This window comes from Scophthalmus maximus, chromosome 14, assembly GCF_022379125.1.
Source record: "Scophthalmus maximus strain ysfricsl-2021 chromosome 14, ASM2237912v1, whole genome shotgun sequence".
Lineage (NCBI taxonomy): Eukaryota > Metazoa > Chordata > Actinopteri > Pleuronectiformes > Scophthalmidae > Scophthalmus > Scophthalmus maximus.
The window spans coordinates 12,127,723-12,408,322 of record NC_061528.1 but is presented as its reverse complement, the minus strand read 5'-3'; the positions used below and the strand labels follow the sequence as shown (position 1 = coordinate 12,408,322).

The following is a 280,600-nucleotide window of genomic DNA, read 5'->3' as shown; positions in this document are numbered from 1 at the left end:
GTAAAGAGTGATGTTCAGTGGCTGTGTGCATATGATGTTAGCGTACACTTGTTTAGAGGATTGCAGCACATAACGGTCTTTTGCTTCAGTATTTAGTACATTTCTTTACACTTTATGGTGAAAAGTGTTGCAGCCAGTTATCACACTCCTAAACAATGCTCTTGCAACATTTGCATCTGTTTTAACTATTCTCCACCTTCCCTATTTTTCTTGCTCAGTGTTGATTGGTTTATCTTGGCTAACACAAGTGAAGGATGGTTTCCACTGTAACTCCTAAAAGGATTAGATTAAGGTCTATCACTCGTCCCTGCTCTGGGTGCAGCAGTGGTTAAGATTGTTTCCCAGTTACCTTGTGTTTTTTTACATTGGCTTAATGAGTGGCGGATACTGATATGATTCTTCTGTTTGCACTGAATGATGAGCATTGTCAGTTGCCCGGGGGGAGCCCTTCCGTCAGTACTCCGTAGAAATAATACTCCAGCTTCTAATGCTGTTGTTTTGAGAGTTGTTGCTAACAATGTGTTGCCTGTTGGAAGTACTTTCTTTTAGCGACTTATTAATCAGTCGTACTGTAACGTGCCTCCTATAGCCAATTCTTTAAGAAATTTTTTTAAGATGCTTGTTAGTGCTCAATGTGAGGCAAGCACACATACCGTACACAGAACAGCAGGGCGGGATTAGTATAGCAAGTGTGCTTTCTGTCATACAACTGACTTGATTAGCATGCTCGTAGTGTTTGTTTAAAGGTTTCGCAGCATGTCGATTAGCATGTATGTACTGGCAGCTGTTGTTGGTCCTCTATGTCCTGGCAGCTGTTGGCAAAGGACAGGACCAGCTGAGACTGTCCCTGGGTGAGAGTTAGGCCTGTCACTTTTTCAAAAATGTCATACCTGTATTTTGATATCCATGGTGCCCAAAGGATGAATTCCAGTGGCTTTTGCAGTCCTGACTTTACCTCTGACATTTACATTAACGAATTTACTGCCATCAACAGACAAAGATTTCACTCTGCCAGCACGTTGGCTCATCACCAACATCCTTATCAGCCTCAGCTTTACTGTGTCACTAATTAGTAAATGCCAATAGGCCAGCATACTAAACAAAGATGGATCACGATAAACAATATATCTGCTCAGACAATACTGCAATATTTCTCATAAAGAAAAACTGTAAAACCAGTGGCACACTTTCAAACTGTGCTATATGACACATAAACTTGGTTACCAGTTTATTTGGTCCATCTAGCTTAAATTAGTAGCCTTTACATTTTGTGGAGAGATGTGTAGTTCTGAGGTAAAATCGTGATGATAAAAGTTTACTAGCTTAATTTTTTGTAACAGTTTGTCTTGGTAGGCGGGGGGAAGCCTCGCCATTGACTGACTTCAAATCCACAAAGGAACATATTGTGTGTTGACACAATATGTTGAAACTCAATACTTTGTTGACTTTGTTTCAACTCTGTGCGCCATTTAGCAGCATGTCGAGCAATGTCATTGTGATTTGGGGTTTGAAGTGCCGTAAACAGGATGGGTTGGCACTCTCCTATTCCCTTGTGAGGGCTGCCACGGGACAATGAGCAGGTCGTGCTCAGAGGAAGAGCGGCCCTTGAAGGAAAGCTTGCTTGCTGTCATTCGGGCCGGGACTCATTAGGTGTATGACATATTTAGCCAACAGTGACAGCTGGCTGGAGAGCGCTGGTGTTACTTCATGCAAATACTGGGTCCAGATGTGCAGAGTGGTGAGGAATTACACTGTACAGAACAGTTCCACCTAATTATGCAATGTTGTTATCATGATGGATTGACATCTCTATTATTTCATTTTTTATTCTAGTTAACCAGCTGTAGTGAAATGTTAGTGTGTGTGTGTGTGTGTGTGTGTGTGTGTGTGTGTGTGTGTGTGTGTGTGTGTGTGTGTGTGTGTGTGTGTGTGTGTGTGTGTGTGTGTGTGTGTGTGTGTGTGTGTGTGTGTGTGTGTGTGTGTGTGTGTGTGTGTGTGTGTGTGTGTGTTTATATATATATATACATACATACTTTTTCTTAACTGTCAGTTCAATCATTTTATCTTATACCCTATAATTTGAGGCACCAACAAAAATTTGTCTGACTTGTGCAACAACTTAAAGACTATTCCACTGCAGTTCAAATAATTTTGCAGTCTTTTACTTCCCTGGTGTTTTCTGAAAAGTTCTTTGTAAAGACTATGGATCCTGACGTCTCCTGCTTTCTCTGTTTTTAATGCAGGAGTCAGCAAGAGTCATAGGCGATGACAGATTTATTAAGATATCTAATACATTTATTTAAATAAAGGGCTGGGTTAAGAAAATTGTGTTCTTAACAAGTAATTACAAACGTCCTTGCAAATTTCACTATACAGATGGGACCAGGGTTCTGAAGTCAGCAAATGGTAGATCCCTGCTCGTTGACTTGCAGTGTTGCCCACAATGGCTCAATATACCCAGAGAGCTAACGTACTGTAATAACTGTGTGGAAAAATATACAGGTTTGTATTTCTACATATCACGATAAGTAAGTAAGTAAAGTTCATTTGATATAGCACATTTCACAGAGCAGTTCACAAAGTGCTTTACAAGAGTACAAAAGCATACAATGATAAAAAATTTAAATGTGAAAGACAAAGACAATAGGAAATGGTGATACAACTAGCATTAGGCATACTAACATTTCTACCATGTCAACTGAATGTGATACAGTAGATACCAAAATAAGGTTGATCCCACTTGATATGGTTTCATGGTGCTATTTTGTTCTGAAGATTTAGAATTATGAATATTTCCCTTTCAAACCTTGTTTTTATTTTACATTTATTGGCTTTGATGAGTCACACTACGAGTAGGCTTTATCTGGCAAAGGGGAAATAAACAGCTTTCGTTAGACACGGAGGGTACACAAATCATTCTCGACAGATGGGACTTCTGCATGGTAATTTCCTTGACTCTTTGTGATAAAGTGCTATTTGAAGGGTCCTTGAGATAAACACAAGGCTGTGTTGGAAATACTTGACATCAAATGCAGTGCTCAGTGATGTGACACCGACTGCTTCTCAGGGACATGCAGCAGTGCAGAGCGAACTCTTCCACAGTTACTTCTTGTGTGTCACTGAAGCCTTGATTCGTTCGGCCAGATAAAGCAAATACTTTGGGTGTGGATCCTCAGGATGCATTTTTAGCAGGCGAGGACAAGCTGGCCAGCTTACTGTTGCTATGCAACAATAGGAACATGTATATTCCTTGCACCATGACTGAAAATAAGCTTCAAAACCAAGTGTTTGTAAAACAAATGCAGTTTCCAGTATGAAACAAAAACGGTATATTATTTGTTCAGGTGTTGCATGCCTGTTATTAAGGCTTCTCTACATCCTAGCAATGTTTTTTTACTTTTAAAACTGCATCTTCAGTGGAAGGCCATGATGGTGTAGCAACCATGTGTTGGTTTTTATGAGTCTCCATGTTTTCATGATCCTATGACATTTCTAACCATTATGATCTTATTGACCGTCCATATTATTTGCCCCTGTTGTTGCAGGTGACCCTCAGTGAGTGACAAATGTGTGATAAAGCGGAGAACCATTTCCCTCTCCCAGTGGAAATCTGAGTTCTGGGACACTGAGGTAAGCACAGGGGGGTTTACATACATTTTGCAGCATCACTAAGGTGGAGCCTACAAAGTTGAGCGAGACATGGACTCACATTGTCGGCCACTGTCTTTTATAAGAGATATATTGGCGAAGGTAGTATATATTTTCAGTGACATACTATAGATATGAAGCTTTGAGGCCAATACAACCAAGAGCTGATTCTTTTACTTGCACGTTTGTGAAAAAATCTGAAACGTACATGATGTGGACTCTTGGCAATGGAGCAAAACAGAGATCATTTATGTTATTAAGAGAAGTGTTAAAAAAATTCAGGTCATTATGAAACTGCGGTGGGACAAATTCTAAAAATGATTAACACTACAGCAGGCAGGCAGACCCCAGCTTAACATTGGCCCTGCTAGCGTTTACCCCCTAATAGACGAAGAATAAATCTAAATCTTGTTTCTAAGAGCAAAATAATCTAAATTGTTTCTTACAAAACAGACATTTCTTGTTGGTGAATATTTGCCACCGCCTGAAAGTCACTTGACTACAGTTCCCATGGTAACTGATAATCCTGTCTTGCCAATGGTGAATCTCACATCAGCCCGTCTTTGACAGTTTGACAAGCCAGGAGAAATGAATGAGTCAGCCTTTTCGTGAAGAGCTGAACAAGCTTACTAAGTGAGGCCTTTCAATTCACACAGATGTAAAGTGTATGCTCACACAAAAAGATTTCACTCGTGCAGATCTTCATCTGCTTGGAGCAGAGAACGTGATATTTGTCTCCTCGTACTCAACAGTAAAATAGTCTCATTATTTGGATATCGCAGGAATGCATTGAGGGAATTTCTACGAATTTGACACAAACATTCAGTTGGACTCAAGGATGAACATGGTTTGAAATTTGGTGGTCAACGGTCAAGCTCATTGTGACCCTCCCACAAAAATGTTTTTGGCCATAACTCGATAATTCATGCCCTCATTATGACAAACACTTTTATTGCACTTCTTCAAAGTCTTCACAAAATATATTATTTTAGTCTGGATAGACATGGCTGTAAAATGCAACTTGACTGGTTGCAGGGTGGCCGCAGGTCGTTAAATAGTAGTTTTGGGCTCAGTGTCTTGCTCAAGGACACTTCAACATGTGGACTGAAGGAGCCGGAAATCGAATCGCAGACCGTCCCTTTAGATACCGACCCGCTCTATCTCCTGTGCCACCCTACATGCACTGACATGATAGTCTGTCTCTGGTTAGGTTTATGCGTTGAACTAATGCCTTACTAGTATATTTGGAACAAGTATCTTTTCACCTTTGTGTATTTCCATTTAGTCTTTAGTTCAGGTTTAATCTTAAATATAAAAAAGGTCTTAAAAAAACTTATTAAACTTTATTAAACAATTAAACTTGTTTATAGTTGCAGACATCCTGTGGTTAGTGGAGGCATGAAACAGCAAGCATTTATTCAGGATTTTACATTTCAGTGTCACATTTGATGAAAACTGTGAAAAACATTGTAGATGCAGAAAGGCCTCAGAGCTTGTGCAGATTTCCTGGCCCGTGATGATTTGGGTGCGCAGAGGGAGATTAAATAGGGGTGCGTCAACATTAAGGCTTACTGTGGGAGAGAGCATTAGGATTGTGCACATGTGCACAGTTTAAACATTGTCTGGTGCTTTCAGAAGGGAACAGTGTGTGAATGTCTCATAAGCAGTGGTTGCTGAATCTGACAACGTCTCGTGTGCATATTTCCAGTTATGCACACAGCTTTTTTACTCTTGACAATAAGAAGCAGTTTCATAAGCAGTTTTGAAGCAGCCCTTTGCTTCTTCACCCACACAAATAGCTGTCTGCATAATCTGAGTTCAGTTCTGTTAACTTGCACGTCAGAAAAGTTAACCAGGGACACTGACCCAGATACAGCCGCAATTAGTTTATGTACAACACTCTTGTGTCAAATGTTGCTTGCTGTGGGAACACAGACATTTTTGTGCCAAAGAGAGGAACACAACAACGGGCAAGAGGCACAATTCTGACATAACACACAAATGCTGCTTATGATTACAGTGATGAAATAGCTCGTCGCAGACCACTGTAGTGGAGTCGCTAGATTTCCTTTGTCTAAACTGTACTTTGTCTAACTTTAAAACAATCAAATTGATGATAAACATATCCTGATATTTCATCTACTAACTTACAAACACATTCTTAACAATTTGTGTTATCATGGTCAACTCTCATAGATAATATTCCCTTAATTTCTGACAATTGAACATCGCTGTCACACTCACTGTATTTAATCAAGTCATTGTGCTGACTGCAGGAGAATACGTTAAAAGGTTAAATGGGATTCCTCTTGGAATATATTGAGTTAGTCTCAATCCATAATCCCATCAAATCAAAATCACAACAAGCCACACACATGTTTTTTCCCCCCTAGGCCGAAGCTCCCAGTGCTGTTGTACCTGAACACAGATGAGTGAAGTAACACGGCAAACTCTTGTCTGACGAACACATAAGAGTTAACGTCCTTCAGGCATTTATCTTAGAAAAGGCATGGAACATGTTGAGGTTGGATGTTGTGTTAATTGTCAACGCTCACTGTCAGAAATGCTCCATTGTGACTGTGACTCATTCGCCACATGGTGCGTCGAGGTTTGATTCAGGGATTATATTCCTCTGAAGCCATGTGTAGGCCAGCTCTGTGCACTTGCAGTCAAAGAAATCAAGAGCAGCTTTCAGCTTGTAAATTCTAGCTCAGGGTTGGTTGCCCTTTTCAATGTCTTTCAATATATTTTGTTTTTTCATGTTGACTTTTTAAGCTTTTCATTCAGTCAGAGTGGATGATAAAAGATCTGACTCAGATCTGTGGCCGGCGTTGTGTTTGTTGATGCTTTTATCCTCTGCTTTTGGATTTCCTAAAGGTTAGTTGCTCGGTCTTTGCTGAAAGGCACAGTGAGTCTCTTACAACATCCCCTACAGCCTACATCACACACACACACACACACACACACACACACACACACACACACACACATGCACACACGTGAGCTCTCATGCTGACGCACATGTCTCTTTCATAGCAAATCATCTACGGGATTATTAATCAGAATACATTTTCCGTGGGATGAGGAGAAATGATTTGTTAATTTGGGCAGTTTGCTGAAGTTAATTTTAGCTGCTGGATTATAGTTGGGTTTTTTTGTCAGGCAGGCATTGGTTTTGTTGGCTTTTGTCTTACAGCACAGTTGTAAAATTCAGACTGCGCTTTGATTTAAAAAAATAACATGAATTCAAAACGCACACTAACTGCTCACTGTGATGGATTACCCAAGTTTCAAGTCCCAAGTCCCTGCCAGTTAATTTGCAAACAATAATGAACTGAAGAGAACAAAGGTTGTCTTTTAAGTGTGGGAAAATGCATTGTGAAATAATAATAAAAAGAAAAACAACTTGATGCAGTACTTATGCTATGAAGTAATATGGATCAATCATGGAAACTCATTTGTGTAGTTCCCTCTTCAAATCATTGCAAGGTCATGGTTTCCTGCTTTCTTTTTCATTCACCATATGTCCCTCTCCCCTCTCCCTTTGCCTCTCGTCTCTCTGTGTTCACCAGGCAGCCGGTGGGGGTCTCTGAGGAAGATGCTGGGTTCAGAGCGCGGTGTTGTAGAAGAATGGCTCTCAGAATTCAAGGTAAAGGCTCTCCTCTGTTCTCCATCATGACTCACGTCAGTGAAATGTGCTCATGGAGGTCATGTTCTTTTCATAGAAACCACCTTCTGTGGGTTTAACAACTTTGATGAAAAGGAGTGTTGAGCGAGCAAGTACGTCACCTCTTAACATTTCGGTCCAAGGGTTAAACGCAATCAGACTCAAGAAAGCTGACATGAGAAGAAGTGCCACCATACACAAAGTATTTCAAATGATCTGTGTGAGATGAAGGGAGTGCAAAGGGAAGACGAGCCGAGGAGAGGAAATACAGAAAGGGAATTGTGGCTTAGGAGCGATGGCAGAGGATACTACAAAACTGAAAAAGAGAAAGAAGGGAGTATGATGAATAGTGAGTGAAATAAATTGCTATGACTCATAGTACATTGTGTTCTGTCCTCAAACTGACCACACTGAGACACAGAGTCTGTGCTGAGAGTGTATCTGACTTCTGTCATCTAAAGACAAACACACACACACACAATATTGACCATTTTAAGAATTTCACCTCAGGATGTTTGAGCCAGTCCGATAACATCACCCTGTGGCGTTCTGTGGCTTCTTGAAGTTATTTTGTGATGTCTTTTTGAAAGCATTTTTTATGTGTGTATCCTCTTTCACTTAATCTGCCTTATTGACTTCCTCAGTCAATGATTTCTCTACCTTTCCCAGAATGATTGTGATTCTGCCTTTTTAACAGCAGTTTGAGAGTCATACAGTAGTAACAGCAGATTGTGAGGTGTTCTATAGACTTAGTGTTTTCAGCTTTTCTGTGAATTAGAAAATGACAGCGCAGATCTTTTTACAGTTTGTACACACCTACACACCCCTAAGAAAAGAACAAAGGAAAACACTTTTTTTTGCATGAACAATAGGTTGAATTTAGATCTGATGACGCTTTTATTTGCCAAAAAGTGTCCTCTGCATTTAAACTCGTCTGAATCTGAAATGGAACAATCTTTTTTGGGAAATGATGCATAGACCTTATGTGTCATCATTGTCAGCAATCTTTCCTCTGTCTTTGCTCCAGTCCTTACCAGAAACCCACATCCCCAGCTATGCCGGCAGCCTTCATCTAAAGAAGTCCCTGGTGCCAGCACTCTACAGAGTCATACAGGACCCCAACAATGAGGTGATGCACAGATGGAAACACACACACACACACACACACACACACCCAAGTATGGCTGTTTTTAGCCTGAAGAAATGTGTTGCTTGTCACTCGCATGACGGGGCCTCAGTTGGCAGTGAGCAAGAAACGGACCCACAGCTGTGTTTGCAAGGTGTGTGATGGACGGGGACAGTCACACTGCCAGCCACATCACCTGTGAGACTACACACAGTGTCACACACACACACACGTGCGTGCGCACACAGCACTCTGACAGACTGCTAAAGCTAAGTGCATTGTCAGAGACACAAACACAGATACAGCATTGTTTATATACAGACTTGGTCATAAACTCTGACTTATTGTTAGTCATAGTGCAACAATGCGACCACCATAAAGACTCTTTAAAAGGCTGTAGTGACACAATTTTTCAGCAAAGGCGTGAGGCACTGAAAGAGACAGGATTATAATTTCACCACAAGTTTGCTTTCCCCCCCTCTCCTGCTCGCTCTTTCACAGTCAAATTTGGGTGTCAAGCAACCAGGGATATAAATTCCATTAGTGTATTCAATCTGGCTGCACAATCCCATTAATGATTGGACCAGCGATCTGTGTGTGTGTGTGTGTGTGTGTGTGTGTGTGTGTGTGTGTGTGTGTGTGTGTGTGTGTGTGTGTGTGTGTGTGTGTGTGTGTGTGTGTGTGTGTGTGTGTGTGTGTGTGTGTGTGTGTGTGTGTGTGTGTGTGTGTGTGTGTGTGATTGTAAGGCGTACTTGACTGCTGCGTGTTGGGGTGTTTTTTTCCTCCCGCTGATTACATTGGAGGGTCAAATGTCTTGCCAAGTTCATTAATGAGTTGCCGCTTATTTCAGGGTCAGCCACAGTACAACACAGTGCTGTGCGGCCACTCACTTCACTGACCCCTGGACTGTATAAACACAGAGGCTCTGCTGAGACTACATCTGACCAGACTCCCATTGTAGTGATTTATCCCCTCTGCTCCTGCGCACCTCCCACTACTGAGCATCAGCACAGCTCTCCTCTCTGCTGTCCACCCGTCCCCATTTATAATCAGGTTAACATCCATTTGTGTTTTGAAATAAGAGCCGTGAAGCTGAGATACTGTCGTCAGTCGGTTGCTAAGGCAGGTTCCTGCTGAGACTAAAGGTTTTGTATACGAGTGAAGCCGTATTTGATCTTATTAAATCTTCTCATCCTGTGGTTATTTAATTCCATAGGAATATAATTTTTTTTTATCTGGCATAGATGCCAGTTTTTAGTGATGTTGTCAAATTTAGGTTTGTCAAGTGGCAGTATGAATTACTTACATTTCATAATATCCACTTTTGTTTATAACCATGGTACATATTCTTGTCTGGTGTCAGACCTGTGCTCATTTGCATTTATTTCAATTTATGCATTTCCCCCTCTACCCCAGCTGCTGGAGCCTGTGTGCCACCAGCTGTTCGAGCTGTACCGGAGCTCTGAAGACCGCCTGCGACGCTTCACACTGCAGTTCCTGCCTGAGCTGGTGTGGGTATATCTGCGAGTCACGGCCAGCAGGGATCGACAGAGCAATGGCTGCATTGAGGCCCTCCTCTTGGGCATCTATAACCTGGTGGGTGTTGGTGAGGGAGGCAAAGGCGGGACCTTTTAGAAGTCCTAGGTTTTGCCCTGTAAATTCCAAATATGCTAGTTATTAGATATATATTTTTTGTGCCAGTTTGTATGTCTATTTTAGGAGGGGAGCAGCCACAGAGCTGCACTCTGAGATCTGATCGCTCAGACCACATTCAGAGGTGTATGGGCCACATATTCTCAAACATTTAAAAAAAGTCCATAAAGATACTGTTTTTTGTGAGTGGTTCAAATGATTTGGTTTGCGTGGGATACACCCAGTCGGTATTGTTGTGATTTCCTCGTGCTTTACTTTTAATTCCAGCAGACTAGACACTGGAAATGCGCTTGCTTCCTCAGCGGTTTCCAAACAACATCAAATTTTGTCTTTGCATGTAGAGCAGGGAAGTGCGATCCGATCACATGTGGTCACTTGAGACGCATGTTGAGCAGCAATCTAACGCCAGGTGTGAACTGACATACTTAAAGCTGTCCGCTTGTGATCGGATCCCCCAAAACTCATGTTGATGCCATGTGAGACCAGTGCCAATGATTTGGATCCTCATTTAGGTGATGTGTCCTTTAGAGAAAACTTGTATTTCTCCTGCTTGAAAGACACTGCTGTTGCTAGGTCTCTCATTAAGGTCATAAATGAGTAGCAGCAATGGCCACACACACTAAAGCCTTCAGCTGAGCTTAACTCTTCAAACATATGCCTATTGGCTAACTGGGATGAGGTGGCTGTTTTTATGGCCTTGTTTTATCCAAACTGCACCCAACTCCTTCCACTTCTATGATTCATTAGGTGTGTTGCATTTGTTACTGGTCAGTGTGGATGATATATTATGTTTTGAGATAGAAACAGTTCTTTTCTTAGAACCATATCAGATGTTTTTCCCCCCTACAACCTTCATGGCTCTCGCAGTTATAAACAGTAATTTGGAAAAGACCACTACATTGATTTTTTCCCCCCAAAGTCTTTGGTTACATACAGTATTTAGAACTATCGCAGGTGGAGCTCGTCTGTTGACAAGAAAGACGATCTGCAGGGAAAAGCCCCGTTAATGGATAGACCCGGGATAGATTGCATCATGAGGAAGCACCCTTGGGGAAATGGGCTAAGAGCTAGAGATGCCAGTAGAAAGAGCTCCATGTCAGCTGGTGCTGAAGTTATATCCATGCATTATTTATTCCTCTATGTCTATACCACTACACACACATACACACTGTACATGCTCATAGCCCTCTCTTGCCTATGGTCATTGATGTCAATGGGCTCTGATAAACAGCTCCACAGTTCCATCAGATATTCAAAGATGTACCATTAGCCTACAAAGGGCAGAACCAGACCTCAAACAATAGTACGCAGAGTGTCAGGGAGAATGGGAGATAAAAGCCTTTTTTGGATGCTTGGACATGGGGATGGATTAACAGATTAATATTAAACAAAAAATGAATTTGTTGAATGAATTTACTTGCAGTAGCCACACAGTCAAAAAATAAAAATCTGAACACTGACCAAATTATGTTTGAAAAAAAATCTATTGCAGTTTAAGCACACTTATTCATAGTTAATGATATATAGAAGAACCTCCCCACCTTCCACATCTGCCATGAATTATAGGGATAAAACTAAGTTGTGTGACACATTCAAATAAAAGAGATGATAATTTCCGTCTTTGAATCAGTCAACAATGTCTCCGCCATCCTCACATTTAGTAGAAACAATTGGTTTGACTCTTACACATCCCTTGAATCCTCCTCAGCTTCACACAGTTGGTTCACAGAGCGGTTGGGAATATTAACGACTTTCTGCCAGTTGAAATGTATCTTAGCTGTATTTCTCCGTGAACGCACTTGGTTATCATTTCGACTGGGTTTGTGTCTGGTGGAGATAATCAGGCATTACTTTAAAAAAAGCAAAGCCATCATTTTCAGGGACGCATTCATCTTTGTGTTATGTATCGCTGTGTGAAATTGGAATTGAGTGGTTAGTGTGCTGGCAGTGACTTTCAATCTGTCACAGTCAATAACATGCCGCAGCAGTGAGAGGGAGAGTGGATTTTAGAGCAGTTGTTCACCATATTATGCCAAATGTTTTCACTTAGTCCACGTAGAAGAGCTAAACTGGGATAAGATAGAACTCTTATTTCAAACGAGACGTTTACACACTCAGAATAAATGAGCAACGTGTACCGGGCTATTTCCATTTCCCTGAGTGACGCAGCTCTTCTGTCTCTTCCTTCCTGCCTTTGGTTTTGCAGGAGATTGTGGACAAAGACGGCAACAGCAAGCTCCTGTCCTTCACAATCCCGTCTCTGTCCAAACCATCGATATATCATGAGGTAGGACGCCCGCCTGCCCTATCAATCAGTGTTTTCACCACGCCTCTCTCCTCAGTGTAATCTACTATTTACTCTACTGCCCTTTTTATTGCTGCTTCTGTCTCCTGATCTCTTCCTTGCCTCATTTCCTCCGACTATCGGAAGGTAGCGAGACCCAAGACACCGTTCTCTTCACTATCAGTTGTCATTAACTACACTTCCAGGGCTTATCCAGCTACATGTATGTTTGTTAGAATGTCAATATGCCTCCAATGTTGGAGCTGGAGGGGCTTTTCACACTTTCTGTTTGAACAACTAAAAGCGTCACTATCTATGTGTTTTGTTATTTTAAAAGGCGGTAACTTAACTCACCTAACTTTTGTCTCCACTCTTCTTTAACTCTGTTTTAGTCAGTCTCTCTGTTACACTGGGTTTGTGCAACCCCCCTTCTGACCTAACCGCTAACACAGGACAGAGTATTGACTATTTTGTTGGGCTGGAATTCATTAGCAAGGTGTTTCACAGGACATGCTGACATAGGACCTTTAACTGAGGGCAGAAAGAAGCTCTGTGTCTCATTGGCCTTTTTTTTCTTCTAGCTTTTTTTCTCCTGCACAGACTGCAGTTTATTTTTATACTGCATGACAGCCCTCAGTGGTTCCCTGTGTGTGTGTGTGTGTGTGTGTATTGGGGAGTGTTGATGAGATTTCAGTGTGTGGCGTGTGCTGTGGGCGATTTATCGCTGTAATTACAAGCTTGAGAATCTTCCGTCCATGCTGAGAGAATGAGGAAAGCATGGAGGCGGGAGGAGGGGTTATCATGTGTGTCTGTATGTGCGTGTGCGCATGAATGACAACAATCTTCCTCGGCTGTACTACGGCTGTGCACATCACATGGCCTTATCCCCAGGCCTCCAGCATTAACATACACTCCAGTCTCTCTTTGAATTAATCCATCCAGCCATCCTCCTCTGCTCAGAGTCGCCCAAGATACTTAGGACAGAGTATCAATTCAATTCAGGGAGGACTTTCGCTCGGCACACAATCAGAATGAAGTAGCCTTGTGACATATTCTTTGTTTATTTTTAAGCAGAAGCGATTATCATTATCACAATCATTAAGTATCCCGTTTAATGGAAAGTTTAGTTGGTATGTGGTGGCCTAAACATGGTCATTTGATGTGTAAAATAACACCTTGACTTTTTCCTCAATGATAAATGCTTTAGTTCATAAAAGAGTATTCGTTTTGTAATGTTACTAGAGGGGATCCTTATGTCAAGCAAGCTGGCCCACCTCCACTGTAAAAAACTGCAGGAAACCCTGAGCTGTCAGTATAGGTGTGCCGAAGCCTTCAAATGAAGTGGAGAGACTAAAATATAAACATGGATCAAGTAGTTGAAAGGTAGATGTATATAAATCCTAAGCTCAATGTGGCACGAAGGAATCTGTGGAGAAGTTGTACAGTCAGCAGTTTATCGACAAATCTGTCTGTACCCAAGTTTGGGAAGGGATTAATGAGCTAGAACAGAAAGAAGTCAAGTGCCGTCAGTTACAGTGACCAAAGGTGAGACTTTGGCAGGGGTCCAGCAGTAATCACATTCCACTGCAATAAAACATGAACACTAATCACAGCCGTTTCCTATCTGAGCAAAGGCCCCAGTTTGTGAATTAACAATTTTAAGGGCACATTATTGCATCATCCTCAATGCCAATTATCTGACATGTTGTTAAAGACTACATGGTGAACAAGTTTTTAATTGATTATGTTTTTGTGTGTGTGTGTGTGTGTGTGTGTGTGTGTGTGTTTAGCCTTCGAGTCTGGGGTCCATAGCACTGACAGAGGGGGCTCTGTGTCAACATGACCTGATCAGAGTGGTGTACAGCGGCCTCCACCCTCAGAGAGAGACATTCACAGCTCAGAACAGGTACGTCTCCGTATCAACAGGGAGCAAACAATTTTAGACATAGTACAAACGTTGCAACAGAGATTTAAGTGGAGAAGTTTAGAGACATTTGCTGAGTCTATCTTGGGACACAGAAGTTGAGATGCAGTTGTTCATAAAGCTTCAGTAAACACATTGGCATCAAAATGCCTCGTAAACATTTTATGATATTATCTTGTATGCCATCCCTCCATGTAAGATGAAAAAAAGACCCTTTAAGGTGATCAGATCATAACCCTCAACTTTCATTTAGCCCCCATAGGCCAGACTCAGCAGGCCTGAAAGCTTTTTTGGCCCCTAACATTTTCTCTGCTGCTGTGGATGAATAATAATCTTGGTGTAAGAATAAAGTATGCTGGAGTGCTACCAAGTTTCTCCTTGTACTTTTTGTTTGTTGGCTGATAATGTAAGGGCATCACAGATAACACTGGTCCGGCTTTGGTGAACATAGAGTGTCATAAATGTCTTTAATGGAGGGCCACCAGAGTTTATCTGGATATCAATTTGTATGGAGGGTTCTGAGGTCGAGTGTGTGAGAAGAAACCCTGAAGCTACTGAGGGGCAGCACTTGACCTTACACTAACACTCAAGGTCCCAATTTCAGTTATCAGACTTGAATCTGTTGTCTCACCCCTTCTGCATTGAGCTGATTCTGTAGCTGTGTGTGTGTGTGTGTGTGTGTGTGTGTGTGTGTGTGTGTGTGTGTGTGTGTGTGTGTGTGTGTGTGTGTGTGTGTGTGTGTGTGTGTGTGTGTGTGTGTGTGTGTGTGTGTGTGTGTGTGTGTGTGTGTGTGTGTGTGTGTGTGCGCGCGTGGAGAGTGTAAAGATGATTACTGCAGTATATGTGGTTGTTCATCTACACACACTACAGTGTGCCTGCCTAGGTAAGCAGTTTGCTTCGTAGACTGACAGTTCATAAAGTCGATAAATTCGCTTGAGCAATTCCACGTAGAAAAGGAGTCACAAAGAACACTGGTTAGAATGTTTTGTCAATAAAAAAGGATCAGCTGAGGTTGAACTGATATCACATAAAAAATGTATATTTTCCTTATTAACCTTTCTAGTAAGAGTCCGTATTACTGTGCTTGTTTCTGACTGCAGGTTTGAAGTGCTGTGTTTCCTCATGCTCTGCTACAACTCTGCTGTGGTGTACATGCCCCTTTCTTCCTATCAGTCAGTCTGCAGAATGAGCTCACGGTAAGAAAAACTCATGTGACTTTCTTTCTTTCTTTTTCTTTCAGTTTCATCCTTTCTGTTATTAGTCACCTCCCTCTCCCCCCATCCACCGTCATTACTTGCTCTCCTGAATGAGAATTAAATCGCCCCCTCTGCCCTGTAGCCATACACTAACCTCAATACTGACTGTCCTCTTTGCAGGAGGATTTGATAAGTGCGATTTCATTAGAGCTCAGTTGTCTGAAAATGAAAGCATCACTGCTTGATACCTGTTTGTGTCCATCTGTCTCAGAAACGCTGCGATGCACTGTAGTAAGGAGAAAGGATCAATGTGGAATTCACAATATGAGGCCCTGTACCGGCTCCACCACCCAATGATTTCACTGTAACGTGGAGACGGTTCAGGATATGAAAACTTCCCCACTGCTCGCGAGCAGACGGACGCCTGAAGCAAACTCTGTCTAGACAGACTGCAAACTGGGAAGATTTCAGAGCACGAACAATGATCAATGCATGCTCTTTGAGTTCAACCTCACAGTGCAGAACCTGAACACCCTACCGTCTTATCTTGCCTGACCTCTGGGTGTAAAGCAGTTAACTCTGTGATGCGTTCCATCTTTGTTTAGTTTACTCAGGTAGCAACTTAACTTGTCTTTATTTCATCTGCTCATCCAGGCTCATCTTTGCTCCTGCTACTTCCTACAGCGCTTATAGGGCACACTATAATATCTCTTAACCTTTTATCCTCTTATTTCTCCCAAACCACCCGGCTTTGTTTGACTTTACTCAACTTAGTCATTGCCTGTCTGTTGTCTGGTGTGTGTGTGTGTGTGTGTGTGTGTGTGTGTGTGTGTGTGTGTGTGTGTGTGTGTGTGTGTGTGTGTGTGTGTGTGTGTGTGTGTGTGTGTGTGTGTGTGTGTGTGTGTGTGTGTGTGTGTGTGTGTGTGTGTGTGTGTGTGTGTGTGTGTGTGTGTGTTCCCTCCCCAGGTTGTGTGTATGTGGCTTCCCTCGGCAGCAACAGAAGCTTTGGAGGGAACCTTGCAACCGTGTGCTGCTGGATCCCGAGTTCATGGTGCAGATGCTGACAGCTGTGTATCACGCCATGTACGTATCTTTTAAATCTGAAATAACCCATCCACTTAATGCTCACATTTTGTTACATTGCAGCTTTATACCCAAATGAAAACCTTCCTTTCTTTCAAAAAAAAAAAGGTTTCCCTTTCAATCTGCATTTAATACCACATAATAACAAAGCAACTGGTTACTTCAAACTTCTTCCACTTTGGAATTATGGAAGCCACACTTTTTTTTTTTAAGTTTCTTTAGAAGTGTGTCTAAACACAGTCCTGACTCTGAGCTCTGCAGACTTCTCCCTCGATTTCACAACCTCTGATATGCATTATCAGCGCTGAGACCCTATTTAGACATGGTGTTTGCCTTTCTTAATCAGGTTTAATCAATAGTATTGGCCACAGGTAGATGACGATCACGGTATAGAAATGCATAAAAGATGAACAAAAAAAAGCAGTTAATTTATAACTTAAAACAAATTAATGACACTTACTGCAAAGCTCTGTAAAGCGTCAACCTGCGGAATTGGGTGGAAATTCTCTTTATGTTAATCTCTGTAAGAGAACTCCTTTCACATTGTCACATTGCTTTTTAAATATGTTGCTGTAAATATCGATTGTAGCCATTTCAGGTGACTTTCATCTATCACCTCTATCAGACGGGTTATCGTTGAGGACACATTGCATTTCTGCAAAATATATCGGGTAACTGGGAGGAAGATTATAACACAAAACCCCTGTGTACAGAGTTCCTTTATGAGCTTGATGTCAGTGTTTCTCACTGTTGTTTGCCTCCGCGGGAGTTCTCTAATGAGGGCTGTCTCCATTGTAGTTTGCTGCAATCTACAGCAGAAAATCTATGAACAGCATATGCATATGCACTCTACCAAGGACGGGAGTTCCCCGCTGTACAGACCGATTACATTGGCAGTGCATTGTGGGAGCAGGTGACTTCATCCCCTGGGAGGACAGTCGTTGCAAAGCTGATTACGGCCCCTCGATGACAGCTCCTCCTCAGAGATGGATCCCCTGATACTGTAGTGACTGGAATCACCGCTGTTAAGGATTGTGTAGTGATGATAGTGGGAGAGAATGAAGTGTGCATACTACCCTATCGCCCCGTTGACGGTACGTAGCAGCAATCAGGAGATTGGAGCAGTTAGTGCCGCTGGAGAAAAAAACAAACTCTGTGTGTGACACAGCATAACAGCCTTTTAAGTAATCCCTGCCATAGGCCACCTCTGTTCCAGCTGGAGCTCTCACATTCACCCTTGGCCCGAGCTGGAGCTCATGAAGGGCAGACAGACATGAATATCCCCAGATCAACACATGCTGAGGGACCTTGGCACTTGAGATTTAGGTTAATGTGTCCTCTAATGCTACAGTAGTAGTGGCTGTAGTGCCACTTGCAGAGAGAGAGGTTAGCCATGCAGGTTATCAGAACAAACACTGTTCAGAGACACACCAGATTCATTTTTTTCTTTCTGTATCAGGTTTGAGATTCGCTCAGTCTTCACAACATCAGAGAGTCTTTACCTGCCCACCCATCATAGTCTTTCTTATCTGGTGTCTTAAAGGAAACCCCAGGCATTTGTCTTTTGTTGCATGATTTTTGCATTTGCAGGATTAAGAGAGTTCAGCCATGCGGTTTGTTCTTTTTATTTATTTATTTATTAAAAACTGTGAGGTTTTTATGATTCACCACTCAGGATTCCCAAAGAACTCAGCTCATGTGTTTACTTTTAAGCTTCACTTTGTTTTCTTGTTTAAACACCCCCCAGAGGTTTGACAGACGTTAGTGTGACACAAGTACAATCCGTCTGACTGGATTTTGTGTCCAACGTCTCGTGCCCTGCCTCACTGTAGCTGCAGACGTTATTAGATCATTCACAGCAGTTCAGGGGGATGTGACTCAGACATCAAGGCCTCGAGTCTGACTCCTGTTCCCTGAAAAGAAAATTGGCTCACAACATGACATTGTTGAATTCTGATGCATATGTGTTTTGTGTTGTGATACGCAGATACAATGGAGAGTGGGAGATGGGGCGGGAAGCTCTGGAGGACATTCTGTACAGAGCTCAGCTGGAGCTTTACTCCGAGCCTCTGCTGGTAAGAACAACAGCAATGTATGCATGGGCTTAATTACAACATGAAAGTTTGAGTGGACTCAAATTAAAAAAGATTGAAGAAGGACAATGCTTTCGGTCAAATCGCCACAGTATGTCCACAATATAAAAAAATCAGCCTCTAATATTATCATACTTTCCAGCTTTAGAGTAATTTAACAGCATATTGATCTGCGTCTGTGTTTGTGTCGCGTCCAGCTGGGGAACGCCATGAAGAACTCGCTGCCAGAAAGCGCTCCCGACGAGCCGCGGGGGCGCAAGGTGCTCCAGGTGGAGGTGACACCCACCGTCAGGCGCATATCCATCTCAGCCATCACAACTGCCTCCATACGGCGTCACCGCTGGAAGAGAGAGGGTAAGACTGAAGCCCAGGGAGCAGTAGGAAGATCTGCCATCTTTGCCACAGCACACAGTGAAGTGAACCTGGCCTCAGTGCAGGAGAGATCTCAGTAGATGTGAAAGCACAGTTGATCAATTACAATCATTTTTTGTCACGCTTATAAATTTAGCATCCAAAGTTAAGTTGGGCAAGAAAGTCATGCTAGGAAAGGCACCTGTGGTCAATTAATCTCACAAGCTGTTACTTTTTTCTTTTTTTTTAATCTGTGAAAGGCCAAGAGAGGAAAAGCAGTGTGAATAAAAACCTCTTGTGTCTCCAGATCACACCATTAGCATCATCCAAATGGTGTTTCACGTCATTTATTGTATGTAATTGTGTCCATGTAGTCTCCGTGCTGTAGTGCCTGTGCCAATCGTAACTACTATTAATCGCTCTTTTTATTTTTATTTTTTGCTAATTTTGTCAAAGCGTGTTCTGTGCTTTGTTTTACAATTGAAAATGAGAGTTTGTTATTTAAGAGAAACTCCAAAACATAATGGTGCCATTTTACTTTTTAGATGATCACTTAATGGAGCAGTTCATTTTTAAAATATACTGGCCTTTTTTAATATATATACAGGTGCATCGCAAAAAGTTTGAACTTTCTGAAAAAGTTCAATATTTTTGGTCAGCTATTTAAGAATGTGAAAATGTAATATGTCCTAGATTTATTACATGTAGACCAAAATGTTTCAAGATTTTTTAAAATTTTAATTTCGATAATTACAGCCTGCTGCTTACTCCAAATCTAATTTCGAGTTGAAGTAAATTACTATTCATACAGTATGAATGCTGTTTATCTTTTGGTCTTGTTCAGCACACACAACCACAATCATGGTGAAGGCTGACTTGACAGTCAAAATGGTCATCGACACCCTCCACAAGGAGGGTAAGCCACAGAAGGTGAACTCTGAATGGGCTGGCAGTTCGCAGAGTGCTGAATAGAAGCATATTCATGGAAAAACTGTGACAGGAAGATGTTCACAGGCAACAGGGATGACAGCTGCCTTGAGAAGAATGTCAAGCAGAGCTTGTTCAAGAACTTGGAAGAGCTGCTTCACAAGGTGTGGACTTAGGCTGAAGTCAGTGCATCAAGAGCTATCAAGTGCAGACATCTTCAGGAAATGGGCCACAACTGTCTCATCCCTAGTGTCAAGCCATTCCTGAGCCGCTCCTGATAAATCTGATAAATGATAAATCTAATTCAGCATTTCACTTGGAGTCTGGTGTGAACCTTCTGCAGATGGTGATGATTTGGGGTGCCATGTCATCTGCTGGTGTTGGTCCACTGTGTTTCATCAAGTCCAAAGTCAATGTAGCCGTTTACCAGGAGATTTTAGAGCACGTCATGCTTCCGTCTGCTGACGAGCTTTGTGGAAATGCCAATTTTATTTTTCCAGCAGGACTTTCCTGCCCACAGTGCCAAAACTACCACTAACTGGTTTACTGACCATAATATTTCTCTGCTAGATTGGCCAACTCGCCTGACCCGAACCCCATATAGAATACATGGGGTATTGTCAAGAGAAAGATGAGAAACACCGGGCCCGACAATACAGACGAGCTGAAGGCCGCTATCAAAGCAAGTTGGGCTTTAATAACCTTTCATCTGATCGCCTCCATGCCACGCCACACTGATGCAGTAATTTGTGCTAAAGGAGCCCGGAAGTATTGAGTGCATAAATGAACTCACTTTTCAGAAGTTGGACATTTCTGTATCGTAAATTATTTTTTGATTGATCATAGGAAATATTCTAATACTTTGAGATACAGGATTTTTTTAAGGCCATGAGCTGTAATCCGCAATCATTAAAACTAGAACAAAAAAAGGCTTGAAATATTTCACTTTACGTGAGATGAATCTAGAATATATGAAAGTTTCACTTTTAGAAATTAATTACGAAAGAAAGATTTTTTTTTTTTACCGTATTCCCATTTTTAGAGATGCACCTGTACATTTTGTAATCTGCTCGCGACTTTACAGACCACTGATTGGCCTGCTGTGCCCATGATGAGAACCGAATCTGTCGAGGCTTGCCGCCACTAAAGAAACACGTTTCCCCATCTGTGTTGTTGACTCCCAGATTGTTTTGACCACTCGACTGAAGCAGATTTGAGCCTCATCGTCAATGCTCCTAGCCTCGCCCTCCAACACCACCACCACCACACTCCCTGGGATGCAGCAGCCATAGAGGAAAGAGGAGGGCGAGCTCACAGCCACCACAGCAGCAGCAGCAGCAGCATCATCATTCCCCCCATCACACTTGAGGGTAGGGGACAGGGGCGGATGCTCAGAGCAGAGAGGTTCTCAGGAGGAGGTGCCCCTTCCAACTCTATCCTCCCAACCCTCCTCTTCCCCCTCCTACCCCTCCTCAAGCTGAGGGGCTTAACTCTGCTCTTCCAATTTTGGCTCCTCTTCACTTCCCAAGAGTTCACTAACTCATCCAGTCTATAAGACCCTCAGCCAACAACCCCTCTACCACCAGACAGCTGCTATTTTACATCTCACCGGAGAGGAGAGGGGAAGAGTAGCCTGTTCTGGGTTTGAAGGATGTGTGGCTAGCGGCCATTTTGCATGGGCCTGTAATCATATCATCCTGCCTTTATCCTCATCAAGCCTCCTCCAGCGTAGACTTCTGCCCTTGTCACTCACTGAGCATGTTCATTGCCCAGCCTGCAGCTTGACCTTTTTTTCTTGATCGTTTTCTCAACCCTCAATATCTGATAAATGGTTCAAATTTCCTCTCACCCAAAACCTTCTTCTGCCCGTCGCTGTATTTTGACAGCGCCATAAGTTTTGGGTCACGCAGGCCAGTGGCGCCCATCTGCTGCCACCATTCTGCTGAAAGAGGCCTTCCTCGGTTCTTTTTTAGTCCAGTAGCCTCATTGTTTTCTAATTTTATGTTCTTTATATTAGGTTTCTTTGTCCTTGGCTCAGTGAGTGGGAACGAGCCCTCCATCATGCATGCGCACGCTACAGCAAGCTGTGATGATTTCTGCTAGATCATGAGACCCTGGAACACTAACCTTTCAAATGACAAGGCCAGACGGATAAACAGAGTAAATATTGTTTAAGTTAACAAACGTACAATTTCTCTGTATAGCGAAAGCTATTCCACTGCTAGGACCTATCATGTGGCCCGTTTTGTCTTGGCCATTTCCACGTGTGGTCTTGAAACATCATTCATGTCCTTTGAAATGACTGAAGATCGACTCATTCCCGAGCTCTGTGTTTGTCTCGAGTGCCATCCCGTCTTCTTCCCATGATCTTTCATCAAACTCAGTCAAGTGAATGAATCCTCAAAGTTGTTTCATTGATAGAAATTTGCAACCCAGTTGAGATATTCTGAGAAAAGGATTTAAGTCCCTTCCTGAGTATTAAGCCTGCAGTTGATGACCTAATCAAATGATACTTTACAATCAGATCAGGCAATAAGGAAACACAGAATCACCATTGTGTCATAAGCTTCTGGACTTTGAAGAGACATCGCCGTGAACCATATTGTGACTTTCCTGTCAGGGTGTCCTTGAACACACCATTAAAGAAGAGCTGTTAGCTCCCTGCCTGATGACTGTGCTCGTGCACAAAAACATTGCAAAACTGGAGGCAAAGAAATGTTTTTTGTGGTGGATTAACCTCTACAGGCTGATTATTTAGCACACTGAAATGAGTGGACAGCAGTAGCCAGCATTACGTAACCAAACCGTAGTCGAGGCTAAAACATGCACAAAAAAAAAGCCACTGGTGCAGTCCTCTTTTGAATTGCAGCAGTGTTTGTGACATTAGGGATTGGGTCGGCTTGTGAGCGTTCGCAGACGAGGCCCATTTAGCCGCGTGTTCTGCTGTCAGCTCTAACTGGAGCACCATTGATCTGATGAGGTGTGCGGACTGGCCTCGGTGGTCTGCAAAGATTGGCTGTGGCTCGACTCGACCGGCCAAACCACGTGACGGCTGGGCCTCTGTTGCAGGAGGAGACGAGGGACGGGGGGCAGGAGAGCATGTGTCTTGTCCTCATGTTATGTGCATGTCAGTCCCCATGCTGCCTGTGGTTCCCTGTCGTCCAATTCTGCTTGCCCCAACAATGCATGACAGACAGACGGCTGATTCTCTCTCTTCGTTTGACAGGCGTTTTCCTCCATACTGTATGTCAATAACATGCTATTTTTTCTTCTCTTAACATCTTTTTCCCTTCTAGCTTTCAAACAGTGAGGTCATTAACGGACAAAAAATTATTGTATTGTGAAGATTTCTGATGCAATGTAATTTAATTTCTTCATGTCATTGTGCCGGAGTGAATCCTACTGAATTATCACCAGATATGAATTTTTTATATTTCATTATATATTGAATATTAACGGGCTCTGCTATCTTATCATGCAGGTAATTGAAGTCACATTTTTCCTAAACCAACGCCAAGTCATTATTTAATTTTTTTCAATCTGAATTTCGTCAGATCATCAAAGCTCAAGGTCGCTGTGTAACTGTATTGAATGAGTGAGCTAATGAAGTGACAGCATTAGTGCTGGCCTGCTCCAAGGCTAATAATTTGGCCTCCTCTGTTGCATTGTTGTTAAACACTCTAAATGTAACTCTCATTGCTCAGATTAATTAGTTTGTCGCAGTCCAGTTGACATCCCCATTGAAGAGAATCAGCAGCAAAGCTTTCGCCTTCTGTCTAAATTATGGTGAAATGTTATGAAAAGTTATTTACTTTATTAAAAAAAACACAACAACAAAACAAAACTAAGAATGCTCCACAGGACTGAAAACTTGAGGGTTAAATTCTCATCACAGTCAGATTATACCCAGATTTATTTTTGTCAGCATAACCTCAGTTGTCATTCGCCTTGCTCACGTCTCTGTTTGTCTATCGTGCTTTTCTCTCTCGTGCATGTTGGTGTTCAGATGCTGATGGAATGAGCGGCGGGGAGGATTCCTTCAATGTCAACGACCCAGACGAGGGTTTCTCCTCCGGGGCGTCCAACAGCAGCCAGCCCAGCGGCGTCAAGGCGAGCGGCGGTGTGGGGCCGAGGGGCGGCAGCCTGAACAGCGGCGGCAGCAGCATCAAAAAAGCCATCACGGCCCGGCTGTCCCGGGACAAGGACAGGGACAGGGAGAGGGAGAGAGAGAGGGAGCGAGAGAGAGCAGCAGAAAAGCAGGCCGAGTTGTCTGCAGATCACCAGTCAGCTGTGAGGAGGCATCACCAGAGGCAGCAGTCACCCCCAGCCAGCATCACGCTGGACGGCATCCAGCTGAGCCCCATAAAGAAGCACCTGAGCTTCCCTGTGGGGCCCGCGCTGGTGCGGACTGGCAGCACCTCCTCCAGCAAGTCCTTTGACTGCATGAAATTCAACTTGAACGGAGGCAAAGACGAGCAGGAGGAGGCGTTGGGGGGCTCCGACAAGGAAGAGGGGCTTCCGGCCGGCGGCTCCCACCGCCACTCCACAATTAGCCTGCAGGAAGAGCACCTCATCAGGCCAGAGGACGCCCAAGACCTCCTGTCTCCTGGAGCTCCTCTCACCAGGCAGTCCCGCTCCCCCAGCTTCAACATGCAGATCATATCACAGGTCTAACATGCAGTGCAGGGCATAACACACACACACACACGCACACACACACACACAAAACTCGAACTCATAACATACATCCTCATGCAGTTTTTCTCTGTGACTCTTTACAACCCTACTACGACAACCGTGTGTGTGTGTGTGTGTGTGTGTGTGTGTGTGTGTGTGTGTGTGTGTGTGTGTGTGTGTGTGTGTGTGTGTGTGTTCAGGAATGCACCCTCTCAACATCCATTCAATTTCAAATTGGCGTGCAGTAGCTGAGAATGCAACAAGAGAAAAGTAGTCAATCCTAACTGCTGTTACTAACTACAGTGTGTGAGTGCATCCTCCCGTCTGTTGATGCAGAGCATTCCACACGGGAACTCTCCTGTAAAGGAGGAAACGTGGAGAGAAAAAGTCGTAAGAATGCCACGCCAGCTGTAGGGGGATATATGACATTTCACATTATAATTTTTTCCTGAGTTCCTGACTGAATCAGTCATCGTGAATCAGCAATAACACTTAACAGTCGCTCATGTGGAGAAGAGTGGGGATTATTGCTCTTTCTCTTCATTCCTTCCCTGTCATTCCCGGGCTCACGTGCAATCATACAGTACTTGCTGATTATCTTCCTTCTTCAGTGCTGTTTTTAAGAAATGGTTTTACGAAAAGAGAAGAAAAGAAAACTCTTTAAATGTTTGATCATAGCAATCCAAAGAAGGTAGATTTGGTTTCGTTTAGTTTTTTCCTCACTTTGCTGAAATCCTATTTTGTAAAAATCTGTCAGACCCGAGTCATAACCAGCCAATTACGTTCATTTTATTCTGAAATTCCAGTAATGATTATCTGATGTGATCTTTGAAAATCAAACTCTTAAGATTGTTTGTCAAACCCAACTGGAATGTGTGAAGGGTTTGTCTCGCCCCCGACTGAACTGACAAATCTGATGAAATCACTACTGTGCATCAACAAGGGGAAAAAGAAATTCCTCTTGTGACTGGATATGTACAAATCTGAAGCTGAATCTTGTGGGGGAACTAGATTAACACATTGTAGACAGAGCAGGTTTGTGTCTGAAGCTAAAGGCAATGACTGTATTTTATATTGGATTGTTATTCTGGTCTAAACCATTGAATGGGTCCTTTCCTCTGAAACCTTGGTTGGTGTTGAGGTGTCATTTCTGATCCGTTGAATTACTGCCCCCTGGAGGCTCGTACTCGTCGCTGTGCATCAGCAGTAACCATGGCGGTCATCTCATGTGCTGTGCTCTGATTGGATGTGCTCATGAAACATTTTGTTCTACCTCATTGTGTGTTAACCTGCCTCTCAGACGCCCGTCTCCCAATCCGATGCAGGATTCAAGACCCCGTTAGCTTTCAGACTGGAGCGCTCCCGCACCAGTTGGGGGGGATTATATAGTGGGGGACCAATATGGTTTCAGCTGTAATGAGAACACGACTGTCTTCAGGTTTTCATACTTTCTGTCATATATCAAACCACCACACTGGGGGTTAACCGGATAATTTACCTAGAAATGTCATGCTTATCTTTTCTTTTTCTCTTAAAAGTGCAATTTTGTTGTCCTCACGTGCATGCAGTTGGATCTTCTCTGCTGTTTAAATGCCTGCACCTGCGCACAGCGCTAGCTAGCCTTTTGTAGTGCCCCCCTGCCCAGACTGAGGGATTCGAACACGGCGCGCTTGTCTGCATGTCTAGTGCCCTGCAAAGCACTGCTGCTTTTCGGATGCGTGAAACGGCCAACAAGTCGAAACCCAAGTCTCGTCTTTGCCAGATGTGCCAACACACATCCTCTTAATCTTCTTGCTTGGGTGTCTTAAGTGAAAATGCCTTTTTTTTCTCCTCCTGTTTACTCGTCTTATTTTAAAGTTGAAGCACAATAAAAGGGATGTTTGGGGCGTAAATGGCTCTCTACCCGTAGATGCGGCTTCACCAGTTTTTTTTGCCATTAATCTTCTGTTCACTCGTCACACTTGTGTGCGACGCACTGTACTTTAACAGATCATTACTAAGCTTTGCTGTTCACATTCACAATCAGTATATTACGCGTCTGTGTACTGTAGCCGTCAGCTGTTGTATTGCATTTCCTGCGTCTTGCTTCTTACGTGCTCGTTGAAAACGAGGGTGAATGATAAATGTATATAAAAGTCAGTCCGGTCCGCGGGGAAAGATCTCACTCACTAACGCTCCTGCTGTCCAGGGAACCTTCACAGCTGCTGCAGCTGCTCCTGGTTCAAAGTGAGCCGTGTGTGTGTGTGTGTGTTTCCTCTTTCCTCTTCAACATTTCAGGCTCTTTGGCCTCGGGACGCTCCTCCTCCCTCTCTTCCTGCTCCTGCTGGACTGGACCGTGGAAGAGAGAGGAGAAGAGCGTAGCCACGGTTCACACTCTCACCCGGTCCGTCTGCCATCATCCCCGTGCTGTGTGGCTCCCCACGAGCCGTGTTACCATTTGCTGTATTTTGCTGTGAGTTGAGTAGCACCTTTTTTGCTGTTTTAAAAACTGGTGACGTGTTCATGTCATTAATATACGAGTGCCCCTGACCGAGATTACCAGCAGCCATGTTGCTACTGTATTTTGACTTAGAGTAATCCCTCAGTGTCAGGTGTTATTTGCATGTGATCAGGGTGGGAAATGATCGCTGGCCAGCAAATGTCAATGAAACTTGGCCGTGGCTGGCTATTTTATCTTCCATTTATTTTGGCAGAATTGTAAGCTCAGAAATCCTCACATGGTCCACTTACTTTTCGGAAAAGAAAATCTGTTTTTAGGTGGGTAAAATATTGTTGAATTCACACTTGGTCAGCCACTGCTGCAGGTGGACAAAGTTCATTTCCTGTCCTGCATGTGATAACTGTGGGCTTTGTTTCCATACAGTATAATGCACTTTAATCCATCCACCTCTCTCCTCAAGATAGTTATTTAAATGATATATATTGATGTGCAAATGTGTATACACTAAATGCAGGGTTTTAGTCTCTTTAAAGTAGTACTTCTATGTGATGTCACATCCAACACAATGCTATTTTTGTTAGTCTAAGGGTACAACAATTTTATTTTTTATTTTCAAAACCAAAAAAGAAAAAAACAAAAAACGAAGTCCCGTGGTCTGGAAGGTCTCAGGAGTTTATCAAAATGCCACATTTCAAAAAATGGCAGCACCAAAATTTCTGTTCTTGGAGTAAGAATTGATTCTATGCAACATTTTTTCCCCTTATATCTTTTTTTTTTTTTTTTAGTATACCGGCTCTCATTAATGCTTGTCGGGTGGGATGGGGCAGATGCATTTAAGCTGATATCTAAGGAAGGAGTCCTCAACAGCATCCCCATTCAACACTTCTGTTCATACACCCTGTTGTGGTGGTACAGAGTGAACGACCTCGCTCACGTGGGTGAAGTGAGAGCGAGGAGAGAGAAAGCCACAACCGGACTTTTGGTGCATGTCGAGCCCTCGTGTCAGTTTGCTCCTCTGTGGCTCGGAGATGTCGGTTGGTGTATGAAATGTAAACAGAATATCGGTGATGAATCTGACACTGCTTCGAGGGGAAGCTGTTGTAAGATGTGATAACACTGTACCATTGATGTTGTACAAAATGGAGAGAAAGACTTATTTTAAATCTTGTAAATAACGAATGTACAAAGGTGAGAGCAAGGTCAATTTAAAAAATACAAAACTGGAGATCAGTCTGATATGTAGGGAGAGAAATTAATCTGTATATTGTTGAATAAATATTGTGCCGTAAGGGATCCGAGTGTCTCTCTGCTTCTTGTGTGGAAGTGGTTCAGTGTGATACAGCTCATACTCACACGTCAGGTTCAGCTCTGTTTATGAGTGAACTCACTGTACATGATATCATCTTTATTAAATGGTTTTAATCTTAATTTGAAAAACCCTGCTAAATTTAAACCTGAGTTCAAAGAAAATTAATATCAATATTGCTGGTTGTGGTTATATATATATATATATATATAACAGAAAAATAAAATCTTTTGTAATTAATGGACGCATTTTTTAAGCCCATATTGTCAAAACCTTTAGGTTTAGGACTCTTAAAGAACAAAATGAGGCATTTATAGGCTTTGGCAATATGATTATATATATATTTTTGTCAGTTAAATGTAACCAAAAGTTTTATAGTAAGGTTTGTGCAAAAGGTTCAGTCAAATGTGTCTCACATATAGCTAGTTTGTCACAGTCTCAGTCAAAAATTACATCTTGTTGCAGTCGGATCTAAAATCTCCTCTCTTGGAATCTCCACAGCTGATTCCAAGCCTGTGACTAGTGATCAGAGGTGGTGTGCTGCCACCTGGTGGCGGTGAATCCGAACAACTGTCCATTCATTACTGAACAATAAGAATGTATTTATTCTATACAGACCTCTACTGTGATTCACCACTTCATCAACAATATAATTGTGTATTATTTTAATGTTCATCATTATGGAAGCTGGGATTTGGATTTTCTTTAAAAAAAAAAGCGTCATTTTAGTGCTTGGCCTCACATTAACCAGAGCTTAAACATTTTTTAGAGCCCAACTCCATTTCAAGTTTCCCATGAGTAGTTATCTCCTACATCTCTGACCTCCACATCATGGTGAGCCCCAGACTCACTCAGACTTTTGCTTGACTTTGGGGCTTGAACCCTGATAAATAATTATAAGCCCAAGACAGAACATAGTTATAAAGAAAACATTCCAAAGGCTACTTTTGACTGTTTGAGTTGAACTCAAAAATTGAAAATTATCTGTAGAAATTGTTTAGTGCCAGATCCTCGAATTCACAGGAACTGTGACAGCTCTGATGCCAAAACAGCTCCTGAAAAACCAACCAGTGCTCCACTCGGTGACCAGATCCCTACAGTTGAATACTCTGGAGGTGTCGCCTGGCAACAAGTGTTGTTTCACAGACTGTGGTTGTAACGGCTGGAACACGACATGAAACATAGCAGATTTCCACACACACCACAAGCCTAAAAAGAATCAACCTCATGCTGTTGCTGTCGTTTGTCCGAGTAAGAGGAAGATCTGAAGACAGTGAAAAGGGTGTGTAATGTTAAATATTTAATGTTTAATGTTCATCGCAATCCTTTTGGTTGGGTGGTTATGTGATGCCTGACTGGATGGCACAATTTCACATTGTTTGAAAAGGGCGGAGACGTTCAACAGTGCGACATGACTACAGCATTTGTTTCCACTGCAGGACCGGATGGCTGAACCTGTTGGTCAGTGTGGACGTGTAGCCTCCATTGAAAAACAAGCAGAGGCTTGCAGCTGATATTAGATCTGTTTTCTTTGTGGGACCATTTGGTTTGTTTGTTACTTCCTTCAGAAATGCTGCCGAAATCTGAGAGTAAGGTTCATCCACAGCAGCAGAGGGATCTCGGACTAAATCGAGTGATGACTTGTTTCCAAAAAGTGAGTGTTTACATTTTGACATCAGTGGTAATTAATTTTAACGATTACCAGCATGAGAATTGAGAAGGGTCAGTCCTCTGTTAACTGGCGGTGGTAACTACCTCAATCTATATTTCAACTACTCTATCAGCTACAGAAAGTAAAGTATTCTGAGAATGATGTAAAATGAATGATTTGAAGGAAAAAGATGAAACAAATCCAGCTTAAATACAAAGGGTTTTATTCTAAGTGCCTGTTGTGGGGAAGACGCATGTTGGAAAATAAAAAAAATCATTCTGCAAAAGATGTGACCTGGGAATCAGACTCAGGTGTAGAGAACTCTCTGAAGCAACACGAGGTAATGATCAACACCCAATTACACAAAAGAAATAATGATAATATCAATTCATGATAATCAAATATGAAAAAGAAAACTATAGAAGGTGAACAAAACAAAACAACACTAGTATCCAGTCTGGATCCTAGTGTTGTTTTGTGAATGAAAGACATGAAATATATCCATTGGTCACAATCCTCTTATCAACATTTTGGGGATTTTTCATAGAGCCGTGGCCGTGTTATTAATCCACTCTCGGTAATGCAGTTATCTATTGATCCAGAGCTGGCGCTGGGATGCCTTCGGTCCCGCATGGAGGGGGTTTTGGTCAGACTCCCCGCTGCCGTCGCTCAGCACTGACATCACTGATGCAGTGCCGGATGCTGCGCCAGCTCCCACAGTGCCGACTGCAGAGGCTCCCCTCTCCTGCCATGCTGTCGGCTCTCAGCCTGGGGCGGACCTGTGCGGCGTAGCACTCCCATGTCTCCTGCAGGATGAGGGGAGCTGAGGCAGAGTCCGAGCTGGTCCACTCTCTGGCAATAAGCTCAGCCAGACCCTCTGAGCACCTGTCTCTGTCCCCTTCCTTCCAGCGCTGTGCGTTCGCCTCCTGGATCAGGGGAAACGTCTGCAAGAAGGAATGTTGCTTCTTTGAGAAAGGCGTCAGGTAGGCGAAGCTGTTCTGTGCGCCGTCGGGTTTTGGTGATGAAAGCCTCTGAGGTGACCTTGGACTGTAGTTGCTGCCGGTGCACAATAACACAGAGACTCTGCTGCGTTAACTGCTGTGAGGAAAGATTCATGAATATAATAGTTCTTCCCAGTAGCTGCCACTTTCCCCCGTACAGTTTACTCAGGAATTATGTGTCCACTGTATTTATTATGTGCAAATGTCATGCCACTTGGTGCACGATTGCCCTCTGTGTGTTTCCCCACTAGAGAGGATGCATGCAAGTGCGGTTACTCAAAAACCGACCATGTGGACGAGGCCATCAAGCCGGAGGACTTCGCCGGGGAGTCGTGGGACAGGCACAGGCACGTTCGCGAGGGGCCCACCGATGCTTTCGGAGACATCAGCTTCGGTGGTTTGGGCCAAAAGACGGGCAAGGTGAGACGAGCCTCTCCCTCTCTCTCTCTCTCCTCCGTGATATAACGCGAGCTGAGTGCGCCTGCGTGTCTGTATCCTTCCCCTTTGTCTTCACATGTGTCCGTCCTCAGTATGTGCGAGTGTCCGCAGACACCAGGCCTGAGGTCCTGTACCGCTTGCTGACCGAGCAGTGGAAGCTGTCCCCACCCAACCTGCTGATCTCAGTGACCGGAGGAGCCAAGAACTTCTACCTGAAGGGCCGTCTCAAGAGCATGTTCCACAGAGGTATCATCAAGGTGGCCCAGACGACAGGTGAGCCGGCCAGAGAGAGAGAGAGCGTGCAGTCCGTATACAGTGTGCTGACCTGTACTCACATTAGATACTGGGAAAGATGAAAGGACAGTGTAGATGGTGATTCGGCGGCGCCGGAAACAAATCAATTACATCATCTGCGGCAAAACCTTTTGCTTTTTCATTGTCGAGTTCAATTTGCGGTGATTTTGAATCTGCCCCTGTTTGTTGGCACATGCCCTGAATCATTTCTTTTGGCATTATGTGGTGAAGTAAATTATTTGTGTACTAAGTGTAAAAAGAGTATAGAGATTGTAGGACATTAGCCTGCACAAAGACTGGGAACTTAGAAAACGCAGCAATCCAAATGGACCCACTCACGTCCCCCCATGAAATCCTAGTGTGTCATTTCTTTTTCCAGTCTTCATGCAAAGATAGGCTCAAACGTTGCTGGTGGTATTTTCATATTTACTCCACAGACATGTCAGTGGTTTACATTGACATTTTTCAGCATGTTGTGCTTGTGAGGTATTAAACTATCACGTGTGGATGTGAACCCAATGATTCACAGGTGCATGGATCCTCACCGGTGGCACCCACACAGGTGTGATGAAGCATGTGGGGCAGGCTGTGAGGGACTACGCCCTGAGCAGCTCCTCCGCGAAGGGTCAGATCGTAGCAATCGGAGTGGCGACATGGGGAGTCATTCACAACCGGGACTCTTTGGTGTGTTCAGAGGTACGGAAAACACTCGGCTCTTTCTCTCGGCGGGATTCATCATCGGAATAGGATAGATTGCCTTTATGATTTCCTTTCAATCCTCCTACGCCACCGTCTTCTCTGCAGGGATGTTTCCCAGCTCATTATTTGGGGGACGTAAGTGGCCAGGGCCGGCTGTCCTGCCTCGATAACAACCACACCCACTTCCTGCTGGTGGACGACGGGACCCACGGACGCTACGGCATGGAGATTGAACTGCGTAGCCATCTGGAGAAATACATCTCTGGAAAGCGTCTTGGAAACAAAGGTTAGAAGGAGCCGATTACGGATAACATCTCAAATCTGTTTGACCTTTTAACATAGATGTTTATGTTGTCCGACCTCCAGAGAACGGTGTGACCATTCCTGCCGTCTGCGTGGTTTTGGATGGAGGTCCGGGCACTCTGAATGTGAGTCATCCGTTTGAAGCCTCTGTGTTTTTGTCTGTCTTGTGTGACATTGTGTGTGTCTCCTTTCAGACCATCTATAATGCCATTCTGAACGGTACACCGTGTGTGCTCCTGGAAGGATCTGGGAGAATAGCAGATGTGATTGCGCAGGTCGCAGGACTGCCAGTGACCCGGGTCACTATTGCCCTCATCCACCAGTTGATGAAAAAGTTCTTTGGCCAAGAGTATGAAAAGTTCGCCGACATCAAGATCATTGAATGGACCAAGATGGTATGTGATAAGATGAATGAGCTTAAAAATCACAGACCAATTCCCAAAATACTGTTTATATCTATAGTCTTCTCAGACATTATCATTAATGAATTCAATAACACCCATACCGCTGTACGCTGGAGCCACTCCCAGCTGACATTGGGTGAGAGGCGGGGTAAATAACCGTTCACGCTCATACCGTAGGGCAATTTAGAGTCTCCAGTTAACCTAAACTGCATGTCTTTGGACTGTGGGAGGAATCAGGAGTACCCGGAGAAAACTCCACGCTTACACAAGGAGATCATATCATAGCAAAGAAACGAATGTCCCGAGGGTTTGGGAAGTGGTGTCCTGATCGCGCCTGAGGTTGGAATTACTGGACCTCAGTGCTGTATGATTTGATCTGATACAGTGGATCACATTGTCCTCTACTATCCATGTTACTTGGGGTGTGTCTCATGGCTGTTTGTGTTCTTCTTCATGGAGAAATTACTGGCAAATATGATTTCTCAGTTAACGTTAGTAACTATGGTCGAGTTATTTAGTGTAAATGTTCAAGTCCATCCTAAAAAAACAAAAACATGTTGCTTCTTATTGAAAAGTGCATACAGTTTGATGTGGGACCTTGCTCACACCCGGTTCGTCGTCTGCCGCAGATCCAGGACATCATTAGGTCGCAACACTTGCTGACAGTATTCAGACCAAGCGAGGACAGTCATGGGTATCTGGATGTGGCTATTCTTCAAGCTCTACTCAAAGGTAGGGGGGGGGGGGGGTATGATTTGCACAAAATGTTCAGTAATAGATCAACGGAAGGTGCACATCACCGCGTTATTACACCAAGAGCATTACATCGGGACGGACACGGTGCCAACACAGCTCTTAGCGAGTTTAATGTTGCCTCTGAGAGAAGTAAACGTATCAAATGGGCCAAGTTTGAATACCATCAAAGAGATTTGTTCGGATATTTTAAACTTCTTTACGCAGACACACTGATGGCTGCACATGATGAAATTTCAAACTTCTTGTCTGAAACTTATTCTGCCTTGTGATGCTTGGAAAAAAAACCGTAAGAAACCCACGGAGACCAAGCTTGATGCATTATTGTTAGAAAAGAAACCTGAGCCAAAGAGCCCTAGTGCGACGAGTGAGCCCAGCACCCTGGACATCCACTTAACGTTTTCAACACCATGAGTCATCACTCGAGCCAAACTCCTGTGCCCAGTGTTTCCATGATCGAGCTCCATTGGAGTAATTAAAATGCATTTCCAGGCAGTGATCCTGCTCACTCAGCTACTGTACTATCTTATTTCTACCGGCTGCCTGATTGTGCAGTGCAGCTACTCACATCACATTTGATATCGTAAGTCGATTAATCGGCTTAACAGCAAATTTTTCGAGTTGAGTGATTATTTCAGTGAATCATCAAACCAAAAACTGAAACATTATCTGGTTCCAGCTCCTCAGATGTGAGGATTTGCTTATTTTCTCCATTTTACATTGTGTGCCGTCTAATTGGATATCTTTTGGTTTTGAGCTGTTGGTTGGACAAAAAAAAAGAAGCAATTTCAAGACATGATCTTAACAATAATATCCAAGAGTGAGTGAGTGGACGATCTTTCGTGTTCAGAGCCTGTCTTGAAACAGAGAGGGTTGAGCTCCGCAGCAGTCAATCCGTCTAAATCTCTGTTTGACTGAAGCTGAATATGATTTGTCACTCCGCCGCTCAAAGTGCGTCGATCTTAATTCTCCGCTCAGCTTCGAGGACCAGCGAGTCACAGTGCTGGAAGAGGCAGCTGGAGCTGGCCATAGCCTGGAACCGGGTGGATATAGCCGAGAGTGAGATTTTCACAGAAGAGAGCCAGTGGAAGGTGGGTCTGTCGATCATCCTCCTCTCCCTGTGTTACAATCCTTCTCGTCATTACTAAGATAGAATAAACAGGCACAATGGAATGACCGGGGAATCAAGGAAAATGACCCTGTCAGGTGCCGTAGGCTTACAGGACTTGTTATCAAGATATTTCAATCTCTACAGATCGCATTGTGCGACAAAGCCATACATTTAATTTTTTAGCTGGAGAATGTATTTGCTCAGTTCAGAAGTCTATTGCTCCGAATGTGACACACAACACACAGGAGAAGCTGAAATGAAAGCAGAAGCTGTGAGCCGAGCAGCTTTACAGCAGAGGCAGTAATGAGTCTGTTTGATTTCAACTTGTGGCTGTAAGAGGACGGAAAATGTGAATTATGTTTAGTCCTAAAGAGTGCTGGGGTGCTGACTGTCCTGTCGCTCCTGCCTCGTCACCGGGCTCCAGTCCAGTGACCTCCACTGGGCCATGTTCTCGGCCCTCGTCGGCCACAAGCCCCAGTTTGTGAGGCTGCTGCTGGAGAACGGTGTGAGTCTGTGGGATTTCCTGCAGGACGAGGTGACCCTGTGCGAGCTCTACAGGCAGCTCCCCAGCTGCTTCTTCCTCCGCAAGCTGGCCAAGCGGCTTCACAGCTCCTGCCGCAGCAGGAGGCAGCCGTTCGGCATCCGGCCGCGGGCCCACTCGGGGCAGGGGGAAACCATCTCCATGACTCACGTGTGCGAGGAGGTGCGTCACCTGCTGGGCAGTTTCACCAAGCCCCTCTACCCTCCTCCCCCCACCGCGCCATACCACTTCAACATGACCATGGAGGAAACATCTTCGTCGGTGAGCAGTAGTGTGGAGAAGGTCTTTTACACCTTCGTCACGGGGACTACAATTAACCTCAACGGTTGTCTAAATTGGGATAATTTGGATGGAGGCCAATGGTACTTTTGAAACCATGGCTACAGTTATAAATCATACGACTCATGCAACACATTCCCTCACGTGTCTTCTAGCTGTCTAAAAATCAGGCGGGCTCCCGAGGTTCACTCAGGGAGGACCACGCTGAAGCACCGAGGGACCCAGGCAGAGACCTTTTCCTCTGGGCTATCGTCCAGAACAATAGGGAGCTGGCTGAAATTTTCTGGGAGCAGGTGATGGGGAAAAAAAAATGAAAAAAAAACACTTTTAAACTCACACGGTCACAATTTGAAAGTAGTCGTCATTCTGACCTGTGTCTGTATCTGTGCCCCGTGTGTCCGTGCAGTGTGGAGACTGCATTTCCGCCGCCCTGGCCGGCAGTAAGATCCTGAAGAAAATGGCTGGGGAGGCAAGTGATGCAGACGAGGCGGAGGCCATGCAAGAGCTCGCCAACCACTACGAAGAACACGCCATCGGTAGAACACGGCAGACATTGTGTTTCACTGATGATCTTGACAGGGTGCATGGGGTTTTACAAGGTGTAGCGATTATCTTCAGTGTGTGTGTGTGTGTGTGTGTGTGCGTGCGTGTCCATCCGTCCATCCAAGGTGTGTTCAGCAAGTGCCACAACAGCGATGAAGAGCGTGCTCAGAAGCTGTTGGTCCGTGCGTCGCCTATTTGGGGACGGACGACGTGCCTGCGTTTGGCCCTGGAGGCTGATGATAAAAGCTTCGTCGCTCAGTCGAGTGTTCAGGTAGAGCAATCTTCAGGGGCTTTCTTTAGATTGATGAGACACTGGTTGCTGGTGCAGATACACCGAGACCCCCGTCTGCTAACACGCCTGTCTTCCAGGCTCTTCTGACTCAGATCTGGTGTGGCGAGCTTTCAGTGGACAACCCTGTGTGGAGGGTGCTGGTCTGCATGGTCTTCTTCCCCCTTATCTACACTGGCTTTCTGCTTTTCAGGTCAGCCTTCTTTGCAAATTCACACACATCTGATAAGTGAATGCGATGCACACAAACTACAGGCTGTAAAAAAAAAAAAAAAACAACCTATCTGTGAACGTCATTTCACAGATAAAAATATTACTTCAACTGCTTCTTCAAAAACCCCAGCCAGCCTCTCAGTTTCAGCTCGGCTTGTGCAGAAGCCAACAGTCCCGCTGCAATTTTTCTTTTCTGATATTTTCTGCATGGTCGTGCAACATCCATCACATCTCAGAGCCTCAGCATGTTGCCATATTGTCCCACGGCCTTGTTATGAGATACAGGATTGATTTAGCCAAATTTCCCCCGTCAATCACAAGAATTAAAAGGTCCATCAATGTCACAAAGACGTTTTAAGGGGTTCATATCCTCGCCCCTTCATTTCCCCAAAAAACTGGAGACATTCCTTGGTAAGAAACAGTCTGTAAATGTTTACTCACTCTCCTGTTTAGGACGTATATATATATATATATATACATAGCTGCATTCAAGGAGGGTTGAAGTTATATAGTACTGTTCTTTTTTTTTTCTCAACAAATACACGTTTATTCACTCACCACCTGGTGGCAGCAGGACCTCTTTCACTTTTTGACATGGTTCCTGGTTGTTATTCGTCACGCATTAACCCAAAGAGGAAAGTGATTTGATTTAAATGTCATCTCAGTTCACCGTCATGTGCACGTTTGATTTTAAGTGTTTTCTGGGTGATTTTGTTGCACATTTGTGCCACTGCTTGTACAGTGTGTACTGATGGACGACCGCGTTGTTATGATTCTCCCCAGACGCGATGAAGTCATCCACAGAGAGACCGAGAAGAACGAGGAGATCAAGACGTTGGAGAGTGTGACAGGGAGTACACTTAGAACCAATTCCAGTGGCCTGTAAGTAGTTATTTGATAACTTGATTTAAGGACCATCTTAACTGAATGGATTCTGTGTGATCACGTCGCGACTACATGAGACTGTGTGAGAGAAATGTTTGATATGTTTGTTATTCTCAGAGTAGTGGTTTCAGTTCAGAGGTCACTTGCAGGTCAGAGATGAGACATGTCACTTGGGTAAAATAAAATAAATTTAGTTTAAGATGAAAATATCTAGTTGTTTCTAACCCCGGTGACCCTTCTGTCCGCAGTGACCCCCCCAGGCTGCAGCAGCCGAAGCTCCTGGGCTGCTGGTCCAAACTCGTCTGCCTGTACAGCTCCCCCCAGGTCAAGTTTTACTGGAATATTGTGTCCTACTTCGCCTTCCTCTTCCTGTTCGCTGTGGTGCTGATGATCGACTTCCATGCTAAGCCCTCTGCCGGGGAGTTGCTGCTCTACATGTGGCTCATCTCGGTGGTGTGTGAGGAGGTCAGACAGGTGAGAGACTGCAGCTGGGACTCGCACACACACACACACACACACGTACAGACACACACACACACACACACACATGCACACACACACACAGATGTAAAAATGGCAGAAAATAGTCCCCAACTATTTCCACTATTCACTCTTTGTGTAAGTTTTGATAATAACTTACGCAAACCATCCTCCTTTATTTCATTCACTGTACCAAGGCTCATGCTCAGTGTTTCAGAACAACTCAGATTCTTGGGCTCCACCAAATGAGGTTGTATTCAAACAATAAGGTTACAGCTGCTGCTGTGTGCAGGCTATTCAAAGAAATATTGAAATCACAAAAATCTCAATCATGTAAATATTATATTAAGTATTTTTTCTTCTCTCTCATCTCAGGTGTTTCATGATCACGATGGCTTTGGGCTTCGTAAGAAAGCCAAGATGTACATTGACGACCTGTGGAACATTTTAGATGTTCTGTCCATCCTGCTGTTTGTCATCGGCCTTGCTTTTAGGTACGTTTCCCTCCTACCGCACAAAAACTTTAGGCCGGGGGGGGGGGGGCCCGCTGGGTTGTCTGTGAATCACCCGTGTTTTTCTATTTTCAGGCTGACGACCGAGCTGTTCTACGCAGGCAAAATCCTCCTCTGCATCGATTTTGTGGTCTTCTGCCTCCGCCTCATGGCCATCTTCACTATCAGCCGAACCCTGGGGCCCAAAATCATCATAGTCAAGAGGATGGTGAGAGGCTCACATGCTGACCTGCTGTAATGTGGGAGGGCGACTGCAAAAAACACAAAATGATATGCTCCAAAACGGCTTTTATGTAACGCAAGAAGAGGCCCCAGGTGGACTGTGTGTTACCACACTGGTTTCCATCTCAGTCCATCCTCTGAGATGGAATATAGATTCAGCTGATTTTCAAAAGAGTCTATAATTCTTTGTGCAGAGAGTATATACATGGAGCAGCAGTGCAACCTATTGAAAGTTGTCATGGCAAAGTACATAATCTGTTATAGAACCGTTGCTTTCGCAGTACACAGGCTGGGGGAAGTTATAGTATTCAGATGTGTCCAATTCCTGCAGAGCTTGTGTCTGATGTGTGTTTGTCCTCCAGATGATGGATATGTTCTTCTTCATGTTCCTGCTGAGTATCTGGGTGGTGGCGTACGGCGTGGCCAAGCAAGGCATTCTCATCGACAATGACGATCGGCTCAAGTGGATTGTCCGCGGGGCGGTTTACGAGCCCTACCTCATCATATTTGGGAATTTCCCCACCAACATTGACAGTGAGTGAAGGTCAACAACAGCGTTGCTCTCTCTTCTCCTGAAGGTTAAGAAGACAATCTCTTTGCCCTCCGCAGATGCTGCATTTGACATAAACTCCTGCACCATACATGGCACCGATCCTCTGAAGCCCAAGTGTCCCATGCTGAATGACAACCAAACGCCAGCCTTCCCCGAGTGGCTCACCATCATCATGCTCTGTGTTTACTTGCTCTTCGCCAACATACTGCTGCTCAACCTGCTCATAGCCATCTTCAAGTGAGTTCCCCTCATCGCCACCGTGTCTACATTCGGCGATCATCACTGCGAGTCGGAAAAGTAGCTTTGACGATGATGACTTATTGTCCTCGCCACTTTGTCCTCCGTGTGTCTCTTTGCTTCGCTGCGCAGCTTCACGTTCCAGGAAGTGCAGGACAACACGGACAGAATATGGAAGTTTCAAAGATATGAGCTCATTAAGGAGTACCACAGCCGCCCGGCTGCCCCTCCTCCCTTCATCATCCTCAGTCACCTTTACCTCTTCATCAGGCACGTCGTGCTGTGCAGGCCGCCCGTCAAGTGCAAGGAGTTCAGTAAGTATTGAATTATTTTAATCCTGCCTTTGCTCAACGTAGACTTCTTTCTTGTTTCAGCTTTCTCACCCTGTGAATTTTGTTTTTGTTTTCATACATTGTCATCCCTTCTGATTTTCGACAACAAAGGTGCATTCATCACTTGAGCCAATGTATTGCCATTCAAATTGTCATTTTGGTCATTTTTTTTTAGAGCTTTTACCTGAATGTATTTAGAGTGAGTTTCACAATATCTCTTCATATTAAAACAACTGTTATCACATGACTGAAATTCCATGATCCAAGTTGGACCTTTTTTTTTGGTCGAGGTCAAGATTTTCTTTCACAACACAGTTTTTTGAATTAAAAAAATAAATAAATCATTGAAAGTTAATGTTCCTCTTAATTCTCCAGTCGTCCAGTGACACCTGGTCGAGGCCCTTTGATTTCGTCACAGTCTGATGAACAAATATAGTTTTTGGTGTTCATATACCGCTCCAGTTCACTGATGGACGTACCAGTGGAGATTTTTTATGTTCAAATATTTCCTTTCTGGTTTAACCACATCCATGTTTGCCCCAAATGTCTGCGTCTCTTTGCGTGCGTACAGTGTTGTTTAAGGTAGGGACGCTGAGCACGTGACACTGTCTTCTTCAGACGATGAGCTTCCTCAGGTGGAGGAAGAGGAGCTGCTGTCCTGGGAGGCGTTGATGAAGGACAGATACCTGGTGTCCACACAGCAGGAGCAGAGCCAGAGCATGGAGCGACGCATCCTGGACACAGCCCAGAGGTAAAAACCCCACAGGAATGGAGCCGTGATAGAGCTGCATTAACAATAGTCTGGGGGTACTCATGTCTACGCGAGACCCCTCCGTTCAAATGGATAGATCCTACGAGTGTGAGTGTGTAACATCAGACAGTCTGACGGTCAAACGAGTAGCATACTGTGCTTGTCTGTTTCCTGAGGGTTACCACTATCAGCGATCGCCTGGAGACGGAGGAGCCGAGCGCTGCTGCCATGGTGCAAATACTGGCCCGGCTGGAGGAGCAGGTTGTGACCCGAGTTTCTGTTCTCACTACTGTTGCACCTGAGTCTGTAACGTTTCACACTGCGCTGTGGGAGCGAGGGCACGATGCAGCGAGCTGTGGGTTTCATCCCTGTGTTATTTGTCGATTTTTTCCCCCCCTCCAGATGTGCCCCATGAAAAAGCGGTCATCTTCGCCGTTATATCGTTATATAAGCAGTCATCGGAAGTATTTGACCAACTTTTTTATGTTATGTCACCAGGTCGTCCTGTCGACCCAAGCCCTGCAGAGGATTATGGACAATCTGACATCTCAGGGTCATGCAACATCAACTACAGCAGACGAGACCGCCGACACTTTGACAAATGTGTCAGAGACCGAGGTCGGGTTCCACGTGAACGCCCGTCAGCCTCACTATCCCGACAGCAAGCTCACACGCTTCCCTGTGCCTGAGGAGAAAGTGCCGTGGGAGGTATTTCACACACGGCACATTTCCACCAGGAAACCATCGGCCGCACGAAATGATGGTCTGGGTTTATTGGATGCGGCTTGTTTTTCGTGTCCTCTCTTTGTTTCAGGTCAGCTTTAGCTTATACATGCCAGCCTATTATGCCTCTGAAGACAGCGGGGACCATGTGGAGGGGTATGGACAGCACTATCATACATGAAGTTTGGTGCCTATATGTCTTGATGTGGGGATACATTTGATCATGTAGATATTGCTAAAGGTTGCATGTTAAACTAAACAGCATAACTGCAACAACTAAGCTTTCTGAGCTTAGCCTGGGTCCAGCCTCTAAATACTATCTCCTCATTTCCAAAATTCCATCTCTTCCTTCGCACCACAGATCGGAATCAGAGGCCTTGGATGATTACAGGTATGACACATACATAAGATACACAAGGCGTCCGATGGCACTTACAGCAACCGTACAAGCGTGTCTGGACGTCCGATACGTATCTTCTCTGTCATCAGAAACCCGGGAGGGAGGACTGGCATCAGGGGACGAGGTGCACTCGGCCAACTGGGCCCAAATATGAATCTAGACCTTGTCGTTACGCGGTGGGTCGTCTCGTGTCCGGCAGTGCTTTTAAAACATACCATTGCATTCCATGGCTTGATCTCAGGCTTTGAAATTTTATTTTCAGCCAGCGAGACAGCGACAGATCTGTTCTGGAGTATCTGGCAGTTTGGGACGAGAGCCGCGGGACCTTGACTTTACCTGGGGTGCGTCCGCCTGTTCGTTCCACTGCAGGTGTTTGGGGTTCTTTTTCTTTACGTCTTTCAGCTGTTCAAATAACTGTAGAGCTCTTCTCTGCTTTAAAACCCTCAGGGACCCGTGAAATCTGCCGATCACCTGCCAGTGATGCTCAAGAGAACCATGGGAAAGACGCTGTATGAAAAGATAACCGCAAAAGTATCCGAGGGAACGAAGGTGGGTCGTAACAACGCATTGCTTTTTGTAGTAACACTAGACAGACACGTTTACAGACAGCAATTACACGAATATAGTGCAGCAGTGAATAAATAAACAGGTTTGACAAGGTTAAGGGGTTACTAAAACCATTTTGAGAAATCTGCTTTAAACAAAATGACATGACTGTTGCTACAGGAATTTCTTTCCAAATTCAATTTTAAAATGACAGTTTAATGGATTCAAAATGGCTCAACACACTATCTACTGTTATAACTCATCCTGAACCATGCAAGGCCAATGCTGCTGACCAGGCTCCTTTCATACATGCACTGAAGTCCCAGAACTTCTCTGGAGGGGCTGTGTGTGAGAACACAAATGTCCACAAATGTTGCTCCGTACACGTTTCCACAACATTTCCTGCCAGCCCCCTGGTAAAATTTCCGGGAAAAATGTCCAGGTGGAGCCCATGGAAAATCTCAGAAAGATTCACGGTGAGCAAGTGGGGCGCTCTCCTCAGGCTCCACCCCCTCGCCTGGATGTACAGGAAGCGTTCCTGCTGTTGTGAACTCGTCTGACTCGGACAATCTCCTACTGCGTTCTACATATGTGAACGGCAAACATGAGTTCATGTCTGATAGAGTCTGAGTGTGGGACTCATTTTTCATCAGCCCACATATACGGTGCATAGCAGTGCAACTCTGACATTACACCTCCACCTCAAAAGAGCCCTCTGTGGCATAGGTGCCTTTCGACTCCGTGTCACTCTCTGTCTCTCCTGAGAATGTCACTGAGCATCTCCTGCCTCGCACAATCTTAAAGCTGACGTTGATGAACTCGTGGATTCTGACCTGCAGCTGCTGTGCTACTGCGTTGCAGGTGTCTGAGGGTTATGTGGATGACTGCAGGAACACAGATAACGCCTGGGTGGAGAACACCGTCCTAAACATTCACCTGGACAGAACGAGCCAGGTGATGGTGGATATCAATAACATGGTGAGTGCATTATTATTCTGTTGCTTTAAGATATGTAGGGCAGTCATTATTTTGCTATTACTTCAAGTGAATTTCCCTGGCGTGGCATTAATAAAGTTTTATCTTATCTCTTATCTTAAAGAACTTGGCTGATGCAGTACTAGGTTCCTCTGCAAAAATCCGTTCACAACTCTCCCAGGAGTAAATATATAATAATAACGAATCATTGTTTTTGTATCTCCTCCCTCTTTCTCAGGTGGTGAGCGGCCACGGCTCCCTTCAGTGGCAGGAGGTGAGCAGCAAAACGCGACTGGGCTCAAACCACAGAGACTCTCTGCGGCAGGTTGCTGGGCTGCACAACAGGAAGTTCTGAATTTCACTCTGCTGTAGCTGTGAATGTGCCTCTTCTTCCACATGTTCACTTTCACCAGCCTGTTGCAATTCCGCTTGAGAAAAAAACAAACAAGGCAAAGCCATAATGTTTGCTGCCGCGGATGATTTTGCAACATTTTGCACAAATGTCATATGACATTAAACTGAATGTTTCGCTTACACCCTGTGTTGGTCACTTAAAACACGAGTTGGAGTTCACGTGTGTACATTGAGAACACTAATGCTTCAGGTCACAGCGCTTCTTACTTCTACAGCTACATTCCACTCCACTGTTTATCTGACAGTTATATTGAGTAGTTCCTTATTTTTCATACAAAACATACAAATGTGAATCATGATCCATTATCAAGACACATAGTGACACGTGTCTGTAACCATCAATCTTATACATATAAGATTAAGGAATTTTCTGTTCGATGAGCTGTTATTTTTCATCTAAGTTGCGGCTGATACTTCAACACTTTTACTTGAGTACAATTTTGAATTTCAGGACTTTCACTTGTATTCAAGTAAGAGTTTTTCTGAAGTACTGAAATACTGCTATACTACAGTAATGAAATATATTCCTGTCATGCCAAGTAACTTGTTGCACTTTATGCCACGTGGGACCTTCACATAGTCATGCACTCGTGGACTTTATAATTAATAAAGAGTGACCTCTTTAAATGGTCTATTCACTGCTTGCGTCGTCTCACTTTGTTTTTTGGACACTTTGGGATTCACGCCAGGGATTTGAACTCAGTCACACCCGTCTAATTCATTTCCGTCAGGGGTTTTGCTCCACCTGCGGAGCACCGCGCAGCCCTGCTGCGGCTTCGGTCGGACGCTCATTGGCTCAGGCCGAGACGACCACACACGGCTCGTTATCGGTTTCACACCCTCCTGCCGCATTCCCCTGCCGTGTTCGCTCCTTCAGATAAATCAATGATTCCTACGCCAGAAAAAAAAAAGCAGAGATCAGAGATCGTGCTCGTAAAAAATGAATAAAATAAATAAATAAAAAAAATGAACACAGCGATGAATTCAACAATCGATTGCAAAGTTCACGTGTTCATTTGAATTGTGACGTTTAATTAAAAAAAAAAAAGATTCAAACTCAGGAGACGATATCTCGACGTCCTCGTCTTTATTATCACAGTTGGTCCTGCGAATCCCAGGAGGCGCCATCGAAAATATATCTGGGCTATTTTTAACCACAGCGTCAGAGACAAGGAAAACGAAGAGCACCCACTCTGCTCTTTTTTCTTCTTCTTCGTGATGCCGCAAACAGCACCACCAAGCGAACGCGTGGAATTAATGTTGTGTCAGATTAGTTTTATTGTTTGTCTCCTTCTCCTGGTTTGATCCTTGGAGTTGTCACATCACCCATCCATACTGTATTTTTCATTTCGAAGAGCGGTGGTATTCGCCCCGACTATCGAGCCAAGTTGAGAAACGTTGCACTTGAAAAACTTATGGGGCATGTAGCTGGAACTCAATCACTGCTTTGCAAAGGTTTTAGACTCTAGAATAAAATTAAAATAAAAAAATGGATTATTTCATACAAATAACAGCAACATTGAGAACCTGGATCAAATTGCTATTTAGTGTGACAACCCCTCGCCTTTAAAACAGCACCAACTCCCCAAATACCTGTGCACAGGTAATCGAGCAAACATTTTGTTCAGAGCATCTTACTGTATTTGAAAAAAATGGATGTGTAGTCTCTCCGGGTATGGAAAGTGAAGATAATGGGGAAGTGCCCTAAACCTGTATTCTCTCGAATGACCAACAGAGGGCGACTTCAAGTTTGCAAAAAGAAGTCTGTTTCTATAAAAGTCTATGAGAAAATTACTCTACTTCTCACTTGATTTATAGTGACAGTAAACATTTTCCTGAGGAGTTTATGGTCCCAATCTCTAGTTTCAAGTCTTCCTCCAGCATTTAGTAAATGAATATGGTCCCATTTAGAATAAAATAGATGATAAAGCACAGAATGCAGTGGGTCGTGCACACTGAGTGATTGACACATCTAGTGCCGTCCAATGGGTGCAGATCCTGGGTTGTAGGTGGACGTACAGTTGATGAGCTCTCAGTCAGGCCCACCCCCTGCTCCTCCAAATATGGTTACATCTGGTCCCATGAAACCAAGATGGCGCTGGTCAAAATACTAAAGTCAAGCCTTCGACACAATACAACAGTTCACAAACCAATGAGTGACATCACGGTGGGTTGCCACTTGGAGAATTCAGAAGGGAAATCTCTGGATGCTTCAGTGCAAGCAAGTGGCACAGCATAATTACAATGTATAGTTGAGCGATATATTATTTGGATATATTAAAAAACAAAAGTGGTTCTAAACGTAGAGCCGTTCGGAAGCCAAAAGAGCCACGTGATGATGATGATGATGATGATGATGATGATGAGGCTCAGGGTAAATCCCCGTCTCTACATTCTGCTCTACGTCCACTTTTCCGGCCGCGTGCACCCATCTCACCCGTAGACGATCTTCGATGACGCCGGGGTTTACAGGTGAACGGGGCCAGAGTGTCCGGAAGTGACGTGGCGACGCTCACGAGGACCAAAACATGTTGGACTGAACCATTGGCGTCGGACAGTAAACGGAGGGAGAGAGGGGAGAGAGAAGAGTCCGGTCATCTCTGAGGTAATGTTCCCTACTCACATGTGTGACTTTTATCAGCGTGTATCGAGGGAAATGAAAACGTCCAGGCCTGCGTCTGGCTCGCGGGGAAGTGATCCGGTCGGGTCTTGGTCGGGGATGAAGCGGAGTGCGCTGCCCGCGGCAGCTGTCGGCGAGCCGCGGCGCCGACACGACGACGGGCTGTTCCACCGACTGTTTATGAATGAGTCCCGTGTCCACCTGTTCACCCCCACACGTGTCTGCACCGCACTGTGCTCCGATGACTGTGGTATTATTGTGATTATTAAATGTCATTGTTACATGTAACCAAGTGGCGGGTTGACGAGTAGAAGATCCAGAGAGAGAGAGAGACTCCCTCCTGCTCGGTCTTCACCACAAGGAGCCAATTACAGGCTGCTGCTGCAGAGGAGGCGAAATTATAGGACTGGTGCAGAAATTGTTGTTGTTAGGATTCTTTGGGGGATGAAATTCATGATGTACTTTTTGTTAGTATTTCTGACAACGTGGCTTAAAGAAAGTATAAAAAGATCTTGGCCGGGACAGGTTGGCTCTTTTATTCAATATTCTGGTGGTGTCCCTTCAGTAGATTATCTTTTATTTTCATTTTTGGATATTGTCTGGTGTATACACTCAGTTCCTGCTACTTTAGGTAACAGTCTCGCAAGAAGTTAGTGTTGTTTCACATTATGTTCACATGAAGTTATATTCAGAGGCGTCTCAAATTTTTTTTTCTCCACCACGTCTATCGAGTACGGTCACAGTCAATTTTAGTAATCAGTATCTTGATGCTTTACTCAGTTGTACATGGTAAACTGACCATTGAGACTTTCACCTTGGATTGTGGGAAGTTATGTATGTTCCTTTCCACCATCTGACATTTTATTGACAAAACAATTAACCTGTCAAACGTGGAAATAATTGGCAGATTGATCAATAATGAAAATGACAGTTAGTGAAGTCCCGAGCCACATAAGAGTCCTAATCTGAGTCCGAGCCAAGTCATTAAGTTCTCTTTAACACCTTAAAGAATTTTCATAATATAATATAATAACTAATAATATTATATGATTGGTTTCGGATAAACACAATAACATTTTCAGATGTAATTACTTTTTTTTACGACAACAGTCTTCACATCCAATTGTGATAATCGCCAAGTGAACCTTGTCCTGTGTGTGTGTGCGTGTGTGTGTGTGTGTGTGTGTGTGTGTGTGTGAGAGAGAGAGTGATTTACTGCTCTTGTTTTTATAACATAAATGCAATCTTTGGGTTTAGGGACATTATCATGTTATTCCCGAGAGAGAAACGCTAGAATCTAAGTATAGTCAGTGGCGTTCAAGCCAACATGGAGTTACAAATCACTTTTGGCTTTGTTAAGATGAGTCTAAAATTACCAGTATCATGACTCGTGTCTCGACTCCAATTCACACCTCTGTCACAAACTGCAGCCGCCAGACAGAACGTAAAAGTTCATCTACGCCTCTATAAAAGTAGAGCCCCATCGATTTATCAGTTGGCCGATGGCCAGAGCCTTTCACTTATCGTATCGGGATCAGCGATTATGTTTGCGGCTATATGCACCAACATTAAAAAAGTTTTATTTATGTTTATATTTTATGAAAATATATATTTGATTGTAGTTGTTGTGTTTTCTTTTTATTTATAGTTGCTTAAAATAAAATAAAAAAATATCAAGCCTCAATATCATGTCTTTTTCATATGGGTTTGAAATCGGTATCTCAGGAATCATTGCAAATGTTTTTGTTTTAATCTCTAATATCGGTATATCATCCCCCAAAAATTTGTATCTGTGTTGGGCCCTATTTCAACAAAAACTGAACAATACCTAAAACCATTGTGAAAGGATGATTCATTTCAGGGCTGTTCAGTTCCACTGCATTTTTTATTGTAGCCAGGTTGTACCTAATAAACCTGCGATGTATTAGCGCGAGTTCAGGCTCAGAGGCGACGTGCAGCGGTGATCGGCCTCGTTGTCGCTCTGTCAGTCGTGGGACTGGTAACATGCCCACTCTGCCTGCTCTCTGTGAGCAGTCCAGCAGGGGCCATCTGACAACGATCAAGTACAATCATTCATCTGTCTTTTTGTGACGACTTGGTGTCACAACAGCTTTATAGTTGGGGCTGCTTCTCATCTCGAGCCATACACACTTCTGACAGTCAGCCAGTGGTGGGAAAAGCGCTGTGTGTGATTGGTGGATGCTGTGTGTCCCGCACCAGGGCTGCAGCGTTGCGTTCCACCCTCATCGTGCTGAGTGGTACATTTCCTCAAAGTGTCCACACATATGTCACAAATGGCTTTGCCTCGTCTCTCGTAACTGCTGCTCGTCTCCGTGGTGCAGTTACAGGTCACACTCACACACACACACACACACACACACACTAACACACTAACTCTGTGTTGAAGGCTGTACCTCTCAGGTGTTCACTGTGTTCTTAACTATGGCACAAAGACACCCAACACCAGGTTTACAGCAAATGTGAGCAACTACACATGTTTTGCCTTTTGAAGCCCTTTAAAATTATTATCATTATTTTTTTTTTAACAAGAAGACCACTTTTTAATACAAGGGGAGCCACTGGCTTTGAACCTCAGCTCTGTCCCCAACAAAGTGTGAGCAGATGGTTTTGAACATCCACTAAAGTAGAAATGACAATATCTGTTTTATGTGCAGATACATTATAAAGAAAGTTGAAGGCCTGGAATTTTCTTGCATTAACAACATTTGCTCCCACAGCTAATCTAATATGGCTGCTGCTTAAAAAGATGTGCCTGGCAACATCGTATGTAGAGCTGAAGCAAGTGATTGGTCGACCAATAGAGAAATGATTAGCAACAATTTTGGTAATCGAGCAAATGTGCTGCCTGTCTGTGTTTTATCTTATCATTTGTATTGACCATTGGCTCGACAAATACACCACAATGGAATGTTTCACTTTTTTGATCATTCCATAGACTACATGATGAAAAGATAATTTGTTGATTATTTAATACTGATCATTACTTGTAGTTCATTTTTTTCTCTCCTTATTGTCAAAAAATACCCATGAAAACACCAATGATATAACATCTGTGCCACAAAGTTGTTCTGTGCTTATTTCGGCTCAGTCCCACACACACACAAACACACACACACACACACACACACACACACACACACACACACACACACACACACACACACACACACACACACATAATCCTAATGTGGCAAACATGCACTAGACCAAATGTGTTTTCTTTCACTGTAGAAAAAATTGTCTATTGTAAAATCTGTTTTTGTTGAGATTGAAAGTTCCCTCTTGACCCTGGAAACCATATTAGACAAAGCTATTTCACCATAAGTAGTTATTCTGGAGCTTTCATCACATCACTCAGAGATGTTATGATCCAAATATCAATTCTGTTGGTTTAATATATACAGTATGTATCGGAAAATATTGAGAGACGGACTAACGTGTTGTTGGTTTACGCCTTTATTTGGGATGTGTTGCCAATAAGAAAAATGTAGAAGGACCTCAGTGTTATCCACTTATCAAGTGGTTAAACTCTCAAATCCCATTTTGAAAAAAAGTGGGTCACTCACAGTGGTGATGCTGTTGCATGGCAACATGGTGTTTGTCCAGGTTTCAAGAGTCCCCGCACATCTGAGCTGTGGATCCATGAGTCGAGCAGAGAGCGTCAGCACAGACGCGGTGGTCCTGATGCGGGCGCAGAGACAGGAAGCTGTATTTATGTAATTGCCATGTGAGGCAACAGCAGCGGCATTGCCTTGCAGCTGGTCCATTCTCTCTAATCTCGGCCCCAGAGACTCGGCTTGAATGTTTTAGGGTCACATTTAAAATGCGGCCGCTTCATCCAGAGTCACCTCCTGTCGGGCTTAATGAACAAGTTCGATGCTGTGTTTCATAAGATTAAAATGCATGTGTTGTGATTGGTATGACCCATTCGATCTGTCGGCTGAATTATTAACAAACAACACCCACTGTTGTCTAATTTTAAAGGCTCCATGTGTTAGTGATTTGTCTACTCAGTTACTCCAGTTATTGATTTCTTATTAAGGCCAGAATTATCAGCCAGAATAAATGAAAACCTCTGTGTGGGTGTGAAGGGCCTTTGACTCACTGTTTAGTTTTCCTTTAGTTATGTAAATTCAGTTATTTCCTCTTAATTTTCTAGATAATTTGCATTGAATATGTCCATGGTATTGATTGAGTGTAGTGCAGTGGAATTTATCATCTTTTGATTGTAGGACAAAAGCAGTGATTTGACTTTGCTTATATTTTTTGGAAAATCAGATTTTGCACAAAAATGGTAATTTAAGCCGCAGCCATTCACTCATACCGCTGCAAATCAGAGGGGCTCTCATCAAACATAACGTGATGATATTTTTTTAGCGTTTTATTTAAGTGCAAGAGACAAAAAAGAAAGAAATTAGCACTTGTGTTGGACTGGTGGTCTTTTGGGTAAAGCACTGACCGTTTACTAGTGTCCCATCTACCCTTGCCTCATTTTCCTGTAACCTTGCCTAAGTCACGATTTAACAAAGACATAAAATGCCCCCAATTGTTACAAAAAAGAAGAATCTTGCAGCTCCAGTGAAAAGAAATCAAATATATTTGTTGTTGTGTTTTCTGACGTTAAATAGACATCAGGTACAGTAGGAGGTTTACACACAGTGCTGAATGTTCATGTTGCGTATGGAGAAGCAGACATTCAAGGGCAGTAGAGTGGAAAAAGCCAAACAATAAATGTTGGGCTAAAGAAGGGATGTGAGCATGAAAGTGTTGCCCCCTTCCTCCTCTCTCCCTCTCTTGTCTATTTCCTCTCTCTGGCTCTCTCGCCCTCCCTCCCTCTTCCTCTTCCTCTCCTCCCTCGGGCTTTCTCCTCCTTTCCGTCCTTCTGACTGACATTTCTGTAATGACACTGTCTGAGCTCCACAAGCCCGGCCTCCATTCCATCTCATTCTCCTCCTTATCTTATTGTACGCAATGCGCAGGGGCCCGGCCTGTCACTCTGAGAGAACTGCCTGGCACGACTCACGTCTCTATCAGACCACTAAATGCCAATAATCACTACTCGGCTTGATTTAAGAAAGTAAGCGTCTTCTTCCTTGTGTTCTTTTGGTTCCCGCCTGCAGACAGAGGAGTCGCCTGCCAAAGGGTTTGTTGGACACTTGCAGATGCTCGGCCTGTTTGAGGACAGGGATTCTGTTGAGAAGTGGGTTAAGCCCCACATCTCTTTAGATTTGGGCAGGGGTATTACAGTTGTGACTGTGAGGGGGGGTTGAATCAAGCCAGCGCTGTTGAACCCTAAGTGTGCTGCCTGAGCTTCGCCTCTGATATTATGGCTTTGCCTCCTGATGCAACAGTGGGTGTAAGTCCACAGTCATTTGTTGAAAAGAAATGATGAATTTATCTGCACTATTTAAGTTTCAAATGTGACCACGCGTCACGAGGAAAGTTTATACGACAAGACCCATCTACATGAGAAAGTTTGATCAGAATGCAGTTAAAGTGGATGCCTATTTTCTAAATACAGCTGACTGCAATGTTTTGGTCGTGTACTGCAATATTTACACAATTGCACATGGCTTTTTGTGCACTTCTCTCGTGTGATGTGTCCGCTATGCCGAGCTTCTATAATTACCGCAGCCTGCAGCGCCTCATGGGGACCATATTAACACACACGAGTGGAGGAGCAAGAGCACATGCACAAGTCATACAGAGTCTGTGTGTGTGTGTTGCTCCAGTCTCGAGCCTCCAATATGTGCATCAGTAATATTATATGAATAGCAGTGATGCACAGTTAATCATAGGTCATGGTAAAATGTGTTTGTATCCATGAGTAATGCTGATCCAACGCAATAGAGATAATGTCCCTGAATCAATCACAAGTCTGCGTGTGCAGCGTTGCACCACGTGACCACAACAATGGTAAAGTGGAGCAGCAGCGAGCTGAAACAAGAGACAAACTGTATATAGACTGCAGCCCGACTGATACCGTTGATAGGTCAAACAATACAAGTAATTTTTATGATTTTGTGTGATAATTTATTTATTCTAAGAATTGTGACCAAGATATACCTGCCACATTTTCAGCAGTGGAATTAAAAAAAAATCCAGATATATCTGCCAAATAAAAAAGCTAAGAGAAAGAAGAGGGGCATAGAATATTTTATCTGCAGACCATAAGAATGATGATGGCATGAGAAGTTAAGTATAAGGTTGTAGCTGCACCCAGCAGAAATGGAAATAGATACAGTAATTCATTTCAGTTTTTAAATATTCCCAAAACACTGGACAAAGACAAAGTGAATATCTACAGTAACAGACAACACAAGAAAGTGTTATGTGTGCTGAAGCACCAAATAAAATGGAAACAGATTATTATTATGATAATCAAAGAAAATCATTGCGATTTTTATTTCTAAGATAACTGTGCAGCATTATACAGTGCATATGTACAGTGAGTGCTCCTGTCTTTGTACAGCTGTAACCTCAAATATTTGCCTGACCTTTCGACCTGGCAAGCGATTGGCAGCAGCTTGCACCAAACACCATGAGCTACTGTACGCAGCTGTAATCTCAGGCCGGCCACCTCTGCCTGCCGCCCACTGTCTCCACGCCCTTTCTCACATCCTTCTCCTAGAGGATGTAGACGGAGGAGGTAAAGTATATTGTGAACATGTCATATCAGCATGTGTTCATTTCCTCCCAATTTTCTTTAGTGAATTAATTAGAAGCAAGAGGGCTTGAGAGCCCTCATAACATTTTATGTTATCTAAGAGCGGCTGCTGTGTTCGGGCATTATAGCTCTGCACGCAATCCCATAAATCACACTCTGGATTACCAGGTGCATACAGTTCGGAGGGAGGACGGCAGAGCTCGGCTCCCTGTCTGCCGCTCATCCTCTGTTTGCGTCTGCAGTCGACTCTGAAATGATGATGAGGGCGTCAGGACGCAGATGTATTGTTGTGGTGGTGCGGGGCAGAATCCTCCAGGAGTGTTCCAACTGTCGTTGTTATGTAATTTCCTCTCCGCTCGGATTGGTCTGGCTCCGGGTTGTTGGTGGGCTCAGCATATTAATCTCACAAGCATTATCTGTCTCCCGGAATCAGCGGTTGTTATGTGCACGACTCGCTCATCCATGCCTGCTCTTGTAAAACCGACCAATCAGCCCGGCCAGCCTCTTTCTGTCATCCACCTGAGCCAATCTGGTTTATCCCTGTGCCTCAAGTCAACATATACTCGGCACCGATCTTTTTCTATTGAATTTTCCAGACTGATCTGACTCCCTTAAATGACTCCATTTTATCTAACTCGTGGCTGTGTGTCTTCAGGATTGCAGGTGGTACCAAAAAGCATTTTTGGTCAAAGTGTTGAAACCGTGCTAACACACTGTCACACGCCAACTAATGGCAAGTCTTTTTGTAGAACAGAATCATTGTAAAGTTTTGCAAGTAAAGGAGAAATTATTTAGGGAAACACAATTAGGTGTAAAAAAAAAATGTGGCAGCCTTTAGATCCCAACATATAGATTGCGAAATGTGTAATTTACATGGAATCTCTGTTGCGGAAGCATCTCCTCTGTCTCCAAGACTTTCTGCAAACCAAGACCGACTGTTACAGGGGCAACAACAGACTTCGAATCAAACATGGTTGCAGAGGAAGGCTTTTATCGTCTGTCGCTGCTTTGCGAACTATTTCCAAGTGTGTCATATTGATTGTCTTGTAGAGATTGCTGGTGCAGTCTCCCAGTGTTGACTGCAGTCACAGGAAGGAGGCATGCTCAACCTGTTTACACTTTACTGTATGAGTATGATTTTAGATCTGGCCCCTTTACTTTGATGAATTTTAAAAGGTTTATATGCAAAAACCCATTTTTCATTGCATAGAAGACGCCCAAATCCTCTAATTTGTCCAAGCAGAAGCTGCTGTATGACTTTGGCTCCATAAAATAGTCTAAAACGAGGACATTTTAGATTTAAATGAAGAGATGACTGACTGGGCATTCAGTGCCAAGCTTTATTCTGAAAATTTTGACTGGTGAAGGAAACATTACAGCTGGTAGCAAATATATATCTCCATATCTGTAAACTATTGAAAAAAGTTTTGTTTCAATTATTCTTATGTTCATTTTAAATAAAAACATAAAAACTCCTTAAATTTGACATCTATGTACAAGGTACAATAAAACAAAACAGAACATTGCAAGATTCGATTCATTCTTCCGCCAGGTATGTGGCTGATTGTATAGGCAGTCAGCCACATACTTGAAATATGTCAACACACTGGAGGACAGCAGATGTAACTTCCCCCATGTAAGTCGTACTTATTGGTCAGTAATCATAGCCGAGCCCGTTGGCCGGCGTGTCTGTCCGTGGCTGCAGCATCATGCGATGGCAGATTGGAAAAGGTAAACCACTGTAAGCTCATGTGTGCCCTGGTGCTTTTGTCTTATTAATGCGGGGGACACAGGAGCTGTCAGTGCCGCTGTTCCGCTTCTGGTGAAATAGTAATGAGTTTGTATAACAGAGCTGACCCAGTGTGGTTTACAGCTCCGTTGCACCCGGGAGGTGAGGCCAGGGCACGTGGAGCACAGACTGGCTGGGCCTCTGGTCTGTGTGCCGGTGATGGAGACAGAGCTTTGGCCGCCGCTGGGATAGAACTAACTGAGGTACTGTGGTCAGACTTTGGTTTGGAAATGCTTCAGTCTGGAATTTCTTTGTCATCTAAACCTTCTGACTAAGAAAAGACATGAAGTGAAAGAATTTATCATCTTATTGGTTGAAAGTCTATTGAGGGGCTGCGAAAAAGGTAAACGTACAAAATAATTGTTTGGATTCAAAACTTTGAGGGCTCTACATAAAACTCATAATGTGGGAATAGTATGAGACTGGTCGTGGTCTTTACTCTGACCTTAAACACACTGCGTGCATTGTTAATTCAATTTAATTCATATACATTTTTCAATTCATTGATTCATCATTTAGTTCATGAAATGCCAAATACAGTAGTTACTGAATGATGATCTCAAAGGGAAGGTGCCAAATGGTCTTTTTATTTTTGTCTGATTAAATATCAAAAAAACAAAAGTATTCAAATGACAATGATACACGATGAAAGTTTGGCAGAAAAGTTTTGAAAATGGAATGAAAGCATAATCAAAACAGATGGTGTTCATTTTTCTTTTTAATTCAATCAGAGCACCAAATATTATTATATTCAAATGAAAGACCGTTTAAAAACATCTTCATTATGTGTGTGCTGTGCTTTTACTTTTCAAAACTTGCGTGATGTTTGGGGTGAAAGGGATTTTACAGAAGTATTATCTGGCCATGTCTTGTGAAATCCAAAGTGCCAGCGCAGCTGAGCTTGCTGTAGTGGCCTTTAAATGGTTTTCTCTACTTTAAAGAATACTTGGTTGGAAGTGTTTCAGGATTGTTTTTCGTAACACAATGTGGCTTTGCTTGTTTCCACGTGAGCACAGCGGCTCGTGATCTGCCGACCTTTGGTATTTGGGCCATAGAGCAGAGCTTGATGTTCTCACTCGGCAAACCGGTCAGGAATCTGAATTCCCCTGCCCCTATGGAAATCTCTCTCTCTCTCTCTCTCTCTCTCTCTCTCTCTCTCTCTCTCTCTCTCTCTCTCTCTCCCTCCCTTTGTCAATATTTAACCAGAACTCTACTTTAGGGAATTCCCTCGCTGTGCTTTTATTCATACAGTGTCTTCAGAAACATGGCAAGACTAACAACTTTGGTTTGCACCCGCTCTTGTTCTCTCTCCACGGGCCTGAAGAATTCTCAACACTGTGTTAATTTGGGACTTTGCATGACAAAGGTGTCGATTTAACAGGTCCAACAATCAACCAGCACACTCGGCAGTGCCTACTGTCAGTCCCATTAGAGCCAGCATCCCGGGCCATCTGTGCTGTGACTCATTTGACTGTCATTTCACACCATTTATAGGCGGCGTCTGGACACCTCCGCCGCGGCCGCGCCCCGGGATACCAAACCTTCTCCTCTGCCAGTGTCCCTCGCTGGCGTGCGCCCCGGGATACCCCCCCCCCCCTCTCTCCATACATCATTACATACTTACTACTCCCAACCCACCAACCCCACCCCCCCTGCCCATCATTTTCCCCAAAGGTTTGGGCCTGAAACGAGAGGGCCGGGTGGAGCATCTGTTCCCCAAGGCTTTCCCTTCACCCGCAGGCCCTCCCTCTCAATCAGTCTCTTTTGATACCCCCTCTGGTCACAGTCAGTCTCAATCTCTGCCATTACCACGCACACACACACACACACACACACACACACACACACACAACCTAGACTACAAACAGAAAAATGTCTGTAGCTGTAATAACATTTGTCAAAACTTAAATTGTGCTTTATGATTACAATGCATCATCTTCATTCTTCTAAATCCCTGCTCTGTCTGTGTCTGTAAAAATACTGCAAGTGCAAGTGTGGGATATTGTGAGAGACTTTAAAAGACCTTTTGCTGAGAGAAAAGAACGTTGTTGTTTTTTTCCCTTCCTTTGACATTCTGGCTCTGACCTTTTGATTTTTCTCTTGACTATTGTAGCTCTTCAGCCCCGAAGCCTGAACTTTCTTATGAGAGCTTGGCAAAATGAGAAAAACTGCATAACTGTGCAAATTCATCCGATACTGGTCGACACGTATAAAGTCACATAAAAACATGTCTGTTCAAATTAGGTTTTTAATGCTATGTGGAGACGCTGGACACCGAAGTCTGTCAGCCTGAAAGAAGAAAAGCACTGCGATGCCAAGCGTTCACGCAAGGTTAATCGTGATAATGTGATGATTACACTCACATGTCTGTTGTGTATTTAACTATAGGAGCAGGTCTGAACTGCGGAGCTGGATATATGACCCCAATCAGACTCAAGATAGTAAATAATAATTTGAAGGAGAAAAAACACAGAGAGAATGTACTGGGTTGGATTGTTTTATGTTTTCAAGTCACGTCTTCAGATTCTGTAATGCATTTAGACTTTTTTGAATTGATGCAAAACAGTTAGCATGTACTACTGGGTGGAAACACTCAATCACTAATTTTATCATGAGTTCTTTATTTTGCTACCACAGCCTAACAATACACCATCTATAAAGGACGTACATGTTGCAAATAATAACTTAATGTTATTTAGTTAATAAACGATTAACTAAACGCTTTTTTGATCAGTTATAAGTCACACATTTTTTGGGGGGGTTGCCACAAATATCATCTCAAAGGAGGAAGAAGGAGAAAACACTCCTTTGCCACCTTAATGGCAGAAGAGGAATTAGCAGAATTAGTAAATAATTTACTGACCCTTAATGTAGCCATTACTTAAAACTTAAACAGAAGCTGCATGCACAGTTGAAATGTTTCCTCATGGGTGAAACGCCCGTGCGAGGACATGTTATATATATGTGGGATGCTGATGCAACTGGCGTAGAGACAGAACCGATTACTGATTTGGAACAAAGTGCAGAACGAGTCTGTCCTACTTACAGAGGCGCCGCTGCAGCCGAACCTGCTGTTCCCAGCTGCTTTTGCTTTGAACTACAGTACAGCCCCCCTTCTCCTCCTCCTCTCTCCTCTTCATCTCTCTTTGCTCCTCCTCCTCTCCGAGTCATATGCAGAAAGCTCTGCCCCTCCTCCCTCCTCCACCATGCTCTGCTCCCTCCTCTGCTCCCTGAGCCGTGTCCTCTCTGCGTCAGACGGCTCCATTCATGAAAAGTGTGACGTGAGCAGGTTTTTTAGCGACCTCGGTGACGCTGCTGCCCGCCCACTCACATCGCAGGTGCTGCAGGAGTTAGAGGAATGCCAGTCTCCAGCCTCCGTCTCCATTCCTCCTCTGGTCTTCTCGCTGTTTTTTTCTTGGATCCGCCAGTTCAGTCTTTCCCTCCAGCTTTTTCTGTCTTCCCCCCCATCCCTGCCTCCGAGCTAAGAGCTGAGAAAGAACCATGAATCTGAACTCTGTATGCTGTGAGTAATCTGCTGCTGTGTCTTCAACCTTACATTTGAATGGAAGCAGTGTGTTGGGGAGTAACTTCTTCTCCTTTTTGTGTGCTCGCGCGAGTCTTTGCCAACGTTTTCTGTTATCGTATACGTGTGTGTGTGTGTGTGTGTGTGTGTGTCTGTGTCAGCGGTCGTGCATCGGTGCGTGCAGGAGCTATTTTGGGCTCAGCAGTGATGCTGCTGCTGCTGCTTTTTGATGCAGTGCTTCTCCGTGCCCTCTGAAGGACAAGCCGAGGTGTAGGAGTAGGTTTAGGACAGACTGGCACAAATCACCAATCTCCATGTTTTTATGTGTAGCAGCAAAATTAAACCAACTAAACAAAGCTTTACAACGCTGGTGGTCAGTGATGACACACTCTCTGGGGCACACGTGTATCGTGCACAGCCACGGGCTGCTCTGTATGTGCACGCACACAAATCATATTCACTATTCACTTTCCTTTCACTGTCTCTCGCTTTCCTACTTAACTCCCTCATTTTCCATATTCCCTCTGCCTGCCTCGACATGTACGACTTTTCTCCCCCACTCTGCCTCCTCTTCCATCTCTTTATTCACTCGGCTCGGCTGCAGGAGAGCTGTGTGTGTGTGTGTGTGTGTGTGTGTGTGTGTGTGTGTGTGTGTGTGTGCGTGTGCGCGCGCGCCCACCTCTGTCCTCTGCTACTAAGCATGTTTATGTAACTGCACAGGATGAGTAGCCGGCAGATCCGTTCGTCCGTCCATTCCATCCATTTCATTTTCCACAGTGTTTAAAATAATGGCTGCATATTCAAATAAGAGTTTGCCATTCGGGTTTACTCTAGAGTGTCTGACTTCCCAAGCTTGCAGATTCAAATACTTAAATGTACACGAGGTGCATGCTGCAGTTATTTTAAGAGGGAGCATGAACCCAGGAGCTAATAGAAGTACTTATATGTATTGATTTCCCAGCTTCCCCTCTATCCTCAGGCAGAAGAAAAATCACATGTAGCACAATACCCACTTCCTCTCACACGCTCACGCACATTTAAAAAAAAATCTTTGCTGTGAAGATTTGTGCACTTTCATAACGCGGCCATTGAGATGGTGTCAGTCACAGCCAGTCCCCCGCAATATGTGTGTGTTTTTCTGTGTGTGTGGGTCTGTATCTCTCCTCGGCCCTTGTTGTTGGCAGACAGTCAGGCCGTCCCTATTAAAAGAGCACAAGGGCGATTGTTGTGGCAGCAGCTGCTCTGGTGTGCAGTGTTGAGTGTGTGTGTTTGTGTGTTTCTACCGCTGTCTTCTGTCAGTGCAGAGGCAGACGGGCCCAGTTCACATGGAGCCGGCCCCTCTTGTGTCCTTTGTTGTCGCTCTGGGAGTCTCTCCGGTTGGAGCGTGGTCTGTACAGTATCAAGCCACAACAGAAGCCGAAAAGCATCTACTCTCTTTTTTGTCGCTCTTTCAGTTTTTGTGCTTCAAATCTTCAAATTGTTCACAGCCTCTCCTCACGCTCTGTCTCCCTGTTCTGCTTTTCTTCCTCTACTTTTCTCCGAGCTGTTCTCTCCCTCCACTGTCTCCTTGGCCCCGCCGTCCCTTTCTGTCTGTTTGCATTCATCATCCTTCCGCATGGATCTGGTTTGCACTCATATAAATTGAGCTCTGTAAAGCTTCGTCGTTAAGAATCTCTGGGAAGAAAGAATCTGCTTGACTGCAAAGGCCAATATTAAAGCTTTTCGATCTTTTCGTAGGAGTGTGTGTGTGTGTGTGTGTGTGTGTGTGTGTGTGTGTGTGTGTGTGTGTGTGTGTGTGTGTGTGTGTGTGTGTGTGTGTGTGTGTGTGTGTGTGTGTGTGTGTGTGTGTGTGTGTGTGTGGTGTGTGTGTGTGTGTGTGTGTGTGTGTGTGTGTGTGTGTGTGTTTGTGTGTGTGCGCGTGTGTGCGCGCGTGACAGTTGCAGTTTTGATGATGCTGTGTGTCCTGGTTGCAGTGCTGGCTGCAGCGTCACTGGGAGACTGAAGCTGGAGGGGAGAGTGTGTGACGTGTCGATGGCGCACACTCCTTTCTACAGTTATTTATTTTCTCCAGTTCTGGCTGGTACTGGCTGAGGCTATTTGAGGCGTGTGTGTGTGTGTGTGTGTGTGTGTGTGTGTGTGTGTGTGTGTGTGTGTGTGTGTGTGTGTGTGTGTGTGTGTGTGTGTGTGTGTGTGTGTGTGTGTGTGTGTGTGTGTGTGTGTGTGTGTGTGTGTGTGTGTGTGTGTGTGTGTGTGTGTGTGTGTGTGGTTGGAGTGCTAATGATAGTCAGCCATATTTGAATTTAAAATGCCTACTTAATGAACTTGGCTTGATAAACTAACTGACAAACCTGGAATCCACACAGTCGGCTGTTGTGGACTTCAGAAGACGAAGAAGACACTGGGGCGTAGCTGTTTTTGTCACACTCTTTCATCCTCCTGTCAGGCAGCTCTCTCTGGCAGTTTCATTCATTCGCCTGGCCGTCCTCCTCCTCCTCACCCCCTGTGAAATCCGACCTTCACAACAAACTTTTCACATTCCACATGATCCCACCTGGCACTTTCCCTGTGGCTTCAGCAGTAGCTTTGACCTTGGACCTATTTTGCCCTGCAACACACCAGTCAAACTCTGAGCTGCCAGATAGGTGGGCAGACACTATGCGAACTGCTCACCCCACCAGCCACACATCGGGTATTTCAGCCCAGGTGAGTCACCAGAGGGAGTCAGAATATTAAGAAAGAGGGGATTATACCAAAATGGCAGCCACGTAATGGCAGATGTCTGAACGCTGTGCCAGAATTATTTTGTATTTTCCCTTCCACCGCTGCGCCCGCACCCGCAGATTATTACTTTCACCCACCTACAGCAGGCTGTCCAATCCCCTCTGGCAAGACCCGCTGGCCACGGAAGCCAGGGAAAGCTGAATTAGACATCGGCCCACATCCCGACAACAAATCAGGACTGGGCAGCTCCGTTGGCAGACTCGTATTTCAGAGGTCTCTCTGTACTTCATGTTCATATTGCTAAATATGAACATAATTTTGTCTGCTGCAGTGACAAAACGACATATGTGAGCAGAGTGTTTCTGGATTTCTGTTTCATAACAGTGTTTACTCACACAGTGAGCAGCAGCCGTGAAAGTCCATAGTCTGCATCGACTTGGGAAACGAGTACAGATGTCAGAGTGCAACTGTTCAGCTGAAACGCAGAATAATAACAGACGGTCACAAGTGTAGTTCAGACCATAGAAACTCCTGAGCTACTCATGATAGGAGGCGCTTGTGTTCATCCAGGCTGTGTGGATATACTGTAACACTGTAGACTTCTTCTATTGCTTCCCTCAATGTGCTCAGTGGAGACGAGCGCTGCCCTCAACATTCATTTTTTTGTTACGTTTGTTTCCGGAAAAGAGGTCAGGAGCGAAGGGAAAGGCTTTTATCTTCCCCAGGCGATGAGCTCTGCAGGATAAAGCGATGGATTAGACGAGTCTACTGGATCTAGACAATACTCGTGAAAAGGTTTGACTCTGGTTCACCACACTCTGCTGCAGTCATGTGTCTCTGCATGCCTCAGCTGTCTAAGGATGAGAAAGTCAGTTTTCTTTTTTTCAAGTGCAGACAAGACAGGTGTTTGAGTACAGACTTGAACATATATCTCTTTGATAGGTAAGGAGGTGGAATTTACTCAAAAAATACAATTTCTGCTTTGGCTCACTAACTAGTAAAATAGTGAAGACCACAATGTTTCTGTTGTGTAAAACACCAAGCCCTTCTGCTCTCCCTCTTTGACGTGTTTGGTGGACACAACAGTGAGCTCCGAGCTCTTGGCCTCTCCAAACCATGAGTGTTGGATGAGAGTGCACGGGACCGGTAGCAGAAGGTCAGGATGGATGCTGTGTTGACATGGTAACGTGTGAATGATGAGGTGGGATAGGGGCTAAATTGGTTCTTTGTTGGTGGCGCAGCTGTCACCTAAAGGGAGGTTCCCCCTATGGGGCCCAGCGGGGGCTTCCCTTAATGAGGAGCCGAGTGATGGAGACACAGACGCAGCCTGTGGTGCTGAGTTTGTGAGTCTGAGCATTACGTCTGTGTATGTTGAAGCTCTGTCCTTAGCCACAGAAATATGTTGTGGAACCTCCAGCTGCTTTTTTTTTCTTTCTTTTTTTAAGACGTTGATATATTGAAACACAATCTAAACAACCTTTGCTGAGTGCCCCCGAAAAACTGCCTTCCCCAGTGGACTGCTGGGAGTAGTTGGATTATTGGATCCTGCCCGACACATCCCGGGGGGGGGCTATCGGTCGAACACGTGTGCTCTCTCAACCTGATCCCCCTGCACTACCAGCTGCCACACACACACACACACACACACACACACACACACACACACACACACACACACACACACACACACACACACACACACACACACACACACAGAGGTGGTACAGTAACAAAAGCAGTCAGGATCTTCTATGCAAATCCTGCGCTGCACCTATACGGTATCAGTACAATAAATAAATGCACTTGTACCATCGTGTATTTTGCTATTGGCCGTTGATAGTTGAGCACCTTTTAAAAGAGGCAAGAAATTAAAGGAAGTGTGTAGAGGATATGTGGAGGGGGAGGGCTGAACAGGGTCTGTGTGTGTACAAGCTTGTCTCCAGAGCCCTGTAGAGGGATTAAAGGATCAGCCCCTGATAATTTCTCTCTCTCCCTCCTTCTCTTTCTCTCTCTCTTTCTGTCTCCCTCTTTCTTCTTTTCATCCGTTCTGCTATACAGTACATCTGCATTGTCTCTCTCTGAAGAGAAATCTACTTAGTACAAACATGTAACTGTAACAGTGTCTTTGAACATCAGACGGATAGTCTCTGCGTGTCCTTTTGCGCAGTCATGGTTGCTATTTGGAAAAGCCCTGTGAATAAATGAATGTGTAAATGAAACCTCGGGCCCTTCTTGATCGGGCACAGACATTATTCATGCGAGTCTATGCTCATGGAGATCTTACATTAGAGATTAACGGGGGCGAGAGACCGAGAGGTACGTTTCCTGTTCTTGGTGTCAGATGTAGATGCAGAGACTCCAGTCCAGATTACGCCTGTCAGGAAAGAGACTTGACAGTGCAAATGAGTGAAAATTATAAAATGATGAACGGCAGGCTGCGCTCTGGGGTCACTACACAGGAAGAGTTTATTTTGTTTAAAAGAAGTTACTGTTAGTGCAGGCTTGTGTTTTCATGTGCGTGTGTCTATCCAGCCAACCACATCCACCCACTGCGGCCCACGTCAGAAGCCCAGCTCTGAGAGTCATCCGTGGGGTGGAATTACAGCGCGGGCCTCTGCTCGCGTGGCTCAATTGCCTCTGCTGTGGAAGGGACGGATTTATTGGATACCTGAGAGAGCATTCTCTCCTTCCCCTGCACTCTCAGCAACCTGCTCAGAGACAGGCCTGCATTATTGATGAGCCCCTGGCAGCCACAGCACTCTCACAGCGCTCAGGTTTCCCCAAGTAGATACAGTACACACAAATACAGTACATGTATTCATACAAACATGGACGCAGCCTTCATGTGGGCCTGCAGACTAGGGCACATGTAGCGGTGAACATCTCCAGTTTTTGAGTCAGAGTCAGAAACTCCTCCCCCCTCCCCGTTTTTTTTCTTCTTCTGATCTTCAACCTATTTATCGTGGATCCAAAAAGGGCAAAATAGCAAATACAAATTCATGGTTAAAAATAAAAAACAGGTTGGGGTATGGAATTCCCCATAATTTCAGCTGCAAATTTATCGGCATCAGGGGATCAGAGCTTGATTGTACTTTGACCTGTGCCATGTGGAAGAGCTGTGGACTCATAAACAGAGTGCATTTCGATTGGACTTCATGACCGTCCCCTGCCTGTCAGGAAACTTCCACGTAACACAGAGGCAACTGATCTGCCTTCCTCCTGGACTTTGATCTGCTGTTCTTGACTGTACACACTGTGCAGCCTCTCTCTATCTCCCCCTCACTGTGTCCTGCGCTCTTTACCGCCCCTACAAGCTTGATTCGATTTCTAAAGCTGTTCCCACGTGGGTTAAAAGAAAAAAGATATTACCGGTAATGTCTTTTCACAGTGATTATTCAGTACTTTGTGCTTATTTTGCCAAGATTGGCAAAAGAGCACAATCAGACTGGACGTGTGCTACACTGCAGCATCGAGAGCGGCGTCGTGGAATGAGACACATAGTCAGCTCTATTGGCTATTGTGAATGCCAATCAATATCCATGACAATTCCCTTCATTGCGTTGTGTTTTTTACCAGACTCAAGATTCTGATTTGTAGAGCTGGCGTCTCTGTCTAAAATACCCCCACACTTCAGATGATCCTGTGCAGGTTGCCGTGACTGACTGCCGTTTCATGTTTCTTTTCCTATTTCTCGAGAACCGCTCATTAAAAAAAAAAAAAACCTCAGTCAAAAACAAATTCCTCGGGAAAGACATCGCCTGGTTTGAAAGAGGATCAGAAGTAGCGTCTGTCGAGAAAATCAAATAAAGTATAGATGGAAAGAAAGAGATTCATGTACCACTGAAGTACAATACCGAGTGTGACTTGTCACATGTCCTCCATCCTGTGGCCTGGTTCTAAAAGAGAGACCTCGTGTCAAAATCAAGTTTATTTTCATCAACGTCGTTGTGATGTTGCTCCCAGTTTTTTTTTCCTTGTGAAAAGTAATTAACATGTAGAGAAGCTCGGGCATGGTTATGTGTTATTCCAGGAGATCTGTAGGTCTGCAACCAACAACTATTACATTTATCAATACGTCTGACATTTAGTTCCTGTAATAATCAATTGATTGTTCACTGAATTACATGTGAGAACACTGTGAAAAATAGTAGGAAACTCACTAATATTCCCTGGTTGGTGTCTAGGTTCCTGGGGAAATAACGAGACTAAGTGTTTCTCCTGGAGGTTTTCCGGCCATGTGAGGAGCAGAACAAATGGAGATCAACATGCCACTTTATAATGACAAATGCAGCCGCTGTAGTTTATTTGGACACAATCCAACATATACACCATGTTGCTGCTGTAAACATTCACCACCAAATAATCCATGTCTTGGAAATGGTCACATCATCACACTTACACAAACACCAGTCCCACACTGATGGCACTGTGTGGGTTCAGCGTCTGGCCCCTGGAGCTTCAGATTAGTGGACAACTCGCTCTACCTCCTCAGCAACAGCTGACATTTTCTCCTGTTTGAATAATGTTACAGTGCAAACACATACAGCACAGTTGTGGCCAACGTGTCGCCAGCTTTGGTCCTTGTAAAGAAAACAGATTTTTTCACTCAGTATTTTCTCCAAGCTGTTAGATTGTCTATGACGATCAGGTTCTTTGCCTCAGGTCTTGGGAGATAGTGGCAACGACTAGGTTTGCATTTTGTACTTGAATCAAATTTAGAGATTTATTAATACTGTCCTTTATTATCTCTGGGTGTGTTTGTTAATTGTAAGCCTTAAAGGCCTGATTCAGGGAAGTATTTTTTTCTGTCTTTGTGATGATTTTTTTGTGATGATTTATGCTATGATATTATGCTCCACATAAAAACAAAATTGTGTTTCACACATCCACCAATCAGTAATTCGGTGCAAGAAAGAATACTTTAAAATTAAAAGTTAATAAACAAGAGCACTAGTAAATAAACTAAGATTTCACTAAACATTTTAATAAAATATGTAGTTTTAATAAAATTAAAATATTTTCAAAGGAAAGGAACTCCTGGTGGTTGAGTCACTGAAATAAACTGTGGGTCAAATGGGTCTGTGGCAGCTGTGTCCGGCCCTACCGGTTAAGCAGCGAGGATGTGTGCCAGATGTTTTGCTCTCAGTTGTCCTAATACACAGCAAGACCTTTAATCCCAGCTATACTGTTACTGCCTCACAGAGATCACAGTAAGGCGTCGGTTGTGCGTGTGATCTGTGTTGTCCTACTGTCTCCCAGATGCCAGAAATGCATCTATTTATATCTTTTCTGCAATGTCTTCTAATGTAGAAATTCTTATGCATGGATTTAAAATCCCATCTGAAATTTTTGACCTTTTCCACTCCGCATTTCTTTGCAGTAATAATCATTAATGTGAACTCTCGCTGCCCTCAGATCAATGAGAGGATATGAGTGGATTATGTTTCTATTTGTGGAAGTAATAGGGTCCCATGGTGGCAGCAGTTATAATTGTGTTTACGTTGTATCATAGACGTCAACAATCATCCAACATAGCTCTTTTGAAATTATTTTAAATACATTTTCAATGTATTCTATAATTTAGTTAACCTGTCACTCTTTCTCTTCGTTGATTTCTCCCCCACAGGTGATTTTCAGCATCCAGACAAACGGGTGTGTTAGGACGCGCTCCACTTATCGTCACTGGGCAGCCCATGCACACGCACGACACCATGGGAAGCTCCCCTGAGGTGCTGTCGTGGACTTCCTGCCCCAGTTTGCTGGTGGGCAAGCTGAAGGAAGAGCTCAAACTCACTGTGGTTGGTGACGCCATGAAGAAATCAAACTCGCCCACCTCCCAACCCCAGCCTCCACAGGCCCTTCCCGGTAATTTACCACCTCAGATTATCACAGACCTGGCCCCGCCGACACACTTGCCCGTCCCCCTGCAGACGCTGCAGACGCCCGGCCAGGACGAGGACTCAGTGCTGGGGGGTGTAAGCCCCCAAAACATAGCACTGAGTGTGGACTCTACACGGAGCGAGGGCGGGCACTTTGACAACAGCGTGCTCCAGCTGCAAGAGCATGAACACGAGGAAGCTGTGTCGCCGGCGTCCTGTGAGCACGGGTGTGGCAGTGGGATGGAGGAGCAGATGGGAGAGGGGGACTGTCCCATGGACCACAGTGGAGAGGGGAGACAGAGCCACCCACATCACCCTGATGACATTAAGCTGCACTTTCATAGAGCGGGGCCCGGGTCGGGGGGCTTCTTAGAAGGGCTGTTCGGCTGTCTTCGGCCGGTCTGGAACATCATAGGGAAGACATACTCGACCGAATACAAGCTACAACAGCAAGGTTCGCGCTTGGATTTTGTCTTTCTGCATGTGTCCTACTCGGTTTGATTAAAAATTCGCTTTAAGACCCCTGAGAAACAAACTTTAGATTCCCTCCTGTTTCTCCTAAAACTAATTCAATAGCCACTCCTAGCTGCACTATACTGCTGATGTGTTGAAGCTGTACAAGCTGTCAGTTTAGACTGGGCTCATGGTAAAGGTAGTCTCACACTCAACTTGCTGCAGACCTGCCGGAACAGGCTGGACATGCAGGCTTCAGGATACGAGTGGAGGTCAGACAGAACGGAGCTGGGCCTCATGGTCGGTCAGCTAATGATCAAATGTAGATTTTCCACCTCCACATAACAAGGATGGAGGCGCATAGGACCCAACTTTGACCCAAGATCTTAGACGCTTAGAGCATTTTTTTTCTTGGGCTTTAGGTTTATTCTTACTCAATATGAATAAATAACCACACAGAACAACAACTTGTTGTTTTTATTCTTCAGTTTTTGAATAAAATAAGCTACTGTATGACCAGTCAACCAGGCTCATAGTTTCCCATTTTGTTTCAGTCTTCATGCTGATCTAAACAATGCTTAACCTCATAATAAGTCAACCATATACACTTAAGAAAATAATGTGATAGTTGATGAAGTGTAATTGACCTGTTTGCAGACATGTGGGAGGTTCCATTTGAGGAGATTTCGGAGCTACAGTGGCTGGGCAGCGGTGCGCAGGGAGCTGTCTTCCTGGGCAAATTCCGCTCAGAGGAGGTGGCCATCAAGAAGGTGCGCGAGCAGAAGGAGACCGACATTAAACCCCTGCGAAAACTCAAGCATCCCAACATCATCAGCTTCAAGTTAGTCCTTAACAACTTGACCTTGTTTGTTACCTGGTGCATGGCTGACAGACGGTGGGTTTGTAGGATGGTGTGTAAATGTGTGTTCTATCCAACCCAGGGGCGTGTGCACTCAGGCACCGTGCTACTGCATCATCATGGAGTACTGTGCCCAGGGCCAGCTGTACGAGGTGCTGAGGGCCGGAAGGAAAGTGACCCCCAGGCTGCTGGTGGACTGGGCCTCAGGCATCGCCAGCGGCATGAACTACCTCCACCTGCACAAGATCATCCACAGAGATCTCAAGTCGCCCAAGTGAGTTTCTGTTTTTTTCTGGTCAGACCAGAATATAATCGACGCTCTTCAATTCCTTTTAACTCTCACTCCTGTGTTCTTTGATGCCATGACAATGATCAACCTTTATTTCACCTCAAAACACAATTGTGTTTCTACAAAAGAAGTATTGTAAAATGAAAATTCCCTATGTGAAGCATTTGTTGTTTGCTTTCTGATCTACATGAAAGCACAGTATGTTTTCTAGGTTATTCACTGATATGCAGTGCCCCGCGGATGCTGCGGCCATGTTCTTAAAACTGATCTGTAAACGGCTCAGCAGCCTTATCTAAGCAATAACAATTCAGCCTCTCAGCTCTGAATATTCTGAGCTCAAATGCTATTTTCAGAATTAATAAAGCCCTAATAAGGGTAAGATGGTGTCCTGTCTCGTCCTGCTTCTCCTCTGCACACTGGAGCCCTGTTTCTCTAATCAATATCATCACGCTGCTGCATTGCCGAACACAGTATGAGTCAGCAGAATGATAGCAGGCTGAATTTGCAGGAAAGGTCAGTCTTATTTGACTAAATAAGGTGATTCAGATACAGAAATGTGCTCCTGTGACAATATGTCTTTAAGATTGATTTAAAAAGCTCGTACATCCTTAAAACAAACAGTGGAATGTCACAAGAGAAGGTTTGTGTCAGTTTGAGTGGTTTAACCCAGGTCATCTTGCTTGGATAATATTGGTCTGAAAAAACGTGAAATGGTTAACATGCTTGTTTTTATCAGATTGTTATAGAATTTATGAAAACCCTGCTGACAAGTGCTCATGCTTTCTGTCCGTGTCTCTCTTAGTGTTTTGGTCACCCACAACGACACTGTGAAAATCTCTGACTTTGGAACGTCCAAAGAGCTCAGCGACAAAAGTACAAAGATGTCATTTGCAGGTACGGTGGCCTGGATGGCCCCAGAAGTGATCAGAAACGAGCCTGTGTCTGAGAAGGTCGACATTTGGTAAGTTCTAGAATGCCACACGTTTAAAATAGTGTATACGTTTAAGAGAGATGTAGTAAAGTATAAATTCAGGAAATAATACAGCTGAAGCTTGTCATGGTTTAAATTGTGTAATGTATGCTTCATTACATTACAATGAAATTATCAGTTATTTTTCATTGATAAATTTCTTATATTTTGAACAGTCATTTGTTGATGCTACTGTCTTGAGACCTTTCTGTCTTTACTTGTGTGCTGCAGGTCATTTGGTGTTGTGTTGTGGGAACTGCTGACTGGGGAGATTCCCTACAAAGATGTAGACTCCTCTGCCATCATCTGGGGTGTCGGCAGCAACAGTCTTCACCTCCCCGTCCCCTCCACCTGCCCAGATGGCTTCAAAATCCTCATGAAACAAACATGGTGAGTTTGGACAATAACATCATTGTTCATAGCCTCTGATCTGAACGGTTAAGGGCTTAATGATACACCACACAGAACTTTAGAACTGTTAAAGTACATATTCTCATTGTATCACATCTCTCCCTGGTTCTTTTTGTTGATTCCAGGCAAAGCAAGCCCAGAAATAGGCCTTCGTTCCGTCAGATTCTCCTTCACCTCGACATTGCCTCTGCTGACATCCTTGGAGCCCCTCAGGAGACCTACTTCAAGTCTCAGGTCTGCACTAAAGCAGTAAAATCCAAACAAATCACCGTCACTTTCTATCATGATCACAGGACTTTATGCAGACTTCTTTCTTTAGATGCATTTCTCAAAAGAAGAGTACTGTGCTCAAGATCACATTATTTTCTCTGCCAAAAGCATTGATAGCAGTGTTCGTGTTGACAGCATTTCGACCATATCCATTCACATTACAGTCAGAATGGAGGGAGGAAGTGAAGAAACATTTCGAGAAGATCAAAAGTGAAGGCACCTGCATCCACAGGCTGGACGAGGAGCTGATCCGGCGCAGGAGGGATGAACTCAGGTGAGCATGAAATCAGAGCCAGTGGGCATGATGTAAGCAATCAGGGATAAATGAGGCGATTGTAATACATGCCCCTAACCGTCATTTGACAAATCTGTAGAGTCGTACAATTCCCTTGAAATGCCATTTGAAGTACTTTGCATGAGCGACAGACATACAGACAATCCTTAGTTGTTGGAAATTAAATTTATGGCAGCATCTCCTGTACACCCTCAGGCATGCACTTGACATCCGGGAGCATTATGAGAGGAAACTGGAGAGAGCCAACAATCTTTACATGGAGCTCAGTGCCATCATGCTGCAGCTGGAGGTCCGGGAGAAGGAACTTATGAAGTATGTAAATAAAACCTTGTATCACAGTATGGTCCTGTTAATTTCACTTCTCTGCTGCTCCTTTCCTCATTCTCAAGCCTCTCTCGCTATCTTTATACCGTTTCCTCCTTCGCAAAGGCATTGCCAGTAACAAATATTTGAAATGTATTTCAATAGCCTGATAAAACAACTGAAAGTTGTTGGCATTTTGACCCATGACCCAAATAATTAAAAGTGTCTGGGTTTCTTGATTTCCTTGGATTTTTGCCAGTTCCTTGAAATACTTTTTTTTTTCCCCTCACCTTTCTCTTCTAAATAATTGCTGTAATGTTCTCTTGTTTGTTTCCCAGAAAATATCAGTCTTGTCATTGTATAAAGAGTAAGATAATCTACCTTGGATTCAACAAACATGTATATTGATTTGTCTCCCTTGCTGGATGTCTTGCTAAATGAAAGTACAACTCTGTGTTGAAGTGAATGTTAACGCGGCTCAGAGTCACACACCTCAAAATGCATTCTGCCATCCCCGCAGGAGAGAGCAGGCAGTGGAGAAGAAATATCCTGGGACCTATAAGCGGCATTTGGTGCGACCCATCGTCAGGTCCAACGCTGTAGAGAACCTCATCAAGAAGAAAGGAAGCATTTCCCACAAACCTGGGGTGCCCCCCACCAGAAGGTATCATTATATGTTCTGGTAAAATTTGTTCGTGGGAAATGTTAAAAAATATGTTGTGGAGAATAACATTCACTTGTATACATTATCGTAATGTTGCTGGCTGCACTTTTTACAGGCCAGACTTGCTTCGCTCTGAAGGCATCCCCAGTGTTGACCCTCTACCCTCCCCCTCGCCACTCTCTGCCAGCCGGAAGGTCTCCACCCCTCCCGGTAAAGCCCGCTACCGGAGCAAGCCTCGCCACCGCCGCGCCAACAGCAAGGGAAGCCACAGTGAGTTCCCCGGTGTGCTGAGGCCAGTTGCTGGTGCTCCAGAAGACACCCAGTCTCTCCAGGAGCAGCCGTTCCACCATCACCACCACCACCACCCACCAAATAAGGGGCCCTTCCTTCCCTTGAAGGGCCGCGTGGAGGCTGTTGTCAACTGTGCCAACAACCTGCGATACTTCGGCCCCGCCGCTGCCCTCCGAAGCCCTCAGACGGACCACCTGCAGCGCCATGTTGCCGGTTCCAGCCCCGACCTCATTTCCACTGCTGTGGATGCAGACACGCGGCAGCGGACTTCGTCCACCAGCTCCAATCTTGTCCCGGGTGCTACCGCTGGTTCTTTGTGCCCCTACTGCCAGGCACACCCCTTCCCTGGCTGCATACACTGTCAGGAGACCCCGCCGGCATCCAACAACCTAGAGCTACCCAACTACTCACTGCCTGGCATCCAAGAAGCGGCCCAGTCTTCTTCAGGGCCACCCGGCAAGGATCCAGCCTCAGATGGAGAGGCCGCAACGAAGAATGAGCCACAGGAACAGGAGGCATCCCAACACACACACACCTTGCCCACTGTAATGCCACACACTCTCCGACCACTCAGGAAGGTAAGCACAGCTTGAAGCCTCACATCAGGGAATCTGTGATATGTTTGTGTTAAGGAACCTCTGAAAGATGATGGTTAACTGCTTCTTTGACAGGGTGGAGATGAGTCATCTGAAGAGGAAGAGGGAGAGGTGGATAGTGAAGTGGAGTTCCCAAGGAGACAGAGGTAAATACAGTTGTTTATTTTGTTGAACTTCTCTATGTTGTAACACTAATACATCATATGGTGCGACAAAAGAAAATGAACTTCATCGTAACAAGAATAATCAACGTCTGAATACACTACAAGTATCAACTATGAACAACAGGATCAAAACATTTCTTCCCCTGCTCCCTCGCAGACCTCATCGCTGCATGAGCAGCTTCCAGTCCTACTCCACCTTCAGCTCCGAGAACCTGTCCGTGTCCGATGGAGAGGAGGGAAATACCAGCGACCACTCACACAGCGGACCTCTGGAGAGGCTGAGCGCCAGTCAGGAGGAGCACCTGGACGAGCTGCTGTCGCACACGCCAGACATCCCCATCGACATCTCCACCCAGTCAGATGGCCTCTCTGACAAGGAGTGCGCTGTCCGCAGGGTCAAGACCCAGATCTCCTTGGGAAAACTTTGCTCCGATGAGCACAGCTATGAGGTCAGTATCGAGGACGTCAGGGGGATTCATTTCACATCACAAAAATCTATGATCGAAGAATTTTAAAGCCAATGTTTGATAATGGTTTTTTTTGTTGTCTCAGAATCCGCTACAGTTCGGAGACTCGGACTGCGACACGTCTGAGGCAGAGTGCTCCGATGCCACCATTAGGAACAACAAAGTCGGCGCTCCGTCCTCGTGGTGAAACTCGCCACAGGGCTCAGTTCAGTTTTTTGCCTGGAGGCCATTGTGTCCCACTCTGCCCTGAAGAACACACAGCAATAAGAGGATAACATTGTAAACATAGCTCCCTATAGCAAAGCCCCATGCAATCTCTCCCAGAGCCTCCCCAAACCTTTCCCTTCATCAGCCCCATCCCCCCACCCCTCCCCATTTATCTCTAGCACAGCATCCAGGCAACCCATGGCAGGGATTCCCCCTTTGAATGATAATGTACAGTAGATAGTCTAACATTCATAATTTATTTTTGTCTTAGTTTTGAAGGAAAATTCAGTACCTCTGTATGTTCTCTGATACCAACAGAGACAAAAAAACCCAGACATTTTGAAACTGATCATGGGCTAATAACTGTGTGTGAGGGAGAGGCTGAGACCGGATGAAGATGCAAGTGAGGATGATGAGAAGGATCATTTTGTGATGAAGTGCTGATCGATCTGAGGCAGACAGCTGTGGAACGTCTCTGTGGCGACTGACGCGGACTGTAACTGCAAGTCTTTTGATCTGGCTGTTCTCAGCATCGCACTGTTTCAGACCCCAAACACAACACCCCCTCGCTCTGACTATAATCTGAGCGACCTGCTTCATCGTGACTTCACAATCCAGAGTCCCAGTGCCCTGCTCTGTCCACTTCCATCTTGTACCCAACGGGGGAACGGGGAGCTCAAGGAAACTGTGTGAACACCAGCATGACACCACCTGCCTCGCAACTGGACCTTCTTCCTCCCTAAAACCACCCGTCATCAGTGTAGTCATCAGGACCCCCCCCCCCCCCCCCCCCCCCCGAACTGTCCAAGCATGTCCGTGCAGCTCGCAAAACGCAAAATGCTGCCAGGAGACTGCATGAAGTGGACAAGCTAGCAGAGCAACAGAGAGGAAGCCTCATGTGACAGCTGATGAAAAAAAGAGACTCTTCCTCCCTGACCCTGCTTATCCTTCTCACTAAGACACGTCATCATCATCATCATCATCATCATCATGATCATCAATCAGATGTCATAACTAGAGTTATTGAGGGAGTTATCAGTGTGTGCGTGTGTGCGTGTGTGTGTGTGTGTGTTTGTTTGCGTGCGTGTGTGTGTGTGTGTGTGTTCACAAGGCCCTTTCCTCTCCATTAGACATTACAGTTTCAAGTCTCATCTCAGGATTGTTCGAGGACTGTGAGAAACTGGACTGGACCAATTATTGTACGTAGGAATGTTCTTCGAGCGGCACATATAACGGACCATGCAGGAATATTAAAAGGGGTCTTACAGATAGCCTTGATGTTCAACTCTATATTGCTGGACATTAGTGTTATATAGACGTGCATAGAGTGTTTTAGCTGCAATCCAGGTGCAGTATCCCATTTCTTGAAATCACTGTCGCTGCAGCGTCTCCCATGTACCATTTTCTAGCAGGATCATTTAAATCTGTCTATTGCATAATGTCCTAAAGAGTCCAAATTATCGTCTGTGCTGGAGTGAATGAAACGGCAATAATACGTTGGCACTCAGGTGAGAAAGAAGTCCCTTGCTCAGGTTCCGGCCCGTCTAGCAGGCTAGACACAACACAGTGACTGGTGGCTAGAAGCGAGCAGCATTTGTCAAACAGTGTATTGTAGATGCAATCTTTTTTTTTAAGTTTCTGAACTCGCCCTCCCAGGGCTCGGTGCTCAAGTTTTATGTTGGCGATTGAGAGCAGGAGAGACGTATCAAAAGCCACTAGATGGCGACACTTACAATGACTTAGTTTGCCATGTGTTGTGCAAATCATCCTGGCTTCACTCCTTTTTTTTGTACCCAAGGTAATTTATTTCATGTTTCTCGTGACCATCCAAATCCCAGAATGCCAGCAATATTACATATTTTTGTCCGGTTGTCCTTTAAATGGGATACTGCACCTGTGAGAGCTTTATTTTTTTACCCCTGTCCAGAGTGTTTGTCTTTCACCCTAATGATTTTTGCGGTAGAAGAAAATAGCGAGCCAGGGTTCAATGAAATGCTAATGATGTCAAGAATGCTCAAGTGTGTGCAGACAGATGAGATTCTACATAAGGAATAAAAGCCAGAGACGAGGCCACAGAGCAATGAAGCTGCTCTTGGTTTTCAACAGACCTCATCTCAGTGTTAGTGTATATAAACACCTGTAAATGTAACGTGACCTGTTTTTGTCCTCTCCCTCTTCGACGTGTATCGCACAGCTCTGACAGAGCCTCGGGGCGCGCGTCACTGATGACCAGCCGACGAGTCGAAAAACGAGCGGGGAAAGTCATTAATCTGCATCACATCAGTATTGAGCACTGCAGGAGGGTGTGGGTCGTACAAACCGAGTAGCACAAGGTGAATCTCAAACCGCAACGATGGACAAATTAAATTTTTTTGCGTGGAAGCTTTGTAAAGGCTTACACCTGATACTGAGAACAGCTGCTGCCTTTCCTCAAGCCTCCTTTAACCTTCTTCGTTCTGTTTACATTCGTGTGAAATAACCTAGTGTACTGTAACGACTGGGTGATCTGATCAAACTGTTAATAATGTTGTCTTTCTGGCATATATCCTGTGAAGAATGATTTTTGTAATTTAATTTAATTTTGATTCTTTTCTTCTTCTTTTTTTGTAGCTGGCCTACATGATTATTGACTTAATTTATTATAAATGACTGATAAGGTGCATTGTTCTTTTTAATTTGAGGCAGCTTTAGAAACGTTGTGACCTGTAATGTCTCCTGACAAAGGTATTGTTTAAAGGAAGCACAAAGAACAGGTGTGGGAAGAGGAGAGTATGTGAGAACAACAGTATTGTCATCATTGATTCTGTAGGGGACCATTCGTAATTTAATATAGATTTTGCAGACTTAACATCAGTAATTAGTGACACGGAGTGTTGCTAAATCATTTCTTTTTAACTCTCCACATGGTTTGTGTGGAATCACCTCTGTTTCCAACCAAAATCCAGTCATGTGACTGTCACAGCAGGGTAAATGAGACTTTAAACCTGGAGGCATGTGTGATGCCGATTTCTGTACTTCTACATTGATCCCTTCTGCTCATTTTAAATCAAAAAAACTCACATCTGGATTTCAGTGCAACTGTTTCTAACTGTGGAGATCATGTCGCCTCATCCCACGTAATCGAGCATCTGTTTCTTTGTTACTGTCATTTCCGACTCCCCACCCTGTTGAATGGCATTACGATCAACCAATCCTGTCAGTTTCCTGTAATATCCAGCGTACGGTGCAATGAGTATCTGGGAGAATAAAATCAGAGCAAACAACTGCATGGAATAAATGCTGATGTACTGTACCCGAAACACTATGTTCTCTCTCTTCTGTGACCGAGAGGATTAGTGCTGGTTTTCATCAATGTTCATCAAATGATTTAGATCACATTGACTAATCAGTTATTGAATAGGTATCTATATATGGGAGAGATTGTTTTACACTGGACACAAAAATGTCTGTCCTATTTTTTTCCTTTTTAAAATATATATATTTATGTAATTGTCCAGCAGAGTTTTCAGTTAACGTTATCTATATATTATATATCTTATTTGTCTAAATGCCAGGAATTATGTGGAGAAACTCTAAATCAATAGTTCAACAACAGTCTTTAGATATTCAAACCTTTATCAGAATTAGACTAAAAACCTATTTGTTACTAGGCTGAAAATGTTTGTGTGAACTCTGGTCCAGGTTGATAAAATATCAAAATCCCCAGAAATAATACTGAAGATATGACAAGTAGATGTTGCCCTGATATGACATTACATACATATGCATATGAATATATATTTTAATGCTACGTATACTGAGCATCTTTGGTGCAAAAATGTGATTTGGGATTGATGAAGTTCAACCTCTCAAATTAAGATCAACTATAGTCACTTCACATATTGATTACCAGCTCTCATGCAAGGTTCAGAGGGAATACTACGTCAACATGAAGATAGTAATATGAAACTAAAATGTAATACTAATGATAACATATTTTACATAGTAGCTGTTATACTGGCAAACTGAAGGGAAAAGTACACAGATCTTCAAAAATAAAAGTAGCAATACCACAGTGTAGATCTATTAATGTAAAAATCATGCATTCATACTAATGTATTTAATAAGTACTTAGGTCAGTACAGAAGTATAAGCAATGAATATAGTTAAAATACCAAAGGGTACTCGTTTTGACGGATTGCAGATTTTAGTACAACATTCTACATTATTTTGATGAACTTTTACATTTTACCAATAGACAGTGGGTGGCGCTTCGTACCTGTTGCCTGTAGTCCGTGTGGTACGTGCTGTGGCTGTGGAGCGTTTCCTTCTGTTGCGAACCTCAGCGTGGGCGGGTTCGTGAGAAAAGACGACATACATGGCGAGGAGGAGTGTGTCTCCGGACGGTGCGGGGTTATAAAACAAACTCTTTTTGAGCTCCTCTGGAGTGGGCGGAGTCAAACCACGGGGAAGCGTCACTGAGGGTGCGGTGCGTTTACTGACTGAAGGGTCAAACGCTGCCGCCGACGAGGAGGAACAGACATCCGGATTAACCAAACCAAAACACTCTCTTTTGCGTTTACATTTTTCGCACCGTCGGTTTTATTTTAGTTCGACGCGGTGACGATGTCTTCGATGGACCTGGAGAGGCTGAAGATGACGGGGGCCGGACGCGCCATGGCCGTGCTGACCAGCGGTGGAGATGCACAAGGTGACACGAGAACTCCGCTCAGCTGTCATTAGTGTAACGCACTTTGTAGCCTTCAGGTACATGTGTTGACACGAGACGACGTCAGTGCGACACGTGTCAACGGGAGAAGGAGACAACAGCACTCTGTTTCCCGTGAGTCGAGTGGACAGTAACCGACAATACTGTATCCGATTGTAACCTTCACAGAACGGTTGACAGTGCTGCGCTCATGGGTCAAAGGTCATGCATGAGCTGCTACACACTGTACTAATATAGTACAGCAGCCGACACAATGGTGGAACGTCACCAAAGTACAAGTGACGAGGTACAAGTTCAAGTACAATTTGAGGTATTTATTTGTACTGTTGTATAAATAAATTTTTTTTTTGCTACTTTCTACTTCTACTCCACTAATCATTTGGGGCAAGTAGATGTAATTGTACTCCACTAAATGTATTGATAGCTTAAATGACTATACTTAATATTCAGATTATTTTAATCTACAAATACATGATGGTGTTTTACTGCGGGTTAAGAAGAAACAAGCCTCTCTGGATCCAGTACTCAGGGAGTATAAAGTAGCTAAAATGACCCAAGGCTTCCTTAGCTATATATATTTCGTTACTCTGAAATGATACTTTGTGCATTTTTAGTACTTACCTTTGTTGCTTAAAATACGTCTTGATGAAAATAGGTTTACTGAGGTAAAAACTTTAATGTAATACTTTGACTTGTATTTCTAGACTGTGTATTATTATGACCTTTGATTAAGTACAGTATGAAACCAGTGCTACTTTCACTGATGATAGTGGCTGTGGCCTATGTGTGGTCATTGTCCCCACTGAGTGGATGGCACCTTTGCCCAACAACTCATGATGAAGTCATATCCTCCTTGATTTCTTCATGCAGAGCCACTTATGTGTCGTAACTTCAGAGGAAGAGTTGAAACGTACTGTTTTTTATGCAACCGTCCCAGGGATGAACGCCGCTGTCCGAGCTGTGACCCGGATGGGGATTTACGTGGGGGCCCAGGTCTATCTCATTTATGAGGTAAACAAGCTTTTTTTTATTATTATTATGTTTGTGATGACCCCATTAAATAAACACACTAAGTTAGTTCTTTTAAATTGTTTTGCTTGACGTGGATCGGCCGTACATATGTTTTGCTTTTCAGGGATACCAGGGCCTGGTGGACGGGGGAGACAACATCAAACTGGCCCACTGGCACAGCGTGACCAACATCATCCAGCAGGTTGGCTGAAATATCATCTTCAGTCACTGTTGACAACAGTGATAAGGGAGCTATGTAGGTTTTGACTTATCATAGTAGGAAAAACACACATGGTATTAATAACATTAGTGAAGTAGCAAGCGATGCTATAAGCACGTAAGTAATTTCGTCATTTACACCAATGTGTTTTCCTACTGTCACATGTCAAAAGCTCCTCTGTATGAAGGGCTGCTGTGCCTTCATGGTATCATGATGTAAAGTTTATCTTGTTTCTATCTTAAATCTATTTCTTTATTTCTCTTTTTATGGTTATCAAAGGAATTGTATTATTCCATCCATCTCCTCTCATCTGTTCTCTCTCCACCTGTCTTAATACTGGTAAAAAAAACCTGGTAAGGAGTGTTGCTGCATGTACTTTAAGCCTTTTCAGCTGAGCAAGCAGCAAGGTGCATTATTCACGAGAATGTAAGACGCAGTCCCACTGGCCTTCTTGCATTGCCCAATGTAATGGTTGTGTTTTTTGTTGTTGTGTTCAACTCACATCATCTTACTGCAACTGTGGCCCTGTTCAAACGTAGCATCCTGTATCCAGATAGAGCCAGATTCTGTATCTATTTGAGCATGATTGCAGTTGTGTGTGTGGCGTCTCTGCTGCAGGGTGGGACCGTGATTGGCAGTGCCCGCTGCAAGACCTTCCCAACGCGCGAGGGCAGACTGGCCGCGGCCTTCAACCTGGTGAAGAAAGGCATCACCAACCTGTGTGTGTGTGGCGGAGACGGCAGCCTCACCGGAGCCAACGTCTTTCGCAGCGAGTGGAGCAGTTTGCTGGAGGAGCTTGTGGAGAAAGGTAAAGAAGAAAAATGTTTACCCTCATTTTGTATAATGGAAACATGGTGAAATGAAGGCACCATTTCATTTTCCAGAGTATGAAAATACTCATGTCAATGTTTGTACTACCTCTGCCCTACTTTACTGTAGGACGGATCACAGACACTCTGGCCAAGCAGCACGATCACCTGAACATCGTGGGACTTGTGGGCTCCATAGACAACGACTTCTGCGGCACTGACATGACCATCGGAGCCGACTCTGCGCTGCACCGCATCATGGAGATAATTGATGCCATCATGACGACTGCACAGAGGTCAGACACTGAAACACCAGCTTGACCGATTCGAGTCAGTCTCAGCTGTCAATCATTTTTAATAGCATCAAATAACTAATAAAACCAAACTTACAGGCAAAATGAACACTTGAACATACATAAGTGTGATGAGAACGACCTAGAGTGCCAGAAACCCTATATAATCAAAAGTTATTTGACATTTTTGATGTCTCACACAGTGGAGGCAGGGTTCATGACCTATAGTGCAGCCAGCCACCAGGGGGCGAGCAAGATGTTTTGGCTTAACTTTTGGGAGCTGTCATGTCGTCCACCTGTATATACAATCTATGGTTTGGATAAAACATGCAATTTGTCACATTGGGCTCAAAAAAAGGATCATAGACACCTTTCTGAATTTTGTCAAAAGATGATTTATTGATTCATTTTAAAAATAAAAAAATCCACAGATACGCTGATGATAAAAACAGATGTTACTTGCCGTTGCGGCTCATCTTAATGAATAGTAACACCTACTTAATCCAATGAGTTATTGTTAATGGAATGCAATCATTGAAGCCAAGTTTTGTTTTAACCAAACTCCTCCATTCCAGCCTGTCTGGCATGATTTCCATGAGCTTGTCCAGACTTGTACCTTTGCATCTCAGCTGCTGAGCTGCTGAAAACTCTCTGTTCGTATTGGCTTTATTGTATGAATAAGCTTGTTTCACCATGACTGTCGTCTACATCTTTACAGCCACCAGCGCACATTTGTTTTGGAAGTCATGGGTCGACACTGTGGGTGAGTAACACTTTGACCCCTTTTCGATGCAGTTTGTACGTTGCCGCTGAATTAAGCACCGATGATTGTGCTGTTACTCCAGGTACCTGGCCTTGGTGTCAGCGCTGGCATCTGGGGCAGACTGGCTCTTAATTCCAGAGTCTCCTCCTCAGGAGGGCTGGGAGGACCGCATGTGTTCCCGTCTGGAGGTGGTAAGGATTAAAACTGTTCTCCAATTTACATTAAGATAAGTCTACAAGCTCTTCAGGTACTTACGAACAGGATTGTACTTTAAATGACATACTGGTAAATGCGTGTCTGTTTACCTGCAGAGCCGAACAAAGGGGTCAAGACTGAACATCATAATCGTTGCAGAAGGAGCCATTGACAGAAGTGGCAAGCCCATCTCCTCAACTTATGTAAAAGATGTAAGTTTAAAGTTTTTTATTCTGTATGTAACAGCTGCTCGCCAACAAAGAGGAAGGTAGATGTTGAATTATAATTCAGATCTTTATCAGGCATAGGTTGAACTAACAGAAATCAGGTCAGTTGTGTTTAAATGTCTGGAGTAAATACAACTCTGCTCCATATCAACCTAGAATGTATTGTGATATTTATAACACCAGGATATTTCATATGCAGTAGTGCTTTTTAGATTATTTGCCCAATCCCTACATGGAAAATATCAAGGACATGTTGTTTGTTGGACTGCATGCCTGAAACTTTAATTTGCAGAATGCTTTATTTATAATAATAATAATAATGATCAACATTATTTATATAGCAAAGTTCATGCATAAAATGCAACAAAGTGCTTCACACACAAGCAGTTAAAACATATATGATGATACAATAAAAATAAAATAGAATTGAATATAAATAGCATGTAAAACTGAATATACAGTAACAGCCATTAGGTAAAATACTTAAGGAAAAAGCAATGTATTAAATAAAGTAGACAAAATGTAACAACCATCAGGTATAAACACGTCATGGGGGAGGCTATGGTAAAAAGATGTGTCTTTAGGTTTCTTCGGGCATACTGTTCCAGAGTTTCTTTTAAAGGGTTTAAAGGTTCCAGGACTTTTTTTCTCACAGCCTCTCTTTTGTGTTTGCTGGTTGAATGACAAAGACACAGTTCACTGAAATGCTTCCCTGTCTGTTTGAAGCTGGTGGTGAAGCGGCTGGGTTACGACACCAGAGTGACCATACTGGGCCATGTTCAGCGAGGAGGAACTCCCTCAGCGTTTGACAGAATACTGGTGAGTTGAAACAATGTATCTTACCTGAACAAATTGTTGAGACAATAACAAATGTTTTATTTCAGCAATAATGCTGGTAAATCATTGCAGCAGTAATCTGACTGGTGAATCACACCTAACACCTTATGCAATTTTTCATTATGCTTTTGGTAAGTGGCCAGACTGTGAGCACTGTAATACACAGTTAAATGTCCGGATATAAAATCAAACTCAGCAAATGTTTATCATCTGGGATAAATCTGACTAGACTTTGACATGATCAAATCTGTTTATGTATTTAGAACAGTGGTGGGGAACCTTTTTCCTGTCAAGGGCCAAATCAAGTAGTTTTATCAAATCTTTTGAGGGCCAAACTAAATAATTGAACACATATATCACAATAACCTTTCTAATGTAATGGCTGGAACTGCTGCTCTTTGGCAAGGCATCTCATGTCAGATGGTAGTGATGATGATGATGATGTTGGCAGGGCCATGCATGGCTTCCTAAGACAACAATTCCTCCCTTGTACTGTATCAAACTTGGCCACTGTTTCATCGCTGACCAAAGGGGACTTGTCATCTCCTGTGTTGTATGAGCTTTCTTTTTATTTTTGCAGAGCAGTAAGTTGGGTGTGGAGGCTGTAATTGCCCTGATGGAGGCGTCTCCAGGCACCCCAGCCTGCGTCATCGGCCTGTCAGGTAACCACCCTGTTCGTCTTCCTCTAATGGAGTGTGTGGAGATGGTGAGTCCCTCTCCTCTGTTCTATAATTGTTTTTGATGGACATTAATTCATTAAGTAAGGGGCTGCTGTGTTTTTTAAAAACGTTTTACCACCATTTGCAGACTAAGTTGGTCCAGAAGGCCATGAATGAAAAGAGGTTTGATGAGGCCGTCAAACTGCGTGGAGGGTGAGCAGCTGATGTTTCTTCTTTTGTTGTTGTTTCTGTGCCAATACAAAACAAGACAAAGCTAAAATACATGATGTTCTTGCAGGAGCTTTGAGAACAACTGGAACATCTACAAGCTTCTTGCATTCCAGAAGCCTTCCCAGTCTGAGGTGAGTCCCTCACTAACATAAACACACATACTGTATGGTATAAGATTTAACACATTTCACAGACATGAAATGTGCTTCTTAATAATATGTGACTCATGTTCCCACAGAGCAATTTCTCTTTGGCTGTTCTGAATGTGGGAGCCCCGGCTGCAGGGATGAATTCGGCCGCAAGATCAGCTGTGAGATTAGCGCTCGCTCAGGGACACAAGGTCTATGCCATCAATGATGGATATCAAGGACTCGCCAACGGAGCGGTAAGTCTTTCTATCTTTGCATCTTTACGTTACTGCGGTAGGTTTGAGAATGCAAGAGACCGAGAGGAAGCTGTTCTGTACTGACAGCTGTCTGTCTGTCGGCAGGTCTTTGAGATGGAATGGCACAGTGTGGCGGGATGGACAGGCCAAGGGGGATCACTGCTGGGAACAAAACGGTGAGAAACACTTTTGGATTTTTACAGCCTGGCCAGAGGCATTATGTTTTTCGGGTTCTCAGTACATCTGTCTCTGTCTGTCTCTCTATCTTACTTATTCCGTGAACACAATATCTCCGGAATGCTTCAAGTTTTTTTCAACAAAAGTTCACTGTTTTTAGACATGAACTGGAGTGTTTTTTCAGAGGGGCTGTTTGTGAGAATGCAAAATGTTACCGATCCCCTAGTAAAATTTCCAGAAAATGTCAGAGTGAGCCCGTGTGAGAATACAGTAGGTAAATCTCGGGGAGATTCACTGCGAGTAGAGTGGCTGCTCTGACCAGACGCCACCCCTCGACTGAATGTTTTGGAAAAAAGTTTAGTGACTAGCAATTTTATTTAATGACTTTTAATGTCTCATGTTTCATTTCCTCCTTCAGGACTCTTCCTAACAAACACATGGAGAAGATTGTGGAAACCATTTCCAAGTTCAACATCTCAGCTCTACTTGTAATTGGAGGGTTCGAGGTAGAGAATTGATTGTGTATAGATATTGTTATAATTCATAGTGTCAGTGGTGTTGCATCAGAATGGTTTTTCAATGTTCAAAGGCGTACGAAGGTGTGCTGCAGCTGTTTGAGGCCCGGAGTCGCTACGATGAGCTCTGTATACCCATGTGTGTGATCCCTGCCACCATCAGCAACAACGTGCCTGGAACCGACTTCAGCCTGGGAGCCGACACCGCTGTCAACGCTGCCATGGAGGTAACGCTGAGCAGATGGCACATTACCTCTGTGACTTTGATGTTTCTGGATTAAGATGGAGGAGGACTGAGCCATCACATCAGAAAGCATCGCAGCAAATATGAGCTGTATTACTGAGCCACAGTCGACTTTGAACCCCTCATACATATTCGAATCAGACGTAGGAGATTTAGTTTTTAACTTCAAACCTTCAGAGGAAGTTGATTGAGACACACAGTCCTCTGGTTAACCCCTGTAATTTTAAGTAATGTACCTGGTAAAAGCGCATAAATAAGACATCAGCAGTGCTTTCTCCAAAAAAACCCAACCTCTCAGGTCACGTCTTTTCAAGATGCTCCATTTAAATTTCCCCATCAGGGTTGTGACAAGATCAAGCAGTCTGCCAGTGGGACCAAGAGACGGGTGTTTGTGGTGGAGACTATGGGTGGATTCTGTGGCTATCTGGCAACATCCACTGGGATAGCGGTGGGTGCCGATGCAGCCTACATCTTTGAGGACCCCTTCAACATCCATGACCTAAAGGTGAGACCAGACTGTGCTGTTTCTCTTCTTTTAATTCATAATGTTTAAAGCTTTTCTGTCTTATTTATCTATCCGGCCTTTTGACAGACCAATGTGGAGCATTTATCTGAAAAGATGAAGAAGGACATCCAGCGGGGTCTCATACTGAGGTACATGACACACTTACAGATGGAGCAATGGAAAAAAGTGTCTGTGCATCTTTTAATCTGTGTCGAATCTGTATTTTTTACTGCCAAAAGGACTGACAGAGGGACGTTGCCATCTTTCAAAATAAAAGATGTCACACCGAAGACTGAATGTGAAACATGTAGTTGTAGTTTTTCCATTTGTTTATCCTTTTCTCTGTTGCAACAGGAATGAAAAATGCCACGAAAACTACACCACAGATTTCATCCATAAGCTGTATTCCTCAGAGGGGAAGGGCATCTTTGACTGCAGAGTCAACGTGTTGGGACACCTTCAGCAGGTGAGGAGCCATCCTATGATCCATCCACTCTGGCCAAACACTGCTTAGGAAATTACATATTATATCGATATTAACGAGCACTCCAAGACTGTTACGTCAACAAGTTTGTGTTTGTGCTCTAGGGAGGGGCACCTTCTCCCTTTGATAGAAATTTTGGTACAAAGTTGGGTGTGAGGGCAATCCAGTGGATTTCAGAGAGATTCCAAGAAAACTTCCGACAAGGTAGAGTTACTGTATTAAGTCATGTAATTAATTTGCTCGAAAACTACAAGTCAAACTACAGTCATGTCACGATTCTGCCCCCCCCCCAGGCCGTGTGTTCACCAACTCACCAGATACAGCATGTGTGCTGGGCCTCAACAGGAAGGTCATCAAATTCACCCCTGTTGCTGAACTGAAGGCTGTGACCGATTTCGAGTAAGTAAATTCTGGGTGTTTGTAAAAAAATAACAAATGTTCATCATTTTTAAGTCTTTTTTTGAATTACTGTATGCCGCTGGTTTTCAGGCACCGGATGCCCAAGGTCCAGTGGTGGTACAATCTGCGGCCAATGCTCAAAATGTTGGCCAAATATCAAACCAGCTTCTGTGAATATGTCCCGGGAGAGATTGAACATGTGACTCGACGCTCCATCAGCATTGATTCTGGGTTCTAGGAGAAACCACAGTATTCTCTCTGCACTTCTTCCACCTCATCTGTCCATCCTTTGTTTCGACACAGATTACAGATTTTAAGAATCTGATGCTGCGCACGTTCACAGGACTGAACACAAGCCAGCAATGATTTCAGTCTGTTGTCAGTGTCATAGTAGCTACAGAACTGTAAATAATGTAAGTGTACTTCAGGTACTGATTTATTGGATGAGGTTTTCAATACAGAACATTTATGCTAATCAATGTGCCAGGAGAGCCTTTGCATAGTAAAATCACTGCCATAAAAAGTGAACCAGATGTGCCATTGTATTAATTTACAGCTAAAAAAAAAATAAAGTAGTTTGTATGTGTTTGCTTTCAAAATCACACGCCAAAGAAATCTGGAAATTCCAACTTAACAGACAAAATAGTGAGCCACTACAGTGTTACTGTGACTCATGGGACCAGAGAGTGGGTAATTAAGTTTGATTTATACACTGTGTATGACTGGAACACTGCCATTTTTCAATCATTAATGCAAACTGAACAGAAAAAAATCACAAAATATGAACAGGCTGTTTATTACATTGAAAATACGCTACTGAAATTACAATATGGACATCTGTCAAGAAATATGGATTTATGTATTACTTTGTCACTAATGCTGTGACTGCATCTTCAATAAAATGTTATTCAACTGTGTTCATTGTAATGGGAATAGTTTTAGAAATAAACTATTACATTTAACAGACAAATACATGAAATGAGAAAAGTCATAGCTGGCAAATTTCACTTAGATTTTTAACTGTTGAAGTCTTATGGATTTTATGCTGCTGTCACTGAATCAGAACATGACTGAAGGTAAACAAGGAACTGGTGTCAGAACCATTTGAGATGTTTTTCTTTAGACTCTCAGAAGTTGAATGAAAATGGAAAACCATCCCTGGTCTTCTCTTTGTTAGTTGCCTGAGGGCTCTTGAAGTTGAAGGCAAACTGAAAGTCTTCATCTTGCGCCGATTGCTCAAACAGAAACTCTGGGCCTGTAAAAACCATTTACACACCTTTAGTTCAAAGCAGGTAACACGTATCACTCAAATGGGGGAGATTCTATTAGCTATTTACCGCTTGAAGACTTTGATTCTGCGGTTTTCTGAAATGATGTGAACAGAGTTGGGCATTATCGTTGTAGGAGTACTGTATGAAACAAAAGCGTTCCAGTAAAAAAAAAAAAATGCTGTACCTTCTCGTTGAAAAAAGAGCCAGTGAAACCAAAAGATGTGTCCTGGAAAGAAAGAAAAACAAGAAGGAATTCGAAAACTAAGAAACATCAATTTCTTTAAGATTGCTTGTTCCTTTTGCTTGCTCCTCACCTCAGCGTCTGATGTTCCCATGTCAAATCCAAATCCAGAGAAGCCTGGGGTGCTGGGATCCGAGTTCAGAGAAAACAGGAAAGCTGGAGATTTGGTATCGGAGGTTCCTCCGTGTGGGGAGCTGTTCGGGCTGAGGCTGCAGTGACCACATGAAACATCATTGCTCTCAGTGGTTGTCTTGACGGGGATTGTAAGTGTTGGTACAACTTGGATCAAAACCTTACTTAAATGGAAATGCTGGAGTTGAAGGTGCAGTTGTCGTTTTCGCCAGGCAAGACTGACAATTAGACCCCTGAGATGATGACTGGAGAAAATCAGCGAGTCCCTCATTGTCCTTTTCGCTCGGTGTCTGATCTTCATCTGTATCTGCTGTTTCCTCCACCTTGTCCCCCACGGCCTCCTCCACCTCTGACACATTAGATTGCTGTTCCTATGCAGAAAACACCTTCAGTGTTAAAGCTTTGCCGGAGTGGAACAAGATAATGATGGTGCTGAGTCATTATTTGATTTTGTGTGAGAAAACATAGTTTAGTCACAAATTAAAATTTTGTGAAAAATTCAGCTGCTTTTTTCTCCATGAAATCTATTACCTATCTATTTATCTAAAACAGACATTACCAAAACTTGGTGCTGTAGTTCTGTTTCTTTTTCCTGCTCATTAGTCTGCATCTCATCTGGCCAACTTTGCTCTGAAGGGAAACAAATCGAATGTAACATTTGGTGTTTATGTAACAAACACCAAAACATAAAGAACATTACATGTAAAGATATAGGGAGTCACTGACTTGTCGTATCAGACGTGTCTCTGCTTACCATCCAGCTGTTCATGTGACCACAGCTCAGTGCCGGCTTCTTCTGGGTGAGCACGGCATGCAGGAGCATCCTGAACCATGTGTTCCTCAGGAATATCTCCAGCACTTGCCTCTCCAGATACTTCATGACCACTCTGCAACATCTGTTCATGTTTAACCGATTGGCTCCTTACCACATGACGCTCTTTCAGAACAGAGCCTCGACTTGATATTAAAATGTTTACATTACATTACATAGAATTTGGACAGCTATGAAGTGCCATTAGTTCTGAGTTAGCGCATCTGAGTACCTTTGTCTGGTTGAGATGAAGACAGAAGGTGTCGATGGCAGAATCACTGTCTGGCTGAGGATCTAATTGTTTCTCTGGTTCGTTTGTGGGCTGCTGACCAGTAACACTGGAGAGAAAAACAGATTCAATCAGAGAAACTCTCACAACTTTGCCAGACAGTTTTTTGTTTTTGTTGTTATCTTCACAGAAAGATACCTGTCTGGTAGTTTCTCAGCGGAAGAAGTAGTGACTGCTGTAACTGGTCAGACAAAAAAAAAAAAAAAACGGAAACTGCATCAAGAGCTCTAAATAATTCAGCTCGAACAGAGCAGGTTGTGATGGCATAAAAAGTCTATTACCAGTGAGACGATCGAGCTCCGTCTGTGTCCTCGTGATCTGATCATCACAGGCCTTGATCCGACACTCAATCTCCTCCTTTTCAGCCTGAAGGCTGAGCAGCTTTTGAGCCAGAGGACTTTGGCAATAATATTCTTTATTTGACAGGAATATCTTTCTGTAGCTTGCAATCCTCTCTTCGTAGACTTCCCTTGGTATGTTCCAAATAAAGAACGAGTCAGCTTTGTTAGAGCACACAGAGGTATGTTCTAAACATATTTAAACACAATAAAAGTTATGTGAACCCACATGTCATGGCCGTAGCTGGCTTTCCTGCTCTCAAGTTCTGCTCTCAACGTCTGCTCATACTGGAGAAGCAGGCTGTTAGTCGCCTTCATGCTACAGTTATGGACGACACGCGTTCGTATATGAATATCTATGCGGCATTGGAACCGTTTATGTCAAATGGTGTGACCAATTCCATCAGGTGTCCCGCCATGGCCTGGCACAGCCATCATATACCTTTTTGCATTGGCTCTATGGTGAACCACGGTGCTCTGCTTCGCCCTGATCTCCTCCTCAAGTGTCTTGATAGTTCCGTGGAGTGCTTCAACGAGAGACCTCCTCTCAGCGATGTCCGCTCTGCAAACTGTTGGCACACACACACACACACACACACACATGCTTTGACATACAAGCAGTGAGGTCACCAATCTCCCTCGTGTAGCCAAGTTGACTAGCATGTAGCTACATGACGTGTGCCTTTAGGCTATTTTGTAATTTTTTTAAATTGACAAACCTTTAATTTGTTGGTTGATTCCATTCTTCTTTTGGGAAAGCTCCCGGGTTTGGAGGGCTGTAAGACAGACAAACAACCCCCTCGTGTCTTCAGAGTGCTTCTGTCTAATGACTCACTTCGATTAGCATTAGCTTGTTAGCAGCTAGCTTGTTGCTGACGCCTCGCTTCAAACATTGCGCCCTTTTAAGAACACTCAGATGAAAACACAAGAACAACTATTGACCTGCAACAGTCACACACTCACCAGCCTGGCAGAGGAGACTGTCCACGCTGTTGAGCGGATCCTGCCGGTTCATGTTTCACACATCAGCTGATTGTCGTCTCGGCTGTGCGGCGGGCTCCAGACGGAACGACTAAGACAACTTATGACATCAGTCTCTCAGTGGCATTTGTTTTTAGAATCGTCCACAGTTTAATATTCCTGTTTTTTTTTTTTATCAATTAGTGTTGGCTCAACAGTCCCTCCTGTGACGGTGTCTTCTCTCTGAACCCCCCCGGTCCAGGCAGCGAGACGACGGCCACTTCACCCGCGAGGCCCTCGCGCTCGTTCTCTTAGGGATCATCAACAAATTCTTTCTTTTTTCTCGTTACATTACATACATTTACCAGATGCTTTTGTCCAAAGTAACTTACATTAACATTTATCAGATAGCCAGAAACAGCTTCAAGTGCTTTTTTAAAAATATATAAATAAATTCAGGGAGTACGGTGCAGCAGTCTGAACAGGTGAGTTTTGCTGTCGTGATGTCAATGGGGAGCTCGTTCCACCATTGAGCAACCAGGAAGGAAAACTTTTATATGAATATAAAATACAAGAAGCTTTTTTTTCCCCTTCTTCTTCCACGTCATGTGGTTTTAGTGCATCTTCTGTTTTGTATCAATACTTTCATGAAAAAATCTGCATTTCATTCCTCATTAATTGTAACTCTAACGTGTGTGTGTGTGTGTGTATATATATATGTATATGTATATGTGTATATATATATATATATATGTATATGTGTATATGTATATACACACACACATATATATATATATATATATATATGTGTGTGTGTGTGTATATATATATGTATATATATATACATATATATATACATATACAAAATTGTCTGCTTGAATTATGCGGAGCAGTCGTCTGAAGAGACACTGAGTTTCCTCCACGGCCACATGAAGGCAGTGGGATCACGAGTGACGTGATTGGTGGGACGGCGGTCAGAGGGGCGGGGCTAGTGCTGTTCTGGAAATCACGGAGCGCATCTGTATCGTCGAGACGGCTCTGTGATCAGTGGGCCCGGGCTGCAATGTGTCGGACAAATTCAGCGATCTATCCTCAAGCTGCTCCGCTTGTCTGTCCGGTGCTCGATCAGACTATTTAAAGGTAAGATTTCATTTTCAGTCCCAGCACATGTCGCTCGCCGCCTGCAGACAAAGAGCGGACATGGGTGGGATTTAAATGGGAGGGGGTCAGCTGTGTGAAGAATGGGCTGCTTTGTCGGTTTCATCCCCTCGAATCGTATATTTTGCATCGTTTGGGAAAGAAAACTTCCACGACCCTTTAGTGGATCGTGTCGTTTTTTTGTGTCGTGATATGTGTGAAGGGGAGGAGGAGAGGAGCGTTTGAATGAGAGTATCAATGAGAGTATCAGTGCGCTGTCATGCAAAAGAGAGACCACCCCCCATTTCCCCCTAACCCATCATGCTTTGTTTGTCATCTGTCTGATGCGATCTGCTCTCTGTCTGTACTGGAACTTTAATGTCATTAGATCGACAATAATGTCCTTTGCTGGATATTCGTCATCATCGCAGAATATGTGACTGAGCAGGATCTAGGCCAGGCTCGATGTACACACAGGATTATTGTGACTATAAAAAAAGCAGACCTGCTTTTAATGGCATTCCCCTTCTCTCTGTTTGTGTGCTTTTGTCTCTGCTGGAAATCTTCATTCGATTGAAAACTTAAACACAATGGATGGACATTGTTGGTGCTGCTCCAGACGTCACTAGTCTACATCCTGTATATAACCCAATCAAAAGGAAACACACAAGAGTCAAAAGGTTTCCTGGCTCAGCTGAGAGCATGGCACAGGTGGAGGAGTCTCAAATCGAAGGAGAGGGCAGCCCCCAGATGATCTCCTTAAGGTCAGATGCATCGGGGAACCATGTGGATGATGGAGAAGGGGGACCCTCTATAAGGAGGAAGAAGAGGAAGAAGAAAGACCAGCGTCCGGAGTCCATTATTGTCTACCGCTCTGACGTGGAGCGGGCGCCAGGAGAGGACCAAGGCAGTGAGGAGGGAGCAGAGCGGAGCACTGAGGAGGGAGCTAAGTTCCTCTGCACTCCTACAGGCGAAGGTGAGACAAGTGTCAAGTTTCTGTTAAAATCATGAAGCCTCGTGTCCCTTACCAAGTGAAAGGATGTTTCATTGTAAGTATTCAGTGTTCGGCCTTCACCAATCATTTTTAACCATGTAATTCAAGTAAGCTTATGAAAACCGAACTAAGTAAGACCAGATCAAATAAAAATAAGAAATCAACTCCCTCATCTTACCAGTCTCCGCACGGGAAGATAACTCCTTTTTTAAAAACAACAACTACTGTCTGTTTAAATTTTTTTTTTTTATCTCTTATCAGGTGGAGGCTGGAGCCTTCCTCCCGACAGCCGTTACGTGACCCTGACAGGCACCATCACTCGGGGCAAGAAGAAAGGTCAGGTGGTGGACATACATGTCACTTTGACAGAGAAGGAACTCCGGGATCTGGCCAAGTCGAAGGAGCGTCTCAATGCGGAGTGTGAGGCGGGGGAGGGCTCCAAATGCAACTGCGGCTTAAGTTGGTGTCAGGGACCCCATGTTGTGCTGTGGAGCATCTCTTGCGCCCCTGTGGTTTTCCTCCTCTCCTTCATCACCTCCTTCTACTACGGCACTCTCACGTGGTACAGTGTCTTCCTGGTGTACAATGAGGAGCGGACGTTCTGGCACAAGATTACAATATGCCCCTTCCTCATCATCTTCTACCCCATGCTCATCATGCCCATGGCGCTGTCTCTGGCACTGTACTCGGCTGTGGTGCAGGTGTCCTGGGCCTTCAGTGAATGGTGGCAGGTGGTGCGAGACCTGGAGAAAGGCTTCTGCGGCTGGGCATGTGGGAAGCTGGGACTGGAGGACTGTTCACCCTACAGTATAGTAGAGCTGCTCGACTCCGACACAGTCTCTGGCACTCTGCAGAGCAAGGACCCCAGTGAACACGCCCAGACGTCATCAGTGTGATTCTGAGGTGAAAGGCACATGTAGAGGATTGCCTCAAAGTTTGCAAGTGCTCGTACTAATTTGATTGAAATTCAACACACTGAGTTTGTCTATAAACAAGTGACAGAAGGTTCAAGTTATTTACAGAAATTTAAGCTTGAAGGCTTATTTCTTACAATGGAAGAAGTTCAATAAAAACGCTATCTCAAGATCTACTTACTTGACCTATTGAGATTTTGCTGGACGAAAAAAAAATCCTTGAAAATTTTGATAAGAATTTCTTGTCAAAATAACAAGAAGGTATTTTTAGCTACTCCACTGTGCTTTACTGTACACAATTATTTATTAAACACTGCCTGAACGCCTGAAGGGACTGATCTATTATTACAAAATTCTAAAGAGTTGAACTCTGAGCATGGTAATTTATAAAATAAAAATGATATATATAATTATATAATAGCACCGCGACTCAAAATAAGCTTTTATACAGACCTTGATTCCTACAGTTTTCATAAACTGGCTGTGGAAATAAACGCATTACTGGAAACCTGGAAACCTGCAAGTTAAATCAACTTTCACTTCGTCTGTAAATATCTGTAATTTAATCTATGTTATCACTGCTGTGCTCCCGACATCAAAAACACCTTCAATGCATCATTTCATATGCTCATGATCAATCCACAAGGTTATAGCTGGAACATCAAGGCTGAAATACCAACTAGGAAGTCAAATGTACGTCATTTACTAAATTTGCCAAATGACTAATTTGATTGGGAATATGCACCACTGAGCACTACTAGACTACTAGAAACTATATGTGCCCAAAGATGTTGTGAAGGGACTATTGTGTCAGCATCTAGGGGGCAAGGCTGGCATTACTTTATTTATTTTTTGATGTCAACAAAATATGTAGAGGTTCATTTCTGTCCCTCAACAGCTGGGCACTATCTTTTTGTGTGTGTGTGTGCGTGTGTGCATGCGTGCGTGCGTGCGTGCAACAGTGTGGCTAAAGTTGTGTTATTGTAATATTTTCTCAAGAACAATGAAAGTCTGTCACAGAGGAATAAGTGTTATCAGTCTTTCATTGCATTTGTTGACAATGAGAAAAACTATAGAATATTTCCTGCCCTTTTAAAAAAACAACATGTAATATTCTTTATTATATTATGCAAACGACTTTGTGTTTCATCAAACTGAAACACATCACACTTTTTATTCTAGCATGTGAGAACTTGTTGGTTTGTCGGCCTCTAGGCTAATCATAATTAAGCCTGCCATGTGTAGTGTGCTATATGATCTGTACTTGATAAATTCTTGGAGTTGAGAACTATTATTGTATAGGGAGTATAGTACTGGGAGGAATGGAGGAAGCCCTCGTCATCACAAGCTGAGAAAGCATTTCTTTGGTGTATTTATGTTTTTTTCAGTGTCATGTTTTCGTGTGTTTACGACACCATCAAAAAAGATGTTTTAAATCTTAAACTATTGAGTTGTTGTCACAATTTTGGTTCACAAATGAGTAAAATGAAGTTTTCTGTCATTTTCTACCTGAGAATTCCTTATACATTTCAATACAGTCATATTTTAAATGTGGCCGTAAATTATTTTGAATATTTAAGTCTTGTACACTCTCTGAAATTCTCGTAGGCAGTAATTAGATATTCTTTCTCCTATGCACTTTGAAATAAATGCATTGCAAACAGCTAATACTAACTCATTGAAACACACAGCAGATGGCGTTGAATAAATCAGATGGGTTAAATATTTGTTGATTCAAATGTTTATGATTACACCTGGTTGGATAAAGACATTTTGATTTTACTTTCTCACAGGTTAAAAACATGAATCAGCTGTTGTGGATTGATTCTGTTTTCCGCATTATATGTTATGAATCCACATGATGCAAAGTAAAGAATTACACAAATGAAATAAACTGTTGTATCACTACCCAATTTCTACATTTATAATGTGGAAAACAATGTCTTGTTTCATGGTGTTGTATAGAGTAAGGTCACTATTTTCCGCGTCTCCCCAGATTCACACTTACAGAGACAAGTCAGCACATATACGTGGTGCACACATGGCCTGCGTGGTGCACACAGAGGCTTCGCTATGTGCACTTTGAGATCTGATTATTGGCACCCTGGGAGGCCTGCAGAAGAAAATCCATATGCTCCAATGCAAGCTCAGCAGTGTACAAAATACAATCTGGTTGAGAGGTGCTAAGGTCATATTATACTAACGTCACTACTTGTACTGTCGTGTTCTACTCTCTGTTAAACTTATGTTAAAACATTTTAAGGTTAAAGAGGACAGTGAGGTCCGGTTCATATCGTCCTATCGTTATTTTTTGTGGAAATTTGAGGGTTTTATTCAACTATCTTTATGTAGCGAAAGAACACTTTACCAAATCCAATTTACCAATTTTTGAGAGGGAGTGTGGAGTGTGCTTGGGGTTGACTGCGTATTTAGTATATTTATATTCTAATTTATATATATTTTTCAATTTATGTTATGTATATTATTAAATTATTTTATCATCAAGAATTTATTTATGTCCTTTAATATATTTATCATTATTTTTATTTGATTTGACCTCAAGATGTGTGGCTTCAGCCGTCCAATGAGCCGCCGGTCGATTCCTCTCTGTGCACTGTGCCATGTGAAACGCTGGAGGGCGTTTGACCTACATCTTAATATTATGGCGTTTCTGGAGCTCAAGTGCTCCATCTGACATTATCACAGCTTCACACGGGGCCACTGTGTCTTCACTGGCAAGTGTGTCGTAATTTTCGTAGGGGGACTCGACCGAGTTCGATGCCGGAACAACCACGGAACAATTCTCACTGTGAACAAGAACCTCTTTTTTGCGCCGTCCACAGTTTCTCTCCGGAGCCATAACAGAGTGACACATCTTCTTCGCGGCAGGGAAAGCGGGGAAGATGGCAGGGTCAAAAGTAAGTGACGTTACCTGACATTTCTTGAGGAAATTCACTTATTTGTCAGTTTGTTAAAGTCTTGTCGTGTAGCTGTTCGTGTGGATGATATAAGCGGTTTGCAGTTCCAAAGAATGTCGGACGTGTGAGCGACATGTTGAGACTGGGACTGAAGCCGACGGCGACACTCCCCGTGTTGACCGTGTACACACTACACTCGTTTTAACAACGCGAGAACACGTGTCCTCAAAATGAAATCTGGAAAACGCTTCCTGGTTTGTGTCACCTTTAATGTGCCGAACCGAACAAGTCGCCCTGAATTAAGACCTGCGCTGTATTAAAGGATGATTTGTTCCTCTGCAGTCAGCGCTGGTGCTGTGTATGGACGTGGGCTTCTCCATGTCCAACTCTGGCCCGGGTGAGGAGCCTCCCTTCGAACTGGCCAAAAAAGTCATCCAGAAGTTTGTCCAGCGTCAGGTACATTTACGCGTTCGTGAAACATTTATCAAACTAACGACTACAACGTCATCTTGTATACGTACTAACATGTCTTTTGTTCTGACAGGTTTTTGCGGAGACAAAGGATGAGCTGGCTTTAGTCCTGTTCGGCACAGAAGACACCAAGAACCCTCTGGCCCTGGACAGGCAGTACCAGCACATCACCATCCACCGCCACCTCATGGTGGCTGACTTTGAGCTCCTGGAGGAAATTGAGAATCAGATCCACCCAGAGAGTCAGCAGGCAGATTGTATCCTTTCGACCGATCAGTTCATCGAGGGTTATGTCTGCTACAATTGATGGTCACTTTCATGTTGCAGCGGAAGAACTGTACATATGCAGGTATTACAACAATTTGGTTCATATGTTGCCTGATATTTTAAGATAACTTTTATGTTAAGACTCACATTAAGGTGCTTTTTTTACTTGTTTTGTTTTGTTAAAAAGTTGTTTTGTCTTATATATATATTTATTTTCTGAATAAGCCAAATAGACACTGGTTAAGTTTGGTTATTTATATCATAATTCGTGAAAGCTCCAAGAGAAATTGACTTTGCATTATTTACCACAACCTACAAACATTTGACTGGCATTACATTTTGAGTGAAGTTGTGACATCTTTTTTTAATTGTGAGTCTTAACATATAAACCCCTAACGATGATATCCCCAAGTTCACATTCAGAGTTTGTACTGTGAAATAACTCCTTAACTACTGTTCAACAGGGCTGGATGCTCTTGTTGTCTGCATGGATCTCCTTCAGAAAGAAACTAAGTAAGAAGCCGCTTGTATCTTGTAACTCACTTCACTCTGCTGAATGAATAACCGGTTCTTCAGTAACATGACTGAGATTGTGTCTGGGGTTTTCTCTTTTCAGGGGGAAGAAGTACGATCGTCTCAACATTGCCCTCCTGACAGACCTCAACGCCCAGTCTAGTTCAGACCACCTGGATGTTATAATTGAAAACCTGAAACGAGCTGGCATCACATTACAGTTCTTGTAAGGCTCAAACATATTTACAATGTAATTTCAAAACAAATATTTATTCTTCTTATATTTGACAGGGCAACAAATTCAGGCTGTTTGACAGTCTGGAAAAAATGTGTGTTATCAAAGCGTGTCCATATTAAACAGATGTCTTTTAAAATGAATTCACACTAGTTTCGTGACATTGGTTGTGACATTGAATCCGTTTGCAGTTTATTTTCTTTACTTTGACTGTGGTCATTTGCCTCGTCAGTTTGCCTTTCCCTGTGAAGGACGACGAGGAGGGCGGGGGGAATGGGGGGAGACGAAGCCCCGGTCACCCAGGCACTGGCAAAGGTCTGTCCATGGAACAGAAAGACAGTGTGGACATGATGAAACACATCATGCTGACTCTGGATGAGGAGGACGGCCTGGATCAAATCCATACATTCAGGTCAGAAGGCTCTTATTAAACACAAGATAATCATTTTCATGTCTTCATCTTTTTTTTCTTGTCTGTCTCTGAATCACATCCTTCTATATTTATGGGTTGATAATGCTCTTCTGGGATGAGGTCATGTGACTAAGTTTTCGGTATGGTTTACTCTTGCCCTGTAGGAATGCAATTGAGCAGCTGCGCATGTTCAAGGGAATCGAGAGGAGACCCATGGCCTGGCCCTGTCAGCTGACAATTGGCAGCTCTCTGTCTATCCGTATTGTTGGGTTCAAAGCAGTAAGTAAACTAGGGAGCAAATGCCTCACATCCAGAGGAAACTGTAGGTCTGGTTCTGGTTCTGGTCTGTTTTTTCTTTCTTTTTTTGTTTTAAAAACAAATCCGTTTGTGACACAATCACAAAAAAGCTGCTCCATCCATCCATTTTCTATATACCACTTATCCTTCTAAGGGTCATGGGGGGCTGAAGCTCCATCGATCCCAGCTGGCTTTAAAGTGAGAGGCGGGGTTCACCAGCCAATCACAGGGCCAAAATACAGAGACAACAACCATTTACATTCACACCTATGAGATTCTAATTAATTAAACTCCAAACTGCATGTCTTTGGACTGTGGCAGAAAGCAGGATACACAGGGAGAACATGTAAACTTTACCTTCGTGCTGTGAGGTGGTAGTGCTAACCCCCTACACCACCGCGCTGCCCCCACAACATTGAGGTGCTTGATAAATTTAGGGAAGCCATTCTGGGATATTACATATGTCCAACAGGTGACAGAAGAGAAGCTAAAGAAAATATGGGCCACAGTCGACGCTCAAACCGCCCAGAAAGAAGACGTGAAGAGAGAGACTGTCTACTGCCTGGACGATGACAACGAGACTGAGGTGCAAAAGGACGACACTATTCAAGGTGAGAGAGTTTTTTTGACATCGGAGTGCTTACGTTGTTGTTCCACCCAGGGAAATTGAATTCATTCATCATTAAAATTCACTTGTTTTCTGTTAACAGGTTTTCTTTATGGAAGTGACATTGTTCCCTTCTCCAAAGTGGATCAAGACCAGATGAAGTACACGCACGACGGCAAATGCTTTGCTGTTCTTGGCTTTGCAAAAGAGAACACGGTATCGTACTTTTTATATTGGTTTGTAATAACGAACTAAGTCAAACAAATGTGGTGTAAACCTGAAACTTTGTGATTCGGATGGTTACTTTATTCACATACCGTTTGTTTTTACTGTCTGCGTGCAGGTACGCCGTCATCAATTCATGGGAAATCAGGTCATCAAGATTTTTGCTGCCAGGGGTGATGAGGTGAGACGAGAGAGAACTGAATACATTGCTTGTGACTTTAATGGCAATTTTCTTCTGTCCATCAATTTCCTTTCTTGGCCTAAATAACCATTATGACACAGGTAGGTTGAAGGTGTTCTTACGCAGTACAACAGATTTCCCACTCTTTGAGTATTTCATTTTAGCTTATTGTTTATTGAGGTTGTTGAGCAGATGGTGAACATGCCAGATGATTCCATTCATGTGGCTGTAGTGTGTTGATCTTTGACCTCAAGATCTGTCAGTCTTTAGCTGGTCTGTAAAGAACGGTGTGCGCTCCCTCTACCTGTGCCTTTCATTTCCTGTGACCTATGCCCGTATATATAAACACACCTTCCTGTGCATTTTATAACCGCCACCAATGATCTAAAATCATACAAGATCTCAACAAAATAATACTGCCAACAACAAACAATTAACGGCTCCTACAGTGACTGTATTTTGATGACATTGCTCATGTCTATTTATACTCCAGCATGCAGGAGTGGCGCTGTCGGCCGTCATCCGGGCGCTGGATGAATGCAAAATGGTGGCCATTGTGCGTTACGCCTACGACCGGCGCAGCAACCCTCAAATAGGAGCCGCTTTCCCTTGTATCAAGCGGGACTACGAGGTGAGATTATAGACTCCTACACATGCTCAAATCTGTGTCAAATAGCAAAGAGGTAACTATCCATCTGTGTCCCTCCGTAGTGTCTGATGTACGTCCAGCTGCCCTTCACAGAAGACCTCAGACAGTTTACGTTTCCTTCTCTTGAGAACAACAAGAAGTTCACACCGTCAGGTACCGTTTGTGGATGTCATGTTTATTCAAAGTAGTTACTCTTGTTGATGAAAAGTGCTGACAAAAGTGCTGATAAACATAATGGAGGACTTGGATGTTACTGTATAAACATTCTTTCTAAATATGAAGCATCTCACCTTTCAACTCACACGTTCATGATCAACCTGCAGCAGATTCTCTGCAACAGGGATCTTTTCATCTTCCATTACAGCTGCTATGACCTGCTAATGTAAACATATCATGTTGCCTCCTACAGACACTGAAGGTAAAGCTGCACTATTATAACACTACTGCACCACTTCTTTTGTTGCCTGCAGATGGCAGACATCAGCATGTGGACATGCATCTGCTGTTACTTTGCTAGTCTACATCTGGCTTAAGTAAATGTACTCATACCACATGAAAAAAAACAACCTCCATTAAGTAAAATTCCTGCATTTAATGTTGTACTTATTTGAAAGTACACAAGTATTAGCAGGGAAACTTTGACACTTAGGTATTAAAGGTGAACTTACTAGATATGCAAATATATTTGTCATATACTGTGGGATCCAATAAATCGGTGCCGACTTTCCCATTAACTGTATTGTAACAATAAGTTAAATAACATTTTATAAACTGATAATATATGTGTTTTATGAATAAAATCTTGAACTAAAAGGTAACTGGGTCAGCTGTCAGATAGTAAAAAGTACAACACGTCCCTCTGAAATGAATTACTAGTGTAAATGATGATGTATATTGTGTTAAAGAGATACATAAATGAAAAGACTGCGGTGCTCTCTGTGATTTCTTCAGAAACTCAGCTTTCTGCTGTGGACTCTCTCATTGACTCTATGATGTTGGTCGAGGAAGACGAGAATGGAGAAAAACGTGACATGTTGAAGGTCCATCACATTCCCAACCCTGCCTTCCAGAGGCACTTCCAGGTACGGCAACACAGTTTGTGTTTCACACAGCCTGACGAGAGCTTCACCAGCTCGCAGCTATTCATGTCCAACCAGTCGCCGTCTGACTCTCTTCCTTGACCAAACCTCTGTTTTTAGTGTCTGCATCATCGGGCAGTATGTCCCGGTACCCCCCTTCCCCCCATGGAGTCGTGGCTGAAGGCTGCTCTCGAGCGCCCTGAGGTCATTAGCGAACGTTGCCAAGCTCCTCTCGAGGAGATGAAGAAGAAGTTTCCACTCACGCAAGTGGAGAAGAAAAAGAAGCTGAAGACTAGTGCTCAGATTTTTGGCAAAGAGTGAGTGTGATTCAGTGTTGTACTGGGTCTCTTAATGTCATGGACATGGCTGTTAGTAACTCTGATTGTAACGCTGATTGCGTGGCAGTTTGAGGTTTTTCCACATTACATAAACAATAGTTTCTGAAACTATTTCAGTGTTTTAACTGAGCCCTTTGTGATTTACAGCTCGGAGGTGCCGGATGCCAAAAAGGCAAAAGGAGATGACGAAGAAGAAGAGGAGGAGTATAATCTGGCCGACATTGCTGAAGGCTCTGTTACTTCGGTAAGAATCAGGGGAGCGAGAAACCACTTGAACGGCCTTACCCTAAGAATTTCCATTTTACCTCAACCATGACTAATATTAACTACTTAACCAGGTGGGAAGTGTTAATCCAGACCGAGACTTCTGCACTCTGATCAAGAGGAAGAGTCTTCCATTCGGAGAAGGTGAACTCCACTTTTTCCCTTTATTTAATGGTGAACTGGGCTGATCTTTTTTATTTAATTTGTTGTGTTTTATAAACCGCCATGACGCATGTTCAGCCCTTGCTTTTGTGTTTCTCTATGTGTGGTTGTGGTGACCCCTGTGTCCTCTCCAGTCTGTCAGCAGCTGACTCACAGGATAGAGCAGTTGCTTGGCAACAAGAACACACACTACTACATGAAAAGCATCACTTGTATCCAGGCTTTTAGAGAGCAGTCCGTCAAGGTAAATAAACATTCACTATCTTCCATTTGGGAAATGCATGATGCAGTGGGGGTTTTCTGTTTTCTGTAAGAGTCTGTTTTTCAAATATCCTTTAGATATCAGACAGTGTGGAGATTCAACTCGAGGAGATTACGACTAAGTCTGTTTTATGTCTCAGCTTGAATTGAGGCCAGTTACTGTGCGAATGCACTTATCTGTCTGCATGTAAATGTGAGCTTTAAGGAGACTCGTAAATGTTTGTGTTTCATCTCTTTCAAAAATTCAGCAGGGAAATGCTGAGCTGTACAATAGCTACCTCCAGTCTTTGAAGAGGAGCATTCCGAACAGAGGACTCGAGGTCTTCTGGGACCTGCTCGTTCAAGGTACAATAAGTCTCTTTACTCAGGGCTGTGGGGTTCCTCTCACTCTTTCACAAACCATTCATCCCCTGAGAAGAGATGAAATGTTTGCATAGATTCTTGAGTTTATTGCTGCTGTTCAGAAATAAGTGAACGGCACAAAAATGGCTGACTGATGCTTGAAAATGCCTCAAGTGTCTGAAAGCATTTCACAGGACTTGACTCTTGCTGTTTGACAGATGCCATAACTCTGATCAGCAAGGACGAGGTTGATGGAAGCTTCGTGTCCAAAAACGAGGCTAATCAGGTGACGTGTGTGAGCTGATGAGGAACGAGTGACTGAATATTCTGAAATGAAGGTGATCTTGAGACACTGACTCAATCCGGCCTTTGTTCTCAGTTTCTGGTTGCTGAGGAGAAGAAAGAGGAGACGACTGCACCCCCAGCTGAAGATACAGGAGATTTCGATGACTTGGTAAGTGTGAAGCTGCTTCCAGACATGCACTTCTGTCCGGAGGGGCTTAATGTGAGGATGCAAATGTCCCACAACATTGTCCAGAACTTTTTTCTGAAGCCCGTGTGAGACTACCGCCGAAAATCTTCAGAATAATCAGAGCGAGCGAGTTGGGCGTGTTAATGACTGTAAACAAAAACACTGCTTTCCTCCGCGGAATAATCGCTCTGCCTCCTGCGTGCTCTACCCAGGCACCGCTGAATGTTAAGGACATTTTCCCGTTGGTAAACAGGAAAATGTTGGTTTACGTTGTAAACATGTCTGTTCGTCACACTTGAAAGGAAAACTCCAGAATCCCATTTTCTGGACGTTTTACAGAGTTTGTGTCTGAAAACTGTTTTTGTGTGATTGTTTTCTGTGACGACCCTTTTCAGGTTTTAATTTAACTGATGTGCCCCAAACTCATGTTGAAGCTATTTCCTGTATACGATATGCATCACTGTATGTCTGATAATGATCCTGGGCCTATTGAGACCACTGATATAAACTCTATGGTCTTAACCAACCCCCCCTCTTCCTGTGCAGCTGGACATGATGTAAGAAGGGAGGCCATGGGAGAGTCTGCGGTGGCCATGCAGAGAGAAATGAGAAGAATGCCGTCTTTCAGTCTGACCAGACCAAACCAATCCAGCCGTCCACTGTTCAGCCTCCCACTTGGTGATACTTTGCAACTGGTGACATCAAGCAACTGCATGCAATACTGCACAGGGTTTGAATGAACGGGTGTTTACACCAGTATGTGAAAAAGAAAGACTACTCTTTACTCTATTCAAAAACTATGTTTAGGGCTTTAGATGTGTTTTGTCATAAATGCCAGTCTCAAAATTATTGTCAATCGTATGAATATCTGGTTATAATTCCTTTTGTAATAGGCAGTAATGTTGGACACAGCGAGTGCTTTGAATGTCGAGATTTGTGTACACTTGGGAACATTTGGGACTTCACAGAAGACAGCACCTCAGCAGCCAACAGACTGCAAGTTTATTATTTTTGATCAGTAAAGTTTTAAGTGTTGAAGAATGCTCAACTTGTTTTATATATTTGTTGGAAAAAAATACTGAGGATGAATACAGTTTAAGTGGCATCTTTTTGAAATTGTGGAGTGCATAGTGGAATCATAATAAACATATCTCCTGTTTAAAATGTTAGATGAACAGCAGTAGCACCAGCATGATATTCATGTCCACATGAGTATGGTCCCTCTTTAACATACCCACCGGATGAAACGGTCAAAGAAGCTGGACCGAGACAGATCAGACAAGTCTTTTCCTTTAAAGATGGCGTCCGGGTCACTCATAGCCAGCTTCATTAGGACTTCCTGGTCAATGTCACTGCCGGTGGCTATCACTGTGGAGACGACCTGTGCCCCGCGCATCGCGCTAACTGCCTCCTCCAGGTTGCTGCTGCCGGTGACGCCGTCTGTGATGAAGACGAACGAAACCTCTGCCTCGTGTCTCGTCTGGCGAGCATTTCCTTTACCCAAGACGTTGTCTATGGCGTGGATGATGGCGGGCCCCACGCTCGAGGAAGAATCCAGATAAGGCATGCGTGCAATGCCGTCAGCGATGAGGGCAGGGTCGTGTGTGAGGGGGAAGGCTATGTGGTTCTCGCTCTCCTTGCCGAACTCAACCAGCGCCATGCGGGCTCGCATGCGATCGGTACTGCTCTGGGCGAGTCCCAGTCTCTCCGACGCCTTCTGCACAAATTCTCTGACATGCTGGAAGTTCTCTGTCCCGAGGCGCTCCGAGCCATCGAGCAGAAAGACCAGATCTACTGGCCGCCCGACGCACTGAGCCACATCGGGTTCTATAAAGAAAACGAAAAAATGACCGAGCTCCATCCCATTAAAATGCTGATCATAGATCTCCGCCACGACAGACACCTACCTCTTTTGCAGGGGAGATCAGGGCACACAATCACTGGGTCTGGAAGGGAAATCACACGGACACGTGTTAGATAAGTACTTGGACCGGCGTTGGCGTCCCGTTGCGTGTACTGGTGCATGCTCACCTGGACAGAGCACAGTCTCCATTGTTTCTATGAAGTCTTCAGCCACCAAGTCAACGTAATGCTTCATCTCAGTGACCCGTTTCTTATTTCCGCACGCTATCGACCCCAGGATTTCGTCATCCTGCTCCCTTTTAAACATATCCCCGACCCCAATGGCGTTCACCACCACGTTGTCATCATCACAGAGGTACCTGAGCAGATCCTCGTCGTCGCGTGGGTCAAATCGGCCGTCTGTGATCACCACCACGGATACCTTGGCTCGGGCCCTCTTGCTGTTCTTGATGAGCGTATCGTAGGCGAACTTGAGAGCCGACGGCGTGAAGGTGCCACCGGCGATCCACTTGAGATTCTTCACTGCCATTTTAAAGGCCGCCATGGAGTTTATGTTCGGGTCGTCGAGATGGACGGCCTCAAAAGTCCCGTTGTGACTGAACTGTACAACTCCGACTCTTGTGCCTAGAGGAGGGCAGACATGTCAGGCAGTGCGTTTCCAAGCGAATGATTCCAGTTTTAATAGTAAGAAAAGGCTGACAACTCGTATTTTTAAAGTTGTCAACAAATGTTATAAAAAGACCAACTGTACAGAAGAACAAGAACATTTCTAGATTCTTGGTTTTGTGTTCACATCAGTCTGAATGTGAATTTACAAGGAATATTTACATGGAGTATGATTTTTGACACTTGATGGCTGAAAATAACACTGAGTGTACCGTAACAAGGTACAATTTTTTTTTGCTCTAGCTGTAAATTCAGTGGTGGATTAAGTGATTCAGTTTTTGGAAATGGTTAATCTCTTATGGCAGACGCTACCTCTCGTCATTTGAAACTATGTCTGCAAAATGATTTACAGGAGACGTCTGTGCTGTGTCTGTGCTCGAGCGTACCGGTTGGTGACGTGGGGTCGCTGGCCATGGAGCCCATTCTGTTGATGGTGTTGATAACAAAGTTCTTTTCCAGGGTGAAGTTTGTCAGCCCGACACTCTCTGAGCTATCAATTACAAATACGATGTCCAGAGCTCCGCAGCGCTTCTCACAGTCTGAAGACAAAAAAGACATGAGCAGGATGCACCGTGTTGGAAAGATACTGACAAAATGGCCGCGTTTGATTCGTGAACTTCGCATCTCACACTGCACGTCTGTATCGTGGTGATGGTGTTTGCTTACCACAACAACCGCACGTCTCCCTGATGTAAGTCATGACATCACAGTCCTGCAGTGACAGGTTTCCAAGTTAAACCTCAAACCAAGAAAGTTTAGATAATGTAGTATTAACAAAACGGAGTGTTTACTCACAGTAAGGCCAGGATCACCCGCTGGTCCTCGGTCGCCCTACACAAACACACACACGCACAAAGAGAGAGCGTGCAGCAGTTGAAGCTCAAAATATGCATTAATGGTCAAGTATTTATTCGACTGACTCTGCTGTTGCTTACATCAGTTCCAGGCTCTCCGCGGGGTCCTCGCTCTCCTGCCTCTCCGAGCTGACCTGATTCTCCCTAGAGACAAAACACATTTTTCACTGGAACCCTACTGGATTTTCTTCATAACACTGCATGTCTTTTTCAAGATTTCTGTCACTGGTCGACTCCAACGACACCAAAATATTTCTTATGGCCTTCTTAATGACATCATGAGACATTAATGACACACTCTGGTCACATGATCTCTTGGGACTGGTGTGGTGCCATTGTTTGTGTCCATCTAAGAAACTGCAGCTGGTTCTATATCCAGTAACTTCACAGCTTTATTCTTCGTATAAATTCATATGAGACGTATTTTGTTGGCAAAGTGACGCGCTTAACCTGTATAGGGTCTAGTGGTATGTAGCCATGCACATATTTTCAGTTTAATCAGCTTAGGTCTTGATATACTGTCCCCAAGTTTTGACTCAATCAAAAACATGATCGGTGACTAAAGTTTAGTTTGTGTTGGACAAACAAATGCCTCTTTCCAGAGACGATGACCCTGTTACTTTGGAAAAAAAGAGTTTTCTTTGGAACTAGTCAACTGAAGAGAGCCCCACTGAAAAGTTAGGGAGAGCGAATTCTGCATTATCCCGAGTACATTGTTTTTGGAAAGACACATTATTGCTGAACTTTTGAAATAAAATATTCCCCTGTGATCACAGAAAACCTTTTGCTACCGGAGTGATGGCGGAAAGTTCAGACATATTTCAAAACTTGGACAAATAAAATGAAAGCTATTTGCATGGGTAAATATATTTAACGGTAAATGTGTAGTGTTTTTCATAATTTGGGTGAATCTGCTACTTAAAGTCTTCCAGGTTGAGCAGTAGGCATGGCATACATGGCATAAGGGTTGCCTGTCCCCGTTGCACCAGATTACGTAAACGTCTATCCTGGTTTTGTTCATCTACTTGTACTTTGGCTTGGTTGGTTGTTGTTTCAGTCTTACAAGCTCTCCTGGAAGTCCTTTGTGTCCTTGATCTCCTTTGGCGCCACAGTCACCTCTGCCTCCCCGGGGTCCTCGACTGCCCGGATCACCTCTGTCTCCCTGGAGAAGAGTTTAGACTCAAATAAAGACATTAAAGGCACGTGCAAGAATATCATGAGGTACAGTAAACAGAAAACCGTACGGTGGGTCCTCTCTGTCCAGGATAGCTGAATCCTTGTCTTCCCCCGTCGCCCTTTAGAGGGAAAAAACATATATATAATGATAAAACGCTGCAGTTTCTTCGCTAAATTTTGATGATCAGAAAAGTTGAATTCTTTGCTCACCTTTGGTCCAGGGGATCCAGAGTCCCCCCTTGGTCCAGGGTCTCCTGGATCTCCCCTAGTGCCCTGCAACCACAGAAGATAAGATGTGTTGTCCACTGAATATTTCACACACATATTTTGTTAAGCATCCGCTCAAAACAGGAGCTCCCACAATTAAAACTTGGTGTTGATTATAGATCATAACAAAACTCACACTTGCTCCTGGGCCCCCTGACTCTCCCGGCTGACCCCTCGGTCCTTGTAGTCCTTGATCTCCCTGGATGAGAGAGGGTAGCAGAAAAAAAACAGCCTTACCTCACCACAGCCCACAATGAATTACTTATGCTGCTGTGAATTTGGAAATGCATTTTTTTTTTTTTGCTGAACAATTTCCCTGGAAATTCTGCCTTAATGATAACAGACTCAGCTCAGGCTATCTTTGGCAGGACAACTAGTACAAGAACATATTTCTCTGGTAGTGTAGGCGTAAGAAGTCTCGCTGCGGAGGCATCCCACTGCCGAAGTCCACCCACAGCACGATCCCCTCACCGTTGCTCCCTTGAGTCCGTCTTCCCCCGACCGACCTCTGCCTCCCTCGGGACCTAGTTCTCCCTTTGAAAATAAATGAATGCGTCAGGATTTGCCAGAATTTTATCAATCGTCTCATTCAAAACACAACAGGAACTGAGACAATTTGACAGACAACCTGGTTAGGAAATATCCTAGAGCACCAACCAGGAACAATATTTCTGGGCTTGTGCAGTGGGTGTTTATGGTCTTTCTGTGGAAGACTAACATTCTGCTGAGATATTTGAAACACGTGGGATTTGTTTTGTGCTGTCCAAATCTCTGGTAACATCAACAAATTCCACTGATTTGTCAGAGTTTCAAATGAAGTTGTTACTTGGCTTTTGGCTCACCAGTCCCAGTCCCTTTCCTTCATGTTCCCCACACAATTATTTTAACAGTAAGTTGAGTCATATTTGAGGTGAGTTTCTGTAGTATTGTATTTTCTACGAATTGAGCAGTGGGTTTTTAAGGACTATTGACTAAAAACTAATTCAATGAACAGCCCTGTGCGCTGAACTTACCTTCTCTCCATTAAAGCCATCAGGTCCTGGTGCTCCCTTTGCTCCAGAATCTCCTCTCCTTCCCTATGAACATTCAGTTGAAATGAACTGATAACAAACTATGACAAATTCTCACTTATTAACAAAATAAGTGTTTGAAATACCTCTTCTCCTTTTGGTCCTGGTAAACCTTCAAGCCCCTGTGAGAGATACATATTTCTGAATCAGCTTTGTAACAATAACTTACAATAACAAACAATCATAAAGAAGAAAAAACATCTTCTGTACCGGAATTCCCTTTTTCCCTGGCGGCCCCGGATTTCCAGGATTTCCCATTTCACCCTAAGGAACAAAGACTCAGGCCAGTGATTCTGTTTTCAAAGTAAAGAAAAATGATGTTTTGGATGATGTTTTCTGTTGCGTTTTAATTTTGAAGTTTACCTTTGGCCCTGGTTCACCCTCGGGACCAGGGGGGCCCGACTTCCCAGAGAGGCCCACATCTCCCTAGACGACAAAATAAGAATATGTTACCGAAGACTTTTAACAGTTGTAGCCTACATTTAACACGTCTAAGAGTCTATGACCCCAATGGATCGGGGGATTGCTATTGTGTCTCTGACATAATAGAAAAAATTCATTGTGCAAACAAAAAATCTAAAATATCGTCTTTAAAAGATCTCTTTAGAAACAGAACTGAACTCAAAAGGAAGCAAGGCAAAGGTCAAGTTAAAAAGTAGCCAATTTCCAATAAAATAAGGTTTGTGTTCACTTGGTAAGAGTAATTGGGAGAGGGAGGTTCAGCAGTTGAGCTAATGCTAATGTTGTAGCATGGTGATCTGAAAAACTTGAGCCTAGAAACATTGTGATATTTAATAAGTTCCCCTTAGATTTCTTCTAATTCTTTTTTTTTTTTTTTTTTGCTTTTTACTTCTTTGGATGTCTGAAAACCCGAGAGATGGGCAGCGATTCAGAAACCTTGACCTGAGCTATCTGTCTTCAGTCTTCTGTCTTCATGTTGCTCAGCTGCTCTAACAGCTGTTCTGACAGCCAAGCTGCTTTACATTGGAAATGTATCTTGCAATCAAAAGGACCACACTGAAGTGTTTTCCCCCATGTCTTTCTTTTCCAGTTGCAGCACTATCTGGTCATTAGGCAAAACTAAAGCTCCATGGAATCTATTCAGATTCTGTAAATATTTCACTCTGGACAAAGTGTTGGACCGACAGACCCCAACAGGCTGACAATCCCACAAAAACACCATCTGCAGTGTGCCAACTCCGGAGCCCCATCATGGACAATCCAACATTCGCCAAATGTTTTATTTTTTCGATTGCTTCTGGTAAGGAGAAGTCCCTGGTTTTGATTTCATACAGACCTTTCCTCCCTTGTCACCAGGTGGCCCAGTGTCACCAACGTCTCCATGGTAGCCATCTGGTCCCTTTAAGAGACAAGAAAAATACTTGTTCATCACATCAGTCAACTGATCTTCGCAGCTCTATGGCTGATGATAGGTTGTAAAATGAACCAGCCATGTGAATTATTTTCATTTAAAAAATATGATCAATAAGCTGATTAGAATAGAACTGGACGTATTCATGATTGGATGAAAGAAAGATGTTCTCACCTTGGTGAACGTGCATCACATTTACCATTTGTAGCAGCATGACAGTGAACACTTAACACCTCGAAGACTCACCTTATCACCCGGGTCACCTTTGCAACCAGGAGCTCCAATTCGGCCAATTTTACCCTGAAGATTTCACAGACAGTCGTTTATTAAGTCGATACACTGAACGTCTAAAAGTCATGGTGTAGTGCAGATTTTTCTTTGTCACATTAAGACTCACCTTTTGGCCGTCGCTTCCATTCCTGCCAGGTACTCCTGCCACACCCTGAGTGTTTGGACATCAGGACAAAAAAAATCAACCTACAGTTGACAATGTTGGGTGCAGGAGAATATAGAAAGGAAACGTGTATGGAAGCGTAACGTTAAAATGGCCATTTACCTGTGCTCCCCAGTCTCCGATTTCACCCTGAGGAGGTAAAACAGACCAGACACATTAATCCAAATAGAATTTCTTACAATGTTGAGAGATGAACAGAACAATAGGAATAGAAAGATTTAGGTCTCACCTTATCACCTGTCAAACCAATCGCTCCCTGGACAAAAGCACAGAAGCACATGTTAGTGTGACAAACAAAACCCCAACACCTGAGATAAGTACCAACTGCAATAAATCCTCAGCCTGAGAAAACCTTTGGACCAGGTCGTCCGATTGGACCTTCAATGCCAGGATCACCCTGAAATATAGAAGATATATATTCAAACAATTTAAATGACGCTGCACTAGTATTATAAAGATTCATTGTTTATTAAGTTCCTGTGGGCTAAGTGTCTACTTACATGTCTGCCCTTTTCACCTTTTGGTCCAGCATTACCTCTGTCTCCTTTTATACCCTATAAATAAGAAGCATAACAAGCATAAATATAATTATATGTAAACCATTTATATAATTATATATACATATTGTTCATGTAGTTTTTTTTCATTACAGATTTTCATTGCTCACCTTTGGACCTCGAGGCCCTGTTGATCCAGGGATCCCAGGAGCCTCAAAGCATTTATGTTCATAACACTAAAAGATCAGAGAGGAAAATTAAACAACATTAAATGTTGTAATGCATGAAAACAAGGGAGACATGAAACATTTGGTGCACCTCAAACCAGTCCAATTTTTAAAGAGCATTATTGTCAGTGGCGTACACATAATCTTCCTTACCTTTGAATACGCTTGATATTTCTGCAAAGAGAAGACAGCAGTTAGCAAAAAGTACCTGAATGTGATACTGTAATTAAATCTGAATCGATATATACGCATTCAAGACAAGAAGGGAAAAACATCACCATGGCTTTTATGATGCGATCAATGGATTCAGTGTTTATCTGCGGCCGCCCGTCAACGATGTCCACAGCGATGTAGTCGTCACGAAAGAGTTCAGTGGGAGAGCTGGCTATCTCTATCATCCCGACATCATCGATTTTTCTGGACGATGCCACTGAGAATATTTGAATCCCGCTCTCGCGGGCCCTCTCTGCCATCACCTTGATCCCCCCACATGGATTTCCCGTCACGTGGCCGTCCGTGATGACCACTGAGAAGAGGACGGCGTCCGTTCCTGAGTAGTGGTGAGTCAGCTGGTGGGTCATGTTTTTCAGGGCACAGTCGATGTAGGTGCCTTTCCCCAGGTACCTGATCCCGCCGAGGTTCCTGATGAAGTTCTCCCTGGTCGTGAACTGGCTGAAGACGACCTGCGTCTGGGAGAAATGCAGGCCTCCTATGGACCAGCTGATCTGGATCTGGCCCCTGTACTCCTCGTCAGACAGCCTCTGGGCAAAGATCTTGGTGAACTCTTTGATGTTTTCCACCAGGATACCAGGCGGGGACTCCTGTAAGGCGATGGTCTCTGAGGTGTCGATGGTGAAAAACAGCTTGATGGGACAATCGATTATCCCGGCTGCAGGAGAGAGGAGCGACTCAAAGGGTAAATAGGCCTTTGACACAAATTACAAATGCAGTACATGCAGCACGTTTCCCCACCACCAGTACAAATTTGATGTACTTGAACTGTAACTGAGTATATTATTTTCATGCCAATTTATACTCCCGCTCGTGTACATCTCAGGGTAACATCATACTTTTTATTCTTCTATACACCAACAAAAGAAAATTGCTTATCAACTTGAAAAAATACTTTAATTGGTAGCACACAAAGGGATTAAGGTTTTTCAATTGTTTTAACTTGTTCACGTAAATTTTTAAGTTGGTTAACAAATTCCTTTTTTCACTGCAATTATTTTATAGCTTTAGCTATTTTAAAACAAAATGTTTTTGTTTTTCTCATCTTTTTTATTTCCCTTTTGATAAATTTGACGTTTGGAATATGAGTTGGACAAACAAATACTATGAAAAAACATATTACAACAGTAAAAGAATACATGAGCTTTGTGTTCTTTTACGTTCCTTCAGTTATCTCATTATACTTACATCCCTTTTTACATTTTCAGTGCAAGACTTACTTTTAATGGAGTCATTTTGATCTAAACACATTTTCCACAACTAGGTCAAGTATAACTTTGAGGCACTTCTACTTAAATTGAGTTAGTTCACTTCAACTCCACCATGTTTCATGGGAGATGTTGTACTTTTTACTTTTCAGATTAACATTATTGATGTATAACATATGATCTGTTTATACATTACGATGCATTCTTATAGTTAAAACAACCACAAATATTTAACAAAGCAATCAGAACAAGCTTCAACTGGACCAGCTATTAAAGTGTTGCTCATGTAAAAACATCAGGAATAATAACCCAGTGATAGAAGCGACCATTCTGCATTATGAGTACTTTTACTTTGATACTTAGGTTCCTTTTTTTTGTGAATAATTCTGTGCGTTTACTTAAGTAATGTTTTGAATACTCGCCTTTTACTTTGGATTTTTTTTGTGAGATAGTTCCTTTAGTCAAGTAAATGTTCTTAATACTTCTACCGAAAGGCCTCAATTCTTATGAGGCAAATCCAAAAATAACATTATCATCATTGATCATCTTGATTTGAGCTTGAAAAGGGGTTCAAGGAACTCACTCTCACAACCTTGAGGTCTGGGCGTGGGCTCAGGCGGGAATGGAGGTGCAGTCGGCTCTGGACTGTCCCCTCTCCCATCTAGTGGTCTGGGCCCACGGGGGGTCAAGCCTTGAGGGATTGCAGCTTGGAGCGCGCACAGAAAAATGAACCCTGAAATCATCCCCATTGTCTTCCTGCAACCGCTGAGAAATAAGGCAGAGAGGAACAGATAGGAGAGTTGTCAAAGGCTTTACTTTTAACTCCGAATGTGCCCTTTAAATGCAGGAAATAGCTGTCAAACAAGTGAGTCTTCACAGAAGGCGTCTCCGCAGAGCTTCGGAATGTTTATAGTTGTTCTAAACAATGTTGCTGTGAATAACCACACTGTGGAAAATAAGAGGACAATACTTAAATTGTTGCATCCCACCTGTTTAGTGAAGCCGAAATCCAGGGCGGGGGGGTTCCCAGGCTATTTCATGTCAAGAACCCCCAAAACACGAGGAAGACAACAGAGGGACCGGGTGATGTTTTGAGTGAGGAAATAAATTCCAAGAGGTGTGAACTGATAAGACAGTGGAGTTTGAGTACTTCTCTACTGCAAATATAATTCCCTCAATCCATCATCAACAAAGAGCACAAGAATAAAACACAGTCGCAGTCACAATAGTGAAAACTCTGTCCTCAGCAGGCGTTCCCAAACTGTTTCCTGTCAAGAACATCAGAACATAAAGAAGACAAGAGTTGTGCTGCTGTACAGTGATGGAGTGTCACGGAACACTGTTGCTTAAGATCTGTACTTAAATACTGTTACGTTATTTAGGTACACTTGATTTTTTTTCTATTTAATGTCATTTTATAAATGTACATTTTTACTCCACTGCATTTATTCAACAGATAACTTGCATCCCTATATTAATATAAGATACGATAAGATATGGATAGAATAAGATAATCCTATAAAATAGAATGAAATAAAGTAGAACTATATAAAATGGTTAGAAACAGAATACACATATTTTCTTGTCTTTTTTAAAAAAAAGGCAATGATACAGATTAATTAATATAAAGGTAGTCAAAATAAGATCAATCTCAACCAGCCACGAATTTAACATTCTAGTTATGAACAATGCATCAATAACTTTGGTCCATGTGATACATGACAATATAACACTAAACATGGTCATTTTAAATAAGATGATCCTTTTACGGATCCCCATGGAACAATCATTTTAAGTACATGTTGCTGCAAATGCTTTGACTTGCGTAAAATTCTACTTGTGTTTAACAACCTCTATCTTCCATTATAAGTCATGTTGGTCTTTCTGTCCCACGCTGGGCTCGGAATAATTTCACTCTTCACACTGCATCATTTGTCTTTCAAAATCACAGATTTTAAAGTTAAGAGGAGATAAACAGTGATCTGTCTACATGTCAGTCAACCACACACACACACAGACACACACACTATCTACCACACTAAAGCATTTTGTAAAAGTTAGCACAAAGTGCACTCACCTCGGGAACAGTATAAAGAGAATGTAAAAAAAAATCCAAGCTGTGGCTGGAGACTGTCGGGAAATTCAAGCAATTTCCACAGACTGTAAGCTACAGATAGTCATCTCATTCTCAAAGTATCAGAGATCTCTCGCAGGGTCAGCTCCTGGTCGAGGGGGCCGCCTGTTTTATTCTCAAATGACGCACCCGAGCACGAGCGCGCAGGGTGATTTCATTGGAGAGCAGCTGATGTTTAGATGATCGGCTGCTGGACGGAAGGAAGACCAGCCCAGTAGAAAAAGTAGAAATCCTCTAAGATGGAGTGGCCTTGTGTAAATATCAAACGCTGCGACAGTCTATTTATCTGCCTGGTCTGACAGAATAACTGTGAGTGTCACAGACGGATTCTCTCCAAAGAGCCGCCTCACAAACACATGAACCCCGCTGCTCCACATCCCTACATGGAGAGAGCTGCACACGCCCGCACACTGTTTATGTTCCCAGACCGCACGGCAGGAGAGATGTCACGACTTGGAATTCAACTGCTGCAGCAATCCAGATAATTCACACCTCCGAGCGATTACTCGATTAACTGATCACTATCTGGAAACGATTTTGATTATTTATATACTGTAGCTACTGATTTACATTAAAAAAAAGTTAATTTAAAAAGGAAATCAAATTGTCTGGTTCCAGGTTTAACCTCAAAATAACTAAAACACAACTACAACACATCAGTCCATCATTATTTTACCCAAGTTAATATTAAATCATATGATATTATAAAACACACACAGGGGCCATTTCCCTGCCTTATGATCAATTTAACTTTTGGCAAATTTTGCCATTGATGCTTATTTATGTTAACTTGCTGTTGTTACTGGATATTCTTACAAACAGAGACATTAATAGAAATATGTATCTCACACCTTGTGTGTTCAAAGTCTAACAAACCTCTTAAATACATTTCCTTGCTCATTAAACAATTGCAATATGTTTTTTCCCTTTAAAGTTTGAAACCTACATTGTTTATATCCATGTTTACATGCTTGGAGCGTGGAATAGTTTCCTGGAATAAATGGAATAGTATGAATATTGGCAGGATGTATCTGGTTTTGAGTGCATGAGTATGAGAAACAACAAAACAATTGAACATTAAAAAAAACAACGGCCACCACCACAAAAAACTCCACTGGGTATGTCTTCATAACAGAACAGCAATTTTCAGCCAGTAAGGAGATGCGTTCAGTATTCTGCCTGTTGGTGTCAACTGACACCATAATTTGACTAAAGCCACATTTAATTTCCTTTCTTTCTTTCTAATGAATCTGAATATTCGCAGGATAAAAGCATATACAGGCCTTCTGTGTGTGATGGCACCATGGATGCTGCAGCATCAGCTTAGTTCTCGCAGCCAATCAATTTTTCATTGTCTCTCGAAGGACGTTCTTTTTTCCCCTTTCAGCCGCTGTCGAATATTACAGACGACCTGTCTGTCTTTTCACTCCTCAATGATTTTATCCTATTTTTTCTTTTAATGAATCGAGGGCAGGGACGTGTCCTCTCTGCAGGAGCTGTGGCGAGGTCGCCCTGATGACAGGAACTTTATGCTTCATTTAACTTTAGTATTTATATGCGCACGCAGATATGCTTTGATGAAAACACTGTGAGAGGCACTTGCGGACTGTGTATAACTGCACTGTAAGTTTTCCATGAAGGACTTCCACCATCACAATAAATCAATTATGTTTTCACACTGGGATGCAATTAGTGCTGCAGTGCAGCTTTTCCTTTTTTTTCCTTTTTAAATGGTAATTATCCATTCCTTTTTGTGTAACCACCACCTAGTGTTGAATGTTGTTCATGCTTCACATATTTCAAGTTTATTCTCAGCAATTTACACAATTAGGGCAAAATGGGGATATCCAGTGGTAGCTGCAAGCTTGAAGACAAGGGTATTCAATGACGGTAGATATACGGATATGAGGAGACCTGAGCCTCACATAAACTATTTGTTGTTTATCTGGTTCCTCTATGATGCACATTCATTTGAGGTTGTAGCTATACCCATACTTCAAAACACCAGATCTCCTTTATTGCTAAAATCTAATCCTCATGTGCATAAGAAGTTGTGCAAGCCTGCACTTTTCAAGGATTACTGGCTGGAACCCTGTCCAATCTGGGGAGGATATAATGAGATACCTGAGCCAATAAAACTGCTCAATAACATTGTCCATATACTGTAAAGCTGTGGTGATTTCACCTTCTCCCGGTCATTAACAGCGCCAACAAAACAATGCTCGTCGTCCTCAACAGGGGGAAAATGTGGGAATTCTTTGGGATGGGACCTTTACAGGAATGTGCCCTGTTAGTTTGCCTTTTAATCAGATCACACACCGTTTCATGGCATTGTGTGACTGCATCAGTGTACGGCCCCTCATCAGGGGCTCAATTAAAAGACATACATCTATTGACCTGCTCAAAGAGAGCTGCCGCCGTCCGTCCATGGAGCACACAAGTGTGTGTGTGTGAATCGCTGTGTCTGTGTGTATGCAAGGGGTGGGTGTGCACTTCTGAAGAGAAGCTGAGCGGGCAAGTGAGCGATTAAGGGAGTGGCAAGCAATCTGAGAGTCTTTTCCCTGGGCAACACTCTTTTTTTAAACGTTTGCTGCATCCAGATGAACATTTGGAGGTAGAGAAAGCTGTGAGTCACGAGGCGAGCAACAAGCCCACAGGATTAGGCACAATGAACAATGATTCGTTTATGACTCTGATGTTTGAAGTGTCTGGAGATGCTGATATGTCTGTGTAAGCAGTAAGGAATCTATTACTTCATACAGTATAGTGGCTCTAAGTAGAAATGCATCAGAATTAGCACAAACGTGCTGAAGCATCTGAATAACACTCGATGATGCAGAGTGTGTGGTACAACTATCCAACAAATACTGTGAGGTAGATGTTTTCACACAGACAACAAGAATCTATAGAGTCAATCTTTCGGGAGCCTGCTGGTGAAAGGTTTCATCCTCGTCACGTGGAAATGACCTTGAGCAAGACATTAAAACGTCTGCTTGTAGTAACGGCATTAAAGCAACTGTTGAAAGTGCATATAGGGGGGTCGCCTTGTTTCAGACTTTTAAATTGCTGCCCCACCTCTTAACTTAAATGTTGCGACTGTTGTGTCAAGATAGAAGGATAGAGTGGCCCCTGTTCAGCAAGTCCTCAAGAGCAGTACACGACTGAGCCACCAGGGGGAGAACACAAGCTGCAAAAACAGGTCAGTGAGATATATGTTGCCTGTCATCTTTTCTGTTGGTTCACTCCTGTAAAAGTCTATTTAAACTTAATGCAAGAGTAGGTTCAGAAAAAAAAAACATGATGGATGAATGTCTCTGCATCCTCAAAGAAGAAGAATCTCACCCTGAGTGCCAAAGGTCGCATGTCCGCAATTTCTTCCTGGCACTGTCATCCACCAGCAATTCTCGCTCCTCTATAATACCTGTCATTTCATTTTATCTCATCTCAGCTCAACACAAAAACAGCAGCTCTTAAAAAATGTTCTATTTTTCAGGCGTTCTGCCTGTGTGATTCAGACTTCAGATGACCTGCTTGAAAAGCATATTACCTTATATGCAATTCACCCAGTTTCAAGAGGTTCAGCATTGCATTGTGTAAAGTCTGCAAAAAAAATAAATAAATCCCTTTTTGGGTCAATTTTCTGCAGATGAAAGCAACGTGTACAATGGTTTTATGACAATGAACACAGACGAGGAGAAAGACAACGGCTCTGAAATCCACTGGTTCGTATGAATTTCACACATTCATGCTTTGCAACATGCCTCACTTATTTGCTTTAGCTGATATGTTAGAAAAAGCTTTAAATAAATAATTAAACTGTTGGAGACACGTGACACGTATTGATCCTGAAAGAGGACGTTCATGTGATAAACTCATATCTGCTTGGTTGTTTTTTTTTCCCAAGTTGCGTTTTATCAGAGCGAGGTGTATTCGCCTGTACATTCAAAGTGACAAGGTATGAAGAGAACTGAGGCAAGCAGATTCGTGGTGAACTCTTTGCAACCTCCCAGCTCTTTGCAACTTGCTTCTATACGGCAGCTCCCACCCATCGATATCAGCACTTCTTGTCCTAAATAATTCAGCAGAAAAAATCACGGCGCTACCTGGTTCTCTGCAGATACTGTACTGTACACTGGCATTCGATCGAGACGATTAAGGACGAGCGGGGTTGCGAAATAGAACATCCAACAGTTAATGTGGAGATTAATTAGAAAAAATACTACCGAATTACTGCTCGTAGAATTCTTTCTCATCTTTTGCTGTACTTCAAAAACATCAAGTCCCGGCCTCAGTTGGATTAACTCATATCATTCCTATCAGGTGTATATTGAGGCTAAATTAATGTTTTGATGTAATGCATAATAAGAAAGGCTGGACTTCTGAATCAGCTTTGCCTTGTTGTAATATTTGCAGTAAGATGATAGCAACATCAAAAAAGTTTTTTTTTGGACACCACATCCAAATGACAAACTGTAGTATACTGCAGTGTCCTCTCTTCAAGGCATCCCAGTGTATGCTTCTTGAAATTATGGAAGAAAAAAAAGGGGTAATATCAATACTACCCCCCCTCCCCATCCCAACCCAGCTATGAGCATGTTTTCACCAGTGTTTCTTCCCTCCCACAACATGCTTTAGAGATCTGGCGTCCCCTGGGATCAAAAATGATCTTTCATGGACATGGAGAGAAATATCAAAGAGCATATCTGAATGTGAAAAGCCAAAGAGATGTGCAAATCCCTGGCTTTGTGAGCCAAATGTGAACATGAGTGTGAGCATAATGGACTGCAAGTGACACCGCGGTGCTTCGGAGCAGGGATGTGTTTTCAGACGCACTGTCAGAAATACTGTAAAAGGCATCATTTAGAGTCATAGTGTTCCAGAAAAAGACAATGAATTATATTCATTGCTATGAACTCTTAACACTATCAACAGAATAACGTAACGGCTTATGGAAAGAAATCGCAAAACAAAAAAAAAAGATCATCAAAGTCATACAGCACATGGAAAAAACAACCTACTTGCATCAGTCCTGAATTCCTGCATGACATCAGAGTATTACCTAAACAGCTCACCTATGTACGCTGGAGCTTCACACCATTTAATATGATGACAACTGCTGCCCCATTATAAATGTTCCTACTTCTCATACAACAGCTGCATTTTCTCACAGAGGTGCTTTGCCGTTTACTTTTTTGGTTGTCAACAAAACTATAGGACGGATTTCCACGAAACTGGGACATGGATGGGACATGGGCCAAGAACCAACCCATTGTCTTTCGTTGCAGATCCGGACAAAGGGGTGGATCCTTTTCTTTAACATTATGGTAGGGGTGCTTTTTTACATTTTCACGAATTTCCCAGGGAATAATTCATGGATATTGAGGAAAAGTTATCAGTCATATTTAGGGGACTAATATCTATGAGTGTGTGCAATTTTGTGCTGCTTGATTGAATTCAAGGAGACTGTTAGTGGAGCTTTGCAATCTACTGAGAGCAATTCTAGTTTACTGCTGCCTTGATTGAGATCTGGGTTACATGAGGATTCCAAAGATTGTCACTTGTCTAAACTTAAAATTTTAGAGGAATGAGTACTTCTGTATAAGTACTTCTTTTTCCTGAAAAACAGATGTCCATGTAAAATGTTAGTAATTTATGAAGAATAATAAAGAGAATCTCCAGGCAACGTCCAAGATCCACTTACTAATGATGCAATAAACTCTTAGTATTGGTAAATTGACATTTGACTGTGGAATTTATAATCTCTTCTCCAAATTGTTCCCTCACAAGCCATATCAATTATTCTTAAAATAACCATTTTCCGACCAATTCTGAAAATCAAACAACTTTGACTTTTATTCAATCCACGTAAGGACATCGGAGATGCATTTTGAAACAAACAAGAACAATGGTATTAATCCAGTGCAGTTAAAATAACACTTCTTTTTTTTTTTTCAACTGTCAGCCAGTTCATAAATCTTTCACCTCCATGTGCTCTAAGGCCTTGACCTAATCCTCAGACTGTGGTGACTCGCATGACCAGCTCTCGTGTGCTGTTGCTAGGTTGGCTGCGGGCCTCCGGCTGCCTCAGTTGACTGAGGAGGTGGAGGATGCTGTAGGGACAGTGTTGGTCAGGCACTGCGCTGCCGGTGGTGGGGTCCACGTGTGTTCCCAGTCCTCCTGCGGCCATCACCACGCTTGAAGAAGTGGAGTCGGCGGCTGTGGAGGCTACCACCATCAGCGAGGAGTTGGAATTGGACACTCCCACCCCAGTCTGAAAACCCTGACTGGGCTGGGACAGAGTCCTGTCCACAGTTGTGTTCTTCAGGTCATCGCTGTCCATAGACTTGTCGTAATTCAGGACTTTCCACTGCTGGTTCACGGCCTGCCAGCGGTGGAAGATACGGAACACTGACGGTCCCTCGTGGACAATTAGTGCTGTGGAGATCAAAACATCAAATATAGACAATGTCACTGTCTGGCAGCAGTCGTAATGACACCACATAGCAAGATATATATATATATATATATATATATATATATATATATATATATCTGTAATGGCACATTCACTATGTTAAAGGCTGCAGGAAGTATAAGCTGAGGGAGCAGCAGAACAAAAGATCTCATCTTTGAAGTGTTGCACCATAACCCCGAGATATGATCTTCATTTCTTAAAAAAAAAACTAAACAAAAAAACTGTAGACACGGCACAAATTATGACACAGAGATACTCACCACTTTTGGATTTAGGTTAGCAAAAGCTATGCATCTGTTCTCTGGGGTTGTCCGATGACATCTTATCACGGTTTAAAATTACTTATTGATTTGTGTTCATTGAACAGTGTGTATGACAAATTGAAATCAATCTGAACGAGTAAATGCTTGGAACCAAAGATTTTTACTGCATTGTTTCCATATTTGCAGTCATTCTATTAACAGAGTCTTCATAAGAGAAGTTAAAAATTACGCTTTATGTCTGTTTACAACAATTTTAATTATAATTTATTATATTTTTTAAATACTGCTGTTTATAATATAGGTGTTACCTCTGTACCACAAGCTAACAGATTACAATCCATTTAGTTCTTCATTGAGTGATAGCATAATATTGTCCTCTCATATAAGAGTTTATACAAGGTTTAAATATTGCAACAACTACAGTGACATCAGTCTGCCAAATACAGACAGTGATCATTAATCACAAGGCTCTGACCTCCTGTATATATACACAGGGTTTAGTGATAAAATCCCGTCTCGCCTCTTCACTTCAGTTTCTGTTCCACTCCAACTTTGTGGATGAGTGAAAGTCTGGTCTTTGCACTTCTGCCAGGTGACAAATTAATCTCTGTAAAGTGCAGAGTTAATGACTCCACAGTCAATCCTCGCCACTAAACTGGAGACGATCAATCTCCTCTTCTCCCTCTCATCCTGCTCTCTGCTGCAGAGGCAGTTCAATTTTCCTTAATGCGAGATGCCATCATACAGTCATCCAAAACACGAGGGCCCTCGGGCTGCGGAGGACGACAGCAGGCTAAAAGTGGATGCTGCAAGTTTCAATTTGGATTGAGAAGATGATTAAAAGTGCTTCATTATGTTTTTTTTTTTTCCTTTAGTGTTATAGCGGCACACAATGGTTGGCAGTGTTTTCACTCCAAAGTGAAATGCATGTTAATGTGCGCGTTGAAAAAAAAACTTTAGTTACGGCAACATTCAGCATCGGAGTTTAATTCTGTTAGTGAGATTTGATGGTACATTTTATAAACCTTTAATATAGTAACTGTAGTATTATGATTAACGAAGACTGGCCAAACAATCATCCATACAATATTAATAATTCACAAACACTCAATATTGATTTGAAGTTGTTGACTTTGTGTTATAGATTTATTGTATTGCGTGTCAATACAGTGTAAACAGTTCATGGCATCTACAATTACTTGTGTGCAGCTGGCGGGTTTAATTATTGAACGGCTATAACTTTTGCTTTTGACATCGCTGTCAGTGGCAAACTCATTCCAACAAGAAGTGTCAACTTTAAATCGAACTAAAGAGTAATAAAGCTCACCGATGCACACAACATCCATGAAGCCATACATGCCGTAGCAGATCTGAAAGAGCAGATCTTGTCGCTGCCATCGGGCCGACGGGCTGAAAGACGACCACACCAGCCAGGAGATGCTGGCCATCAGGAACAGGGAGCCCAGGATGGCTGCTGCTATCTGCACTTTCTCTATGACTGTGAGCGAGATGGCCTGCCACTGCAAGAAGACAAAGACCACGGAAACACGTTCGACTTAACGGAATACTTCTGTAACGGGTGCTAGGAAGAACACTTCAAAATAAAGATGGATGCCACGAAGATGAAGACATAATCATTATGCTGTAGAGATCAGAGGTGAGGAAAAAGCCCAGTTTAATTCAAGAACTTTCAATTTTATATACATTTTCTTTGATTTATGATCAGACCAGAACTGGTACTACAGTAAAGACTGACTCTGATTTCTTTTTTTGCAGTTTTATTCTAACCAGATGATGATATTCAAACAAAAAATGCATCCAAATGAGTCCCATTGGAGATGGGACAAGGGGCTGTGTCCCCCCGTCACCAAAAAAAACCCCATCAAGTCTCCTCATCTATCTCTTCCGCCATTTACATTCCTGCAGTGCTTTGATTTTCGCGCACAGCTCACCTGTAGCGGGTTCTTGGTGCTGATGGCGATGACCTGATATTTGTAGTAGCAGAGCTCACAGGCCCAGGACCCTCTCTCACTGATCCACTTGATGAGGCAGGGCTGGTGTGTGCAGCGCACCGACCCGCAGCACCGACATGGGCTCAGGAGCTCCCCCTGCAGGAGAGGCACAGTCAGTCAGAACGAGCAAGCCAGGAATGCACCTCGCAACCTGAACTGAGCTCTGATGTTAAGAGTAGAGGAAATATAAAAAAATACAGTCCTGCACTTATGTAGCCTGGCTTACGTTTACTGTAGCACTGCAAACAAATTCAATTAACTAAATATAATGTTCTGCATCATAACACTGTACTGGAGCCTAAGGGCAGGTCAGGATACTGTAAATAGTGATTTGTGTTTCAGAAGGAATATCTCCCTTCAGCAATAATCGACTATCTGATATCCGTGGTTTTCTTATTTTATTTACCCCATGCAGATACCCCTTTCATGTGCAATGTACTGCAGGTTAAATTTGTACACACACACACTCACGCAAAGTACACAGCACAGCAGGATGAATTAGTCACTGAAGCTTCTGTCAAAGAGCAAAAAACCAGAAGGCTGAAAAATATCAAACGCACGCACGCACGCACGCACACCAGTCAGGATGTAAGCATGACTGAGGGCATTTCAAGTCACTTCTGTCTTCCTATAGAACTAGGGATGATCGATTTCACTGAAAGATAAAATGTCATGTACTGTATGTGCTGTGTGTTTAATCTCTGGGAGGCAGAGGCATATACATCTTCAAGAGGTGTAGTTTAACTAGCTGAAAGAAAACCAGACCTCTACCTCGGCACCTCAAAGCTGTTAAAGTAAATCTCTGTTTTCGAGAAGCATTTCAGCGAGTCAGTAGCAACTTGCTGTTGAAGAGATTCCAGTGGCCGACAACAGTAGTAGACACATGATCCCTTGAACCATGTGGATATTCAACTATCTGAGACGTGGCTGCCTTATTTTCAACTTGACCATATGCGGCGGAGTTTGACAGGGTTTTACACAAACCAACACATTTTCAGCTTATGGAGGACTCTGAAGTCCCTACAATCTCCTCGCAATGTCTTAAGAGCGCATGGCACAAGCGTGACCAGATCCACTTTTGCCAATTTAGCGGTGAAAAAAAAGAGAAGGTTGTTGTGCTAGAGTCATGATTCAAAAGAGTCGCTCTAAGTCTCTTAATTAATCATGGGTGTGTTTTGGGTGTAACTGCACTAAACCAATCACGGTGGCATCTCCCATTGCCTTTTAAAAGCCAGGTGCACTTGTACCTTGGCAGATTGCTATTAGAGGTTGCAGGACGTGCCAGGAAGTAAGAGAGAACAATCCGCGCATGACCAAACCATCTGTGTATGTCAACGAGCAGCGTGTCCGCACAATGTGCACCTGTCCTTAAAATGAGAGTGAAATGCTGCGGCACTCACTTCAGACGCGTTTTTTTGTTGATCAAGCGTGCAGTCGTTTCCCACCGCCTCAAGATAGCAACGTGACAGCAATGTGCCGGACCACACCTCATTTAAGACCAACCGCCCAGATGGTCCGCAGTCAATTTTGGGATTAAACAACATGGGGGCTGGACGGGAAAGTGAAAACTGTGTCGGTCTGAAACTAGACTGAAAGACACTTGCGTTGTGCTTGATGCGACTTGAGACAGGCCTTGAGACACACCAGCTAAAGTAAAAATATGAAATTCACTAAATGTGGCATCACAAGCTTTTCACCGGAATATGTACACATTCTTAACCAGTCTTTAATATTAAGCTGCATTCAGCCTGAAGATCAAATTACAGATCTATAATCTCTCATCCTGGGCTCCTGCCTCATTAAAATACATTAGAAGTTTTTTCATACTGGAATATAAATGATCAAACTAAATTTTAAGGCTTGCCGCCATTTTTAAGCCCCGGCACTCAGTTCAAAACAGGACCTTCTTGTACAGATGATTTAATCTTAATGGGCCTGAACAAAAACACATGTAGTGAACGGAAGAATAAATTAGCCAACGCCTTCTGCTGCCCCTTCATCTCTCTAAGCTGAGGCATTCAAGCCAAGGTATTTTGAATTGGCTTTTCGGTATTCAATGTTGCTCTACTGTATACCAAGAAGGTGGCGTAGACGTTGTAGCAAAATGCAGTAAGATTCCAAGTCATTTCTGCATGGCGTCATTGTGCTGACATCTCTGACAGACGGCGCGGTACCCTGGTCGAGGAGGAGGGGGGGAAGAGCAGGGAGAGAGAGAGCAGAAAAGGCCCATCCACAGATGGCCAGGGTGGGAGTGTATTGGCAGGAGCACCAGAACACTTCTGCCGTTTCCAGTGGGACACAGACTGCTCACTGTGACCGGCACTGATCACAGCCAAGAGCTGAAACCTAGATCACTCCAGCACCACTGAGGCTGGAGAGGGAGCAAGAGAAACCGATGACAAACGTGGCATTACAGCCCACGCAGACAGAAAGTGGTGAGTAAATGTCCATTTGTTGATCAAACAGATATGGTTATTGGAAAACAACAACACACACAATACAACAAATGTCTTAAAAAGACGATAAATCTGATCACTTTCGTGGTGTTATTCCATTTGTCTGGGCTGAATTATCCTAAAAACACCCCAGTGCACCCAATTTTCTCCTTGTAAAATTGGATCCACTTTCAACGTATATAATGACAAGTAGCTAAATTAGAGATGGCAATTCACAATTCTTAAGGGGACGAGAATCGATGCGCGTGAACTCAATTAACTCTCGGCGAAGGGAAATTGTGGTATAATAATCCAACTCCCAGAGAAACGGAAAGAAAGTGATTTTCTACAATTGCCAATGACATTCAGTCCACGAGCAATTTGTTAATAAGAGTCTGCAATAGTGCAGTCATCGTGCGTCCATTTCAGCTACATTCAACAGGTGAGATGGGAAGAAGTCCAAAGCCAGAAAAATGAAATTTTAGGTCATATCATTTGCAATTTATTTACCTATAATGACTACTCATAGAAAATATGCTGGGAGAGCATCCACGTAATGCTAATTATACAGTAACCATTAGGCCTTCGGTGAAAGTTAATGGACCTCACAAAATAACTGAAGAAAAGAGCAGCCAGGGTTTATAATTCACGGTTCCTTTCTGTCGAAAATGTTCACGTGGTTATATAACTTTGTAAGAAATATCCCATTCCCGACAACTGGCAGAGGAGCCATCCTACATATGATGGAATAGAGAAAAGCGTAGTGGCTCGCCGCTGTGGGGCCATATAGGGGGAAAAAACGATGCTAACTTGACCCCTTGAGGCTTCTCATTGTGCCACAGACAAACACACTGTGCAAGTGCATTATTCGTGTTATGATTCAGGGGGGAGAGCTGACATGTTTTCTAAGTAGCAGGGACTTCCATATTCTCAATGTGCACTTGAAGTGAGGGCAGTGCAGTTGCAGCATAAGCCCCAAAGGCCACTTCAATGTAATAGTGCACGACACTTCAGGAAAAGATCCCTCACACACACACACACAGAAATATCCCATGATTTTCTTAGTATATTACTTTTGAAATATCCCTTTTAAAAGTTTGTGCACTGCATGGCCATTTCTTGGAAATCTCAGTATGAAGATGCAACAATAGCAGAGAAATCGCTTACTCACTGAGCGCCAAGGTCGAGATCAAGTCTGACAGCACAAGCTTGAATGAAGCCAACGCTCCATGTGAGCAAGCCACATTCCTCTGCAAAGCTTCGCACTGACCTTTAGCCCAACTGCACAGATAATTTGAATGACCATGTCTCAAATTAACTGTAAATGTTAGAAAAATATTTCTGAGGTGTATAGGATATAGACTCAAACGTATGATTTTTTGGTTTAATATTGGCTCAGCTGTTCATTTTACATCCCATTGTGTGTGTCTGGGGATGTAATGAACTCAAACTGTGGTAGGAGTTAAGATTTATCTTTCTATCTATCTTAAAAGAAAAATAACATATTGACAGAGTTGACTGGTCGCTGTAATTCTTACCCTTTCCATGCTGACCATCCAGAGATCTATTTCTATGAGATTCTGATGTAAGAGATTGAGAGCAGATTCAGTTATTGATTTGTACAATCAAACCTCTTATCCAGAGTAACCATCTATTTAGCACGATTTGTGTTCACTTGTGTAATGATTCCTTGTTGAGTTGTGGAGACAGGATACAACCATTGCATACTAAAAAGTCTCTATCTTTAGAAGATATCAACTAGATTCGGTTTACAGACTGCTGAGTAGGGAGGAGAGGAATAGAGACCAGTAACTCTTTAAATATACATTTGAGCATAATACTGTAAGTGTTATATTGAGACCTTTATAGTTGGGAACATCTATCTTTAAATTAGAGACAGTGCAAGACCTCGGGCACCTCAAAGAAAATGGCACCAAAAACATTGACGTGAATTTGATCTCACAGTATTATTGCATTATTCTGTAAAAGTATTTTTGAAACTTTCGACTTTCAAGGCTGTTTTTTAGCGACATGCACGAGGAAAACCATCTCCTACTCCCGTCTTTACTCTGTCTTCAGTATCTCAGCCCCAGGAATGGCTCTGAAGGTGGAGTGTCAGATCAGATACTGGCAACCTTGGTCTATGTGACATCCTGGGGGCTGGGGGGAGAATGGAGGAAGACTAATGTCCACACTGCCTGGATCACACAGTGACACACAAGACAACCCACTCATTTCTCTTTTCAAACAGACCCTCGCTCTCCCTGTACCCATTTACACCACAGCAGATCCATAAGTGGACTTCGCCCAAACCAACAGCAGAGACGACAGGAGAAGGAAGGCTGGGGATAGATAAGAACTTGCATAATGATACGACGGCATAAATTCAAACGTTATTGACTGGCTGCAGTGTCTCGAGGAAGCATTGATGAGATGAGCTGGAGGAGACCATGGGAAATACAGCAAAATCTGAAATCAGTACTTTATATGCATCGCAGAGTGCGCTGACTGTCTGTGGAGTTTTAAAAAAACAACAATAATGATGAGGCCTTGTCTTCCCAGCTCATAACTAGACTTATGTCAGTAATAATTACAACGTCTGAGCTCAGAAGTGGGTTGACTCACAAATTCACTGTTGGAGTAATTAGTTGATGAAACACAGAGAGATTATAGGCCATACACAGTGCAATGACCATGAAATGATGCACTAAATCTGCTGCTTGGGTGAAGAAAAGACACCTGTGAGTACAGACTGCTGGATATGAATTTATGTTCTACACCTCAGTTATTCTGCTTCACACCTTTTTTTTTTATTATAACCTCCCTACCTCCATTAAAATTGGTGAAGTGTGACATATTTGTCAATGTGGTTCCAAAGGCTCCGTCAAACAGTGTAACTAATGTCTGCAAATTGTTATGTGCCCGGGTCTGTGTTATAATTTAATATTATTTATTGCGGCATTACATTTCTCCCCTTCTGATTGATGTGCTGAGACATTATCATCAATATGGCCCCAAAAGGTGAAGGCACACGCAGTGTGATTAACTTGAAGGCTCTTCCTCTTCTGTTATTGTTACCTCCGCCAAGGAGGTTCTATGATTGATTTGGTTTGTCTGTTTGTTGGTTTGTCTGTGCGCAGGATTACTCAAAAGGTTAAGAATGGATTTGCATGAAGATTTTCTCAAAGATGGGTCTTCGGGCATGGTAACAGGTGATTACATTTCGGGAGGGGCCCCGGATCTGGATCCAGGACATTTTTTTCGAAGGGAAAAACAACACATAGATGGGAGATTGCTTTGCCTTGCCTTGGCTATAATGAGTTGCTACTGCGTTGCTGTGTATCCTCCACACTTGTCAACCATGGAGACAAGGTCTTCATGATCCTCCCACTGCTAGCTAGGGCTTGTCTTTTCAAGTCCTGCAGAGGGACGAGTGCAGGATGAAGCGGGATCCCAGCTCAGAGAGTTCTCCAGCTGTGTGGCCGCCGCCTTCACAAGACACAGGGAGCGGATGCTCTCACCGGAAAACAGGCTTGACCAGTAAATCCTCCGAACAGAGAGCCTGCACATAACAGACGTTCTACATGGAGGGATGACTCCTAGATGGAAATGTGCAACATTACCACCACCTGGCCCTTATAGTTAAACCAATTCTTTGTGGGGGGGAATAGAAGAGTTAATTCCAACCAAACTTAACACCAGCTGATTTTTTTTTTTAAAACATAGGAAAATAATTGATTAATGGATTGGAAGGACCCTTCCCACATGACACAAATAGCTCATTTTAACATTGTGAGGGACGTCTTTCCTTCACTTACATGTTCTGGTCCCTGGAAGCAGATCCTGCACACCGGCGTCCTGAAGCCGCTCTCCGTGCAGCTGGTGAGGGAGAACCTCTCCTCCAGCTTGCCCTTCGAGCAGTCGTCGGAGGAGCCGCTGCAGCCGCGCAGGGCCGCCGACAGCTCTGCGGCGTCCACCCAGACCCCCGTCGCCGGTCGCCCTCCGCCCGGTGGCCCCGTGGCCCCTGCCGCGGGCGAGGCGGTCCGGTCCCCGGCGCGCTGCTGGCTCCGCGTCGGCGTGTTGTTGTTGTCGGGGACGGCGACGCCCGCCTCGCGGCTTTCCGTAGTCTGGCCGCTCATGGCGCTCGGCGGCGCCGGCGGCCCGAGCAGGAGCCCCCGCAGGTCACCGAGCAGGACGCAGCAGCGGCTCTTCAGCATGCCCCGGCCGCGCGGCACCGGGCTGGCCCCGGCCAGGAGCTCACGGAGCCGCGCACAGGTGCTGGAGGGAAACAGCGTGCGGCGAATGTGTCCCGGTCATGAGCCGACACGTCCTCACCGTCGTCGTCGTGGGGGGGGCGGCGTGGCTCAAAGTACCCTCTCAGTTTCCGTATGTTCTAACTGAACGACTTTTATCGTCTTCCCACGAGGAGGTAAATCCGAAAGGCAAATAAATCCCATCGACGCAAACAAGTGTCTGAAGCCATTAAGTTGAACAACTGCAACAGCTACAAAGCGAAAGTGGAAATGTTAGATTGATGGGAACATGCATTCGAGTAACAAGGCTACGGCCCGTTCACTCCGTGTCCACTGTCGTGTCGTGGCCTCAATAGTCCGCGAGCTGTGGGCGACACCGACCGACTCGACAGGCGCAGAGAAGCGACCGTCAAATCCGCCGTGGGCACAATCGATTGCAATAGACTACAAAACAAAAACATGTCAGCGCCCAATCTTCAAATTCATAACGCTTCTGCCGAAACACACGAAAGCGCAATTTCTACGAATTTCTCTCGCCGATCACAGAGCACATCAGGTCAATCCATGGCGTGCCATGTTAGGAAAGCGAAATCTGTCTTACCTGGCGAGCTGCACCGTTTTCTATACGACTCACAGTTTCGGGATTATTATTATTATTTATTTTTTTTGCACGCGGGTATCCAGCCAGACTGCGGGTCGCTGGCAGGTCTACGTGAAGCTTACGAGCCCAATTATGGAACCCCCCCCCCCCCATGTGCCGGGAAGAAGCCGGTGGGTTTACGTCCCTCGGTTAAAATCCCAACACGATCGTCGGACCGTCCTGCTCCGGGTGAAAGCATCCGTGCACAGCCCCGGATTGTCCTGCGATCATTGGCTGCTGAATTGGTGCTGCAGCTTCAGCACCATGATTCCTGGGACAGCTCCCAGACGCCACACGTCACCACCCGCACGGTGATGCAAGCAGCCGGCTCATTACTAAAACTGTGGCCCGACACAAACAGGGAAGAGGTGAATGGCTTGTTGTGAACACCCGTCATGATAGAGGGGGGCACATTAACTTAACGGTGACATTATTGTTTATTTATTGTCTTTCATCGGGCAGACAGACAGCAGCAAATCAGGTTGTACCCGTTAATTATCAATAATGAATCAATTCAATTATCTGGCAACACAAAGAAAACACAGATTATTCATTGCAGCTCTTCCAAATGGTGCAATTTTAGCACAAATAACCCCCAAATATTGTTAAGGTTGAAAGTGACTTACACCTTAACGTTGATCACATCTTCCAAAAGAACTTAATTGACCACATTTTTGTCACTATATATATGTATAAAGAACATAGAAGTGTTCAAACCCAGTGAGGGAAAAGATACTGGTACTCTTGAGTTAAAATAAGGCTTCAACTAACAGTTATTTTTCACCTTTGATCTGCTTTCAGTCTCCAGAATAATCAATTTTTCGTAAATGTCAGAACACAGTGAAAAATGCACTCATCGCAACTTCCCAAAGCCCAGATCGGTTTATTCGAACTTTTTTTGACACTCAGTTCTCGAACATGAAAGATTATATGAGATCATCACATCTGAGAGGCAGGAGGCATGCAGTGATTATCTGGCAGTTATACAAACACTGAATGGATAGTTAAACCAGTCATTCTTCTCATATAAGTCAATCAATTGCACTCAAATAAGAAATACTTCAATGTAAAAATAATAGTAAATAAACATAAAATGTCATAAAATGGTGAAAAAGGTTTTGTCCACAAACCAAAGATATTCAGTTTACTGTCATAGAGGAGCATAGAAACCAGAAAATATACAAAATATTACATAAGCAAACTAATTCAGTAAATGTGCTAGGTAATATCTCACCACTGATGAATAATACTCGCTTCCATCAATAGAAAAAGAATGAACAATTCGACAAAGCTGGACAGAAAAGACAGACGTGGGCGAAAACATTTGAGGCAGTTGTGATTAGCTTGAGTGAATAATTGAAATGAACACATGCGGCTGGACTGTCTCAGTTAGCAGAAACATCCTTCTGTTTTTGGTCAGAATTTATATAAGACTGTGGTCAGGCTACTGCCCATGGGGCGCCCATTTAATGGATTGTTAACAGTGAATAGACAGATTAACCTTGTAGCTCTAACTCCTGCTGGTTTTCTGTTCTGGCAGATAATGCCAGTGGTTGCTTACACCATCCAAGTAGTGCCTGATTAAATAGCTATTGAAAAAAATATAGCTGCAATTTGCAGGTTCACAGCAGCAGTAACAAACAAGGCCGTGTTGAGTGTGAAGCCGTTTGGATGATGTTCTCAAGAAAGGTGCAAAACTGGAATAACACAGGCCAAGTAATCAGCCCCTTTCCCGCAGGCACATTTTGAACAGGCACCGCCGTTATGTGTATATCTTATTGTTATTTTTAAGATACTGAGGCATACATCTGTAAGAAGCATTTTATTGATTGGTATGGAGCTAAATAATGACTTTAAACCTTATGCTGTTGTGAAATTATACACCATATTTATTTGATCATTACGTTCAAAAAGTTTGTACATTTCCTCCCATCTGCAAGATTACCAAAGTATGGACAAATGACATATAAGTAAAAAGGAGTAAAATAAATTCCCCCTTTTTTAAAGATCATGAAATATAAAGTAACAGTAGCATTAACATTTGGAGAGAGCTTTTGTTTTACATCTGTGTGTTGCTGCTGTAGGGGAGTCCTAGTTATATCTTTTCACATCACATATGGGCTCAAACTTTTGCATTCAATTGTGTAACTGTCAGATAAAAGAAGTGGAGTAAAACAGTAGAATAGTAATAGTAATAGCTCAAAGTAGCGTAAAACGATGGTATTGAATATTATGAAAATTGCCTAAAATTTCAGCTAAACAACGTAGCTCCATTTCACAAAGGCACATTGCCGACCTGCGAGGGGCTGCAGTCAGATTGACCACATCCCACCACTGCAGGCGGTGAATGTTGTTGAGTCAAATAAATGAACATTCAGTTTTCAGTAACAGTTAGCTTGTTAGGCTAAACTAGCCTCGTTTTTTTCCGGAAAGATTTGAAAAGAAGTTAAATTATGCTAATTATATTGTCACTTTACTGTTTTTCGTTTGACAGCTTTTGTTTTTTAGGATAACACGTCAAGTTTACAAAAAAAGGTCATGTTCAAAGCTTTAAAACAAATAATTATTCGTTTCGGCCTTCTTCTTTTTTCAATAACCGTCTCTCGACGTCACCCGGCATGCGCCACCTCCTCGTGGCCTGCTTGTTTTCCTACGTCACTTCCTGCGCGGCAGTTACCAAAATCCGCAGGTTGACAACCGACTCCGACCGGATGCAAACTTCATGCAAGCCCAACAATCTTCGTCGTCTATGAACCACATCGCTGCTCGTCGTGTGCTCTCCCGCGAATGACACGTGTTGTCAACCACCACACGGCGACGTAAACGATATCTTTGTCTTTGTTTGACGCGCAGGGCTAGCCTCGTTAGCTGCTACCTTTAGCAGTAGCAAGTCGGTGTATCAGTTGCTCTGTTAGGCACACATGCGTCCGCATGCATCAGCTGTTTGCACAGGTCGAGCTTCAAGTTACTTGCCAGTCGAGTCTGAGTTTATGCTAGTTCGACATGTCCCATCAGCTGACTGCAGAGCAGCAGCGAACGATCGAGGAGAACAGGCGGAGGGCGTTGGAGAGACGAGCCCAAAGACTCGGGCAGCCTGTCGGCTTCAATGATGTCACCTCAGCAGGACCCGGCGGTGCTCCGGTGCAGAGGCAGCCTCCTCCTGCACACAGAGTTTCCCCGGATCCCGCTGCTCTCGTCCATCACAGAGACACGTCCACTTGCTCAGTTTCTGCACCGAAACGTTATGTTCCACCCCCGAAGCACCAGTCGCAGGGCTTCAGCAACCAAAAGCAGGAGCCAGCAGCGCGCCAGCAGTCAGCAGGAGGTGGCAACCACATCAACCAGGGTGGGCCGTGTACCTCTGCTTCCTCCAGACAGGTGAGATTTAATGTTGAGTCTTCTGTTATTTAGATGAAACACAGCTTATCCTTTCCCGCCCCAATGCCTGTTACTGTCCTTTCCTCAGAAGATCCAAGTTATTGAGCCACTTCCTCAGGCGAGGGGTCAACATGCCAGCAGCCCCGTCTTGTTCAGCGGAGGAAGCTTCGGTGGGAAACCAGCTCAGCCCAAACCTCACCTCACCCCCAGCGGCTCGGGCGGCGCGGCCGGCTCATTCTACAAGCAACCGATCGGCAAACCGGCCCAGAGTTCCGTGGTGCCGCCTTCCTCCAACCCCTCGACTTTGAATGGCACGGCTGCAAAAAAGCCCGCCATCTCTGTGCGGGGAAAATGTGCACCTCATACGGAGGGCCGCTTTAGAGTGGAAGTGGGCTACCATGCAGAACTTATAGCTGTTTTCAAGTCTATCCCCTCCAAGAGCTATGGCAAGTATCTGTCAATGTAACTATGTTATTTTGCATTTAACTTGTGATGATCAGTGCTTGTTGCAGCCACAGATTGCCCTTTATCCATTCAAAACTGAGCTGCTACTTAAACACAATATTCAAGACAAACAAGACCTGTTGGTTTGTGTTCTGCAGCACCATGTGCCACCGAGGTCTGTCTATCAAACATCAATAGTGTTTAGTGAGTACAGATCTACTGTTTTGAGTTTTGTAGCAGCTAGTATTGTAATTTTCAAAATAATGCCGAGCCTTAGTGCCACAGCCCTGTGGCACTAAGGCTCGGCATCCTGCTCGGCAACCTGTGCACATAATCAGGATGACCTGCAAGGCCGAACAAATACTAAACTTTCCTTTGCACTTCAATATAAACTCCTATCTACTGGCTTAAGCTTCAGAATGATGCTTAAGCCAGTAAACACACATCTTTCATGCTTAGCTGATCACATTTCTAAACAGAAAAAAAGCAGACTCAGGAATGTAATTATTCTGCATGATGTCTCAGTACTTTCCTCTTGGATAATAACGTTTATTAAGTATTCTGCTCTGTTTTAGACCCTGCCACAAAGATGTGGAACTTCAGCCTGGAGGACTATCAACAGCTAAGTGTGTACTTTAGGGAACATTTTCATGGAAACATGCCGTGATTTTTTTTGTTTCTCCTCTCAGAAGCAGCCTAAGTATTAAGACATGACAGAGTGTTCATCCTGTCTGATTGGGCTGCATGTCCCCTGTCTTGACCCTGTGTTGCAGTGGAGCAGGCAGCCTCTATCGCCTCTGTGTCTTTGAAGCCTCTGGAAGGAATGGAAGCGGTGGATGTCGCGGTGGTGGCGTCCACCTGTCGAGCTCGCGACGGTGCGTTGCTGGCGGCGCTGCTGAAGCTGTGTAGTGGCTGGCAGAAACCTGGAGCCATTCTACAGGGCCAGTGCATCCTGGTGTCTCGGACAAAGTTTGAGGTTGACGTTGGTTACAATGCTGATGTCATTGCAGCGTTTAAACAAATGCCGACAAAGGAATATGGTAACAACGACTCCATGTAACTAATATCTTTTGTATTATGTTGTATTTACACTTAACAGCCTCTGATGTTTAACTATTTGTTGTTGGTTTTTGTTTTTACGGCAGACATGAAAACCAGAAAGTGGAGCTTTTCCCTTGACGATTACAAGAGACTCAGTGAGTTACAAAATTTGGCTTAGTTAGCAGGTTTATCTCTGCGTTTGTCTCTGTTACACTAACCATCTTGTCTGACCGTGCTGTGTTCCATACCCAGTGGATCTCCTCGGTGGGATGGCAGCAGTGGAGGTGGAGCCTCTGCCCAGGGCAGTAATCCAGGCTTTCTCTGCCAGGTTTGACGGGACTGAAGCCAGGTCTTTAGACGTCCCGAAGGCCGACCTCTCCAGCATCGACCCCTCGCTCACCCAAAGCCTTATGCCCTTCCAAAGGGAGGGAGTCAAGTAGGTTTCTTTGAACAGCCGTTAATGCTCTGTCTGCACTGTATAGTCAATCACTCAATACCAGGAGACATCTATTTATCTACAATTTTACTCAGTCCTGTGCAAATGAAGAGATGCTTATCGTAATAAGTCAATATTCGTGTGCCGTTCCTGTAGATTAAAAGAGTTGGATCAGTGTGACTTACCGCTTAATTATCCCCCTGGTGTTTGCTTATGTCCCTGCAGTTTTGCAGTGTTTAAACAAGGCCGTCTCCTCCTGGCTGATGATATGGGCCTGGGAAAGACTGTGCAGGCCATTTGCATAGCAGCTTACTACAGGAACGAGTGGCCCTTACTGGTGGTGGCTCCCTCCTCTGTACGCTTCACCTGGGCTGAGGTAATAACATTTGGCTGTGTCTGTTACTCCCCAGCGTCGCGCCCTGAAGAACAGTAGCTTGTTACTTAGAGGTTGTCAGAGTGCTTCACTTTGTTTCCATTTAATGGCGTCATTAGCGGTGTGCATTAAGTCAGCAGGCACTGTCGTGAGGGTATCCTTCTCGTCTACTCTGACACAAAGCTCTGCTCTACACATTACAATGCCTGTTTCTGCTTAAAGCTCTCTGCATTTGAGGAATGTTAATGCAGTTCCCAGAGGACGGCTTGCACTCTGTAAGGTGCTTCATCTTCAGCATGGGAGATGTTAGTATTGAATTTCATGCTTCCACTTATCTGTTTCATGGGTGCAGGCGTGGAACTTGAATTGTGAAGCATTGATTTATGATTGAGATGCTAAAGCAGCTTATTTATTTTGCTACTTTCTTCTTTTCTCTCACTGATATCTGATTTTCCTGCCATTAAAGCTTGACATATATTGTTTACTGGTGTTGCAACTAGCAACTATTTTCATCATTACTTCGTGGCTGATTTTTATTTATTTTTTCCCTGTAAGATGTCACAACACGAAATAAATGCCGTTATAAGCACAAAGTGCTTTAAACAAACATGTTCAGTTTACTATCATGTAAGAAAAGCAGCATATCCTCGCATTTGAAAAAAGGGTTATCAGCAAATGTTTGACATGTTTACAATCAGAATAGATGCTCATTATTCTTTTTGTCATTTGACTAAAAGATGAGTCACCTATTTTTTTTCAGCACTGTTCTTTAAGCTTTGCCTCATTTTTGAAGACTTTCTTTCCGGGCTTTTAAGCAGACAGGTACAAATAGCACAAAGCCACTGTGGCGCCCCCCACATCTTTGAAACGTACTGCGCCTTTGTCTGTGTTTTCCTTCTACAGTTTCAAAACTTTCTCATTTCAGAGTTTTTTGGGGTTTTTTTTTTTTTCACAGAATGTGTGTCTCATGTGCTGTTGCATCTATTTTCTGCTTCTCTCACAGCAGCATTAACAGCCTGCACTAATGGTGCAATACAAGAGCTTCTGTCTCTTGACAAGACAAGACAAGACTGTCTCTTCTCTAAATATATATCTTAAATCGAATACAGTCCCCCAATCAGGAGCTGGAATCACAGAGCACAGTTGCCAAATCTACTGCAAAACATGGCAGCTATAAGTTAGCGAGTTTAAACCAGGCTGACAAGTGAATGAGGAGCAAGTGAGTGGGTTGTCAGAAACATTTTGGCCACAGTGAACGTTTTCTCAAAACACATGATTGATTAATTTGTAAATGCAAACCCTGTGATAGCACTTAAGATGAACTACGACTAAGATAACAGCTGTCAGTCATAAAATTGCACATTCATCACAAATTCCTGAGCTTGACAGCCGGAAATCAGTAGTGTTCGAGCTGGGAAGCTCCAGTTCACTCTGCATCTCACCGACATGAGTTTTATCCGGGTGTGTGTAGGCCTTCAGACGCTGGCTCCCCTCCCTGAGTCCTGACAGCATCAATGTGGTGGTGAAGGCCAAAGACAAGCTGCGGTCCGGTATGGTCAACATCATCAGCTACGACCTGCTGAGCAGGATGGACAAGCTGCAGCCAGGAGACCCCTTCAACGTCCTCATCATGGTCAGCTGTGTGCTTGCACTTATGTATTATTTAGATTAATCCCTTTTCACTTAAGTCAGTCGACTTATGGATTGATATCACAAAAATGTTTTCCCTTTAAAGCCATTTTGTTCTTTAATAACTTTTTGGTTTGTGATTCTGTGCAGGATGAGTCTCACTTTCTGAAGAATATGAAGACTGCTCGGTGTAAAGCAGCCCTGCCCCTAATGAAGGTGCTTTTCTTTTTCTTCTCTTCCTTCTTTACTTGTGTTTTACAGCCTAAGACAAAGATGTAATATTTTCTACTCGTTAGCGGTGCTACCTGACTCAGATTCATTTTTGAAAAATATCCAAAGAAGAAGATCACAGAAAACATAAGTGGATCCATTCACAGAAGCAGATTCACTTGTTGAATCTGTTCAGACGCAGATTCACTTGGGTATTGAGGGTAAAACTTTGCAGAGCAGATTTCAGGGTTTCCAAAATAATTCCGACAATTCAGTCAAAAGTTTGGAGCAAGCTACAAGATTTACATAAAACTGGCTGCCAGAAAGACCTTGTACCAGCCGAACAACTGATTAGGTTTTCACAGCAAACCACATCTGGGAAATCTGCCATATTTCGTACTGTATATTAAACTCTATTACTCATAAGGTCAATGTTATTGATTGAGCCTATGAGTGACAGGCTTGGTGTACTGTATTGTGGTAGAACAGCAAGTTGGAGAATAGCTCAGTGTTGGCAGAGGGATGCACTGTGTTTTGAGTTTTCAAAAATGTCTAAATACCATTTTATATTCAGCAGTGTACAAATTCACCATTATCTCTGTGGCACCGTATTAAGAAACCACACAGTTGTGTGCGTGTTGTGTATATAGATCATTTCTCTTGGTTGGGTTTAATTTTCTTGAGACCTAAACCCTCTTAGCAGTGATGTGATGTGAGTTCGTCTTACTTCCTCAGGCAGCAAAGAGAGTGATTCTTCTGTCTGGCACCCCAGCCATGTCCAGGCCCTCTGAGCTCTACACCCAGATTCTGTCTGTCAGACCGACACTCTTTCCCCGCTTCCATGAATTTGGGATGCGCTACTGTGATGCCAGAAAGGTAGCTCAAGCCCGACATGTCCTTATTTGTTTTCGAGTGTGATTGTTAATGAGCTGTAAATGGCTGTAATTCCAGGACACCTAAGAGAACGGAAGAGATTTCAGATGATTTTTTGTGTGTGTTCGTGGCTTGCATTGTATAGTTTGCAGTTCCTCGAAGGAGATGTCCAGTGTTTCCACTGGGTTGGGAAAAATATGGCAGGTCTGCTGACAAGCACAGCGCACAGTGTGATTATGAAGGCAAATGAATACATTTTAAAAGTCAGTGTATGTCAGTGAACTTAAGACTAGTAAACCCCTTTATATTCTCTTTTTTTTCCTTTTCTACATCATCTCCTCAATTAGTTTTAATCAGCTCAAAACAGAACATGCTTCAGGATTTTAAAGGAAAATTAAATCTTAATTTTGGCCATGATAAGTAATATCTGAGATTTTGCACTGCTTTAAAAAAACACAGGATTTTTTTATAGAACTTGGTTTATTCTGTGCCTATTCTCACTACTCCCTAGTTTGACTCCTATGAAACAAACTACAGTATAAGATGATTAAAGTTTTGACAGTCTCGTGACCCCCTCCACCTGTTTCCTTCAGCTCCTGGCTGCACTTCTCCTTCCCACTGTTATTCATAATTTCCTGAATTAATTTCTTCTGCATCCTTCTCCATCCACTTCTGTCTAGAACACTTGGGGCTGGGACTACTCGGGCTCTTCGAACCTCGGGGAGTTGAAGCTGCTGCTGGAGGAGTGTCTGATGTTGCGGCGTCTCAAATCCGAAGTCCTGTCCCAGCTTCCTGCCAAACAGCGCAAAGTTGTCACGGTGACAATCGATGGCATCAACACCCGCACGAAAGCTGCGCTGTCAGCCGCTGCCAAACAGTTGGCCATCGGACATCGCAATGTGAGTTACAAATGTTTCTAGGAAAATCAAGACAAATTAATGAATGAAAATGAATGACTATTTCTAAGACTAGAATTGATAATATTTCACCACAAGATGGTGAAATAAATATAGTTTTTTCCCCCAGAAAGACCACAGTCAGTTCTGTTGCAATTACTACATAAAACTGTATTATACTGTTACACTGAGAGATGTCATAACAGTTTCTTTACAAACCATCTCAACAAGATAATTTCTAAATGTCAAAGATGACTCAAATTGACATATTCCTGCTTTTGAAATATTTTACACCCAACCTGATGTGACTAACAGATCCGATGTTCATGGTCAAGGTGAACCTTGTCAAGACAGAAGATTTTAAAGACTGAAGCAAGGATATTTCATATAAATTTCAAAATTCCACGATACTGAAATAAATCGGTTTTAGGTTTATCACGTTATACATCCCTCGCCTGTTTCCTCAAAATAAAACACAACTTCAAACGGTGTCTCTTATTAAAAAGGTATCTCGGTTAAGAAAAGGTTGAGGAAACCTTGTTTTAGCCCAATGAGTTCTTTCAGCTCTCAGATGGGCACAAGTGCCTTTTAAAAGGACCCGTAATCCTCCAGAGAGCCTTGTGTGAAGTGTTTATACAATCAGATGCCAATGAGCTGCTGAGCTTGATTGTGCATAATAACACGGCTTCCTCAGCGTAATGGTAATTCTCCTGTCAGTTCTTATCTTGTGTCCTTCCTCTCCTCTTTCTCAGAAAATGGAAGAGAAGGAAGCCCTCCTCGTCTTTTATAACCACACTGCTGAAGCCAAGCTGCAAGCCATCATGTGAGTACAGACCCCCTAATGATGAATCCTCCTTCATGTAGTGAGCAGCGAGTTTTAAATGTAGAACTTTATCAGAATCTTTTGTCAGATTGACACTGAATTCGAGATGATGTGAGTTCACATAAAGACCAACTATTTGAATGTGCTTCTTGAAAAAAGAAATAGTGGAGAGCTGTGTTGTTTCTGTCACTGCCAGGGAGTACATCACGGACATGCTGGAGTGTGGGAGGGAGAAGTTTCTAGTATTCGCCCATCATAAGTTAGTTCTGGATCATATCGCCTCCGAACTGGGGAAAAAGGTGAGTAAGACATACAGAAGGCTGCATATGCAAAGGAAGACAATTATGATATAAACAAGTTCATTTTAGCTGTTTTTGGAAATGAAAATTGCCTTTTGTTTCCTCCACAGGGTGTCGATTTCATCCGTATTGACGGGGCCACCCCATCAGCCGACCGGCAGCTGCGGTGTGATCGGTTTCAGAACTCAACAAAGACCTGTGTGGCTGTACTGTCCATCACTGCAGCCAACATGGGTCTGACCCTGCACTCGGCAGACCTGGTGATCTTTGCTGAGCTCTTCTGGAACCCCGGGGTAAGGCCAAGACACGATGACAAAAGTGCTGCACATTCATTTAAACTGTTTTATTAGGGATATTATTTTATTACTACTGTGTTTAGGACTTCATTTTGGTTCCAGCATCTCTTTTTTAGGTCTATATACAGTAGGTTTAGAGAGACACAAATGAAGCCATACAGTACCTGCCAACATGAAATGACAGACAACATAACAGTGGCTGGTGAGGAAAATAAAACATTTAGGAACTAAAGACTAAAGATATTTTCTCTGGAGTTGGAGGAGCCCTAAACTGAACCTAAATTTTAAGTGAAGAGGACTTAAATTCTTCAGCTGGATGCTGCTGTCTGGGTTTTTTAAGTTGTATCTGTCAATTGTTTTGATGTTTTTCTGCCATCGAATGGCTTTTGACTACATCAACGTCAAGGCTGCACATCTGCAGCTTCTGCCCTGTGTGACAGTGTTTTGTAGCAAATTATAGGAAACTTTGTCTTTCTGCGAGGAGAGAGGGAACTTCGCATGCCCTTACTTCATATTCAGAACGTAAATTGGAACAGAATTTCTCTCTATTCGGCGGCCAATTTTCTTTTTTCAATTTGAGGTTTGACATCTCCCAGTCTGTCAGAGGAGCTCGTCCACACCCCCGCACTCTCTCCAGGCCAACAGTGGAGTGGGTAGTGATGTGAAGACGTGATATGGACCCCCACACACGCGGTAACCTCAGATGCAATTTTTCTGCAGGTTCTCATTCAGGCAGAGGATCGGGTGCACCGTATTGGACAAACCAGCAATGTGAACATTCACTACCTGGTTGGCAAGGGAACTGCTGATGATCACCTGTGGTATGTGTCAATCCCAACATTTTCCAGCTCCGCGGATTATCATGAGTGTTCAGACTGTGTCCTCCCACGTCCACCAGTCTACCACCACAATGTGGGCTGTCTAATAAGCACATTGTGAGAAACAGTGAATTAAACTGTGTCTGCTCTGTAATAATAATTTATTTATGTATTTGATCTAGGCCAATGATCCAGGAAAAAATGAATGTGTTGGAGCAAGTGGGTCTTTCTGAGTCCAACCTCTCCGACAATGCAGTGAACGCCAGCTTCCACTCTAAGGTACATTCTACACATGAATGAATAGCATTCACACATGCACATGGATGAAATACATTTACATGATATCACCCCCGGAAAACCAAGCCTGGTCTTGAACCTGATTTTCTGGAATTGTTCAGGACCCTAACCAGAGGAGCATCATGGAGATGTTCCAGAGATCTTTCACGGCAGACGACGACATGGACGAGGCCATCTTACTGCAGGCAGCTGACGACTGGGACAACACTGTGCCGGAGAACGGCTCTGGACAACATCATGGCACGATCGGACAAAGCCCCAGCAAAAGGAGCATCAAGGAATATTTCAGCAGATGACTTGGAACAAAATTCTTTGACAAAAATTATTTTAACTTTGTCTTTTTTTTACTGTAACAAGTCCTAGTTGTCAGCCCATCATGACCAATGCGAGGTTATTTTGTTTTGCAATGGTTATCAGATGCCTTAAATGTTTTATAATACATCAAATAATTGTCTAATAAACCTATATATATATATTTGTTTTGCATAAAATAAATGAATCCTACCCGAGGCTGTTTTTTTGAATCCTTCTTAAACCTAGGGAATGTGGGGACTGGACAAGGCCCAAAGTGTCACAGAAAGGCCAAATGACTGAGCAAAACGAATAGCTAACAGAAAAAGGAAAATCAGCAGGGAGAGAGAAATTCCAATGTGAATAAAAATGCTATTAATAGTTTGATTAATATTTCACTTGTAAACTGTTTTTTGATCTGTTTGTAATTAGTCCTTTCATGGTCATATATGTCAAATAATTAGTTAATTATTTATAGATTGTTGAATTCATTTATGTATGCCGACTTTTTATTGCGCAATTGGTTAATAACTAATGAAGTGCTTCATTAATTCTGTGACACTTGAGTTCCTCCATACCCTGTCATCTGTATACTATCAGAAAAAATATCCAGTAATACTCAAGCCTAATCGCTCTTTCTCATACAGTATTGCCACGGCATGGCAGTGGTTAAAGACTGATAACAATTTATTGTAGGCGAGACTGTGGCACATCGTTCTCTGGTTTCATCACTCTTCTTTTGAACAGTGAGATTTTTTTTAGCTGCTTCGTGGTGATTGTTTGATCCTGTTCTCAGTCATGTACCCTACAGCTGCTGGTGTGAGCCGAGACAGCCCCTCGTACGTTCAACCACCTTCAGCAGTATTGGGAGAAGTCAACACTCTTGTCAGGTACTACTTTTCTTTGACTGAGGAATACGCCGTATCAAAATACCACAAATAAAAGTCGGGAAATGTCAGATATATTGATTTATTTCATGATTCGTGGAGAATGTGTTGTGCAGGGGGGAAAAAGCCACCAATAAAAAAGAAAATATGAGGTGTACTGATTCAGTCTGAGTGCTCGGGACCATCGTTCGGATTTGAACCGTGTGCGTCACCTGCAAAGCAAAGGAGGAGGATTAGATCAACTCCTCTGATTGGCAACTAGTCTAGGACAGCCTCTGCAGATCCTGCAACCAATTAAAGCATTAGTTCAGTTGAACAGCTCAAACTCACCAGCCAAAGAACTTTACCTGTTTATACTTCAAGAACATGGGATCACAAAAAAAAATGAGGATTTGAGCATTTCCAATGAATCTGTCCCCCACAGTCACAGTGGAGCTGATCAGCTTTTACTTCACCATAGACCAAGAGACATTCCAGTTGTTGCTGATATAATGGAGGTAAGTGACTTTTTTCTCTTAATCAGGAGAGACACCTTGTCAATGGAAGCTATCTGAACTATATTATGAAACTTAAACACAGATGGGAAAATCGCAAAAAGAAGACCATGTTAACGGTGAAGGTTTCCATATAGTGTCCAGTGGTTAGTCCAATGCTCGACTTTAAGCCTGATTTCCGTTATTGATATCTTGCAGAAGCTTTTTTCATTGCTCTTATTGATGTGACAATGACCAGAACCGTATTAAACTGATGAGGACTTCTGGGGGTTCAAACTGACTGGTGCACGATGGATTGTGGGAAACTTAGGGTTGCAAAGGCGTATTCTGGTTGTGCATCCATGAACAGGAACCTGACTGTGTTCATTCATGAACTGCAGACTTTGATGGATCATGGTCTTTAAGTCGGACAGCTAGTGTATCAGTGAAACCCTTACTCATCGCATACTTTCATGTTGCTGGTGACGGGTATCAGACATTTCTTCACTCTGGGATCTTGACAATCCTGTGTTTTCATCTGCAGAACCGTCTTGCTGTTCTGCTGAAAGAAACAATCTTTATTTCAAGCTCAAGTTTGAAATACAGACTTTCATTTCAACCCCAAAAAATATGAATGAAATATTATTTCCACAAGAAGCGAAACATAAAAATACATCCGGACCAAATTGTTATTTTTTATGAAACCAGATGGAAATGACTGTCACATGCATCACATCATTACCTGAAACGGTTCCGTCGGTCTCTCCATCACGGTTGAGCTCTGCGTCTGGGCAGACTTCACCGAAGATGAAACGGATCTTCTCCTCGGCGTGTTGCTCATTTGAGGCGCCATGGACAGAGTTGTGGAGGATGTCAGAGGCAAAGCGGGCCCTCAGAGACATGGGGGATGTCGCCTTTGCTTGGTCGGGGTCTGTGGGGCCCATCATGGCCCTCCACTCCTCCACTGCATTTTCCTTAGTCAAGACAAGCATCATGCAGGGCCCCCTGAAACAAACGATTGGCGGGATGTTCAAATAACAGACAGGATTTTGATCAAGGGCATTTCAACACGCTTTGGGCTCCCCACGCCGAAGTGCCCAGCTGCACCCATTGCTCTCCCCGTTGTGTCCGAGCAGTTGTGTAACTACCAAGTAAAGAAGTTTATCGGAGCGGAAGATAACTCTAAAATCTAGATGTGCTGTGGAACAAAGAATGAAATTGAGATGGACTTCCTCGCCACTCGCCCGGGGCTGGCTTGAGTCTAAGCCGCTAAGATTACTATTAAAAGTGCTGATAAAAACTTGTAGCAACAACAGGGTTGAGGGCCGGTCTGCTGTGGTCACTTTGTCCCACTCTCGTGAGACTGGGGACGCACTAGACAACACTTGGAACTAACCTACCGACACATGAATTCCACCAGCTGCCCAAAGAAAGGCTTCTCCCTGTGCTCTTTGTAAAACTCCTCGGCCATTTCTCTCGACAGCGCCGTCTCCTTCAGCTGTGTCACAGAGAAACCGCCCGCGTGGATCTCCTCCAAAATCCTCTCTGATGGAGGGAAATGGAAGAAATGTTACAAGATGATATTGTCATCTGTGCAAAGTTGAACATTTCCATATTGTTCTAAACGACCGGATAGAACCTCTGTGTTCCTCCGTGGCATCCGGTTTGATAACAGCCAGCGTCCGCTGTTTAGGGAAGAAGAAGTCGATCTCTCGCTCGGCCTCCTCGTGGCTCGCACTGCCATGCAGCTGGTTGACGGGCCCGTCCTCCACAGCGAACTGGGCCCTCAGACTGAGTGACGAGGGTTACAGAAGTCAGGACCACAAGTATTATCAAGCTGCTGATTTTCAAGATAAGCTCCACGAGACCAGAGGGAACATGGTGCATTGGAGGTGGAGACCACAAAATATCTCTAAGATTTATCTTTGTGTGGGGGTTTTTGTTGTATTATAAGTGCTATCTAGTTAGCGTCTCCCTTTGTGATTTATGAAAGTAGGCGTTTCGTTAAACACACATTTGTGTACACTATTCTGACAGGGTTAAAAAGAGAGGTCAAAAGAGGAGTATCTAAGTTCTCTCCAACCACTCACCAGTCAGGACTCTCCTCTTTGGCTTTATTGACGTCGGCTGGACCAAGGATGCTCCTCCAGTGATGGACAGCCCCTGTCCTGGCCAGAGCCAAAGCTAGCACAGGTCCACTGTAAATACACACACATGCTGAATGAACCTTTGCAGGAGAATTCTACTCTTTAGGGTTTGTTTTTTGTGTGTAAGTTACCTGGTCATGCTTCTTAGCAGTGCAGGAAAATAGTCCTCCTCAACATGTTGCAAGTAAAACTGTCTGACCTGCTCCTCGGTCAACATCACCTCTCTTTGCAGGGCCACTGAGAAACCAGACTTGTGGATTTGGGCCAGGATGTCTCCTGTAGAACCACAGATATGATGTGGTAATTTACAGCGTTGTCACAGGTAGTTGCTTTATTCTGTTATGAACGTTTTTTTCTTTCAGCTGTAATCCATTAACAAATATGCAACTGCACCCGTGTCACTCAACACCTTTGCTAAACGAATCAGGGAGCAGTGTGGTGACACGAGGCACTTTTGTGTGTATACGGAGTCGCACGTGTGCTCTTGTGCTCTTGTGCTCTTGTGCGTTTGGCACGGCCCCCACCTCTGTTCTCTCTGGCAGCGTCAGGCCGGATGAGGGCCAGTGTCCTCTCCACACGCTCTTCCTCGCCATCCTGCTCCGTTGCTGAGGCTGCCCTGAAGTTGGGGAAGAAGAAGGCAAGCTCCCTGCTGGCCTGGTCGCTGTCCTCACTGCCGTGCACTGCATTGAACAGTGGCTGTGTGCCGTATTGTGCCCGCAAGCTGCAGGAAGCCAGGGAGGGAGAGAGAGGAGAGCAGATGGTTGCTCCGCTGGTGCTCAACCAGAGAGAAGCATAATGTTTGGGGCGTGTCTGACGGAGCGGGCGATAATGTGCTGTTCACTCTCTTTTCCAGACCTCAGATGGAGATTGTTTCACACTGTTGCAATAACGGGTGCATAAATAACTGTCAACACTAACAAATGTTTGTTTTTTACAAAGACACAGGAATGACAATTCCATCATGCTGCATTACACTTTTTAATCATGCTGATGATTTCTCAACTCTTTCTCTGAATGCAGCATATGTATGATTACCTAACACTTTCTCACCTCTCTGGTTTTTCTCTCCTGGCTTCCTCTACGTCTGCCGGGCCAATGAACTCACGCCATGCCGGTACAACACTGGCAGAGCCGTCCACCTGAGACAGTACCAGAATATGGGAGGGACCACTGGACATGAACTGCACCAGGTCCTGAAAGCAAGCCTACGAACCAGCATCATAGACACACAGGCACAAACAGAGAGACGAGGACGGACAGATACGGTACATAACGGGATGAACACAGGTCTTGGAAAATATCATTTAAGGTCAGGGTTAGGAATTCTGAATTCTGTGTTTTAAGCTGCAAAGATATGCAGATAATTCACTAAACCTACATCGTGACTGTTGTTTACAAATTTTATAAAAGGCAGATACAACAAATATTAAACAAAACAATACCATATACATTTTATTATTTCATGAACATGACACATTAACCTAGCCACACATATTTTGTATTTCTGAATAATGTAGTATTATCACAAGCTAAACAAAGTACTGCGTGCACTACTTTGACCCTTGTGGCCAGACTTACTTCACACATAACACTAATTCATCAGTCTGACTTGCTTGTCTGTCTCTGCATTGAACTACAACCATGTGTGCCTGTGTCTGTCAGATGTACTTCTTTTGACATATCATGAAGATATGGCACATACTCTCTATACATAATACGTGGCATTTTCTATAATATTCCTCTGTTTCATTCAATTCACTATGTAACGCACCTCTGCTGCTTTGTGCTGGTAAAAATCTCGAGCCTCGACCTCGGTGAGCGTGCGCTCCTCGTGGGCCAGGATCTCAAACCCAGCATCTTGAATCTATCCAGGGGAAGAATGTCAGCATAATGAAATAACATCGACAGGACGGCGTGAGACAATCTTGTCTTCCCAGAATGTGACCAGTGTTCGTCTCTATGTACCTTCATAATGATCTCGTTTGCCTTGCCGTGAGCAACAGCATCTGGTTTGACGATGGCGACTGTATAGGATTTACTGGCAGGAACTGCAGGAGGGGAGGGAAGTTTGAGTGATGTAACTCAAAATGGTACACAGAAGCAATGGTAATTGCAGGAAGGCAACAACAATAACGGCAATGGCAATTCAAAAAATTTGATTGTATTGCTTTCATAGTACCGGTTATGCTTTCTTCATTGTCCAACTGCTGAGGCGCCTCCTCCTCTTCTTTAATCTCATCATTCACCAGACCGTTGTCTTGAACCTGACAGACACAGCAGCAACAAAATAAAAAACACTCTACCGCTAGATATAGCTGTATATAAACACGTGCTTACATACTCTTTTATATGAAACTGTGACAATAAGCTTATTGTGTCAGTCGTGCAAAAAATAGAAAAAAAACAGTACAGAAGCTGTTCCACACAAATTTGTCAATTGTCAAAGACAGTTCATGAGCACAGTAAAGACCTGCAGACATGAATCAAAGGGATGAACCCTATTTTTTTTTTTTTACTAAATTTCAACAGGCCATTTCAAAAAAGTTCTAAATCGTGTAAAAAGTATTTAAACATAAGTATATGTAAACGTGTGAGTGTGTCAGTGCTCACCACTTTGCGTTCACCACCTTGCTCCAGGACCAACTTCTCCTTGGCCAGTTCCTCGACAATCATCTTCTGGAGCATTGGAGCGTTGGCTCCCCGCAGCACAGCCACCAGCTCCCCACCCTGTTCATCCCACAAGAATCAAAGAAAATCTTCCAAAGTTTTTATTCTTTTTTATAAAATTTAAAAACCAGTGAAATACAGAGATCCATGTAAGCGATTTACAAAGATACTAAACATACGAGTCAGCAACAAGAAAAATATATGAATAAGATATGACTACAGGCTAGGGATTATGCACAAGGATAATAAGAGATATTTAACAATACAAATATGCCTATATCACTGGCACCTCTGAAGGAAAAATAAAGACAAATATACACAAATTTGTTGTATGAATCAGGTACCAGTAAAATACTACTGTATCATTTATGTCTATTTTCCTCGCAAATCATGGGTTGTAATGTGATGTGTTGCATTTGTTCACACGCACACACACAGACACACACACACACACACACACTCACCCCATAGAAAAGGAACGTGGGCTCACATTTCCCTCGATACTTCTCCAAAGCGTTGATTATGTCTGCCTCGGCCTGCGCCACACACACACACACACACACACACACACACACACACACACACACACACACACACACACACACACACACACACACACACACACACAAATTCAGCACTAGTATTCACATTCCAATTTGAATTCTTCAATTTCAAGCCCCCCGTCTTTTGTCTTACTGTGGCTAAATGTAATAGGTCATCATCCAGTTCGTTCTTGATTTTTCGCAGCAGACTGACCACGGCTCGACAGGGACCACACCACTGCTGGTTTACGTCCACAACTAGGAGAAGGAGAGACAGTGTTTGTGTAGGAGAGAGGAAGAATGAATGATTAGAAACAAGCATTTAATCTGCAGTAATCCCAGTGAACACAGTGGGGCAGCAGCATACAATGAATTACAATCACAATGTCAGAGCTCCTAGTCAGCGAGCAAATGGGTTTGCTTTATGAATCCCACGTGACATAACAACGACCCTTTTACTTGTACCTGTTAAACCTTTGGTTGCGAGCATCTCCTCCCACTGCTCTTGGTTCGTGACAGACGCCTGCAAGAAATGTTGATTTAGGACTGAAGGCATCTTTAAAAAAAAAAAAAAAAATCAAGCATGAAGGAGAAGACTGTTGTCAAAAGTTCAGCAGCCTGTGTGTGTGTGTGTGTGTGTGTGTGTGTGTGTGTGTGTGTGTGCTGCCCAAACCTGCAGACTCGCTTCTTTCTTCTTGCCTGCCATTTGATGAGTTCGTCACTTACAACAGAATATATCTACATTGACTTCCGAGCGTTGACCGAAACATAACCTTGATCAGCTGAGTGTTAATGTGCACAGGCTAATATACAGAGTTGCTGATACGTCACGTTCCAGAACTCCTCGGATGCTGCTTGCGCTTGTTTGGTCCTCTTGGTTGCTTGGCAACGGCACCTTCCGCGCTCTCTGGAGCCTCTCGAGTTTACAAAAGAGATGAGGGGTTTGTTTTGCCGTGCATTGATGCAAACTAAGGTCGTATTTTCTGTTTGCTCCGCAATTCGATTAGTTTTAATACCGCATCGTGTTTGCATTGGCAGGGGGAGCTACCGCTCTCTTTTTGACTCAACTGTCAACTGCCCTCCATGGGTCGCCACCGGTACTGCAGCTTACTCTACAGGAGTAAGTTGCCTGACAGTTACCTGTCAGTTTTAATACACCTGTTCTACTCATACTGCTATGACTGCATTCATTTATTCATTTATTTATGTATTTAATTATTTATCTTATCAATGTGGGCTGTGCTGCTATTGATCTGAGGGGGTTTACTGTTACATTCATGTATTGTTTATTGTCCTAGACAAAAGAATATTGTAGGATTTTCCAATAGAGTCCTTTAGGATTCCTTTAAATAATAATAATATAATAATAATAAATACTATTTGAATCTAATAGGAAAATATTTGACTCTATTAGGATGTTCACAATCCTACTGGGAATATTTGTATTCCTATTGTTCCCAATGAAATCCTTTAGGATTCCTATTCTGTAAATGTCTAAAAATTGTAATTAATAAAATTAAACTAATTATTTTTTCTTGGATCTTATATATATATATATATATATATATATATATATATATATATATATATATATATATATATATATATATAACTATCTTAGAAGCCTAATTTAAATTTACAAGAATTCAAATCGAACTTGGTAATGATGGATATTTGAAAAGTATGGGACACAACTGGACTACAAATAAAATGCCCTATAAAATCTCCCAGGCAATTGCTTGTGCATAAAAAAACCCAGATAAAAAGTACACTACAAATAAGCAGGAAGCCAGACGCTGACACCAAGACCTCTTTAAAAACTTATGGCAAGATAGACAGAATTGAATTAAAGTCGTTTTTATATATTTTATTATTATTATTTTACCACTGTGAGCTATATTGCCATAAATCTCAGGGAATTCCAAACACTATATAATTCACAGATTATGCAGTCAAGGTTGCGCAGTGATACTCAAATAATAGAGGGTTCCGAAAAACTCCCCAGTCTGATGTCAGTATAGTGCCTTGAATTATAAAATGTATTAACTTTATTAAGAACAGTGAAGCTAAGTATTCTGGTATACGTGTCAGAGGAGTGTTTTGTATGTTTTGTGTTATACAGAGGCCATTCTGTATAATAAGTAATGTATTTTACACCGATTATTGTTCTGTACTTGTATTTCAGGGAAAGGTTAACTGTGGGACTTAGTAAGGGAGCAATATTTGTAGCAACATTTAATATCCAAGTGTAATTAAAGGACAGTCACTGTTGATGTCCAACTTTAGTTATCATTAATCAAGAGTTCAACACAAACAATCACACAAATTACAAACACAGAAACAATCTTATCTGTTCTGACTTTGACAGCTACTCTAACAATTCTGAGTAGGACCAAATGGCTCAACACTAAAATAAGTATGAATCATCTATTTACTACAGCATGTGGTGGATAAAGATGACCTTGACTCTTCAAATACAGCTTGCGGAGAAAAATACAAAACAAAACAACAACTGTATTCATAACCTAAACCCTCACTTGTCATGTACAGAGGATCAAGACCCTTGAGCAGAATATATGTCACCTTGATGATGAAGGGCATTCTTCTGTATCATATATCATACCCTTTTTTTTTTTTACATTTATGATCAAATCTTTATTTCATGAATAAAAACTAAAGCACAGGCCTGTTAGTACAACATGAAACTGATATAATACAACAGAATATGGACATTGAGATAACCCTAACCCATGCAAAGACAGAGGTTTGGCTACCATTATGCATACATTTTTGTAGTTGTTAATAGTGGTATTTTATTACCTAATTGTACAGTGGGCACCTAATGCACTGTATCAGCTTGGTTGTGACTAATGCCTCAATCTCTTAAGTGTCTGTTCTTACTGTATGTGTTTGTGGGTTGCCTTGCCCAATGCCACAACACATTACTTCTATAATCTTGCACTTCTTGATCTACTAATGAGAGTATTCTGGGTTTGTAATTAGTGGTAGTTTGTGTTTTAATGGAATACAGTTTTAATGGAATAAGGTGTTTACTATAGGTATCCTACGCATTCTGTTTGGTGTTAACGCATACTTTCTTACCCAGTGCCATGCTGACACCTCGGAGAGGCTTCCTCCAACTGTAACATTTCATGTAATAGTGAAATAGGCCCTCTGAGGACATCAGACCACTTTTGCATGTTCTTCCCACATGAATATCAATGAACTGCTGCACTTAAATGGTTCAGCTTCGCAGCCCCCTCGCTCGCAAAGTGGGCCCAGAAAAGCAAGTCACACAATTAGAGCAATTTTGTAAAGGGACAAATCACAGTGAACTGTGACAGCGAGTGAGAGACAATTATAAAATGAAACACTCGAAGAGAAAACAGCAGAGTCCTTTATATCTTTTCGACAACAGCTGCGCCGCGTGTTGTGCTCCCACTGTGCTGCATGTATCACATGACATTTTTCTACTAGCATCCGTGTGTCTCACTCCAAGCTCATTATGTGGAAAGATGGAAACAACAACAATAAAAAAAAAAGATGGCAACAACAATCACCTCCCCTCTGTCATGGCTGCCGTGACACGAGAATAAGACTCACACAGCGAGTGCCAAATGTGTTGCCCTGTGTTTTTGCGCGACTTTTCATCTGTGAGATGCATGGAAGTGATTGCTTTTATTCTATCAAATCAATGAAATAAAATTGATTTGATGCTTTTGTCCCATGCGCCTGATTCAAATATTGGCCTTCAAATAGACAGTAAATGTCACCAGTAATTACAGCTGCTGCTGCTGCTGCCGCCTGCCAGGAGCTGAGTGTATGCTGAACAGATAAAGGCCTACAGCTGCAAACTAAAATGTGACTGTTCTATCACAGCGGAAACACCGAGAGAAGGTTGTTGGGGGGTTATCTGGAGAAGATGTTGCCATCTCATCAAACCTGTGAAACTGCAGTGATCATTAAATCAGTTTGGCACATGTTCAGACGAGGAATGGGTGTTTACACTTCGAATTAACTTGTACTCACCATATCTGGATTGGTGGTGAGAAATCATACCCCAGGAGTTCTCACTCATGTTAAAAATATCCTTATAATGTCTGACTCATTTACTTGCAGCGACTGACAAACTTCAGTGTATTTGTTTGCTTTGATGCCGTCGCAAAAGTCGAGACTTATGCGATATTCTGCCGTAAAACATTGTTTAATAAACACCAAAATAAAAACCACCGACCCTCGAATTTAGGGAAACTGTAGATGTTAGAGTCTCTGCTCACAGTTGGTTCCCATACTAACTCCAGAGGTTTCCATGGTACGAAAGGTAATTTGTTAGTCTCTTACCAGGCCTTCAGTCCATATTTCAACTTGAAGAGGCACTTATAATCATCCCTGGTGGATTGCTGTTAATCTCTCCTCTGCAATGAGAGACACAGAGGATTTGAAGCTGTGACAGCGCGGAAGATTAATCCTCATTAGTGCATCTTAAGCACAAAAGTCATATTTAAGCCTCATTAAAGAAGTCCACAACTCCATTTGCTGTGTTTATTTTTGCAAAAAGGTTTTGACCTACAGTCCTCAAAGGCGAAGACCCAAAGGTTTTCCTTCAATTATTGAGAAGCTAATCTCAGGTCTTTAGTCTGTATTGTGTCTAAAAATATATAATATATATATATATATATATATATATATATTTTTAACGATCAAAGTGAGTGCGGTGGCTAACAATCACTTTCGATATAGATGAATCATTGAGCCTAAGAAAACTCTAAGAGAAGAGTTTCACATCACATCCTGTATTGTTCAACCAGAAGTCCAAGATATTCCAAATATCAAAATAGTTTGATTCAAAAAAATAAAATTTCTGTTGATCAACCAATTGTTTCCGCTCTAGATTGAGTGATAACTGAAGTACACAAGTTAACAAATCAAATGTATTTGAAAGTTTGTATACATATATTTTTATTTCACGTGTGACACCAGAGAAAATGATTATTCTGACACTTTTTTTATTTTTTACAATCGCTGTTGTTTTTATGTGAAGGAGATGAAACAACAAAATGCAGTGATAAGTCTGATGTTTTTTTTCTCTTTTTAACAAGAGGGCACTGTTGCCTCAACATTATATCACACACACACACACACACACACACACACACACACAACCACACACACACTGCTCTGTGAGGTTTTTTTTAATGCAGGAAAGCCCTGTGCTTTCAGTATGCTAGTTGCATGCTTATCAGCTCTTCCAGGCCTAAAAATTATCTTGTAAGCAATACAGCAATTGAATACTGAATAGCTCTATTTTTTGCTGGTGTATTTGTTAAAAGTCATGGCGTATAATATCAAGCGTAAACGTTATTTCATCTCTCTATTCCAGCAGGCTGTGTTCAGGAGTGGCGGCTGTGCTTTAGTGTGATATGCTTAAATGAAACAGACACATTTTAAGACTTTGCATTATTTCTCAGAGGCCACATTCTCCATTTTTCTTCGACTTCCTGATGACCATGGCCCTGTGCCTTCATACACATGAAACAGTTCAGCTGAGAGATGGTTTGTTCTCTTTCTGCTGCATTAATGGAGAATTTATACAGGCAGTCAGTCAGTCAGTCAGTCAATCAGTTTCTTTGCAGGCAGACAGCAGCAGTGATTGTCAGTCTGCAGAAGAAGGAGGGAGATTTCTTCTCTTTTCCCTGACAGGCGGCTGTAAAAGAGTGACAGAGGAAGCCAGTACGGAGGAAGTCATCTGCATCTAAATAAAGACTGCCAATGGCTTTGTCAGAGTCCATTAAGCAAATTGCCATATTTGATAAATGCATCTACCATCTCTTCTTTTTTTTCCCACCCATTCGTACAAATCACCCCGAAGCAAAAAAACGGCTCGGCTTTTGTTTGCTTTCCTAAACAGGGAGAACATGCAGTGAACCATGAGAAAAGATCCCATTGAAATATAATTTTGAGTCAAATTAGGACTGATTTGTGAATTGTGTGATGCTTGAGATGCGGTGAGAGATAAGTTGTGCAACGAAAGACAGTCGCTCAGGGCTATAAAGAGCGGTTTTGATTGAAATTTGCCATCTCTTTTGCGTGGATCCAGTTTTGCAGCTGATTGCCCGATTGCAGCTTGAACGTTGGTCTAATTGAAACCAGGCAGCTAATTTTTTGCTCTGACTTTGTGGCATCATTACTGTACGGGCAGTCTGTTATATGTCAGAGCTGAAACAACTCCAGAATAATAGCTGCAGTCGCTCAGTTGACATATTCCGCTCTGCTGCTCCCACGGAGCCTTATTTCCCAGATCTGCAGCTCACATGCTCTCTTTGGACCGGCTGGAAGGCACTTTTAATAATCCTTTACATCTTTCAGGAAAAGGGTGCTTTTTTAAGATACTTTCTTATTAGTCACAATTAGGTTATTGGAAGAAAATAGTCATTTTGATTATTGATTAATAGCTTAGGTAATTTCCCAGAAAGAAACGGCCAAACACCTTGTTTTTCTGTGTTTTAAATTTTAGTAAATTGTACATTTTTAGAACAGTTGCTCAGATAAAAGACATTCAGGACATTCAAAGGCTCTGAAAATGTTTTGGTCTTTTATAGACCAAATAATTAACCAATAATGAAAATGACTGTAAGTTCAACAGAAGATTTAAAATAAATCAATACATCCCTAGTAAAATATACAACGATAAGTCACAGTAATAGGCTGAATATTATCCCTGTCGACTCAAGGTGAAGGTTGAAGCTAATCAGAAACATTATCGAAGGAACACACAAAGAACACAGTGGGTGCTCTGTGAATCCACGTTTTAATCTGAAGCCACAGATGAACATTGAACTTTGCTCATTTCATCTCGGCAGCTGTCACCTGCACCGCCTACAGCCCCCCAACATTGAAACACACTATTAGGACGTCCAGGAGATTGGTTGGCCTGCTATCAGCCATGTGCCTTCAATGCCGATGATTCAAAGTGATACCTTGTTCTGGTTGGAGAGCAAAATCCCCCAGGGCAGCAATGGAGGAAGGAGAGAAGAAAAAAAGAAGAAGTCAAATCAGACCTATTAAGTGGATTACGAGTTATCTGCAGCACAGCGTGTAATTGGTTTTGTGTTATCGTTGTGATGTCAGATAGGTGCTAATTGAAAAGCCAGTTTATTAGTGGGTAGACGGTCTACAGAGGTTTGGGTTGTGGTTTAAAGGTCTTGTTTCGGATAGCCTCCCAAATGATTACAGATAAAAGACCGTCTCTACTGAAGCTTTCACTTTGCTCAGATGCAATTCCCCGGCCAGCTTTCTGCTGCTTTCATTTGCCTGTGGCTGCAGGTCTTGTGAGAATAGAGCTCAAAGTGGTGGTATTAATAGTTTTATTTATTCTGATGTTAGGATTTTATTTGTAGTTTCTTACACCTCAGCATTTCTGTTGCTCTGCAGGCTTCCTCCAGTAGCAGGGCTCTTATATGCCGGACAGAGGCGATCTCTTAAAGGCCACTGTGAGTCATGAAGCGAAACAGGCCAACCCTGTGGTCCCTCCAGTCCATCTTGTGGAGCCTTTAGTCAAATCTAGAGGACTATCATAGAAGGCTTGTCACAGAAATGCTACGTTTATTTTTTTCTATCCGTTGTTTGTGACGCGTCTTGATACAGCTAAAGTGTTTTTACATTCATACAGAGAACATCGACTCCAGACTCCAATGTGGCTGCCAAGTCAAGATTTACAACTGCCCGACCTATTTGGCCACGACCGGTGCAAAAGAATAAAAAGATGAAGAAGGCCTCTGTCTCAAACGCAAAGCTCATAATCCCCAAATCTCAGGCCAAGCTGCAACAATTCTAATTTGTGAAACTAACGGAACATCTGTGGCGATTGCGAGAGGTTCTCTGCCTCCATCTGACACCGTCAAACCACAGGAAGCGCAGCCCCCCTGATCCTTTTGATAACGACTGACGGCGTGCAGTTGAAGACACGCACGGGGATTTCTCCGAGGTCGCGTAAACTCACGGTGAAGCATCTCACAGGAGCACTGCAGCCCGAGTGCTGCAGATGGCACAGAATGAGCTGTGGAAATGGCGCGTGGGCCTGGGATCTTTGGTGTCCAAATGCAGAGAGAGAGAGAGAGAGAGAGAGAGAGAGCGCTGAGGTGCTCAGCTACTTCATCTCTTCTATCTGTGCATGTCTGTGGGCTGCTCGTGGTGTAACAGCGCAGGAGGGAGCGTGTAGTGGCTATCCTTTCGTGACATCCACTGCTGACTAAAATCTCCAAAAACAGAAACACTTGGAAGGCAGTGTTCACTTTCCGCAAGTGGGCTATTAAAGGCTGAACTTTTTGGGGCGGTGGGGGGAAGCTGTAGCAATGCGGCTTCTCACGACCTGTGTTGTTTTGCGTCGGCGGGTGCAGATGGGACGCCTTCAGTCTGACTGTGAGGCGAAGGAATGCCATGGAGGCTTGTGCATCCGCTGCTGATGCATGCGGATAGCTGGCATACATTATTCAAGGACTGAATGCAGGAAAAGATCCTCCTCACACTGGAGGAGGATGGACTTCGACCGCAAGCCCATGTCGTCAGATGTTCCCAGCAATGTATGCTGACACACAATGCACAGACTCCCCCTCTAATCAGTAAAAGGAAGATATCACTTAAGGCCATGGCAACATTGGGCAGAATAAATCCCAACAGCACGTGAAAAAGGTTGTTTCCTGAGAAGATATCGTCAAAAACCTGTCCGCCAAACAAACATGCAGCTTTGTGAAGCCATTATTTTTCTTGCTATAGTTCAGTGGTTCTCAATTTTTTTTGTGGTTATCCCCCCCTCCCTTCCACTAAAGGTGAAACACCTTCACACACCTCATGCCACGATATTTTCCATCAGCTGTTACTCCCAATATAAGTGAAATGAAGGTTGGCATGAGAGCATCAGCGATTCCCCCCCTCAATCATATTAATAAATCATTTTCAGCCAACTTAGTTCCACTCCCTATTTTCCCCCTGGTTGTCCCCACCCCCCCTACAGTGGCTCTATGCCAACCCTGGAGGGACTTGTTGACCCCCAGGCTGAGAGCCACTGCTACAGGTACTGGTAGAGACGATCTATTTCTCACGAATAGATGTCAGCTAGTATATGTAGCTATATCTGTAAAGTAAATCCGAAGTGATTGTCACATTCACTAACATTCTGCCTCCGTGTGCGGTGAGCAGCACACCCAGCCTGAAGGCCGGGCTTATCTTTCCCTGCTTGAACATTAAAAAGGAATTCTCGGCTCCATGGTGCGCCACTCACAATACGTGATCGTTTAAATGGTGACATCTTAAAGTGGACGAACTGGCTTGGTGGATAAAATATGGATGAACGTATTAAAGATCCATCTTGCGCTGTGATTCCTGTTTGTATTTGGCTACAAACAGCTCCACACATATTCATCCTTAGTGGAACCGCTTCCCATTTGAACACATCCATTGACATGTCTGCACACGTGCATGTAAACACACAAGTAAACACATGCATCTGTTGTAGTTTTGGGACAGAATTGAAAATTTGTAGCACATTTAAGAAAGTCACGGCAGACGGGAACTGCGGAGTTGTGTGATATTTCTTTGTGCGTTCATCATGTCAGGGTTTCACTTTACATATAATTATTGCATTCATTGTAAATACAAAAATATTGATTAAAGCAGCTTTAAGCTTTAAGTGTTTCTATAATTTAACACACAAATGAGTATGTAAAAACTGCAAAACTTTATGTGAAGCTTCACATAAAAAAATATGGTTGAAGTCTTTGCAGGTTTTGTTTAATTAATATCTGGCTTTATGCTTTTCCAAGAGTCAGTTTAGGACTGAACATGCTGCAGAGCACATTCATTCGTCTCTCCATTAAACTGTTAAAGATGACAATGGGCTCACAGAAAGCCAAGGGCAATGTGCCGTTATAAATCAAATGCTGTGCAACTTTAAAACATCACTGCAAAAAATTTTTTTTTAAATGTGACAATAATTCTAACTGAACATAAACTTAACTGAATCACGGAAAAGGTTGAACAGTTCCACAACAACTGAGCATCCACTGTACACATACTGTAACAATACATCCACTCATGAGGACCATGATATGCTGAAAAGCTCCAGCACCTCCTTGGGACAGTTTCAACAAACAACAACTTTGTAAGCATCCGACAGGGAGTAAAATGCAAGACTGACTGTGAGTATCACATCATTGCATATGTCATACGGTGTAATATGGAGATTTGTTAAATATGCTGAATACAGTTTCCTTTTTATAAAATGTTTGCAAAGCAACATTTGAAGCCCAACGCCCGTGTTTACTCCAAAGAACTCTTCTTCAGTGCATGTGTCGGGGCATCGCTATTCCACCCATCAGCTGTATATGAACCCATTGGCAGGAAGTACTCATGCTTTGTACTTGTGTGCTTACATGTACATTGGGGATGCACATAAAAACACTGCTCCATAGCACTACTTGAGGTCTTTACTCCACTGGCTAGTTTTGAATATCTTCATAAACATAATCCAAGTGGCATTACATTTTTTTATAAAGCATATTCGATAATCAGTGTTATTACACATCTTGCTTCAACAGAACATATGTCACCTTATGCTGGATGCTCTCAAAGTGCTGTTTCGCTGAATTCAAATGACCGTTCATCTGTTTTGTGTTTAAGTGAGTAAAAAAAAGTCTTATTTGGGAAAACCTGCAGATGACTGTTATGACAGAGAGCTGTACAATCAAGCCTTTTCAGAAGGTATCCCTGGCTGATTGTCTGATTATCCGCTGAAGAGCTCGTCCTCCTTGAGCCCACAATGTCCTCCCCCTCCTCTCCTGCTCCCCCGCTAGCCCTCACCTCGCCCCCCAGCACTCTGAACTCTACAGCCCTGGAAGTTCAAGGGACAATCGGCCGCCATCAATCACTAATGCAGATGAGAGGAAGCAGCCTCTCCGGAGCAGCTTAGCCTGTTGAACATCACACGGCACGAGCAAAAGATCCCCGAATGCAAATCATCTTCAGTGGATCACTAAATGAAAAGAGCCTTTCTTTCAAGAGCGCTCAATAGTGGCAGGCTTTTCAAAGCCCCGTGGCCATGTGTGTAGTTAAATGATGTAAGTCAGGAAGGAGGCTGTGTCAGAGGGAGACTGCCCCCTGCTCGGCAAGGTTGTTACCATGACATTTAGCAACACCATCAGGCTCATGAGGATGCTGTAACACGCCATTTCAATGAGTTCGAGGAGCTGTGGAGGATTTCACAGTGTCATTCCTGTTTAGATATTAAGATGTTACCCCCACTCTGCATCCTCATCGGCCGTTGAACCCATTAGGCGAACTCTTGCCGATAAGTACCTGTGTGTTTTAAGTCTGTTCATTTCTTTAAGTGTCCGACCTTGCTGCCTCTGCGGGGACGTTCGAGAACAAGGTAAAACGCTTTTTTGCAGGACTCTGGCCATGACTAAGTAATTAAAAAAGTGCTCCAGCAGGCCCAAACCTTATTATTCCAGCCTTGAAGAAATACCTTCAGATGTCCTTAAGCTCTCCTCTACGGGCCAGGGTGAGGAAGCCTATTTTAGTGGGAGCGGTCTGGATAGCTTTGGTGTACGCTGTGGCATATTGAAAGCTAAAAGTCACTCTTATTAGTAGTAGCCTCATTTTGTGGCTTTGTTCTCTTTAGCTCAGGGGTGTTTTCATGCCGACTTGCACCCAATGAACCTGACATGGTGGCGACATAATCACCACACAAAACACGTTGGCTCACGTTGCACAGGGAAAATGCGTCACAGCTCTGTGTATTCTAATCATTAATATATCAGCAGAGTCACAGAAAATTAAAACAAATGTGTTGTTATTCAGAAATATAAACCAAAGCCTGCACATTTCAGTAGTTCCCATGTCACCTAACACTCTGGTGGTCTTTTAATTGTCAGTTTTTCAAAGAATATATTAACATTTTGAATAAATGCTCATTTGCTTTCCAACCAAGAGTTAGATGGCTGTTTGTTATGTATGTCGGGTCCAATATGAAGCTACTACCAGCAGCCTGGGAGAACAGTGGAACAGGAAGCTCTGCTTGGTTTAAAAAAACTATATCACCAGCCATCCCCCTTAATCCACAGCATGTTGTTTTTTGCATGTGCAAATGAGAGATGCTGGTGGGCTGATTTGTATACCAAGATAGGCTTTCTGGATTCCAGCAGTAGCGTAATATTTACCCTTGAGACATGATTGAAGTATTGATCTTCTCGTCTTACTCTGGGCAACAAAACCAATAAGCTGATTTCCTTTAACTACTGAAGACCATCTTCGACCATTTTCGTGAGACTCTGTTATCTTTTTATCTGCCTGCTGAGAGAACAGAATATTTTGGGGGAGGTCTACTGAATCTCATATCTGCTCTGTTTGTTAAAGTCACATTCATGCACTCAGAATCAGATGAATCACCCATGAATCACATGGGTACTCAGTATTAGCACATGCAGTAGCCTGAGTTCAGGTATGGCACCACTATTTAGACAGTTGGAACGGGGGCTTCCCTCACAAATCCCCATCACCTTGATTTGAAGAGTTGAACTGACTAGGAATTGACAAAAACAAAAAAAACAATATGGTAAATATTTATCTGTTGTACATTCACTGTGCACTAAAATATTTGACGCATTTATATATGTTTTTTTAAGTCACACATATGCTGATTCATAAAAATCTGTTTTTTTTTCTGGATGTAAGTTTGATCTACACAGGGGAAATAAAGAGCTCTGTCAGCCACACATTTAGTTAATTATTCATCAGAATATCAAAGATGATGAAATCGTCACAGGCACAGTGAGTGGGCGAACTAATGAGGCCACCCAGGATCTCAATGAGGGGTTAAAGCAGAAAGTCTCCTACACAGCAAAGGACAACCGGATACAGAACACCTGTGGATTCAGTCACTCCTTTAGAGAGTACTCCACTATAATTATCTGTCAGGAAGGACACTGTTATGAATTGTGTGCGTGCGTGTGCGTGTGTGTGTGTGTGTGTGTGCGCCGTGCGTGCTGACAATAATTAAACTTGTTACCTGGTTTCCAGGCCAATTAGTATTCTGTGTTCAGCGAGCCTTGCAGCACCATTGACATCCTCTTCACACCGTGGCAAAGGAAAAGGCAGAAACAGAAGGTTTTCCTTAACCTGCTCACTGCTGTTAAATAATCACTCCATATGTGTGATAAGTCTGGACATTATTGTTCTACTTTGCTTCTTCACGAAGGAACTTTTGTTCACTTGTTTGGAGATCAGCACCACCATTGATCAATACTGAGATAACAGCCAATCTAAAGGCACTGATCCAACTCACACCTGCTCACGGAGACAGGGGGAAAGGCCCCGTGGTGAATTAGACGCTCTCCTCTTATCGCCACCACACAGTCCTCAGCCCTTCGCCAGTCTGGAGGTGGAGAGGTTCAAACCAGCGGCGTGACAACTGTGAAAGTCGAAGCTGCCGTGGAGATGATTACCTCTGGCTGTCATCGGTCATCAATGAGTATCTATACTTATTGCTATTTCTATAAAACCTGTTTTAATTGATTTGGGTTACTGAGCAATGACACAACAAGCTGTAAACACAACACTGGTGCAATAACTTTCATTTGGGGCCCCATGTCGACTCGTGGAGGAGTAACCCTTCCTGGAGGAAATATCTATCTCTGTAACTGATAAATGCTCCTCTATGTTCACCAGGTATTTTCTAACCTGTGGATAAAAAACCCCAAAATGAGCTGAAAGATGAGTCTGAGTCAGAATCATGACGAGTGACCCCTTTCACTTTTCACAAAATAATTTCACCCAATGGCTCATTAAAAATAAATAAATCAGTGCAGCTTTGAATGGATTCAATATCAAAGCCATACCTTCTTACAGACAAAAGAAATTGATCAATCATTTTCTTGCTTTTGTATCTTTATTGATACAGAACATATTTTGAAGAAAGCTCTGTAAATTACGCTGGGGCATCAACCTTCATGGTGATGTTTCCTGTCGGCCACCTTCGGTTCGTTCTCTCTGTCAGATTGTCTTGGAGGCTTTCGTTTTTTTTCATTTTGCCAGTTACTCCCACCTGAGGCGACAGCGCCACCGGGCTTTGTGTGAGGTGTTGATAAATGCCACGGCCACTCAGACTGTCAAGGGACACGGTGTAGTTCAAACATGGACAATAATGTTGCAGCGCACCTCTTTATTACCTCTGGGCGCAGGGATGGGCTCTGGTAGACGGCTGCTGTGATAATATTACATTGATGATATTATTATAATCTATGTGAAGCGTGAGTTTGTCACACACTCACGGATGTTCATTGTGTATAGAAATAGTAGAGATAATTTGACGTGGCTCCGTGTCCTTTCCATTTACAGTGTATGTTCTGATTGCACCTATGGTTTGCACACACACTCAGCTAATCTTTGCATCTCGCTTCCTACCAAAGCTTTAATTTGTAAAATCTTTTTAAATCCATCGTTGTATACACATTTCAAAACAAAAGACAAGTGACATGAAATATCCAAAACTTTGGAACTGTTCAATAAAAGAATCACTGATGGACATTGTATTGGAGGAGCAATATTTAACATTTGGCTGAACAAAAAAATTATAAAACTTAACATAGTTTATTCAGACAGAGTATTTGAACAACAGACAAGCTGAATCTTTTGAAATAGCTCGGTAATTATCAATAATGTAATGAAAAGGCAAAAATGTGATGATATAGGGCTTTTGCTTACTCTCAGCAAGGAAGAAAATTCACTCTGGAAAATCACTCTCCCTCCCACCCGAAATCAGATATGTTGATATTTTTTCGGAGGGGGGAAATTATCACTCCCAGCGCCCTCTCACTCCCACGCAGGCAAATTAGCCGTCACCGAAGACATTCAGCTTTCAGCTTTCTGCCTAAACAACTGACTGGATAGGGTAATAGATACGTAGATGACATGTCATGTGATGTGTACAGCCCCACCGTCTCTAGCCGAGTGTGCAACCAACTGCAGAAAAACAACACCTACCCCCAGAGTCAACCATTGAACAACACCACTGAAATGGCAGTGCTTGAAGTTAATTTGGTCTCTGTGGGGAAAGATGAAGTGCACCTCACTGTGCATACTAATGGCCCCGAATGAGGCTTTCAAAATGACAGAATTGCTCTGTTTTGGAGATGACAATTGAGAGATAAAATTGGTTCCAGCTTCTAGACGCCTCTCTTCCGGTGGAGATAATTATATCAATGTATTAGTACAAAACCGTAAACAAAGTCAATTTCCTCTCAGGTCTTTCTGGTGCGAGGGTTTTTCTTGCTGTAAAGCTGTCGATGGATGTTTATATTTTACTGCAGAGGGGTTTGATCTGCAGCCAGTAGAAGAAATGCTCCTCATAATCTGAATCTCACCGTGATGTTTACTGTTGTCTCAGGACCGAAGGTAAAACAGATGGATTTCCGTTGTTGCTGTAAGTCCTCATCTGTTGCAACTTTAGCGAGCAAATGCCTGACAAATCCTCCATCGACACCAGCGGGCTGACATTTATGGTTTCAGTGAAATTTCCCCACAACTATCGAATGGACTTTCATGGAAACTGGTGAACGCATTCATGTTCCCCTCTGGATGAATTGCAGTCACCTTGGTGATCCTTTAACTTTGCCTCTAGTGCCAAACTCAGGTTAAATTCTATCCAAAATCTACATGGCATATAAAAAAATAATGATATAACGATAGCAGAGTTCTCCTTTTCAAACGGTCAATTGGATCTGGTGATGTCGACCATAGAAAATTCAGCCATCAGTCAACTAAAGCCCATATACTTTTGAAATTGAATTGTGTCACATAAATAACATTCCCTCGCCTCATTCACCTTTGCAGTTATTCACTGCCTGGAAATAATATACAATATCCATGACCTCCTGTGACTATATTGTGCGCGGCTCTTGGTCGTTCATCTTGAGAACAGGTGGAAAAAAAGGTCAAATCAGATGCGCCGGCGGCTAGGCCTGTGTCTGGCTGAAGACTCCGATCTGATAACATCCTCATTAGCTGACCTCGGCCCAACGGAAACCACAGCCAAGAGCAGGAAGTGTGCTCTGCTGGTGACAGCCACCGCCTCAGGGCCGTCACGGGCCAGATGAGCCCTGGATGGCAGCTCACACACCTCTGGGCTCAATCCATCACAAGCTATCTGCAAGAAATTCAAAGTTAAGGAGCTGCCGGTGTTTGAGGATGACTTTTCTTCTTGACAATGTGGAGCAGTACGTCAGTCTAAGCATATGACAGATAGTATGTTGCACGGCTGATAACTACTCTATGTGCTGATGCTGTGCTGTAAGATTTAATCTTCTTCTCACGTATCAAACCCTGATTCTTTTCACATGAATTATGGCGAAAACCATCTCTTCTCTTTTTCTCCACCTCGCGGAGCATCACATGAATTCAACACCCAACAGGAAATCACACCCGCACATCTGGTGTTTCAGCTTCATGTGCAGACAGTATGATAACCAAGTAGAAAGCGCCGCTGTGTCAGTAACTCTGCTCCTGTATTCGGCCGCTGCATGTTTACCATCTGGTAAATCTCCTTTGGACCTCTGGTGGCAGAGATCAGTGTATAGTCTGTGTGAAACTGTGGAGGAAGACAGATCACACCTACCTCTCTGACTGATGGGCCTCCGAATTTATTTTTGCAACCAGCAAAGTCAGCATGAAGTGATGCTCCCCGACTGTGTATACAAACATGTTTGATGTTCCAGGATACTGCTGCCACTCTCCAGCTTCAGAGAGAGAACAAAAATCATTTTTTTATTTTGTTGAATTTTATAGAAATAAACAAAACAGTACAGGAACATAGGGAAAAAAATATTTTTATTAAGCTCCCTCTTCCAAATGCTAAAGAGTGGGACTGCAATAGATAATCAACCAGAAATGAATATTCAATAGTTTTGATAATCAATCATCATTTCAATTATGTATCTGGGTTAAATTACTCTTCATTGTGTTTCTCGATTTGACAAAGCACAATATTTTAAGACTCAACTTGGGCTCTTTTCTTAGTATTTTATGTAATTTCATAAAACCAACAATCAAGCAATTATTCATGAAGACTTATTGACTGATTGATTGATGATGACATTAATTATGTGCAGGTCAGGGGTATAATAACCAGATTAACTGGAAATTATTCTCTGATTTTATGTGATTTTTTCCCCATCAGTATTTCATTTGAGGCACAATAAAACACATACGTGTACAAACGGGTGAAAGTTTTCACTTTTTCTCACTCTTGACCAAAATGTGTGAAGACATACATGCAACTCCATTGTGTGAAACTGTCACAAATTGAATCAAAATCCAATTCAACTGAAATATATGTAGCAGTGAATTGTGCTTCATGTGAACTATTCTGTGAGCAAGATAAATAAATCGCCTCGGGTCAGTTTGGTATGACAGGTCCATTGACTAGCTGTTCTAGAATTCCATGATCTTCACTGGCGAAGGACGTTTCCCCAGTTCTTCCAAACATTTGGTGCAATTGAATGTTGAATAAAAATGCTACTTAGGAAAAGCTGAGTAAGCTAAGGGCCAAAGGAACGTGTGTTTCTTTTCTCAGATATGATCTGCAGATGAAACCTTTTTTTCCACAAGGTGATAACTGTTTAAAAGGATGTTTTTCAGCCGTAGAGTTGAAGGTAAATGCTGTTATAGAGCGAGACTGACATTCCTCTGCCTAACTATCAGAAAGTAGAAAAAAAGAGGTGAAAAAAGGGGTTATGTTGAAAAATATAATAATTAAAAGCGCTTTCAGAGTCGTCAGAGTGAATTCTATTAAATGTGCGGCTCTTCATTTGACCTCTCCCCTTTCACTGCTGCTGCCTGTGCTGAGGTTGTTTCCTGCCATGCCACTGTTGTTCCTACAGTGTATTTGGAGATTCGGATTAGCAACAGTGAGCTTATAACATTTGCTGATCAACAATCCTGATCATTTTTCAATTCTCCGCCCCCCCGTACAGTGAGGCCATGTGAGAATATAGATGGCCGGCTCCTGATCGCCCACCGGTCAATGTCATCTTCAATCATACACAATAACAGCTACATCGCATGGATTTCACGTGTTTTTAGGCAAACAATATGAAAGGCCAAAAAGCCTTTGTGGTACGTTTCCTGTCATCTTTCTCTCGCTCAAGTATTGCTCTGGTGAAGAAGGCAGTAAGGCTGAGAGGAAAACCGTGTAGTGAATAGGCGAGAAAGCTCCCGGTGGGACTCGCCCAGCCAGCTGGTTTCGTAGAGAGGGTGTTTCCATAACATCTGAAGATGTATTATGTATGCTTTATTTCTTTTTGCTGTTGTTTCCGAGCCAGCTGCAGGGAAATGTGTTGCCAATTCACACATTTGTCTATTTTGGTCCTGGCACTAGTTGTATGAAGCAGCCCCGCACTATGTCGGTGAGTCATCATTCGACCCTGATGAAGGGTACAGTATGCATTTGCTGGCAAATCATCATGTGATGTTACACGCTGTCCCTGGAGCTGGAAGCACAAGTTGTTTACTATAACATATATATGTATATCATTATACATTCATATATTTTTACTTTTTTGAAGCCAGAGATTTCAGGTGAAGAGCAGCTTAAGCAAAGGGCAGGACTGTGATGTGAAAATGTAATTCTCCCATGAAGCAATTAGTTGATTTTGGGTTGACCAGCTGTTAAAAGCAAAACAGAGTTCCCATGAGTAATTAATTCTCCAATGTATTTGTACACGGAGGCTTTATGAAATCTCTTTTTTAAATTCCATTTATTCCATGTATCTATCGCTAGACAGTTAAACCTTCAAAAGAAACATTACAACAAAAGAGAGTATGACACACGTGTTGTGTGTCATACTCTGTAAAGGTTAGTCAAACTGTTGTATGCCCTGGCAATCTAAATGTGTGCTTTGAAAGAGGTTTCGGAAACACTTCTGGGATTTAAACCGCTAAATCCACAAACCAATAAATCAGATTGTTTAATTATGCACACAGTGTGTAACCTTTTCCCAATGGAGGAGCCGATTGCACTCCACACCCCCTTATCGCTACCCTTTAGCATATCACAGCCACAAAAATGTCACCTCCAGTATCTTGATGTGATGCCTTTTTGATGCACGTGTGACAAATATCTACTGCAGATTTCTCCTCATTTTCCACAGCTTCATGAATATGACATATGAAAGGGCAATTTCATCTGCTGACAGTTTTTCTTTTCATTTAATTATCCCCCCCCCCCCCAGCCAAACAGTGTGGTACATGTCTTGGCATTGTGAACATTCACATCTTTTTGTGAGGGCTTTGTTTCCCCCGGGTTCCCCAGCACAATGTTGATATGGCACATAGTTATTCCTGCTCACTCGTTCATGCAGACTCTCTCCTCCCCCCCTATTGCCTTTCATATCTCCCAACATCCCCCTTCTGCCACCAGCACTTCCTCTCTCTCTCTCTCTCTCGCCTCCTTTCCATCCCCTCTCCAGCAGACCCATTCATCCATGGCTGGTACATTGGTGGCTATCCTGTGTGCCATGCTTGATGCTCGGCTGATCTCTGTCTCTCCCCTAAGCAACATCACAGATTAAATACTTAACTTTGTTCATTTTTTTTTTCTATCTCACACTCTCTCTTGCCTGGCATTAAAAATTCATCCACTCTGTGTTGTGTTAAAAGCACATTACGCAAGACTCACCCCCCTCCCAGGCAGGAACCATTTGTCCCTCGCTGCCTGTACGTCTGTGCCCTGTCTTTGTGCGTGTGTGTGCGTGTGTGTGCGTGTGCGTGTGCGTGTGCGTGTGCGTTTTTTTCTCAGCTGAGAGCTGATGCTGCATCTGTTATATCTGTCAAATCCCAGTGGGAGGCCAGCTCAGCTACAGTGCTCAGGCAGGGAAGTCCCTCAGGTGGCAACTGGATGATACAGCAGCCTGACAAGCTAAGGTTAAGTAAGAACCTCTTGAATCAACAAACACTTGTGCCTATTGACTTAAATGCATTGTATGTTTCATATATTTTCTCTTACGGTGTGTGGGAGCTGGCTTGCCACACTGAAAAGGAGCCTGTGCGTCTTATACAGAGCAGTGCCCCTCACCTTCATCCCTGATCATCGCTGCCGTGTTTTGACCGGTCACTCTGAAGGCCATTTATCACGTTCAGATGGGCATCGAGAGGAGAAGAAAGTGCTTCTGTGTGCACAAGTCTCTCGACCAGGCAGACCTGCCTCCAGCAACAAAAGCTGACAGTGGAACCGTTTGATGCTGCCTCTCGGATGAAAGGCCTCCGTAATTGGCTGCCATTATAAACTGTACGCCATCCTTGACAATGGTAGTGGAGAAAGAAGAGAAAGAAGCATGTCCCCACTGCTATCTTTTGAAATCAAGTTAATCATTGTCTAAATTAGAACAACATTCATTTCCTGAGCTGTATTTTTTTTTTATCTACTGAATAGTTCAAAACCAATTTACCCTTTGAAAAGGCTGTTTTTATATTGGTGATTTATGTACTTTCAGGTCCCTTCATTATGTTGGGAATTACTGTTCAAGGAGGGAATTAAGTATGTTTAATTCCCTGTGCTGGATAAATACAATGTGTAACTAATATGTGTGGAGAATCCAGTTTAAAGCCCCAGTGTGTACGATTTACTGGAATCTATCTGCATTCTTGCAGTCAGTATATTATTCATTGTTACATTTTCATCAGTGTAAAATCACTAATGAAACTAAGAATTGACATTTTTTTTCGTTACCTTGGATTTCGTTACCTTAGCCTAAGATTTTGTCCCGCGCCATCTTGGTTTTTTGAAACCACAAGTAACCATATTTTGAGGAGCTGGGGATGGGCATGCCTGAGAGCTGCTCCACTGCACGTCCACCTACACCTATAACGACCTGCACCTATTGGATGGTACTAGCTGTCAATCACACACTTTCCATGCCACAAAACTTATGGTGCTTTTTCGTCTATTTTGCTTTACATATCAGACCATCATTTATGAAATGATTGTCATGCTGTATTGTACAAGACTTGAAACTAGAGATTCAGACTATGAATGGAAATTTTTTACTGACGTTATAAATCAAGTGAGAAGTAGAGTCTTCTATAGAAACTGACTTATTTTTTGCAACTAGTGGAGTCGCCCTCTGCTGGTCATTCGAGAGAATACAGGTTTTAGGCACTCTGCTTCACTTTTCCGAATCTGGTGACTCATATGTATATACAGTCAATGAGTACGCCATGTTGCACGGCCATGTTTCTACAGTAGCCTAGGACGGACAAACCAAACACTGACTGTAGACTCTTATGTGTTTTCACTTTACTGACACACAGCTTCATACCAAAGTACACACACACACACACACACACACACACACACACACACACACACACACACACACTCCCTGTTCTCAGGTGCCCTGTGCAGCTTTTTCTGTGGATTGTCATTTCAGAATTCCACATCTAACCGCGATGGATATCACAAGCCAGGCTATGACAGACTAAGGGTTTGTTCTGTCTCTTCAATCCACTACGCGTAAGACAACTCATGCTTGCCAATGAATCTCCCCGTAGACGACACCTGCCAGCTCATCCTGCCAGCATGCACTGATGTGTGGCTTTCCTAACTCGATCACGATCGTGAACACAAACACCTGCGATCTACAAAGCTGAGGAAGCTGCCAAGTTCCTCCCGTGGCGAGACGTGTTTCTCTCTTTCCGTCCCTCTCTCTTTCTCCACGTGTCTTTGTCGCCTCTTGTCACCAGGTGTGTGACACTGAGAGAAACTCTTTGGCTTATCACAAGTGGCTGAAAAGGACTATGAATATATATATATATATATACGATAGCTGTAAAAAATACTTTGTTTGCTCCACATTAAAACAAGACCACTGAGCCCTGAAATTAATAACGATGCATGCAAGGACTAGAGAATGTAGGTTTACGCTGCAGTGCAATTCCAAGAGTATTTATTAGGAAGGGGGTGCTCCACAATAGAGGAACATCTGGTCCCTCGTGGCCAATTCGTCTGCTTGAGCACCTTGCGTATTCAGTGTCCCCTTCCCTCCTCTCTTCGGCAGAAGGTGTAGTAGTGAGTGACAGTAGTTTGCTGCACGTTGGTCTGTTCCCACTCCCCATGGGTCTAATTTGTGCAAGCTGCTTTTGAATTGTTGCAAAGAAGATGCAGGAGCGAAGCCAGCTGAGGGGGCTGGGGCGTGTGGGACCTGCTGTTCCTCTGTGCCTTTAGTTCTGTTGCCAATTCATCTGCATTCTTCAGTTCTTTGCAGCACTCCCTCCTCTTTCAGTGTCAGCCTTGTGTTTGTGCTGATTTCGTGAAAGAAAGGTGAGGGCGAAGAGGTTAGTGGGGTTAATCTGAGTGCATGACGCCGGTGCCATGAGTCACTAATAAAGCTTTCATTATTTTGCAACAACATATGACCCTGAATACTCTGATTATAACTTACACGGCTTCATCACGGTATATCATACTTGTGCAACTACTTCCCCTTGTCTTTTCCTATAATTTTCTCTTCCATTCGCATTTGCAGCAGCAGCTAGTGACATCCTTCCAAGACTTTTACTAAGCCCTGACTCAGAGATTCTGTTTCTTAATGCAGAGTCCTGCTTTGCAAGTGTCATACTGTAGTTATTTTCTCTACAGGGAACAGGATAAATCAGGAACATCTGAGCCGTGCAGGGAAAAAAGTTAGAGATGAATGAGCTTCGATTTTCAAAGTGTCACTTTTGGAAAAGAAAAAAAAACAGACAACCTGTCCGTTTGACATGTGAAGATCAGTCACCTGCAATTTTAAAGGTAGCGGGGTGCAGAGCAATAAAAACGTGTCATCCCTCTACCCGAGGACAGTTCAGTTTGCCTTTGTGAGTCGCCCTTTTTCACCCGAATCCCCTGAAGCAGGATAGAGGAAGTGTCCTGACTCTGAAGCTGTAATGACATGCCAATTTACAACTCCCCAAGGAAGGAATCAGGAGGGTTACAGCATGCAAACCTAAGCTGTGACAGTGCTCAGCATGTCTCTACCAGGGTGGATGTGTAGACCACATGGATAGATGAAATGTTAGAAAAATATTAACAGGACCAAATCTTCAGTAGTTGGAGTCCAGAATCAGATACATGCTGAAATATAGGCAATGACTTGTTGCTATATCTGTAAGACAAATACAGTATACACTGCTTCAATGACCACTGAGCCTTGTGGCTGCATGTCTAAAAGTTTATAACTTTTAGACATGTAAGATCCCACCAATTGAATTGGTGACCGAGTAGCATGTTTGAAGTTCGGAACTGAGAGTAAACTGTCAAAAAAGTTATTATTAAAATGTTTACATCAATCTGGGAGGCATTACATTGCTTGGAAAATGATATCTGCTGTTGCAAACAGTTGTGGGAGGCAGAGGAAAAGAAAAAAAAACATTTGGAGCCTACTGTTTTTTGTGTGTGGTTTTATTTTTAAAGTAATGGGCTTGGTGTTGCACACAAAGTTGGTAACACTACATAAAAAAAACACCCCAGTTATTTCAAGCCATGGATGAGAAAGTAAATGAAAGCCAGAGAGAATCTGGGAGGTTTATTACAACATCTGTAATGATGCATGATGGCGCAGAATGGAGAATAAATCAAAGAGACATCCAGCAAAAGAGAATGGGAAATTAAAGTGGGTAATGGAGTGTGGGGATAAACTGGGGGAAAAGCTTGCATCAAATTTCACCATGCAGACAGAAGAAGTTGATAATAACAACAGAAGTCCTGCTGTGAGGCAGAAATGTTCCTTTCTGTCTCCTGCCTTGTCTTCTGACACCAAAGAAAGGGTGTCAGCTTGTAATTTGAATTGCTTTGTCTTGTTTTAAGCTTCATGTTTTGTGTTATCATTTTCCTTCAACTGCTTTGGAAATAGATGTCTCACCTGTCAAAAAAAGAAAGAAAAAAAGATAAAGATGCTTTTTATTTTTACTTCTTTCACCAGAAACAAGATGTATTCAGCGCCTGTTTCAACAAGGTGTGGATTTTTACACACTTAACACCTCTGTGAGGCTTCCTCATCCTGGCAGTTTCATTTAGTTGAATGTGTGCAGCTCCGGCCTGCCTTTAATGATTTCCAAGACAAATTGAGACAGCCGCTAACAATGGTCCCTCGCGTCTGTTCTCCACAATAAGCACAGGCAGTGCAAGATGTCACCCACATGACAAAATGAGCCTAACACATTTGTGAAGGTGAAACATATCACTTGGAGCAAATACACCAACATGTACAGAATAACGTGCTGAGATTTTAATCAAAGGAGACAAATTAAAGAAACAGGAGGAATCTGTCTTTTCTTGTCTTGCAGAGTTCCTTTCCAGTGCAGCTGTGTCGTGGGCCAGGCGAGAAAGCGGAGAGGGATGAGACGACACTCTCCACATTCTGGAGACATCTGAGGAGCACAGTGACCGAAACAGTTTGGCCTACGTTAAGTGTGTCACTTTTCTGCCAGGGGCAATTCAGAGTCAATACCTGCTGCTTAACATCACAGCCCCACAGCTGCCTTTGCATTCATGCAGCCTGTTACGGTGCGAGTGGTGGGAGCACAGATGGAGGGTTTGACAGGACGGATCCAAACCGAGGAGGAGATGATGGGCGATGATTAGCTGGAGTGAGAAGGATGACAGCAGGACCCAGACGGTCACCAGAAATCTCCTGACTTGGCGTTTTGTCAGTTTGAAAGGACACGCTGCCGAGGCTGTGTGTGTGGAGGTGTGGTGGTGAGTAAAAATTTTGTGCCCTGTCATTTTTGTATAGGAATCTAATTGCGCCATCATTTCATGGGTGCTCGTGTGCTATTGCCTTGGGCACTCTGAAGGCTGGAGTTTTTCATATTTGACAGAGCACCAAGCAGGTGATTGTACCTGGGAGGGTTTTGGCCGGGGAATAAAGGGAAGAAGAGACACGAGCTTCCTCTCTAGAACCTTTTGGCACTTGGGTTAGAACCTACAGTTTGAGCTACAGCACGAGCAGATACCAGGCTGAAATGAAATTTGTTTTACTAAGTGAGCATTTCTCTGACCCTACTGACCATCCTGCAGAAGCAACTTTGCCATTTGCCTTTGTGAGCCAGTTTTCAGCAGTTTAAAGTGGCAATGTGTAAAAAAAAATAATATGGCCAACTGTCAAAATTATACTCCAAACAAATAGGGGGCAGTATTTCACCAGAAAGTTGGGACATCAAGCCATGTGGTAAGAAACAAGCTACTTTCAGACATGCGGTCCAGACATTCCTCCTGAATTTCTATATGTGGAAACTTAAATGTCCGCAGATTTTGCTTCGGACATTTTCCGGAACTTCTCCTGCCATCCCCCTATAGTCAAGCGTGAATGACTGTAGACAAAAACAAAACCTGTTGGGCCTCACATTGAGCTCATCTCTTCTGAAATAGATCTACCTCAGCAAAGAGCATTCGTGAGGATGAGGGAATGATGTTTCCCACACAGGTTTACCATGCAGTCTGCTCATGTGACTCGTAGGCCGTTTTCTTCAGTTAGTGTCAGAGTGATGAAGAGCCAGCCAGTCGACACCCGATTTCTCTGCCACATTATTTCCGGCTGCGGTGGCCTAGCTGCCCTTCCGCCTCTTCTCGGGCTCATGGGACACAGGAGGGAGTCTGTTGGGTTTGCTCACAGATGACTGCTGTCTCTTAAATAATTCAGTGCAGCCACAGAAAGCACAGAGCAGTGACGGACAGAAGCACTTGCTGAGCAAAACTTATGGTACGGTATTTACCAGCAGGCTAAACCCCCGACTGCTTGTATGTCCCCAGGGTCCTGTGCAGTTATTGCAAGGAATAGGCATTGTGTGTGTGTGTGTGTGTGTGTGTGTGTGTGTGTGTGTGTGTGTGTGTCTGTGTGTCGCTCACAGCATTCACTTCTGTGTTTTCAAAAAGGTACAAAAATCCCTGCAGTGTGTGTGTATTTGTGCAGTGCTAAAAAAACTACCTTTAAAGTTGCAGACATCACAACAAATTAAAGTACAGTAAAGGTTCTCTCTGGTGAGATATGCTTCAACTTTATATCTACACCTGCAGTTTCATACAGCCCAGGGTGTCATGACTGCAAATATATCCTATTGATGCCAACACATGAAATAGAGATTGCTGCTTACTTAAGTTAAACACAAACCAAATAAATCAGTGTTCCTCTCACAAGGGTCAAAGAATTATCATTCTGCTCAAAGTTAATTGGGGAAGTCAAAGGTTTGTTGATCATCGTGAATATTACACGTGCAGTATACCTGAGTGAAGGCACGCAGCTGGGCGGACACAGTCGGGGCGATCTATACTGCACTCCTGCAGGATGAGAGTGAATACAGGAGGTTGGTCAGAGGAAGGTGCATCAAGATGTGAGTGGATGACAGGAAGGAATAACACATTTGTTTGTTTTTTGAAAAATAGCTAGAGTTCACATATCTTCTCCCCAGTGCTACAAACTTCACATGCTCGGGAGTGTTTGTTTTGGATGCGGGTGGGTACACACAGAACGTGACATTCATTAGGGGTTTTTTTTCTGTGTTCTTGCTAATGTGTTTGCTTATGCCTCAGTAGCCGTATGCCTTAAGAGTGCATTGCAGGGTTTGAATAAACATTTGAGCCTAATACTCTGCAATTAATCGAATTTGTTTTAATGGTGCTCACAAGCCCCAATGTGCTGCGCAGAAATGAGGAGTGACCGCAGAGACACGGAGGCAGGAAATCGAGCGGCAAATAAAGACGAACCAGTGGTGTCGAAAAGAGCTGCTTGTGGAACAACATGATGCTTTTGTTTGCAAGCGAAAATGTATGAAAGGAGACTAACATGAAAAGTGTTTGCGGCATGAAAGTGCTACTTAAAGCAGAAATAGGCAATTTTGTATTAAACATGTTGTTATGATATACTGGTCTCCTATAAGCCTTGCTTTCACCATCTTATTCTCTTGGCCGCCGGGATGTGGTGACCAAAGCAAGGAAGAGAATAGTGTTCTCCTGGTATCTATCACCAGTGATGGAAATGGCAGATGAGGCAGAATTGGTAAAATAACTCAAACTCGCAAAAGAAAAATAATCCTACTGACGGGAGAACAAAAGTAGGCAAAAAAGGAGAGTGATAGAAAACGAGTGAACCTTGGACGGGCCTTCAATCCTTGATGAGAGCTCCAGGACTTGAGAGGCTTCAAAAACGACAGGCAGTTTGTCTTCTTTCTACCAGATCAGTGAGTAACACAACCAGCTGACTTACTAATATTACTCGACGTTTAACTCAAGGTGATTTGTTTTCTGCTTTAGACAGTGGCCAGGCAGCTGACATTGAGTTAGCTATGATGCCAACACTGCTACTAGTTAAACGTTACAAGCCAAAAAACGAAGTGGGAGCTTCAGTGTACACACTTCTTTCTTCTCCGTCGTTATCTCCAAAGTGCTGTTGACAACTTCCTCAGGAGCTCTGAAGAAAAGTAGCTGCGTCCTTACCGGTGTCTTGTTACTGCAGCTTCTTTATGACACTGACAATACAATAATACCACCTGGAACCACTAGGGGCACAAAAATAGTTTGTTGCATCTTTAATCTGGATGATATACTTTATGTACATAAGGAGTTTGTGTAAAACAAATGTGGGAACTCTGTAAAGTGGTAAAATCTGGGGTCCCTTTACTGCCATAACCTACAGTAAATGCACTCCGCTGCACTGTTTGCCCCTCCAGGTTTGGTTCAGTGTTTTGGTAAATTGCACATTTCCACCCCCACTCAGAATTAAATACATTTTTAAAGAAATTGCACAATGGATCGAGAATAAAATCTGTTGTCTCTATGTTATTTTTCCTAATCATAAATGTCACAGTATCTCTCCTGTGTGACGCTCTGTCGTAGAAACAGAACCAGACATGGTGTCCTTGAGGCAGCAGCTCCTCCTTCACCGCCGCCTCTGTATCCATCAGAAGTGGTGTGACCCTCTTCCATACGAGGACCTTTGATATTCAAACCATAATTCAGGCCAACCTCACCGCAACCAGCATCCACCCCCCACATAATCCAACAACAATGAGGAAAAATAATATGAACGCACCAACAAGATGGAGGACTGCTGCAGCCAATCAGCATCCACAGGCGAAGGGGCTCAGCTGTCATTTACATGCTAATAGTGTTAGAGGAGGCAATGAGGATGGGGCCGGTGCGGGGGGCCGCCAAGGAGGGGTTTTTTTGGGAGGGGGTGGGCATGCTACAACACAGCGTAGTACAATATAACCCTGCAGTGTGGAAAACCATCTGCTGGTCCTCATCTGGTCCAGCCAGCAGGTCCATTTACACACTGCATAATCAGACGTGTCTGTGGGACTTTCCTCCTACTCCTACACACACACACGTACACACACACGTACACACACTGGCAGGACTCTTTTCAAACACAGATCAGTCTGTCTGATTTCATACAGCCGAGCTGGAGGCGTTGTGCACCTAGTTTCGGTCGCCATTAGGAGGCTTGGCTCGTCTGTTTTCATTGTCAGCATTAGGTTGAGCTGCAGCGATTGTTTGCGGAGATCAAACAATTACGAGGTGACATAATCGTACTGTGTTTTAGACAACCAGACATATTTTAATGTACTTGTTAATACTTCGTGTTGCTAAGGGCAGAGCGAGAGCATGAGCTATACATTTATTTCTCTTCCACTCCCTCACCGTGTGTTGCTGTGGGTGTAATGTCCTCTATTTAGATGCAATTCAAAGGTTGATGTGGGTGGACTGTCACTTAAGTCATCCAGAGAGAAAAAAAAACAACAGAAAGCCCAAGAACAGCCTCATAGAGCCATGATTGAAATAACAACTGCAATCACCTGTGAAACTATCAATTACTGTTTGCTGTTTGCTGGATCACTAAACACAGTGACATTTTAGAAACTTAAACTATTAAGAAAAGTGCATAGAGCCTGTACATGCATACATAAATACCTGTATTTTTTAATTTATGTATCATGCCAATGCATTTGACCCATCCCTTTCTGGGATTACAATATCCATAATTTACAGAATATTCTTCTTCTGGAATTACATTCACTAATTTTGTGAAGGAAATCAAAAAGAGAATACACAAAAAAGACAGAAAAATCAAAAGAAATCCCAGATGAACTAATCTATTAATCGATAAAGAGACTTTTTAATTTAATTTTCTCTTTCTGCAGATAACTGGCTACGTTTCTAAAACCTTTACTGTTGCTTTTCATATTTGAGCTTTAAGCATGATATCTATTTGAGGACAACATTTTCCTTCAAGGTCTCCACTTCCATTAATGCATCTACAAAGCTTATCCCGGGGCGCCATCATGGCTAAGACCCCATAATGCAATAATTCCCCCCAAACCAATGTTTTTTATGGTCGACAGGCAGCAGGCATTTAGATTGCAGGAGCTAACGTCCGGTATTTTCTCAGTCATATCTGCTAGAAGCAATCTGGCCTAGTTCTGTCCCTCTATTTTAGGCTACCCTTTGAAAAGTATTCAACAGAGGAGAACAATGCCATTTTAGAGTGGCAGCATTATGAAATACTCTCGCAGATGACAGCCACATCTGTCCAAAGTGATGTGGGAGAGGACCGGAGTGACATCATGTGAATGTAGACTGTGATAGCTGACTATTCAGGAAAAATATAGTTTAATGATGTTGCAGCCTCTTAATATCACATCTGTAATGACTCTGTATACTGTAATTCCATTATTGTCCATTGTGGGGTCAGGGTAGGTGAGCTGGCATGAGTTCAAGTGATTGTAAACCCCCGCTGGACGCTTTGAGAAGTTCCTCAAATGGTTTCAGCTGTACGGACCCTTGCATTGGGAGCACAGTCTCTCAATATGTGATATCTACAGTGGCAATACAAGAACACATCCCTTTGTTATCAAACTCACTTTCTACAGACTTCACCTTTCAAGATAAATCCAAAAAAGTTTCAGATTGTCGAGTGCGACAACATTCATCTGGTTTTCGCACTAACCTTAGAAAATGAATGCATCTGCCCACTCCTGGACACAGAAGTTCTATTTGTCCTGTTTTCTAGGAATTATGGGGTAGAAAAAGAAAAAGAAAAAATGAAGGGAGAAAAGATTTAAACAGAAAAGCAGACACTTGGAGAAGGCAGCCATAATGACTCGGCCAGCGTGGGCATTCCCCGACATCCTCTGATTCAGACTTTCACTCTGTTCATTGAGACCACTGCTGTTCTCCTAATGGCGCCTATCAAAACCCTGCGAGTGGCAGAGAAGTAAAAAGACAATAGATTTGTTTCAACTGAGAAGAAAATGTTACCTCATTTAATTCAGGATCACTTCGGGCGATCATTTCCATCAGAACCTCCCACGAGGAAGGAGTGGAAAGTCGGATATTTTAAACATTCGGAAGTGGTTGAAAAATTCATTTGAACCTTTTTCTTCCCCCCCAGAACTTTCTCCAACTCCAGAATCATCAGCTAGTGCAGACTAATCCAAAGCAACAAAGCCAACTAATCAGATTAAGATATACCTCTATAAATCATTCTACCATTGCGAAAAGAAGCACTCACAGAGCTTTTCACCAGAAGCAGTGTGTAACAAAGGGGGAATACTTTCAAACACAGTCCTGTCTATCAGCACGAAGAGCTGGAAGCTGTTGTCTGGTGTGTGGCGGGAGAAAGTCACGCTCTGTGTCTAATAGGGAAGAAAGTGCTCGAAAATCCATTTCCAAGACGGGGGCAGACAGTGACGGGGAAAAGTAATGAATATTTTACAGGTGGGGAGTGCGGAGCTGCACTCCAGGTGACACTGCTTGCGTTTTCTCAGAGCTTCTCAGAAAAACCTATCGCCCATGGAGGGCGGCCAAGGAGAAGCCACGTGTCTGATTGTTTAGCAGCCACCGGCCCGGGCCCCCTGGTACCTGCACGTCGCCTGCACCAGGCCAATCACAGGGCCAATCACAGGGCCAGCATGATGTAAATTGGGCACTTAAATGCTCCTTTTGAAATGGAGTTCTGCTGTTGACGTTTTGGCTCTGAATGTCTCGGATTAGAGACGGGGCCAGATGAGGAAGCGGCACGCCTGCAATATGGTGCTGGTTCTCTGCAAGGAGCTGATATGGATTTCTATCATGTGGACTTTCAAATCATAAATTACATCAACTCCTTTACCTCCAGGTTTTTTCCCCCCATGAAAAATGTCGCACAACCTTGACCATCTTATTACACGCCGCCTAAAAGAATTGCACAATGTGGATATTTTTCCTCAGCTCGTTCCAGTTCTTCATTAAATGAACTCGGAATAGAAGTGGAATCTTTTTTTCAGAGTTTTTTTGAATGTGTAGGGTAAATATAGCTGATGAACAAATGTGTTTATTTTTGGCATTTCATAAATTACAACTAACTTCTTATACAGACTATTATTAGGATTAATTAGCTGCTTTACACATGAATGAAAACTGCCCAATAAATGTTATTTACCCACAACCCAATTACTCACAGGAGTCACTGGCACTGAAATACACAACATCACAACCTGAATACAAAAATGAACCATACGTTTAAATACGTCTGCTCTCTAAAAATTTGAAAAATGTTTTGTATAAATCAGGATTGTTTACAGTTTTATGTAATAAAATTGTTAAAAACAAATTGTTTAAAGAACATGGAGCACCTTAGTACTTAACTGATAAAATGAATGTACAATACAAGGTGCAATATGATCTCTAAAAACCCTAGATGTAGGTTTAAATGTTAGACTGAAGTCATATATATATATATATTTGGGAGACAAATCTTTGAATGACACTGAGCCTAAATCCTCCTAATGCTTCTCCTCTGTCACTCAGGTGAGGCACTGCTGGCGCTCCATGTTTTATTAATTTGTCTCTTGAAGTCTCCTCTGAGCTTTTGGGTGTTACTCGTCTAATAACTGGCCTCTGGAGAGAAAGCGCATTTGTATGAAATTAAAAGGAAACTTCCGTAGAAGCTTAATGGGTTTGTACACACATCGAAAGGAAAACAAAGTGAAGCTGACAACATCTCTCCGCAGCTTGTGAGACTCGTGCTGTGCCAGACCTGCTTGTGAAGCAGTCTGAGAACAAGGACGCCTTTTGATTTGGTGTGTATCTTCTCCTGTGTGAGTGTGTGTGTGTGTGTGTGTGTGTGTGTGAAATAGAGAGAGAGCTCTACACTGCTCAAGGTGCCTGCCAACTGAACGACTTTGCTACGAGGGATTAACAGTTGCAGTCATCTATCTCTTCATGAAATCTGTCCGTCGCTTTTGAAAAAGGGAAAAATGCTGAAGCTCACGCAACCATGAGTTGCACGCACACACACACACACACACACACACAGTCCATTCAAAGACTTTACATGTGCTTGCATCATCGTCCTTCTAATTGAGCTCGCTTTCCTGTGCATGTCTCAGCCTCCATACACGCCCATGTCTTCCTCTTTTCTTTACTTTTCTTCTCCCACTCTGGGTTGTCATCCGGTCTCTCGGGCAGTCGGCTGCACACTCCACCTCTTCATCACCAACCAGAATGGGTGATGTACATTTATATAAACTGATTAGCATTTCATCTCTGCCTTGCCTTTCTCTTCACACTTGCAGAGTACAAAGAATCGATAGACACAATGCAGGAGGAAAGGAGAAGCGTGGAGAAATCAATCTGGACTGGAAGTCAAGGTGAGAAAGGCACTTGCATTGTCTCTTATAAAATCAGCTGATAGACAAAGTGAGGAGAAGATTGATTGGGACAGAGACCTTGAAAACTTGGCAGGACTGCTTCTGTCATTGGCGTGGCGTAATAAGGGGGAACACGAGGGTCGAAGGTGCAAAGGTCTTTCTCCAACCAATATTACATTTATTTGCCTTGTTCTTGAAATGCGCTATACAAATAAACTTCTTCTTCTTATTTATTTGTTCTTAAGGCCTAGTACTGAATGCACTAATGCAAAGGTCGTCTTTTGAGCTCCCCATTTTGGTATTGAGTTTTCTTTTGGAAGTCATTCCTCTACGTCTGTGTATCACAAGTGAGGGAAGGTGACAAAGGAGGGAACGATGGAAACAGAAAACGCAGGACATCCTGGGAGACAAACGGCGACAGCTAAAGTGATGACTCAATTCTAGTGTGTCTCACTTCGCTTCCGCCGAATCTCTGGTGAGAGTTAGTCATCTCTGAGTCAGGTGTTTGAATTCATATCAACTGAAACTGAAACTTTCGCACACAATTCAAACCAAGGGAGAAAAATAAGATGTGAGTTTCATTAGGATTTATTCATATGAAAATAATATAACAATAATAGGAACATATGACATGTTTCAGGTGCGGGACCGTGGTCAGTGTAATGCCAAGGGCTGTCCCTGAATTAAAAAAAAGAAGAAAAAAAAGAAAAGATTTTTATTTGAATTTGAACTGATACTTGATTTGTGCTCTCTGATCACTCTTTTGTTAAATTGATTTTTGACACGAGGGACCTCTGCAAATGAATGGTCATGCAAAAATTACTTTTACAGCCAGTGCTTGTAGCATTGTATCAATACATATCTGTGAACATTATAGTGATTTTGGCTGATAACTCTCCAGGAAATAAATTGAAGGACAAGAAAAAAAAAATTAGTCCCAGCCTAGCTTCATTTTACTAACTGACTAATAATGGGCTATCTCACTAAATTCATATTTGAGTGTATTTCTTATAACACTATGTCCATCACAACATCAAAACACCTATTCAACACCCTATTCCATACCTACTGTAATCTTCTTCTAAAGGTGCATTACGTGAACTTTCCTGCCCCACAGCACTAAATAACTGTGACACAAAGTCAACATCCCCCTTTCAGTCGGCATCACAAGTCGTTTCCCTCTAAAGCCCGTAGAGCAAGTAACAATGCTGTTTTATTATTTATGAAGTATATGAGTATATATTAGATATATAGGTGTCTTACTAGTCTCTGCTGTGACAACATGACTCCGTCTGTTGCTGCTGTAGCTGTGCCAGAGACACGTCCATGCTATTTAATTTCTTGGCTGCTGATAGAGGTCAGAACAAGTCATTTTTGCTTAAACGCCCCATTTAACCTTGAACAGTGATGCAGTTCACTTCAGCCTGACCAGAAAAAAGGTGGTCAGAGCCATGTGTTGATGCCTACGATTATCCTTGGTCCTCACTGGAAGGTACTTGATAGGAATGTGCTTCTGTGTAATCCTTGATTGTCGAACACTGTCCTACCTAACTACTCATCGTGTTGGTGTCAGTAAAGTGCAGACAAACTGTGAGCTGGCTATTTTGTATTTCTTTTTTCAATAAACGCAATAAACGCAGAGTCGTCACAGCAGCTCGGAGCTCAGTGATTAACGGGTTAAAAGGCTGATGTGCTTTAGGCCCACAAGAGGTAGCTGGCCTTGTGGTTATTATGTTGAAGTGTCAGAATAGCCAACGTGTGTGGGTGGAGCCGCTGAACCGTGAAGAAGAAATGGCACGCTTATCCGCCTCTTGAATGTTCAATTAGAATAAAGTCTGACGGTCAGAACGCTAAGAATTACTTAACTGCTTATTATCACCATGAAACCTACTCAAATCTCCTCTGATCGCACATGGTTTATCTCCAGTAATATATACCGACAGTAAACGTTCAGAAACTTTTCACTTTTTCTCTGCAGGAAGGGTACCTATTTTTCGCCGTATAATTACCATGTACAAAAGGTTCATGTGGGTCACAGTGCATGTGCTTGATATGCATGTGCTTCCTTTTTCTCCTCTATTGTAATAAGTTGTTAAAATTAACTCCATGCAGGGGACACGGACAGAGCAGAGGTTGTGTGAGAGAGTGCAGAACGTACAGTCCTCGGCCACCCGCAGGACAACAAATTCAAATCCAAACAACCCGACGTAGCCCTGCTGAGGTGTTGGAAAGGGGGCTTTGTTTTCCTATTGGTCCATGTAAAATGAATCCTCTAGTATTATTCTCATTAATATGCTTTTGTGCTGTGAATCGCACTCCCTCTCAGCTGGTGTCCTTGTCCATATCATGACAGTTACACAGTTGTTTCGATCTTTTCAATGATCTCTATCATAGACTTGGAGGGAGAAAGCACAGAGCAGTCGTCTTGATCCCAGAGGCTGCCGGGGCTGGAGTTTCCCTCTGAGCTCAACTCGTCGTCGTCCTCTTCCTCGCTCTCCTCCTCGCAGGACTCCAGGAAGTGTAGACCCAGCGCGTTGATGCCAGAGTCCTCGGAGCTGGACGGAGAGGAGCAGTGGTCCATTTTGGGGCCTTTGATCTTATCCAAGGGGGAGGGGTGTTTGTGTTCACTGCACATCTGCTGGACTGGCTGCACAGGCGCAGGTGAAGCCGCGTGTTGGGTCGGCGGCGCGGGCTTGACCGGTTGCCGATGCTGAGCGGGATTTTGGGGCATCTGCGATGTAGCCGGAGCTGGTGGGGGAGGGGTAGGAGGTTGAGGCGGTTCTGGTATGGGAGGCGGGGGGCGCTGCACGTAGCACATCTTCCCGCTGATGCGCTTGACGATGTAGTCGTCCACAAACAGGTCCGCGATGACGCAGTATTTGGGTGACTCCAGGTGAGGCGGGGACTGGAAGCAGGGGGCGAGCTTCAGGAAGCGCTCAGCCAGAGAGACGGACAGGTCGATGGTGTTGCTGTACTCTGAGTCAACGAGTGGCACGGTTGTGCTCGGGAGCCGGCACACATTGGTCATGGGCTGGTACACGTATTTGCCTAAAGGTGGGAAAGGAGAAAACACAGGAGATCACTTTCATTGTTTAGATGTCACTTAATGACCAAATTATATATATACATATATATAATATATACGTATATTTAAACGTATACTACGAATACTATACTATACGTATACTAAATACTATAATATCAAAAAAATAATCAAATGCCTATTGTATGTGAAAGTTGTTGCTTGATAACATAATCTTTCTAACCCACAAAAAAATTGCACCTAACTCTGCAGTTCCCTTGTGCATTTGAGAATCTTTTGGCTTATTGATTTGGTTTTCTGCCCCGCAACTTCACTGCTCACTCTCATCAACATGCATCTTTTTCAGCAAAAACACAAAAGCTCTCAATATCCACTGTACACAAAAACAGACAGTAAAGTTAGAGCCATGCACCTAGTGAGCGTCGTGGAGCATTGAGCAGCTAAAGAGACAGATACAGGACCAACACAGGTTTACAAGGAGAGAGAATATTAGACTGATTATATACGTCAGATGGACAGAATCACAACTCTTGATGAATGCTAATGCTGCTCCTCGTCGACTGGATGTTGTGCAACTGTTTGCCAATATGTTCACAAGGTGACAATACAGAGTTTTGTTTCCAGGTTGTTTCATTTAAACACACACACACACACACACACACACAGTTGTTGTCTGTTTGTATTTTTGAGCATTGATATATTCAAAATCCGTGAATTTGATGACACTGGAACTTATACAGTATATATTCAGTCATCTCATCAAATATGAAACCTACTGTATATTGATAAAAACACACTTGGCTCTGGGGTAACAGCAGCTAACAGAGCAACATACAGCAGCAGCAGCAGCGGCAGCATGGTCTCAGCCAAGGACACGCTTTTTGAAGATGCCAAACTTGGGCAGTGAGCATATCGTGTGTCTGTAATAACCAATCATCTTTCCACCTGAGTAGAAACTGCTGCCAGAGGGAAACATGTGCATCAATCATTTTTTTCCCCCGCTTCAGAACTCCTGCAAAAGTAATTTTTTAAAAATGACGAAACCACATATAAAATTAAGGCCAATGTTCAGAAATCTCGACGTGGTGCCGAATTTCATCTGGATTACTAACACGGTGGATTAGAATGATGTAATGTGTTGCACCACTTGAATCCTCAAATATATACATTTGATCTGGAGAGGGCCCACAGGCATATGACAATTAGCACACCTTCCATTTAAAGGTATGCCTCCCATTGTGGCATCTCATGTACAGGTGGTGTGTAAAAATGACTGCTCCCAAATATTACACGTTGTTCTGAGGCCCACAGCCTCAGACTCGGGGCTGTGCTGCCTGAACAGTATGGCTCAGATGTGCGTTTAACTGGCTCCCTGGAGAGCAGAGACACTACAGAAGATGAGAGGCCTACGCATCACTTCCTCTCACTCTGCGTCCCTGTCTTTTGTTTCCCCGACTGGGGGACCCAGTCAGTCAATCTCTTTTGCCGGGGCTAGTGTGAACAAGGTGAACTACTTTCAAAGTGAGGGACTGGGTCTGTTTTGCATTGCTGAATGGACAAAGAGAATTTGTAATGCTGATGAAACATTTATTGAGAATGAAGTCGACTAGACTTCACTAAATTCATGTGGCCACCTCATTATCTGAGCCACAAAATGTATTCTCCACCATTGTGAAGAGATTAAAGGAGGCTGTGACTCACGTTTCATGTCCATTTACTTTGGAAACATTGTTAAAGCAAAACACAGGAGCTAATGTTGATGCAGACGAGAGGGGAAAAATAGTCGTCGTCCCCCGTTTAATGAGAGAAACTCAATGGTCCATGTTCAGACGGAGACGAGCCCATTCAGGCAGACAAGATAGAGGCCACAAATGAGCGCTAAAGCTGCAGAGGGCGATGTGTTGACATTTCGTTTTTTGCATATTACATCTAATTGCATTCATCCATCTGGAGTTTCAAATACAAAGAGCAATACAAGGGGACGGACAGATGCTCAGGCATACAATCAAACAGACAGGGCATATGGAACGAACACCACACCAACACTGGCCGTCCTGGTTGGCCTTGTAGAAGACACACAGGCTGTCTGTAGATTTAAAGGTTGTCGGCAGAACGCAGAATTAGTTTGCATTTAATTTGAAATATCACTGTTTCGCAGAGTCCCAGATGATAGTGAGTTATATGTCTGGCAAAAAGGAAAAGTGGAGAATCTGCTTCAGAGGAAGCCTCTGAATCTGCTTCAGAGGCAAAACACAACTTTCTGCAGGCTGTAGATCCCAGGGTTTTGATCATTACACATGCTGTTGCTATTATTATTATTATTAAATACTATATAACAAAATAATATTTCACATACATGGATCCGCAAGGACATTCTGCCCACCAGAACCATGATGAAGGTTGGTTTTAACAACTGGGTCCCTGTCTTGTTTGTATCATGCTCATGCATAAACGTTGAGGATTTAATTTCTTGCCAGTGGTTTCACTCCATTCCTCTGAACAGCCGGGGGCGGTAACACACAAAGGACCGCGAGTAAGATCGTAAACAGGCCGTTGTCCAAGTGAGAGTTCCATGTTGTTTGCTGTTCACTGAGAACTGAGAGCAACAGTAGCTGACAGCCAGCGAACGCTGTCGGTGCAGCTTTATTGATATTCAGTTGTAACCTTCCGTGTTCCCCAGTGTTGAAGTCATCACATGACAATGTCAGATGTAAGACGGCCTCTGCTCGCTCGCTCGCTCGCTCTCCCTCTGCTCTGTCACTGTGTGAGGTTGTGTTTCTATATTATCAAAGATGAGGCGTCCGAACAAAAAGAAGAAAAAGAAAGAAAAAAATAACAATATTTACCAAACTGAAGACATTGAGGCAAATTTCAGTTGTTAGTTTAGGGTTAGAACATTTTTTTTATTGAAGAATAATGCTGAAAATATTGTTTTGTTTTTTATTTTTGTCCTTCACACCTGAAGATGTTGACCTTGGTCATGCCTTTGTTGCAGTGTATACATTTGAGCAAGTTAGTTTTGGTTTAACATTGCAATTTAGGTGGAGTAAATTGAAAAGTCCGAAAGGTCTGGATAAGCAAGTTAGGTGTGAAAGTGCCCTTAGTTAATGTCCCAAAACTTTCTGACTGTCTTACCCTATATGTCCAACTGAAGGAAGCAGTCGCAAAAATACAAAGTTTAATCAAGCATTCCTGACATATCGAGTTCACGAGAACGAGACGGACAGACAGAATAGACCAACAACCCCTCTGGTCACGGATGTCACCCGTGCAGTGGCAATAATAGCTGGGCACTTTTTTTTTTTAAACAAATGTTATTCCAAAAGGAGTAAATAGCGCGTTTGGTTGGGAACTATTTTCAGCTGGGGATTTGGTCTTTTTGTCGGATTGGTTGACAAAAAGGATAGAAATCTGATTCCACCAGATTATGCCTTAGCAGTGATGATTAAATTCTAACATTCCTCATCCTTTTTGTTGTTTTGCAGTGCATTTCTTGTTCCTCCAGGTAATTGGCCAGACAAAGGCAGCGTGATGTCACGAGACATTCCCAGTCCTGTTACACTGGAGAAATGAGCAATCAGAGAGTAAATGTCGAGGTTTTGAGTCAGCGCTACAGAATCAAACAGTAGGAGCTCCTCTGCAGACCGGCCGCTTAACAACCTACAATCACACTGAGACAAATACATTGTGTAGGAAACACAGACAAAGTGCTGTCCACTGACTGCAGCCTCAACTGGCCAGAAAAATATGCAGCCACAGAACATGCTGCACTTTGAGTAAAAAGAATGATTCCTAATTTTCTCTCGACTGGAAAGTCTATTAGTGCGTTAACATTGATCCCACTAAAAGCAACAATTTCACAGAGGAAGCTGTAGGAGATCACTAACTAAAGGCAATAGAAACCAGGCAGTGGGGTGCATCGAACAAAAGCAAATAACAGCTTTTCACTACAAAGATGTAATTATGAATGCACGATTTCTGCAGTTAAAAGCCGTGGAGGTGATTCTCTCCCCTGCTTTACAGTCAGGCGTCAAACGTGGAGCTATACAGAGAAAGGTGTCCAGGGATAGGAACATCACACAACGCACCTGTAATAAGTTTTAGGGAAACTACGGAATAATTATTCCAGTCATTGTGATAATTAGTTGGCTTCATTAAAGAGTTGGAACGAGGAGATAGAGAATGTTACGTACAGGCGGACGATGCTTTTAAAGGATGATTCATAGTGAAAATCAGGAGTGCAAGAGGTTAATGGGAAAGCGGTACAGCAGGCAGCTCACTCCTGGGAACTTAGAGATTGCTCTCTGGAGGAGTTAGTTCAGCGGAGGAGGAATGAGGAGCTCGGCCAACTCCTCTGCTTCCACCTCCCTCCACCTCGTCTGTCCTCTCCGGTGCCCGTGGCTGGCCGACAACTGCACAGTCTGGTTTAATACTGGAGATAGTCGTCTCCCTGAATAATGCAGCATGTAGCCCATCAGCCTCTCACTCCCCTTCACAGAGCTTCAACATCACTCTGTCCAAATTTCAGCTCTGCTCTCCCCCCTCAGACTGCAGCCGGGGGGGAATATTGGAGACAGAGGTTTGTTGTTGACAAGCTCAACATGTAGTCAAGAGGAGTGAGCACGACTGTCTTTCACGTGTAATTTTAATATCATCTCAAATCAAATGACCGAGTCATTAACAACCCCCTCAGTTGTTCCTGGGTTTTTTTAACGTTCACGTCAAAGTCCAGCGGTCTTCATGAGCAGACTGATGCTCAAAATGCGACGTATCAGTTCACGGCAGCATGTTGGCAAGCTGGGTGAACAAAACTATAATAATCTTAGCAGATTGTTATCATTCGTCACCACAGCTGCTGCACCCATTTGGCTCGTGCATACTGTCTGGTCACACATCCGCAGCCCTTTGTGTTTAAATCTGGCCAACAAAGGGGCCAAAGCTGGGGCAGCGACACACTCGACACGAGTTTCGGGTTTCAGCGAAAGGGGACGCTCTGACCCAGCGTCATGTGAAACTCCTTTCCTGTTTCCTGTTTCCTGCCTCTGTGCTCCAGAGGCCGAGGCTGTTCTTGACTCACAGCCAGTTAGAAATCCAGTGTTTAGTCTGTCACCATTGTGAAAAAAATGCAACCCTCTGGATTGTGTTTCCCACAGCAGACATTAGGGTTCAACTCCCATAAAGGCCTTAAAGGAAATGTTCAGATTTCTTTAAGTCTGCCCTCCTGACACAATACCACCATGGCCATTTTTACTTTTAAAGAGTTACCGTTATTTCCACTTGTCGTTACTGGCTGTGAAGTGATCCCTTCCTAAGGCACCAACATTGTAAGAAATGGGTCCTCGATCAACTGTTTGACGTAGAAAAACATAAAATCAACTACAGGGCTCTAGATTGATCTCCAGGACAAGCCTCACCATCTATTTATTCTTTTTCCTACTTTGACGTGATAAAAAGGTCTGCTGTTAAAATTGCGGGTCTCTTTGTTAATGCAAGACGGAGGAAGCCACAGCGAGCTGCTCTGAACCGCATAGTTATGAGCGATAACCGTCTGAGAAGTAGCATTTAGATTCAACACCATGAATGGGAACGTCTGCCGTTAGCTTTGTCATGGGCGAGCGAAACAGCAACGAGCTGACGTTTCTTTCGTTTGAAATGATAACACGAGCGTCGCCATTCATTAAAGCTGACTTAATTTGAGAAAGTGACCTTGTTTTTGTGCAAATATCCCTTTGAAAATTCAGCTCAGAGCTACTGTGAGGCTTGTCACAGTCATTTTAGAGCCAAATTCCTCGTCCTCTTTGTTTTCTCTGAGAGCTTGCTGAGCGGTGATGGGCAGAGAGTACCACAAACAGGGAATGTGGACTTGCATTAAGGGAGACTTGAGAAAATCCAAACCTATCCTCTCAAAGATGAGAGAAAACTTTGAGCTTTGGTGCGGCTCTGCGTCCATCATTGAGAGACCAGCAGTCAAACTAGTTGAAGCACTGAAGCTTCCCAAGCATGAACAATCGATCAGGAAACATCCTCTCCGGCCTGTGCTGACAATATATTGATCCTTTAATAACAGGCAAAGATTTTTTATGATTCAGTACTGTAGTAAATTTTGATTTGGTCACCAGACCAATCAATCAAGGTCAGAGTTTTACCCAATAAGCCTCCATGTTTCCCTTTAGAAAGATTCTGAACTACAGCCGTGTAGTGAGAAAGACAGGACCACTGGGGAAGTCTGTCAGACACATCCCACTTTCCAGTATCCACAACAGAAGTACCTCTAAGGTACAAAATTAGAGCTGACGGAGAACGAACAGGCTGACAAGACCGTTCAGGAGTCGTTAGACTTAGTTAGATTTTTGTTAATGAGTGATTCATTGCCCTGCCTGGTAATTGTAATCAGTTGGTAGCGGATAAAGAGACCGAAAAAAACATTCAGACCAGGTGGTTCTAGTGCTGCTGTGAGCTAAAACTCTCATCAGACATGACATATTGGCAGTGACACTAAACACAGCTAATTACCACTAATGAGAGGCTTGGACTGATGTTGTCACCAGCTGGGAACACCGCCTCCGCCTACATCCAATTCCTGTTTCCCCCATTTTCTCTGCCGGAGGTTTCAACAGGGCTACAACTAAGTAGAAATTACTGGAAGGCCATCTTGCTTCAGTCTGCAGAGCTGATTTGTGACCTCCGAGTACAGGAACCAGCATTAGAAATCGGAGAAGTAAGGAGCCACGTCAGAGGTAATTACAGCATTCTGCTCTAAAGGTAAGAAAACAAATAATTTGTGTTTAAGAATTTAAATGCTGAGCCAAGTGACCCTTTGTATTCGTTTCCCAGGAAACCTATTAAAAATGTAATTAAAAAGGCAGTCTCGCAAGGCTCCCCGTGGTGAATGCACAATTATCAGCTTCAGAACAAGTTTATACTCCAGGCAATAATCATAGGCACATTCAAAATGGAAACGGGATGAGATAAGGGCTTAACAACTATGTCACTTGTTTTGAATCCAGGGGTGTGAGCCGAGCAGAGCAGGCGGGTTCGCATGCAGGAGCACGCCTGCTACACTTTTCTCACTGGGTGTCCTGGTTCCGCCTGATTCAGCAGTCTAAGCTGGTTTACTCTCACCGCGGTGCACGCAAGGCCAACCTGCGAATTACAGTGCGTGGAGACATGAAGGTGAGAAGCTCTATTGTGATGTGATGTGGCCGTCCCTTCAAAAGCATAACAAGCCTGAATTATACAATGGGGCCCATGTTCACTGCACAGAACCTTTTGAGTCAGAGTGATGAATATTTCAGAGCAGAAAGGAGGAGCGAGTCCGAGTGTTGACAAATGACGCAACACTGAGCAGACTTTGCCGAGGATCTCAAATCCCGGATGTGGCTCCCGTAATGAACACTGGAGAGAATTCATCATTTTTCTGCCACATCAGATATTTTCAAATCACTTGGCTCATTCTGAACAGAGGCGGGCATCTAAATCCAATGATTACATGGCAAAGATTACAATGTGACCAGAGCAGTTGTACACTGTAAGCCCTGGCCGACTGCTGCGGAGTGGATGGTGATTGTGTGTGTTACACTGATCTGAGGATTTTCAGCGCAGCCAGCGATGGGGGGGTAACTTGGGGCAGTACAAAGAGATGGACATCCTGTCGCGTTCAAGCTACTGGGAGTCTGTGCTGGTGTGAAATGTCACGTGGTGGTGTCAAACGGAGAGGAAATGTCTGGGGCACATAGGTGTCAAACATACTACTGACATTTCTCAAAGATTGCCCATGCTAAAGTGGAGCTGTCAATGCAACAGTACTACAGATTATACTTACGAGTTAGTAAAACACCACCAAAATGTGGCCTGTGATGGAAGAATGGCCGCTGATTTTGTCTGATAACTTGTGATGTTATTGTGGCCAAAAAGAAAATTCAAAGAATAATGTTGCCATAATTCTACATCTTTCTTTGAGTCAACAAATCTCATGTAAAGACCAAAACAAAGAATTCAGCATGCTCGTCCATCTCTTTCCGACATCCTGGCACTGTGTGTAGCACTCAAGTCTGGTTCCTTTCTACTGAGGATGTAAGTCTATAAAATGAAGGCTCACGGATGTATATTTCATTACTTAAAAAATGGCATAGTCATTTCCTGGGCAGCTGGACACTGTACTTCCCAGTTATTGTAACTCACAGAGAAATAAAAAGTGCATTTTGGGTATTTGACTATTTTCAGCTGTGGATTAATACACATTTGGTGCCCTAGTGAGTGCCCAGCCGTAGCACCCAGTTGGACGTCTCTGGTATTGATTCAAAATAAACAAGAGTGCCCATGTTCATCGTTTTTTTATAGTTTCTGAACAACAGCGAGGGTCTGTGGCACAGGGGGATTAAGCTACATCAGGCTTTGGCTACACAGGCAGCACTTTACCTGTTAGTAGTACCAGGTCATCGTCGTCATTTCATGGGATTTGTTGATAATAAGAAAAATACAGAATCACACGATACTTTTAAAGCAGAAATGGAACTCACGATTCACGTGATGTGACATCATCACAGTGAAAAGGAAACGAAGGCTGAAAGTGGATTCAGTCAGTCAGTGTGATGTTTTGGAAAATATGCTCTCATATTTAGGAAAAGCGAGATGTGTGTAGACTGTCTTTTATCGCATACGGTCTTCATAAGATGTAAAACAGACTTATTATAAACAGGGACGCATAGACACTTGTCTGTGTGACACAAATTGAAAGACAGTCACACAGGGTATCAAAAATTAAGATAACTTTAGATATTCATGTATATTTCACTCTTAAACACTTGTAAATCTAAAATTGTTTTTTTAATCTGTGGATATACATATAAAGAAGGTAGAATATTAAGGTGTGAGACTCGTATGAGACTGACGCCTATAGATACGCCAATATCTAATGCTGGATGACTGTATTTATGGCGTCTGTTATGGACACTAAATGTTCAAGGCCTGTCCTAAATATGTTGACAGTGTATACTGGCAGTCGGGGCAGGATATCAGAATTTAGCCCAGTCTACAGAACAAATAAAATCAATAAAACCAGGTAAATAAAAAAGCCAAGCACATGAACCATGACCTAAAACATTCATATCCCTACTCATGAATATTGCAGCCTCCATTGTTTAGAACACATGAGCCATTCATATGAAGGGGACCATTTGTAGGTTTGACCCTGGTTAAGAATGACTACGAACTTATACCTCGATTTTAATTGTACAGATACAGACAAGACCGTCAAATGAATGTGAAGTTCAAGGGGGATATCAAATAACACCACATCTGAGGAGTCAGGTCAGCTGAGGAGACAGACCACCTTTACACAACCTCTCATAGTGACTAACACGGTGCCTTCATCAGCATCTGCTCCATGTTTCTCCTCTTCTTTCGGGTCAGTACGAGTACGTGTTTTCATTTCCATGGAACGGAAGCTTCTGCATTCATAACATGGCGCTGAGAGCCAAGTGCCCAGCACATTTTTTTTTCTTTTCCATTACGGTGACAGTGAGACAGATTTGCGGTGATATCAAACTTACAGTGACACCAGCCCAAGTGGCAGCACCAGTGCAGCTTGAAGCACTTCCCGTGGCTGTGCGTCGCGCAGATGGAGAGTCCGTCGCAAGGCAGGAAGTCTGGTCTGCCCGCGCAGCTCTTGGCCAAAGCCTGCGCCTCGTCCAACTTCTCGCTCTTCGGACACTTCTGTGCTCCCGACGTGGCCATGTCAACATTTCCTGAATCCGAAAAAGAAAAAGAAGGGGGAAAAAAAGACCCCGCACAGAACGCACGCAGCCTCGTCCGAGTGAAACTACAACATAACCGCGAGGGACCGAGTCGAGGTGTTCACGTTCCGCCGGCTCTCTGAATCCGAACGCAGCTGGACTAGAGCTCAGCCGCGGAAGGAGGAGGAGGAGGAGGAGGAGGAGAGGAGCGTATTGGAGCGACGAGTGGTGTCATATTCAGAGCCTCCCATGGTCGTGATCCACACGCCGCTGCATCCTCCCCTCGCGTCGGGAAGCTCCTCTGCGCGCCGGTGACGCGCGTGCGGAACAAGGGCGCGCAGCTGAACTTCACCACACGACGGGAGGAGACAAGCAACACACAGCCAGCTGCTCTGCGCACTCCACACACACACACACACACACACAGTCTTTAACCAGTCCCTCTTAGAAGACAACTTCAAAACACCAGGATCTAGATGAAAAGTGAACACATCCACCGACTGACATATTATCTCACGGGCTAGATTTACGGATTAAATTACGTGGATCTAAAATATTAGAGCCACGTTAATGCATTAACTCAACTTTCCAGTCACACAATGCGAGGTTTAATAAGTGATGTGTATGGTAGTTGCAGGCAAACATAAATCACACGATTAAATTACAGTCTAATCCAGCTGCTCTCTCTCTCTCTCTCTCTCTCTCCGCCTGTGCAGACTTCAGCCGCTAGGGGGCAGCTCTCACATCTGCTCACTGCTGGCGTGAGATTTACACAAGAACGAGCCATTGATTTATATAAAAGCATCTGAGAGTCGTGTGTCTCGGCTCTTCTCCTCTGTCACCGCAGCAGTTGAGTCAGCAGAACACACACACAGCAAGAGCTTTTCCACTTCTCTCCTCCAGAAATGAATGTTTCACTGATGAAAATGACTTCTAAGGAATAGAAATCTGTAGCAGTTTTTCAATTTCTCACATTAATATTGTACACAGTGCACTGGCTTCACACAAAACTAACACATGAGTATGTGTCATTTCTTTATTGAGGCAATCAAATGCATATTTTGTACACATGGTACACATTTATTGTAGATGACTGATAAATAACCAACCTAGTATAGGACAATCTGTCAAATCATCACCTTAATTCTAAATGCGATCTTCATAGAAATCAGTCATTGCAGATCGAAGTTACACAAGGTATTCACATATCTCAGTGGATTTTTTTTCAAATCCTACTATACACTAGTTTATTAGGAACATGTATAATGTAATTAATTCAAATTGACCACCCCCCAATTACATCCAATTGTAACATGTTAAATTCTGTTGACTCAGAGAGGAGTTTTCATTCTGCTCTGTTATCACAGATAATAAAGCTGTTTAATACACAAGACAAAATATTTGAAACAACAATACAAAATCTCGATAAATTTCACAAAGACAGGACTGTAAAAGGAACCGTGTATAGCTGACTCTAAAAACATGGCAAATCAGTGTAGGCTCACGAGGCCACAGGCCAGTCAGAGATAAGATTAAGATTATAAATCACAAAAATCACCCATAACTGTAATATATCAGAAATCAACCAGCATCATGATTACGTTGAAAAACATGATATAAAGCAGTCTTATATTAAAGCTGAGGTGCATGACATTTAAAGCTGGCTGTTGAGTTTCTTGAGGACTTCCCTCCACCGGTGGACAGGTGGGCTGCCACTGGACACCAGCCTCCTCAGGAGGCTGCAGGGCTGCAGGTGAGGTACATCGGGGTGAGCCTTGTGGTGCTGCTCCAGCCTCTCCAAGACCCTCTCCAGCCCCACCATGCTGGCGTAGAACATGGGGCCTCCGCGGTGCCTGGGCCAGCCGTAGCCAAACACATAGATGATATCTATGTCTTCGGGTCCTGCGACTATTCCATCCTCCAGGACGCGGAAGCCCTCGTTGATCAGGGCATAGAGGCAGCGCTCCAGCACCTCCTGGAGGTCTATGCGGCGTGCCACCAGGCCGTGCATGGCTCGGTACCCCTCCAGAAAGCTGTGAAGCCAAGGGTCGGAGCTGGCTACCTGACCACCGGATTTGTCGTATTGGTACCAACCCCGGCCTGTTTTCTGACCAAACCGTCCCTGCTCACAGAGCAGATCTCCCAGGGGGCTGTAGCGTTGGCCTTGTCGTATTCGAGCTGGCTGCCCTGATGCCCCAACAGGTTCTGCCAGCCCATCAGCTTTCCTGACCCTCCAGCCCACGTCGAGCCCAGACAGGTCAGACATTTTGAACACGCCCATTGGAAACCCAAACTCCTCCAGTGCACGATCCACCAATTCAGGTGTGGCTCCCTCTTCTAACAGGAAGAAAGCTTGCTCAAGATATGGCTTCAGCATCCGGTTCCCCACAAAGCCCCGGCAGTTTCCAACAGCCACGCTTACTTTGCCCATCTTCTTTCCTAGTTGCATGGCAGTGACCACTGCTTGAGGAGAGGACTGTGGTCCATACACCACCTCCAGCAGCTTCATGACATGCGCTGGAGCAAAGAAGTGCATCCCCACCACCAGCTGCGGGTTTCGGGTTTGAGAGGCCAGGTGTTCCACGTCGAGCCCAGAAGTGTTGGTGCACAGGACAGTGCCTGGTTTACAAACAGCAGACAGCTGCCGGAAGACCGTCCTCTTCAGAGCCATGTCCTCGAACACAGCCTCGATGACCAGGTCAGCGTCCGCTACAGCCTTGATATCGTGGCTGTAACTGACCTTATCAAGTGCGGGGGCCACGCCACGTCTCTTAGCCCCTCGCTCCAACATGCCTGACACCGCCTGCTTTGCCTCCATCAACTGCTTCTCCTGGGTCTCCACAGCGACCACGGACAAACCTGCCTGAGCCAGGGCCACTGCTATGCCTCTCCCCATGGTGCCAAGACCTTAGAGGACAGAACATCACATGGTGACTACAGAAAAAATTAACAATGCTAGATTTTAAATAGTTATGGCCTGGAAGCATTAAGTTTTTCCAAAGCTTGCAACTTTAATGCACAAGCTGCTGAGCTCCATATATCCAGATTGTCATACATCCAAACCTCCCTGAAGGAAAGGGAGAGTTCATCATTTTAAACTCAGCTGAACTGTAAATGAGGGCATAGTATCCAACATGAATTTGGAGATGCCACACGGATAGCTTGATGAGTCAATGTGCGTGTGTTTGTTGAAATACATCAGGCAACTAGAACTTAAAAGCCCAGAGCTCTTACCAATGACAGCTGCTATATGTACAGGCCTAGGCTTGCTTGTGTCCCAGCGGGCTCCACTGGGCGTGCTCCACCTGCCGACGGCTCTCTGAGCAAAGAAACCGTACTGCAGCGCTCGGGCCTGGCCTGAGGTGAAGAGAGTGGCCATCAGCTCTTTCTCCCTCTCCATTCCCTGGAGGTAGGGCAGGGTGGCAGCTGCCCGCACCGCCTGGACACACGCAATTGGTGCTATGGCTCCACGGGCACTTTGTCGAACCTTCTGCATCACCCCCTCAAAGAGGGCATCCAAATCAGACGTGCGTGGACATGGATAGGTGCTTATACGACGGGCATCCAGCGGTTTTCCTGAAATACAGAGACATGGAAGAAAAGAAATTCCAGCGCAATTACTTATTTATTTGTAGTTCCGCGACCTGTGCTTCCATTTTGAAGTTAGAAGCAACATTATTTTATTTTCAAATTGTAAAATGTCTGCAAGGTTTTCTATTGGTTGTGCTTTTTTCCCATTTGTCAGCCAGCACTCAGTCTAGCGATAATTACTGTTTTCAGGCACTCATCCACTCAATCACTAGTTACCCCAGTAGCTTCCAAGAGGAGAGTGATTTAAAAGACTTTCTCGAAGATAATCAGAGGAAAACTCAGCTCTGCCAGTTTCAATTCACCTTGAATAGGACCGACCTGGAACAAAATGAAAAGCAACATTTTGGCTTTGGGCAAAATAGGCGGTAAATTTCCAATTCTGAAAGCATAGGGGGAAGAAATTGAATTCCTCCGATTCTCTATCCTGTGAGCAATGGTACAATACCGGAGCAATTTTCCAGGTGAAATCACACAAGAAGATTTAATCTTAGAGCCTGGAAACTTTAAACACAAGACTTCCTGTCTGCAGCCATTTAAGCACGGGAACAATCAGAATGAAGAAGAAGGCCACTCCGCTGAAACCTTGTTAAAAGCATCTTAATTCTCATTCCTATGCCATCTGACGTGATTACATGAGACAGTAGTCAGAGTCCTTCACAGCTCCACTGAATTACACTCCGCTGTAGGTCTGGGCCAGAAACTGGGTCACCGTGGCAAAGCTTAAAGAGACAGCAGCTGCATCTGATTTATTTTTGCCCACTTTTTCCCGATCGCAAACAGTTTTGTCAAACGCAATTGTCTGTATCGATGTGTCGGAGAAGAAGACTTAAAGGTGAAGGTCATTTCAGGCAAGTTAAATGTAAACTGGCCACAGTGAAATGTCAATGAGATGCTGCGTGGCGGTGCAATGTGAATCCAATGTATTTTAGGAGGCATTATTGCAGCGGTTAATCTGTAAATGGTTGAGCTGTGGATTTGTTGTGCAGCGAGCGGGATGCCTGGTTGTTCTGACAGATGTAGCAGGCAGATGTTACGACTGCCAGGGTAAAAAAGTTAATCTTGTAACCAGCAAGACTTTGAATCTGTGCATGTGTGGTACGTGTGCGTGCGCATGCGCGAACCCACATTTTCTCAATTTTGCTTTTTGCACAAATATATATATATATATATATATATCAATGTTCCAACTTCACAGCACTGTGGAGTCTTCTGTTTTCATTTATGGATGTAACAGACTAAATATATTCTGTGCTAACACTTACACATTGTTAGTAAATTAAAATATTTCCCATTTCAACGCGCCTGCGAATCATCTCTAGACTGGCGTATCCTGTCAAAGATCTTCACAGATTTGAGCTCCAACTCCCCAAATCTCCCGTCTCATGTGCTGCTGGCTTTTCTGTCTCACTCAGTCTAAGCCTCAGCTTTACTCACAACGCTCACTTTCTCACCCACTCAAAGTCATCTTGGCAGTGTTGTGTGGAAGAAAGCTTTTCTAAAAAAGCATAAGACTACAATCATCTTTTGAAAGTAGAATGTGTTTTTTTTTTTTAACAATCATTCCAAGAGACTTGCTGTAGATTTTTTTGCACAAAATGGAGTGAGATCGTTCGCTAAAGGCACAAACTTACATGTTTCATATTAACTTTAATGCCATGGAAATGAGTTGTCATTGCCAACAGCGTCTCATCTTCATTTCAATCAGAATCAAAGACTGTTGTACAAACAAGGCCTGCTGAGGCGAAGATGAACAAAATACACTACATCCTCCCCTCATCTACTCACACAATGTGAACACATAAAACCACACACCAGAGTGGGAGGTTTGTGTACTGGTTCACAAGACCAAATAAGAAGACAGAAAAGAAGAGAGTGGTTGAATATTCTTAAATATCACAATTATCGTTTTCTTGCTGATACTACTGATGAGAAGTTGGATACCACTGTCACGTCTGAATAATAAGACAAATGTTAGCTTAGGTTAGCCTAAAGACTGAAAACAGGCTGGCGTCATGCTCCGCACCTAACTGTAAGCAAAGAAGCAAATAAGCATATTTCCAAAAAAGCATTATACAATAAAAATTACATAATACAATAAAATTTACGTAAATGGAGTTTTATTTCTCATTTATTCATCAATCTGTCAAAAACAACACCATGTAGAAGATCTGAGTGGGTTATCCTTTACACCGACTGAGAAGTCACTCCCTGTAAACTGCAGGGATGTGGCACACTTTAACCAATCCACTGAGTATATCCAGTGAGTAAATGAGTCTGATTCAAGAGCGCATGGCAATCCTCATCCCCCAAAATGGCTGGTGAGAGCGTGTTATTAATATTCTAGGAAAGTTTGTCCCTTTTTCGTCCTTCTGAATAATAGAGCAAAAGCGGTGAAGACATCAGAGCACATCTGACAGTGCCATGAAACATTTATGACTTCTGTGTTTGAGGATCTGCCTGCCACGTTTTCTGCTTCCTTTGACTTCCACAACCTACATGTCGACGCTTCTTCATGTCTGACTCGCCCAAAATAACTGGAGGAGTTTCTGTTCCTTCTACTGAGTAAATCTTTAAACCAGTGAAGAGCGAGCAGATTTTATACCAGTGGTTCCTTTTTTGGCGCTAGGGTTTTGTTTTTTTTCGGTCTCACCTGCAACACTCAGGGCAAACTTTACAGCTGCATCCACAGTGCCGTGACCGGTCACCTGATCCACGACTCCAAGTTGCAGTGCCTCGGCGGCAGTGATATGGCGACCTGTGGGAGACGTGAAATACATCAAGGGTTGACAAGGGTGACATGTGACATTACAAATTATTAGATGAGCAATAACATAAGCGAATCATGGTGCCCTTGTGCTTAAGACATACACCTTATCACTGCAACATTCCCTTGTTTCATTCTGGCCTTAATCAAATAAAGGCAAAATGCCACAAAAAATAGTTTTAGAAAAAGAAAAGAAAAAGAAAAATATGAATAATTACAGTTTGACTACAATGATCTGTTTTTCAGATTCCAGATAATGACACAAAAGGTTCCACTGGCCGGGATGATGGGAAAAGTGAACCCATGCTGACATCTGCTGGTCATCAGAGTAGCTGATCCACAGCTGCTACAGTCGAGGCAATGTTGTTAACTGACTACCATTACAATAATATGCAGGAGCATTTTTGGAACCACAATTTAAAAAAAAACGTGGATGGACAAACAGAACCCTGACGGACAAACAGCATGTGTATGGTAGTTTCTTCATGTTGACTGATGCTAACCTATACCTGGTTAAGAGCTGAAAAATAACTGTCCACACTCGCAACAATAACTACAAAGGTTATTCAAGGTTAACCTTTCTAAGCTACCTTTGGTGATGAGGTCTAAGGCAGCTGGGACCCCGATGAGCCTTGGCAGGCGCTGGGTTCCCCCTGCAGCTGGCAGCAGACCCAGGGTCACCTCTGGAAGCCCCAGTCTGGCCTGAAAGGACACAGGAACAAAGGAGGATAAACTGAGGGGTACTGGACAGTTGGTCTGCATGACGTTCACAGAAACAGCTGTCTCTAGCATGTTCAAAAAATATATTTTTTTACATCACACAATTAGATCATTTCAAGAATATCACTGACTTTCTTAACTCTCAAAGAATACTGGATATTTAGTAATAATAACATTTTCGTTGTTTTTTGACCCGGTCAAACAAAAATGGACTGGTTTTACCAAGCAATTCAGTAACATCAACACTGACATTAGAGAGACAGTGAGAGCAGGGGGAGAGATGTGACGTGTGAATTTACTTTGGAGTGTGCGACTCGATAATGACAGCCAAGTGCCAGCTCAAGGCCTCCGCCCAAAGCGATCCCCTCTATGGCTGCCACCACCGGTTTGTTCGCAGCCTCGATGGCGTGGATCATCGGTACGAGATGAGGCCCAGACATGTTCGTCCCAAACTCTTTGATGTCGGCTCCTGTGATGCAAATCAACCTCATTGAGTTATCTGATGTTTTGAAATTTTAATTTTGGTAACCAATCTAACTGGTATAGCATTTATTTCTCATTAAATGTTTGCGAACTTCAGTTGTCCTTCATGTTCCCTTGTTGAGGACCAGACAGACTCTATGGTGCATTATGAAAATCCGTGAAGGAAAGATATCAAAATGTGGAATGTCAAACTCATTGTTTGCAACCTGAATGTCATGGAGTGTTACCTTTTAAAAAACTTTTTTTTTTTCAATCCTATGACCAAGGGCCTGCAAATTAGTTTTCAATGGAAACCAACAATAAAAATGACAGAGTTGTGGTACCATTTTGAAGTTACAGGAAATCTTGAAGAAGCAATAAACATTCATACCCCCACAGAATACTCCATTCTGTCCACGGATAACCACCGCCTTCACCTCTGGGTCACCGAGTGCTCTCTTCACCGTGTCAACAATGCCCTGCCTCACTGCTGCACTGTATAAAATAAGACATGTTTTTACATGATACAGGGTTCGTAAAATATTCTTTAAGGCCCCCCCCGGAAAAACCTCAGTGTGCTCCGATTGGCCAACTGTCCCACTCTGGTGTGGTTGGTTAATTGCTTCCGGCGCGTATTGGAAATGTGGCCCGACCCCCACGCTGGCTTTGTTACGGCCGTGTTATAGGCGTGTATTATGCAAATATTGCCCATCGCCATTGGTACGCAAGTATCTCTGTTTTTGTTAAAGTTAACACACACATATTAGATAGAAAAACACATTAAATTTCATGTCATTATGATGAAAACAGAATATTGACATTTTGTGATTATGACAAACATCACAGACATATCAAATTAAGTAAAAAGATTGTACAAGGGAGATGTTAACACCAACATGGTGCAATTTATGTTATTATTACCATAATTTGGTTTAAGGTTATAATAGCTTTTGCTTTGCCGTTATTTTAGAAACTGAGTCAAAGAGAGATAGCAAATATTAGGGGTTGTCTGAAGCACTTTATACTGTGCTTCATACACATTTACTAGTATGTCTGTAAATGTTTGTTTCGAAAAAGGCGTTGACTTGGGAAGATAACTCTGATCGGAGGTCAGTGTATTTCTGATATGGCTGTTAGTGCACATGGACTATCAGTGTTTCAGGAGCTTCAGGAGCAGTGTTTTCTCTGGGGGAGAGGAGCTCCCTTTACGTAACACACTAGAGGAAAGGGGAGAAACTGAAAAAGCATAATATATAATATTTGTGTACTTAGTTGTGAAGAAAAAAGTACACAAATAGTATCAGCAAAATATTCTTAATGTATACAATGTTAAAGTACTAGCTATGCAGCAATCTGACATCTGTCATTCAGAATATTCTGATACTTTATCATTATTATGACTGACGTGTCCATGTAATCAAGCTGCATTAAATGGTGTCAGGTCAATACAAACCAAGCTCATATCGACTACTCGTTATGTTGTTATGTCTGTAGCACAACAGCCAACACTTGAGTAAATGTAAGAAGCCACATTCCAATACTGATTCATCTAACAAGAGTCTTTACTCATTAAAACAATACTTAACCCCCCATATGGAGCTTAAGTATTGTCCTCCTCCCACATGGATCAATGTTTTAAGATCAACATCGTGGATCTTGCACTAATATCGACGCTTTGCGACCTCAGCTCACCTGAGAGCGTTCACGGGTGGATTTTGGAGAGTAATCAATCCAACGGAGCCTGACACGCGAGAATATTGGGCCATGTTGTCGATCCAACGCTGTGTGGAGACGAACTTTTATCTGTTGTGCAAGACGAACTTTGTAACATCTGTCAACCCTGCAGGCAGGTTGACGCCCACATTGTAAAGGCTTACTTGCAGTCTTCTTCTTCGTTTTTTACCCTTTTTTTCTTCTTCTTCCTCTATTTTCGTGTATTGGCTGTTGGCAACAGCGTTAAGGTGCAATATCGCCACCTGCTGGATTGGAGTGTGGATCAGTGCGGTTACAGGGTTCCCCCCTGTCATTCTTTGATACAACTAAATGGATGTTTTAAATCAGCAGTGTTTATCAAGTAATACAACGCTGAAATAAAAAAAAATGTTTATGCACAAACAATATATCAGCACTATCTGTGATATTTATCTAAATATTTAAAAACAAAATAAAATAGGATGATTATGTCTATGATGAAACATCCACGGACGAAGTCCATCTCGAACGCACCTACTACTATTATTATGTATTATTAAATATTTAAAGCGTGAATTGGGGGACTGCCATTGTTAAGGGGTATGGATGATGTTTTTTACATAAAGTACAACTCACATTGCAAACTCCAGGTGTCATGAAGAACACACGCTGGAGGCGGAAGCAGACCTCATCCTCATCCTCACCCTCATCCCACTGTAGAGCAGAACAAGCCACTGCTCAGATCATCCAGTTCTCAAGATACGTTCTCATTTACAACAAAGAAAGTGCAAATGAAATATGAATGGGTTGATTTAATGAACACATTAGAAGCGTTATCTAATACTCCATTGCTTCCTCTATGGGCCGAAGATAAAGATGGATGACATGTCTCCATTTCCCCCCAGTGTACAAAAATTAAGTTAATGAGCTTTTCTGATGTCATCTGGAGCCTGCACAGTAGTGATTGTGTTGTCGAGCCACAGTATCGAGGTCCCACCAATACACGCTTGACCAATCAATCTGTCTCAGCTGTCAATCATGATGTTTCACCCAAAGGACCAAAGGTCGCGTACATTAGACGCAGCATTAGACACATTAGCGCCCCACCTGGCCTGTAGCCGATAATAAAACTCAATGCTGTCTGTTTCCCCTTCTTCTGTTCTAATGCTGTAAAAAAAAAAAATACACATGATGTAGAAAAAAATAATCCGTCTATATGTGGCATGGAAAACCCGATCGATGATGTTTTATCTTTGAACTCAAATATTACAGCAACTTCAAGAGGAAGTGACGTCAGCGCTGCGGTTGTCTCTTTCCGTCGCTCGCGCTGTTGACCCGGAGCCGAGGCTGGCAGCAGTTTGTTTGCCGGATAACAAAGTGGATAAAATGCGCTCCCTCGTCGGACTCATCGCCGTGGTGGCCGCTGCCAGCGTGTACCTGTACTCCCTGTCCCTGTACCTGCCCGCGGGACCCCGACGACGTCCTCCGCCCCCTGCCCGGAGGGAGCGTGTGGACACAGACGAGTCCCCCGGAAGCAGCGCCGGGGAAGACAGCAGGTGACAGCTGGCAGGAACATGAACTGTCTGTGAAAAATATATCTGCTAAAATAACGTTGCGTCACTTGCTTGCTAACATTAGCATGTCCTATCCCACCCTTTCCACCCTTTCTCCCCTTCTCTCAAGTGTGTGTGTGTGTGTGTGTGAGAGTTAGTGAGTGTGTGTGTGCGTGTGTGTGTGAGAGTTAGTGAGTGAATCAGTGAGTGTGTGTGTGTGTGTGTGTGAGTGAGAGTGTGAGAGTTAGTGAGTGAATCAGTGAGAGTGTGTGTGTGTGTGTGTGTGTGAGAGAGAGAGAGAGTGAGGAAGAGGGTAATGTATACTGTAGGATACACTCTCTCTCTCTCTCACACACACACACACACACACACACATTGCCAGAAACACTAGTTACAATGATAAAATAGATAAACTCAGCAAATTCTTATCATCAGAAAATACTTCTAAACTCCAATTATGACCATGCTTTAATAATGTAATTAAAAAAATACTGACTATTTACAGGAGTACAGGATTTTTGTATTTGTCAGCTAATCTATTTTATAATGAATAAATATATGATGACAATGACGTCTTCTGTCCATGTTCCCCCGACCCTTTCTGTACCTGGGTGAGTGGCTGATCGACTGACGACTAACTGTAGTGTTGATGTTGCCGCAGGTTGAAGTTCCCCTCAGACCTGGAGGAGCTGAGGGAACTGGCCGAGCTCCTGCAGTTTTACAAGACGGAGCACACTGGATATGTCCTGCTGCTCTTTTGTAGTGCATATCTGTACAAGCAGTCTTTTGCCATTCCTGGATCCTCGTTCCTGGTAAGATTTAAAAAAAAAAAAAAAAAAAAAATCTCTTCTTCGTACTGATTCAGGATTACAAGAACATTGAATATGTTGGATATCTCTGATTGGAATTGGCTGTAAACTGCCTTGTTTGGTAGTAAAAAAAGAAAAGAAAGTTAGGCTAGCATGAAAGGCGTACTTTCAGGACTGCATGTTGAGTGTGGCCTTGGTTTCTTTTTTAAATCAGACAACTTGAAGAGGATAAAAATACTCATCTAGTGCAAACAACAAAGGGATGTCAGATCTGTTTTTGTGTGTCAGCCATACTGGACTGTCGACTGCTCGCTGTAGTTACTGCACTGCTGAGTGTGCAGCACAGAAAAAAAGGTTGAAACCACAAACCGCATGCAGATTAAAGTGGCTCTCACCCAGTGTCTTACACTTCGACCCACTATTATGACACATGACACTAAGTGTGTCAGAGCTCATCGTAATACATGTACTGATGACGTGTGATGATGTCTACGATCTCCACTTGTCTTTGTGCAGAACATTCTTGCCGGAGCTATATTTGGACCATATGAAGGCCTGCTGCTGGCCTGTGTGCTCACCACTGTGGGCTCCACCATGTGCTACCTCCTGTCACATGCCTTTGGAAAACGCTACATTGTGAACTTCTTCCCTGATAAAGTCTCCGTGCTACAGAGGAAGGTAAGTATGTGATTCTATGTAAACAACTAATTCAAGGCACATGTGATGAAATTCAGGCTGCATCCACATTACTACGTTTAAATTTCAAAACGCGTCAGTGTTGCCAAGTTTACACTTGCCGTCCTCACTACTAGTTTTCAAGCTCCTAATCAGGAGGAGTTTGGAAACATTTTAGTTTAAAAACTTCAGGGGAAGCCTATGTTTTATACATAGGCAGAAACAGACGTTTGGTAACTGACCGTCACCCACATCTACTTCCTGATTGGTTGTTATCAGTCATGACTCGACTACCGATTCAACTACGACTCAACTACCTGTCAGTAACAGTTCCACCTCGTCGTCGGTCCAAGAAAAGATATAACGTCATGGATGTAGGATTTTTTTGTTTGTTATTACAGTATCAGAAATAATGTGACACATTAACATCCCAAAAGAGCAACGACAAAACAGAAACATGCATCTACTGTCTCTTCATAGATTCTTAACCAATCAATGTCTCTGCCAGGTTGAGGACAACAAGGACTGTCTGTTCTTCTTTCTGCTCTTTCTGAGATTCTTTCCCATGACACCCAACTGGTTTCTGAACATGTCTGCTCCGATTGTAAACATCCCCATCACCTTCTTCCTCGGCTCAGTCTTCATTGGTAAGCGCACATGTATCACCTTACCGATGTGTTGTTACAATAGAGCTGTCACAAAATGATGACACACTCATACTGCTCATCATGTATTCATAAACCAGAATAAAGCTGCTCTCAGACATGCACTGAAGTCGGGAGATTTTTTCGGAGGGGCTGTATGTGAGATCACAAATGTTGCTCAAGACATTTTCTGGATATTTTCCTGCCTGCCCTGTTAAATTTATGGAAAATGTCTGAGTGAGCCCATGTGAGAAAACAGCAGGAAAAGCTCCAGACGATTCACGGTGAGCGGTTGGGTGCGCTACCCAATCGCAGACCCTTCCCTGAATATTCCTGCTGTTGGGAACGTGCCTGACCCAGATAATCTGCCGCTATGATCTTCATATGTGAACAGAAAACTCAAATTCTCGAAATTTTCTGGACCCAATTTTCCAGAGTTCATGTCTGAAAACTACTTTAGATATCCTTCCATGCTTCACATTTCCCAGACAAAGTAAAAGAAAAATCATTTGAAGTTACTAAATCAAATCTGAAAAGGCCACTATATAAAGTTTTATCATTATAGATTGCATGCCAATTACTAATTACTTAATGTGTAATTCCCTTTTATTATCTATATACTTTATGGCGTGCGTTAACGTTTAAGAGACACCGCTGCTGTATGGGCATTTCAAGCAAACATATGCTCGCTTTACCTGGCTGCGTTTCCACTGCACATCATCTTTGTTTTTATCTATTTAAAACCTTTTTATTAACTTTCCAAGCTGGGGCAAATATATGCCACGTTCTTAAGTATACACCAATATAATCGTCATCTGTTTATTTGTCTATGTTTGGTATTTTTTTAACGCGTTGTCATACTAATTATTTTAGCAGGTGCTCTGTTTTTAAAAACACAACACCTGCTGTTTGGACAAAGATTGTGTGGACTCTGGAGCTTTGAAAGTTGTTAACTTTTGCTTTGAAATGCGTATCAAAGAGCCGATTGTCAGTCAGACCTCTTTTTATAGCTGATAAATGCAAATACAACCAAATATAAACTTTCTTTTGCAGCAGTGTTTGTAAAAATTCCTCAAGATCAGAAGGACTTTTTTTCAATCTATATTTTTGTCAGTGTTCATAAAACCATCAGGCAGAAAGGGCATCTGTTCAAATGAGAATACAAAAGTATTTCTAAAAAATAAAGTTTCATCTCATGTCTCACTGCAGTTTTTCTTTTTTGGGGGGGGTCCTCTTTCACAGGTCTCCTGCCGTACAACTTCATCTGTGTCCAGACAGGTGCCATGCTGTCTGAGGTGTCGTCACTGGATGACTTGTTCTCCTGGGAGCGGTTGCTGCAGTTGCTGGCCATCGCTGTCGTAGCACTGCTGCCCGGCGCTCTCATCCGCCGCTACAGTCAGACGCGTCTCAAACTGGACGTCCAGTCACAGAATGGACTCATCACAGATAAAAAGGTCCAGTGAGTTAAGTTCGCTCCTTAGGTGTTTGTGATGCACTCTGCTCTCAAAGAGTGAATGTAACTAAAGACGAAACCTGGCACTTTGTGCACACGTGTGTGTGCGTGTGGGCACTACTCTTTCTTCAGAGACACCTGGGCACGGAAAAGGGATCGCAGCTTTTAAAACGATGACGAGACTCTCATAGTAGGATTTGAAGCAGTGTTACCAAATGTTGGTGTTTCTGTACCACAACTGCTGGAGACGTATGATGAATATGATGTGTATATATATTTGTATGAATGTATAGTAATCATATGGAGAGATGGAGGGATTTCAAGGTCATTTTTCTCTTAATACAATGTGAGTGCGGTTCCAATGGAAACTGCGAGTGTTCAAAGTGCCTGTTATGCATTTATAGACTCAAACTTCTACCTCCTTCATGGACATGTGGAAAACTATTTGACAATTTTCAAGGCCAATCCATGTTTGTAGTGGTTGGATGATTTAGATGATTGTTTTTTGGGGTTTGTGTAAATTATTTTTATTTGTAACTGAAACACTGATTGTATTGCCGCAGACTTTAGACTATACAATTTGAAGTTGCACTTTATACATTTTGAGCAACCCATGGAATTAAATTACACTTTTTTGCCACTAAATGTTCAGTCCTGATTAAATGTGTCTTGATGTTAATTGGTCAACCTTTATTCAAAGTGATTGTGCAGTTAATTCATGCAGCGTGAGGCCTCTGTTAAATCGAGCCTTAATTTCTGCTGCCTCATGTGTGCATGTGTCTTTTGATCATAATCCTTGTCCTGCAGCATCTGTGCTGCATAAAGTGTTATTGCAAAACTCTTTCTTCATGCGGGTAAAGAATTAAAATGTTTGCGCCGGCAATTTTGTTTCGCCAGGATGTGAATTATTTTGAAATATAATATAATTCACAGTTTATCTGTGACGTTTATGGTGCGGCGAATCACAAATGATGTGGCACCCTTGTTTCCAAAAAGCTTTGAAATAATAAAAAACAAGAAAAGCAAAACTTTCTTTCAAATATTCTTTATTGCTCAGATCCAGGTTGCTCAGCAATACAGTTCACTCACAACTCAAAACAACAGCTTGGCTGTTACCAGAAAGGCATGGATCCACAAGATGTATCAAATAAGATCATATGTCTGTCCAGCGCACAGTCACCAATTACCTTGAGGTGTGTGGGACCTTTTGGCCCGTGGGAATTGTAGGACTCGAGGGTTTTGACCTACTGAGGAAACGAAAGGAATCTCCCAAATGGTGAAATGCAGTTAAGAAATGGATCCATGTAAAACCACTACTGAAAGTCTAGTGCTATATGAAGTGTAATACAAACTGGATCGCCTACAACAGTCTCATGCAATGCTTGCTGTTTTCTCATTGAACAAGAAGATGGGACAGAAAAAACACTGCTCTGGTTCTGCATCCATCCGACCAGACTTTCACTAAATCCTTCCTCAGCTAATCCATAGTTTTATGGATGGTTGTTAAATGCCCTCTTTGCTGTTCAGTCCCAAAGGCAGAACATGTTTAATCAACCTTTTTTTTTTCAGACCTGGATACTCTGTCAACCTTCCCGCTTGTCAAAAAGTCATATCTATGTGAATATTTAATTTTATTGTATTTTATTTTTTTCGCCACTCTGATTCCCAAATATGTTGAAAACCAGAGCTAGGACATATCTCATCCACATTTTAACAGCTAGCATTATTGGTAGTGATCAAACAGGAATGAATATTAAAAGCAAAGAATCCCATCTACTGCCCCCAGACAAAATGCATTTTTAAATCAGTGTAAATGACGAGAAAACCAGATCAACAGAAAACAAAATAAAGCCTATACTATCCAACCACCGTGTGATATGACTAACAACACTGTACATCCTCAGTGATGTGTGTAATTGTGGTTTTCTGGTACTGAATATTAATGCCTAGCAAACACCCCACAAAACCTAGAAACAACTATCCTTGTATGTTAAAAAAAAAAGAAGAAAAAGTTTACTACTATCTTGACAAGTCTCGCCTCAGATTGCGGTCGCCTCGCGGATGTCTCCACAACCAGGATGCTCCGCTCACAGCACCACGGCGAAAACCCAGCGAGAGGGAAAGAGCCCAAAACACAAGAGAGACAGAGGTCCGCACAGTCCTCCAAGATGCAAAGAAAGAGCCGCACCTTCAAAACTGCTCTGAATGAAAAACAAAACTACTCCTGACAGTCAAACAAGCCATGACTGACAAACTAGTTTTCCAGTGCTACTGTGAAAAGCCATTTCCTCCTTGACATGCCCTACCACTGCTCGAGTAGAAGCACCGTACTGCATTCGCGTGGGTAAGGTCGGGGTAATTGAAATCAGGTCTGGTGAGCTGTCGTCATCAGTATGAGGTACTGTACCGGCTGTGGGGAGGCTTGCTGGAACCGCCTCAGGCATTGTGTGAGTTTGATAGACCTTTATGTTTTATTTTAGCACTGCTAGACTGTGTTCACTGGGACGAAAAGAAAAGAAAAGATCCACCTCATCTGATGACAAAAGTCTGCCCTCTAAAAGTAAAAATCTGCTCTCAACAGTTAATAGAACTCCAAAGACAAACACTAAACTTTCACTACTGTATATCATTCATTTATTTTTAATTCTTTTGCCCTACATCGGTTTTAGTAACTAAAAAGTCAGCCTTGGATTCTGAGAGGTAATTCTGAAATGTACAGCACAAAAAAAAAGGAACTAAAATAATATTGGTAGATTGAGGAGAAAACCCATCTAGAGGTCAGTTTTGAGGGAAGCTGTGACGCTCTAAACTTCTCCCACCATCTCTCACAATGCAGGTGCAGACTGGTACGTGTTACAGAGAGACAGAATACGATGCATTTATGTGTGACTCTATTGTACATGTTTACAGATATACAGTTATCTTGTCATACACAGTGACATTTCCACGACTAGAGTTGTTCTACATTCTACACAGAAGACTAGGATTTTACACCATGTTCAAAAGTCCTGTCAGTGTATTTTTGCAGCTTCGTGTTCTCTTCAAATCAACCCCAGAGTATGCTGTTATCAAATAGAGCTGGTAAGATTGGGTTGGGTGATTATAAAATTCCTTTTTTTTTGCTTACAAGTGAATAAACTTCATTGTTTTGTTGTTGTTTTTCTTTTTCTTTTTTTAAGTCTCAAAAAACCTGGAGGTACAGTTGGGAAAAACAGGAGGTACAGTTGGTTAGTGTCTGTTTGTTTTTATATCAACCGATTTCTATCTCTTTTTTTGTTCTTTTTTTGACGGTGAAATCAGTACACAACATCCACATTCAGAACCACTTCGGGCAGGTGTGTACCCCTTAGATCCTGCACTTCATTCCTTTCTAGCTAGAAAAAAAAAATCAACTTGGAAATCCTTTGACGTGAATCATTAAGAGGTTGTTTGGCGTCCAGGCAAAGACAGTCCAACAGAGTTGACTACGGTTTACAAAGTTTCACTTGTCAGCTGGACCTGAAAAGCTTAGAGATCACTGTAGATGTTTTCTCTTGATCTATTTTTTTTTTTTCATTAAAAAAGAAAATTTAAAACGCTCAAAATGATCAACAAGGTTAACAAGGCATACAAAATGTGGAAAAAGGGGAAATGAAATATTGGACTGAGGTACCCTGAAGCCTGAGGTAGATCACAATACTGACATGCGCACTGTTCACATCCTGACCAAAGTTAGCACGGTCGTTCACTTTACTGTTCTCCTATTTTTCAGGTTTTTATTTATATTATTATTCATAGTCTAGTTTCAAGAAAATAAACGCTTCCCTTCAAAATAATATGGCAGTGTCCCACTGAGGAAAAAAAGAAAAGGACTTTGTTTTCTTTTTGTTTCTTATCAATAGCTCTCATCACAAAATAGGAAAAAAATAGATTCATAAATATTACTCTCTCTTTTTATATATATACACACAAACACACACACACACACACATACATACACACACACACACACACACACATGGAGGAAGCTGTGCGTATTGGCAATAACCTTGCGTCTGGAAGATGAAGCTGATGGGTAAAGGTCTGACAGGTGACAAAATAAGGCAACAAGCTTCCATGGTCTCCAACGTTAAGCACAAAGGGACACCAGGACCTGCGCGTCCAGCGTGCTCACAGAGCAGCCGGCCAGCTCGCCCCAAAATAAAAACCACAATAAGGAATTGAAAGGGAAAAGAAAAAGAGCGAGAGTGTGAGAATGACAATCTGCGTGTCTGTGCCTCTGGCCCTGGCCTGCTGAACACGGCAGGGCCGACGGTTTTTTTTCTAAAAAGGCTGCATATTGTACATTCACAGCGGTCACGCCATTTTTAGAAAGCTCCCTGACAAGAGAGAGTTAAAGCCAAACGCGGCTGCGGTCACGTTTGCGGTTGTGTGTGTACCACAGGTCATACAGTGCCTCCCTATAAGCCCCGCCCACCACCAGCACCAGCACCCACCACCCCCACCCGCTAAAACCTCAAACTTTTCCTCACTGCCACAAACCACAAGTCTGCACTCTCCCACCCCACCCGCCTCCCTTAACCCCGCATCCCCCTTTCTGGTCCCTCCGCTCACATTCTGTGACGTCCTCAAAAGGTCGAGCGTGTGGCAGTGGACATTCAAAACGACCGGTTGCCTGTTAACAAGCAGCGGCGCACTTGTTTTGTTTTTTAAATAAAAGACGTCAATTTTTGTTCTGATAGTCGAGGAGGAGACATCTGTCTGATTTTTTAAAATAATATCTATATATATCAGGACAACCGGCATGAATGTAGATACAGTCTACTGCTGTACAGAATGGGAGAGTGATACCAGTTTACTGGTTAAAGAAACAAAACCCATGGTGGCATTTAACCTCTGTTGCGCAAAAGTGGCAGTCAGTTCAATGTTATCAAAAAAGGCTTATGGGGGGGGAAAAGAAAAAAAAAGGTGTACCTTGACAACAAATATTTTCATCCTATCAAATAAACATGATGCCAGATGAGAGAGAGTGATGAGAACGTGAAGCAGAAAATGAGCAGAAAGGAAAGAAATGAAGAGAAATATGTGTAAGCATCATATATGAATGGGAAGAGACATTTCAAAGGGACGTTATCTTTTGCGTTGGCACACACACAGGCTTGTTACAAAGACTCAGAACTATTCACCATATTTACTTATAGGGGTTTTCTCTTTTCTTTTTTTTTCGATTTCAGTGGACTTAAGCGTGAAACAAACAAGGGAAACCGTTTCTTTTTTTTTGTGGCTGTCGCAGCCCAATCCATCTCTGGAACAAGCACAACATTTTAAAAAAAACTGCACCAAGCTGCACTGTCATTTTAGCAGAAAAATAACAGTGCATACTCGGTGTGTGTATCAATATGCTTTTCTACTCCGTATTAATACTGCTAAGTATATTAAATCTTGCAAATCTGAATATCTCAAAGAGAAGGTCCATTGTCACTCGCTCTCATTCTAACCCAAAACATCAATCACAATGTCTTGTATATGCTTGTGTTAATACAGTTACTTTATCCATTTGTTAGTCCAACTAAAGAGATAACGTTATGCAGGGCGACATACTATTATTTCCTGTTTACCTTTTTGACTGTGTAGATAAAAGTAAAATCCAATTCTCTACCATATCCATCTTTCTTGTAGAATTTTTTGTTGGGGTTTTTTTTTGGTCTTTTTTTAAAATTGTATTATCTCAGTACGGTTTCTCCCACTCTATCTGCTCTCACAGGGCTGGCAGTGCACACAATGCCCTCAGCCTTTGGCTCTCACTTGTTTCCCCCATAGTAAAGTTCTTTGGTTTTGATCCCGGTGCTGCTGGTCTGCCCTGCATGTCCCCCTTGGCCTTGGCCTTTGTCTGGATAGGTCTCTGTCTGTTTGGGAGGGCTACATTCATTGGCTGGTGCCCACGGAAGCCACGCCGCTGGTCACTTGGAGTGGTGCGGTGACACAGCGCCGCCCTGCTGGTGTTTCTGTTCCTGTTGTTTGACCTGCTGTATGATCTCCCGGATCCTCCTCTGTGCATTCTGTTGCAAAGACATCATACGCAGGACGAGGAGTTAGCCGAGGAGAGGACACATGACAGGGTGGACATATAAAAATAAGGGACAAAGTAAAGGGAAGGCCCACCACAATGTTACAAATGTGACAGGTTAAAAAAAAAGACTAATTTAATTCAATCGCATGTATAAATATATTTCACTGAACCCTATATGCAAAATGTAGTGAAACTAAAGTCCAGACATTTTCCTGAACTTTTCCGGAGGGGCTATATGTGAGAACACCACTGTCCACAAATGTTGCTCCGGACATTTTCCCGAACTTTTCCTGCTCTGTTCTTCATTTGTGAACGGCAAACTCCGGAAAAAAGCCAAACCCAATTTTTCAGACATTTCCTGCAGTTCATGTTTGAAAAGAGCTAAACAAAATAGACTGCTGCTTATATATAGAAAACTTTAAAGTTTCTATGAAAGATTTATTATTCATGTTTTACGTTTTTTTCTCTTAATGTAGTAGTTTATGCTTTTAATGTTTAATGTGAACAGAGCACAAAATTAAAAAATATGGTCATTAGTCCACAAAGATGTTTAATTTTTAAATCTAATCCATCTTATCCAAGGTTTTCTAAAGTGTAAGTGTAAGATCAATAGGATTTGTGCTCACAAAATGACTGTTGGCATCATTCTTGTTCTTGGAAATAGTAGTTTGTGCAAAACACTCCAAACCAACTCTACTTAGGTACAGCTTCTGGAACTTTCAACCAAACGATAACAAGAGTGGTTATCAGCTAGAGAAAGTGTGACCTGTTGCCACGGAGACAGATCTGAAAATCATGATTTCACGCATAGATCCATCTCCAAGACAACTGAGCAAACCCCATCTGCTGATGAAGACCCGGGATACGGTTGTACTCTTTGTGAACTGCTCTTGAGTTGCGATTGTCAAAAAATAATTGTCATTATCCTATAGCCTGTTGTGTATCCGCACATTGTCCTCCTCATTATTTGACACATCCAAACTAATCAGCCCACACAACTGAAAAATACTTTTTTTGTACCTGGCTGGCATAGAAATGCCCACAGATTTTCACAAAGACCTCATCGTTCTCGTCTGGAGTTTGGTCCCGAGGTACGATGACATCTGCACTCGTAAGGCTTTGTAGCTCGTTTACCTGAAACACCAGAGGTCATCGTGTCATTATGAATGTCACCTAGAGCCTTGTGTGCTGTACAAAACTCACTGAAATCAGTCACTGAGAGAGACAAGATATCAAGTTATGAAAAATCCACTCATCCTTATATAAATAAAATCAGCGGGTCATTTCAATAAAAAGTTGCTGAGTTACTTTTAAGCGAAGAGTCTGTTGATAGTTTCTTTTTCAAACTGCAGTCTTCTAGATGGGAACAGACATTAAAAAAAAATGACTGCCTTGCAGTTGTTTGCTTCTAGCGGGCAGTAAATTTGCAGGAAATATTGCCACAATGTCCCCATCTGTTCCTGAGTTATGGTGTTAAATAAAGTCAAGTTTTATTCATAGAGATAAAGTGTTTTTAAAGAACATTATGATGTCACAGTTACGCGGATATTTACTCAAATGTCATCACTTTATCATTTTATCCTATTAGACTCTGTGTGAAATGTCGTAAAAAGGCGAGAGTGATGGTCAAATACATGTTTTGTGAGGTCACAATGACCTTGACCTTTGACCACTAGAAGCTAATTCATTCATCATTGAGTCCAAGTGAAAGTTTGCCAAATTAAAGAATTTTCTTCAAGGCGCTCCAAAGAATGGGACGGAGGGACCACCGGAAAACATTATATTCAGCCAGAGATATCTGATATTAACGAAGATCCCAAAAGTAAAAATTTATTAAAAATGAAAAAATAAACACTAAATGCAGTATATCATTTAGAAAGTTAAAGTAAAGTACTTAAATGCAAAAGCTGTCTTCCCTACCTTGACCATAAGTCAATAAATTTGTTCAAATCAAGCTTCAGCTCACCGTCTTGCCTCCTTTACCGATGACCCTGCCGGCCGCAGTTGAGGGAACCTTGATGTGCGTCTCCAGTTTGACCTCCTCCTTCGCCGAGAAGAAGTTCTCCTCTTTCAGCTTCCCAAATATCCGACCTTGGGCCTGGAAAACAGAGGAGGGTATGAGGAGAGGAGAGACTGGGGGAGATGGGGACACTGCTGTTCACTGTGATACTGCACAGGACAAATTAGCGATTTATTTATTTGCATTTTTTACATACATTTTCCTGCACACAATCATAGTTGTTGTTTGTTTTTTACCTTAAACTGAGCCTCTGGAGTACCAGTAATGATTACCATCCTCTCTGTGACGTCTGGGCTCTCAGCTGGGGCAATCTGACATGGACACAAATCAGGGGAGAAAATAGGCCAAAGGTTGGTGCTCTTGCTCTGTGGTTATTCAACGCAAACCAATCAGTCATCTGAGAAACAGGGAAACTCCTCATAAATAAATAAATAAATAAATAAATAAATAAAAGGGTCTGCCTGTGATTAAGTTATGAGGACTCATTGACCAGCTGTCTCACCTCTCCAGAACGAGGCTTCAGGGGCTTTCTGAATTGCTCATCACACTAGTCATCTCCTCCCCTCTTTGTCTTTGACCATAAATAACTCACATCCTGAGCTGCGGTTCGTGAAGTGCTGCTGACTCAGGCGGCACTCGCTTCCAACTTAACAACCCCTTAACGCTTGATGTGAATCAAGCTCTGAAAAATACGCGACGCATGTTTAACCTGTTCGACGACACCACTAACACGTGTCGATAAGAGATGCCTCGACCCTTTGTCACTGGAGTCAGCGCTCCGCTGCCGCTGCCGGACCCACCTTGATGGAAGCTCCGGCGAAGTGGGCAAGTTGTTTGATGTGCTGGCCCTTCTTGCCGATCAGCGCCCCGACTGCCTGAGTTGGAATAAAGAGGTAGGCAACCTCCTGTTCTGTCGCCTGTTGCTGGAAAACAAACAAACAAACAAAGAACACCCTGAAAATATATATATTTTTTCCACAATTTTACAAACTCTCCTCCTAGTGGTTGTAGAGGGAGAAAACCCCCCATTCAAAACTACTTAAAATAGTTACAAACATTTTGATTCAGCTTGTCAGACACTTGGAGAGCAGCCGGACATGATGACTCCACATGCGAGGAGCGCTCTCTGTGTGAGGGTTTTCACTGTGGATAAACACAACCACTCTGACCGGTGGATGAATGGAATATTTCCTATTAGTGCAGATGGTTGCCCCATGTTTTTGTTTTCCTTAGCATGGTAACACTCATGTACTTGAGGGCGATGAAGTGAATTTTTTACGAGCCACAACTCTGGGCTGAAAAGTCCCCTTCCAGAAATTTTTGTGGTGTTCTGGTGACTGGGGGATGGTGCGCAGGAATGCCAGACGCTGACTGCGAGGTTGTAATAGTCCGTTATTTATGTCTCTCTCCCTTTCTCTATTAGTCTTATATATTTTTGTGTATTTTCTGCAGCATGTTTCTAGGAAGTGGGTGGATTTGTGGGGGAAAAAACACATGCACAATGAGACTTTTTTTCTTTTCCAAAGCTTCTATAAAGCTTCTACAGATAGAATAATTACCTAGTTGCAAAAAAAACATGAAATGAGGTGGAAAATCTCTGATCACCGAGGCAACATTAAATGCAGTGCAGATTTCAGGGAACATACTGAGTGCTGGTGGGGGATGGCACTTGCTGGAGGAACCCCGTACAGGCCACTGAGATGTGAAGAGTGACTCTGAAAGTGAAGTGACAAGCAGACTGATCAGAGGGCACACACACACACACACACACACACACACACTTCAGAAGACACATGCAGGAAGACACAACTCTGGCTCCCACTGGGGTGAATTTCAGGACATAAACTCACAGTGAATCACACGGTTACGTTCCTGACTATGTGGGATGCAAATACATTCTCGCACACTGTCTCACTCCACTTTGGCGCGCGCTCATCGGGGCGATGAGAGGAGACTTTGTTTTTCAGACAAACTGACTCATCTCTGGAGAAGATGGGGGAATTCTGGTTGTATCAAACTGTGTACAGCATCATGCAGGAAGACCTGAGTCAACACAGTATTATTTAAAAAAAAAATCTGGTTTACTTATTACTGTGTTGAAAACAAATTGCTTTACCAAGTCAAAACCGATCCCCTGCGGGGAATTTTTTTTTCTGACTCCACCTTTTATGGTTGTGTGCGGGAGGAAAAAAAAGGGCATACTCACTAAGAATGGGTTGTATCCTGCTGGTGCCACAGCGGGCACTGCACCACGTGGTCCAGCAGCAGGGGGCAGCACCGGCAGACCAGAGGAGAAGATGCCCAGAGCGTTCAGGTTCAAGCCTGGAATCAGGTTGGCCTGTTGCTGAGCGGAAGGCGGAGGCGGATTTTAGCCATTAGTAACAAAGAAGAAGATTGGAAGACATTTGGATTTAATTAAGAATCATGTCTTTTTTTTCTTGTCCTTGTTGTTTTATACCCTTTTTTTTTTCCTAGAGAGGCAGATCAGTTTAAAGTTTGTAGGAGGATTTTGTGTCCCTAGAATCCATGTTAAGACATGTTCCATGGTTTTTGGGATAAAAAAGTTACACTTCATGTGATGAGAATTGAAATGGCAGATCAGCTGATAGTGAAAGAGCTAGTTGCAGCTTATGTTGTGTAAACTGTCCCTCTACTACCAACTCCATCACATTGAAATGTTGCTGTTCCTCCAAATGTTGTGATTTTGAAATTTTTTCACATAAAAGTGTTTCTTCAAGGTTTTAGAAACTTCTCAAGTTAAATAAAGCATTTAGAAAAAAACAGCTGGACGATCTGAAAAATGTACAGTCACCATGTTGAAAAGTGTTTTTGTTTGTTTGTTGGCATGTTTTGGAGGCACAGGGTTTCCTCTGGACAGGTTGCTGTTGTAACGGCACGGCAAAAAAATACTCTTTCCTCAAAGTCCAATCAGCTATTCTGGTTCCATGGCCGTGACAAGACACATGGTCTCCTTTTGTGTAATAGCCACAGTGTCACGCTAGATGGCCCTCACCGCTTGCTGTAGACGCTGAGCCTGACAGGTGCCAGAGCTGCTCACACCGGCCAGAGACATTTAACCACATGCTGTGCGCTGCCTCTTGATGGTTATTTCTGAGCCAATATTTTGGATAATGTCAGAATGAAGGAGAAGACTGTTAGTTTGTGCGAAAGTAGTGAGGGAAAAAGCAGATACTGTGACACTAATGACTCCCTCTACCGGTTTCAGCTGCTCATCATGAACAGCATCGTCGCGGTTCATACAATCACATTATCAGGCGTCCATCGCTGGGTTGTGTTTGCAGTGTGCCCTATCATCACTGTCGCTCTCTCTCTCTCTCTCTCTCTCTCTCTCTGTGGTTGACCTTTCTGGCTGCAGCACTGGTGATGTCATTAGGGCAGTGTGAAAGAGGAGCTGGCTGAGAGGGCGGCCTACAGATATCAGATGGATGCTGGGAAACGCAGTGTGTTACAGCAGGAGCCCAGACACACTCAAACAGCAGGGAAGTGAGCATGAGTCAGAGGCTCTGTTGTACACACACACACACACACACACACACACACACACACACACGCAGTACTCAAACACTCAAGTCACTGATGAGCTGTTCAGCGATCGCTTACTGTTATCCATTTACCAAGCGCACATCAACCGGTATTGCTAATCCTGGTGGTAACGTGTACTGAATGGGGAGGTGATATTATCACCTCCCTGATATTATCCCGCTGTATATCATCACTCCTCTCCGCTGTTCACCTGTCATTCAGCGTGAGTCAACCTGAGATCACAAGACGGACAAAGCACACACACACACACACACACACACACACACACACAGAGACACACTGGGGATAAGCTTACGTTTATAGCAGCAATGTCGTTCTCGTATGCTTCTCTCAGCTTCTTCGTGATCTCCGCCTCGGCTTTACAACACTCCTCCAGGATGCCCCTCACTGTGATGGTCCTCTCAGGGTTGTAAATGGTTAAGTCATGTAACCTGCACGGAATACACACACACACACACACACACACACACACACACACACACACACACACACACACACACACACACACACACACACACACACACACACACACACACACACACACACACACACACACACACACACACACACACACAGCAATATTTATGTTATCACAAGTGACGAGAACAGGCACGCACATATTCTGCGCACGTTTTCTCACACGGTGGAGGTGATTTTAATTGGATTTCTTGTTTATCTAGCTTAAGTGTTACTGAAGAGTTTATATCAACAGCAGGAGGTTTTGAAAAAAATAAAATAACTCAAAGTAAAGCGAGGCTGAGGGATACTATGATTTTAGCTCCCCCAGTTTGGGTCAAACTCCAAAACCAATGGATACTTCACTTCCCATCATGCAACTCCATGGATCACATCATATTGGATGGATGGAAGAGTGAGGAAAGATTCCCACGTTAATGACTTCATCGTCAGACAACTCAAGGTCACTACATGGTTTCAGAGCCAGTTGTGGGCATGAAAATAAAATAACAGTAGATCAGTTTAAAGCAGGTCTATGAAATAAAACATCCATATTTATATTCAGGTTCCAGCACCAAGTCGACAATACTCAATAAGTAAACGACACTGTTTACAAGTCAGAAATACATAATAATTACAATAACAAAAATAAAATGAAGATGGTTTTAGACCCTTCCTGCCACATCTTTGTGATTCCACATCGGGTTATAAATGTGTGAATAAAATTCAACCCAATGTCTTTTCACTACATCGTTCTGACGATGTTTCGCGAAACACATATTCTGCAGCTCAGCCACCGTGATGCTTTTTTGGATTTGGTATCAAAATCTTGACCGCAGCGTGACTGAGAAAATGTGGCCGTAGCAAAGGTTCTGAAAAAAAGATTTCAGCCTGTTACATGAACCAAATAGGCGATCGCTCCGTTAAGCAGTTAGCATGGACAATGCAAAAGCACCTTTCGGCCTTTGAAGCAACGACCCATCTATTTTTTCCTTACTGTCGCAGGACGTGGAGGACGCTCTCAAAGGATTTCACACAACCATCAATACTGAATGTATTGTTGGGCTCTTCTCAAAGGGACCCTCTCCCTCTCTCGTGATCCCTCTCTCCTCTCTCCTCTCTCTGTCTCCTTTCTCAAGGCTCATTACGTCCTCGGAGCTCACGGAGACGCAGCGATTCATTAGCCCCTAAATGAACATGAAGGTTGATGAGCACAGTCCGTTAAATGAGGTGCAATCGCCACCTCTCTGCGGTCACGTTCAGGAGGGAAGGAGCTGTAATCGACTCTCCGCGTCTGTTCTGCAACAGCTCAGTTAAGTGAAGCCACATGATAAATGGCCAATGAACGCAGAGGGAGGAAGGTGTGAGACCAGGAAGCTGAAATCACTGCGTGTTGTTTGTGCAGTAGTCTAAATTTCATCATTGAAATCATAGTGACCATCATTGTTGCTACTCCACAAGTGCTCAAGTGTGTGTGTGTCTGTGTGTGTGTGTGTGTGTGTGTGTGTGTGTGTGTGTGTGTGTGTTTTCCTGAAGGCACTAGGACGGCCAGTGGTGTAGCCACAGAAGCACTGTGGGTGTGTGAGAGAGACCTACGAGGAGATGGTTATCTTGGTCCCTGTCTCCTCTTCGATTTTCTTCAGGTTGCGGCCCTCCTTCCCAATCAGCCGACCGACCAGGCTGTTGTGAGCAAGTATTTTCAGAGGGATGTCCTCCGTCCTACACACACAGACGCGCGCACACACACACACACACACACACACACACACACACACACACACACACACACACACACACACACACACACACAAACACAAACACACAAACACAAACACAGGTTCGGCAAAATGACAGGGGCTGAGTTCAGCTGAGTGCCACTGATGTGGTGTGAGGAATGCGATGCTGTGATGGGGATGAACAAGAATGTGGAATGGTGCCCAGCTGGACGTGCTGCTGTAAGCACAGGGCAGCCATGTTAAGACACCAGCATAACCGCAATGTAAGGCTCAACCGTTTTGTGTCTGAAACAAACCCAGGTTTTTTACAAGAAGCAGATTTTAAACCAATTTTGATGCAGATTTTTGTGTCTCTGTGCAACCAATCGTTGTTGTGTTTCCGACTGCAAGAACACAAGGATTACATCCCTTTAGCATAAAAACTAGGTGTGGTTCAACGAGCACAAGTCTGTGCTGGCGTATCTCCACAGCTCTTTTCAGACATGAACTCTGGAAAATGTCCGGAAAATTGGGTCATGGGGCATTTTCCCGAGTTCACCTTTGACACATGACGAATGCAGCAGACGGGTTCACACCTTTCCGTAACATTCCGTAGTGTCTGTGCACACAGCGTGTAGACAGGCACATGGCAATAATTCCGCTGTGGAAAACAATGTTTTTGTTTGCAGTCATCAACACGGCCACTCGCTCGCTGAAAATGTTCTCTTGCTGGTGATGTCAGTGTATCTTAAATTATTAAAATGGAACTTATAAACTTACTAATCTAACTCAAATAACTGTCTTAAGTGTTTGTGTTAATTTTCCCTAAAATTAGTACCAAACTACAATTTTTTCCAACAAAACATTGGAAAGTGACATACCCATGCCCCAGTTGTAGGCATGGACATGTGTAGATGGGTCGGTCATAGGTTATAAAAAGAGCAGGCGTATAATTTTCTACATAATCTATATTTCTATATTCTTTATTTCAATTGTGGGCTGTGAGTGTTTGTGGTGGGGGGTTTCTTTTGGGCTGGGTCACAGACATGATGGTGGTGTGTGTAGTGTGTGTGTGTGTGTGTGTGTGTGTGTGTGTGTGTGTGTGTGTAGGAAGGGCATGGTATGATCTGTAAATGTAGATCCGGGCTGTAGGGTGGAATCAGTTTGGGGTGAGCTGTGGGACAAGAAAGGGGAGATGATGGTGTGAGTTCAGAGGCCAAGTTTAGTGGCTCAAGTTTCGCTGGGTGTTGCGTCTCTTTTGGCTCTGTGAATTCACAGCGTGCGGGGGCGACCAAGGCGAGAGGTGTGGCACCCGGGCCGGGTCAACCATTCAGTTAGTCGACGCACGTCGGAGGTGTGGCAGTAACTGTGACTTTTGTGGGTAGGATTAATGGTTTGACAGACTGAATTGGATCAGACCATATGACTGATATCTTGTTAGATTACACTGCGCGCATTTGGCAGGACACTTTCGACCAAAGCAATTCTCAACAGTTGCACTGAAACTCAATTGGGAAACGAGACAAGGACGTCATCATAGTACCGGCGGTGCTTCACTATGTTCAGAGCAGTGTCTTTTGCAGTTTTTTTTTTGTTTTAAAGGAAAATATTGGTGGAATTTCAAACAAAAACGTACTTAGGAAATGGATAGAATTTCTCTAAATTGTGTAGTTACATTTGCAGTTTCCACCCATTTTTTCCGTATTGAAGCATATTTCCCAAATGTATCATACTACAGTAGCAAACTAAAGAAGATGACAACTAAAATTTGGTATGAACATTTAAAGCCCCATCTTCCTCTGGATTTCAGCAGATTGAAGGGAAGCATGCAAAGTGTGAAGCTATCATAGCAAGATGGGAGACAAAATAAATTTAGACGCAGTTCTCAAAGTTGTGTATGTATGGCATTACTATGGACACACTGGTACAGAAACACTGGGCATGATCACACAACAAAGTGAACCTTTGACAGAACAAGTCACAGTGTGATGTGTTTCACTCGGATGTGTCATCTTGTGCAGATTGAAAGGAAATGAAAAGCTGTGGAAACATTTCTATATTCAAATGTGATTGTCTTCTTCTGAATCGAAAGATGTAACGTAGCGGAGTGCAGCCCCCGGGACTAACAAAACACTTAACAAAAAAATTAAGACAAACACTGGCATTATGTGTTAAAGCTGTGTGTTGATCCGCAGATCGAGCAGAAGTTAAGAGTTGAGAAGGTGCAGTGTCTTGTTAAAAGTGTCAAGCCAAATTACACACGTTGGCCTCGTTTCTTAAATGCTAATCTGCGGTCACATGATTGTGTTTACTGTGTCGGTGGTCCAGGAGAGAGAATGCACAGTGAGATTAAAAGGTGTGCAGGCAGGTTAAAGGATAAGATTACAGTCCTGCAGACATGATGCCTAATCTCCCAGTGGGAGTGTATGTATGCTCGGCATAAGCACATCTGAGTCTGTTCATGTGAACGTCTGTTAATGTTCCTGTGTGTGTATATGTGTGTGTGTGTGTGTGTGTGTGTGAGCGCGAACTCACGTCTTGGTCTCGTTGGCCTCCTTCTGCATGATGTCCAGGATCATGCGGCAGGCGGAGGAGCAGCCCTCGGGTGTTGAGTGGATGGTGATGGGCTTTTCTGCTGCACCTGCATTTTCCTTCCGATGAATGTCCACTCTGAGGGAGGAAGAGACAGAGAGAGAGTGAGAGACGCAATCAAATCAATTATTTAAAGTGAAGTTTGTCAAGTGTACAAATACTGAAAAGAAAATCACAAAGACAACTAGAATGGTGGGGAAGAGCACATACCTCCGCCAAAGGGCCAATAAATCACATCAAATCCATCAAGCCGCACCAAATAGCACACACTAATAGATATCAGTTCCCTAAACATCCTTGTCCCATGACCTATTTCCTGCGAAATCTGTGACAATGTGTAAAAACGAGTTCATGTCTGAAAAAAGCTCAAGCTTCATGGAAATCTGTTCAGTGGTTTTTGTGTAATCCTGCTGACAAATAAACAAAAAACGACAGGCAGGCGCAAAACCATAACTTCCTTGGCGGAGGTAAAAACAAGGAAATAAAAGTAGAAGAAACCGTTTTTGATAAGAAAAAGCATGTAATGCAACATTAAACATGCCATCATCTAACTACGAATTATTTAGGCAACTAAATTTCCACCAATATGACAACGTAGAGCTCTTGTTGTAAACTTTCCATGATATCTCAGACAGTTGCTTTTCAAACGCACGCCTGCCTAAATCAATTCAGCAAAATCTGAGAAGTTCATGAAACCGTTAAATAAAACAGGGAAGACAAAAAGCAGCAGGAACCCGACAGAGAGCAAACACAGTTCCCATCAGAGTGTCTTACTTGGACTGTGTCTGTTTGGTGACATTCTTGATGGTGAGGCCCTCCTTGCCGATGATTGCTCCCACAAACTGAGTAGGCACGAGTATGCGCAGGGGGAAGTCGTTCTGCCTGGGGCGCGGAGCGCCAAAGCCTCCTGAGGGCCCAGGCTGAGGGGCGCCCTGGTCCCGGGATGACCGCCCACCGCGCCGTGCGCGGGCCACCTGGACAGGCGGAGCAGCATCCATGTCCATGATATATGACACGTTAAAGGAGCAGTCGTCAAACTGGTGTCCCGTCAACTTCTCAATGGCTCTGGAGAGGAGATGGGGAGATGTAAGACAGCCGACTTCTGCTTGTGTTTAACTGTGTTTTTGTGCACATTGTTCTACCGCCTGTCTTTGGAGTATTGGTTGTGTGCATCCTAAGACATTCGCACTAAACTTCAGACATATACATTTAAGCAGATAATCAGGGGATAAAGTGTTTAAGGTGTTAAGCAGCCCATTTTTTTTATTCAGCAACTAAAACTATGTCGACAATAAACCTGCTGAAACTTTAGTTTCTGAGTTTTTTGTCAACATTTCCACAATGGAATGCTAAATATCTTTTTCACCTGACGCAAACGTTCAAAAAATAATGTAGCTTTTCCTATTTACGTTTTAACTCAACCACTGCGCTGTGTGATCACAATTATTGACAGAGATCACATAGAGAACGTGTGTGTGTGTCTCAAATGTGGACAGAGAAGGTTGCATTTTCAGATTAAGCAAGCTTAATGCTGACGTGTTATCAGTGAAGTTGTTTGCCACTGCTCCTTACAGTATTCTCTGACATTATCTTCTCATTAACTATATAGAACCCTCCTCGGGTGTCACAGTGTTTCATTACGCATACAGGGGTTGATCTGGCCCTGCTCTGGCCTACGTGGACGTACTTTTTTTTGTATTTATCAGAAAAGTATTGAATTGTATTTGTCTTTTTTCATTATTTGCGCTGCTTACACTTTGGCTTCCTCCTTGGTTGCGTACGTCACATTCACCACTGCTGTTTCTGTGTCAGTGTTCACTGTGAAGCAAGAAAGAGAAAAACAAATGTGAGATAGGGTAGATATATATAATATATATACACACACACACACACACATGTACATAGCATCGGTTGTTGCAGTAGGTGAGTCAGACATGGGCCCAGGTTTCCCGTGGTGAACCGGAGAGCCACTTGTCTGTGTGAATCCATTACAGCCATCACCACGCTGGCTTCCCTCCAGACCCCGCTGCTGCCTCCACAGACAGGAGCAGCTTCACACAATAGACTCTCTGCCACTTTCACAACAACGGATTTAAGTTTCTCATGACGGCCTAAGCAAAGCTGGTAATCTGTAATAACGTGAGATGAAATGCACAACAGAGACACACCTTGGGGAAGATTTGTGCTGTCGCACTGCACAGTGAGGAATGAACCGCTCCGACTCGACCACGGTCACAGGTTTGATCTGCGCTGGGACCAGACATGCTTTAAAACTCTGAACTGTTTGGTTGCTTTCATTAAAATTGCAATGACCATTAAAGATCATTGTTATTTGATTAATTAATTACTTGAGCAACATAAAATAAATTGGCAGAAATAGAAAAAATATTATTCACCTTTATTAGTTTTAGGCTATATCCACATTTAGTGGGAGTTTTCTTTTCAAAGCGCATCACTGCTGCTACGTTTACACCTGCAGTCCACACAATTTCGGAGTTTTTAAGCTTCTCAAAAGGAAAAGTTTGGAAACGCTGCACGCCCCATCTTAGTTTGAAAACTCTGTAGCAGCGACAAAAAAAACCCGCAACCCATTGACATCAGGTTGTACATGAGCGAATAAGTGATTTATCAGTATAGAAAATAATTGATCTCTTATTTTTATTCTGTGAAAGATAAAGACTAAAGGTATCTGTCTTCCTGATGATATATTGTACCTGCTGGTCTACCGGCCTCCGTCAGAACAGACAATGGCACCTCTGCTTTGTCAATGATGAAACTCTGTTTGTGTAACCGAAACAAGTCTACACAGCAGCCACTGCTCTTTGAGTCTCAGGTCTAATGCCAAAGCTGCAGGGAAAACACATTTACTGTAGATGCTTCAGACAGCTTAAAGAATGTGCTAATAAGCTCCACTGTGTAAATGTGTCGTAATTGCGAACCGTGCCTTTAAGACCCTTTACGAGGGGAGCAGCGTCACTAGACGGCGCCCCGTTATGCCTTGGGTGAGTTGAGCGTCCCCCCCCGCTGTGGACGGATGCCGATTATTGGGCTCCTGTTTTACTTTTGCTTCTCACCTCAGGCGTCACGTTATGGGTCACGCGTGGCCACTGCCTTGTCATGTATGATAAAATAGTAGCCGTACAACCGGGCTTTGTAAAGGTTGATCTAACGTCACTGTCTGCTCAACTGTGATGTTTGGCAAGTTACCAGCAAGAGCAAAAAGAAGTGACAATCACCTAAATGACTTAGCCAAGAAATGCGAGGCGCATTGCCAGTATCATGTGAAGGGAACATTTCTGGATTTCTTTCCAAGTGTCAAATAAAAATAAACACCAGAGCGTGTCTCGTTCTGTCAGTGAAAACAGGAACTTTCAGACCTGCTGTCCGCTCCGCACCGGCAGGTTTGAAAGGGTTAATAGTGAGAGTGCCCAGCTGGCTTAGAGAGGGTGAGTGGGCAAAGCCTGGCGCGGTGCCCGGGCCCCCGGCGCTCACAGCCAGCTCTGCCCCGCCCCGCCACCGGCAGCCTTCTCCATGCCACACAAGAACGCGGGACTCCTCCAAAAAAAAAACCTCACCACCCCGTCACCAGAGCGCATGTACGCAGGCAGAGAAAAGTGACGGGACAAGAGGCGGTAGGTAGACAGGAAGCTGAGACGGCAGCTAAGACTCGGGGACAGATACGCGAGCGAGAAGGCGCTGTGGAAGTTTGGATCCTGCAGTGCAACTGTGCGACTCCAACGTCCGGACGACTGCACTGACGAATAAAGGAGGAAGAAGGGGAGGAAATGCTGCACTGGTCTCAGGGACGCTACAGATGAAGGAGGCAGCTTTACGGGCGGAATCTGGGGAGACTCTGAGCGGAGTCATTCATCTGCTCGGTTCTCTTTTAGCACCTGTCATGACTACAGTGGGTGGCAGTTGGTCTTGGCTGGTTTGACACATTAATAGAGAGAGAGAGAGAGACTACGAGAGTGTGTTTTTGAATATTTGTGTGTTTGTTTCTCCCCGTATGCGTCTACTACTCATGCATGTGTGTGTAAACAGTGAAAAAGTTCCTAGGCTTAGCTCTTGGGCTGACTACTCTGACTGCTGACTACACACACACACGCATATGCATAAACACACACACACACACACACACGCCTTCAGACAGTGCAGAAGCTTTACCACAGGCTTCTACAGTGTCCTCACCCAATACCACGATGCACCTCCCCAAAACAGATGCACACACAAACATGTGCCGGCATAAACTCACACACACACACGCACACGCACACCCGAACACATTACTAATGGACGACTGCCATATGTGCCCACTTCAATGCATCGCACTGAGGCCAAGGGGGCCCATGGCAACGCACAGTGCTTATTACAGAGGCTGCTGCATGTAATTCAAACGCTTGTCTCCCTGGGTCTAACTTATAAGACACACACACACACACAAACACACACACACACACACAAACACAGGCACAGGCACACACACACACACACACACACACATGCACACACACACACACACACACACACAAATACACAAGTTGATCAAGGCAGATTTATATGCAGAGATGGGTTATGTTTAGATAATGGGTGTGTGGGATGATGGTAATGAGGAAGTCAAGTCACAGAGGGAGCTGACTCACTGGGAGGTCTGTGTGTGTGTGTGGAGTGTGTAGTTAAACAGACACGTGTGAGTTGAACAGTTGGAGCCAGATGATGATGACGATGAGATGAGCGGTAAACAGCGTTCCGTACCTTGTTCCACGTTCTCTACAGAACCATACTGTGCGAGAAGGCCGTCCAAAACCTGAGGGCGAGACGACAGTATGAGAGTTACAAACATGCGTGTGTGTGTCCACTGATGCAAAAACACGCAAGCACACTGACAGACACAAGCACAGAGAAAAAAAAAGAACTTCAGAACCTCATTCAAAAACCCGCTGACCATAGAAGTTAATTATCAGAGATCCAACCCTGGGACAAACAGTTTTCTGTACAATTTACTTTAAAATTTGTCAGTAGTTTACAAAAATTGGAACCTAACTGACCTAATTCCCAAAATGATTGAAAGATCCTTTAATACAGGGACTCTGCGCAGAATGACACTTGAATAATCCATCTTTTTAAGGGTTCTAAAGGGTTAATAATGTCAGTAATGTTATCAGCTCATCCGTTTGGGCTGCGATCAGCTAAGAAAGACACAAAATATTGATTTGTCACATAGGTCAAACTGTTAACTTATACTTAAAAATATTTAGGAATCGTTTTAGTTTGATACAAAATTGCGCAATTTTGTCACATTAACTGATTTATAAGAAAGACCTGAGTTGTGTTTTATTTGAGATACAGAAGATTTCTGAGATTGAAATATGAAGACTGAAGGGCGCATCTATCCCTAATATTCAAGGAAAGTACAAGTACTTGTAAACTGTGCTTGAGTACAGTACTTGAAAAAATGTAGATAGTCACTCAATAGTTCCATGAGTGTCTTGTATATTAAAGTGATGGTACCTAGTATATGACAAATATCATATTAGTGAATTATTTGTTTTGGACCTTAGGTTTGCAGGTTGCAAAGTTAAGAAAGAATGATCTGGCAACTTTGCATAATCTGTCAAACAAACAAACAAACAAACAAACAGACAGACAGACAGACAGACAGACAGACAGACAGACAGACTTATTCATCCTGTAGCTGATATTTCTAGTACATTCAATAGTGCTTACAGGACAACTTACAGGAACAGAAGCATCCCAGAAAGAAATGAGAGGGGAAACAGCTTGAACCTCAGCAAGTTTGTGTTGACACAGTAACAAACATGTAGATAAAAGCATAGACACAAGGACATAAACACATGCAAACACACACTTCAGTCTACGGAGGAATAAAGGCTGGTGAGTCACTGTCGGGAAGCGGGTTTATGTGCTACCTGGTACAGGGCATCACTGTCACACGCACACACACACACACACACACATGTACACACACACACGTACACGTACACAAAAAAACAACTGACCTCCCACTGTAGATGAGGGGGAATGTTCCGGATCTGGATCTTCCGACTCCTGCAGAGACAAAACACACAGACGGAGCGAATTTAGCAGACCTGACCACAAACTCTCTCAGACACACACACACACACACACACACACACACACACACACACACACACACACACACACACACACACACACACACACACACACGCACGCACACAGTATCAGCAGATGTTTCTATGACAAGGACACCTAGTCAGAACCGTATTGTATTGTAACAGTCAGTGTAACCTTATTTCCTACAACACCCACCATTCATGAGACAGTATCACCATTCAAAGGACTGCGCACTAGGTAAGTAGGTGAGGACGTTTATTTCACAGCAGCTACAAAGAGTCTCAGTAACACCCTCCTACGAGTCCTATTCTTACTCTCACTATGAAAAGTGACACAAATTACAAGGAAACACAGCAGAGTGTTGAAAAATTATTTGAGAAAACCAGTGAGGAAACTTTCAACACAAAGACGCGCCGCCTACATCCGGAGTGAAGCAATCTGAGCCTCAAGAGGTGAGGCTTATTATTTTGTGGATATAAGTGGATTTTAGATGAGAGAACAAACGGGGGGGAAATGTATTCATTTATTCCTTGAGAGTATATTTTGTAATATGCTTTTCAAATTTTCTTACCCTTGTTTTGTCATTGTTTGTACCTTTCTGAATTCGATTTGTGTTCAGCCACAAAGTTGTTCAAGAAAAGTTGCAAAGATCATAAAGACTTGAGCAAGCTTTTAGTTTTCAATCCAATGACGTCGGTCAGGTCTGCAGACACAGACGTACGAGTGTGGTAGTGTCCCTCTGCGTTTCTGTCTCTTGGGATCCGGAGCATTTCACACAGCCTCTCTCAGCCGCCAGTGAGCGTGTCGGCTCAAACAGCGAAGCCACACAAACCGCCTGGTGACCACAAGCTGTTAACAACTACATTAATGTGAGAGAGTCCGGCTCCGCAATGACAGCTGATGATTTAAAAAAAGAAGCAAAGAGGATGACGGAGAAAAAAACAACCCGCTGTGCTACCATAACCCCCCCCCCAACACACACACACACACACACACACACACACACACCAAAAAAAACATTTCGCATTGGAGGAGCGAGACCGAGGGATGCAGGGATATCGACGATGTGGAGGAGCAAAGAATAAAGCAATAATGAGTTCAGGAGGACTCTCCACAGGAAACACAAACAAACACACACACACACACACACACACACAGTTATCTTTGTACATGTTCTCACACACTAACACACTTTGTTTTTATTCTAGATTTTGCATCTTTTCTCACCGAACACGGTGAAAGAGACCACAGGTCCGAATTTCCTGTCAGCAGCAAGGAGAGGACGAGTGGACCGAGCCGGCAGCTGGACACGAATGAATGACTCTTTCTGATTTGGCCTCTCCTCTTTCATCCATCTATCTTTTCTTTAAGCAGTATTGGTAAAATACCGAGGAATAATTGACCAGACCAATAGGCAAGCAATCACAAACAAGAAGCAAGCAAGAAATAACAGGAAAAATGAGCGAGGGCTTGTTTATCCTCGGACATGTGCGCACTCTTACAGAAACAAACAGCGGAGACAAAAGCCCAGAAAAAGAAAAAAAGAAAATCAGAAACCGACAATTCCCGGTGTGTCCTTCCTGCCACACGGTGGCCTGCAAGCGTTCCGCCACTGATGGCGGTTTAAAGCGAGAGGCTCGATGAAAGACCTCTCTTGGCAGCGGGTATCCAAACAAGGGTAAACCGATAAAAAATGCGTCTGTGCCACTAAGACACATCACCTTTTTCAACACAGTACACAACCTTCTGTAACCCAAAAGCAGCCAATAGCTGAGAAGCGTTTCAGGCCAACTCCAAAACCTCAAAACAGCCCCAGACGCTGGCATCCACGAGCTGCCAAACATGGAAACTAAAAGCTCCTTTCATTCAGCGACGTCCGCTTAAATGGCCCATGAATTCTGAGGGTCCGGCTCTCTATTGTGTCTGTGAGAACAGATTTGCCGACTGTAACCTTGGTGCAATGTTCGACCGCCTGACACTGAACTGCAGCACCTCTGTGCCGTTCAACGCTAAGAAGCCCGCCGTCCGATGCAGCGCCAGGTGAGGCGAACTCCTGGAGGACGTCGTCTCAATAGACGAGCCTCCCTTCCTATTCAAGCTCCACATCCGCCGCCTCGATTCTCTGTTTTCTTCTCTGGAGGCTGCACATGATCTGAAGGCGACTCGCCTGATAAATGCAGAGGAAGCTTCCTGAATGGACATGTCTCGGAAAAGTGACACTACCTCCCAACAGTTTCAAGGTCTCATTTTGAGCATGCCTGTGGCCGCCAGCTGACCATAAGATCACTGCTCTGTCTGTCTGTCTGTCTGTCTGTCTGTCTGTCTGTCTGTCTGTCTGTCTGTCTGTCTGCAGGGCAGGGAGAGGCTCACAATGCATGTGACCCTGTAACACACTGTTGTCTGTCTACAATGTCGGCGTCCAGCTGCAGACGTACGTCCTCAAGTCACACGTGTTGCTTCACAACCAGCGAACAACCCGGCGGTTTCGCATGGATCTGCTGCAGCTGTTTGTTTGCATTCAAGGTGAACTCAAAGCCCTTTCCTCAGCTCCTCCTTTCCCCGAGGGTCCAAAGCGGGCGACAGTAGAAGATACAGACCGAAGTTACTAAATGTTTGTTGAATGTAACCAGGCTGTCTGCTGCTGGTTTGGAGCGGCCTGCCAGCAGAAAAAAGAGAAAAAAGAGAAAAAGAAAAAAGTCTCTCAATTTTGAATTTCAAATGTCTGAGGGTGGCCATGTTCATTTGAAAAGCAAATATTTACCGCACCCACCTGCACGAGGCAAGGGGGGCCGTGTCTGCGCACATGCGCGCGTACAAATGTGCGCGTGGAGCAGTAAAAGGAGTTTTAACCTCTGAGAGGGCAGCGGGGTGAGAACGAGGGTATTCAACCCTCCCAAGAAGTTTAATCCGAAGGATGAATTCATTCAAACCTGTTGGTACCTTTGTATCTGTGGGTCATAGAGGCCAAATAACTGCTGAGAGCATTTGGTTGTGACAAAGTTTAAAGAGTTATAAGGAACGGAAGCCGAATTGATCTGACAGTAAACGTCTGGCACCATGGACTATGCGGAGGAATAGCTTTTCTGTATTTTTTCCTTTTGTGTTCGAACCAAATGTTTTAATCTATTCATTCACAATGAACACCATGAATAAAGGTTGTTCAATTTGTCATAAACTCTGTGTAGTTTGTTCTTAAAAAGACCCCCATGCCATAATACAAGAAAGTCACAATGTTTTTGTTCAGGCATCTTCCAGACCGCTTTCATTCAGGACAGAAGCTTTCTCTCTCTTTTAACCAGGAGTGAAGGATTAAACGCTTCCTTCTCCGTTCAAAGATTCTGTCTAATGAGGCCACTAAAAGCCTTGTTTACCTTTTTCACCCCTGCTCTGTGCCCAGCGGGGACGCTCTCTCTGGACGAATGAAAAGACATCCCAAATGGCCTTTCAGTCCACTGGCCCACTGCCTCACAAAAACTACAGCATCTGCCCACGCACACACACTCACACACACGCCCTGTTCAGGTATTAACATCCATCCTGAGTGATCCGATCACGAGTGGACGGCTCTGCCTGCAGATGTGAACACACCGAGCACGCATCTGAGATCCGATGTGTGGACGCAAATGTGTCCTGGTTGAAGGACCGCCTACTCAGCTGACGTCCTCCGACCCGCTACAGTTTCATTTTTCAACCAAAAACAGGTTCACACCTCTGTGTTTCCAATACTTTGATTTGTTTGTGGCCTTCGCTACGAGAATAACACAGACCAACACTTATTGATGTTCTACTTTGTTTTTTTTGAAAGAGTGAAATTATTATTTCATTCTGCAGCTGCAGCGCATCGATTGGCTCGGCAGCTCCTGGTCCCCGCCCCCTCTCTCTCTCTCTGACACACACACACACACACACACACACACACACACACACACACACAAACATTGACAACGGACTCATCCGTACAGTCAGACTGGCTAAAAACATAATTTGTTCTAGGTGAACCAAAATCACGTATGTGTTTATTTACATGCAAACATTTCACATTCCACATACCAGGCGACCCTCTAGTGATCGGATCACTTGGTGAACAGATTTTTAAACCAGGTTTGACCAGGGCCAAAGTCGCAATCTACTAGAAACCTCCAAACAATTTCAATTTCTCCATTTTACAGTTGTTTCCCTCTCTTCTGAAACGATGTAGCAGTCAACACTTCGATCAACTAAGTCTCAGTTATCATTAATCTTTACCCAACCCCCCCCCCCCCCCACCCCTCTTCCTGTCTCAATATCTGCCTGGCAAAGCGCTTTGTTCCCGCTGAAGGCCACACCTAATCACACAGACAGACAACAGGACGCAGGAAGTCCACATTAGTCCAGCAACAGTCCCGCGGAGGACTCCGTGGCACGGGCGATAATGGATGACTTTTTAAATGAAAGATGATCCGGCCTTCAACCCCGGCCATACACCATCGCTAATAAAATGGGAAATGAAATCCTCCGCGATCATAAATCACACCAAAGCCGCTGGATTTTGCACCTATTACACGATCAAATTACGCGTCCAGTGATGTAGACTGTCCAAGCGACGCTGCTTCTTCTTTCACGACGAGCAGCCCGATGCCTCAGTGCAGAGTGCGGTATAATGTGATAATCTGACATTCGGCTACATTTACAGCTACACGCACATGTATGTGAGGCCCGTTAGTTCCTGTACGTCATCAGTGCAGACTATGAAGCTCTTAAACTAATACTAGACCCACGCTGCTTTACCTCTTCATACCAGCTGAAACTTACAAAGACAAACCTCTTATTTTACACCCAGTCTAGAAGTGAAACAATACATTATTATATGGGTCAGTTCGGGAGGGCCGCTCCAATAGTGTGGTGGTCCTTACACACCAACCACAGACTTGTCTAATCTGAATTAACCCAACTTCTAGCTCTGACCCTTAAGCTCTTAAGCGCGTAAATGCCCTGAAATCTCAGCGAGGAAGCAACAAGTCAACAATATTCAGTAAACCCCGACTGCGTGGAAGATGTCTCCCTGCTCCTCTTTTCAAACCCTGGCTGCACTCCCACCGTGTCCCACTCTCTGCTGCTGGATTAAAACGGAGCTCCAACCATTTCTGTGTGGCGCTCCTGCATGAGCACTTGGCTGAGGCACGTCCCGATTGTTGTGGAGCAGAGATAAAAGGATTTGTATGACTGAAGTGTCTTCGCCTTGTCATTGTCCTTCAGCCACAAAGGTTTGTTGCCGTTTGTTCCGCGGAAGGACGAACAAATCCCAAAGTGGTTCCCCAGCTCAAGTGCAACCAAAGGCTGCATGTAAAGATGCGTCACATATATACTATATTCTGCGACCGGTGGAGTTTCGACTTCTGATAACTTTTTCCCAATGCAAGATAAACAAGGTGATAGTGAACTGAGCTGTGAGCACTGTCAAAATACATATATGAGCTCACAGAAATGTAGTCCGGTGCCTTAACCAGGCCAAAAGTGTATTATAGATAAAGATAATTCTTTATTTTATTGCTCAGTAATTTCCAAATCCTTTCCTAATAAATTCCACAAAGATTCCTACAAAGCACAAGGGACATTTGTAGGAAACAGAGCGGAGGAGAACCAGTGTTCAATTTGTTCATTTCTGATTAAAACCTGACAGATTTTTTTGCAGAATAAATTTCTTGAGGTAATTTAGAAAATGAAGTCAGATAAATTGCTGGTCTAATTTAGATTTTTTTTCCACTTGGTTCAGTCTGCTTACAAAATATGAAATTTGTCTACAGGCAAAAAACCTATTCAACGTACATAAAAAGGACCATTTCATATAATTGCCCTATATGGATAATAACATTACCACATTAGACATTAAGTCTATCATTTCGTCTCTTTTCTGCTGCTTTAGGCTCAAATCACAGTTGGATGATAATTGCCTGTGGGTTTGACCCCTACACGAAACAGTGTTGATTTTTCTTATTGTTAATATAAAAAAAAATCAATTACATCAACTTTAACGTCATGAATTGATACTTTCCCTACACTGATGGGTGTCAATAATTCACAATTTAATTATTGTTGTTTTTATGTTGAAGGAGTGGGAAAATGGCTTCTTCTCCTCCGGCTGTAAAGAAAAGCAGATATAGTTCTGAGGCAATCCCTCATTCAGCTTCATTAAAAGCACAGAGATTTCCATGGCATTAATAATTGTAACTAGTGACAGCTTCAGTCACTTTCACTTTTGTTTAATTATTCTGTTCTTCCGGGCATTCATACATCGAAAATCCCCATGCGTGAGAAAACAGGCATTGTGTCTGCTGTGTTGTGCGGCGCTCCCTCACCACATATATTCTCACACTGATATGATTGAACAAAGCTGCCGCCCCACGGAGCTGCTAACCATCTCATCGCAGTGTGTGGGGCTCAGGTGCCTGCCTCAGTTTCCCCTCCCCGGCCCTCGGCGGGTGAGAACTCATCAGAATTCAGCAGGTTCGCCCGCCTGCCTGCTTCCGTCCATGCGTTCGCTTTGGCTGTGCCACTGAGGCAGGGAGACACAGGCCGAGAGGCGGGCAGGTAGAGACACACGCGAGCTCTAATGGAAGCCACAGCCTTCCTGTTGACGTTCGTCTGCGCCGCGCTGTCAACACTCACTCAGCTGCTTCATAGAAAGATGTAAATAAGGAAACACTGCTCGTTGTCTCTTCGTCCACTGCATTTAGCACAAAGTTCACCGAGGACCTCTGTTAGTACACAGGGGCATTTACAGCCGATTATTATATCTGAAATCAAGAAATGATCCTGTATCGTAATGACTCAGGCCAAGCAAATCATTTGTGTTTGAGATTTACAGAGTGAGAGAGAGATGGTTTACAGCAGCGTGACGTTAACACTGATCCAGACAGTGCCCTGCCACAGACGCATGTATAGTAAATATGACTCTAACCGTGTTATGATTGTCACTGCACATCATCTCAAAGATAAGACGTGCGTATAATACATAACAAATACACACACAAAAATCCGCAATGAGATGAGACACATCCAACGCTCTGGGATTGTCCAAAGATTTCTGCGTAGCGTTGTGGGTATAAATGATTTTCAACTCTCAGGTGAAATCATCGCAAATTAATTTTCAGTCAGCGCTGAAATGCCACTGGGCGCCGGGCTGACACAAAACACATTTTCTCCCGTTATGCCCATTAAGCCAGTGAAATTAGTATTTTAAAATGTTCCAATTTCCCATCACTGTGGCATAATGCATTTCTCACACAGTGACTGAGCCCGTCGGTATGAGGCCAGACACAAGCAAATCACAGATTTCAAATCAATTCCGGACATTTACATTTGGTGCAAAATGTATTCTTGCACCACGTCTGTCTAAATGCATGTTTTGCTGAGCCTACTTACGGCTGGTGTAGCCGATTACCCTGTTGTATGAAGAAGTATGATCATGTTATACAACTACCACAACAACGAAGCATCACTGTTTACCACAGGAAGACAATCTGTTCAAGATGAAATGTCACTAGAATTTCAATGAAACATAGTGGAGTGGAGAGCCTGTGGAGACCTATCGATAAAAGAAGTAACCACTGTACCCTGGCGCCAAACCACATATTAATTTAAACAAACTACAAATATTTTAAGACATTTAAGACAAATAAATATATTCTGCCGCTAAATAATAATAATAAACAATTTTCGTATAATGTCTTTATTTTATTCAAAAATGTCAGAGTCAAAAATTCAAAAAAGTGACATCTACTCCTGAAAAATCCAGAATCTAGTATGTGCTCTTTTCAAAAGCTTCACTGCTCCACACAAGGTGTGACGTCACAAACGACGCTCATACTTACACTTGTTACACTGAGAGCTAAGGTGGGCAAAGTGAAACGTACTTTCCCTTTCACAAGTGTTAAGTGTCAGACTGCACACGCATCATTCTGCAGACAATCCCGGTGAAGTGACAATAAGCAAAACTAATTTAATGAAATATATATATATATATATATATATATATATATATATATATATATATATATATATATATATATATATATATCAATTACTGTAATGGCCATGAGACATTGTGTACAACATTATGTACATGATCCTTATCTCGCAAAATGAGGACATTCTATCTGGTGCAATGACCGCATTAACATTTTAACACACGGAGCCACACAAAAAAAATCGGACAGACTCAGATTACAAATATATATATATATTGATAACAATAGAAAGATGATTCAAGAGTCACGTGCTTTGCTCTGTCTTGTCCTGCGCACATCAAATGCCTGGCTGCTCCTGCACGCCGCAAATTCTCAAACCGAGGACTCCTTCGAGACCCCGTCACAAAGCACATAGTCAGCACTGTCACTGACAGTCACACAGCGAGCCCACGGGGACACGACTGACACGCAGTCTCTCTCTCTCTCTCACACACACACACACACACACACACACACACACACACACACATCTACATCCAGGCTAACGTACAGCCTACTCTTTTCCTCTGGATCACACTGATGTATTTTCTGTGTCTTTCCCGCTCTCACACACCTCAGTGCTAAGAGCTACTGACAAGTGGGTACCAGTTCATACTGCGGCGGTGCCGTGTGGGTCCGCTGTTAGCTGCTCCTCAGGGCTGCCCGCTCCTGTTGCTCTATGTTGAGTAGTGCAGCCCGTTCCTTTAGGTCTCATCCTTTAATCTGCCGACCATACTGTTGCTGGAAGGCTGAGCCATGGGTGTAGGTCCCGGCAGGGTTAACCTGGATCAATACTGCACGCACACCACCCAACATTACGCAAGCGCCTCGCACGGTTTGCCTGTCTGCCTCCCTCTCTCGGCTGTCTCACGCTCCTCTACTGTCTGTCTCTCATCATCCTTCTCTCTTCCCATCTCACAATCTCCCTCCTGCTCCCTCTGGAGAGCAAGCTTTACTGGTTCACACACACACACACACACACACACACACACACACACACACACACACACACACACACACACACACACACACACACACACACACACACACACACACACACACACACACACACACACACACTACCTATCCTTTTTCCCCTCCCCCTGTCTGCGGGGAAGTTCCTACCAGAGAGTGAAACCATACAGAAACGCGCAGGAGGTGAGTCAGAGATTCATCCTCTGCAAAGGAGGAACACACTTGTAAACCTGGTCAATAGGCAGCATATTTCAAAACAGCCCCTGTCAGTCACAGCTGCCTTTTCACCGCGGAGCCCTCGCTCTCCAAACAGTGGCGAAACAAAGCTTTTCTCGCCACAAAGCTGAAACACACACTGCGTTTCTCAAACACAGAACTGGTGCCGGGCCGGGAGACTCTGCCTGACACATGCATGTGGTTTAGAATAAGTTTAATTAAAGCTGCGTGTTTGCCTTTAATTACGGGGCCTCTCAAAATGGCTGCTGATGAGTTCAAGTCAAAAAGGGTCTGAAAGAAATGGCAGCATAGTCTCTTCATTTGTTTAAATGTATAGATTTAAATTTATTTTAGAGAGCTTTGGGAAATCCTCATATTTTCTAACTGGAGTCTTATTTCCGCTGTGCGACATGTGTCTCAGCCTAATTGCCATGTTTGCATTTATTCTTAAAAGGTTTTTGTTTTTCTATGGCTGCATAATATATAAATTTATATTTATATTATACAAAAAAGAATTACATGCCTTTAACTTTGTTGAACAAATGTATAAATTATATTTCTTATGTACTTATTAAACTTATGTTAATTTAATTATATTCAAGATGAAAATAATTAGCTGAAAATCAACTGCCAACAATTTGACAATCAATAAATTCTTCAAGTCAATTTTCAAGCCGAAACTTTGCAGAAGATTGAGTTTAATATTTTGGAATTTTGCTGTTGGTCAACATTTTATAGCCCACACCAAATTGTTAATTAATTAGCAGATTAACTAATAATCCAAATAATCATGAGACATAATAATAATAATAAATATTAAAATATCTCAGCACTTTTGAATAATGTCCAATCCTGTTTTTTAGTCAAGTCAATGCAAATCAACAACTAATTTTAATTGTTTCTATTTAAAAGGAATTCAGTTCAATTGCACCTGGACAGTTTACATACGCTAATTTAAGTATCACAAGTAATCGAGGCCTCAAAAAAATAACAACACGAGAAGAGGAAAAACAAAAGATCCGTCATAGATAAGAACAGATAAAAATATTAACTGCATACTAACAGCAAATTTAAACCAGTGAGTGAGGTCTAGTAAAATAAATAAAAGTGCAGTAACCCTGATGAGCCATTGAGAGATAAAGAAAGGGGGGGGAGGGGATTATCTATATAGGACACGTGCTGGATGGTGGGGGGCAGTACAAATGGCTTCATGGTTAAATGACATCAACAGGCAGTCGTGAGCAGAAGAGAGACACTGGCGTTTGTTCTCTGTCTGCAGAGGATGAACACAGTGTAAATGTTCACAAACGTTTGGATGGAAAACAACTCATGTTTCCTTTTGCAGTCTCCTGCGAAAGAAAAGGTGTTAATGGTTGCGGGCGTCCAGCTCTACAATGGGCGGAGTCAAATGGATAAGGGCCTCCGATACATTAATTACATTATAGTGCTCCTCCCAAAACCTGAGATCATCTCGTGTCACATGACCTACAAGTGGCATTATCCCTGTCAGACTTTAATCCCGTGGCTAAAATGGCTCCAAGTCCTGACCTACTCTGTGAAATGAGGCAAGGGGCATGAATGGACTGGAGATGTGTCGGGTTCGGAGCTGTGTATATGTGCGGCACCTGCGTGCGTGTGTGCGTGTGTGCGTGCGTGCGTGCTTCAATGGAAGAAGAGCGCGGTGAATGGGAAGCTGCTGTTGCACAGATAAGGAAGGCAGTGGCTTGATTTTTGTAGGATGCCTGTCTGCTTGTGTGAGAATGTTCTATGTTGATTCAATTATCAGAGGACGCTCACAGGGGTGTCAGTGCTGATCAATGTGCGACCAATACTTGAGTAAATATTCTGAGCTGATGTCGATATCTCAAGTTAGGGAGCCTGAGCCTCACAGCAGAGGGTGAGCCGGTGGAAATGGCTGCTGTACGGGCAGCATTTAAAGTGCGACAGAGAGGGCGGGAGAGAATTATTAGCCGATTGTGGAAAAACTTGAGGGGAAGGTTTTGTTGCTGGTGTCTTTTATATATATATATATATGTGTGAATCGAAGGCACTCAGTGGAGCCTAAACGTCTGCCTTTTCTGACAAAACACTGCAGCATGTGAATGCAACAGCAAACACAGTAGTAAGCCTTACAAAAAATAAAAAAAAAACATGCCAGGGTGGAAATCTCGAAATCCCTATCCCCACCCAAAATCTACGTACCAAATTTCTCAACAGACGTTGAAACCTAACTTTCTCTGTAGGATTCCGTCAGTGCTGCCTGCCACCTGATAACAGTTTGACAAGTTCTGTTTTGCAAGACATGATATCCAACTCTCCTCGGAAGCAGACACACCAAAACAAATCTGCAAGCGTTTACAGGCCGGCTGCTTTCATCATTCCTGGCAGAGCACAAACAAGGCTGGTTCCCCTCTTAAACAGACAACCTTTCAGGGATTATTATTAGAGAATGGGCACTGATCTAAAAAAAAAATACAAAAAAACTGCACTGAAAAGCACTGATTCAGTGAGTGATTCCAAATTTGAACATGTGGCACACAGAAAACAATAATATTATTCATCTCGATCAGTCCTCATCATGGAAAAGGTTAACATCTGTAGTGTTGGATTGGAATTTTATAAAGGCAAGCAAAAAGTGACAATTGTACATTTGATTAAATCAGAGCCCATCTGTGTGTGTGTGTGTGCGTCCGTGCGTGCGTGCGTGCGTGGACCTGGGTCATGAATCACGTGCTGTGATGCGCCAGCTTTGAAGATACGTGGTGATGGGGAGGAAGCTGCGTGAGGCGGCCACGCATCTATCATAGGGTGCAACAGTCACACGCGACACAGGGAAGAACAAACACCAGCCCTGTTAAATTATACTTTTCTTCAAGTGCGGCACGTTTGACGCATCATCTTTCGGCAGTTCCACATCTACGCCACCGCCTCTTTGACATTAGACTCGCCTTTGAAGCTTGTCATCCTATATCTCTGTAATTTATTTTCCCGCAACGGCAAATGACCGGAAACCTGGCCGCCTGGAGTCACTCCTCACACCACTTAAAACAAAACCATCTCAGCAACCATCTCTGAAATGAACTGTTGCCTCCCGCCTGGGGAAAGGCATGGCACACAGAAGCACTGTACACACACACACACACACACAATGACATAGACACATGCACACACAGAGGTTTACTGTTGTCGAAGGATTCCAATAGCGGTAACCACAAGTCTACTAAGAATAAAATACCCGGCTCTGTTACACTATCTGATACGGTGGCTCGCATTCAGCTTACAGTGCATAATATACAGTTGTACTGTCTATTTACACCCGTCCATGTTAACAAAAACAAGCCAGCTTCATTCTGCACCGCCACGCCGTGCCAGGGGAGGAGCGGGCTGTGTGTCGCTGCAGGGAGGCGGCGGGAGGCAATCTATGTGGTACACATGACATGGTACGCAAACACAAAGCATGCACATGAGAGGAGGAGGAGGGAGGGAGGGAAGACAGGCAGCGAATGCTGCAGTGGAAAGAGTGTGACTTTCCCTGGAGCGGGAAGGTGAACTGCAGCTGCATCTTGTTGAGTTCACCATTAGCAAAAATGAAAACCACCACAGAGTCATCACAGAACCAATCTGTTGATGTTTAGTAAATGTTGAGGGGCGGGAGAAGAAAAAAGAAAAAAGGCAGTTTTGGTCTTACTTTTGCTTAATGGGCAAGGACCCCATTAACCTTTGCAACCCCCCGACCAGGGCTCATGCGTGGCTGCTTCGGCATCAAATATTTACTAACCTTGTGAGCTGAAGATGTCCACGCTCCGTGCTTTTGGCTTTACGTTTGTTTTCTTTTTTGTTCCTCCTTTTTATAACAAGATCGTGCTTTCTGCTGCGGGCGCACTCTTCTATTTTAATTGGATTTGCGTCAGTGTGAGCTTCATTTGAGCTGACAGGGACAGTCGATTCATCAGTCAGTGTCACAACGTCTGCATGTGTGACACAGAGGTGCTGCATTGCCGGACGGGCGACCAGCGTGTCGGCGACTGCTCAGGACAGATGGCAACAAGAAATGTAAAGGGCTAAACACACACGCCCAGTCAATCAGTCGGCTGGTGTCCTAGCAACTTGTAGCATACATTTGGGCAGTTTTGTGTGTGTGTGTGTGTGTTTCTGTTTTTTATTCATTAATAGAAGACATTACAAAAAACAGGAGCGTGACAGCTGAAAAAGACTCGGCACTGACACTGTACAGTGGTGCACTGCAACCACAGCCGCTACTGCGCCCCTGGGAAATCCTGAGTATAGACTGTTTAGTGAGACATGCACAGATTGAACCCTTCGCAATAAAATATTCTGCTCCTCCGGGGAAATATTAGCCGAGCGGCAGCAAGGCAACAACTATTTACAAACTGTTTGTTGTTAATTCCCCCCCCCCCCCCCACACACACACACACACACACACACACACACACACATTCTGCTCATGGATCTTTTTGTGCAGCTCCGCAGCAGCTGTAAGAAATATATTCTGCCCCCTCCTCACCACAACCTGACCGCTTGGTGTGATAAAATCAATCAGCCCGTTCTCCTTCATGCTCCCTCGCAATCGCGCTCTCCTTCACAAACACGCTCTGTCCGTCTCTCACACTGCGACTGACTGGGCACTGACTGGCATGCGCCGGGTCACTTGGCAGGGAGGCAGGTGGAGCCGTCCTGCGCTCTCTCTCCCTCGCACCTGCCCTGCCCGCATTACCCGACTCATCTCTGGGCTCAGCGAATCATTGTCAGGATCAAGCTCGGCTGCGTGAAACAACAGGCTTTATGACATATCCACCATTGCCAAATACTAAACACCACCTCTGCGGAAACTGTCGAATGCGGCCACAGCTCGGTTCTGCAACGGCCGTCGCCAGTGTGGACTTGTACCAGAACACATTTTCATAAAATACATATATTTATAACATATTCAAATTTGAAGGACAGATATGATAGAGAGACGAATGTATCGTCTCATCTGCCTTTTGGCAAGATGACTTATCAATAATATGCTCTCCACCAATTCATAAGAGCCCTCATATGCTGACACATTGTTGCAACGCGTCTTTATTTTTCCAGTTTTAATTTTTTTTTTGTGTAATAATATTCTAACAAGGCTCCGGAGATACATCAAATATAAAGACACACTCACAGTTACAATTGAGCGATAACCAACAGCCCTCTGATTTACTGTGGCAAACCTGACACCTACCGTCAAAATGTATTTTTTCGGAACTGGGAGAAGAAGCCGGTCGTGGGGCACAGACAGATTCAAGTGAGCAGTTTGACGTGAATGCTTCTTGTCTAATCTGGAAGAAGTAGAATCTCATTGGGCATTGTCCTGCCAAACTTAAAGAGCATTATGATGAAGTATGGAGGGGAAATGCACATTTCTTAGCTGTAGTGAAAACAACAGTGTTTTTAGAGAGAACAACCAGGCCACAGGCCCCCGGGTCATTTGAGTTGAAAACTTCTGCTTTGGATGGTTTAAACCATGTCTATCAAGTTAAGTCCATTATTGGTGAGTCTAGAATTCTCCCTGCTAATTGTGGCCTGGAATATTTCTCTGACAATTTATACTACAATTGAGAGGTCACATGTGAAACAGAGAGGGAATACAATCAGATATGGGGTCATCAGAAGTTAAGATAAAGGTTTGACAAAACAACGTGATTTTCTCTCACACCTGCCACCAGAAAGCCTCCTGTTTGTGAGCAAAGCCGTCCCAGCCTGCAGAGACACAGGTAAGGCACTTGGAGCCACCGGCAGCCTCTCACACCCTGCAAGGGAAATTCAGCCACAGGGAGAAGAAATGCTGCCCTCTATCAGCCCAAATTTCTCCCCGCACAGGAGCACAGACACACGGGACAGACACGCGCACTCAGAAAGGCAAGCCAGAAGCATGCGCGGCACATGCACGTGTCTTTGGAAGTCATGGAAGTCCTCTCCGTGTCTTCCTCCTCCGTCAGAGGCAGTGTGAAACGGAGGGAAACACAATGGTCAGACTGTGCTCCAGGTTGTGCCAGAGGCTCAGCTGTGTGAGGACCTTACTGTAGATGACTTGTTCTGGTTGCGAAGGGAGGGAGGAGGGGTGTTCCAGCTTCCGCTGCATACATATGGAAACGGATGGAAATGAAGGCTCAGTGTGGGTTTGTGAATAAGAAAGGTCACAAAAGGGCTGCGGCTGTGACACAGACGGACGGCCCGCTCAGCAGTTGTCACTGCTGCACTTTGGGAGCGGAACGGGGCACTTGAACGGTTGGGCTTCACACGGGCATTTCTATTGAGGCACCTTACCAGGCCATGCGTTCGCCGTCGTGAAATCCTCCCTCTGACCACTGCACCGCCCAAATCGCGAGCCGCCAACACACAGTCGGACTGCGGCGCGGGGCTCGCAGCTATGACCGGTTAGCAGTCTCCACTCGTGCTCAGAAATGGCTGGAAATCACAGGGTCCCCCCGGCCGGCAGCAGTTCGTAACAAACAGCTGTAATCATAGGATTCTGACAGTGAAATCAAAAGATGTCATAATGATCACTTGTGGGGTGGAAGCTCGGGGTGTTGCATGCAGCAAACCCCACTTTAGTTTTTTAAGCTTGTCGTATCCCCCAGTGTTTTCTGAACACCGGAGGACTTTGGGTTCATTTTCTGAAAGCCTTCGCCGCTTGAGTCCTACTATAACCAAGCAAAACACTCAAAACTGGTTCCTATGGCAACATGGAGAACCTAACCTGGAACAGTTAGGAATTGAGTACAGCGCAAGCTGTAAACACACACGGACACACACATTCAGACGCCCTTCGGCAGAGTTTTGCTCTCCCATCAAGATGCTGTAAATGTCACAAGCGTGTATCTTCCGACATTTGCTGCTTCACAGAGAAATGACATTAAGCATATGTCAAAAGACATTCCTGCAGCTGTATGGGAGAACTAATCCAGGTCCACGCTTCTTTCCTTAATTTTTTAATCAAACCATATCAGGATGTTCCTGGAAACAGGGGTGGGCTTTGAATAGGGGCCAGACTGGGGCACAGTTTTTAAGAAGGGGGACACGTTCGTAACAATGAGTAACACTCTGTGAAGACTCACTTTTACAGCTATGGCAATCATCTGGTACGTAATAGTTATTTTCTTTCTTCAGTAATAAATGGATGCCAAATAAAAAACTTTACACAATTCAAATATTAAATAAACTAACAATAAATGGAGGAATCTGCTTCGATCTTGACAGCTGTGCCCCAGTGTGATTGTATTCATTTTTGTCTCTTTGTGCTCATTTTGCATCTTCCTTTTTGTCGATGTGCGGTCGACGCTGACTTTCCACCCAGAAATGTTAATGTCATTTGATTCAGAGGTTCGGCCGCGGATGTCGAGGATGTTCATGTAGGACTGCATGTTTCGCCCATGGCCACTCTTCTGGCTGCGCCAGTGCCTTTTTATCTGCAAGGTAAGAGACAGAGGAATGCACGAAGGGAAAAGGTCAGATGGAAGAGATCAAAATGACCATTTGACCTGAAGGGAGCTCCACGCCAACAGTTTTCCCTGCTCAAGGCTCTAAGTCCATGTGTTCTTCAAGAGCCTCGATCTCGAGCACACAGAGTAGGATTGGCTGTGTGTGAGCCTCGCGGGCCCCGACTCGCTCGGTGTCGCACTCTGATTGGCCTGGTAGGAGCGTGCGTCGTATTCATTTCACCTGTTCAAGACCCATCAGAGCTCTAAATTTGCACATGGGTACTAGGGTCATAGAGTGTTGATGTGGGACAAGGACGGAGTCTGCCCGCGTGAGCAATGCCACCTGCTGTGCGCCTCAGCTGCCCGCCCCTCCGTGGAGACCACACCCTTGGGTGCCCACAGGGAGCACTGGCACACTGAGAGGCGAGAAACACTAAACTTTGCATCCGGCATTGGAGCTTTCAACTGGGACACACCACGGCTCGTCAGTCTCTCCAGTATCATCTTTAGCCTGTGTGCGAACATATCTACATAGAGCCCACACCCACATGCTGCACACACACACACACACACACACACACACATGAATGAAGCAGACTGAGCAACAGAGGGACGAATAAATGGAAGGAGAGACAAAGCAGCTGTTACATCTTCAAATCCCCCCCCCCCCAAAAAAAAGAACTTGGGCATAAACTGCTCTACACATAATCATGATTTATAATTCATTAAATATTCATATGCGGCATATTTAAGTTTCCAGCTATTAATCAAACCCTGCTTAGCGATACTTGCTTAGCGTCCTCAAACATCTGCTAAAAACAATGTTGATTCTTCCTTTCTAAGGTTTTTCTTTTTGAGCTTTTCATTCGTACAAAACGGGGTGCAGGTGAGCAAGAGAAGTAAACAATGCAAAAGAAGAATTGAACTCTCACAAATTATTGGCAGTGAATTTATATGCTAATGGTGTTTCTGCACATATTTCTTTAAATAAATTTAGTGCTGACAGAATGCAGGGTCACAATATTCCCTTTTATTTTTGGCAAACTAAAGCCGACCCCAGCGAGCCAGATTCTAGACAGAAGGAAACTGGCATCAGTAGCTCGGTTGAAGGAGGCTTCACGGCTCTCATCTCTAATCACTGTGGGTTTATCTTTCTTCTGCCGTGAGCCGCTTCTCCATTGCTCTCATCATTCAATAACCCAAACTCGTAAGGGGCAAAATATAATGTGGAGGTCACAAAACATACACACAGGCAGAAAAAAAGTGTGCCCTTCTTTTCCTACAGCGGATGGATGGTGTTACTAAACTCAAACTGCTATTGGTCACCGGACAGACACATCAGCGATCGCTGCTCCACTTCTGTCACTTCCCTTAAGGTCAAACCATCTCCAAATAGTGCACGGTCCTGATTTACTCCTCTCATCTCTAGTATATTTCAGTGACTTGGAATCAGCACGGGGACGAGGGGGGGGGGGGTATTTGGGGAGACTTGGGATGTCCAGTCAGATCCTCCTCCGAGCCACACCCACCACACCTCGTCACTGCCGATCCTACGAGTCATCAAGCTGATTACTTAACTCCTGCTTGTAATCAGTGCGATGCTGTTCCAGCGTATTAGTCATGCAATAGGTTGGAGTGGAATGTGAATGACAGCATGCGGAGAAGTGAATCTCTCCGGTGGCTGCTGTGATGTACAGCACACACACAAGTGTCTTGTTTGAAGAAAAAAAATAAAAGGTGCCTCCAGCTCTGAGCGAGCTTAAAACAGCAATCCCACAGGTCTGAAAGACACACAGTGAATCTACAATTCTCCCACATATAATCTCCCCGCTCCCTTAAGCTATGTACGAAGTTGCACCAGCAAATCAGTTATCACTTTTTGGGGAAAACTGCGCTACTCTGCTTTGGTGGAAAGGTTCATAATTGAAATACAAATTTAGCAGGGTTGTAGAAGTCAAATGCAGCGGGCTCTGCACACTCGAATTAAAAGCCTTCAGCTAAAACATGATGAGTAAATAGTGATTATTTCCTATTAAGTGCTAATGAAGAACTATCTCATTTTCTGCTCTTTTTCACTTCTTCACTTCACGGGCATCGTTTTACAACCAAAAGGGCTCCGGCAATAGATAAACTGATCTAAAACATGGTGTGTATCTTCCTTTCACGCCCTTCATGAGTCAAAAGCCTGAGACAAACCCAACAAAAAGGGTTTGACAATAAAACGCTCTTTAAGGCAGAAAGTGAACATAGCGGAGAGACACTTCATGTGCTCCACAGAACGGATGCCTCTGTGCACTGCCTCCTCACAGACAGGTGATGGGGAGACATGAGGAGTCAGGAGGCGGATGTGGCTTAAGAGGGGAGCAGTGCACTGGCTCCTGCTATCACTCCGGACAAAACCTGAGCCTAACTGGAGAGCTTCCCCTTCACCCAGGATCAACTGGGGAGTATTAATGGATTCGGAGTGGATCAACTGATGGCTATCATATTTCGCTGTTTTGACTCCGTGTGCACTGACAACCCAACACACACATCTGCATGTGCACCACTGTGGTGCAATGCAGATGTTTACACCCATGTCTTGGTTTGTATTCCTTAGTTTAAAAAAAAAAAAGGTCTAGTAATCTATTTAGCTTGATCTAACAGCATTAAGCCGCAAATTGCAAACAGTTCAATTTGTGTTTATCGTAATACAGCTTAATGGAGTGTAACACAAGAGGCCGCACATGTTCAGCACCTACACTTTCTATTTTAAAATGTTTTCACTGCAGGTTAAGTCAGAGGTGTAGATTGATAACTAGAGTCTGGTTGTGACACCCTCATCTGCTAAACAACCGACTACACACATCTCTACACTGTACAGCTTCATTTGTGTTCATCCCACAACAGTTACAGACTTCCCATGCTTGATATTGATAGCTGAATATTGATCATATCCACAGCAACAGCTCACGTTAGTCACTTTGTCTATATACCCACACCACCCATTTCATAGTCAAGCAACGCTGCATATCATTCTTGTAGCACAAGTGCCAATTAACACCAAGTCACACTGTTTCCCTGTTTGTTACATGAGCAGACACTCGGCCACCTGATTTTCTTAGCAGGGAAGCTTAATAAGGATCAGAGGGGATTTTTTTTATTTGTTTTCTCAGATTTCTGGTATCCGAATAAGCCACCATTTAAAAAAAACACATGAACAAAAATGCAAGAACGATATTTAGGTTTGAGGAAACAAACATAATTGTCTTTTTAAACTCTTTTTCATTCTTCAAATAGAATTTAGATAATATAGCAATGGTAATGAGTTATAACAAACAAGTAATAATTGTATTAACCATTCTACGTAAATATATTAATTTTCTGTTTCATTAGTTCTCTTGTATTGATAATTTTTATCACACAATGATTATTTTAAAGTTTAAACCTACAATCACTTGTCAATCTTATGTGTTTATAACAATCAACAAACATGTGCCAGAAATATGATTCAAAGTTTTTACTCACTAACATGAAATGATTGAATTAATTTTCAATATCAGTGCTCTAATAACTTACATCATTAGAGCACTGTTACAGTAATCAAATCAATCCCTTTGAATAGAAATTAACCGAGTACCATTAACAAACCTAGTTTTAAAATATAACTAATAATGTGCAAATAATTATTCTGTATTTTCTGTGACAAGAATATTCAAAAGCTTTTACAAATAAATCAAAAATCTACTTCACTTCTTTTCAAATTGTCCCATGTTAAATTGTGTGCTAGCTGGTGTCTCTTAACCAATTTGAAATATCAAAATAGAAAATGTATACAAGTTAAATAACATTTAAATGATAAATAGGACATTCAAGCAAATACAAATACGTTCTTCGGTGCAATTTTGAATAACATTTAAAGCCATTAAACATGGATCCGTCTTTTAGAGAAAAATAACAAAAGGCATACAAAATGTTATTACAACGAACATGATTTGTCATTATTTCTTGTAATTAAAGACATAATTTGATGGTTAATCGCATTATGCCTATTATCACACTGAAGACAAAACACAAGTAAGATATATCAACAAACAGTGCACACAGCAAACAGCAGCTGAAACTACAGCAGACTCACAACACTAGGAAAAGCCAGTAGGCCCGAAGGTGTGAGGCTCACACACACAACTCCCAAAAAACTGATCAGAAGTTTATGTTCAACTATGTACATTCACTACAGTAATCACATATATTTAAAATCAAAAGATAAGAATAGCTGTAATGATTTATATTATCATTTAAATAAATGATTTAGAAATAACATACCGGAAATATAATTTGAGTGCAAATATGTTGTTATTATTATTAATACCATTAATTGATCATTCTTAATATGCCTGAGATTACAGAATAATTTATATAAAAAATTAAAATATGCATTTTCTTGATCTGGAGGGATCATGACAATTATATTCCACACTGCAGGACGAAAACACTCGTTTCAGGCTTGAAACGTTCAAACAACGTAGATGTTTCTGCAATAACAAGAGAAAATCACACCCCAAAAACACAGCGAGAGGAAAAACTCTCGGGGGCTTAAAACGTGAAATTAAATCATGGCCGTGGAAAAGCTCGATCGCCCTAAAAAAAAAATATTTTTTTTTAAAACCGATTTGGGACAAACAATGTGAAGGGACGCCTCCGCGTGTCCCTCGCCCACGGTCGCCCCTGCGTCTTCTTTCTACATGAACACCTGTGCAGTGCGCGCGCCCCGCGCTGCTCCCGCTCGCCAGGCGAGCAACTCGCCCCACGGGCCCCGAGCGGCGTGCACGCGCCGACTGGACACGCGCAGGCACATGTATGGACATTTTCTCTCCCCATCCGATTCCGCCCATGGCCGTGCAGTCGGTGCGCGGGGCCATCATGGCAGCCATTATGAGGCTCTCCCAACATTGCCACGGCCTACGTGCACACGAACCGCGGGGAGCGGCGCGAGGGCTTCTCCTACACCATGTTGCAGCTGACACATCGCTCTCACATCGATCCACTGAACCGAGGCGGCGGCAGCGGCGACGGCAGCTCGATCACGCGACGTTTTGAACATACACATTCATTCTCTCTCTCTCCCCTTCCCTCCAGAGCGTTGCACTGGCAGGGAAGGCGAGAGCCTGTAGTAGTAGCAGAGCAGGAAAGTTTCGCCTGCTCTGGAGGGGGAGGACTATGCTGGAAACGCATAAAGTGTGTGGGTCACGTGTTCCTCGGCAAGGGGCTTGAATATTTACCTTTTTGTCACGCAATGTCGTCTTTCCCCCTACAGCCCAGGAGCTGGGTGTGCAATGTGCTGCCAGGATACGTGGTTTTTTTAGGGAGCATATGGGCTCCACGACCTGCCGCAAACCAGGGACTTTATTGCGCATTACGCACGGGGGGGGGGGGGGGGGGGGGGGGGGGGGGCGCTGCCTGTTTTAATTATTGTTTCAGAACTCGTTAAGAAAAAAAGCTGCATTTCTCGTGCGTGGACGCGCCGATGGCGAAGGCACAGAACAAGACGTGATCGTGCAGTTGGCCTATACGTCAGCAGACCAACCCTGGCTTTGCTCTCTCTCTCACACACACACACACACACACACACACACATGTATAGGCTATAGTAACCACAGAGGAGAGGCTCAGCTGATTGGTATGCAACTCATCGTGCATTGCAGTGTTACGGTCAATAAGGAAACTTTAACGCCTACGTATGGGAAAGGGGAAAAGAGAAAAACAGCCAACTTAGATACGTGCAGCAGCTTAGTTTGATTATAGTATACGTGAGATTCAATTAAGGTGGAATGATGACGTGTGTGTGTGTGTGTGTGTTACAGTGGGATAGGCCTCGCTGCTGCAGATCACGCGATATGGCGGCAGCAGCCACCGTGTGCTCCTCTGCGGATGTTGGGACTGAAACGGTTTCTTCGCTGATTTTTTTTCTTTTGTTTCATCACCGAGCAAACAACAACAACAACAACAACAACAACAACAGCCTGGTGGAAACCACACACACACACACACACACACAAGCAGCCGAGAAAACAAGGGGAGAAATGTGTGCTTGCTACATTTCGCAGCGGAAGCCTACAGGTCACAGTAGTCCGCCATGGGCACAGTATGGGCGTATGATTACAACGTCAGTGTGTGTGTGTGTGTGTGTGTGCGTGCGTGCGTGTGCGCGTGCGTGCAATGTGTAGGCGGCCTACCTTAGTTTTTTGGGAACAGAGTAGTCTACCTCTATCACCTTTCCGTACAACTCGGCTTTACCTGTGGAGGGACGACAAGTTGACAGTGCAACGTTAGCGGCGGGTCGTGGAGGCAACAGTGCAGGCTGGTTAGGCCGCAGCGACACTTTGAATCACTTCACCAAGTCGTCCCCATTCAAACGGCCGTGCCCCTGTGGCAGGAGGAGAGGGGGGGGGGAAGTCCTCCACACGGGCGCGTCGCTGCGCGCATGGCGGCGGCGGCGGCTCTGGACAAACTACACGTTCAACACCGACACGCGCACGACGCGCCGCGTGGGGACACTTCTGCGAGGGGTCACCGAGGAGGGGGACTCGGGCGCCAAAAGGAAGCATGATAAGCTCATATAGTGAGAGTGTGTGTGTGTGGGGGGGGGGGGGACGGGCAGCCATGCTTTCCACTCCCACAGCCCTCACAGTGCAATGAGGGGTATTTCTTTTTTTCTGCTCCCGGGGAGAAAAGAAAGCGCCATGAAGACGCTCCGTGACTCGTGTCGCTCCCTCGTCCCCTGTCGCGTCGGCGGGTCAGTTCCCCGCGGTCGACCCGGCCGGCGGGGCTGGGGACGTGCAGCACTCGCGGGCGAGAGCCTCGAACACGGGCGTCTGGTTCCTACTGCGAGTGGCCTGGCGCAGCACGGAATTAGCGTCTCACCTCGTCCCCCACTCAGCTACCTGTTTATGAGCCCTTTCCTCCGGACCCCCGTGACCCACCTCCAAGACACCTCGTAAAAACATGCCCAGGCACCAGGGGAACACGGATCCGACGAGTTCTGCGCGCTCGCGTCGCCGCGCTCTCTTTAATAAAATCAAGATAAAAAATAAGTGAAAAATAATTATGCCTACCCGAACCGTCAGACCATCCCACACATTCCAGCGGGCGCCTGCCGAGCAGCGCCGCGCACCGCCGGAGCCGCCGCCGAGATGTCGGTTATTGTGCGCGTTAGTTGCGTTACGACGGCTCGTGTCGTCTCGGGGCGACCGACCGGGCAGCTCGTCCCGCGATCGATCACGGATCCGAGCGCGGAGAAACTGAGCCTGCACGTCAACCCCGACGGCACACGGACGTGAGCGCAGAGAAGGGAACATTTAAAAGGCAACGGGGAGCGAGAGAGAGAGACAACACTGTCCCGTGCGAGGGAGAAGGACACAGCCGGTGGTTAATTTGACACTTTTGCCCCTTTGCCGGACAACCGGAGCTCGTTTTTAATCTGATCGTGCGGTTCGACTCGCAGTGACCCCCCCCCCCCCCCTCCCCTGTCACCACAAGCATCACTTATCAATTCCACACTTACCAGAAAGAGTCTCTATAACCTTTATGGCCGCGTTCTGATCGGGGAAGGCCAAAAAACCATAGCCGGATTTGAGTGAGACCTGGTCGGCCACTGGCAGCTTCCTCTCCGCAAAGAGCTGCTTCAAGTCCTCGACGGTGACCGAAGGACTTAGATTCCCAACATATAGTTTGTTCATGGTCTGAAAGGAAAAATCTCGATGGGCAGTCAGATCTCACAGTGAGAGTGGCGATATTCAGAGAAGTAGAACAAAACAAAAACAAAAAAAAATGAAATAAAAAAATAAAAGATGAAATTTAAAAAAAAAAATTAAAATAAGAAAATCAGATGGGATTTTTCTTTTTTCTTTTTTTAAAAAAAAAAGAGGAAGCAAGTACCCCCTCAGGAAATCACCAAGCTGCAGGCGACCCCCAGCACCAACTCTGGCCCTGGTCAAACTCTTTTAACAAGGACTGGGGGAGAGAGAGAGAGAGAGAGAGAGAGAGAGAGAGAGAGAGAGAGAGAGAGAGAGAAAAGTGTCGTTACGACGCTTCTCTGGAGCCAACAAGCGCCGCCTCTTAATAAAATCTCCCTTAAAATCACAAGAAGAAGAAGATGTTTGGAGGTGCATGTGGGATCAGTGCTCGTCCCCCCCCCCCCCCCCCCCCCCCCCCCCCCCCCGCGTACACGGCGCACCCGGGTGTGAGAGTGGCACGGCGCGAGGATGGGCTGGAAGGAGGCAGAGGGGCTGGTACCGTCTCATCAAATCATAGTTTGCTCGCGTCTCGCAACAGGCTGGGGGAGTGGGGCCGAGGACACGAGTGGAAATCCAGTCGCTGTCACTGGGCTCTTCTGTCGCGGATCTTCACACTTCGGAGAAAATATGGAGCCTGGCGCCCGTTTGTTGACCTGATATTCGTGGTCTTGCAGCGTATCTGGCTGCACATTTTAGAACAGTAAAAAAAACAAAAGAAGAAGAAGAAGAAGAAAAAAAAAACCAATACAGAAAGTGAAACCTAAAAACAGCAATTCTTGCAAACTCTGCCCTGGTGCTGGCCCGGTGGCCCCTACTCCATTACCAGGGGCCACCTGGCAGCACATACTGTAGAGGCGACGTCAAGTGTCCATCCATTCATTCGAAATAAAAAAAATCAAATTCATAGTCATGACACTCCCAGTGTTCCACTGTCACCTGCAGGTTAGCGGTTAAACATTCAAGTGCAAAAAAAAAATGTAAAGCTGAGCAAACATTTTATTTTTAGAAGCTCATAAGGAGAAGTGAGGGGATTCCTGTGCCCGGTGCCCCGCACACTGTCACACTCCAGGCTACAGACATGGTACAGACATTTCTTCCTCTTCTTTTCATTCCTTTCTTTCTTTCTTTCTCGTGTGTGTAGATGTAGGTGTGTGCATGTGGGTGTGTTTGGGAGTGAAAGCTCAGTAAAGGAGGGATTTCAAAACAAAAGCTGAGATGCAAGGAAGGGGAAAGGCTGGCGGCTGCACAACAAGGGGGGGGGGGGGGGGGCTGCAGTGCTCATGCATGGATGTGCAGTCTTGTACCTACACCAGTTACCGAGGGGAGGAGCCTTTCGCCTGCAGCACTTGAGTGTTTTCTGCATGCAACTGGCCTGCGCCTCGGAACATTACTGCCACCCCACTGTGGAGCAGAGTGCCAGCTGCAGGAGTGACCATCCCCTCTCTCTCTCTCTCTCTCTCTCTCCCTCTCTCTCTCCCCCCCCCCTCTCTCTCTCTCTCTCTCCCTCCCTCTCTCTCCCCCCCCCCCTCTCTCTCTCTCTCTCTCCCTCCCTCTCTCTCTCTCTCTCCTCCCCCCTCTCTCCCTCTCCCCTCTCTCTCTCCCTCCCTCCCCCCCTCTCTCTCCCCCCACTCTCCCTCCTCCCCCCTCTCTCTCCCCCCCACTCTCTCCCTCCTCCCCCTCTCTCTCTCTCCCTCCCCCTCTCCCCCCCCCCACTCCCCCCCCCCCCCTCTCTCTCCCCCCCCCCTCTCTATCTCTCTCCCTCTCTCTCCCCCCTCTCTTCTCCCCCCTCTCTCTCTCCCTCCTTGTTTACGTCAGTGTGTGAACAGAGGAATGTCCGAGCGGTGGTCTATTTACAAAACAGCTCTTCAGTTACTTCCCCCGATGACATGCTGACACAGTTGTTGCAGGCTTCTTTCTTTCTTTCTTTCTTTCTTTCTTTCTGCCGCCGCCAGCCCCAGAGACTCGTTCCCACCTGAGGTGAAACAAGATCTTTCATCGTTCATGTTATCACACCGACATCCAATCACCGCTACGTTAACTCACGTGGACGAGACGGGACAATGTTTTCTCCAGCACACGAAATCACTGCCCACTCGGGACGTGTCCACTTGTTGTCCCCTCCAGGTCCGCGTGCTGTCATATGATGCAGCTACCCATAAAAAATGATTTCCACTCCCAGAGGAAAATGAACTGGGACTGGGAGGGATGTGACACGTATGGAACTCGGAACAAACAACACACACACATGTGGTGAAAGAGGGAAATAAATAGGCGTGTGGAGTTTCCAAGGTGGGGGCAGAAGTTAAAAACTGTTATTTTAAACCAGGGGATCAGGTGAAAGAGCCATTTGAACAGGAGCATTAAAACAAACTGGGGTTAAAAGGACATTTTTGCAGTTTACATCCTGCCAAAGAAGTTGCCTGGTGTCCTGTTTCTATCCTGAACATGAAACATGGTGTGACAACAGTGAACACACTTCTCAGAGGTTCAGTCTTCGCGTACGAACTCCAGTAACACAAAGAGTAAATCAACTATTTAACTCAAGTTCTCATTGAATCGGTGGTTTGAAAAACAGTTCTTTTAATGCCTGTGGATAATCTGAGGGAAGTCTTGCATTTCATTTACTTAACACTTTTGTCGCAAGTAAGAAAAGCTTATCAAATGCATTACTATGCTAATACTATAATAAAACATTTTTTTTCCAAAAATTAAATCAAATCACCCCCTTTGTAATAGGGTGAAGGGAGAAGTCTAATAACCGATATGGAAAAGCATGAACAAATAAAACAAAAACAATGTGCATGGCTTGATTTCACTACACACGAGGGGCCAATTTTTTATTCTAATTATTTGGGGGAGCTGACTATGTTTTTAAGCAAACTGCTTTTCCTGCTCTTCTTTTAACTTTCATCTGAATTACTAAAATTAAAGTACAGTAAACCAAGATTAAAACAGGTGATACAGTTAAACATATACTACTGTACTCTGTCATTAATGTTAGAACATGCCTTGACTCCTGTGCCCAGCAGGGGTAGATGTTGGACTTCAGTTCCTCACAGCCAGAGACTGCTCAGCAGGTCTCGCTCCAACACACGGTGGGAGAACAGTTACAGTAATATTTGTTTATGTAATGCTTACTCATGAATAAGCAATTGTCATATGGTTGTCAAAAAGACTACAAATACATACCAAGTATCTACAAATCATACTCTTTTACTAAGCATAAATGAGCCCTTATGAGCAGTTGCCTTTAAATCTCATTTGCCTGACAATCTAACTTTACTGTCATTTCATTTCCCTATTTGAATTGCTGAAAAGATGAAAATAAAATTCTGATTCAGAGGTGCATCTCTAATATCTCAGTGTTATTAGATAAACTGTCACTTTGCTAAAGCACCTAGTAAAATCCCCTCGAATACTGCTCTACCATTTTTTTTTTCATTATTTGGCCAAATCATACTGAAACTGGTGTCTCTAGTATAAGGCTATTTCAAGTTTTGTTTCTTTTTAAAGTGGCTTCCACATGCCTGCGGTTACTATTGTTAAGGCTGATGGAAACTAAATCCTGCAGAATTTAGAACACAGCAATGTGGTACGATGAAGACAACATTGATGTATCTTTATCATAACAGGCTTGACACCAGTGTTGAAGTGCAGTAAGAAGGGACACAAGCCAAAGTGAAAAAACTGGATCCTGTTTTTAATTTTCACTAAATTTGTATCCCAAAAAAATCAAAACATTAAAATAACATCCACGGCAGGGATTGTCCATACATTCAAAACTTTAAAAAAGAAGAAAAAAAAGCATACAGGGACAGCTTGGGTCAGTTTACATTTACTGGTCATGTACATTAGCACACTGAAGTGTGAACATCACCTTATGAAAGAACATCTGTTTCAGAAATGAATAATTCCTCTCAAACATTTTCCTGCCTGTGCTCGAGAAGAGGAGAGGTCAACAGCAACGTTCAATAACGACCTGTGAAATAAAAAAAAAAAAGTCAGACAAAGCTCCAACACACTGCAACCTATTGAATCATAATCTGTCAAACTGTTGAGAATTATTGAGAAATACTCACGGGGAGAGTAAGACCGTGATCTGGACCGAGACCTGTAAGCACCTCTGTAATATGGTGATGGAGATCGTCTTCTGAAACAAAACAAAATAAAACATTCTAGTCAACTGCAGGGGTATGGGGGGGAGGATTATACCAATGGTAATCTGCAGGTCTACATCCTTACTTGTAGGATTTGTAGTAGTCCCTCTCTTCATAGCGATCATAGCCACCTCTGTCGTATCCACGATCATACCCACGGTCATAGTCACGTGAAGAACGCCGAGGGCCACTGGGTCCACCTCCTCCACCGCTACCACCGCCGCCGCCGCCCCCGCTGCTACTACCACCACTACCGCCACCACCACCACCGCCACCGCCACTGCATAGTCAAAGAAAGTAGTTAATTTTAGCTCCTGTCCACAACTTTGCAAAAAAATCCAGTTTTCATTTAAAAACTGCCTTACAAATAACTTACAAATTATTTGCCTCTAACAGGAAAGTGTATTATCTGTCCACTCAACAAATGTACATATGAAATGATACGCACTGATTTTTCTCTTTAATGGATTATTCTAAAATAGATCTAAAAAAATAAAAAAATAAAACCGTCACATCAGAGTATATCTGTTAAATGGCGGAACTATAATGAAACACCACATGAAGTGTGGTAACATGAATGACAAACTCCGTATGGGACAGATGGCTTACTATGTGGGACGGCCCATGTAGATTCCAGGGGTTGGGGTGTGAGCTCTTTTTGTGATGGAGAAGTCTACTCGGATCCTGCGACCGTCCAGCTCCATGCCATTGGCTCGTTCCTTTGCCTGGCAGCAAATAAACATAAATTGAAACTCACGACTCGCAAAATATTTCAAATCAGAATTGGCAGAGGCCCCTGTCAACTGATATTCTTGTACCTCTTTTGCGTCATTTTGGCTCTCGAAGTAAACAAAGGCAAAGCCCCTGGAGCGCCTCGACTGCTGGTCATACACAATGCAGACATCTGCCAGGGGGCCATATTTAGAGAAGACATCTCTCAGATCCCTCTCTGTGGTGTACAAGCTCAGGCCAAACACTCCCACGCAGCCGTTTGGGTCTGGATTCGTCTACAGTTTTTAGAGACATCGAGATTAGATTACAAATCAAAACAAGTTGCTGAACAAGTACATAACAATGTTTGGGAACTAAAGGACACAATCAAAAATTAAATAATAATAATAATGTTATACTGAAAGATTAGCTGCAACAAGAGCCATTGAGCACTTACACGATTGCCAATGTGCCTGCGGCGATTGGACATGGGCGAGTGGCTATGGCTCCTGCGCCGGCGCTCTCCACTGTAGGACCTGCTGCTACGAGATCGGCGGTGATGGGACCTTGAGCGGGAACGAGAACGGCTGTAGTGTCTGCGTGAGCCACGGTGGGAATTGGACCTGTACAGACAGAACAATACTTGTACATTCACAATGGTTCTACAGATATTTACATCCACTTACTCCGTGGCCGCTTCAAAAGACGGACAAGCATCTTCATATCCTGTCTGACTAGTGGTCGGAAAGAATTTCATGAAGCTGCCATTCCAGGAAAAACAAAATATTCACTCACCCAGATTTTGATCTAGAGCGAGACCTAGATTTGGAGTGGGAATGACGGGAGCCCTCTTTCGAACGGGCAGGTGAGCGAGCAGGTGAGCGGCTCGCCGACTTCCCTGAGCCCGGTGGACTCATGCTCCTGGATGCAGAGCGAGACTCCTGAATGAACCACACACACCAACACACATCTTATCAGCACCAATGTGAAGAGTCAACCCGAGAAATGTGCCTAAATATTTCAATGTGATTAAGAATTAAGACTAAGAGTACAGAGAAGAACAGAATTTACGATTGTGAATGAGGAAAGCAGATTAATGCTGTTTTGTGTAGCCATGGATAGTGTGACATGAGATTGATTAGATTAATTTGTATAATTAAATTGCTGAAATGATGAAAAAAGAGAAATTTGACAGATTTCAACTAATGTGTGTTGTATTCAATAAAAAGAACATGCACGCATTTGACAAACAGACCAGAAAATTACTTAGCGCTGTGGATTACTTCCTTAACTTCATTTCTGTAACTTCATTACTTGACATTATTCTTCTTTCTTCAATTGTCTTACATCTTCTTACTTCCCCTACATCTTCCCTCATGTTTTAGCATGCATTCAACAATACAGCTTCACACATCTGAGCTTCATATTATTGAAATTAAAGTGGACGTGAGACTTCTTCTGCCTTTTCTTCGTCCAATCTTAACCTTTATGAAAAAGAAGAGGATGAAGAATATGTGACTACAATTAAAACCTACAACCTCATTCAACTTTTAATGTGTCATTTTGTACGATCTTACACATGCATGAGAGTGCCCCCCCCCCCCCCCCCCCCCCCCCCCCACACACACACATACTAGAAATCTTCAGTGATAGTAATATAAACATTTCACTTTCAGTGGTTCTTCATTCACTGTTGTAGCCTGTAAGCCACTTTCAGTTAGACACATACCAAGATGTAGGCGTAATCAACTTGAAAATTGCTGCCAAAACTTAAACGTGAGTATGTGAACACGTGTTTATCTAGTTTTTTTCCATTCTAGTTGACACTTTGGTAGGTCATCAGCACATGACCCCCCTAATATATTTTGCAATAGTTGGTGTTCCTAAAATTAAAACATACTGAGGACACAGTTGCTTTCAAGTGAACTTTAAGGCATCAATAGTGCATTTCAAACCACTGAACATGAACATCTGCTAAACAGTGCTTTCATCTTTTCCTACTAAATGCTGGATCTAAAGTTAACCCAAACGACCTCAAGATTACTGCTGTCACTCATTTGTACCAACTTGCACCATTGATGATAAAACAGCCGTGAACCCGTGGGAGCTAATCTGCAGCGCGTGAGCACATAACCCTTTAGTAAACTTACACGTTCCGCAAACTGCCTCTAAATAATTCAATGCAATAAACTGTATCAGAACATGTGAGGTTTTCCCGTAAGGCAACACAACCACACGCGACCACTTCGAGATGATCGACACCGTGGAGGATGCAGACAAATGAGCTTGTTATGCCAGCAGGCTGGTGCCAGGCGGCCTGTCCACGGTCGATGTGGGCAGCAGTGTCTACAGGTAAACATTGGTCTTACGAACCTAAAGCTGCCAGTTTTACAGGATCAAGCACTGGGGCCCTACACTGTGGTGTAAGAATGAGCTGTTAAAAAAAAATTGCATGAGGCAGTGCAATCTAAAAAAAAAATACAGAAAATTAAGTTCAAGTACGCTGTTACAAACTAACCTCTAAAAACTGTCCCGTCTACACATACTCCTACATATTATGGGACAAGCAGAGATCATCCAAGCCTGGCTTTAACAGTATCTGAGGTTTACGGCTGTAGAAGAAAAAAAAAGATGTACCGAATCTCTACTAGGTGCAGAATGGATATCCAATTTATAATTTATAATGCAGTGCCTGCTTGTGTACGATAATGCAAATGAATGGGAAGAAATCTTGAGGCCGTTTCTTGATATTTTTTTCTAATTGTTAAGATGTTTAACGCCCGTTACCCCCAGAAACCGTGATCAAGTACCACGACTGATGTATGCGAACATACACTCACATCTCTCCATCGAGATCCTACCATTGTCTCCACATACAACTCGACACCCGTTTACGATTAGTACATTCACATTTGTTGGACTGATTTCTGCTACAGAATAAATGTCGACATAGGAACAAGACCGTCGGAGCTGACCGCTGGTATATAACTATATCTGATCAATGTTTCAAAAACATCACGTAGCGGGAATGATTCTCGGAAGCTGTAAACTATCCACGGATTTCTTTTTTTAGAAAATGCAGGCTGCGTGGTTTCCCCGAGTGTTACACGGACGTCGCCGTCGTCCCCGAGCGGCAGCTCGACATTTCACACAGGCCCCGACGTCCAGCTAACAGCGACATGTAGCACTTAGCCCGCTAGCTAACGTCTCACAGGACACGCTTATTTATTTATTGTTTACAGTTCGTTTACTCGACGCACGTATCCGTCGTGTCACAGTAGCTCACCGACATGTTAGTGATGGACGCACGTTCTATAAATACACCATGCAACGCGCTGTGCTCTTCGAATGCACCGTGCGGTCGAGCTAGCTAGCTAGCTAGCTCCCGTTAGCTCCCGTTAGCTAACCAGCGTTAACGGACACAACACGCGGGCTGTTAGCATTCCAGTTACACACAACCCGAGTCGCTTTTCAGTTCGCTCCGGAATCAAAGTGACGAACAAACACTTGACAGAACTCATACGTACCCGTCCTTTGTCGTTATCGCTCATTTCTAGTGACACTGAGTATTACAATGTAAGAAATAACTACAGTCCACGGAATGTGTGCAGCAGCAGCAGCAGCAGCACCAGCGACCGGGAACAATAGCTCCTCCTATGTGCTGTCGGTAGAAGATTTAAAAAAAGGAAAGAAGCCTCCTGAGCTTCCTCAACGAAACTCGCCGAGAGAAACACACATTTTCGCTTTAACCAAAACAAGACGATGTAATGTGAAAATGCATGTATTATTAAGAGATCGAAACGCCAATGTTTAATTATTATTATTATTTTTTAAATTAATGTTTGATTTAAATAAAGATAGAGAATAAACCAGCCCATTCGGCTGATCCTATGAAGTGTTTTTTTTCTTCATAAAAATATAAAGCGACAAAACACCAAAACATAATTTATCTCAGTGCACAAACACATTCTAAGGTTGAGATCTTACAATATTACAGAGAAACTCAACAGATCCAACAGACTGTGGAGAAAAAAATAACCTCCCTTTTAAGAAGAAGAAACCTCTATCAGAACCGGACTCATTGTGGGCGGAGCATCTGCCTCGACCGGTAGGGGTAAGAGGAGAGAAATGGGGGAAAGAGGGGGAGAGGTGATTTTAGTGAGGCCAAATAAATATATCTTCTATGTCTTCTCACTGTTAAAGACCATATTTGGAGATTGTAGATTTTCCCTCCCTATTAACAGCACACCACAGTGCTGACAGTGTGTCCCCTGCCCTTTATTCCTCACCAACACAGTCTTTGCCTTTTATTCATCTTCCACAACTTTTATTTATTCAGTGAAGAGTATAAAATGGTTGCTAACCAGTGGTGAAAGAGAAGGACGTTACAGGACGGAACCTCAAAACTAGTGGTATAAACAAACTTTGTTTTGGTTTGACTTCAGCCCTCTGGTTTAAAGCTCTTGAAACGTACAGAGTTTAGTCCGGCGAAAGAAATATTAATGAAAAATAACTTCCCCCCCTTTTCTTTTACTAAAACCCTAATCATTCCACATGGATTAAGCCGCATAAAGGTAGCTGTCATTTTTAGATAGGCCCAGAAAGAAAAAGATCTGATCAGACTGATATTGTGTAATACTGTATATGTTCCACATGGATCGCAATGCAAGACCTCATTAGCAACCCATCTCTGCAAGACATAATAAAACAGACCATAACACTTAGTATTGCACTTAATTTATTTAAAGTGAGCACAAGCGGAGAAGAAGAATAGTGGATAGAACTCCTTCAGAGAGAGCATGATGTGAATTCATTTTTAGCAAAACTGTTCCCACTCGTCCATTTATTCTCATGACAACTTTCTGTCAGATTGTTAGATTGTACTAAAAAATGACTGAACAAAATCTAAAAGTACAGACTGTAATTTGTGGTAATTATTCAAAAATATTACTACAGAAAGGGGAAACGGCTAAAAGTTAATGTTTCCCACAAAAATGCAAAAGACCAGCAGTTACAGCGTGAGAGCAGATTTACCAGAATATGACAGAATGACAGAATTAATATTCTGGACCCAGTTACTCATTGGTACCTATAAAGGGGTTGAAGAGAAAAAAATTAATCAGTAATTTTTAATGAAATAAAAAAGTGAATTATTTTCAGCAGTTGCCAGAGTGTGTAAGTTCACCTACCACAGTTATAAAGGACATTTATTTTATGAAGATCTAGAGCGCTGGGTCCATCTCGCTGGCCTATGGGAATGTAAGGATCTGGTCTGGGGATTATTGTTGGCCCACCATCTTCAGAGAAGGCATATCTGGTTCAAAGACACATAAAGTATATGGTAGTAGCGCCCCAATATGAAAAACTTGTCATTATGCCCCCTCAAAGAGCAGCTTACCTTCCATAATGCATGACAGAGTTGTAGTCATATGGGCTGTTGAGATTATTCGTCAGCTGTTTCCTGAAGTTATGCATTTGGTCTGTGGGAGCACAAAAAACAAAGGACTGTAGACTAATAATTTGATGAATAGGGGTCAAACTAAAAGTCCATCTGACTGAAGAAACTAAATGTCCGGAGGCGATTATTCATCCTCACCTGGCATGATGTTTTTCCATACAATTGAAACATAGTGGTCCCGGTCTGAGCGGGACTGTTCGTGTACAAAACCAAGAGCGTGCATGAACTCGTGGGCGGCCACTCCTGACCACATGCATCCAGGAGTCTGCAGTGACAAGGTCTGACTTCCCCCAGTTTGCCCCAGGAACGACCAGCAGCTTAGGGGTAGAGAGACAAAAAATCACATGTCAGTACAAGGCAATATCACAACAAAAGAATTATGTATAAAGATATATGAAGAAACATATCTGTTGCAATCATACTCACCCATATCTCGGCTGAATGTCAAGGAAACTGGCTTCATGTGTGCGTGGAACAAATTTAATGCATGTTCCAGCGGAAATGTCTTGCATCCCAGTTTCTACGGTGATTCTGTCCATGTCGTCTACCATTTTTTTTTAAAGAGTCATAAAAGAAAAAAGTAATATTTGAATAAAGATTCAAACTTTAAATGGCCTTGTAACACCTCTTTAAATATGCTGATTCATACCATATAGTGGGGAGAGGATGAATGGGACATAAACAAATCCATCAACTGACTTGGGCCACAGACAGGCATTGCCAGGGCAGGTTATTGCACTCTGTATGTATGAACTGGCAATATCTCCCTCTCTGAGCGTCAGTCCTCGAGGGCCCCGCAACCCTTGTGAGAAAGAAACAACAACATTATATCGAGTCCATGATATAAGAGAAAGCATAATTGTATATAATTAACAGTTCACTTACTGCTATTGACCTCCAGGATGTGATCCATGACATTCATTTCCTCACGGTCTGTAAATTCATCTAAATGCAAAAACAAATATAGTTTTAAAAGCCTTCCTCTATTTTGCATAATGAGATCGACCATGTCAATGTAAAGAGTTATTTACATGCACGATGAAGTGCACGTTAAAGTAAAAGTGCCCGTAGAAGCCCACCTGAGTATTTCCTTTTCAGCCTCACCTTTCCCTCATGGACTCCTGTAGAGTTCTGCATTACAAAAGGTGCACGTTAAGGCAGTTTGGCTGCAAAGCACGACGACACTCAAAACGGGGTCTGATCCAAAAGTATCTAGCGGTATCTAGTGGTACTGACCTTTACAGGTAGAGTGTATGCCTGGGTCAACAAGCCAAGCACGATGCCCAGGAGGATGATGGTAGAATGCATTGTTGTGTTTCAGATTGGTATACCAATGTCAGTCTGCGGTCTTCCCGTGCCAGAGCTAAATGAACTACTCACCTGCCACTGGATCTATATACCTACTTCTTCTCCTGTGCTCTATACTGATTGGGCACATGTTCTACGATGAAGCATGATTAAGACACCCTCATCAACTACTCTCAGTAATTTACCCAAGTCCGCTGCTGAGCCGTAACAGGTGGTCCCGATGCTGACCGACACTTGTGCCTTGTACTTATGGCACGTTAAGATTCAGCACTTTCAGAGATGAGACACTTAGAGGTGTTTTGCTGCTGGATATGATACAGCTCAGCAGTTGCTACCAGGAGAATAACTGTTCGCCCAGTCCAACAGACCAGCAATTTGTGTCTGACTGACCTGGCAACCAGTGATTTTGTGATAAACTCAGTTGATAACCGTCTTGACGGCAATCATTTTGTCGCATAGTTAAATATATAAAAACAAAACCTTCTCCTTCTCCAAATATCATTTCTATTTTTATCAAGTGGCAAATTCTGAGGGAAGAATTTAATGTGGCAGCACTTTATTAAAACTTGCCTCCGTGGTTACTGTTAAGTACACAAGTGCGATAAAATTTCTGCATTTGAGTTCAGGCTTCATGGTTTGAATCACAGATCCTTACATTTCGTGTCATATCACAAACTGATTCAAATAAACAAATATTACAGCATGATCCAGGTTTTAATTCTTCAAATACTTTATTTCACTGTAGCGTTATGAATGCAAACATGCATGCAAGTAGAAGTACATTTTCATTACATTCATATAATCTTTGATTCATTTATGAATTGACCAATGCTGGATATATATATATATATATATATATATATATATATATATATATAGGGTATATAGTGACACTTGGATGACTACTTTAAACAAAGTTATAATGACTGTCAGTGTTCCTCTCACACATCACTTTACTATAACTTTCTTAACATAAGCAATATGTCTTGTTTAGACTCACACAGAGGAAAATGCTGACAGAAAGCTTGGATTAATTTTTATTGGAACTGTTTCCAGGACTTAATAGCAATTTCTTATATTAGCTTCCAATACAGTTTCACTTCCACTTGGTTTGGTTAATAATCATCCTTGCCACCTGCGGAAGAGACACAGAAAGGAATCAAACATTTGACAGTGATGGACATTTCTAGTATGATTGGCCCTTTTTCCATTACAGTAACTAATTCTGAAATAATTGCCGGGGGATCGTTCAGCGTGTTTGGTACAAACCGCATTTATAAAGCTTGTTGATTTTCATCTTGTCAATGTGGCTGAGAGTCGACGCCTGGCCCAGCTTAATGTCCTTTCTGTTCTTAGGAATGATGGTTGGCTCGCCACTCTGAGAGTAGGCATACCTAAATATATGTACATATATAATAGACATTCTTAAACATGAATTATACAACAAGATTATTCAGTGATCTAAGTGGAATTACTTACATCCCAAAGTGCATGATTGAGCCGTAGTCATATGGTAGGTCCAGACTGTCAGTCCGGAATTTCTCAAAATTCCTCAAACGATCTTTTGGAAAATGAAAAACATTTTTTAATGCTTATAATTGTGAGCATTTGTTCAGATTTTTTTCAGAAGCATGTTACATCTCCCTTTAGAAAATGAACGCTTTGAAATTACCCCTCCAAATGTTTGGCCACATGATGGTGACATAGTTGTCCCGGTCAAAGCGAGACTGCTCGTGCACAAAGCCCAGGGCATGCATGAACTCATGGGAAATCACTCCAACTTGGAGGCAGTGAGGGCTCTGGAGAGATACGGTCTGTCTTCCACCGCGTGCACCAAGGTAGGACCAACACCTGGATTAACACACACACACACACACACACACACACACACACACACACAAAAACACAACACAACAAAAAACACTTCATTGGGTAACTCCATATTTCCAATAACTGCTGCTACTCAACAATGCATTTCCCAAAAAATGATTTAGAAAAAAGCAGTAATATCATTTTTTGTAACAAAAACTACCATATAATGTATCAAACTTCTCCAGGCAAAAGGCCCCTCACCCAGACTTTGGCTGGACATCGATGTAGTCTCGCTGGTGGGTCCAAGGAACAAACCGCACACAGGTACCTTTCTCTATGTTCTCCATGCCTTTCTTTATCAACTTTGTCTCCATCTCAGCTGTTCATTAGTTAAGATGTAACGGAAGAGGCAGAAACAATTTATAAATTATGCAAAATGATGATGTTGAATGTTTGAAACAATGATATTGTTGCACATATTTAAATACAGAAAACTACATTTAATTTAGTGATTAAGTGAAATTTAGAAAAATGTATTTCAAATACATACAGTATTCATGTGATAGTCTGTATGCAAGGTAGACATGTCCGTCCACTGACTTCGACCAGAGGCAGCTCCGTGCAAAGCAGACTTTGGAGCGCCTTCCGGCGGAGACAGCAATGTCTCCCTCTCTGAGGCTGGTTGTGCCGTCAATGACTCTGGAAGCTGAGACAAAAAAAGTCAGGGGAAATCACATCACTCTAGACTGGAGAACAGGAGCTCATCTATTACGGGATGTTGTGTAAACTGCAAAGGAATTATAGTAAATTGTGTGCAACTAACTTTGGAACTCATTAGCTTTAATGATTTCATCCATTGCCGCCCCAACATCGTGCTCTTCGCGCTCTTAAAAAGAAGAGTTATTAGTCAACACTTTTACTCTGCTCGCTCTTAAATTAACCTTTTGATTAATACACATATTGTATTTACTGTACCTTTGTAGCCGATGGGGCCCCATTTAGGACTGAACAAAAATTTCTGCAAAAAAAGATAAAAGTTGTAGCAATTCCGTTCATGAAAGTTCTGAGAACCACAGTCCTTCTCCAATCCTGTGCATATTTACCTGGGTATGAACAGCTGAGAGATAGGTGGAAACCACGCACAAAAGGATAATCCGGTCCATCTTTGCAGGTCAGCTTTGTCTTCAGTGTTGCCATTTTATCTGCAATCGCCTCGCTTTATAGGTGTTCCCAATCACTGTGCTGAGATAATACCCATGATTATGTCAGGTAAATTGCATGGTAACTGTTACTTGTTTGTGAGTGAGTTTAATCCCCAAATTAGTTAGATTCTTTCATAAACAACAACTCCAACAGTAGGATAATGTGAGGTGTCCCCGTGTGTAATAACAGCTCCACTTCAATGACTGGCTTTTAATGAAATGGTTTAATGTGTGGCTCAGGCATGGGGCAATTTTAGGCTTTGGGTGTATTATATACTTCGCAGGAGTACTGTTTTGTTTCTACAGAAGCTAAGTTTACCAACTGTTGCCATGTAGTGTTTACTGTGCTCATATCAGATGAAACGTAAATGTGTTCGTGTTGAGTAGAAGAAAAATACTTCGCCCGAACAGGGACTTGAACCCTGGACCCTCAGATTAAAAGTCTGATGCTCTACCGACTGAGCTATCCGGGCTCTGCCGCTGCACCCGGAAGCTGCATTTATATGCGAAAAAACCCCGACCCGCGCTCACTGCTACGTGAGGCGGTGAAGCATGCAAGTCCTGCTAGATCATTTTTCAGGAAAAAAATTGATATCATGAGCAACCTTTCGGGCAGTACATGTCCAACACGACATGAGGATTTCACGGTACGATGACGTAGACGATGAAGTTGGCTAACAAACTAGCCAATTAGCTTAATTCACCTGCCTCTGATGCTGTCGGTGGCTACAGCTAATGACGTCAAGAGCAAAGTGACAAGTTGTCGATGAAACCGAATGAACTTCTCTGACAGCTCACCAACATTTGTTGACTCTGTATTTGATCTCGTTAAATCGCAGGAGCAGATCAGAGAGCGGCGGAAGGCCATAACCACAAACAGCCTGAAACTGGAGGAAGTCCAGAAGCAGAGGCTGCGTGTCGAGCAAGAGACGATGCTATGGTACGGTGGCTGTTCAGTTTGGGTAACTTTGGTTAAGCGGGGTTGGTGTTTGTAAAGTTTTGTCTGAACCCCAGTCGACCTACCCTGAGAAGAAGACCACGAAGGCTTTCGTCTACCCCTCCTCCTGGCCTCTAATGTAAAATAACAAAATCATAATAACGCACTTAGAAGTCTCAATCTTAAGGCCTCTGTCTTAAGTAAACACAACTAAAGCAATTTTTGCAAAGAGAATCTTTGAGAGGAAAGCACTTGACCACATCGACACTTAAATGGATTAATCAGATCAAATCTGAATTGAAATTAAAGAGCTGCCACAAACAGCTGATGTGTTCAGACTCTCGCCTGTTTGTAATTTTATATTTCATCTAACAGTCAAGATTGGGTGCAAGGAAAGATAAAGGTTTACTCACTTGTTAATCAACAGCAAATTGTAAAATGACTGCATTCATATGATTGTGTTTCCAGTCTCAGCGACCACTCAAACCGCTTTACAAGTTTTCTGTCACACCGTCATGTTCAGAACATGGAAAGACACGGCTACCTTTCAAATTGGACCACTTGTGTTTGAAAGACACTATGTTTGCTCCCTTGTAGAGAGGGATCCCAAATCACATCCTTTTTACATGACTGACCTGAGTGAAGTCTGGCCAACTAATTCTGCAAATCTAAAAAAAATATGCACACATAAGTGTGATATTGAAGTGTGTTGACTTTTGTGGAGCTGTTAAATGTCTAATGAGTCCGACTGTATCTCGCAGCACCAGAGAAACTGAGCGGAGGGCCGAGTTGATGATGGCAAACAGCGGAGTTGTTGATGTGTTGCAGCAACTGGGCCACTTGCTGCAAGAGGAAAGGCGTCTTTCTCAACAACTGAATGGTCAAGCCCCTGAGGACAGGTATTGTACTGCGCTGTGCTCACGGAGAAAGGATAAATAAATAAATAAATGCACAATCCGGCACTGTACATTCACTGTGTTTCAGAAACCAACAAGACGATTTAGAGGAAAGGAGTGAGCGACTCACAAACAAGGCCAGAAGCCTCACTGCAGAGATTTTGGAGGTGAAACAACGTCTGGCAGAGGCCAAGGATCGTAATAAGGCTGGTAAGGGAAGATTGGAACATGTCTACATCCCGGTCAACTTGTATGTGATTCAGTTTGTAATATGCCGTGTTTTTTTTGCCAACAGCAGAAGCTTTGATCCATACACCAACGAGCACACCAAAGTGAAATCAAAGCAAACCTGATTGAATCAAAAATGTACTTTGTTTTCTTTTGAAAGTTATAAATTAATTTGTTTTACTTCTATGTTGCATTTAACTATTATCACTGGTTTTGTATATATTTTGTTGCACCCAATAAAGTGTTTGACTTGATATTATCCCACAAATACGTAATGATCAGTCATGTATCCAAAAACTCCCTATGTTCATTCCACAAACACAATATAACCTTACTGTTGAATAGGTTGATATACAGCATAATACCAAACAGGCTTGTACTTTTGTATACACATGTACTATGTGTATACAAACAGACTTATGTATAAAATTGACACACTTTATTATAATAAAATAAAAAATATATCCATGAATAAACTAATGAAAAAGTAAGATGGGAAAGTTCAAGTTAAAAAGCCAGTAAGAGGGACATTTAATTTATATCTAAATTATTGTATCAACTTATTGAAGTTTTAAAAAAGCCCAGTGTTTCTTTAACATACATATAAAGATATATATTTTTAACCGATTTAATCATTCAGATTTAAATTAACAGTACATCAGTCATTCCATACAACTGCAAAAGCCTTAGCTTTACACTGAAATGGTTGATGAATTCCTCTGAAATATGAAACTTTCATGTATAGTCACACAAAGAGCCAGTAAAACGTGTGAAACGCGTGATTAATGTACATTCAATGCTGCAGGAAACACGGGCTTGTTTGCAGCCTTTCGCCTGTGAACGCCTCACGCTGAGGCCTTATGACGCTCCGAGGCTTCCGTAGTTTGACAGGAGGGAGCTGAGCGGGAGGCGACGTCGCGTCAGCGAAGCTTCATTTTTATGGTAAGTTGCTATGTTTAAAATAAGGGAACTGTAACTTATACTGTATATTATTCACTTGAAAGCGTCTTAGAGAAGCGAGAGAACGACTCTGCCTTTTTAAAGATAAAGATCGTAGTCCCTGCTGGTAACTACACGTGTCGGTCAAAGGACGTGTCTGGCCAGGTTTACATCAGCTAAATTAAGATTAGCGTTTATAATTGCGTTGCAATGGGCCGGTGGGTTGTGTGTTAACGATGACTGGAGTCATAAGCACACTAATGTAGTTGATCATTGTGTATGTCTCCGCACGAAACGCGTTCCTTTGGAAAACACTGAACTTGAAGTCGGTTTCTCTTGTTTCCACTGCCCCAACAGATCATGACGTCCAACGCCGACCACCGCTCCATCTTTGACTTGTGCCCCAACGACGAGGCTTTGCTCGGGCTGAGAGAAGTGAACACCGTCCCGAGGCAGCCAGTCAACACCGAGCCAGCCTCACACGGTGTGTGTATGTAGCTGTGAAGCTGTGAAGCTGTGAGTCCATGTCTGTTATTCTGTCTGTCATGAACCCTTGTGTCTGACCTCCACACAGAGAGGGAGGATGAGAGGCAGCGGGAGGATGAGAGGCAGCGGGAGTCCAGCCTGGCCAGAGACGTGTCAGAGAAGATGGTCTGCTCAGCCTGCAGATGCCCCTTTGTTAGTCGCGAGGAGCAGGTGATTGTCAAACACTCGCTCTGTTCTGTTTTAACAGCAAAAAACGTGTCGGATGTGATGAAGACTGTCCCGCCCCTCGTCTCCATTTTTCAGACGGAGCACTACAAGCTCGACTGGCATCGCTTCAACTTGAGACAGAAACTGGCAGGACTGCCACCGGTCACCGTGGAGGAGTTTGAGAAGAGGACCGGAGCTGGTGAGGAATCATCTGATCGTGGATTATGATTACAACTAGATTGTCTCTGACATATAATGTGGCTGCTTCCTTCTACTGCAATTATTACTGACCAGCTCTATCATTACAATCGTCATCGCTGCTCTGCCTCTCCCTTCATATCTGTCAGACATCTTCTTTTTGCATGAATGTTTTAAACATTGTTATATCTCTCCATTTATATTCAACACTATCTTTTCTTATAAATGTTTTAAATATTGTTATTTTTGTTAATGTGCTCTTTACACATCTATTGCACTTGTGTCCATCCTGGGAGAGGGATCCCTCACTTGTGGCTCTTCCTTGTTACATATTTTTGGGGGGGCGTTTTTCCTAACTCTAGTCGGGGGTTAAGGACAGAGTGTCGCACCATGTGCAGATTGTTAAAGCCTATGAGGCAAATTGTGATTTGTGAATATGGGCTATACAAATTAACTACACATACATGGTTTAGCAGGGGTTAAAAAAAGAAGTGAATGTAACAGCTAATTGATTTTCAGTTATCGCTTTCCAGGAGACATGTCAAGTATCTCGGGCTCAGAGTCTGATTCCGATGAAGAAAAATCAAATAGCGATGGCGGTGGTAGTGGTGGTGGGGGGACAAGCAGCAACGTCACTGGCACAGATAACGAGAGCTCCGCTGAAACCAGTTGTCGTCTCTCCAGCAAAATGGTTTTCCAGAACTCAGCAGGACAGTATGTGTCAGTCTACCGCTGCATTCTGCGGGGGAAGGTGAGGCTCAGCAGGTACAGTACGATACAGTGCAGCCTGTTATCTGTGTGACCTTCGATTTTAATGATAACTTCATGTTCTGTGCCTGCAATCGTTTTTAGTTGGACGCCGAGCACGATGCCGGACCCTCTCTAATAGCCATAAGTAAGAAGACGGTGTGGGTCATTCTCATGACAGGCGGAGGCCACTTTGCTGGTGCTGTGTTCCAAGGGTAAGAGGGCATTGCATGTTATTTTTATTTTTACACTTTAGATCACAAAGTGAAAGGACACAAGCATCTGGCCAACACACCTCATTTGTGTCACAGAAAAGAAGTCCTTCAGCACAAGACCTTCCACCGATACACAGTGCGAGCGAAGCGAGGCACCGCTCAAGGACTCCGAGACTCGCAGAACCGCAGTCACACACCGAAGTCTGCCGGAGCTGCCCTGAGGCGATACAATGAGGCAGCGCTAGTCAAGGCAAGATTACAGTCCATTCAACTACACCTCTTTTGCCTTTTCAGTTACAGCCATGAAGTGTTCTATTTTATTTGCTGAATACCAACAAAATTGGCCCTAATAAGTTGAAGGCTGATGTTCATTAAACACCCATAACTGATGATCCACTTAACCCTGGTAAGGTCCTTCAGTTGAATTGCATTCATTTTCCGTTAGAACCAATGAAAGCTTCTGCCGCTCCTCCTCCTCCTACTGAGAATGTACTGGTGCAGCCACAGAGCCTACGGTTCTATTATGCTCATGTTATTGTTACAAACTAAATGAACAAACTGAATATACATACAATTCCACATCTATAAAGTAATTCATGTAAAATGTTGTAAATGCATTTGGTCTGCATTCCTAACTTTTTCTTGTCAATACGTCTAATTTGGGAGGTTAGGTACATTTTTCCGTGTGCTGTTTCTTAAAACACTTCTGTAACTTTTTGCAGGACATTCAGGATCTCCTGGTAACCTGGGCTGAATGCCTGAGGGAGGCCTCTGTAATATTTGTACGGGCCCCTAGCTATAACAAGACCATCTTTTTTGGCGGCCGGGCGGCTCCCCTCGACAAAAAGGATCCCAGGATCCGTACACTTCCCTTCGCCACGCGCAGGGCGACGTTTCGCGAGGTAAAGAGGGCACACGAGGTGCTTTCCACGGTTCATATTTATGGTAAGCTGAAAAACATACTTGGAGTAATAACATGTTGTCTGCTCACTGTCACACAGCGAGGGTATAATCAGAAATATCTTAATGCAGGGAGAGACGCAGACATGTCTGCAGTTTTCAGTCCGTCTAAGAAGGCGTGGAAAAAAACAGTCAAGCCCGTGGCACAGAAAAACTCTGATCAAGAGCCAGGTAAGTTTAAGAAGTTTAAATATACACTGTGAACTCTCTATTCGGATAAAGTATCATGGCAAAACATAGCTCACAATAATGAGGTACGTTTATTGTTGTTTCTACATGTAGTTAATTAACTGTGAAATGTACAATACACTTCCTTTATTTTTGGCATCAGCAGAGCAAAACGGCGACAGCTCAGATGAAGAAGGGAGTGGAGAGATCCAGCTGGAGATGGTGGAGCTGACAATAGGAACCCTGGACCTCAGGGAGAGTGAAATATATCCCTCCAGGCACAGGAGGAGGAGGAGGAGAAAGAAGGAGGAAGCCAAAATGCAAACGGAGGGTAGGTCCAGTCCAGTGTGCCATCACGTAGGTGGATATAGCTACATTATGGGAAAAACAAGGAATGCTTGACTCTTACACAAAAGTTCTGCAAAGTTTATGAAACTTCATGTCGATCTGTGACAGACTTGAGTAATACAGAAGCAGATGATCAAGAAGAGGAGGTGCCGGGGGCTGTGCCAGCAGAGGACGCCCCTCGAGAAACACAACCGAAGAACAAGAGGAAGAAGAAAACGCAGAGCAAGAAACAAGTGGAAGGTTAGTGAATGCTTTTTCCGTGCTATTATTCCTCATATCTCTCCAGTTTGTCACTCTCGAAACTCATTATTAAGCTTTCCGTGTTTTCACAGAAACTGTCGATGAGCCATGGGAATATGGCCTGAGGGATGCTCTCTTTACGGCCTGCAAGGTTGGGGATGTGGACACGCTGAGTGGACTCCTGGAGTCACTTGGAGAAACAGCAGAGAGTACAGAGCAGTTGGTGACCAACCCCTCCGACGTGCCAAGTCCCCCGACTCTCCTTAATAAGCCCATAGACTCGTCAGGGTTCACTTTGCTTCATGTTGCATCAGCAGCGGCACAAAAGTCAGTGGTCAGGCTACTCCTCCATGAAGGAGCAGACCCGGCCTGCAGGTATGAAAATATAGTGCAGGAAACTTCAGTTAAAGTACATTTCAGTCTGAGTTTGCCCCAATGTGAACATTATCACTGAAATATTCCTTTACAGGGATAACAAAGGGCAGACCCCGTATATTGTCGCCCCTGACAAAGACACGAGAAATGTCTTTCGTAAATACATGGGTGAGAATCCTGACAAATACGACTACAGCAAGGCCCAGGTAAGAGCTAAAAACGTAACACGTTTCATAAAATACAACGCAGAGCGCTTTTGGCTTACACCTGTGCTCCTTAAGGTCCCTGGGCCACTGACGGCAGAGATCGAATCCAAAATGATGGAGAAGAAAAAGGCTCAAAAGGCATCGAGAAGACAGCGAGAAAAAGAGCAGAAGGAGGAGAAGAGGAAACAAGAGTTGGAGGCAGAGGAAAAGAAGAGGTTTGCATCTCTGACTGATCGTGAGAAGGTGAGTCCACATGCATTTGATCACTCAAGTTTAAATTAATTGCTTGGAAAAAAAAAAGTTCAAAATGTTCACTGTTGGCTGGTTGACGACAGAGAGCTCTGGCAGCAGAGAAAAGGTTAGCGGAGCAGGTGGCTGCATCAGGAGTCGGCGTCTCGAACATCAAGTAAGTCCCACTTATTAGGACTTTTATCATTTCAAATGTCTACTGAAATTCAATGTGTTTTTTATTTTTTGTTTCGGTTTGTCTTTGTCACCAGGAGGTGCTGGTCGTGTGGGGAGTCTTTGATTGGGAAGATCCCATTTCAGTACCTGGAGTATTCATTTTGCACGCCTCACTGCGTCCAAGCACATCGAAAAGGAAACGCTCCTCCGGGCAAGAGCTAACAGCCGTGTGGACATTTCTAGTTGGCAGGAAACAACCTCATGAAAAGTACAGGTGGATTTGTGGAGCCCTGTTAAGACTCATGCTGGTTTCGCTTTCAACTCTGAACACATTTCAGATGTCGTTTTACTGAGGACTTAGTTGCATATCCTATATATAGTATATATATATATTATTCGCAGTATGTGCAGTTATGGAAATTGGAATACAATAAAAAAAGAGTAATACTATTTATGGATCAGTTATTACCCCCCCCCCAGTGAATCATTGAATCAGTGAAACTGTTTAAGAATAATCAAGCCACAGAAATAATGCAGAACAAAAGCAGCATCCTTTCTCATGCCAGATGACTACTTCCAATTGGCCTCAGTCAAACCTTTAAAGATTTATTTTTTGTACAGCTTTTGCAATATAGGATTTCTGAGAAAAATGTTACAAATTTCAGTGCAATGATTTTTAAGTAGTGAGCTGTGGCCGATCCATAAAGAAAACTCGTAAGTGCGCCGGCGCCCCCTCCAGCTCTAGCACTGTGATATTGTTCGGTAAGGTGGTACTGAGCAAGGGTCCTGGGACGTAAAGAGTCTGTTGAGGGCCCCTGGCTGGCCAGTATCGTCCCAGGTTCACGCCATTAATCCAAATCTGACCCTGATGTAGAAAAGGAACGATGTTAACGTCAGAAAGGATGCACCCACACAGGAATTCTTTGAGTCAAAATGCCTCCCTCCCATTACCTTTGTCCATTCACTGAGACTGATGAAGGAGTCCCAGGCTAAGCCACTGGGTTGTAATGTCCCCATGTAGAAGGCCGGTCCAGCTGAAGGTTCTCTCTGAGGGGCAGCAAAGGACTCTTGACTGTTCGCATGAGGCCATCCACCAGTGATGGCTCCGTCGATGTCCAAAGAGAAGATCTTCCAGTCAGTCAGTATATCTTGACCCAGGATCAGATCGCTCAAGAGGCCCTGCAGTACACAAGCTGTATTACAACCTCGCAGTAACTAACACTAACACCTGGAAACAGTCTTCATTCAAAAATTTTAATCCATGTGTATTTTCTATCACATTTGTTATTAAAACACGGCTGCATCAATCTGTTTTTTTATGTATTAATGCATTTACGTCAATATCTCGGGTAACATCTTTTGGATGATTATGTATAGCCCTTTAGATAGGAGACAAACACCAAAAATATGTTTTTATTTGGTGAAATAATGCCTAATGGTTATGCCCATGTTCACTTAAGTCAGGACAAAAGAAAATCAATTTTCTTTAAAGAGAAAAGAAAGATGATGAAGTACATTATGTGCACACAACATCGAGGTCCGTGGATCCACAAACAGCTGGGAAAAGTAAAAGTTATTATTCGGCGGGGAAAAAAATGGCGTTGGACTTCACCTTGTAGTCATTGATTTTGCTGCCAAAGTTTACCCTGCCCATGTTCTCAACAAGGATGTCCAGTGTGTCCCCCTGCTGTCCAGTGATGTTCATCACCAGCACTGTGTCTCTCTCCAGCAGGCCCTGGAAAACCTGTTCACGCAGACACTCACATAGTTACTAGTATGAACATTCAAAAAATAAATAAGTAACTGAATCAGAACTTTAAATTTCCCAACATTTCATTACATGGAAAAACATGCTTGGAGTGAACCTGTGTCGTCC

At 43.4% G+C, this 280,600-nt stretch overlaps 20 protein-coding genes, 1 long non-coding RNA gene and 1 other non-coding gene across 54 annotated transcripts in view; 9 read left to right on the top strand and 13 right to left on the bottom strand.

Annotated features, from left to right (window-relative positions):
* Window positions 1–28,362, top strand: part of LOC118283201 (protein FAM126B) — a 40,262-nt gene extending 11,900 nt beyond the window's left edge. For 2 of the 4 annotated variants that reach the window (XM_035604948.2, XM_035604947.2), the window contains exons 2-13: window positions 3,546–3,630; window positions 7,221–7,297; window positions 8,343–8,444; window positions 9,858–10,037; window positions 12,301–12,381; window positions 14,169–14,284; window positions 15,403–15,498; window positions 16,465–16,581; window positions 18,569–18,656; window positions 18,872–19,028; window positions 21,137–21,322; window positions 23,959–28,362. In XM_035604948.2, the coding sequence (XP_035460841.1) occupies window positions 7,247–7,297; window positions 8,343–8,444; window positions 9,858–10,037; window positions 12,301–12,381; window positions 14,169–14,284; window positions 15,403–15,498; window positions 16,465–16,581; window positions 18,569–18,656; window positions 18,872–19,028; window positions 21,137–21,322; window positions 23,959–24,626 (1,842 nt within the window). In that variant the 5' untranslated portion in view covers window positions 3,546–3,630; window positions 7,221–7,246 and the 3' untranslated portion in view covers window positions 24,627–28,362. The remainder of the gene's footprint in view (window positions 1–3,545; window positions 3,631–7,220; window positions 7,298–8,342; window positions 8,445–9,857; window positions 10,038–12,300; window positions 12,382–14,168; window positions 14,285–15,402; window positions 15,499–16,464; window positions 16,582–18,568; window positions 18,657–18,871; window positions 19,029–21,136; window positions 21,323–23,958) is intronic. The other 2 variants (XR_004784453.2, XM_035604949.2) reach the window with 2 other exon arrangements.
* A 1,156-nt stretch (window positions 28,363–29,518) lies between these two features.
* On the top strand, window positions 29,519–44,544 carry trpm2 (transient receptor potential cation channel, subfamily M, member 2). Its single transcript, XM_047337448.1, has 33 exons — window positions 29,519–29,657; window positions 29,815–30,029; window positions 30,629–31,009; window positions 31,279–31,447; window positions 31,558–31,738; window positions 32,289–32,455; window positions 32,564–32,744; window positions 32,825–32,886; window positions 32,956–33,156; window positions 33,795–33,897; window positions 34,897–35,009; window positions 35,454–35,831; window positions 36,005–36,142; window positions 36,256–36,385; window positions 36,518–36,663; window positions 36,762–36,874; window positions 37,678–37,776; window positions 38,028–38,253; window positions 38,635–38,753; window positions 38,847–38,979; window positions 39,356–39,527; window positions 39,603–39,783; window positions 39,916–40,097; window positions 40,734–40,866; window positions 41,043–41,127; window positions 41,365–41,574; window positions 41,681–41,745; window positions 41,951–41,980; window positions 42,079–42,165; window positions 42,252–42,330; window positions 42,437–42,538; window positions 43,397–43,513; window positions 43,749–44,544. The coding sequence occupies exons 3-33, from the start codon at window positions 30,840–30,842 to the stop codon at window positions 43,863–43,865; spliced, it is 4,389 nt and encodes a 1,462-aa protein (XP_047193404.1). The 5' UTR covers window positions 29,519–29,657; window positions 29,815–30,029; window positions 30,629–30,839; the 3' UTR covers window positions 43,866–44,544.
* A 1,856-nt stretch (window positions 44,545–46,400) lies between these two features.
* si:ch211-45c16.2 (mitogen-activated protein kinase kinase kinase 13) lies at window positions 46,401–76,682 on the top strand. 5 transcript variants are annotated; one of them, XM_035603579.2, is made up of 14 exons: window positions 46,401–46,529; window positions 66,892–67,598; window positions 68,255–68,438; window positions 68,539–68,730; window positions 69,548–69,706; window positions 69,947–70,105; window positions 70,252–70,360; window positions 70,561–70,670; window positions 70,887–71,003; window positions 71,515–71,658; window positions 71,846–72,527; window positions 72,621–72,691; window positions 72,867–73,158; window positions 73,262–76,682. In XM_035603579.2, exons 2-14 carry the CDS (start codon window positions 66,959–66,961, stop codon window positions 73,361–73,363), a joined length of 2,961 nt encoding a protein of 986 aa, XP_035459472.1. In that variant the 5' UTR covers window positions 46,401–46,529; window positions 66,892–66,958; the 3' UTR covers window positions 73,364–76,682. The 5 variants fall into 5 exon arrangements, with proteins under 5 accessions (XP_035459472.1, XP_035459467.1, XP_035459468.1 ...); XM_035603574.2 differs by having other exon boundaries at window positions 71,774–72,527; XM_035603575.2 differs by lacking the exon at window positions 46,401–46,529 and adding an exon at window positions 58,240–58,544 and having other exon boundaries at window positions 71,774–72,527.
* A 1,115-nt stretch (window positions 76,683–77,797) lies between these two features.
* On the top strand, window positions 77,798–86,962 carry pfkla (phosphofructokinase, liver a). Its single transcript, XM_035603581.2, has 22 exons — window positions 77,798–78,073; window positions 79,029–79,102; window positions 79,227–79,304; window positions 79,941–80,130; window positions 80,262–80,427; window positions 81,143–81,187; window positions 81,270–81,378; window positions 81,499–81,594; window positions 82,336–82,428; window positions 83,027–83,152; window positions 83,254–83,318; window positions 83,404–83,467; window positions 83,575–83,721; window positions 83,827–83,897; window positions 84,317–84,404; window positions 84,488–84,640; window positions 84,998–85,162; window positions 85,250–85,311; window positions 85,517–85,628; window positions 85,751–85,850; window positions 85,940–86,045; window positions 86,136–86,962. The coding sequence occupies exons 1-22, from the start codon at window positions 77,989–77,991 to the stop codon at window positions 86,281–86,283; spliced, it is 2,343 nt and encodes a 780-aa protein (XP_035459474.2). The 5' UTR covers window positions 77,798–77,988; the 3' UTR covers window positions 86,284–86,962.
* LOC118282490 lies at window positions 86,826–90,408 on the bottom strand. 4 transcript variants are annotated; one of them, XM_035603583.2, is made up of 14 exons: window positions 90,091–90,408; window positions 89,847–89,903; window positions 89,570–89,696; window positions 89,357–89,446; window positions 89,071–89,258; window positions 88,928–88,970; window positions 88,733–88,838; window positions 88,444–88,585; window positions 88,249–88,319; window positions 87,855–88,054; window positions 87,631–87,766; window positions 87,501–87,542; window positions 87,383–87,410; window positions 86,826–87,300 (listed from the first exon to the last, which is right to left on the bottom strand). In XM_035603583.2, the coding sequence occupies exons 1-14, from the start codon at window positions 90,140–90,142 to the stop codon at window positions 87,173–87,175; spliced, it is 1,410 nt and encodes a 469-aa protein (XP_035459476.2). In that variant the 5' UTR covers window positions 90,143–90,408; the 3' UTR covers window positions 86,826–87,172. The 4 variants fall into 4 exon arrangements, with proteins under 4 accessions (XP_035459476.2, XP_035459478.2, XP_035459477.2 ...); XM_035603585.2 differs by having other exon boundaries at window positions 87,855–88,060; window positions 88,444–88,576; XM_035603584.2 differs by having other exon boundaries at window positions 87,855–88,060; window positions 88,928–88,964.
* A 567-nt stretch (window positions 90,409–90,975) lies between these two features.
* On the top strand, window positions 90,976–95,040 carry tmem169b (transmembrane protein 169b). Its single transcript, XM_035604842.2, has 3 exons — window positions 90,976–91,227; window positions 91,844–92,200; window positions 92,480–95,040. The coding sequence occupies exons 2-3, from the start codon at window positions 91,927–91,929 to the stop codon at window positions 93,112–93,114; spliced, it is 909 nt and encodes a 302-aa protein (XP_035460735.1). The 5' UTR covers window positions 90,976–91,227; window positions 91,844–91,926; the 3' UTR covers window positions 93,115–95,040.
* An 843-nt stretch (window positions 95,041–95,883) lies between these two features.
* Window positions 95,884–104,000, top strand: xrcc5 (X-ray repair complementing defective repair in Chinese hamster cells 5). 2 transcript variants are annotated; one of them, XM_035603718.2, is made up of 21 exons: window positions 95,884–96,050; window positions 96,393–96,506; window positions 96,595–96,778; window positions 97,253–97,301; window positions 97,405–97,527; window positions 97,769–97,948; window positions 98,113–98,227; window positions 98,718–98,856; window positions 98,956–99,068; window positions 99,196–99,258; window positions 99,752–99,889; window positions 99,970–100,060; window positions 100,859–100,989; window positions 101,107–101,303; window positions 101,472–101,568; window positions 101,663–101,732; window positions 101,885–101,994; window positions 102,260–102,356; window positions 102,572–102,639; window positions 102,733–102,807; window positions 103,372–104,000. In XM_035603718.2, exons 1-21 carry the CDS (start codon window positions 96,036–96,038, stop codon window positions 103,384–103,386), a joined length of 2,184 nt encoding a protein of 727 aa, XP_035459611.1. In that variant the 5' UTR covers window positions 95,884–96,035; the 3' UTR covers window positions 103,387–104,000. The 2 variants fall into 2 exon arrangements, with proteins under 2 accessions (XP_035459611.1, XP_035459610.1); XM_035603717.2 differs by lacking the exon at window positions 95,884–96,050 and adding an exon at window positions 96,142–96,304.
* On the bottom strand, window positions 103,800–115,141 carry LOC118282543 (collagen alpha-2(VI) chain-like). Of its 3 annotated transcripts, none has more exons than XM_047337206.1 (28): window positions 114,788–115,141; window positions 113,303–113,475; window positions 111,550–112,160; window positions 111,425–111,445; window positions 111,215–111,280; window positions 111,048–111,101; window positions 110,900–110,944; window positions 110,777–110,803; window positions 110,650–110,676; window positions 110,491–110,535; window positions 110,340–110,393; window positions 110,019–110,081; window positions 109,085–109,147; window positions 108,932–108,985; window positions 108,808–108,843; window positions 108,665–108,727; window positions 108,123–108,185; window positions 107,788–107,850; window positions 107,595–107,657; window positions 107,453–107,503; window positions 107,272–107,370; window positions 106,290–106,352; window positions 106,150–106,185; window positions 106,021–106,066; window positions 105,741–105,893; window positions 104,857–105,312; window positions 104,733–104,771; window positions 103,800–104,652 (listed from the first exon to the last, which is right to left on the bottom strand). In XM_047337206.1, exons 2-28 carry the CDS (start codon window positions 113,457–113,459, stop codon window positions 104,051–104,053), a joined length of 3,120 nt encoding a protein of 1,039 aa, XP_047193162.1. In that variant the 5' UTR covers window positions 113,460–113,475; window positions 114,788–115,141; the 3' UTR covers window positions 103,800–104,050. The 3 variants fall into 3 exon arrangements, with proteins under 3 accessions (XP_047193162.1, XP_035459609.2, XP_047193161.1); XM_035603716.2 differs by having other exon boundaries at window positions 113,294–113,475; window positions 114,788–115,140; XM_047337205.1 differs by lacking the exon at window positions 114,788–115,141 and adding an exon at window positions 113,700–113,882 and having other exon boundaries at window positions 113,294–113,475.
* A 5,532-nt stretch (window positions 115,142–120,673) lies between these two features.
* Window positions 120,674–131,230, bottom strand: marchf4 (membrane associated ring-CH-type finger 4). The gene is made up of 5 exons (XM_035604833.2): window positions 130,884–131,230; window positions 129,848–130,533; window positions 123,535–123,690; window positions 122,910–123,102; window positions 120,674–121,279 (listed from the first exon to the last, which is right to left on the bottom strand). The coding sequence occupies exons 2-5, from the start codon at window positions 130,244–130,246 to the stop codon at window positions 120,858–120,860; spliced, it is 1,170 nt and encodes a 389-aa protein (XP_035460726.2). The 5' UTR covers window positions 130,247–130,533; window positions 130,884–131,230; the 3' UTR covers window positions 120,674–120,857.
* A 2,360-nt stretch (window positions 131,231–133,590) lies between these two features.
* Window positions 133,591–143,244, top strand: smarcal1 (SWI/SNF related, matrix associated, actin dependent regulator of chromatin, subfamily a-like 1). 2 transcript variants are annotated; one of them, XM_035604604.2, is made up of 17 exons: window positions 133,591–134,300; window positions 134,392–134,746; window positions 135,320–135,370; window positions 135,518–135,784; window positions 135,890–135,940; window positions 136,038–136,221; window positions 136,447–136,597; window positions 138,066–138,227; window positions 138,374–138,439; window positions 139,169–139,309; window positions 139,987–140,205; window positions 140,955–141,025; window positions 141,222–141,324; window positions 141,435–141,617; window positions 142,341–142,441; window positions 142,621–142,717; window positions 142,837–143,244. In XM_035604604.2, the coding sequence occupies exons 1-17, from the start codon at window positions 133,926–133,928 to the stop codon at window positions 143,029–143,031; spliced, it is 2,772 nt and encodes a 923-aa protein (XP_035460497.2). In that variant the 5' UTR covers window positions 133,591–133,925; the 3' UTR covers window positions 143,032–143,244. The 2 variants fall into 2 exon arrangements, with proteins under 2 accessions (XP_035460497.2, XP_035460496.2); XM_035604603.2 differs by having other exon boundaries at window positions 134,389–134,746.
* A 737-nt stretch (window positions 143,245–143,981) lies between these two features.
* Window positions 143,982–150,722, bottom strand: nme9 (NME/NM23 family member 9). Of its 6 annotated transcripts, none has more exons than XM_047337500.1 (17): window positions 150,416–150,722; window positions 150,208–150,298; window positions 149,897–150,000; window positions 149,665–149,736; window positions 149,144–149,260; window positions 148,713–148,797; window positions 148,499–148,581; window positions 148,305–148,397; window positions 147,584–147,738; window positions 147,058–147,254; window positions 146,665–146,809; window positions 146,477–146,584; window positions 146,026–146,177; window positions 145,787–145,931; window positions 145,129–145,391; window positions 144,856–144,948; window positions 143,982–144,125 (listed from the first exon to the last, which is right to left on the bottom strand). In XM_047337500.1, exons 1-17 carry the CDS (start codon window positions 150,446–150,448, stop codon window positions 144,076–144,078), a joined length of 1,986 nt encoding a protein of 661 aa, XP_047193456.1. In that variant the 5' UTR covers window positions 150,449–150,722; the 3' UTR covers window positions 143,982–144,075. The 6 variants fall into 6 exon arrangements, with proteins under 6 accessions (XP_047193456.1, XP_047193459.1, XP_047193460.1 ...); XM_047337503.1 differs by having other exon boundaries at window positions 144,845–144,948; window positions 150,416–150,721; XM_047337504.1 differs by having other exon boundaries at window positions 144,845–144,945; window positions 150,416–150,720.
* A 13,015-nt stretch (window positions 150,723–163,737) lies between these two features.
* On the bottom strand, window positions 163,738–169,523 carry LOC118282623. The gene is made up of 3 exons (XR_004784312.2): window positions 169,466–169,523; window positions 166,406–166,526; window positions 163,738–165,937 (listed from the first exon to the last, which is right to left on the bottom strand). It is a non-coding gene; the product is annotated as an uncharacterized LOC118282623 (long non-coding RNA).
* Window positions 169,524–183,020: 13,497 nt separating this feature from the next.
* Window positions 183,021–195,581, bottom strand: zgc:162707 (UPF0524 protein C3orf70 homolog B). Its single transcript, XM_035603814.2, has 2 exons — window positions 195,043–195,581; window positions 183,021–185,496 (listed from the first exon to the last, which is right to left on the bottom strand). The coding sequence occupies exons 1-2, from the start codon at window positions 195,224–195,226 to the stop codon at window positions 184,802–184,804; spliced, it is 879 nt and encodes a 292-aa protein (XP_035459707.2). The 5' UTR covers window positions 195,227–195,581; the 3' UTR covers window positions 183,021–184,801.
* Window positions 195,582–196,247: 666 nt separating this feature from the next.
* ehhadh (enoyl-CoA, hydratase/3-hydroxyacyl CoA dehydrogenase) lies at window positions 196,248–204,649 on the bottom strand. 2 transcript variants are annotated; one of them, XM_035603812.2, is made up of 7 exons: window positions 204,455–204,649; window positions 203,154–203,257; window positions 202,600–202,769; window positions 202,171–202,282; window positions 201,467–201,571; window positions 198,460–198,801; window positions 196,248–198,132 (listed from the first exon to the last, which is right to left on the bottom strand). In XM_035603812.2, the coding sequence occupies exons 1-7, from the start codon at window positions 204,526–204,528 to the stop codon at window positions 196,880–196,882; spliced, it is 2,160 nt and encodes a 719-aa protein (XP_035459705.2). In that variant the 5' UTR covers window positions 204,529–204,649; the 3' UTR covers window positions 196,248–196,879. The 2 variants fall into 2 exon arrangements, with proteins under 2 accessions (XP_035459705.2, XP_047193171.1); XM_047337215.1 differs by having other exon boundaries at window positions 203,154–203,252; window positions 204,455–204,591.
* Window positions 204,650–205,751: 1,102 nt separating this feature from the next.
* On the top strand, window positions 205,752–210,471 carry tmem41aa (transmembrane protein 41aa). Its single transcript, XM_035651388.2, has 5 exons — window positions 205,752–206,010; window positions 206,669–206,819; window positions 207,333–207,494; window positions 208,000–208,138; window positions 209,378–210,471. The coding sequence occupies exons 1-5, from the start codon at window positions 205,841–205,843 to the stop codon at window positions 209,596–209,598; spliced, it is 843 nt and encodes a 280-aa protein (XP_035507281.1). The 5' UTR covers window positions 205,752–205,840; the 3' UTR covers window positions 209,599–210,471.
* Window positions 210,472–210,617: 146 nt separating this feature from the next.
* Window positions 210,618–256,740, bottom strand: igf2bp2a (insulin-like growth factor 2 mRNA binding protein 2a). Of its 5 annotated transcripts, none has more exons than XM_035651383.2 (16): window positions 256,290–256,740; window positions 254,962–255,022; window positions 232,005–232,053; window positions 230,740–230,791; window positions 227,739–227,802; window positions 226,759–227,049; window positions 225,928–226,062; window positions 223,274–223,396; window positions 221,517–221,652; window positions 219,864–219,995; window positions 219,304–219,372; window positions 218,458–218,580; window positions 217,894–217,968; window positions 217,604–217,735; window positions 216,658–216,771; window positions 210,618–215,626 (listed from the first exon to the last, which is right to left on the bottom strand). In XM_035651383.2, the coding sequence occupies exons 1-16, from the start codon at window positions 256,462–256,464 to the stop codon at window positions 215,528–215,530; spliced, it is 1,830 nt and encodes a 609-aa protein (XP_035507276.1). In that variant the 5' UTR covers window positions 256,465–256,740; the 3' UTR covers window positions 210,618–215,527. The 5 variants fall into 5 exon arrangements, with proteins under 5 accessions (XP_035507276.1, XP_035507275.1, XP_035507280.1 ...); XM_035651382.2 differs by having other exon boundaries at window positions 219,864–220,001; window positions 256,290–256,739; XM_035651387.2 differs by lacking the exon at window positions 256,290–256,740 and adding an exon at window positions 255,841–255,859 and having other exon boundaries at window positions 219,864–220,001.
* A 3,460-nt stretch (window positions 256,741–260,200) lies between these two features.
* Window positions 260,201–265,073, bottom strand: tra2b (transformer 2 beta homolog). Of its 6 annotated transcripts, none has more exons than XM_035604363.2 (9): window positions 264,917–265,067; window positions 262,681–262,873; window positions 262,185–262,330; window positions 261,847–262,012; window positions 261,497–261,685; window positions 261,288–261,403; window positions 260,764–260,958; window positions 260,601–260,668; window positions 260,201–260,500 (listed from the first exon to the last, which is right to left on the bottom strand). In XM_035604363.2, the coding sequence occupies exons 2-9, from the start codon at window positions 262,765–262,767 to the stop codon at window positions 260,490–260,492; spliced, it is 978 nt and encodes a 325-aa protein (XP_035460256.1). In that variant the 5' UTR covers window positions 262,768–262,873; window positions 264,917–265,067; the 3' UTR covers window positions 260,201–260,489. The 6 variants fall into 6 exon arrangements, with proteins under 6 accessions (XP_035460256.1, XP_035460259.1, XP_035460260.1 ...); XM_035604366.2 differs by having other exon boundaries at window positions 260,601–260,671; window positions 262,645–262,873; window positions 264,917–265,066; XM_035604367.2 differs by having other exon boundaries at window positions 260,601–260,671; window positions 262,656–262,873; window positions 264,917–265,066.
* A 1,079-nt stretch (window positions 265,074–266,152) lies between these two features.
* hce2l1 (high choriolytic enzyme 2-like 1) lies at window positions 266,153–268,315 on the bottom strand. Its single transcript, XM_035604048.2, has 9 exons — window positions 268,084–268,315; window positions 267,927–267,978; window positions 267,733–267,792; window positions 267,497–267,649; window positions 267,274–267,391; window positions 266,986–267,164; window positions 266,788–266,869; window positions 266,579–266,703; window positions 266,153–266,478 (listed from the first exon to the last, which is right to left on the bottom strand). The coding sequence occupies exons 1-9, from the start codon at window positions 268,153–268,155 to the stop codon at window positions 266,465–266,467; spliced, it is 855 nt and encodes a 284-aa protein (XP_035459941.1). The 5' UTR covers window positions 268,156–268,315; the 3' UTR covers window positions 266,153–266,464.
* Window positions 268,316–268,985: 670 nt separating this feature from the next.
* LOC118282725 (hatching enzyme 1.2) lies at window positions 268,986–272,109 on the bottom strand. 2 transcript variants are annotated; one of them, XM_035604049.2, is made up of 10 exons: window positions 271,968–272,109; window positions 271,071–271,209; window positions 270,943–270,985; window positions 270,791–270,853; window positions 270,518–270,673; window positions 270,229–270,346; window positions 269,828–270,006; window positions 269,635–269,716; window positions 269,425–269,549; window positions 268,986–269,290 (listed from the first exon to the last, which is right to left on the bottom strand). In XM_035604049.2, the coding sequence occupies exons 2-10, from the start codon at window positions 271,128–271,130 to the stop codon at window positions 269,271–269,273; spliced, it is 846 nt and encodes a 281-aa protein (XP_035459942.2). In that variant the 5' UTR covers window positions 271,131–271,209; window positions 271,968–272,109; the 3' UTR covers window positions 268,986–269,270. The 2 variants fall into 2 exon arrangements, with proteins under 2 accessions (XP_035459942.2, XP_035459946.2); XM_035604053.2 differs by having other exon boundaries at window positions 271,071–271,204; window positions 271,968–272,086.
* trnak-uuu lies at window positions 271,570–271,642 on the bottom strand. Its single transcript has one exon. It is a non-coding gene; the product is annotated as a tRNA-Lys (tRNA).
* A 1,926-nt stretch (window positions 272,110–274,035) lies between the features above and the next one.
* Window positions 274,036–280,031, top strand: ankzf1 (ankyrin repeat and zinc finger peptidyl tRNA hydrolase 1). 3 transcript variants are annotated; one of them, XM_047337245.1, is made up of 16 exons: window positions 274,036–274,172; window positions 274,527–274,653; window positions 274,762–274,865; window positions 274,959–275,061; window positions 275,594–275,811; window positions 275,913–276,022; window positions 276,119–276,272; window positions 276,745–276,967; window positions 277,055–277,153; window positions 277,314–277,481; window positions 277,607–277,738; window positions 277,831–278,113; window positions 278,208–278,319; window positions 278,395–278,562; window positions 278,655–278,725; window positions 278,820–280,031. In XM_047337245.1, exons 1-16 carry the CDS (start codon window positions 274,170–274,172, stop codon window positions 278,944–278,946), a joined length of 2,202 nt encoding a protein of 733 aa, XP_047193201.1. In that variant the 5' UTR covers window positions 274,036–274,169; the 3' UTR covers window positions 278,947–280,031. The 3 variants fall into 3 exon arrangements, with proteins under 3 accessions (XP_047193201.1, XP_047193200.1, XP_035459939.2); XM_047337244.1 differs by having other exon boundaries at window positions 274,744–274,865; window positions 277,317–277,481; XM_035604046.2 differs by having other exon boundaries at window positions 274,744–274,865.
* Window positions 279,318–280,600, bottom strand: part of glb1l (galactosidase, beta 1-like) — a 5,195-nt gene continuing 3,912 nt past the window's right edge. The window contains exons 14-16 of the mRNA XM_035604047.2: window positions 280,337–280,468; window positions 279,676–279,903; window positions 279,318–279,589 (exon numbers count right to left, since the gene is read on the bottom strand). Of these exons, the coding sequence (XP_035459940.1) occupies window positions 279,401–279,589; window positions 279,676–279,903; window positions 280,337–280,468 (549 nt within the window). The 3' untranslated portion in view covers window positions 279,318–279,400. The remainder of the gene's footprint in view (window positions 279,590–279,675; window positions 279,904–280,336; window positions 280,469–280,600) is intronic.

Excerpts from the sequence above, each read along its gene's own strand:
- zgc:162707 (XM_035603814.2), bottom strand. The coding sequence starts at position 195,226 with ATGGCCACGTCGGGAGCACAGAAGTGTCCGAAGAGCGAGAAGTTGGAC. Across the intron at positions 185,497-195,042 it reads CCACTTGGGCTGGTGTCACT|GCAAATACGTGTACCAGCCC; the intron begins GTAAGTTTGATA and ends TCCCACCTTTAG.
- igf2bp2a (XM_035651382.2), bottom strand. The coding sequence starts at position 256,464 with ATGAACAAACTATATGTTGGGAATCTAAGTCCTTCGGTCACCGTCGAG. Across the intron at positions 230,792-232,004 it reads CCCCTCATCTACAGTGGGAG|GTTTTGGACGGCCTTCTCGC; the intron begins GTCAGTTGTTTT and ends TCTCGCCCTCAG. Across the intron at positions 217,969-218,457 it reads TCGCCGGAGCTTCCATCAAG|ATTGCCCCAGCTGAGAGCCC; the intron begins GTGGGTCCGGCA and ends TGTCCATGTCAG.
- nme9 (XM_047337500.1), bottom strand. The coding sequence starts at position 150,448 with ATGGCAGGCAAGAAGAAAGAAGCGAGTCTGCAG. Across the intron at positions 147,739-148,304 it reads ACCAGCACAAAGCAGCAGAG|GCTTGCTTTCAGGACCTGGT; the intron begins GTGCGTTACATA and ends GCTGGTTCGTAG. Across the intron at positions 146,585-146,664 it reads CTGCTAAGAAGCATGACCAG|TGGACCTGTGCTAGCTTTGG; the intron begins GTAACTTACACA and ends GTGTATTTACAG.
- pfkla (XM_035603581.2), top strand. The coding sequence starts at position 77,989 with ATGTCTTCGATGGACCTGGAGAGGCTGAAGATGACGGGGGCCGGACGC. Across the intron at positions 79,103-79,226 it reads AGGTCTATCTCATTTATGAG|GGATACCAGGGCCTGGTGGA; the intron begins GTAAACAAGCTT and ends TTTGCTTTTCAG. Across the intron at positions 81,188-81,269 it reads GTCATGGGTCGACACTGTGG|GTACCTGGCCTTGGTGTCAG; the intron begins GTGAGTAACACT and ends CTGTTACTCCAG.
- marchf4 (XM_035604833.2), bottom strand. The coding sequence starts at position 130,246 with ATGCTGAAGAGCCGCTGCTGCGTCCTGCTCGGTGACCTGCGGGGGCTC. Across the intron at positions 123,103-123,534 it reads GCACCAAGAACCCGCTACAG|TGGCAGGCCATCTCGCTCAC; the intron begins GTGAGCTGTGCG and ends GTCTTCTTGCAG. Across the intron at positions 121,280-122,909 it reads CATGGATGTTGTGTGCATCG|CACTAATTGTCCACGAGGGA; the intron begins GTGAGCTTTATT and ends TGATCTCCACAG.
- tmem41aa (XM_035651388.2), top strand. The coding sequence starts at position 205,841 with ATGCGCTCCCTCGTCGGACTCATCGCCGTGGTGGCCGCTGCCAGCGTG. Across the intron at positions 206,011-206,668 it reads AGCGCCGGGGAAGACAGCAG|GTTGAAGTTCCCCTCAGACC; the intron begins GTGACAGCTGGC and ends ATGTTGCCGCAG. Across the intron at positions 206,820-207,332 it reads TTCCTGGATCCTCGTTCCTG|AACATTCTTGCCGGAGCTAT; the intron begins GTAAGATTTAAA and ends GTCTTTGTGCAG.
- ehhadh (XM_035603812.2), bottom strand. The coding sequence starts at position 204,528 with ATGGCCCAATATTCTCGCGTGTCAGGCTCCGTTGGATTGATTACTCTC. Across the intron at positions 201,572-202,170 it reads CTTAGACCTCATCACCAAAG|GTCGCCATATCACTGCCGCC; the intron begins GTAGCTTAGAAA and ends CGTCTCCCACAG. Across the intron at positions 198,133-198,459 it reads ACATATAGCAGCTGTCATTG|GTCTTGGCACCATGGGGAGA; the intron begins GTAAGAGCTCTG and ends CTGTCCTCTAAG.
- xrcc5 (XM_035603717.2), top strand. The coding sequence starts at position 96,281 with ATGAAATCTGGAAAACGCTTCCTG. Across the intron at positions 97,949-98,112 it reads GATCAAATCCATACATTCAG|GAATGCAATTGAGCAGCTGC; the intron begins GTCAGAAGGCTC and ends CTTGCCCTGTAG. Across the intron at positions 102,357-102,571 it reads CTGGGACCTGCTCGTTCAAG|ATGCCATAACTCTGATCAGC; the intron begins GTACAATAAGTC and ends GCTGTTTGACAG.
- LOC118282543 (XM_035603716.2), bottom strand. The coding sequence starts at position 113,459 with ATGGGGATGATTTCAGGGTTCATTTTTCTGTGCGCGCTCCAAGCTGCA. Across the intron at positions 106,353-107,271 it reads AAGGACTTCCAGGAGAGCTT|GGAGAATCAGGTCAGCTCGG; the intron begins GTAAGACTGAAA and ends TTTTGTCTCTAG. Across the intron at positions 104,653-104,732 it reads TGATCTCCCCTGCAAAAGAG|AACCCGATGTGGCTCAGTGC; the intron begins GTAGGTGTCTGT and ends TTTTCTTTATAG.
- si:ch211-45c16.2 (XM_035603574.2), top strand. The coding sequence starts at position 66,959 with ATGCACACGCACGACACCATGGGAAGCTCCCCTGAGGTGCTGTCGTGG. Across the intron at positions 69,707-69,946 it reads TCTGAGAAGGTCGACATTTG|GTCATTTGGTGTTGTGTTGT; the intron begins GTAAGTTCTAGA and ends TGTGTGCTGCAG. Across the intron at positions 72,692-72,866 it reads GAGTTCCCAAGGAGACAGAG|ACCTCATCGCTGCATGAGCA; the intron begins GTAAATACAGTT and ends GCTCCCTCGCAG.
- hce2l1 (XM_035604048.2), bottom strand. The coding sequence starts at position 268,155 with ATGCATTCTACCATCATCCTCCTGGGCATCGTGCTTGGCTTGTTGACC. Across the intron at positions 267,793-267,926 it reads GCTGAAAAGGAAATACTCAG|ATGAATTTACAGACCGTGAG; the intron begins GTGGGCTTCTAC and ends TTTTGCATTTAG. Across the intron at positions 266,870-266,985 it reads ATGGAAAAACATCATGCCAG|ACCAAATGCATAACTTCAGG; the intron begins GTGAGGATGAAT and ends GTGCTCCCACAG.
- ankzf1 (XM_035604046.2), top strand. Across the intron at positions 275,812-275,912 it reads GCTGCATTCTGCGGGGGAAG|TTGGACGCCGAGCACGATGC; the intron begins GTGAGGCTCAGC and ends AATCGTTTTTAG. Across the intron at positions 278,320-278,394 it reads ACGACTACAGCAAGGCCCAG|GTCCCTGGGCCACTGACGGC; the intron begins GTAAGAGCTAAA and ends GTGCTCCTTAAG.
- tmem169b (XM_035604842.2), top strand. The coding sequence starts at position 91,927 with ATGGCACAGGTGGAGGAGTCTCAAATCGAAGGAGAGGGCAGCCCCCAG. Across the intron at positions 92,201-92,479 it reads CTGCACTCCTACAGGCGAAG|GTGGAGGCTGGAGCCTTCCT; the intron begins GTGAGACAAGTG and ends ATCTCTTATCAG.
- tra2b (XM_035604363.2), bottom strand. The coding sequence starts at position 262,767 with ATGAGGGAAGATGTAGGGGAAGTAAGAAGATGTAAGACAATTGAAGAA. Across the intron at positions 262,331-262,680 it reads ATGAAGTTACAGAAATGAAG|GAGTCTCGCTCTGCATCCAG; the intron begins TTAAGGAAGTAA and ends TGGTTCATTCAG. Across the intron at positions 260,959-261,287 it reads TACATGGGCCGTCCCACATA|TGGCGGTGGCGGTGGTGGTG; the intron begins GTAAGCCATCTG and ends TTGACTATGCAG.
- LOC118282725 (XM_035604049.2), bottom strand. The coding sequence starts at position 271,130 with ATGGACCGGATTATCCTTTTGTGCGTGGTTTCCACCTATCTCTCAGCT. Across the intron at positions 270,986-271,070 it reads TCTCAGCTGTTCATACCCAG|AAATTTTTGTTCAGTCCTAA; the intron begins GTAAATATGCAC and ends CTTTTTTTGCAG. Across the intron at positions 270,347-270,517 it reads CAGACTATCACATGAATACT|CTGAGATGGAGACAAAGTTG; the intron begins GTATGTATTTGA and ends ACTAATGAACAG.
- trpm2 (XM_047337448.1), top strand. The coding sequence starts at position 30,840 with ATGAGGGGAGCTGAGGCAGAGTCCGAGCTGGTCCACTCTCTGGCAATA. Across the intron at positions 39,784-39,915 it reads CTGCTCATAGCCATCTTCAA|CTTCACGTTCCAGGAAGTGC; the intron begins GTGAGTTCCCCT and ends TTCGCTGCGCAG. Across the intron at positions 41,575-41,680 it reads AGGAGAAAGTGCCGTGGGAG|GTCAGCTTTAGCTTATACAT; the intron begins GTATTTCACACA and ends TCTTTGTTTCAG.
- LOC118282490 (XM_035603582.2), bottom strand. The coding sequence starts at position 90,142 with ATGAACCGGCAGGATCCGCTCAACAGCGTGGACAGTCTCCTCTGCCAG. Across the intron at positions 89,697-89,846 it reads AATCAACCAACAAATTAAAG|TTTGCAGAGCGGACATCGCT; the intron begins GTTTGTCAATTT and ends GTGTGCCAACAG. Across the intron at positions 88,061-88,248 it reads AACTACAGCACCAAGTTTTG|GAACAGCAATCTAATGTGTC; the intron begins GTAATGTCTGTT and ends TTTTCTGCATAG.
- smarcal1 (XM_035604603.2), top strand. The coding sequence starts at position 133,926 with ATGTCCCATCAGCTGACTGCAGAGCAGCAGCGAACGATCGAGGAGAAC. Across the intron at positions 135,371-135,517 it reads GGAGGACTATCAACAGCTAA|TGGAGCAGGCAGCCTCTATC; the intron begins GTGTGTACTTTA and ends CCTGTGTTGCAG. Across the intron at positions 140,206-140,954 it reads TGGCCATCGGACATCGCAAT|AAAATGGAAGAGAAGGAAGC; the intron begins GTGAGTTACAAA and ends CCTCTTTCTCAG.